The following is a 270,047-nucleotide window of genomic DNA, read 5'->3' as shown; positions in this document are numbered from 1 at the left end:
ACATGCCTTCTCTGCAAGCTGATTGGCTGATTGGTGCGCGCCTGCCCCTGCCGAATTTAGAGGCTACCAGGCAGTGAAGACCCCTCGCCTAGTCGCTGTCGCTCCCCCCGCAGTAGCCGGAATTGGACTTCGGCTTTCCAGCCCGCGGCTCCTTCACCGCCTCGCTTCCCACCCGTGCCCCCGGCTTCCCGGGATCCGAATTTGTAGGCCTCTTAAAGGGTCCCAGTTGCTCTTCGCCCGGTGCTCCAGAGCGGAAGTGGGGGTCCTGGACTTTGGTCCCAGACGTTGAGGATCGGAATGGCTTCCGTGCTCATCCGAGAGGCCAAGGAGGGAGACTGTGGAAATATCCTGAGGATGATTCGGGTGAAAGATGCGGGCCGGAAACCAGGGTCCCAGAGGGGGTCAGAGCGGCGCGGCGGGAGTGGGGCGGGAAGGAGAAGGTGGGAGCAGAGGGAGAAGGGCTCCCTGGGGTCCTGCTCGGGGAGCAGGGAGACCTCCTGCCTTAATCTTGTCTCTGCCCCCCACGCCATAGGAACTCGCCGAGTACGAGAAACTGTCCGACCAGGTGAAGATCAGTGAAGAAGGTAGAGGCCCAACACCTGGCTCCTGCTGGAGGCTGGGGAGGGAGTGAGGGATGAGTTCAGGCAGTAGCTCCAGGCTGGGCACACATCCAGGCCTTCTCTCTCTATCTCTTTGTCGCAACTCCCATCCTGCAGCCCTGAGAGCAGACGGCTTCGGAGAGAATCCTTTCTTTCACTGTTTGGTAGCAGAGATTCTTCCTGCCCCTGGGGAGCCACAGGGTAAGAACATCCCGACCTCAGAGGGGCCCCCTGCAGTCAGCCTCAGAGGTCGCTCCCCCAGGCGCCCAGTCACCTGCCCTTCTTTTTTCTCTCTCAGGGTCTTGCATGGTGGGCTATGGGCTGTACTACTTCATCTATAGCACATGGACCGGACGGAATATTTATCTGGAAGACATCTACGTGAAGCCAGAATATCGGGGTACTGGGCAAGACTGGGGTGGGAAGAAATCATCACCCCATAGACTGCCCCATCTTTTGCCCCTTAATCGTAGCCTGTGGTCTTTTCTGATCCCCTTCAGCTCAGACAATCCCTCTTTTTGCTTTTTTCTCCCTACATCAGGTCAGGGGATTGGTTCCAAAATAATCAAAAAAGTGGCTGAGGTGAGGAGAGGGGTGGGGCTACAAGCTGGGCCCTGGCAAAGCCAAGCCAGATGGGAGGCACCTGGGTTGAATGGCAGGTGAGAAGGCCTTTTCCTTTTTGACCCCCGGAAAGTGAGCGATTCTTCTCCCATAGGTGGCCCTGGATAAGGGCTGCTCCCAGTTCCGCCTGGCAGTCCTGGACTGGAACAAGAAGGCCGTGGACTTGTACAAGACCCTAGGAGCCCGAGATCTGACGGAAGCGGAAGGCTGGCATTCCTTTCGCTTCGAGGGAGAGGCAATGAGGGAGTTGGCAGGAAAGTGACATTATCCCTTGGGGATCACTCTTTTGGCTTCTCCAGCCCCACCAGCTCAAGCACTCCTCAGAGACTGTCTCTACGGACCAAGGCCTCCCTGAAGGAAGGAGGATTGGTGGTGAATAGTCCCAAAGGGAAGGAGCAAAGTGAGGAAGAGGCCTTGCCACCCCCTTGTTCAGGGTGAAAAATAAATGAGAATTTCTATGTGTCGATGTGGTGTTGGGGAGGGGAGTTGAGGACGCAGTAAGCATCGGCTACTTTAAGATCCTTTCTCAGTGTTCTGCCTGGTGGCCGTTGCTCCTGGGGGTAAAAGGGGGCCTAAGATGACTTTGACCCTCAGTGGACCAGAGTATGGGCTCTGGTCTGTGGCATATAGAGGAAAGGGGAGCAAGGGGTCAGTTTGCACACTGGGTGTGTTGGTCATGTTTGGGACCCAGACAAAGGCCTTCCGTGTTGGGACCCTGCTGTGCGGAATCCAAGACAGAGGCCGGCCCACTGACCTAACAGATGGAACAGGCTGCCACCTGGTGGCGGCATTTTCAGGGGCACCAGGAAAGACCGTTTGCCCCAACTTAAAAAATTAACTCAGCTAGCTAGTGCCTTTTCTTTTTCAAAAGTCACAAAGCCATTACTTTCAGTTCAGCAAAACCGAAACAACCTTAAGGACCCATGGAGATGGGAAGGTAAACAGATTAGTTTCCCACTTTCATAATATTTTATTGCACAAGCATATATAACTTCTAGGTTTGTTATCGACAAGTTTGAACAGACATTTAAAAATAGAATCTTGGCGTGCCCGTGGTAGCTCAGTGGTTAACGAAACCAACAAGGAACCATGAGGTTGCAGCTTCAATCCCTGGCCTTGCTCAGTGGGTTAAGGATCCAGCATTGCTGTGAGCTGTGGTGTAGGTCGCAGACGCGGCTGGGATCCCCCGTTGCTGTGGCTGTGGTGCAGGCCGGCGGCTACAGCTCCCATTAGACCCCTCGCCTGGGAACCGCCATATGCCGTGGATTTAGCCCTAGAAAAGGAAAAAAAAAAAAAAATAGAATCTGGAATAGAATTCCCTGGTGATCTAGTGGTTAGAATTCACCACTTTCACCTCTGTGGCTTGGGTTCAATTCCTGAGCTGGGAACTGAGATCCCACATTAAGCTGCTGCATGCAGCAGCCAAGAAAATAAGAAATAAAAATAAAGTAAATCCATAGTCTTGCTTACATCACTAGTATTAACCTTTTGGTATTGATTCTTTAGATTTTTTTCAACGTACATGTATACATGTAATGAGTTAAGCATGTGGGAATTTATGGGATGATATTCCTTTGCAGCCTGTTTTTTCATTTAACAATAAATCAGGAATTTTCATTGTGGCGCAGTGGAAGTGAATCCAAATAACTGGTAACCATGAGATTGCAGGTTTGATCCCTGGCCTCGCTTAGTGGGTTAAGGATCTTGCTTAGTGTTGCTGTGGCTGTGGTGTAGGCCAGCAGCTACAGCTCTGATTCGACCCCTAGCCTGGGAACCTCCATATGCTGCGGCTATGGGCATAAAAAGACCAAAAAAAAAAAAAAAAAAAAGATACAGCCAAACAACACTTCAGGGGCCTATATTCTTCCATTGTGATACCAATTTTTGGCCTTGAAAACCAGATTACTGCAGATGGGTCTTTAGGACAAACTTGAAATAATGAAGCTGGTCAGCCCCTTCCACAGATGGGAGCCAGGAGAATCCAGTGTCTCGGCCTTGGCTCATCTCAGTCTAGCAGGGATTAATATCTTAAACATGAACAAGTTATCTAGCAATGGCACTTTTTATTTTTATTTTTTATTTTTTTGTCTTTTTAGGGCCACACCCAAGGATAATGCCACAGCTCATGGCAATGCCAGATCCTTAACCCACTGAGCGAGGCCAGGGATCAAACCCGCAACCTCATGGTTCCTAGTTGGATTTGTTTCCACTGCGCCACGATAGGAACTCCAGCACCTCCATTGATGGCACTTTTTATTTATTTATTTATTTATTGGTCTTTTTTTGCCTTTTCTAGGGCTGCTCCCACGGCATATGGCATATGGAGGTTCCCAGGCTAGGGGTCTAATCGGCCTACGCCAGAGCTATAGCAACATGGGATACGAGCCGCATCTGTGAGCCACACCACAGCTCACGGCAACACCGGATCCTTAACCCGCTGAGCAAGGCCAGGGATCGAACCCAAAACCTCATGGTTCCTAGTCAGATTTGTTAACCACTGTGCCACGACAGGAACTCCTCGATGGCACTTTTTAAACTGAAATGTTAAGGCAGAATGGATGACATCTGGAAGGATGTCCAAACAAGCTGAGAGTAGTTGCTTCCAGGGAGAGGAGCTGGGTGTCCAGGACACAGAAGGAAGGGGACCACTTTTCCCATATACCACTTTGGACCTTCTGAATTTTGTGCCTTACCCATGTAGTACTTCTTCAGAAAAATGAATAAATAAAACTTAAAACATTAATGCAGAAGAAAAGACTATAGAAGTCTCTGGTGGCACAGTGGGTTAAGGATCCAGCATTGGCACTATTGTGGCTTGGGTCTCTGCTGTGGTGCAGGTTCGATCCCTGCCAGGTTTGAACGCCTATGTGCTGTGGGTTCAACCAAAAAAATAATAAACCAGGAAGCTTGATATTTCCAACATTTATCTTGCTCCCATCCTGTTCTGTCTTTGCTTTTTGGAGTTTACACTGTTTTTGTTATTCACTCACCTTGGCTCAGGTCTTCGCAGTTTTCATAGGATGTCTTTGCGCTGGCATCAATTCCTTCTGCAGCCACCCCATGGTCTGCCACTCACTCATCACTTCATTCGCCTCCTGTAAGGTGATTCTATTAGATGCCCTGGCTGATTGGTATGGCATGATAAGCACCTGAGTTCTGGCCATTCCAGGAGTACAGAGTGGAGGGCATTTAGGGTAAGGGCTTTTGAAAGGAAGACTAGAGAGGGAGTTCCCGTCCTGGCTCAGTGGTAACGAAGCCGACTAGTATCCACGAGGATGTGGGTTTGATCCCTGGCCTCACTCAGTGGGCTCAGTGGGTTAAGGATCCAGCGTTGCATGAGCCATGGGATAGGTTGCAGATGTGGCTTGGATCCTGACTTGCTGTGGCTGTGGTATAAGCCAGCAGCTGCAGCTCCAATTTGACCCCAAGCTTGGGGATTTAGGGCCCTAAAAAAGCAAAAAAACCTTTTTTTTTTTTTTTTTTGTCTTTTGTTCTTTTAGGGCCACCCGAAGCATATGGAGGTTCCCAGGCTAGAGGTCTAATCGGAGCCGTAGCCACTGGCCTACGCCAGAGAGACAGCAACGTGGGATCCGAGCCTCGTCTGTGACCTACACCACAGCTCAGGGCAATGCCAGATCCTTTTTTTTTTTTTTTTTTTTTTGTCTTTTTGCTATTTCTTGGGCCGCTCCCGCGGCATATGGAGGTTCCCAGGCTAGGGGTCGAATCGGAGCTGTAGCTGTCGGCCTACGCCAGAGCCACAGCAACGCTGGATCCGAGCCGTGTCTGCCACCTACACCACAGCTCACGGCAACGCCGGATCTTAACCCACTGAGCAAGGCAGGATCGAACCCGCAACCTCATGGTTCCTAGTCGGATTCGTTAACCACTGCGCCACGACGGGAACTCCAATGCCAGATCCTTAACCCACTGAGCAAGGGCAGGGATCGGACCCGAAACCTCGTGGTTCCTAGTCAGAATTGTTAACCACTGAGCCATGACGGCAACTCCAAAAAAAAATTTTTTTTTGAAGCAAAAAAAAATAAAGGAAGAATAGAGAAAATTAAAATCTCTCTCAAGGGAGTTCCCATCATGGCTCAGTGGTTAGCGAATCTGACTAGGAACCATGAGGTTGCGGGTTTGATCCCTGGCCTTGATCAGTGGGTTAAGGATCCAGTGTTGCCATGAGCTGTGGTGTAGGTTGCAGACGTGGCTCGGATCCCACATTGCTGTGGCTGTAGCTACATCTCTGATTAGACCCCTAGCCTAGGAACCTCCATATGCCTCAGGAGCGGCCCTGGAAAAGGCAAAAAGACAAAATAAATAAATAAAATAAAATAAATAATTAAAATATCTCTCAAATCTGTCCACATCCCTAACCCTATTTCCACTATCACCACTCCTTAAAAATTGCCAGAGCCTCCTAACTGATCTCCCAACCTCCTTCTGTAATAACACCACTTCCATAGGGTTATAATTATTTTTTTAATCATAGATGTACATTATTTAAAAAGTCAAAAAATTTTTTTCTCTTTTTAAGGTCACACTTGTGACATACAGAACTTCCATATGTCCCAGGCCACAGCCACAGCAACACTGGATCTGAACCACATCTGTGACCTATGCTGCAGCTTGTAGCAAGAATGCCCCAATCCTTAACCCACTGAGGGAGGCTGGGGATCGAAACTGCAACCTCATGGTTCCTAGTCAGGAGGGAGGCCGGGGATCGAACCTGCAACCTCATGGTTCCTAGTCAGAGTCATTTCCACTGCACCATGATGGAAACTCTGATATTGATAATTCTTGATGTTTTTTGTTTCAGGCATTAGTATTTTTTTTTTTTCCACCGCACCTGAAGCATGCAGAAGTTCCTGGGCTACCACAGTGACTATGCCAGGCCCTTAACCTACTAAGCCACCAGGGAACTCCTCAGGCATTAGTATTGACCTCCCACTGCTAACTCTTTTTTCCAACCCCAGGCAATCACCTCACCCCACTTCCTATCCTCCCATCCTTCCGATATAACAATTTAACCCTGGTTGGATCTTTGTTTCGGGTTTACGTGCTATGATTATGCAAATGCTTTTCACAGTTGAACTATGTGGATTGTGATGGTTTTTCTTTCTTGCACCATTTTTGTCTTCCCTGGAATTAATATTTGCCTTGTCTGCTATGTTTGCTTAGTTTTCTGTGTACTGTAAATTTTCCTCAAATTGTCCCCTGGTTGCATTAATCTCATCTAAGAATATGCAAACAGGTAAGGAATTTGATGTATTCCATTTTGAAGAACTTTCTCACAGAGCCCTGAGAACTGCTCCAGCGCAGGGTCTGATCTTTAGGCTACCCTGTGGAATCCCCTTTCCAATCCATCCTAGGGACTCCCTTTGCCCCTCTTTTGGGGTGACAGCTTTGTTCCCTAGAACCTAGGTACTCATCCTTCTCTGTTAATTTTTTTTTTTTTTTTTGGTCTTTTTAGGGCCGTACCCATGGCATACAGAGGTTCCCAGGCTAGGGGTCCAATTGGAGCTGTAGCTGCCGGCCCACGCCACAGCCACATCAACAGGCAGATCCACGATGCATCTGCAACCTACACCACAGACTCCTGCCCTGAAGGGTGTAAGCCTGGTAATAGGTAATCTCAGAGCTGGGTGAGGAGTGAGTCTGGGACCAATCTCAACATTCAATCCATAAACTTTGATTTAATCCCCAGTTTCAGTATCTATCAAATCATCAATCTATCCATCTTCCTATCTTTCTCCCAGTCTCTCTAGTATTTACAAGCCTAATGCAAGCTGGGCCTTTCTGTTGACATACCCTGAACAGTCCAACTGGAGTAATCTCGTTTTAAACACAAGCCAGCTGAAAATCCTATCATGGCTCCCAGGCTCCCACTGCTCTTAGCACCATATCCAAACTTCTGGGGGAGTTCCCCGTTGTGGCTCTGCGGAAATGAATCTGACTAATATCCATGAGGATGTGGGTTGGATCCCTAGCCTTGCTCAGTGGGTTAAGGAGCGAGGTGTTGCTGTGAGCTACAGCAGGCTGCAGTAGGCTCAGATCCTGAGTTGCTGTGGCTGTGGGCCAGCAGCTGTAGCTCCGATTCCACCTACAGGCCAGCAGTGTAGCTCCCATTCGACTCCAAGCCTGGGAACTTTCATAGTTCCGTGGGTGTGGCCCTAAAAAGAAAAAGAAAAAAGAAAACTGGAGTTCCCGTCGTGGTGCAGCAGAAACGAATCCAACTAGGAGCCATGAGGTTGCTGGTTCAATCCCTGGCCTCGCTTAGTGGGTCAAGGATGCTGCGTTGCTGTGGCTGTGGCGTAGGCCGGCAGCTGTAGCTCCGATTAGATCCCTAGCCTAGAAACCTCTGTATGCCCAGGGTGCAGCCCTGAAAAGACAAAAGACCAAAAAAAAAAAAAGAAAGAAGAAAACAAAATCCAAACCTCTGGCCAGTCCTTCCAGGCTCTGGCCCACACCTCTACTGTCTGAAGCTTTTTTTTTTTTTGGTCTTTTTGTCTTTTTAGGGCTGCACCCACGGCATATAGATGTTCCCAGGCTAGGGGTCCAATCCGAGCTTTAGCTGCCGGCCTACACCACAGCCACAGCAATGCCAAATTCAAGAAACATCTGTGACCTACACCACAAGCAACACCGGATCCTTAACCCACTGATCGAGGCCAGGGATAGAACCCACAACCTCATGGTTTCTAGTTGGATTTGTTTCTGCTTCACCATGATGGGAACTCCTGAAATTTTGTTTTTTTGGCTGCATCTGTGGCACATGGAAGTCCCCAGGCCAAGGATCGGACCAGTGCCACAGCAGTGACCCAACCACTGCATGACAGTGCTAGATCCTTGACCCACTGCTCCACAAGAAAACTTCCATTACCTAAAATATTAGTCCAGCCATATTTCCTCGGCAAGTCAGTTCTGACCAAGTTAGACTCTTCAGTATCTCAAATACACTGTACTCTTCTCTTTGCACATGCCATTCCTCCATCTGAAATGCTGTTTTCCCCCTTTCCCACTCCCATCGTTGGCCTAAGTGAACAATGACTAGAGCAGATGGAAAAGAGCAAAAGTCAAATCTGAGAGGACTGTTGGAGCCAGAGGCTTGGAAGTTGATGATGCTGCCATTTCTAAAAAAAATTCAGTCACTCGAATTGCTTGAGTCCAAACCCACTGATTTCCTCTAATTCTCTCCTTATCAGAATCACTGCTGATAATCTACCATTTCTGCCACCCTAGTTACTGTCTCCGGCACTCTTTTTTTTTTTTTTTTTTTTGGTCTTTTCAGGGCCGCACCTACAGCATATAGAGGTTCCCAGGCTAGGGGTCTAATCAGAGCTGTAGCCACTGGCCTGCGCCACAGCCACAGCAACGCCAGATCCGAGCCAAGTCTGTGACCTACACCACAGCTCATGGCAACACCAGATCCTTAACCCACTGATTGAGGCCAGGGATCGAACCTTCATCCTCGTGGTTCCTAGTCGGATTCCTTAACCACTGAGCCACGATGGGAACTCCTAAATCTTAGGATATTATACTACTGCTTAAGATCTTTCAGTGGCTCCCCAGTTTTGATAAAAGAGAGCTATTCTCCATAATCTGATTTACAAGTACTTCAGGGTGTAGCCAAACGCTCTGAACTAGTTGTGGTTCCCCAAAGGACATGTTCTTTCTGCTCCTCTGCACCACTGTATTCCTTTATCACATCTTCAGATGGACTCCATGCGCTTGTTTGTTTAAACTTGTTTAACTGCCTGCCTCTTCCTCAATATGTTATAAAATCCTTGTTTTGGGGACGTTATGTCTTTGTATCTTTACCACTTAACACAGTAATTGGAACACAGGGAGGGCTAAATAAATATTTGTTAAATGATTAATTGTACAACACAGGATTCTAGTTTCTGGGCTATTTTATTCACTTCTACCTAAATTTCTTACTTACCTTGGTTTAAGAATCCAAAGTTTTCCCTCTACCATCCTTTCTCTGTACTAATATTTCCTATTTTGAATATCCTCAACACTTAGATTCAAATCTTGTGCTAATAACCTAAGTTGCATTTGCCTTTTGGTACTGCCTTGAAATTCTTTTCTAACCTTTCATCATATGCATGATCAGAATCTTCTTAAGGCAAGAAGACTTTAACCTCATCGCACAGTTACAGGCGATCAGAAGAGTCCAGACTGGCGTGTGGACCGTAAAACCCGGCGCATGCGCACCAGGCTCTTTTTTGGGGGGGCATTTCGACTTTTTTTTTTTTCCCATTTGGAGCGTGCGCACCAAGAAAGACAAAGGTGGGGAAAGTGACCAAGCAATCATTCAGGCGCATGCCCATCCCTAACTTGTTCAAGCCCGGTGGAGTGCACTGTGGTGAAGGGGGTGTGGTCTGACCTGGAGCAGCAGAAATCCAATCCGATTGAGTGAGCTCGGTCCCTCCCTCCCCATGATTGGTTAGCTCTCAGTGTTGTGGGGCGGGGAAAGGAAGAGATGGGGGCGGTGGAATGGTGGGGGGGACGGAGAAAGAGAGCCAGTCTGGTTCTGCGCAAGCGCAAGTACGCGACCAGGAGGGGGCGCGAGAGAGTGAAAAGAAGTGTGGAAGCCCTGGTGCGCTGGCGAGCGCGAGCTGGGTCGCCAGCCTTGACGCCTGCGCCGTGGCCCTCGGGGCCCGCGCGCGGCGGGCGGGTGCCCGGTGCGCCTGCGCAGTAGGCGGCGGCGGCAGGGGGAGGTGGAGGCCGTGGAGCGGCAGCGGCAGCAGCGGGTCCCGGGACTGAGGCAGCAGCGGGGGCGGCGGCGGGCGGAAGCTGAGGTGACGAAGGCAGCGGCGGCGGCGGCCGATTCCCTCACGGTGGCGGAGACCAAGGCGGCGGCGGCGGACGGGGAGCGGCCCGGCCCCGGCCCCCTGCTCGTTGGCTGTGGCAGGGCCGCCGTGGGGCCGGCCCGGCTCCCGCCCCCCGCGGCTCCCCCTCCGGCTCCTCCTCCGGGGAGACGCCGGGGACCTGGCCCGGCCCGTACTCAGAGCGCTGCTGCAGCCGCCGCCGGGGGAGTCGGAGGCGGTGGCGGCGCCATGGGCGGCCTGGCCTCGGGGGGGATGTGGAGCCGGGACTGCCCGTCGAGGTGCGCGGCTCCAACGGGGCCTTCTACAAGGTGAGGCGGCGCGCCGGCCAGGAACGCGGGTCTTCAGCCCCTTCTCTCCAGCCGGAGCGGGGAAGAGTGGGGCGGCATTGAGGTTCTGGAGCTAAGCCCCGACCCTTAGAGCCTTAGACCTGCTCCCACCCGCAGCCCTCGGGGTGGTGGGGGGGGAGACCTCTGGAACTTAAACCCCTTCGTCTTATGTTTGGCCCGTCTATTCCGCCTGCCTTCACCCGCATCTCAGGAAAGAACATCAGGGTATTAATTGTGCTTAGATCAGCGCCCCCCCCCCACCTCCCAGAAGAGACCCCATTTACCCAGCGTCTCATTGACTTTTCCTGTCTCCTAGTAGAAGACATACCTTAGATCTTCATCACGTCTTCCCCACAGTCCTAGCACATGGAGAATTCTCTTTATTCTCCCCTATTGCCCCCTTGGGAAGGCCGTCCCATATTAGATCCTTTCATCTTCCTCGGAGAGGCCTCTGCCTACTGGCTCTGAAAGACTCACCCCACTTTCATCTTATATTTCTGTTCCCAACCCAAGGAGAAACGGTCAGAATCTGTTTATGACATTTAGTATCTTTGACCTCAGGAACTCTGGGCTGTACCAGTCAAGTTGCCTCGTAGCCATAAGGTGGCATCTTTTCACAAGTCTCTCACCCCACCCCTTTATTCCAAGATTAGCTGGTCTACCGTTCTCCCTAGGGGTGGTTTTGTGTTTGTCATCTCACTTTGACCTCGGATACATTTAGATCCTTCGGATAGTTTCATCCTAAGGAGTGTGAGCTTCATAGCCCTGATCTCTAAAAGGGGCTCTCATGAGGATTCTCTGTTTATTTAAAGCATTTCTTTCCACTTCTGGAAGACTTTTAGCCAACTCACCCAATTTGGGAATCTGATAGCCTTTTTTTTTCTTTCTTTCCTTTTTTTTTTTTTTTTTTTTTTTTTTTAGGAGCAGCTGACTATCTTTAAAAGATCATTGTTTACTTATTTCAGCTCCCTCCGTTGCCTGGGATTTGGTTTTTTAGAACTCCTTTTATTATCGCCTTCTTTATCTGTTCTGAATCCATTTTTTTTTTTTTGTAGGAGGGGTTTTCCCACTTAGATTAAGCCAGAGGGAGACCCCAATTGCCTCTCAGGCATTTTTCTTTATGTGACTGATCTTACTCTTGTTATTTTGAACCTCTTTGGACTTTATGCCTGCAATTGTTCCAGAGACTTTCCTGATTCCTGTCTTAGTCTTTCTTTTACCCTGAGGAGCAAGCTCAGAGATACCTTTTTGTAACATCACTTTTGAGGAGAAGAGCCCCCCTTTCCTTCAATTTCCCCCAAGCTTTTCCTCCTATAAGAGACGTCTCCAGCTTTGTGCCCTTGGAAATGACTTTCTCCAGCTCCTTCCCTGTGAAGTCATATCTTGTTATAACTGGAAAGGGTCTCATATTTGCCCTTGGAGTAGAAAGTTTCTGCCCCAGCTTCACTTGGTAAGTTCAGTGTAGTCATCTTTTAACTGAGTCCAAATGCCTGTTTATTTCTGCCTTACTTTCCTCACCATTTTTCTTTATATTCTTCAGTGCCTTTAGTTACCCACAGTCCATCTTATCCTCTCGATTTAAGTCTTGCTTTTTTTATCCTAATATTTCTATATTCCTGTGTAATCCCAGGAACTACCTATTCCATTACTCTCTTGAAATGGGAGAAGGAAGCTCCCAGCTGATCCCTTCTGTCATTTTTTTCTACATACTTTCCTAACTCATGGGACTTTTTCTTCTAGCCTTCCTCTATTGCATTTGTTTCCCTTGGCAAAGTCTCTTAATTCCTTTCAGATTCTGATAGAGTACATTTGTCTCTTATATCCTTTTCCCCAAAACTTGTATTACCTTTGTTGAAATAATAAATTTTAGCCTTATTTCCCACAGTATCTTGTCCTGCATCTGGGTCCTTGCACCCCCAAGAAAAAGGATTCTTAAATTGAGTCTGAGATCAAGATATGATGTTTGCTTTTGTTCTAAGAAGCATAGGAGCCAAGCACAGCGGGAGAGATTGATAACCAGTTCAAATTAACTGTGTGAGACTGCTGGGAAGTCCTTTCCACATCCAAGTGTCCAAGAGAAAATCTCTACATCTTTCCCTTTTTTCCTGTGGGCTATGGCAGTGATAGTTGTGATTGAGTGAATTGGGGATAGGATGCTTTGAATCTGAGAGTAGAGTTCGGAGTTGAACTGAAAGCCATGCAATGTGGATTTTGTGTTCTGGCCACTTAGCATTTTCTGCTCCACGCTGCAGTTGAAAACAATAGATCCTTAAATTCAGACTAGGCTTTCTTCAACTTTCAGTGCCATATAGATACTTACCCAATCTGACCTTGTTACTGATTTAATATTCATGACTCAGCAAACTTCACTGTGGTTCAAGGAGTCTTCACGTTGCTTCTGGAACTATATATTTGGGAAGGTTCTTTTCATCGGTGTCAGAATTGGGTCTTGTTGTTGATCTTCTCCCAGGATAGAACTGCAAATGTCAGATTAGGGATCTGAGTTTTCTTATAGCTATCCCATCAACTCTTCCTCTTCTGTCAGAACTTAAGGTATCTTATTCTTTAAAGTGTAGTCTCTCGGATGAAATACTCTTCACCTCCCAGGGCACAATAATCCAATTTTCCAGACCTTACCGGGATATCCTAATTCCTATTCTTTTGCTAAGGAATATCCTTAGCTTCAGCACATGAGTTTTCCTTACTTTCTCGTAGAACGCCCTCCTTTATTTTGAGAACCCAGGATTAGAAGATATGTTGAAGGTGGGAACTAATTTTATATCTTCTAATTTGAGGAAACGCAAGTACTTGGGAACCTAGTGCTCTCTTCCTCTGTCTAGTCCTAGGCCCTGTAAGCCAAAGCCCTGTATACCATGGCCACTGATATCCTTTGGACCTAGGTAGCTTTCTAGAGATCCACTCAACTGCTCTTGCACTCCCCTGCTTATCTTCTCAATGAGCATAGACTGAGCAGAACTAGAGCTTGCCTTCTACCACTGGTATCTTTGGAGGAGAAAAACTGGGGTGATGTGGGTGGAATTAAGGAGCAGAGACTGAATTGGAATATGAAGTTGAGGAGAAAGCTTGTTTTGGAGAACCTTTGAAGGAAAAGAACCCTAGAAGCATAAGAGTGAGTGACGTTTGGTTGAACTGCTGAGTAATGTAAGGGGAAACTGCATTCTGAGCTTTGCATTTCTGCCTTGGGATCATGGTAGCTGGAAAAACCAGGCTAATATTGCTGCCTCTGCCTGAGGGCCGACCCTGACATGTTGGAGGAGAATTGGATTAGAGCTTTAGAGTATCCTCTGAGAATGAGCATATCTAGGAATGGGGCTCACAAAGGCAGGCAAGCCATTCTCTTTTCCATTGTGTTTTATCTCATCCCTAAAATGTTTTGAAAATAGCTAACTCTCTCCTGACAAACTATTTCTAAAGTTTAGAGGTAGACATTTTGGATAAAGAATTGATAAAGTCAGCTGAGGAGGCTGGTTTATAGAAATCCAGACCAACCCTTCCTTATAAAGGGAGAAAAGAGGAGGGAAGAGATAAAATAGTGGTTGTGGGAGGAGGGGAGAGGGACACTGAAAAAGTAGCTGAGGAAAAAAAAGAGGGGAAAAAAGAAAGAGCTGAGGCCTTGAAGAACCCAAAAGGGAAGAGGGACGAAGAACCCAAAAGGGAAGAGGGACGCAGGCAAGTAGTGGAGTAAAAGTGCCTTGGACTTGAGTGGGGGATAGTAGGGATGGGTAATGAGGGAGCCACATGAAGAGTGGAAAAAAATTTCCAAGGAAGGGAATCACAGAGAAAGCTGAAGCCTGGGTGAGAAAGAGGCTAGGCAGTACCAAGAGTACTGATGTCTTAGGCAGTAGTAAGGCTCCAAGTAGACTCTGTAACAAGATTCTTCCCTGAAAGAAGAGAAAGATGGGAGTTCCTGTAGTGGCACAGCGGAAACAAATCCAACTGGGAACCATGAGGTTGCGGGTTCAATCCCTGGCCTCGCTCAGTGGGTTAAGGATCTGGCATCGCCATGATCTGTGGTAGAGACTATAGATGCAGCTCGAATCTGGTGTTGCTGTGCCTGTGGCGTAGGCCAGCAGCTGTAGCTCCCATTCCATCCCAGCCCAGGAACCTCCATTAGCCGCAGGTGCGGCCCTAGAAAAAGCAAAAAAAAAAAAAAAGAAAGAAAGAAAGATGGCTGGTGAAGACTGAATTTAGGGAGTTCCCAATGTGGCACAATGGGTTAAGAATCTGACTATAGCAGCTCAAGTCACTGCAGAGGTGCAAGTTCAAACCCTGGCCCGGTGTAGTGGGTTAAAGGATCCAGAATTTGCAGCATAGGTCACAGCTGTGGCTTAGTTTTGATCTCTGGCACAGGAACATCCATGTGCCAAGGTGTGGCCATAAAAGAAAAAGAAATTAAAAATTTTTCCACCATAAGGAAACAGCAGTGTATTAAAGTGTTTTTGATTTACCAGTTCTTTGAGGTGACACAAGTATGCATTTTTGGTGTTTTTTTGGGGAGGGCCCCCGCACCCTAGGGCACAAGAGGTTCCCAGGCTAGGGGTTGAATTGAGCTGTAGCTGCGGGCCTATGCCACAGCCACAGCCATGCTAGATCTGAGCCGTGTCTGCAACCTATGCCACGGCTCATGGCAGCGCTGGATCAGTTAACCCACTGATAAGACCAGGATGGAACCTGTGTCCTCGTGGATGCCATTCAGATTTGTTTCTGCTGAGCCGCGACAGGAGTTCCCATTTTTGGTGTTTTCTAAGCTCATATTTGGTTCCAACCTGCAAAGCTCAGGAATAGTTCTTATATATTAGTTTTTTGAACCTCTAATTTTTTTGGCCACACCCATAGCATGTGGAAGTTCCCAGGTCAGGGATCAAACCCATGCCACATCAGTGACCCAAGCCACAGTGGTGGTAATGATGGGTCCTTAACCACTAGGCTACCAGGGGATTCCTGAAACCCCTAATTTTTAAAAAAGCTTTAATGAGCCGTAATTGATATGCAGTGAAGTATACATATTTTAGTATACATAGGTTTTGCTATATATATATAGAGAGAGAGATTAGGTTTTGATTATATATATATATAGGTTAGATTTTGATATATATTAAGATATATATATGTGAGCAAATCATCTCTACAATCAAGATAGCCAACTTTTTTTTTCTTTTTGTCTTTTTTGCCATTTCTAGGGCTGCTCCCACAGCATATGGAGGTTCCCAGGCTAGGGGTCGAATTGGAGCTACACTGCAGCCACAGCAACGTGGGATCTGAGCCTCGTCTGCAACGTACACCACAGCTCACAGCAACGCCGGATCCTTAACCCATTGAGCAAGGCCCGGGATTGAACCCACAACCTCATGGTTCCTAGTCGGATTCATTAACCACTGAGCCACAGCAGGAACCCCAAGATAACCAACATTTCTATCACTCCAAAAAGTCTTCCACCAATCACTAATCTGCTGTCATTATCCATTAATTTGCATTTTCTGGTTTTTTTTTTGACTATACCTGCAGTGTATGGAAGTTCCCGGCCAGGGACTGAATCTGAGCCACAGCTGAAGCAGAACCAGATCCTTAACCCACCGTGCCTAGCTAGGGATCTAATCCTCACTGCCTCAGAGGCAAAGCCAGGTCCTTAGCCCACTACACTACAGTGGGAACTCCCTGCATTTTCTGATTTTTTTTTTTTTTTTTTTTTTTTGTTTTTTGTTGTTGTTGCTATTTCTTGGGCCGCTCCCGCGGCATATGGAGGTTCCCAGGCTAGGGGTTGAATCGGAGCTGTAGCCACCGGCCTACGCCAGAGCCACAGCAATGCGGGATCCGAGCCACATCTGCAACCTACACCACAGCTCACGGCAACGCCGGATCGTTAACCCACTGAGCAAGGGCAGGGACCGAACCTGCAACCTCATGGTTCCTAGTCGGATTCGTTAACCACTGCGCCACGACGGGAACTCCCATTTTCTGATTTTTACAAAGTGAAAAGACAATTCAGCAGATAGCTCAGATAGTGGATAGTCTTTCAACAAATGGTGATCAAAGAACTGGATATCCATATGTAAAAAAAACAACCTTTTTTATGATGATATCTTGCACCATATACAAAATTTCGCTCAAAATTTTTTTACACCTAAATGTAAAAAACTATAAAACTGAAGTTCCTGTCGTGGCTCAGCTGTAACGAACCTGACTAGTATCCATGAGCACATGGGTTTGACCCCTGGCCTCGATCAGTGGGTTAAGGATCTGGTGTTGCCACAATCTTTGGTCCTAGGTTGCAGACATAGCTTGGATCTTGTGTTGCTGTGGCTGTGGCGTTAAGCTCAGTTAACAAAAGAGCATATTGATAAATTGGACTTTATCAAAATAAGCAATCTCTAATTTTGAGTTTTTGAAAAATAAAGAGAGACTGTAGCAAAATTGGGAATATAGGATTAAATGGATAGCTTTGGCTTCCTCAGTGAGTCATAGAAAATAGGTAGACCAGCTATTCAGTCATCCCTGTTCCTTCTCTTGTCATGATCTCAAGTTTGGTGTTGTTTCAGTTTCTTTTTATTTTTTTCCTTTTTTGGCTGCCTGAAGCACACAGAGTTCCTGGGCCAGGGATCAGATCCCAGCCACAGTTGCAGCCTTAGCTGCAAAGCCAGATCCTCGTGCTGGGCCGGTAATTGAACCTGTGTCCCAGGGCTCCAGAGACACTGCTGAGCTGATCCCGATGTGCTACAGTAGGAATTCCTTTCCAGTTTCTTAGCAGTGTCCAAGTCTCACATCTTTTTTTTTTTTTTTTTTTTTTTTTTTTTTTTTTTTAAACATAAAAGTGATTTTATTTGCAGGGGAGAGGGACTCTAGTCGAACATGCTAAACCCCATGTTATGGTCTGACTCCCTCACATCTTTTAAATTCTATTTTTTCCTGCCATAAATTGTGTTCATTTTGAACTTCTCCAGTGTTGCGATTATCTCCTTAGGACCCAGTCTTCTAGCCACCAAGTTTGCTGTGTTAGGGAGCTAGACCCTTTTCTCTTGGCAGATCCTGATGTCCTTTAGGTGTTCCAGGGCAGCCTCACACTGTCTCATGGGATATTCTTAGCTTTGCTGAATGTTGTTGGTATTTTAATTGAACTCTGGCAAGCTGCTCAGCACAGCAGGAGGCAGACAGATATGGAGGCCCCTGTGGGAGCCATAGGAGTCCACTAGTTTCCAGGCTGTTGTGATGTAGGTGATGTTTCTCCCTTCTACTTAATTTCTCTCTCAACTTACTGGATTTTGCCACATCTTTTTTCGTGGAATATTATTTCTTTTTTTGCAACTTCAACATTCACATTCCTTCCCCAATACAGCTTTTTTGTCCCTGCTTTTAGATTGCTTGTGTCCCAGTCTAAAATTCCAAAAGTGTCTGTTCCCTTCATAGCTGAGGTTGTGGTAAATTGTCATTTTCTTTTTCTTTTTTTTCATTGTTCTCAAATCCATTCTAGGGCTTTGTGAAGGATGTCCATGAAGACTCTGTCACCATCTTCTTTGAAAACAAGTAAGACCTTGGGAATAGAGAATCCAGTAGGTCCTAGAAGGAGAGTGGAGAAGCGGGGGCGGCTGAATCCCATGAGGCATGTAATAGGTGGGGGAGAGCCAAGGGTTTGGGTGGGCAACTTCTCTGGATCACAGGAGAGGAAAGGGCCGAAATGTGAGGATCGGGGGGCATTTGACTCAGTATTTAGGTTCTCGCAAGAGATGAGAGACACCATTATGGAGGAGGGCCTGGGGTTTAGCGCCTAATCACCAGGGAGGGTAGAAAATGCACAGTGGAGGAAGTAGCCTCTTCCTGAAGAAATGGACAAGTGCAGAGCCTGAATAGCTTTCGTATCACCGTTTCCCTTGCAGCTGGCAGAGTGAGAGACAGATTCCTTTTGGGGACGTCCGGCTACCACCGCCAGCTGACTATAATAAGGAGATTACAGAAGGGGATGAGGTGGAGGTAAGGACCATGGCGTCCTCCCTTGCTAAATGTCGCTTTTCCCAGGATTCTGCATCTCCCTTATCCTGATGCCGGTATCCTGGCCCCGCCACTGTGGCTCACTCTCCTTCCTTCCTAAGCTAAGCTGCTTCATTGAGCTGGGCAGCCTGTGGGAGAGTGAAATGCAGCAGTTCTCTGTCCGTCACTGTGTGATGCAGCCAAGCTCTCAGGGAGCTTCCCAGTTTCAGGGGATTCAGTTCTCTCTGTATAACAACAGCATCTAAAGTCCAGAGCCCTCTGATTTTAATTAGCAGCTCCTTCCTCTGGTTTCCTTTATCTTAGTTTAGGATGCCTCTCACGTGTCTTAATGTTTACTCCATTCTTGATGTTTTTGGATGGTCCTCAATTCTCTTTTATTTTGAACTTCTCTTCTCTTCAGGTTTATTCTCGAGCCAATGAGCAAGAACCTTGCGGCTGGTGGCTGGCCCGAGTGCGGATGATGAAGGGAGATGTGAGTGGTTGTGAAGGTCTTTGCAGAGCTACCAAACCCATTTTAGGGGAAGAAAGGTGGGAGATGGAGACTCAGGTCATCCATAGTTTCTTTCTCTTCTTCCTCCTGCCAGTTCTATGTCATTGAATATGCTGCCTGTGATGCCACTTACAATGAGATTGTCACCCTGGAACGGCTTCGGCCAGTTAATCCCAATCCCCTTGCAACCAAAGGCAGCTTCTTCAAGGTGACCATGGCTGTGCCTGAGGATCTGAGAGAGGCGTGAGTGTTGGGGATGTTGGGAGTGGGGGCCTCTTTATGGTCCTCATCGCTGCCCTTGTTTCTCCCAGGCGCTGCTTCCAGTTTCAGTGTTCTTTGTTGTTCCCGTGGCCCTCTAGAGCCCTTTTTGCTCCCAGTTCCCCTGCTTCCTCATCCCTGTTCTTTTACTCAAGTCCCTCTTATTTTTCTCAGTCCCCTCTTTCTCTCTCCCCTGAACCTTCAACTCTGCACTCTGCCCTCTGAGCACTGTCCTCTTTCCCTGCAGCTGCTCCAATGAAAATGTCCATAAAGAGTTCAAGAAAGCATTGGGAGCCAACTGTATCTTTCTCAACATCACAAATAGTGAGCTCTTCATTCTGGTGAGTTTATTCTGCCTGAATTTCACCTAAGCCCACTCCCCTTTTAATCCTTTGCAAGAAGGAAGAGCTAAAATGTGCTTATATTTATTTGGCAGAGAGGACTGTATAGCTCCAGACCCTTGTGGGCTCGGGTTAGCCTATGTTTCCTTAGTCTTTCTCACGTGTGACCTTAGTTTTTTTCCTACCTGACCATCGTATTACAGTCTGGGCTAGGGACCCTCTCTTGCATATTTGGACTCTCAAAAACATGTGATTCTCACCTGTGTTTGCTACTTAAAATCCTTCCCTTAGGCGCCCATGTAGTAGGTCCTTGTGAGACTGACACGATTTGTTTCTTAACATCCATTCTTTTTCAGAGACTCAGGCATCCTGATTCCCAGTTCCTGGCTCTCTTCCAATGTGCATTCAGTCCATTTTAATGGCCTTTCCATTGTCTTCTTTCCAGTCAACCACAGAAGCTCCTGTGAAACGGGCATCCCTGCTGGGGGATATGCATTTCCGAAGCCTGCGCACCAAACTGCTGCTCATGTCCCGCAATGAGGAAGCTACCAAGCACCTAGAGGTAAGTTTTAAGCCCTTTTTACTGCTGGGTGGTGGTGTTCTCCTCCCTCCCACCCCATTCTCCACCCATGCCCCTGTGTTTGCAGAACAGAGATTAAGGTCTTTCTGGGCCATTTAACCTGGGTCTGCTGTTTTATCCCAGACTCCTCCAGATGGCAGAGCGCCATCATGTTTTAGTACAGGCTCTTTTTTTTTAAAGCTATGGGACCCTTTTGATCAAGTGAAATTTTACATGAAAGCACAGTGCTTTACGGATCAATTAGAGCAGCTCTGTCCAAAAGTTGGAGAGGGTATCATCACTTTCACCTCCACAGGCCACCCCCTGATTTACCTCTGGGAACCAAACTGCTTTGTGGGATGTTTGAGAGCCATGTGCACACTGGCAAGACGACTGGACTTGGAATCCTAAGTCTTGCTTTGGCAAATAATTGCCCTTCAGCAGATAATTGGATTTCAGTGAGCTTTCTCTTCTTTTTAATTTTTTTTAGCTTTCTCTTCTTTACGTGATGGTGAAGTAGTTGAACTAGAGTAGAGTTTTGTGTTTTTTTGTTTTAGGTTTTTTTTTTTTGCTTTTTAGGGCCATACCTGCAGCATATGGAGGTTCCCGGGCTAGGCGTCGAATCGGAGCTGTAGCTGCCAGCCTGCACCACAGGCACAGTGATGCCAGATCCAAGCCACGTCTGTGACCTACACCACACCTCACAGCAACAGGGATTGAACCTGTGTCCTCATGGATGCTAGTCAGATTCGTTTCCAGTGAGCCATGACAGGAACTCCTAGAGTATTTCTACAGGGTCTTTTTGAGTTCTGACATCTTGTGATGGTCAGATTTCCTAGGCAGTGTGCGATGCTGAATGAATAGCATGCACACACTCACACCATTTCCTTTTATTTTTTTAATTTTTAATTTTTTAAATTTTTTAATTTTAATTTTTAATTTTTGTTTTTTTGCCTTTTCTAGGGCCGCTTCCCGCGGCATATGGAGGTTCCCAGGCTAGGGGTCTAATCAGAGCTGTAGCCGCCGGACTACACCAGAGCCGCAGCAGTGTGGGATCCGAGCCGCATCTGTAACCTACACCACAGCTCATGGCAATGCTGGATCCTTAACCCACTGAACAAGGCCAGGGATCGAACCCGCCACCTCATGGTTCCTAGTCGGATTCGTTAACCACTGCCCCATGATGGGAACTCCATCCATTTCCTTTTAATCAAGTGTAGTGATATTTTTGGGAGCCCGTGCAAATTCTGTTCTATGGTCATTTTTTTGCTTCTCCAGGAATGCTGCTCAGGGCACTGGCAGTTAAAAATTCACCATTACCCCCAGATAAAATACAAACTGTATCTGCTCCAGTTCCCAATGAGCAGATTGCCTGGATGACAGTATTCTTCTCTCCTGGGACCTGGCTGTATTGATCTGTGTGGTGAAGAATACCAGAGAGCTAAAGTAACCATAGGTGCAAAGTCTTAAGAATAAGTCTATGTCTTTGTTTCTGATAAGAAATAATACAGTCACCTTGTACCCATCAGGCAATTTAAGAAATAAGACCTTTGGCAAACTTCTCTAGAAATCATTATAGATCCTGTCCCCACCCTCCCAAACTCAGTGCTTTTGAACACCCAACTCAGTTCCTTTTTCCAGCTTTCTCTTCTTTCTATATAATTCAACTTCATCCATGTTAGAAGTAGGGAGTAGTGGATTGTGACCTGGGAATGTCCCTTTTCAGATAATTTTCCTATTTGGTACTTCCTATGTAGAACTCACTCTTTTCACTGTTTGTTTGTTTGCTTTTTTTTTTCCAAAAGTTTTATTGAAGTATAGTTGATTTACAATGTTGTGATAATTTCTGTTGTACAACAAAAAGTTTCAGTGATACATATACACATATCCATTCTTTTATAGATTCTTTTCCTATATAGGTTGTCACAGAATATTGGGTAGAGTTCCCTGTGCTATATCTACAGCAGGTCCCCGTTGGCCATCCATTCCACATACAGTAGGGTGCCTATGGCAATCCCAAACCCCCAGTCCTTCCCTCAGGACCGACTTTTCCGGAACCTTTCCCTGCCCTTGTACTCAGGTATTCCTCTAAGGACTGGTTCAGAAACGAAGTGGTAGTAGGTGTTCCATAACCTCTTTTTATGCTTTTCTTTCATCTTTTTAGGGCCACACCCACAGCATATGGAGGTTCCCAGGCTAGGGGTCAAATTGGAGCCACAGCTGCCAGCCTGCACCACAGTCCCAGCCTCTGTGATCTAGGGTGCAGCCTGCAGTCATGCAAGATCCTTTAACCCACTGAGCAAGGCTGGGGATTGAACCTACAGTATCACTGACACTAGTTGGGTTCTTAACCTGCTGAACCACAACAAGAACTCCTATGCTTTTCTTAACTTTTTGCTTTCTACTCAGCTTAGATTTCTTTTTCTTTCTTTTTTTTTTTGCCTTTTCTAGGGCTGCACTTTATAGACATATGGAGGTTCCCAGGCTAGGGGTCCAATTGGAGCTGTAGCCACCTGCCTACACCACAGCCACAGCCACGTGGGATCTGAGCTGCGTCTGCAACCTACAACACAGCTCATGGCAATGCTGGATTCTTAACTCGCTGAGCGAGGCCAGGGATCGAACCCGCAACCTCATGGTCCTTAGTCGGATTCGTTAACCACTGAGCCATGATAGGAACTCCATCGACATAGATTTTTCTTTTGGGGTTTGGATAAGGTAAATAGTTCCTTACAATTGCATTTACCTTGTGAAGAGTCTTCTTTAACGCCAACCTTATTTAATCCCCTTGTTAGTGCGGGAATGGGGTAGGTTGGGTGTAATCATTTAGGAGATGGCAGAATAGAGGCACAGAGAGTATGTTTTGTTGGGCTCCTTGCCCAAATTCTGCGGTCATTACCTTCCCTCCTCGCCAAGCCATTGGTGTTTGGAAGTTAGGAGTGAAACAAAAAGTTCCCAAGTTCTCCACACAGGTCCTAGTGGTCAGCAGACTCCCAGGGAATTCTGGTTTTCTTTCATACATTTTTTTTCTTTTTATTATTATGTGAAGTATCAGGTACCTGGGATGGTGTTCTGAGATTTCACCACTGTGATTCCTATAGTCCAGTGTCTTTATCTTTCAGACAAGTAAGCAGCTGGCCGCAGCTTTCCAGGAGGAGTTCACAGTGCGAGAGGACCTGATGGGACTGGCAATTGGGACTCACGGTGCCAACATCCAGCAGGCCCGAAAAGTCCCTGGGGTGACTGCCATTGAATTGGGTGAAGAGACCTGCACTTTCCGCATCTATGGGGAGGTCAGCAAGAGATACCTGTCATCTCAGTCCCTTAGGGAATAGAGAGAAGAGAGTGTTAAACAGAAAGGAGACCTGTTGTGAGTCCCTCCCTGACTTTGGTGGCAGCATATTTTCCCCAAGATAGAAAGTGGCAGGAAGATCACTGTTTGGGATCCAGGTCCGCTGTTATTAGTGACGTTTCCCTCTTCTCTTAGACTCCCGAGGCGTGCCGACAGGCCCGGAGCTACCTTGAGTTTTCTGAGGACTCTGTGCAAGTACCCAGGAACCTGGTTGGTGAGTTGTAGACCTCTGTGTATGTAAGTATGTAAGAGAAATAGTGAGGGACCAGTTGTGAGAGTCATTGTTTTGTTTGTTTTTGTTTTTTAATTTTTGGCCATTCCCGTGGCATGCAGAAGTTCCTGAGCCAGGGATCAAACCCATGCCACAGGTATAACCAGAAGCACAGCAGTGACAATGCTGGATCCTTAATCTGCTGAGCCATGAGGGAACTCCAAGAGTCTTTAAATTGATTCTGGGCTTGGCGCCTCCCTGTGAACTTCCGGTTTTGCAAGGACAGAGCAAACAGTCTATAGTAGGAGTGACAAAAATGGGAGAACAGGTTTCTAGGGATTGTTATATTTTATCCTATGAAAATGCACCAGAAGCCTAGAAGCAGGAGAACTGTTAAACAGAATCATTATTAAAAAGCTGGAAGACTGTTTATCTTGTCTGTTTTTACTCTTCTTTCTTTCCTTTTTTTTTTTTTTTTTTTTTTTTAAAGGCCTAATTTCTCCTTTATCCATTTAGGCAAAGTGATTGGAAAGAATGGAAAAGTGATCCAGGAGATTGTGGATAAGTCTGGTGTGGTGAGGGTTCGAGTAGAAGGTGATAATGACAAGAAGAACCCCAGGGAGGAGGTATGGGTCAGCTATACCTAGAGACTGGTTTCTGAAAGTAGATGGGATCATTCTCTAAGCCATTCTCTGAGGGCTGGACTTTCTAGGGGTTGGGGCACCGGGACTTTGACTTCCCCTAGTAGACGTAGAGCCCAGAAAGATCTCATTCGGGTGGACTTACACTTCATTTAAGTCTCCTTCTAATCCGTCTGTCCTCCCCCCTGCTCTCCAGGGAATGGTTCCCTTCATATTTGTTGGCACCCGAGAGAATATCAGCAATGCTCAGGCTCTGCTGGAATATCACCTCTCCTACCTGCAGGTACCCAAGCCGGAAGCCTGGGAGAGGAAAGAGCCGCGTGTACAAGGGGACTAAGGATGCTGGTGGAAAAAGTTAAAAGTGATGCTTCCCAGTTTGTGTCTGAGTAGAACAGAAACCATGGGGTGGAAACTTGGGGCTGTGGGGCTGGATTCCAGAATTTTCTGTGTTAAGCCTTCTTGCATTCCTGAGAGTTCAGATATGTAGGGACAGTCAGGGCAGAGAAGCATGCAGAGAGGCTGTTGTTGAGCTTATACTTTTTTCTCCTTCCTTGTTTTTTCTCTGACTTCTGCCCAACCAGGAGGTGGAGCAGCTTCGCCTGGAGAGGCTGCAGATTGATGAACAGCTTCGGCAGATTGGGCTGGGCTTTCGCCCTCCTGGGAGTGGGCGGGGCAGCGGTGGCAGTGACAAGGCTGGATATACCACGGACGAGAGCTCTTCCTCCTCTCTCCACACCACACGAACCTATGGGGGCAGCTATGGGGGCCGGGGCCGGGGCCGGAGGACAGGCGGTCCTGCCTATGGTGAGCCGGCTATGGGAGAGGGAGGCAGGGCAGTGGTGGTGGGCGGGGGCAGAGGTCTGGGTGGAAGCTTGAGGAAAGGGTGATAGAGAAGATGAAAAAGTGGAGTTCCTGTTGTGTCTCTGGTAACGAACCCAACTAGTATCCATGAGGATGCGTGTTCAGTCCCTGGCCTTGCCCAGTGGGTTAAGGATCCGGTGTTGCCGTGACCTGTGGTGTAGGTTGCAGAGGCTTGGATCCCGAGTTGCTGTGGCCACGTAGGCAGCTGCAGCTCCAATTCGACCCTTAGCTTGGGAACTTCCGTATGCCGTGGGTGTAGCCCTAAAAAGACCAAAAAGAAAAAAAGGAAGAAAACAAAGTGATTGGCTGGAGGACTTAGGAGAGAGAGAGTCTTCAGCCTGGAGGCTGTGATGGATCCTGGGGTAGGGAGAGTGACCCTGATTGAACCTCACTGTGTTGGTGTTCGTCAGGCCCCAGCTCAGACCCATCTACAGCTTCTGAGACGGAGTCAGAGAAGAGGGAGGAGCTCAGCCGAGCTGGGCCCGGTGACAGGGATCCCCCGACTCGGTCGGAAGAAAGCCGGAGGCGGCCTGTTGGGGGCCGGGGTAGGGGACCCCCGCCTGCCCCCCGGCCCACCTCGAGATACAACTCTTCGTCTATCAGCTCAGGTACCAGAAGCAAACAGCTGGGTTTGTGAATGTGCGCCAAAAGGAAGGATGCGGTGATGGCACCTGACTCCTAACTCTTCTTCCTCTAACCAGTGCTGAAAGACCCAGACAGTAATCCCTACAGCCTACTGGACACATCTGAACCGGAGCCCCCAGTTGATTCAGAGCCAGGGGAACCCCCCCCAGCAAGTGCCAGGCGCCGCCGCTCCCGCCGCCGCCGCACTGATGAAGACAGGACTGTCATGGATGGAGGCCTAGAGTCTGACGGGCCCAGCATGACAGAGAATGGCCTGGGTAAGTAAGGGGTGTACCTGGGTCCGAAAAATTAGAACTGGGCAAGAATTGAGAGGTGGGAGATTGATGCACAGCTCTTGTTTTTCCCTGCCCCACAGAAGATGAGTCAAGACCCCAGCGTCGTAATCGGAGCCGCCGCCGCCGCAACCGTGGTAACCGGACTGATGGTTCTGTCAGTGGAGACCGTCAGCCAGGTCAGCCAGCCCTGGGGCTCAGCTCCTTCCTCAGAGAACAGGCTGCCTCCTAGCCTGTGAACTCTCGGGCTTGGGGTTCAGTGGTCGGGTACCTGGGTCCCTTCTGAAACTCGGTCCTCTGCCTTCCCCAGTGACTGTGGCTGACTATATCTCCCGAGCAGAGTCTCAGAGCCGCCAGCGGCCACCCCTGGAACGCACTAAACCTTCAGAGGATTCTCTTTCAGGACAGAAGGTAGGCAAGCAAGATGTAGTTCCCCCTACCTCCTTTTTTGTTGTTCTAGGGCAGGGGGGGCACAAGAAAACTGCCAAAGAAATCTCTTACTAAATTGCAGAGAAGGTGTGTCTGACGGAGTGTAGGCTGCATTTAGAATACTGGAAAGTTTCAGTAGAGGAGAAAGGAAAGTTGGGTTCTTATTTTCTGGATCTGAGTAAATGTGACTAGAGTCCCATCAGGTGAACCAACCCCCGGGTCAGCGGATGCCTGGCGCAAGGGGACGGTAGGGGCTTGTCGTTACCTGGATTTCTACTGACCCTTCTCTTTTCGTCCTCTCCGTTTTCTTTCCCATTTCCCCCTCAGGGTGACTCTGTCAGCAAGCTTCCTAAGGGCCCCTCAGAGAATGGGGAGCTCTCCGCCCCCCTGGAGTTGGGTAGTTTGGTGAATGGGGTTTCATAAACCCTCCAGCCCGCATCCCTCCCTTCTCCATCTCGCTTGCTGCCCAACACCATGGCCCTCACAGGCCCGACTGACCTGCGCTGGAGCTGCTCTTATCTAGGGGGGAGGGGGGTGGCACAGCAGCTTGGGTCCCCCCCAACCTCCAGGAGCTAGTGGAGGGGTGTGTAACAGGGTCATACCCCCTCCCTCTTGTCCACCCTACCCCCAGGGTAAGGGGAGCCTCTCTCCTTCCCCATCAGACTGGATGTGCCTTTATCCTCTAATGCCCCAATCTCTCTCTGAACACCCCCATTCTCCGCCTGTTGGTGCGGGGTGCTCCTTGACCCACCCAGATGTGACAGTTCAGGGGGGTTCCCCTGCTATCCCTACTCCCGTCCTGTACCCCCCATTTCTGGGGCCTCATCACTGTGGAAGACGGGGATAGTAAGGGTCTAAGTGGGTGGGAGGCATGGGGAAGGTTTTGGAGTAGAACCAGGGGTGTGTATGAAGGGGGGTGACAAGGTCCCCCAGGGGAGGGGGGACCAACCTTGTCTGGTGGATGAGAAGGCGTATTTATTTTTCACTGTACAGTATTTAAAAAGAGAATAAAAAAATCCAAATGGCTCTCTGGTTCTTGCGCCTTCCTGTGCCAGTTTGGTCTGTCTGTGTAGGAATGACCTGCCCTGGCCCCTGGCCCTCGTTTCCTCTATCTCCACACCTGATTTCTCTAGCATTCCAAAGATGGTCTCCTTCTGGGAATTTCTGACATTCTTCAGATCCCCAGGCCCAGGTACCCTCCTGGGTCTAGAGGAGAGTGGCTTGCTGCCTCTCCCCTCCCTCAGGTGTGCTGGTAGAGGGAGCTGGGCCACTCCTATACCCTGAGTCACGACGGCGGGCCAGGTAGAGCTGGAGCTCTTCCTGCCAGGAGCTGAGAGCCAAGGCAGGCTGCTTAATCGGATTACCTGAGGCCTGGGGCTTGGGCTGGGCCTTGGGCAGAGTGGGGAGCAGGGTTCCCTCGCCCACAGCCCTGAGACCTGGGTGTCCAGCCCTCATTCCTCCTGCTTCTCTGCTCTGGATCCAGGCTTTTTTCTCCAGCATCCACGTCACTGACCTCTCAGCCTCAGGAGTCGTCCCTGCCTCCCTAATTCTGAGGTTTGGAGATAAAATGTGCAGTGGAAAAACCTGGGTTTGGGGGCTGTGGCTGGGAGGGTTTAAATTTTCTCACCTGGAAAGGGCTGCAATTGCCAACCCAAGCACCTGCTGGGATGACTCAGGAAACAGAAATGGCCTGCCTACCTCCTGACCGCCTGGCTATTTTGCCCCGGGGCACAGGTCAGGGGTTTGAGAAGCAGTAGGCCTCTGAGAAGGGGTGGGAGTGGGGGTGGGGTGTTTCACCTTCCTCCCAGCACAACTCTGACCCTGAGGGCTTTTGATCCCCTGGAGCTTGATCCCTTTGTGCAAAGGCATTGACTTTAATTTGCCAGTGCTTAAGAAGGGAGGGGAAGCTGTTCGAGCTCCCGGGGCTGGAAGGTCTGACTTCTGGGTCTTGGGTGGGGAGGGGGCGGGGTGCCCTAAGGGGGAGCGTTGGGGGCTGGGAGGAACGGGACACCTGGGTTCGCCTAAGGGAGGGGGATGTTGGCGCCCTCGAGGAGGCGCGGCCCACTGGGAGGGAGTGGGGAGGAGTCAGTCGTTAAAAGCTGTTCCCGGCTCTGGCCCACCCGCCAGCCACAGAAGCTGCGGCCAGGTGAGCGAGGCCTTAGGTACCCGGGCTGCGCCGCCTGGCAGCTGCGGGACTCCAGAGACGAGAGCGTGAGCGCTTGCCGCCTCCACCGAGCCCCGGGCCGGTGGCCAGCAGCGGGTACGGGGAGCGGGACAGGTCGGGGACCTCGCGGCAAGCAGGAGAGGAGAGCATAACCTGGCCCGGACAGGGTACCAAGAGCGGATTTCGCGCCCGACTCCCCAAACGTGCCGGATTGGTTGGGAGCAGGAGCGCCATTACAAGGACTCTGAACTTGGGGACGACATATACTTTTAAGGACACGAGTTTCTCTGTAACGACTCCGGGCTAGGAAGGCACTTCGGGTTTGGGGATCAACGATTCACTTTGGAGGCGAGGGCGTGTAGGACGCCCTCTTAAGGCTTCCCTCCACCCTCCCATGGCGCTACCCGGCTCCTCTCAGGATCAGGCCTGGAGCCTGGAGCCTCCCACTCCCGCGGCCCCGACCTCCGCATCCTCGGGCTCCCAGGAGCGGGAGGGCGCCGGGAGCCCAGTGGTCTCCGGGGGGCTTCCCTTGGAGAAGGTGAAGCGGCCCATGAACGCGTTCATGGTGTGGAGCTCCGCCCAGCGCCGCCAGATGGCGCAGCAGAACCCGAAGATGCACAACTCCGAGATCTCCAAGCGCCTGGGCGCGCAGTGGAAGCTGCTGGGCGAGGACGAGAAGCGGCCCTTCGTGGAGGAGGCTAAGCGGCTCCGGGCCCGGCACCTGCGCGACTACCCCGACTACAAGTACCGGCCCCGGCGCAAGACCAAGACCTCGGGGGCCGGGTCAGCCCACTTCGGCCAGGGAAGCAGCGGTGTGGCTGGCGGCGGGCCGGTCTGGGGGCCCGGGTACGCGACTAACCAGGGGAGCAGAGGCTTTGGGTACCAGCCCCCCAACTACTCGACAGCCTACCTGCCTGGCGGTTACGGGTGAGTACTCAGGGAGCGGGGGAGGTCGCAGATGCTTTTGCCCCCGTCAGGGAGCCTGGCTGGCAGGGGCCCCGAGTACACCCGTGCAGAGGACACTCCAGAGGAGTCTGGGAGGCTACCCGTGAAGGGTGGGAGAGTTCTGGGGAGCCAGGGTCTTCCTAGACGACGTCTCCATCTCAGTCCGGCGGTGGCACCTCAGCACCCAGGATGTGACTGTTCCAGTTACCTGAATTTCTCGTCCCCCCGCCGTCCCCCTCCCGCACCGCCCCCCCCCCCTTCTGGCCCTCGTGTGACCCGGCTTCCTCTCCCAGCCCCCGGGGCAAGGACAGGCCAAGCCCAACTCTGCCCCTTCCTGGCCTGCCGCCCCAAGAGGAAAACAGCCGCGCAGCACGCAAGCTGGCTTTTGAGCGTGCCCCAACACGGTTGCAGCGCTGCTCTAAGCCATCCTGGGGTCTGGTTCCCGACCTGCGGTACCATATGGGGCTGCAGTGGCCAGGGGTGGGTGGGTAGGTGGGTGACAAGGTCTACCTCTGTGCAGAACTGATGAGACCCATCCCTGCAATGCCAGTTGGGGGCCCTGCTTGGCACCTCCAACCCAAGGGAGCAGTCACCTTCTAACCCCAGTGTTTCTCTTTGCAGCTCTTCCCACTGTAAACCGGAGGCCCCTTCGCCGTGCTCCCTCCCTCAGAGTAACCCCAGGCTCCAGGGTGAGCTGCTTCCCCCCTACAGCCCTTACCCACCCCCAGGCTCTCCCACTTTGTATAACCCTCCCCTCTCAGGGGCCCCTATGCCTCTAACCCACCTCTAACCCTCATGGACAGAAATGAACCTCCCAGAAAGGTTTCCACCCTCTTCACCCAGAACCACCTCCCCCCATTCCCAGGTTGCAACCTCTTTGTAACTGGTGGGCCACAGTTCAGAGGAAATGGGCAGTCCCCCCCAAGCCCCTGAAAGCCAGGGGGACCAACACTTCTATTTTTTTGTAGGCTGAACACAGTTTTATACGATTAAACCATGTCTCTGGGTCTTTATTGTTCCATCTCTGTTCCCCTTTACTGCAGCAGGAACCAGCACAGTCTCCACTCCCTTCCGCCTGGACCTGCCAGAGCAGGAACCTCCTCACCCCACCCTGGGGCCCTGCCTGAGTCATTTTTCTGTCCCCCTTCCTCCACCCGCCACTGAGCACTGGGGTCCAGAAGTCTGAGCCAGGCCAGGGTGGGGCGGCAGCCACAAGTCCCTTCCACTGTTCAGGCTCTGTCCTCTAGGGTCAGAAGGGAAGACGGAAGGACAGGGTAAGACTTTTGCCCAGAATAAGTAAATAGCTGGGAGTTCTGCTAAAGGGAGAATCTCAGCCAAATCACTGAATCAACAGTATATACTCAGGGCTGCACACATTAAGTGGCAAAATAGCCTGAAAATCTCTACCCCATCCTTTCTAAGGATCTGGGTCAACCAAGCATTTCCACGAAAGTTGCAGAATGGGGAATGGTTACGTCACACCAGCAAGTGATTCATGTGGGAAGGACCCCGAGGTTGGGTGGGGAATGGAAACGCCAGTAGCCAGCTGGACTCTAATGCTCCTTTTTCTTCTTGTGGGGAGGCTTTGCATTCCAATAGAAGAGGAGCTGGGCAGCGATGAGGCCATTGCAGAGGGAAGAGACTACAAAGGTTCCAGCCAGGAGAGGGTCTCCAGTTTCCTAGGTGAGAGACACAGCCAGGGTCGCTCTACAGCAGAGCCAAGAGTTCCAGAGAAGGGCAGCTTCAAATCCTCAGCTGGGACAGGTAAGATAGGGCTAGAGTGCCTTCTAGAGGGGAGAAGGTGCACTCACCTGAATGGAGGTGAAGATGCGGGCCAGGGAGCCCCCAAAGAGCAGAAAGACTGTGATGGCTGAGAGCTGGCCCGTGTGCCCATTGCGGTAGTTGGTGGCTGCCTGGATCAGCTAGGGAAGGAGTTGGGACCCTTCATTCCGTCCTGGGAACTCTTCCCATGTTCCCATGACATTTCCCCATTCCCCTCAGTCCCACACCCGCACACTGTGGGGCTCCCCTCTGCCTCTCACCCAGTCCCCTCCACCCCATCCCCGCCCAGCCCTCTCCCTTGTTCCCAGCACCCACCCTTCCCACCACAACAGCAGGCACGTTGGAAGCCTGGAGCAGGGTCACTAGAGCCAGGGGCGTCAGTGGTGAAAGCAGCATCAGCAGGAGCACAGCATGGCAAGCTAGGAAAGCCACACCTGAGGGAAGGGAGATAGGCGAGTCCTCGTCAACTTCCGAGGCCTCTGGTTTCCCCAGGTCCCTATTCCCAGCAGGGCTCCCGAGAGCTGGAGCCAGCTCTTGGCTCAATCCCCAGCACCTCTCACAGTCTGTCCTCTGTAGTGCAGGACCAGGAAGGCGATGGTGACTGTCTGGAGCATCAGGAACAGGGCTTCACCCCAAGAGCTGCAGAGTCAAGAGTTGGGGGGAAGAAAGGTGGGCCTGGAAAGAGGCAGGGAAAGCCTCCATAGCTCATCCAGGCTGGGGACACGGTTTCTGTCTTGCACACCTTGGCTGGTTCCTTCCCTCCCAGCCATCCCCACCTAACTGACTCAGGATTGGAATCTGGGCATTCTTCCGATGCTCACCTCCTCTCATCACCACTATGGATGATGGCTAGAGTTCCAGAAAGGCTTAAGCTTCCCTGACTTTTTAACTCCTCACCCTAACCCCCACTGGAGTTGTGAGCATTTACCCTTGGAGATAAAGGGCTGCGGGAGTCCCTCACCTGAAGGGGAAGTTGTTGGTGATGCTGTAGACCATGGTCCCAGTCAGTGCCACCAGCTCCAGCATTACCGACTGGAGACTCAGCCCTTCAGCACTCTTGGCTCCCAGGATTTTAAACACTTGGGGCAGTTTTACTGGAGAAAGAGGATGAGAAAGACAGGGTTGAGGAGCTGACACCCTTTGGGAGCAAGACACAATAGCTAAAGAGCAGCCTGGGAGGCATGTTAACCCCACTTCTGGTTAGGGGGCCCAGGGGGTTTATGGCATCTTAGCATTCCACCCACCTCCCAACAGCAGGAAAGGAAGATTAAGAAACATACCCAGAAGTGAGCCAGCCACAATGCCCAGCCCCAGGCATTTGCTGAGGAGAATCTTGAGGCAGGGAACTGAGAAAAGAAAAAGCAGTAAGTAGAGACCTCTGGAACCCAGTCCCAGGCATCCAGGAGGCTCAGGCCTAAAGCCTTTTTATCTTTTTAAGGCTGCACCCTTGCATATGGAGGTTCCCAGGCTAGGGGTCTAATTGGAGCTGTAGCCACCGGCCTACGCCAGAATTGCAGCAACACGGGATCCGATCCACGTCCGGGACCTACACCACAGCAACGTCGGATCCTCAACCCACTGAGCGAGGCCAGGGATTGAACCTGCAACCTCATGGTTCCTAGTCTGATTCTGTGCCACCAAGGGAACTCCGGGATGACTTTTCAAAACAGCTTTTACCATTCCTTTTCTCTAAACCAATCTTCCATTCCCTGCAAATCACATCTAAACTCCATGATTTGACTTCCAAGGCCCTCCGCTGCTTCCCTGTATAGAGCTGATCAATGCTCAAGACTCTTATCCTTTAGTCCCGCCTCTGAGCAACCAGGCAATCTACTTCTCAAGTCTTTCTCCAAGAATAGGGTTTCCTCTGTATCCCTCACTCCAGAACACTTTGTCCCTGGCACCTACTCAGGGACTCAATTACCAGACATCTTCTCTTGTCTTGAAGCTCTACCCCTCAAGGTGCTTGGCCCAGTGGGAGTCAGATTCTCACTGGTCATGAATCCAGTTAAAGCATATCTGTCCCTGGAGCACAGTGGGGCACTATGAACTGACAGAGACATACTGCAAAGGCTCCCCAAAGGGTCTGACATCTTAGGTGGGCACTGGGGTGCAGATGCCTGGCAGATAGAAAGAGGAAGGCAGGCAAGTACAAAATTGGGGAATTCCCATTGTGGTGCAGCAGAAACATGTGACTGGTAACCATGGGGATGAGGCTTCGATCCCTGGCCTAGCTCAGGGGTTAAGGATCTGGTGTTGCCCTGAGCTGTGGTGTAGGTCGCAGACGTGGCTCCAATCCCCACGTTGGTAGCTGCAGCTCTGATTTGACCCCTAGCCTGGGAACTTCCATATGCTGGGGGTGCAGCCCTAAAAAAAAAAAAAAAAATTAGACCATGAGTGGAGTGACCCGCCAGGCTTAGCAATAACGAACCCAACTAGTATCCATGAGGACACGGGTTCGCTCCCTGGCCTTTCTCAGAGAGTTAAGGATACGTCTTTGCTGTGAATTATGGTGCAGGTCGTAGAAGCGGCTCGGATCCAGCGTTGCTGTGGCTCCAATTCGACCCCTAGCCGGGAACTTCCATAGGCCGAGAATGCGGCCCTAAAAAGCAAAAAAAAAAAAAAGACCATGGAAATTAGAAGGAAAGTTACTGGGATGGCAGGAGCCTTGGTGGTGCCACCAAAAGCCTGGATCATAGGCTTTGTATTAATGTAATCTTGCACCTGAAGATATAGCTATCTATTAAAGGTTGGAAAGACCAGATCAGATTTTAACTTTGTTTTGTGAAGTCTTGTCTTTCATCGTTGTCAAACTAATTAAGTATTCACACTCGGCGACTCTCTCCCTCCCCCAAATATGGCGTCTCCCCCCCTACGGAGCGCAAGACACTTCCGCCCTTCTCAGAAGTGACTTCCGCCCAGCACTGGCGTGGCGGTAGTCGCCGGTGTCAGTTAGTCCGCACTGAAGTCCCTTTTAAGGCCCGGGGGCTCTTGAACAGAACTTTGATTGGATTCCAAATGAAACTCACCGTGAAGCAAGTCCCACTGGACGAAAATTTGGTCGTAGCATTTCTCAGGTAAAAGAATCGGCACCAACACCCGTTTGAGCGGCCCATCTACCTCAGCCGCCATATTGCAAAGCTAGCTTCCGCCAGTCGCGCAGACCGCCATTGATTCGCGGTGCGCATGCGCACTCCGAGCTCTCCGCCTCCTGTCTTCTCGCGATAAGTCAGGACCTCCCCAGTTCCCCGCTATTTACGCCATCCCACCTTAGCGGAAAGTAGGTCCCATCCCAGGACCGCGTTTTCTGGACGCGCCCTCCCTGCTGCTGGAGTTTTAAAGCTTGCCAAAGCTGTACGCCTGCGCAGTTCCAGCTTTCGCATCTTTGTTTAAGCTTCCGTTTCGGCAGCAGGATTTATTCTCCTGCATTTCTCCGCTCCTCCTGCTCGGCGCCATCTTGTCTTCTTCCATCTGACTTTACAGTGCTCGAAGTTGAGGGAGAAAGAGCGTGAGTCTGCAAAGTGGCGTTGCGGGGGGGAGCGCTGTGGTTTTCTCTCTTCTTACTCGGCGTCTCCAGAGGGCGCCGAGGGCAGCGGGACGGTATGAGCCAGGCAGCCCTCCTTAGGTTCCGGGCCCATATTTCTCCCTCCTTGGGCTCTCCCAGGCTTTGACGGATGGGAGTGGCAGCAACTGCTGGGTCAGGACAGTGAAGCGGAGGAGGAGGTGGGGAAGGCGAGCCCAGTTTTGGGGGACAGCAGAGCCACCAGCCCTCCTGCGGGCCCAGCCCTGGCTGCTTCTGTGAAACAAGTGCCCCGGGGTTCTTCTCTCTGCCACCCAGCGCCGGGACACCAGCTCGAGCTCTGGTGGCTGGGCCCCTGCTGGGTGGCAGTGCCACACGCTTTGGTGACTCCCGCGCTACAGTCTGCAAGGTCCTACGGGGTGTCTGCAAGGTGGTGGTGTGGTTACTGGGCCTCTGCCACGTGCTGCCCGCAGAGGGGTGGGTCTCCAGGCTCGGGTGGCTGTTTTCTTGCAAGGCTTTTACGACTGGAGAGGCCCTATTCTGGCCCCTGGGATTGCTCTTGGCCGACTGTAAAGGGGGGCGTGGCACTCATTGGTGGTGCAAGCTGTGGCGGTCGGGGCGGGGGGGTGTCTCTTTTTAGAAAATGGACGCAGGCTGCCCTGGGGGTGCCACGCACCACCCCTAGGTGCACCTCCACTGAGGACTTCAGGGTTGGCTTTGCAGGTTGCCCAGGCCGGAGGCATGTTGTTCCCAGGAGCATAGAGTCACTGTATGTGGAGGTCAGGGTGCCTGTTGCTCCCATGGTTGATGAAAACCCTTTACAGGTGAGACAAGAGCATCTCAGGTGTAGCAAGGGTTTATTCCGGGCTTCCCTAGCCTGTTACGAAGCCACCGGTGCAGCCTTTTGAAAGGAAATGAACCCAGCTGTGACCTTTCCCTCCTCACTCATTGCTGTTGTTGCCTGCTTCACCTTAATTGCATGTGATGAGGGTCGGGAAGAAGGCTGCTGGGCTGGGTGGCTCCACTGGATTGGAGGAGAGGGAACTGGTATAGCCAGGGGCCAGCCCCAGAAGAAAAGGAAGAAGGGAGCCAAGGCAGGTTTGACACTAGCTGTGCCAGGCTTTGGGGGGTGGACCCAGGAAGTCACTGGGTTACACGGTGGCATTTTCATCCCTCCTCACCAGTTGTTTCTGGCTCCCTGAGATCCAAGCATGGAAGGCACAGAAAGGCATGAGCCCAGAAACTCATGGCTTTTCATTCTGGCAGGAAGGACAAGGAAAACCAAGCATAGAGATTTGAGCAGGTTTACTATTCTCTCTCTGGAAGTAGGGGAAGGGAAATCAATCATATTTAATAAACATCTCTCCCGATTGCATTATCTCTACTTTTGTTCATCAAGACAGAGAAAGAAGAAACTTTGTCTTAGAGTCAGTTGAGTGGGGAGAAATAAGGGCACCCTCTGGTGCCCTGGGTGTTGGAACAGATGCTCACAGAGGCTGGTAGGCGGGTGGGCGTCTCCGGATGATGCAGAAGGTAACAAGCACCAGGATGAGGAGGCCAAGGAAAATCAGTCCAATGATGAGAGGCAGCAGGATGGTTTGGTCACTGGGACAAGAGAAACCTGGCAGAAAGAAAGGGCAAGTTGGGAGTGCCCGTCGTGGCTCAGCAGAAACAAATCTGAGTCATATCCATGAGGACGCAGGTTTGACCCCTGGCCTTGCTCAGTGGGTTAAGGATCCGGTGTTGCCGTGAGCTGTGATGTAGGTCGCAGACACGGCTCAGATCCCATGTGGCTGTGGCTGGCAGCTACAGCTCCAATTTGACCCCTAGCCCTGGAAGTTCCACATGCGGCAGGCGCGGCCCTAAAAAGACAAAAGAAAGGGCAGGTTGACATCACAATGGTGGTGGCTGGGACAGAGAGGAGGGAAGGAATGTGGGGGATGTTGGGAAGTGCGAGGTTGGTAAGAAGCTCACCTAGATGACTCCGAGCAGAAATAAAAGGGGAGAATGAATGGGCAGAGTCTAGAGAGGACAGGTGCCCCAGCTATGACAAGCTTGAGGGGGAGGAAGTTTGGGGATGCAAGAAGGAGATGATAGGCCTGGGTGGGGGATTTCAGTGCAGTGGGAGAATTCTGGGAGTCAAGGACTAGGTATTACTTGGTCCAAAGTTCCCTGTGGGGGGCAGCTGAGCAGCTTGTAGCTTCAGGGAGAGCAGGTCGAGGTGGAAAGCTGTTGAAAGAATGATGCTTGCGTTTCTGCAGCTGTAGCTTCGGCCCACAGGCGTTTGGAGATCTCGAAGGGATGAATTCTGAACTGAGAATGTCCACTCTAAAAGAAAGGGGAGGAGTTCCCGTTGTGGCACAGTGGTTAATGAATCCGACTAGGAACCATGAGGTTGCGGGTTTGATCCCTGGCCTTGCTCAGTGGGTTAAGGATCCGGCATTGCCGTGAGTTGTGGTGTAGGTCAAAGACGCAGCTTGGACCCCGCGTTGCTATGGCTCTGGCATAGGCCAGTGGCTACAGCTCCAATTCGACCCCTAACCTGGGAACCTTCATATGCCGCAGGTGTGGCCCTAGAAAAAGGCAAAAGACAAAAGGGGGGGGAGGGTCAGCTCCACGTCCATGTCCCCACAGCCCAGCTCAGGTCCCTTCAGGAGCCCAGACATCTGGTGCAAATGATGAGAAGGGGAAGGTAACTCACGCGCTGCCCGGGGGAAGGACACGTTGTACTCCACAGCCATGTAGTTCAGGTAGACAGTGCTCTCCTGTGGCTGCTGGGGAAGTGATCAGGAAGACTCAGGCAGCGGCAGATCCAGGTACACAGACTAAGGAGTGTGGCAAGGGGTTTGGAGGCATAGGGGGCTTGGAGGCCGAGAGCGAGGGATGAGGGTTGAGTACCTGCTTGAATCCAAAGGTGAGCTGTCCGTAGGGGAATGAGAGGCGCACGTGGGGATGGGCACCCTCACAGCCCCCCAGGGCCTTGGTTTTGTTGGGGTTCAGTACAGAGATGCCCCAGGCCTGCAGAAGTTAAAGATGAGAGGGTCACAAGACTGCACAGCTGCGCCAGTCAAGCTTCCTTCCTTGTTCCTTTGGTCTTCACGCTGGGTTTGGCCCCCTCTACTCCTCCCCTTCTGAACCAGGGCAGCAGGCTGCGTGCCCTTCCCCGCCTGTCCTCACCTCTCCTCCACCCTGGGTTGGGTACAGAACTCGAATCTGAATCTGGGCTTGGAGCTGGACGCAGGGCTGGGAGCCGTTCGTCCAAGTGTAGTCTCCTATGGCCTCCTGGGAGCCCGGGCTAGGACTTGGAGAGGGTGGAGGTGGCCCTGGGTGGGGGGATCTGGTGGAGGATCCTGGGCTGGTGGCAGTGCTGCTGCTTGTTGGATGAACTGTGGCATTTCCGTGACTGGTGGTGGTAGCAGGATTGTGAGTGACTGTTGTGGGCCCATGGCTGGTGGTGCCTGTGGTGGTGGTTCTTGGAGTGGTGGTTCTGTGGCTGGTGGTGCTTTCTGTAGCCGTAGGTGTCACCGTGAAGGATGGCAGCAGAGTGGCTGATTTTTTATGAGGAGAGTCGACCCCAGCTCCCTGGGCTTTCAGCAGAGGAAAGAACTGGTTGGCAACCCAGGGGCAGGCTTCTCCCTGGGCACCCCCCACCCCCAGCCGCCTTCGCCTTACCTGCGAGGAGTCCCAGCAGGGCCCCTAAGAAGAGCACAGCCAACGTCATGTCAGAACAGCCTGCACTCAGAATCCAGCTAAGTTCTGTGTGGGTCCCAGCTGCCTGCTCTCTCAATCCTAATCCCTCAGCCTTTTGGGAAAAGGAAATAAATCTGACTTCCTGTTAACTGGTAGCCCCGCCCCCAACTTGACTCAGGCACCTCAGCTCCAGCCACTAATCTCCTGAGTCATCAAATTTGTGTCACCTAGTGATTAGCCCTGGCATTTCCAAAGTGGGCACTGTGTTACGTGAGAAGGGAGTTTGGGGTAGTCGATCCTGGGAGACTCTTGTCCACCTCAGGAAAATATGCTCAGGGGTTGCAGGTGATCAAAGGACCAGAGCCTGCAGCCACAGCCCCCCACCCCCCAAGCTCAACGGGGTGTAAAGATCACAACTTTGATTTCCCCTTTCTCTGGGCTCAGATCACTTCCTCTTTGCCTAGAGACATGTGAGCTGCTTATGACTGTGCTGGCCCAGCCCCTTCCTAAGAGTCATGTTACCGGTTACCCAGTTCAGCAGGGGAGCAGAGCTGTACCTACCCAGTAGCGGGGTAGGGGAAGGAGAGGTAAGAAATGAGAAGCCAAAGCAGTTTCCAAGTTATTTTATTCAGAATTTTGTGTTTGTTTTCCTGCATCAATAAATACTATACAAAAACAATGTAAAAATGGCTACCATGTTCTTTCCCCTGCTCCCCCCCCACCTGGGGACAGTGCCCTGGGCCACTTAACTCGGGCTCTCCCTCCAGATTTGGTCCAGCAAATGAGGTGGAGGGGCATTACAGCCCCCACTGAATTATTTTCAGAATTCAGCTGGGGTGGGGAGAGCCTTGGGTTTGAAAGTTGACGAGGTTAGGGAAATGGATTAGTGTTTCTGGGAGAAGAGCCGGCGCCTGGGGCAAGAGCCTGCCCCAAAGAAAAGGGTGTCTAAAATGGTCATGGTTCCTTCTTTTGCCTCAAAAAGTGACATTTATTCAAAGAAAAAAAAAAAAAAAGAAAAAAATGACAAGATGTCCATCCCTTGGCTCCCTTCCCTCCCCCCTGCTGCTGTTCCTCAGCCCCCCTCAAGGACAGGTCGGATCCCTGGCTGGGGCTGGGAGAGCAGAGCAGCGCCTCAGATGAGGTCAGCAACATTGAGGGGCATCTCCTCGATGGAGGTGTTGTAGAAGGTCTCAATGTCCCGGAGAGTCCTCTTGTCTTCTTCTGTCACCATGTTAATAGCCACACCCTTACGGCCAAAACGTCCGCCACGACCGATCCTGGGAAACAAGTTAGAGTATGAGGAAGATGGGGAAGACCGGGGCGCTGCTGTGCAGGGAGGACTGGGCGGGGGGGGGCAGCCTGGCAGGTGTCTTTACCTGTGGATGTAGTTTTCCCTGTTGGTGGGAAGGTCATAGTTGATGACTAAGGAAACCTGCTGCACGTCGATGCCTCTGGCCTGTGTGGGAGAGAAGGCGGCTTCAGTGGGTGACTCCAGGGAGAGGGAGGAGTCTGTCCAGGAGAGGCGTGTGTGTGGGCAGCCCAAGGCAGGCAGAGGATGTTTACAGCCCCTCGCCGCCAGAGCCTCAGGCCTGCCAGATGTTATTCCAAGCTGCTACTTTCCAGAAGAGGGGCACAAGCAGGCCCCTTGGAGAGGGAATCACCTTGGATCCGCCCTTGGTCCCCAGTCTTCTCACACTCGCTTCTACTCAGCTTCTACTCACCAGCAGATCCGTGGTAATCAACACTCTGCTGGAGCCCGAGCGGAACTCCCTCATGATGACGTCGCGTTCTTTCTGGTCCATGTCCCCGTGCTACAACAGGAAACAGAAGGCGGCTGTTAGCAGGTAGGTGTGCTGGTTCAGCGAGAACTGGCTGGGGAAGTAGGCCTGTGACAGCCCCCCTCTTGCTGGGAAACCACGGCCGCAGCGGTGGCGGCGGGCGCTCACCATAGCAGAGACGGTGAAGTCTCGGGCGTGCATCTTCTCCGTGAGCCAGTCGACCTTCCTTCGGGTGTTGATGAAGATGACTGCCTGGGTGATGGTCAGGGTTTCGTACAAGTCACACAGGGTGTCCAGCTTCCACTCCTGGGGGTGGGGGAGAAATCAGTCAGGGGCTATCCCCCCGCCTTCCTGCCAGGCCCGCCTCCTGCACTGGGCCCCACCTCGCGTTCCACATTGATGTAGAATTGGCGAATACCCTCCAGGGTCAGCTCTTCCTTCTTGACAAGGATTCGAATTGGGTCCCGCATGAACTTCTTGGTCACTTCCAGCACATCAGAAGGCATTGTAGCTGACAGCAAAACCACCTAATGGGGACAACAGTCTCAGGGGAGGTAGCAGGTCCTCCAGAGCTTTATGGTTTGTCTGGCACTTTGTAATGGTCTCTCACCCCGAGAACACTACCATCCGTACAAAGGAATCACCACTCACACGAGCAAAACCCCAATGTTCTTCTCACCTGGGTGTTGCTATTGAGCTTTTGGAATATGTCATAGATCTGGTCCTTGAACCCTCGGCTTAACATCTCATCAGCTTCATCCAATACAAACATCTTGATGTATTTGGGAGCTAACAAAAGAAAAAAAAACACACACACACCAACAGGTATTTAAAAAAGGTAAGATATACTTTCACTTCTTCCCAGATAAAGAATAGGAGATAGGTGGTCTGCTCTCAGAATACAAAGATTGATCCTTTGCCTGTGAGCCCCTTGCAAGGCCAGACAACAGCCCTGAGAAGTAGAACACTACCTGGGCTGAGCTGACAGGGAAGCCAGGCTCAGATGACACGCATGGGGTTCATCACAGAGCAATGCTTAAAAAAAAAAAAAAAAAAACTGGGAAAACATGCTTAAGGAAGTGACCCAGAGACCTGGAAAATTGAGACACTCACACAAGTATCTCCTGTTAAGCATATCAAACACACGGCCTGGGGTACCCACGATGATGTGGGGAGCTTCCATCTGTAGCTTCTGCACCTCAGCACGCACATTGGTACCACCAATGCAGGCATGGCAGGAAGCACCCATGTAATCTCCTAATGCCATAACCACCTTCTGTATCTGAAAAGATAAAATGCTGTGTTAGCTATAGTCACCAGGCTCCATCTCATAAATGCTTATGTACTGGAGTTCCTGTCGTGCCTCAGTGATTAACAAATCTGGCTAGGAACCATAAGGTTGTGGGTTCGATCCCTGGCCCTGCTCAGTGGGTTAAGGATCCTGCATTGCCGTGGGCTGTGGTATAGGCAGCAGAGGCAGCTTGGATCCAATGTTACCATGGCTCTGGTGTAGGCCGACAGTTACAACTCCAATTGGAACCCTAGCCTGGGAACCTCCCCGTATGCCACAGGTGTGGCCCCAGGGGGGAAAAAATGCTTATGAATTTATTTTTCCCAACAACTCAAGCACTATTAAACACTCACTTCATAGGCAAGAAAACAGTCAATTTATGAGACAGGTGTCTCTGATCCTTTTCCTCTAAGACCCAGGAAAACAGTTCATTCCATGTGTCCTAGGCATGAAACAGCTCTGGCCACCAACCCAGGCATCAAGCTAGGATGAACAGAGGACTATATACACATCTGCTTTTCCCATGACTGATATAAGAACAACACCACCAATCAGGTGTCTCTTTGCCCATTGCCAGGGGGTTTTGGTCATAGAAGAGCCAAACTTGCCCAGCCAGTCACATTCCACCCAGCAGCCTTCACATCTGACTCAGGAAACGGGTGGAGTAAAGGATGCTTACTGTGCTTGGTTAAGGTTTATAATTAACCTAATAAATCCCAAAAGATCTACAAGTTATCAACTGACTTTGTTTCATCTCTTTCATTCTCTATACGTCAGTTCTTCCAAGGTGGTGGTAGTCGGGGCACATACTTCTGATTTTTGGGTTTTATTATTCATTTCTAAATGAGTCCTTTGGGGAGAGGTAAAATCTCACCTGCTGAGCCAACTCTCTAGTGGGTGCCAGGACCAAGGCCTGGGTGGCCTTTAGATCCAATTCAATCTGCTGCAGAATTGATATGGCGAAAGTGGCAGTTTTCCCAGTCCCAGATTGGGCTTGAGCGATCACATCATAACCTAAAGTGACAAAATGAGAGAGAAATTTAATGGCAGGAAATATTCTTTGGAATCATGGGACACTGAAAAATAACCCACAGAAGGGTCCGTATATGTGCCAAACAGTAAGTGCTTCACAGACTTGATACCACAACACAGTACCAAGGCAGACCTGGAAGCCAGGTGAAGGCAACAACTCATTTAGCATGGCACCCCAAAGCTGGGCTACAAATACAGGTGTAAAATTATAATCTGCCTAAAAACAAGAGCCTGACTTAAATGAAGCCAACAATCCATGTGTCCAGGGCATGAACCAGGCATAGGCACAAACCAAAAGCCAAGCTGGGATAAACAAGGAGTTGCTTTGTCCCTGGCTGATATGAGACAGGCACCACCAACCAGATGCCACTCTACCCAGGCCAGGGACAGCCCATACATTTTTTCTGGGGCAAAGACCTTACCCTTGATACAAGGAAGAATGGCTCGCTGCTGGATGGCAGAGGGCTTCTCAAAACCATAGGCATAGATGCCACGGAGGAGGGACTCCGAGAGGTTCATGTCATCAAAGCTGTCAACAATCTCATTCCAGTTACTCTGTAAGAAGTAAAAAAGAATTAACAGAAATGGGGCTGTGCTCTTGCACTGGAGCAAACAGGACCTTCTCTGCCTGCACCAAAGTTCCAGAACCCACCACCTTCTCCTCCCCAAGGAAGCCAGCTGGTTGGGTCTATGCGGCCTAGAAAACTACTCTGAAGGGACCAGTTACTTGTAAACAGTGAGGTTATATTATAAAGAGGAAAAAAAACATACTTTTGTTGTATATACTCTTACAAAGGATAACGGCGGTAGGGGTCCAACCTTACCTCGATGACGCCTTCGGGCTCCATCCCATCGGGGCCATTGTCTCTGGATCTATTGGTTTAAAATACAAGCACATAGAAATCCTGACCACCAGACTCTTCCTCCCAGCAAGCGGCTTTGCATGCTACCATCAGTCTTCACTCCCGATCCAAGCCCCATGAATTCCGGAAACACAAGAGCAGTTACTTTACAGCCGAGGCCTTTGCCTCATCTCTGGAACTGCTCAGGCCAAGCCGCCTCCCCACCCTGCCCTACAGAAGACCCGGAGACTGGAAGGAACGGCGCTGCGCTGCCCGGGGCGTAGAGGTGGTGCTGGCCGCCAGGCCCACGTGTCTTGGGCCGGGCCGCTCCAAGACCCAGCGCGTGCACCTCCCACTGTGGCCCCAGCGCGCCGGAAGTCCCGCCTTCCACCTCCCAGATGCGAGAGGAGGACATCCCCTTCCCCCCCACGTCATGCCGCCCGCGCCCTCCCCCACTCCCTCCAGCCCATCTCCCCGCCTCGCGGTGCCCGGATGTGGGAGGCCGCGGGCGGTGGCGGCCTCGCGCACAATGAGCCCCAGCCGAGCTAGCAAGGGGGGAGATTGCACAACACTTAAGAGCGAAGCCGAATGGGGGAGGGGAGCACCTCAGGCCGCCATGTGCTCGCCTCCTCGACCACCCGGCGGCGCACCCCTCCCCTCCGGGGAACAATCCACACCCCGCCCGCCCCCGTCGCGAAATGGCGTCGCCCTCCCATACCTCAGGCCGCTCACCCCCGAAGGAAAGTGGACCTGCCCATCCGCAGTTTGCCAATTGCCCGGCTTGTGCGGCAAAATGGACCCGCCCGCCCGGCGCCGGGTGGGCTCCCGGTGCCTCAAGCGGCCGCTCCTCGGGGTTAGGGTCGGTCCTGGCCGTCAAGAAAACCAGCACACTGAACGGCCGGCTTCTTCTCCCGCGACCCATAGCTTCACGCGACCAAGCGACTGAGGATCCAGGCACCCCCACCTTCGGCGAGTGGTACCGTCAGAATCCTCCGGAGTCCCGAGCGCGCGCGAACCCTCCCTCCCGCAGTGAGACAATCTGACCGGCGGCTCCGCGCCACGCACGGCCGCCTCTACCTTCCTTTCTCACAACAGGTCGCGACCTCGCCACCCCACTCAGCGACCAAGCTTCACGCACCACGTCGGTCGAGGCCTCCTAACGAAACTCGCTCGCTGGGTCCCGAAAGCCCGGCCGTCCTCGGCCTCTGCCTAGGCCCTGGCAGCGTCGGCCGTGGACCCGCCCCTAACTCCCCCCACCTCCCCGGACGGGTCCTCCCGGCTTGGTCTCCCCGCAACCCTGGGGGGGCCTAGGGCGGCGGGCCTCAGCTTCCCCACGCCGGGCCCTCGAAAAGGGCGGCAAGGTAAGCAGCCACAGTCTCTTGCAAGTGTCTTGCTTACCGGGAATCCTGACTCGCAGACATGATCCTTAGAAACTAGGGCGGAGTGCCCGCCTATCGACAACTTATAGAGCGCCCGACCCCGCCCCAGCCATCGCATTGGCTTGGCCGCCTCAGCTCCGCCTGCCGCCGCTCGGCAACTAGGCGTGACGTTAGTTCGTAGGCGCCCTGGCACGCGGCCACCATTGGATAACTTGAGCGCCCGTCAAGGTGAAGACCCGCCCCGCAGCCTCATTGGCTAGAGGGCCCGCCTTTCTCGCCGGTACGGAAGTGACATACTGGAGTCGGGCCTCGAGGCCTGGCAGCCATCTTGGGGCCCTGCACCCCTACACGTGCGGAGGCGAGAGTGCCTCAGTCATGTGGCCTACCAGGCCCTATCACGCAAGGGGGGCGAGGTTTCAGCCTCCAGGGACTTCCGGGCTCCCGGGACTACCACTACCGCTACCCTCTGTTACAGGTGTCCACCAGACCACGTTCAATTTTGTTCTCTCCTGCAGCAAAGATAAATCGGACACCAAGCCCGAGGTGTTCCAAGCGTACAGGGGGCTGAAGTCAGGATCCATTACCCAGCGGCTGGGACGGTTCCCCTGGCTGGAGGGAGGAGGGATGGAGTAATTGACTTGTGGGCTTAGGGGCTTTTGAGGTTGCTGTCAGGAATCCTGGCCGGCTCCCTTAAGTGTCCTGTTTCCCCAACTTTAGGACCCCTCAAGCGCCCTTATTTTTGAGGTTTACCTACTCTCCCCTCCTTCCAGCCCTGGCTCCGCTAGCTGGAGGATTCTTTTGAGGACGTGGCGTTGGCATTGTGTGAGCCAGGGATGGAAAACTGGCCCCTTAAGTCTCAAAACCCAAAAAGGGTAGCTAACAGCACTGGCTGGAGGAAAGGCTGAGAGCATATCCACTAGTTTTGCGGCCCCTAAAGGAAGACCACCACTATGTATCTCCAAAGGATCCTTTATTGACCAGAGCAGGACCATGGCATATATATATATATGTATATATATATATAAAAGTTTTGAAGATCTGGCAGGCAGGAATCCCATTGTCCGCCCACCACCCCCAGCACAGATTTTCCTGCCCCGTCCCCCACCCTGCACATGAAAGGGAGATGACTGCCCCACCCAGGCCACAAGGCCATACTCCCCTGCAGACAGAGGGTGAAAGGGGATATTCCATGGCCACCCCCTGAACATTAGAAATCAACAAGTATTCTCTCAAAGAAAAAAATACAGAAATCAATTAAAACATTTAAATATGAAAAACCAAAGGGAATTGGGTGGGAAGAGGCAAGAGAGGAAAGGAATTGGAGTTTCTTGGGAAGGAAGGATCTCCCATGTCCCCCTGCCCATTTAACGAATGGGCTTGAGGCCTGGGATACGAGGCTCACACAGTGAGTTTGCAGTGACACAGCTCCTTGTAGATCTGTCGACGAAGTTTGGGCATGTCCTGCTGGGTGAAGCTGAATGGCTGAGACAGGGCCAGGTGCTTGCAATACTAGGTGTTAACAAAGCAGGCCATGAGAACCACCTACTGAGCATATACCCCCAAGTCAGGATCCGTGCGACGTATTTCATATGACACACATTTCACTGGATCTTCCCCAAAACATTCCCATTTCACAAACAAAGGAAACTAAGGTCCCACCGAGTGGTGCTCAAAAGGAAAAAAAGTCTGACTCTAAAGCCAATGTTCCTCTTTGGGACATGAGATACCCAGTGTTAACAGAAAATGCTTTGCGTTAAGCAGCAGGAGGAAGCTCTATCAGGGCCAGAGACCAAGGACCACAGACTCAGTTTCAAAGAGGCACGGAGAAGCCCACGAGAGGACCGATGAAACCCGGGTTTCGACATCCTAATACATTAGGTTACTCCCCCTCCATAAGTGGCTGTGAACCAAATGAGGGCTGCAGACCAGCTCCCGCCTCCCTCCCAACCCTTAAACCCAACTGGCATCTGCTTACCTGCAACACAAAGGCGCCACAGTCACTGTCATTATTCTGCCTGGCCACATTCTAGAGAATACAAAGAAGGTCAGCTCTTTACCTGGAGACCCTAGGGGTATGGTTTCAACTTCTGCCTCCTACCATGCTCACCACCACCACCTCCAACCTTCCTCTAGAAACTTACCATTTTGAAGTAACCTTTCCAGCCCTGGTGGAAGTCCAGCCGGTCTTTCTTCACTGCCTCTGCCTGGAGATACTTGGCAATATGCTATGTGGGTGGAGGAAGGGAGGACGTGATGGCCCTACTGTGCTAACTGCACCCGGGGTCCGGGGGTCGCAGGCGCCAAGCCCGGGGTGCTCCCAAGGACTCAAGACCCACCCTTCCGCCTGAGATGCCTTGCCACTGGCTCTCCTCCCCACATGCTGCCCAGCTTGCCCCTTCTCTCTCAAACCTTAGGGCAGCGGCGGTTCAGGGTGCGCTGCGAGTCAAAATAGGTGATGGTGCGCCGCCTCACATCAACAGAGATGAGGGACCAGTGTACCTCCAGGTGGATGGGGATCAGCAGTAGCTCCTTGTTGAAGATGTCCACCTAGGAGGCAGAGCGGGCGCATGAGGAAGGCAGCACAGGCATCCTGTCTCTGGCCGCGGTTCCCAAAGACGAATGGAGGAGCAGGCACCGAGCCGAGCGGACAAACTCAATTTTCTGCCCGGGGACTGTGAGCCAAGGCTCAGCATCTGGATGTGTGGATTCTCAGGGTGAGCGAAGAAGGCGTGATAGAGGAGGTGGTGCAGAACACTCGAGAGCCCAAGACGGGTACTTTTCACGCCTTAAAGATACAAGTGATAGAGTTCCCATCGTGGCTCAGTGGTTAATAAATCTGACTAGGAACCATGAGGTGGCGGGTTCAACCCCTGGCCTCGCTCAGTGGGTTAAGGATCCGGCGTTGCCATGAGCTGTGGTGTAGGTCGCAGACGCAGCTTGGATCTGGCATTGCTGTGGCTCTGGCGTAGGCTGGTGGATATAGCTCCGATTCAACCCCTAGCCTGGGAACCTCCATATGCCACAGATGTGGCCCTAGAAAAGACAAAAAAAAAAAAAAAAAAAGATACAGGTGCTTAGTAGCAAGAGGGACCCAGGTTCAGGATCCTGGAGCCAGACTCCATGGTTCCGACCCAGCTCCTCCATTCACTAGCTTATGATCACAGGCAAGCTGCTTAATAACTCTACCTCAGTTACCTTTCCTGTGAGAGGATGAAAATAACCATACCTACCCTCACCTGTTGGTTACAAAGATTACTACTAGTTAGTGACTATAATATATTAAAAACAATGCAGAGCACCTAATAATGCTCACAACAATCTCATAAGGAAGTCCTCGTGTTCAATGATGAAGACACTGTGGTCTGAAAAATAATTTGCCCAAAGTCACAGAAGTAAGAAATGGCAGAGGTGGGATTTAAACACAGGCGTATAGGAGTTCCCGTCATGGCGCAGTGGTTAACGAATCCGACTAGGAACCATGAGGTTGCGGGTTCGGTCCCTGCCCTTGCTTAGTGGGTTAACGATCCGGCGTTGCCGTGAGCTGTGGTGTAGGTCGCAGATGTGGCGCGGATCCCGAGTTGCTGTGGCCCTGGTGTAGGCCGGCGGCTGCAGCTCCATTCAACCCCTAGCCTGGGAACCTCCATATGCCGTGGGAGCAGCCCAAGAAATGGCAAAAAGACAAAAAAAAAAAAAAAAAAAAAAAAAAAAAAAAAAAACCAAAAAAACCCCAAAAACACAGGCGTATAGAAAGGCAAGTTCTTTCCACTGCATGTCACCCTGATCTATTGGGAGAAGACGACCTGCCAGGTCCCAGAGGAGGTAAGTTCTTGAACCTGGGGTCAGGAATTAAGTAACGCCGGAGCCAGGGAGTTCCGTAGTGGCTCAGTGGAAACAATCTGACTAGTTAATTCATGAGGACGCAGGTTCAATCCCTGGCCTTGCTCAGTGGGTTAAGGACCAGCATTGCCGTGAGCTGTGGCAAAGGTTGCAAACATGGCTTGGATCTGGTGTCACTGTGACTGTGGTGCAGGCCACCAGCTACAGCTCCCATTCGACCCCTAGCCTGGGAACCTTCATATGCCCCGGGTGCAGCCTTAAAAAGACCAAAAAAAACCCAAAAATAAACAAATAAATAAAAGCTGGAGCCAATGGTCCTACCTCACCAGATAGAAGCTTGCTGGTCTTTGAAGTGGACGGTAACGGAACTAATCGGAGAGGAGAAAAAATTCTTTTCCACCTCTACCCCCACCCCCACCTGCTCCCTGTCTCCCAATTATCTTCCCCAGTAACTTAGGCCAAAAACCTAGACATCCCTGATTCGCATCTTTTCTTCGTTTCGCGTGTCCAGCCACCAGAAAGTCCTTCCTATTGGTCCCATTGCAAAATTTATCCAATATAAAACTACTTCTACCTCCACCCTCACCACTCTGATCCAAGTTTCTCACCTGGACCTCTGTGCTTCTGTCTGCCTCCAGTCTTGTCCCCTTTCAATCTATCACTGAAACAGTTTAAAACATGAGGCACCTCCCCAGCCTGCTTACCACTCTTCAATAGCTTCTCAAAACCCAAAGAAAAGGAGTTCCCGTCATGGCTCGGTGGTAACGAACCCGACTAGTATCCACGAGGTTCCATCCCTGGCCTCACTCAGTGGGTTAAAGATCCAGGGTTGCTGTGAGTTGTGGTATAGGTTGAAGACTCGCCTCGGATATGGCATTGCTGTGGCTGTGGTACAGGCTGGCAGCTTCAGCTTCAATTCGACCCCTAGCCTGGGAACCTCCATATGCCGAGGGCACCGCCCTAAAGAGACCAAAAATAAAAAAAAGAATAAGTACCATCTACCACCCTCCTGGGCCCACCTGACCTGCCTCACATGATCTATTCTCTGACCACATTTTCTATCATTTTCCCTTTTTTTCACTCTGCTCCAACCACACAAGCACCCACACGGGCCCTTTGTTTTTTTATTTATTTTTTTTGCTTTTTAGGGCCACACCTGCAGCATATGGAGGTTCCCAGACTAGGGGTCGAAGCGGAGCTACAGCTGCCAGCCAGCACCACAGCCGCAGCCACATCAGATCCAAGCTGCGTCTGCGACCTACACCAGAGCTCAGCTCAGGGCAACACCAGATCCTTAACCCACTGAGCGAGGCCAGGGACGGAACCCGCGTCCTTATGGATACTAGTCGGGTTCGTTAAGCGCTAAGCCACAACAGAGACTCCCACATGGTCCCTTTGTTCCTCAAATGTTCCTCCTCACTTTGGGTCCCATGCACTCACCGTTCCCTTTACACAGAATACTCTTGCCCCATATCTGTACCGGGTCAGCTCCTCGTAATTCAAATCTCAGCTCAGAGACGCCTTCCCAGACCAGCCAAGCTAAACTACCACTTCCCATGTTACCACATCACTGTGTTAATTTGTTCCCTGCGCTATCGACTTGGTTATTTATTCTCGCCACATAAAGACAGAAGATTTTCCTAATTTAACACTGTGTCCTTAGGGCCCAGAACAGCACCTGGCACAGAGAAGACGTTTCATAAATACTTGAAAGACTGAACAAACAGTAAGGGCTTAAGGGAAACACAACCTTTAGATGCAAGATATTGTTACATAAAGTAGATGTGAATTGATGACTCACGTTTTTGGTCCACCTTTTCACCCCATCGTAACCCTTGGTACGGAGCTTATCATAGAAGAAACTGTTGAAGAAATGCACCTGTGCCAATGACACAAAAGAGCTGGATGGAATCAAGAGCCCTCGGGCCCTCCTGCTAAGTCCTCTCCCCAGTCCACTCCACCTCATTAAGGCTCTAAAGACTAGTTTCGACAGACTCCAGTCCAACTCATGGAAGGTAAGAACTCAAATGGTTTTTAACCTCATCTTGCAGCTTCCCGAGCCAATGTGTGGGACAAGCCATGGGGGAAAATGCAGAAAAGTGGGGGAGAGAAAAGACCAAGATTGCAGAACCTAACAAACGACCTTCCGGGAGTTCCTGTCATGGCTCAGTCGTGACGAACCCAGCTAGGATCCATGAGGATGCGGGTTCAGTCCCCGACCTCACTTGGTGGGTTAAGAATCTGGCATTGCTGTGAGCTGTGGTGTAGGTCGCAGATGCGGCCTGGATTCCGCGTTGCTGTGGCTGTGGCGCAGGCCGGCGGCTGTAGCTCCGATTCAGCCCCTAGCCTGGGAACTTCCATGTGCTGCAGGTGGGGCCAGTAAAAAAACAAACAAAACAAAACCATTAGCTTTCACTGCCTCTCCCCAGAAACAGGGACCCACTTCACGTAAAGCAGAAGAGAAGAAAGGGACTGAAAAAGCTGCTTAAACCCGTGGACTAAGTATCTGGTTGGCCTACCTTTTCAGGGACCGTGTCCATGACCAGGTCTCCATACATGTTCATCACCTGGGGGAAGACGGAAGGCCACTTGCCATGGAGGGTGCGGCAGGGGTACAGGGCTCCCCCGTGAAGAGGGCCCCAGCCCCCCCCCACCCCCGCTCCCTGAATCCCCTCGTGGGCCTGCTTCTCCACGCCTCCTTACCTGGTCATTGAGCCAGTTCTGTCCATACAAGGTCCCCAAGTCGTCCATGGTCAGCACATGTCGCTTATAGGCGACTCGGAAGCCTCTTACCATGGCATTGCCTGGCATCCGCTGGTATGACTGGATGAGCTGCAGCACCAGGCCCTTCCTGGGTAGGCCAAGGGTGGAGTCACACAAGAGCTGAGGGGGCTAGGGCACACAGAAGTACCTTCTACTGCCTAGAATAAGGATCTAAAACTAACCTTTCTGCAGGGGGTGGGGGGGGAGCTAAAGGCCCACACCCCGTAAGAGGCACACCGATATTGAGGTACACACAGAGTTTCAGGCTCTTACGTAGAGACCCTCCCGGTTGGTTTACAGGGGTTTGGCACCTTGCCTGCAGATTCCTGCCCTTCAGTTCTAGCTTCTTCCTCCTCCCCAACTACACAACTACATCCCTGTGGGAGAAAAGGCAGCAGTATTCTCTTCCCATCTCCCAGGTCCCAGCCCTCTTCCAAAGGGCGTCTCTTTCATTCCTCACCTGGAAGGTGTAGAGAACTCCTGCTGGAAAATGTCCTCCAATTTCTCTACGACCTCATCAGTGCTGAGGGGGATGAGGCTGCCGTATGTTTGAAGAAATTCATCCAAGATGCCTGAGTGGAGGAGGGAGAGGAGGGAGGTGAGGCCTGCAGACTTTGAGGTGGGCGTCAGCTGAGGACAAGAGACGAGGTCCTCTAGGGTTCCTTACTCTGCACACAGGTGACGTGCTCCTCCCGCAGGGGACTGTGCTGGCCAGCTTTCTCCCCAGGCCGCTCTGCCTCTTCCGCTGGGCCCAGATCTGAGCCCTGAAAAAGCTCCTGGGCCACATGGTCCCCGATGCTGCACACATTGCTGATGAGGATGCTGGCATCAGGGGGTGCCAGAGTTCGCTCCCCTTCTGGCCCAGGTGGTCCCCCAAAGCCATTAGGCAAGGTACAAGAGAGGAGACCTGTAGGACAGGGGAAACGGGATGGAGGCAAGAAACTGGCTCAGATCAAAGGCCAATGGGAAGATGAAATGGGGCCACAAATTATAGCACCACGAGAAAAGTGAATTGACAAAACTACCAATGGAAACTCTAAAGAATGGAAACCCTAAAGCATGAGAAAAGTCCAAGACGTCATAAGGAACAGAAAGCAGGAGCTACTACAGGCATACCTCAGAGACACTGCCAGTTCGGGTCTAGACCACTACAACATAGCAAACACTGTAATAAGGCGTCACACAAATTTCTTGGTTTCCTGGTGCAGGTAAAACTTTTGTTAACGAAACTATACTAAGTTCACAACAGCATCACCTCTAAAAAACACACACTTCAATTTCAAAATACCTTACACCTAAAAAACGCTAAGCAGCGTCTGATCGTTCAGTGAGTGGTAATCTTTTCATGGGTGAAGGCTTTGAGATGTTGTGAGAACTACCAAATCCTTACAGACATGCACTGAGCAAATACTGTTGGAAAAATGGCACTAATAGTCTTGCTCTATCCAGTGTTGCCATAAACCTTCAATTTGTTAAAAAAAAAAAAAAAAAAAAAAAAAGAGTTCCGTCATGGCTCAGTGGTTAATGAATATGACTAGGAACCCTGAGGTTGTGGGTTCGACCCCTGGCCTTGCTCAGTGGGTTAAGGATCCGGCGTTGCCGTGAGCTGTGGTGTGGGCTGCAGACGCAGCTCACATCCCGCGTTGCTGTGGCTCTGGCGTAGGCTGGCGGCTACAGCTCCGATTCGACCCCTAGCCTGGGAACCTCCATATGCTGCGGGAGCAGCCCAAGAAATTGCAAAAAGACAAAAAAAATAAAATAAAATAAAAGCAATGGCTTTGGAGTGCAATAAAACAAAGTATGGCTGTATTCACAAACAGGAGGAAAGCAAGAAAACTCTAGGATTCAGAAAAATATAAATTTCAGAACTATTTCTCACTATTATTTGCCTATCACCTGCATAGTACGGCATATACCAAATGCTGGATAAATACCCAAATAATTAATAAAAACACAAAGAGCCTGAAACTGTTTAGTTGGGATTCTCAGAAAGAAAATTTTCTGGAGTTCTCGTCGTGGCTCAGTGGTTAATCAACCTAGTATCCATAAGTTGCAGATTCGATCCCTGATCTGGCTCAGTGGGTTAAGGATCCGGAGTTGCCATGATTTGTGGTGTAGGTCACAGACACGGCTCGGGCTCGGATCCTGAGTTGCCGTGAGCTACGGTGTAGGCTGGGACCTACAGCTCAGATTTGACCCCTAGCCTGAAAACCTCCATGAGCAGGGGGTACGCCTTAAAAAAAAAAAAAAAAGAAGAAGAAGAAAAGAAAAAAGAAAAGAAAAAAAAGGAAAGAAATATGCTGAGAAAGTCCAGGTGATGTACCCACTGCTCAGAGACCCATTCCACCACTGTAAGAATGGCAGCCTCGGCTGATGTACAGGCAGGAGCCCTTATCCTGAGAGGCCAAATGAAGAGAGATTTCAAGTGGACAACTCTGTCCAACTTTTCTAAAGCAGGCCTCCTGCTCTCATATGTGCCCCGAACAGCCACTTAGGGGTCTTGTATCCCAGCCTGGACTCCCTGCTTAGACTTAGTTCCTGCTCAAAGTGGGGCTTTAAACCGTTTCACAGCTATTCTGGATCCCCTCACTCTGCCATCCAACATTCCCTAGACCCAGTTCTCACCGCAGCAAGAGACCGCTGGACCTCCAGGATCCTAGCCCTCCCCATCCCCTCCTCTGCTCCAGGCCCACCTTACCCGAGTCGGGGTCCAGAGGAGACTTTGGAGTCCACCTTAATCCATCTTCCTCCACGGGGGGCCCAGAGGGCACTGGTGGAGACCCTCTCACCCCATCCTCTGCCATGAGAGCACCTAGCAGACCCAGCCGGGGTGGAGGCGGTCCCCGGGGGGAGTCAAAACGACAGCAGGGGGATGGCACCTGTGGGGTCGCACCCCCTTCCTGGGGTGAAAGATGGTTCTTGGGGTGTGCAAGGCTCCGCCGCCGGCCCCGGTGGCGCCCCCAAAGCTTCCAGTGGAATGTCAGCGAGGTGCTTTTAGAGTAGAGCAGCATCCGGAAGGCTCTCATAGCTCTGCGACGGCGCTGTGAACAGGTTTTCCGATGAGCAGGGCGGGGAGGGCGAGACCTGTGGGAGGCTCCGAGCTGACCCCATCTGGGGGGCAGCCGCCAAGCTGCCACTTCCTCTTCCTCATCTTCATCCTCATCATCTTCCTCCTCTTCTTCCTCTTCACTAGCTGAAGCATCAAAAGAGGGCCGAGGAACAGGGAGGCGTCTGGCTGGCACTGTGGTCCCTGACCCAGGATCTGGCCCAAACCCTCCACCTGATTTGAGTCGGGGCTTTGGGGGTGGAGGCCAACGAAGACGCTCCCGCCTGGGACTTGAATAAGCTGGGGCGATGCCGGGTCCAGGAGGCTCAGGCCTCCAAGACCCGGTCCCTTGTATAGTCTCTTTCATCTTCCAGTAACCTGTAAAACAGAGATCAGAGTGTCGGAATCAAACATCTTACACCCCAAACCCTGCCTCTCTTCCTCACAAGCTTCTTCTATCATCAGATGCAAATAAACTAAGGAAAAACTGCAGAACTCCTCTAACTTCAGATCTTCCACTAGGAAGGTGGTCCACAAGGTAGCTTTTAGAGTCTGTACCATCATCTCTCTCTTGCCCTAACAGAGGCATGGGAGAATGGCTAAGCAGTAGGCTCCAGGGCTCTTATTTCTCAGATCCCCAGGTCAAACCCAGTATTTTCAGACTCCACTTCCCTAATGTAATACCACCAGGGATGTCCTAATTGAGAGTCTAATAAGAAAAACGGCTCAGTGCGGGAGACCTGACATGGTACAGAAATACTTGGGGAAAACACAACTTCCGCGGGGAAACCATGATCTAGAATAGGAAGAGAGTTCTCAAGCACCCGAGAATGAATGGGGGTGTGTGGGCGGGCTCAGGTCGTCTCACGGAATGGGCACACCAGAGCTATACAGGATCTAATGAAAAGGGCGTGATTTTTAAGGAAACCGAAAGAGAACCGAGTCGGCGCTCAGGCCGCCGAAGCAAGACGTTGGGACAGAACTGAGTCGAGCAAGGTTAGCCCAGCCCCCTCTCCCGCTCCGTCCCCGGGGACCGGAACGCGTCCCAGCACCGGTACAGGCTTCGGCGGCTCGGCGTGCAAGGACCTGAAGAAGCCCCTTCGAGGGCCTCCTGGGCCCGGCTTAGGTAGGAATGAGATCCAGGAATGGGAGAGGCCGCGGCAGAGCTGGGGGGAGGGGACGGGGCGTCCTCACCGGGAGCGGGGAAGCCGGGCGGACAGGCCCGAGGGCGGGCGTCTCCGGCCTCAGGCTTCCCGGCTCATCTCTCTGGCGACGGCGGCGGCCCCGCCACTCCTGCTGTCTTCAGGCGCAGCCGTCTCAATTCAGGATTCCAACGCTTCTGGGTCGCGCGCCGCTCCGCGCCGCGGAGCCGCCCCTCGGCGCCGCCTCTTGCTCCGCTTCAGCCCCCACCTCCCCCTCCTCCCCCTCCTCCGCCTCCTCCTCTCCTCCTTCCCCTCCCGCGAGCCCCAGGCCCACCGGCGGTGGCGGCGCACAATTAGCACGTCACACGCCGCGAACCGCGCCGGCGCGGCCACCACGCGCCTAGTCCCGCCTACTCTAGAACGTAGACGCCACGGGACCGTCCCGCCCACGAGCCCTACGCAGGGCCGCGCCTGCGCACACTCGCTACACCGAAGCTGCACGGGGCGGCCCCTGCACTCGCTCTTTTGCGCCTGCGTGTCGCATGCGGCTCGCGCCTCCCCCTCCCCCGCGCGTGTAGTTTTGCGTTCCACCAGCTCGCCGGCCTGAGCTGGGGGTCCTGGCGTCCCCGTCCCTTGAGGCGTGTCAGAGGCGGGCCGGGAGTGCCGGGAGATCCCGGTACGGGGACGCGGCTGAGACAAAGCGGTGGGGGAAATGGATCTGAGGTTTCATTTATTTCTTTAATTTTAGGCAGGGCTTGCGCAGAAAGAGATGAGAGGAGTGTCAGGACTGGGGCTTATGATTCATCCGAGGCTTCCCGGTGAACCTTTCCACTCTAGAGAGTGGCCTGCCGCGCCACGGCAATGGAGAGGGTCACAGGCAAAACTTGAGTAATGTAGCTGCGAGGGGATCGTCGTTGTCGGGCACATAATAATTACATCTCTGATAATAGTGACGGCAACTGGGGCCCGACAGACGGAGAAAGGGAAGTGAGGAAGAGGTTGCCAGTAGGGTGAAGAGGCAGAGGGTACTTGGAGAGAGGTGTGGCACAGGGGACCAGGATTCTTCTGAGTGGAGGGAGGCTTCGTGACTTCTGCCCACAGGCAAGATGATTGTCTCAAACTGCCGCTAGATGGTGGTGCTGTTCTGGAAGCATTCCAGTGGGAATCCAGAGCAAGTCTAGACAATGCCTGACATCCCCCCCCCCAACTCCCTCAATTTGGGGCTGGATGGAGAACTTAAAAAAAAAAAAAAAGAAAACGATAGTCTGTCTCTTTAATATCCATGAATTTAAAGACCCCCCCGGGGGGGGAGGGGAGCAGGAGGAGGAAGGGAGAGTCAGGAGCTGTCAAACCTGGGGTTCCAGTCAAACTCTGAACAGGCCTCTGCTCCTGCCTGTTCCCTGTCCTTTGTCTCCTCGGCTCTTGGCTGTCTCCGAAATGTACCCACCCTGGTCTTCCAAGCTCAGAACCACCTTTACAACACAATCACAGTTTCACAACTCCCAGGAAGGTTCCATGTGGAGAGAGGCTGAGTTTCGCCCTGGCCCGGGGGATCACAACACTCAGAATGTCCCCTTGGTGTAAATGGAACACACCTGAGAAAGGGAGAAACATGATGCTCAGTGAAGCACATGCAGAGCCCTCGATTTCACGCTCCCACCTTCGACTCGGCCCTCTTTTCTGCTTCACTGCTCAGATCCTCCTCTCCAGCCAGGCTCCAGGCCCGTGCCATAGCATCCCCACCTCTACCCGCAGGTGGGAGAGCCACCCTCCACTGCCCAGATGCTCTCACCTGCACTGTAGCAGCTATTGTAGGCCCAGTCGGGGTTGGAGGGCATACTTCGAATACATCGGAATAGAGTCTCCTGCCTTCCCTGGCCCTCCCGAGATACCACCTGACCCATGGTGAAAGTCACATCGTGAAACAGGACCTGGCAGGGAAGGGAGGAGACGTTGAAGAAAACCGGATGGCGTGGCTCAGTTCCGGGCGGCCTCAGGAGCCCCGACAAGGCAGCTGAGGAATGAAGAAGGGCCCCCTAAGTTTGGTGTGAATGGCGGTTGGGACCCCCCAGTCCTGGGGCACGACAAGACTCCCGGGGAACACCACTCCAGGCCCTTGGGGGGGCTCAGGGTATGTTTGGGGTTACCTGGCTGTACAGCAGATAAACTCCAGCATCCCAGACTCGAACAAAGTATCCTTGGGCCTCCAGACCTCTCCCACGCTTGAGAGCTGGTTGCCACATGAGTTCTGTCACATCCGAGTCCTCTGGAGGCGAGGAGTGTGGCAGTCAGAATTTGGGGGCGCACGCAGCCATCTTCTCGTCGTGGGCCCAGGTACCAGCCCCACAGTTCCTAGATCTCGCCCGTCCCCCCAAACCATTACTGAAAACTGCTCACCCTTGGAGGTGATGTTAGTGGGAACGAGATGCAGAACTGAGCGCTTCTCTGAGGAGAGAAGGAGGAGATCTGAGCAGTGCCCACCTCCGCCCCCCGATGCCCGGCTGTCAGTCCTCCACCCTCACGCTGGCTCGGGGTCGCCTTGCCGCTTGATCACCTCCCACCCCTGCTGCACCCCAGAGGCTCACTCTTCTGTTTACGGGTGAGCACGGCTCTCCTTCTCCGGGATCTCTCCCCGTTCTCCCAGGCTTCCGCGCCGCCAGGGCTCTGTTCCTGCAGAGAGGGTCGGGGTTAGGCCAAGATGCCGGGGTCCCGGAAAGCCTTTCCCCCGGCCCTCCCCCTGGCCCAGGAAGGCCTCCCATCTCTCCTGCACCTTTCCCCAGCAACCTGAGTCTTGGTGCTGGCTGTCCTCCAGGATCTGTTAGGTACGAGAAGCATTAATCTTTAACAATTTCCTTTCCTGGAACGGTTGTCCCCTTGACCTCCAAACCCGGGACCCTCTCTCACACCCATTGCAAACGTTGCAAGAGGCCCGGAGACCACCCTGCCAGCCATCCTTCTCTCCCAGCGGCCCTTCTCCCTTCTCCCCTCACTCACCTGCTCCCAGAGGTTCTGCCATGGATCCCCTTCCCCCTTCTCGGAGGGCCCTCCGGTCCTCTGCAGCCGGGTCACCTCTCTCCTTAGGGTTTGCAGCTCTGTTTGTTGGGTCAGCAGAACCATGGCACAAGCCACAGCCCCCAGAGCCGCCCCCCAACTCAACCAGAGGGCAACGGAGCGAGCCGGCTCTCGGATGGGGGCCATGTCTCCCAGGGGCCCTTTAGGGGCTGGCAAGGAAGGAGATGAGGCTGGCATGAGCTGGGGACCCTGCCAACAGCTGTGGGCTCAGGAGTGGGGTGGCAAGGAGGTGACCGGGAGGGTGGGGGTGCAGAAGGGAAGAAGGGCGTTACGCAAGGGAGAAATAAAAAGGAACTTGAGAATGAAAAGGACGGAGGCAGAAAGCAAGCTCAGGGCACTGTTGGTGCTCCTGGCACCCTGCTGCGGGGCCAGTGTTGTCCCGAGACCCTCCGCCAGCCTCAGGAGAATTTAGTGTCAGTTTCTCTAGGAAGCACGGGGCTGCCAGTGACACCCAGGAGGAGCGGCCAGAGCGTAGGAACCCCGGGGCGGCCCCAGAAGTGGGGGAGGGAAGGTTGGTTGGCGGTGGGGCATGGTGCCAGGAGCCAGAACGGAGGGGCAAGCTGGGCAGCGTGGAGGTCAGGGGGTGAGCGTGGAAGACCCTCTGGCCAGGGCCCAGGCGAGATCTCCGGGGCGGTTGCTAAGAGGGACGGCAGGTGGGAAAGGAGGGGAGGGGGTCAGTGAGGAGGAAAACCAGGGTCGCGGAAGCAAGAAGCAACCGGCTGCGTTCTGGGGTTAAGGCCAGGCCGGGTGTGTTGGAATAAGGCCTGCGCTACTCCCTGTGCTGAACTTGGCAAGCAGGACTTCCTGTTTCCCGAGAAATGCTCTTACATAAGGCTCTGGACAAAGAGAGAACGAGCTGGCCCCAAGCACCCTGCTGCTGGACAATTCCTCCCCTGGACGCAGGGGTGCAGCTTCCCGGATTCCTGGGCCCCCGGCGGCCCGCTGACCGACCCCGAGCCCCCGCGCGGGCCTGCTCGAGCGAGCCCCACGTCCCAGCCAGGGCTTGTGCCAGCACCTGCTGCACGTCCGAAGCTGCCAAGAGGAAGGGCCCTGCGCGCAGGGATTCCCCGCGGGAGGAAGCCCGCCTCCTAGGTAAATGAGGCTGCCTCTGCTGGACCTTGGGCAGAGGACTGATTTTTTTCCTGGCACTTTGCCTTTCGCCTCTCTGCCTCCTCTGCTCCCGCCTCGGGCTTGGAGGCACGGAGGTCCCCACTCCCAAGCCTGGGGGTCGCCCCAGAATTCGAGGTGCCCTGTGCCCAGCTCCCCTCCCGCCCCCGCCCGGACCCCCTTCCCATGGCCCTCGGCTAACCCGAGGGTGCGCCCTCAGCCCCAATAAAAAGAGCGGCCGTGGCTTAATCTCTTTAATCTCCACTTCTCAACATTTTGTCACAATAATAATAAAAATAATATCTGTTTTAAAAATCCACAGGGAATGATCAGGGGAGGGGCTCGTCTCGGGCTCTTCCCTCTGACATTCGGAAACTCCCAGCCTCTTCCCGGCCCGGGCTCTCTGGCCTCCGGCCCTTCCTAGTGCCTGAAGACGGCTGTTCGGGACCCATGTCACCCAGAGTGCAGTGTCCTGGGGGCTGCGGCCAGGAGCTACATGGGGGTTTGGGAGCCAGTGAGGGGGGAGAGCCAGAGGTGGGGGGAGTTGTCAGGACCGATGGGACTCTCTGGGTGACATCACGTGAGCGAGCCCAGCCCGGGGAAGCCTACACGGAGGGAGAGGCAGGTCTGGGGAGGAGCAGCCCGGGGTGGGGCGGCTGCTGGGGAGCCCGGGGCCCCTCAGTGAACTTGGAAGAGTCCAAAGTAGGTGAGGAAGGGGGCAGCCTTGAGGTGGGCCCAGGGGAGGGTGCGGATCCGCAGGGAGGACCCCGGCCGCAGGGGCAATAGCCCAGACACCTGGCAGAGACGGAGCTGGGGCCCGAGGGAACTCGCCGCCGTGGCCGAGAACTCCTCCAGGCAGCGCAGGGCCAGCGTGTCGTCCACCAGCAAGTCCAGCTTCAGGTAGACGGCCTTCCCCTCATCAAAGTGCACCTGGGGGGGCGGGGGCGGAGTCCAGGCCTCTGCTTGCCCTTGACCCTGTCTCAGGTTTCCCAAGAGGCCCGGCATCCTTCCCAGCACAAACCTCCCCCTTCCCCACTTTTAACTTGCCCCCCCCACCCCCCCCAGCAACCCTTCTCCCTGTTCCTGCTTCACCCGCGGAGCCAGGTGGGGCTTACCTGACAGTACAGGTAGTACAGCCCTGCCCGGGTGACCAAAAATTGCCCGCTCTGGCGGTCATAGCGCAGTGGGTTGGAGCTGTTGATTTTGGCCTCCTCCCAGCCACTCACCGTCCCGTCTACACCTGAAGGTGGATGTTCAGAGACAGGGGAAAGTCCCTTTACAGAGCTTTCTAATAATCCCCAGGGGCCACTGAATTGATCAACCTTGGGGCCCACCGTACCCGGATGATACACAGATGGCCTAGGACAAGGGAGGGGAGCCACGGCCTAGGGAGCCCAAAGTGTGATAGAAAGTGAGGTGAAAAAATCCAACACATACATGACCAGAAAGATACAGAGCAAATTGTCACCAGCCACTTCTGGGGAGAAGGGTAAGACTGAAGAAGCGTGGGCGCTTTTATAGTTTGTGTCTGCACTGTTTGCTCTTTTGCTTGGAGAAAGTATAGATGCATAACTTTTTTTTTTTCTTCATTTTAGGGCCACACCCGTAGCATATGAAGGTTCCCAGGCTAGGGATCAAATTGGAGCTGCAGTTGCCAGCCTACACCACAGCCACAGCAACGCCAGATCCAAGCCGTGTCTGTGACCTCACCATCAGGGCAACACCAGATCCTTAACCCACTGAGCAAGGCCAGGGATCGAACCCACATGCTCACGGATAATAGTCGGATTTGTTTCTGCTCCGCCACAGCAGGAACTCCTCCTAGCTGCATGACTTGAATCAGACATGACTTGGATTATTAAAATTAAAAATAACAGGGAGTTCCCGTCATGGCTCAATGGTTAACGAATCTGACTAGGAACCATGAGGTTACAGGTTTGATCCCTGGCCTTGCTCAGTGGGTTAAGGATCCGGCGTTGCCGTGAGCTGTGGTGTAGGTCACAGACGCGGCTCGGATCCCATGTTGCTGTGGCTCTGGTGTAGGCCGGTGGCTACAGCTCCAACTCGACCCCTAGCCTGGGAACCTCCATATGCCATGGATGCGGCCCTAGAAAAGGCAAAAAGACAAAAAAAAAAAAAAAAAAAAATGGAGTTCCCACTTTGGCACGGTGGGTTAAGGATCCGACGGCAGCAGCTCAGGTCACTGCAGAGGTGTAGGTTTGATCCCTGGCCCAATGCAGTGGGTTAAGGATCTGGCGTTCCCTCAGCTGCTCCTCAAATTTGACCCTGGCCCAGGAACTATCATGTGCCATGGGTGCAGCCAAAAATAATAATACATAATAATAAAGCAAATTTAAAAGAGGAGAAAAAGCTAAAAGGTGGGGGGGAGAAAAATATAAAAAATAATAGGCATTCCTTCATGGCTGAGCGGTTAACGAACGCAACTAGGATCCATGAGGATGTGGGCTCGATCCTTGGCCTCCCTCGGTGGGTTGAGGATCCGGCGTTGCTGTGAGCTGTGGTGTGGGTCGCAGACACAGCTGGGATCCGGCGTTGCTGTGCCTGTGGCGGAGGCCGGCAGCTGTAGCTCCGACTGGCCTCCTAGCCTGGGAACCTTCATATGCTGCGGGTGCAACCTAAAAAAAAGGAAAAAAATAAAAAATACCAAACTGGTACTCAGTGTCCATCCATTGTTGAGTGGACAAGGAAAGCTGTGTATGTGCTAAGCCCCTGCAATGAGATATTACTTAGCTGTCAAAAGAAAAGGAAGCCTGGGAGTTCCCGTCATGGCGCAGTGGTTAACGAATCCGACTAGGAACCATGAGGTTGTGGGTTTGATCCCTGGCATCGCTCAGTGGGTTAAGGATCTGGCGTTGCCGTGAGCTGTGGTGTAGGTCGCAGATGCGGCCCGGATCCCTTGTTGCTGTGGCTCTGGTGTAGGCCGGCGGCTACAGCTCCGATTCAACCCCTAGCCTGGGAACCTCCATATGCCGCGGGAGTGGCCCAAGAAATGGCAAAAAAAAAAAAAAGAAAGAAAGAAAAGAAAAGGAAGCCTAATATGCTCTGTGACGGGAAGGAACCTTGAAAACATTACTCGACGTGAAAGAAGCCAGTCGCAGAGGACCACACGTTACATGATCTCTCTGAAATGGCCAAATAAGCAAATACACAGAGACAGAAAGTAGATTAGTGGTTGCTTAGGGCTGGGGGGGATCGGAGAAACATGGGGGTAGTGGGTAAACGGTACAGGGGCTCTTTCTGAAGTAATGAAAATGCTCTAAAATTAGTGATGGTGGCACAACTGTGAATATAGAAAAAAAACACTTAATTGTATGCTTTAAATGGGTGAATGCTATGGTATGTGAAGTATATCTCAATAAAGCCGTTACAAAAAAAAAAAAAAAAAAAACTGAAGTGGAAACAAATTCGACTAGGAACCCTGAGGTTACGGGTTCGATCCCACTCAATGGGTTAAGGATCTGGTGTTGCTGTGGCTGTGGTGTAGACAGGCAGCTGCGGCTCCGATTCGACCCCTAGCCTGGGAACCGCCATGTGCAACAGGTGCAGCCCTAAAAAGCCAACAAACCAACCAAAAAACCCCAACCAAACCAAACAAAAAACCAAAGACTTAGAGCAAAGGTAAGCACAAATCGTAAAGACAATAAAATGACAGTGTAGGGTCTCAGGTGGCTTCCCAGGTCCCCCAGGGCCACCCCTGTTTAGCTCTCGGATCTAATCTGACAGCTTCCTGCAAGTCAGAGGACTCCAGCCCTCTCTCTGTTCCCGCCCTGCCCGGAGCTCATGGTTCCCACAGGGCTTTTGCTGCTCTTCCCACCCCCTGGGATTCAGCTGGCCTGGCCCCTTCCGTCAGTCTGGTCCCTCTGGAGACCTGCCCGGGCCTCCTGGTCTGAAAGAGCCAGGCCAGCCCCGCCGCCTCCCTTGGTCTCTGCACCCTCACCCTGGTCCTCTGGCAGCAGTCTCCACCGAGAGAAACCACCCAGTTCCCCTAGTGTGGGATGCTCTGAGGTCTGACCCCCCCACGCAGGCAGGGGCATCGGCCTAATTCTTCACCAGCACACCCCAGCCCCTGGAGCTGGGCCTCCTGCCAGCTGGCCCCAAGCAAACACCGGTGGGAAGAACCATGGCGACGGCTCTCCCTTATTTGGGTCCACGGGGCCTCACTGCCTTCATCCCAAGTGCCCGGGCAGCTTCCTTCCAACCCTCCATCCTCTGCCTGCCCCGGACCCCGTCCTTGCTACTTCCTCCAGGAACACAGAATGCTCTTGGCATCTCAGCCGCCCCCATGAGTTCCCTCGGCCTTTCTCTAGCAGGTTCCAAGCTGAGTCTCCCACCCTGCCTGGTCCTGCCGCTCCTGACACAAACAACTGCCTGCCATCGGAAGAGCCCCCAGTCACCTCAAACTCAACTGGATCAAAACTGAGTTTGGCCCCCCCTAACTTGCTTGACTGTCTGCCTTCCGCATGGGCTCCACTGCTGCCTCTTTCCAGGTGCAAGCCCCCGTCTCCTTCACCACCTCAGCTCACTGATCATCGGCTCCCAGCAATTCCGCTACTTAAACAGCTCTGGTCCTCGCCGCTTCTCACTGGGACTCTCCTCAGGCTGTGTATGTGCTCAGTCCTTTGCTTCCAGTCCTGCCTGCCGGAGGGCACTCCCCACACAGCACAGGGCTGCACAGCGACGATTCTAAACTGCAGGTGCGGAGTCACGGCTCCAGCTCCAGCTGTAATGAACTTCCTAGTATCCATGAGGATGCAGGTTCGATCCCTGGCCTCGCTCAGTGGGTTAAGGATCTAGTGTTGCTGTGAGCTGAGGTGTAGGTCGCAGACGCGGCTCAGATCCCATGTGGCTGTGGCTGTGGCAGTGGCCAGGCTGCTGCAGCTGATTCCACTCCTAGCCTGGGAACCTCCATAGGCGGGGGGTGTGGCCCTAAAAAGACACACACAAAAACCAGAAACAAAACACAGGTGCCTGCCTCTCCTTGCTCTGACCTCGAAGGGCTTCCAGACTCCCATCTGCGACCTGGCTCCACAGCCTTCTCTGGCCTCACCCCATCCTACTCCTCTGGTTCTGTCTCCTCAGCCACGCTGAGCAGCTCCCGGTCCCCCAGCTTCATCCAACTCTTAGCAAACAGTGGGCTTTGCACAAGGGGTTCCTTCTACCTGGAATGCCCTTGCCCCCAAGCCATCTTACACTCACGCTTCGAGGCCCTCGCCTTCCCCCCGACTCCACTGTAAAGCCATCTTCCTCTGCGCCACCACGCACCCCTGGCTACGTTACTATTGCTGTTGTCATCGCGTGTTGTAATTTACCAGTTTATACGCTTGTTCCTCTCCCAGACAGCAATGCCTTGAGAATAGGTCTGGGTGTCACTTGCTGCAGGCACCTGGCCAACAGCAGGATCTCGGTGTGCGTGCACTGAATCCATGAAGGAACGAATGCCTGTGTCCGTGCCAATAAAATGGTCCAGAGAGAGGGCAGGAAGGCCGGCCTGCGGCATGAAGAGCAGGAGGACAGAAGGAGGGAGGGCATTGCTGGCTAGGGAGCCAGAGGGCACAAAGGCTGGTTATGGCCAAGGGCATGGTAGGCCCGGGACCGTGGTGTCACTCAGATGCACAATCACAACTCATTCCTTACTGCCCGACAATCACAACCAGCCTCCCTTCCCCCGCTAGACTTGCTTCTGCACTCGGCAAGATACGGATTTTTTTACTTTATTTTTTAGGGCCCACTCGCGGCACATGGAGGTTCCCAGGCTAGGGGTCGAATCAGAGCTGTAGCTGCCGGCCTACACCACAGCCACAGTGACGCCAGATCCAAGCCACACCTGCGACCTACACCACAGCTCACGGCAACACCAGATCCCCGATCGGCTGAGCGAGACCGGGGATTAAACCGGCGTCCTCATGGATACTAGTTGGATTCGTTTCCACTGCACCACGACAGGAACTCCAAGATAAGGGTTTGGAACCACCTCTGCTAGACCCTCTGCCCCCGCTCACTGTCCAGAGGACCTGGAAGCCATCAGGTAAAGGCTCCGAAACCACAACCCGCCCCCACCCTCCCCACAGTCTCCACTGGCTGTCCTGTGACGGCGGGATGAGGTGCCCCCTCCTCCTTCTGGAACCCACCCGCTCGCACCTGCTTGGATGTGGCCCTGCAGGCTCCCCTCACCCCTGCACCTGCAATCGCCTCTGGCCTCACACAGTGGCTGGGACACAAGCACAGGCTAGCTGGGTTCCACTCCCAGCTGCACCTCTCCGTATCACGCCCTCAGGCAAGTTGCGTAACCTCTGTCTGTAAAATGGAGATGCTCGGAAGAGCTTCCTCTGGGGACCTTTCGAGGATTAAATGAGATTAAACACGAATAAGTAGTAGCTACGATTCACGCTTATCGCTAAAAGGACTGGACTTTTTTCTTGACTCACATCCTCCTCCACCTCTTGGTGCTCTTGGCTCTGCACCAGTCACAGAGAAGCTTCTGGAAGGGGTGGTCACTGTCTCCAACTCCTATTTCCCATTTTCTCTTAACCCCATCCATCCTAACCACACTACTGACACCGCCCTTGTCAAGGTTACCAGTCGACTTTCAAAGTTAGCAAATGCAGCGGTCATGTCTCTGCCCCATCTCATGTGACCTCTCAGCTCAATTCAGCACAGACACAGACAGCCACATCCTCTTCTGGAAACTGTGTCTTCTCCAGACTCCAGGACACAGCCCTCCCTGGGCTGCTTCCCCCTTTCTGGCTGCGTCTCAGCCTCTGGGTTCTCCTCCTCTGCTCCACACGCACATGTCCAAGAGCCTCGGGTCTTTGCTCTGGGGCCCTTTGTCCCCCCAGGTATCTCATCCAGTCCTGTAGCTTTATTTATTTTGGCACATGGCGTTCCTGAGCCAGAGATCAGATCCGAGCCACATGTGCGACCTAAGCTGCAGCAGCAACAGTGCCAGGTCCTTAACTCGCTGTGCCAGGCCAGGGATCGAACCTGCGTCCCAGTGTTCCCAAGACACTGCAGATCCCATGGCACCACAGTGGGAATTCCAGTCTGTAGCTTTAAATACCACCCATCTGGTGATGGCTCCCGACTATCCTCACCCTGCCCTCCCTACAAGTCTGCCATCCCTAACCATCTATCCGGTGAAACGCACTGTTTATCATTATTTATCCACTTTATTTTTATTCAAACTCAAGCTCAATTATTAACCTACACACCTTCCAACCTATTTCCTCCCTGGTTAATTCCCTTTTAATAAATAGCATCATTATTTCCAAAGATGCCCAAGTTAAAAATCTAGAAGCCATTTCTTTTTTTCTTTCTTTCTTTCTTTTTTAATGGCCACACCCATGCCATATGGAAGTTCAAGGACTGAATCTCAACCACAGCTGCAGCAATGCCAGATCCTTTAACCTACTGCTCCGGGCTGGGGATCGAACCCGAACCTCTGCAGCAACCTGAGCTGCTGCAGTTGGATTCTTAACCCACTGTGCCACAGCGGGAACTCCTAGAAGTCCTTTGGAGTCCTCCCTTTCCCCTATCCTGCACCCTAGGCAGCCCCTCTCCCACCCTCCGCCCCCAGCAAGCCCCGTCTTGAAGCCACATGCTGAATCCAATGACTTCTCTCCACCTTGGCTGCCACCCCCCTAGACTACGCCACCTCCACGTCTTGCCTCCTGCCTGTCAAATGGAACGGCATTCCAGGCGAGGGACTAGCATGTGCAAAGTCCAAAAGAGGCTCATTGGTGGGGAGAGGGTGTCAACACAGCAAGTGCGGAGAAGGCCTCACGGCGCACAGGGAAAAGAAGTTAAGGCCAGACCATGGAGAGGCGGGAGGCCGAGCAGAGAAGCAATGGAATAATCAAGGGGGCTTTGCGTGGCGACACAGGTGGGACAGAGTAGGGGCAGGGAACATCTGGAACAGAGAAGTGGCTGGAGACTGAGTGTGAGGGGCTGAGGCCGGGGCGCTGACGTGGGGGGATGGAAAAGAAGACCAGAGACAGGAAACACGTTGAGAAAAAGGATCAGAGCCAAAGGTGCATGAACGATGGAAAGGAAAGGAGAGGCGCTGTGCCCAGTGAGGGCTGGAGGGGAAGCTGGGCTGGTGCTCTGGTGGGGGAGCCTCCCTGGATTCTGGGAGGAGAAGGGGTCTCCCTGGGGTCCCCTGCCTGGGTCCGGGTTTGGGAGCCCTGAGCGGTCCTGCACTGCTCTCTGGGGTTTCAAGGCTGCAGGCGGGGACAGGGATGGGAGGTCAAGGTCCCTGGGGGGCCGTGGTCCCGAAGGCCAGTGCTGTGGGGGTCAGGGAGGAGCCCATGGGTAGGGATGGGGGCCTCACCCGCCTGCGCTCCATCCTGTCCCGGTCGTGGGTGAACTGCAAGACACAGGAAAGGACTGGTGAGCCCTGCCCTGCCCCTCTGCACCCCTCCTCCCTGAGCATGGCTATCCGTCACCCACCTTCATAGTGGGCAGCGATCACTCTGCGAGCCCGTGGCTTCCGGCCTTTAGATGCTGAGAATCAAGGAAAGACAGGTGGGCAAAGCAGCCCCCACGCGGGGGTGTGGGGGGGAGCCCAGAAGCTACTCCCTCAGGCCCGTCCCCTGAGGACCTGGCATCCTTATTCTCCTGCAGCCTCCCAGCCCCAGAGCCTCAGGCCTTATCTTCCTCCAGAGGCAGAGCAACTTATAATTCATCATCCAAACCGGGATGCTTCTGAGAGCAAGGGGGTGTTATTATTATTTTCTTTTTCTGGACGCACCCACGGCATATGAAAGTTTTACAGGCTAGGGGTCAAATCAGAGCTGCAGCTGCCAGCCTACACCACAGCTCACTCACGGCAATGCTGGATCCTTAACCCACTGAGAGAGGCCAGGAATCAAACCCACATCCTCGTGGATACTAGTTGGATTCATTACCGCTGCGCCACAGCGGGAACTCCCAGAGGGCTACTATTAATTATCACTCTGAGCTCACAGGTATGAGCCGAGACAGTCCCCTGCAAACCCGGCTACACGGTCCACGGTCATCCCAGGCCTAAGGCTCTTTGCTTATTAGGGTCTGGGCTCCCCCCGCCCTGACTTATCAGCACCCTGGGGATCCTCCTAACTCCTGGCCGGCCGCCTTCCTCTCTGGGGAGGGGGCTGAAGTGAGCAGCAGGCCCCCCCACGATGGAAGGAGCTTCAGAGGGAGGGTCAGATTGCTAGGTTCCAGTTTCGACTGTTTGGCCCCAGAACTCGGAACCCCCTTTCCTCTCTGTGCCTTGGTCTCTCCATCCGTAAGTGGGGATCATGGGTTTTGCTCTGCCCACCTCACGGGGTTGTTTTGCTGAACAAAGGCAGAAGCCACCAGAGACCAGCCACTGTTTATTCCTGGGATAAAGGGCTGCTCACCACTTCTGCGAGGCCGAACCAGCTTCAGGAAAGGCACGGGGTCCTGGCTTTCCTCCGTCCGGGGATTCAGGTCCTAGGGGAACCAAGGGCAGGGCTGAACCAAGATCTTGCCAGGGCCTCCCGGAGACATCAACTGAGACTGACATGGGGCCAGGGGCCATCAGGAGAGGCCCCAGCCAGCAAGAGGCACAGAGGCTCAGCGAGGGACCGAGTCCCTCAGCCAGAGTGGCCAGGACCACAGGGAGGCACGTTCCTGGGGTCAAGCCCCAGCCCTGCCTTTCCCCTAACCCCCCCCCCCACCTCAGAACCAGCACAGACCCTGTGAGCAATTGGCGCCCTGCACACACACCCCCCACACCCAGTCAGCGTGCACAGAGTACACACCCTGCACACACAACCAGCATCCCTTTCCAAGGCAGGCCACACATCTCCCCTCCCACTTCCCCCCACCGCGGGGGACACAAACACAGCCCAAACCCCTTGCACACGGTTGTCACCCTCTCTCTCACAGACCCACGCCCGGCACAGCTGGTGCACATACACACACACCCACACACAGCTGGCACAACCAGGGCAACACCCTGTTCTCTCAGCTGGCACACACTTCCCATGCCCAGCAGCCCAAAGCCGGGACCCACACCCACTCACCAGCGGCTCCTGGTCCTCCTCTGCCACGAGCTCCCCCTGGGAAGGCTCCTGCTGGGAAGGAGGCAGCGGTCACCCCGTCCTTCTCCACCTGACATCTCAGTACCCTCCACCCATCTTCCTGGCCCCTTGCCCTCGGCCCACCCGGCCCCATCAGCTGCTCGGCAGAGTCGGCTCCTGCTCTGCCCAGGGAGGGCTGTGCAGCCGGGCCTCACCTGGGCAGACAGCGATGCCCGGCTCCCCAGGCTGACCACGGCCAGCAGGAGGCCAAGGCAGGCCAGCGCCAGGCCCAGGCCCAGCACGAGCGGGGCCAGCAGGGCGGTGCCCGGCTCCCCCCGGCGCCCCCTCCGCCTCTGGCTCCGACGGGCGGCCATGGGGGCGGGGGCTGTGCCTGCCTCACCGCCCCCCCATCCCGGGACCCGAGGGATCGGGGGAGGGGGAGCCGGCGGGCGGATCGGGCCGGGGAGAGGGAGGGGCCAGGGAAACGGGGCGGGAGGGGGGGGAACGAGGACAGGAAGCCGGACACTGTTTGTGTGATTAGACGCCGAGCGGGGCAGAGCGCAGTGCAGGGAGCGGGGCGCGCGCTGCGCAGCGTGCAGAGCCCAGAGCGAGTCCCCGCCGGGCTCACGCACCGCCCGGCGTGTAAAAGTGGGGCGATGTTTGTGAGTGTGCAGCCGGCGAGATGGAGGGTGCGGCCGAGCGCTCTCCACGCGGCCGGCCGGCCGGCAGGAGAGAGGGAGCCAGGGTGAAGTGAGCAGAGAGGTTCCACGCGGCCTGTGGCCTTGCGCAGGTCCCACCGGCTCGAGCGGGATTGCTAATTTAGGCCTCCAGACCAAGGTAACTAGGTGGCAGGTGGCCGGTTGTAGGAGTCTCTCAAGCCGCAAGGCTGGAGGCTAAGGCACTTTTGCATTTTCGCAGCTGCACTTAGAAGAATTCTTTCCCGCGAAGAGAGCCTGAGGGCATCCATTAAGGCCGGCCAGGTTTTTACTTCTCTTAGTAAATCAATTGGTAATTGATTTAAACTCTAGCGGGGGAGAGCAAGCTTCTAGAACTGCGTGCCAGAAACGACACGCCCCTCGCCCCAGTGTGTTTCCCAGTGCACTTCTCTGGAAACACTTGAGCCACATCAGCAAATAATAGGGCTTACCTGAGCTCAAGGTGGAACTGCAAGAGCGCTATAAATTGATCCCAAATGAAGTCACTTGGGCTAAGCCACCTCAGCAAAACCCAAACCTAATTTGCAATTTCAGCCTCTCCCAGGAATAGCATTTTAAACCAATCAGCCTGGAATTTTCGGAGATCAACTCTGATGAGGTAGTGTGACCCCTGCCCTTGCCGGGCCCCAAAGGAAAGGTGACTTGGCCTGAGAAAAAGTTTCTTTTCTTTTGCTACTAACCCCACGGTCCTGCCCCCCTGCTGCTGTGACCTTGGAAAGACCCTTTTGGTACAACTCCTGGGGGCGCCTTTCTGCTTGCTGGCTGGCCTACTGCCAGATTCCTGAATCATTGAATAAAGCCAATTAGGTTTTCAAACTAACTCCTGTCTAACTTTTCTTTTTTAAGGTCTGCACCCACGGCATGTGGAGGTTCCCAGGCTAGGGGTCGAATCAGAGCTACAGCTGCCGGCCTACACCACAGCCACAGCAACTCGGGATCCAGGCTGTCTTCCACCTACACCACAGCTCACGATAAGGCCAGAGGATCTTTAACCCACTGAGCAAGGCCAGGGATCGAACCCACAACCTCATGGCTCCCAGTCGGATTCGTTTCTGCTGCGCCACGACAAGAACTCCTAGAATTTTAACAAAATAAATTTGGTAAAAGCCAGACCCTCTTTGCCATGAAACACTTTTGTCAATGTAAGACCCTCCAGGAGTTCCCGTTGTGGCGCCGTGGTTAACGAATCCAACTAGGAACCGTGAGGTTGCGGGTTCGATCCCTGGCCTCGTTCCGTGGATTAAGGATCTGGCGTTGCGGTAAGCTGCGGTGTAGGTTGCAGACACGGCTTGGATCCCGCGTTGCTGTGGCTGTGGTGTAGGCCGGCAGCTACAGCTCCAATTAGACCCCTGGCCTGGGAACCTCCATAGGCCATGGGGTGCGGAAAAAGACAAAAAAAAAAAAAAAAAGACCCTCCAAAGTTCAACTGTGATGTTCACTTCTGCACACTTGCAGTGAAAAGTATTAGAAAACGACTCTGTTGCAAAAGCCGTAGTTACACAAGGTAAAGCAGGTGCTGAGTAAGGTAAGGATTCGGGGAGCCCTCTGCCCTCTGCCTCTGCTCAGTCCTCTCTTCCCCACTGCCTTCCTGGCTTCTTCAGTTCTGTTCTGTTCTGGAACCTGAACTGCTTTTGAGCTTGCAGGGAGGGTCTCAACACAAGTCATTCCTCTGACTTGGAACCCTCACTCTCACCCTCCAGCTTAAATCCTTTCAAAGAGAGTTTTCTAGATTACCTTTTAATTCTTTTATTGGCCGATCCTACTTGCAGAAGTTCCCGGAGGGTTTGAACCGGCACCATGGCAGTGACAACCCTTAACCTGCTGTGCCACACGGGAACTCCAAAACAGGGTGTCTGATGCCACGTCAGACACACTCCTTGTTTCCAGTCTCCCCTGAAATCAAAGTAGAGAATACGAAACAGGAAGAGAGCAAAGACAGAGGCGGGTGTGCCACCAGCCCTGGCTGCTTAGCTGCCAAGGGGAGGCCGTGTTCTTGGCCAGCAGGCAAAAGACGGTGGGAGAAGTGGGACGGAAAACTCAGAATTGATTGAAGGCCTGGAAGACAAGCCACCAGCATCAGTTATGACCCCACTTCTCTTCCTCACCTGAAGGCACTTCCCCTCAGATGAAATATCCACTATCTTGTCTCCAAAGAAATGGAATCAGGTGTCTGGGAGAAGTTAATGCTTCGAGATGAACGCTGAGGGTCCAGAGTAAGTAATGTTCTAGAATCTGGGTTGTTCTAGAATCTAGAATCTGAAATGTTCTAGAATCTGGGTTGAGCCACCACCTGACAGTTGACCATCAACTCACCCTAAGTGAAGCCTTTTAGTTGCTATGTCCCATCCTGATCCACGAGGAATTTCTAAGCCAAACTTCCACCAGGGAGAAACCGCAGAGCAATAGTATAATTCATATGCCAGCAGAGGAAGTCCTGGGTATCTGGGTAGTTGGTTATTACATATAACCAGTGATCCCCGTGTATATGAGCAGAACCAGTGGCGGAGAGAGACCGAAATAGACAAACCAGCAAAAAACTGACACTGGAGGGAAGCAAGATGAATCAGAGTACAAAACAACTACCGAATATGTTTCAAGATGCAAAAAGACAAAACATCTGTAATGAACTGGATGCTATGGAAAAGAAATCATCAGAAAACAAGAAATATTTTGCCAAGACTAAAAATGCCATTGCAAAAATAAAATGTTCAATAGCAGGATTAAAACACTGAGTTAAAAGGAAAAAAATCTCTAAAAGAGAGCAAAAGGAGGAACAAATGGAAATCAGGGAGAAAAGATAGCAAACACAGAGGGCCACTGCAGAAGGACCACAGGGGAGTTCTCTTGTGGTGCAGTGGGTTAAAAATCCCGAGTTGTCACTGGAGCAGATCTAATGGCTACTGTGGCATGGGTTCAGGCCCTGGCCTGGGACCTCTGCATGCTTCAGATGTGGAAAAAAAAAAAAAAAAAAAAGAAAGAAAGAAAGAAAAAAAAGAATTGGAGGGAAGGGAAATAGAAAAAAATGAGATAGTTTCCAGAACTGAAAGTTACGTCTTCATTCTGAAAGGGTTTACTGTGTGCTCAAGAAAATGAATGAAAAATCCATATCTAGAAGCTTCCTCATGAAATTTCAGAACATCAGGAATAAAACGGAAGATGTTGGAGATCCCGTCGTGGCGCAGTGGAAAGGAATCTGACTAGGAAGCATGAGGTTGCGAGTTCGATCCCTGGCCTTGCTCAGTGGGTTAAGGATTCCAGGTTGCCATGAGCTGTGGAGTAGGTCACAGACGGGGCTCAGATCCTGTGTTGCTGTGGCTCTGGCGTAGGCTGGCAACTGTAGCTCCGATTAGACCCCCGGCCTGGGAACCTCCATGGGCCACAGATGCAGCCCTGAAAAGACAAAAGACAAAAATAAATAAAGACATGAAAATAGGAAAGGATTACAGGAAGAAAGAAAAGCAATCAGAAGCTCCAGGAAAATTCCCAAACTGAAGAAATTCTTTTATTTTTTTATTTTTTTATCCTCATGGATATTAGTCAGATTCTTAACCCACTGAGCCAAAACGGGAACTCCAAGAGATTCTTGATTTAAATGACAGGCAAGGCATAATATGACACGATGGTATTTACTTGACATAGTTTTTTTTTTTTTTAGGGCCACACTTGCGGCCTATGGACGTTCTCCAGCCAGGGGTATAATTGGAGCTGCAGCTGCCAGCCTGTGCCCCAGTTTGTGGTATTTATTGTTGGATCCTGAACCCTTCCAGAGATAACGTCAGGTCCTTAACCGGCTGAGCCCCAGTGGGAACTCCTACATAGTGCTAATGACCTCAGTGATTGAAACCTTCTGGACTGTGGGATTGGGCACCTAGAGAAGAACCTGTAATCCTGCCCACTGTTTGGCCTGAGTGTGACCAGAATTCACAAGCCCATTGTAATGCGGGTACGGTTCACTGCATCTCAACTTTTAGGGTCAACGTGGAAAAGCCAGAAGAAGACTTGGTTGTGGTTGCAGGAAAGGTGGTGAATACTCAAAACCTTGACGTTGTAAATATGAGGCTGAGAAAAGGTTGCATGGCGAAGTGAGCAGAGAAAAAGGAATTACAAGCGGCTGTCTCTCCAGAGACCCTGGGAAGAGACAGAACCAAACTCATGAATGTTAGGTGATAAGTGTGCAAAATGCGGCACAAAGCTGCAAGGCAAAAATAGATGCAGAAGCTGTTAAATTATAGCATAACTTGTATTGTCCCTGTTTCTTACTCCATCAGGAACCTGTGCTAAAAATGGAATGTGCTAAAAATAGAAACAAGCCCTTTCCCTCCTAACTAGCTGCTCCCTAAGCGGCCCCCGGAGCCTGAGTTCTCTCTGCTCAGTGCCCCCCTACGCGCTGTTGGTCCATAAACCTGCCTGAGATCTCATTGCTCCCGTGTTTGCCTCCTTCTTCCCTCACCGTTTCTAACAATTACTATAAAAATGAAACAAAAGCAAACCAAAAACATATATAGTCCTGCTGGGAAAGAGAAGCGGGAGAGGAAATGAGTTAAGTGTCGCATGTTTTATATCGGAAAGTCAATATTCAGTAAAGTTGATATATAAAGCAATCAAGTAGGGACGTTGGAGCTGGTTTGTTGGTTTGTTTGTTTGTTTGGGGGGGGAGTCTGTGCCCGTGGCATGTGAAGGTCCCCCCTCCCCCAAAGGATTGAACCTGTGCCACAGCAGCAACCAGAGCAGCAGCCGTGACAGTGCTGGATTCTTAACCTGCTGTGTGCGCCCCGAAGGAACTCTGGAGCTAAGATCTTGCAATAACTTCCAGAAGAAATAAAAACAGTCACTGTTGAAAGGGGTCGCCTCCAGGTCGTGGGAGTGGAGTGGGGTGGGGTGGAGCAGGATGGGAAGGGGTGAGGCGCTCTTGTTTTTCATCCTCTTCGGTTCTCCTGGAATGCTTATCGGGGCAATGCAGCATTTTAATTTGCACGAAGAAAACAAATTGCAGAGCAGGGAGCCTGGCTGAGGAGGGAACGTCAGCAACCACCTGGGCCAGGCCTGTGATCACACCTGCTAATGGAAAAAAACAGGGATTGGACCCTTGGAGACAGCAGCTCATCCTCGGAGCCTTTAACTTTGGCTTGAAAAATTAATTCAACACACTTAACCTTTTTGTTCTTGGTTTGCGGCCAAAATTAAAATTAACTTGCATTTTTTTTTTTTTTGGACACTGATCGGAAGCGACTTGGGAAATGTGTAGGAAAAATACTGAAAGGAAATCTGCCAGTGTGAGTTTTTTTTTTCCTCCTCTGCCTTTTTACGCTTTTCTTTTCAAATTTTCTCCCCTTATAATGAGGGAAAATAAGGTTTGTCTGGGGTTTTTTGAGAGGCCCAATTTGATTAATACCACATCAGTGCAAAGACGGAATTTCACGTGGTCTCTAAGGATGGGGTCTGTATCCCCTTTGCTGGCTCTCCTGTTTCCAGTGCCAGCAAAAGCTTGTTGAATGAATACATGTAATCTTAATCTGACCCCCTGGCTGGCAGTGGCCAGTGACTTTATTGGGGGGAGCAGCCTGGGGGAAACCTGAGAAGTTTCCCAGGATGGGGGGTTTTCAATGCTAGAATCAGGACAATTCCAGGCAAACTGGAGGGAGTTGGAACCTAGTTGGGGGATGAGGCTGCTCTTCATTCTCCTCCAAGCCACCACCCAACACGCTTTGGTCAAAATGCCTAAACTCAAAACAGTCAGTTAATAAAACAACTGAAATCCTCCACTCCACTCCCAAGCCCCAGGCTTTCAAGACTCTCCCATCACCGACAACGCCCCGTCCCGCCCTCCCGGCACCTGCTGACCTGATGCTCCACCAAAGCCCTCTCCCTTTTACTCTATTCAGCAGATACTCCTTAGCCCTCATCTTACTTTTTTTTTTTTGGTCTATTTTGCCTTTTCTAGGGCTGCTCCCGAGGCATATGGAGGTTCCCAGGCTAGGGGTCTAATTGGAGCTGTAGCCACCAGCCTACGCCAGAACCACAGCAATGTGGGATCCAAGCCGCGTCTGTGACCTACACCACAGCTCACGGCAATGCTGGATCCGTAACCCACAGAGCAAGGCCAGGGATCGAACCCGCAACCTCGTGGTTCCTAGTCAGATTCGTTAGCCACTGAGCCACGATGGGAACTCCTCATCTTACTTCTTTGAAGCATCTTTGTTTTTCACTATCATTTTGAACCCTCTTTTCGTGGCCTCTCTGGCTACTCCTCTGGCTTCTGGTTTCCTTCTCTTTTTTTTTTTAGGGCCACACCTGCAACATATGGAGGTTCCCAGGTAGGGGTCGAATGGGAACTGTAGCCAATGGCCTACACCACAGCTATAGCAATGCAGGATCTGTGCTGAATCTGTGACCTACACCACAGCTCACGGCAACGCCAGATACTTAACCCACAAGGAGAGGCCAGGGATCAAACTCGAATCCTCGTAGATACTAGTAGGGTTTGTTACCACTGAGCCACAATGGGAACTCCCCTCAGTAGACATGTTACAGAAGATAAATCCACTGTCTTTAAGTTGGTTCATTCATTATTTTACCAAACTTGGTATCTCAAATGGAGTTTAGGAGTTCCCGTCATGGCTCAGTGGTTAACAAATCTGATTAGGAAGCATGAGGTTTCCGGTTCGATCCCTGGCCTTGCTCAGTGGGTTAACGATCCGGTGTTGCTGTGAGCTGTGGTGTAGGTCGCAGACGCGGCTCGGATCCTGCGTTGCTGTGGCTCTGGCGTAGGCCAGCGGCTACGGCTCCAATTCGACCCCTAGCCTGGGAACCTCCATATGCCGCGGGAGCGGCCCAAGAAATGGCAAAAAGACAAAAAAAAAAAAAAAAAAAAAAAAAAGATGGGGTTTATATGGAAGTTTCATAATTGATCATTGAATTCAGTCCAGTTTTGTGGTTTTTCTTTTTGGGCCAGGGATCCAGCCTGTGCCACAGCAGTAGCAATGTCAGATCCGTAAACTGAAGAGCCACCAGGGAACTTGTATTTTTTCTCTTTTTAGGGCCACAGCTTCAGCATGTGGAGGCTCCCAGACTAGGGTTCGTATTGGACCTGCAGCTGCTGGCCGGCACCACAGCCACAGCAGTAACTGATCAGAGCCATGTCTGTGACCTACGCCACAGTTTGTGGCAATGCCAGATCCTTAACCGACTGAGCGAGACCAGGGACTGAACGCCAATTCTCATGGATTCTAGTCAGATTCTTAACCCACTGAACCATAACAGGAAGTCCAGGAACTCCTTTTGGGGGGGGCTTATTTTTAGGGCCGCACCTGCAGCATATGGAGGTTCCCAGGCTAGGGGTCCAATTGGAGCTATAGCTCCGGCTACACCGCAGCCACAGCAACATCAGAGCTGAGCCGAGTCTTCGACCTGCACCACAGTTCATGGCAACGCCAGATCCCTGACCCACTGAGGGAGGCCAGGGATCGAACTCGCAACTTCAAGGTTCCTCGTTGGATTCATTTCCGCTGTACTACAACGGGAACTCCCAGGAACTCCTATTTTTAACAACTATAAACTACAGAAAAGTTGCTCCTACAGTATAACCAACACTCTTAGAGCTTCCCTCTGTATTCCGAATGGATTTTTTCCTTTTCACATATACCATATAATGCACATGGAGCTACACAGTATTGGTGGTGTTATTATTGAGATATGTGAGAGCAAATGGCAGGTATCATGACCTTTTAGCCCTCATGCTCCGGCATGGATCCGCTAAGAACAGTGGTTTTCTCTTAACTATAACTATCCAATTCTTGATCTTTTTTTTTTTTTTTTTTTTGTCTTTTTGCCATTTCTTGGGCCGCTCCCTCGGCATATGGAGGTTCCCAGGCTAGGGGTCTAATTGGAGCTGTAGCCCCTGGCCTACGCCTGAGCCACAGCAACTCGGGATCCAGCCGCGTATGCAACCTACACCACAGCTCACGGCAACGCCGGATCCTTAACCCACTGAGAGAAGCTGAGGATCAAACCAGCATCCTCATGGTACCAGTCAAGTTTGTTAACCCTGAGCCACGACAGGAACTCCAAATTCTGGATATTTAATATTTATACAACACCATTATCTAGTATACAATCTATATTCAAATTCCCTCCAATTGTCCCAATCACAGCAATTGTTTCTTCCAAGCAAAGGTCACAGGTTGCGTTGTTATGTCGTTTTAGGCTTCTTCTCCTATTTGAGAACAGTTCTTTGGCCTTTTTTTGTCTTTCACCACATTGCTATTCTGTTTGCTTTTGGCCACGCCTGTGGCATGTGGAAGTTCCCAGGCCAGGGATGGAACCTGCGCCACAGCCGCAACCTGAGCCGCTGCAGTGACAACCCTGACTCCTTAACCCACCGAGCCGCAAGGGAACTCCACCACATTGCGCTTTGTGAGTCCAGGCCAGTTGTTTTTTGAGAAGGTGGAAGGAAAAACTCACTTCCTACTGTGTGGCTCCTCTACACTCAATACCACTGCAGCGCCGGTTCACTTCCGACCCCAGCGGTGTGGCTGTTCCTCACATCAGACCCCGCCTGACGGTCCTACAGTCTAGCTCCACCCCGGCACCATGTGCCTGGAGAAAGCCTCAGATTCCTCAGGTTAGCAGCTCCATCATCGTGTAAATCTGTCCCTTCCCTCATTCACCTCGGACACCAAAGGGACGTCAGGGTGTGGCCTGCGCTTCTCATCGACCTGCTAGAACCACAGGTTCCCACCACGTCTTCTTTAGGTGGATTCACTGGCTAGAGAGGCTCACAGAACTCAAGGAAACAGGTCCCTTCCAAGATCATCAGTTTCTTACAAAAGGATAAGCCAGGTGGAAGAGATGCCCAGGGGAAGGAATGTGGGAAGAAGAGTGCCCCCCCCCCGCCCCGCCACCTGCTCACCAACCCAGAAGCTCCCCACACCTGGTCCTCTGGCATGTTATGGAGACTTTGTTACATAGGTGTGATTAATGAAATCATTGGCCACTGGCGATTGCCGTCAATCTCTAGCCTCCCCCCTCCCTGAAAGTCTGGGATTGAAAGTTCCAACCCTCTAATCACGTGGTTGGTTCCCCTGGCAACCAGACTGCATCCTTAGGGGCCCTCCAAATTCACACCCGAACATAAAGTCTGGGCCAGAGAGGGGTTTTTACGACACTTGTGACACATGACATTCCTTTCACCCTTATGGCCCTGGCACTATTTTGGGAACTGAGGACAAAAGACCAAATACTAAAACAAAAGTTACTGCCAATGTTCTTATCGATTGGGAAATTCCAAGGATTTTAGGAGCTCTGTGCCAGAAATGGGGAGAAAGATGAAATAAGTATTTCTCATTATAAAGCACAATATCACAGAACATTCTCTAGTTTTGTTTTTTGGTCTTTTGTCCTTTTTTTTTAGGGCTGCACCCACAGCATATGGAGGTTCCCAGGCCAGGGGTCTAATCAGAGCTGTAGCCACCGGCCTATGCTACAGCCACAGCAACAACAGATCTGAGCAGCATCTGCGACCCACACCACAGCTCATGGCAACGCTGGCTCCTTAACCCACTGAGCGAGGCCAGTGATCAAATCCACATCCTCACGGATACTGGTTGGGTTTGTAACCCGCTGGGCCACAACGGGAACTCCCTATTCGTTTTAATTTTCAGTATAACCATGCATTCGTTCTTCAGGTATTGTTTAATGTATTATAGTCTCAAATCATTTTCTTTTTTTTTTTTTTTTTGTCTTTTGTCTTTTTTGTTGTTGTTGCTATTTCTTGGGTCGCTCCCGCGGCATATGGAGGTTCCCAGGCAGGGGTTGAATCGGAGCTGAGCCACCGGCCTACGCCAGAGCCACAGCAACGCGGGATCCAAGCCGCATCTGCAACCTACACCACAGCTCACGGCAACGCCGGATCGTTAACCCACTGAGCAAGGGCAGGGACCGAACCCGCAACCTCATGGTTCCTAGTCAGATTCGTTAACCACTGCACCACGACGGGAACCCCATTTTCATTTTAATATGCACCTTGTCCAGATTCATCCAGTGGGAGGTTTTTCCACCTGATTCTTGGGTCCTCTTCAGTTTCCGAGCTCTTCCTTCTTGTCTTCCTCCTCCTCCGCTTTCTTCTTTTCCCGCTCTCTCTTCCAGGCACAGCTTGTACTTCCTCTGTACCAGCCCTGTTTTTATTTTTGTTTTTTGGCCATGCCCATGGCATTTGGGTCAGGGACTGAATGTGCCCCACACCTGCGACCGGAGCTGCAGCCGTGACAATGCCAAACCCTTAACCCACTGAGCCACCCGGGAACTCCGGGGCTGCAATTCATTTATCTTTGTTCCCTGAACCTGGCTAATGCCTCACACATGGTAGATGCTCCATAAATGTTTGTTACGTGAAAGAATGAGTGATTTTGCCAGGAAGCAGAGAGAGCAGACTTCAGACCTGGGTCTCCAAAGTGACCTCTCTCACCTGGTGTCCCATCCCTCCCCAGAGGAGGGGAAAGAGGACCTGGCCTTGGAGACGGAATCGGGTTCAGGGAGCAGAGACGAGGGATGAGCATTCCAAGGTCAGGTGCGCAATCCTTAGCCTGACCAGTCATCTGCACCTTCTCTATTTCAGAGTTTCCTACGTCCCAAGGTTTTACTTTTATCCCAGCTCTCCATCCATATCGTATCTGCCTCAGAGTAAGACTCCACCCAGAGTTCCCGTCGTGGCACAGTGGTTAATGAATCCGACCAGGAACCATGAGGTTGAGGGTTCGATCCCTGCCCTTGCTCAGTGGGTTAAGGATCCAGCGTTGGCGTGAGCTGTGGTGTAGGTCACAGACGTGGCTCGGATCCCACATTGCTGTGGCTCTGGCATAGGCTAGACCCCTAGCCTGGGAACCTCCATATGCCGTGGGAGTGGCCCAAGAAATGGCCAAAAAAAATGGCACTAAATGGCAGGAGGGGGGCTGAATTCGGGGGGAGGGTGCCCTGGACCCCTTACTTACCTGGCTGTCTGGCCCCAAGCTCAGACTTGGTGGCGTGGGCAACATGGCACCTGACCTGACGGCTAATGCGATCGATCTAGTTTGGCCCCTGGCCCTTGGCACCTGCCTCAGCTTGGCCCTGAGCTGCAGCTTGACTCAGCTCCAGCTTGGCTGGGATGGCTTAGACCACCTGGCCTCCTTCCAAGCCGGAGAGTATAAAAGCAAAGTACAAGTCCTGATATGCCAGTGGCAGCCGCCTCAGGCCCTCTGTTTGGGGAAGGCAAGTGTAAACTCACAATCAGTCCCAAAAGTACCCTCATCCGGTCTGCCTGCAGCCACTGGCCCCTAGGCGGGCGGGGGGTTGGGAAATGGAAAACCTGGGCTCTGGCCCCCTTTAGCGTCAGGCCTTCGGTAAGGCCTTGGATGGGCTCCCTGGCTCTCTGAGCCTCCAATGGGCTGAAGAGAAATCAGGCCTGCCTGGGATAATTCTGCTGGACTGGAGAGCTGAGGTCACATCATGGATACTTTAGTTAGTTATTTATTTTGGCCACGCCCACAGCATGTAGAGTTCCCCGGGCCAGGGACGAAACTGGAGCCATAGGAACAACTGCAGCCACAGCAGTGACGAGTGTCCTTCACCACTAGGCCACCAGGGAACCACATCATCACATACTTTTTTTTTTTAGGGCTGCACCTGCGGCTTATGCAAGTTCCCAGGCTAGGGGTCAAATTGGAGCTATACCACAGCCACAGCCACAGCGGATCTGAGCCGTGTCTGCGACCTACAGCACAGCTCCCAGCAACACCACATCCTTAACCCACTGAGCCAGACCAGGGATGGAACCTACATCCTCATGGATACTAGTCAGGTTCATTACCACTGAGCCACAGTGGAAACTTCCCACAGCCTCATGCCTGGTTTAGATAAAATGTGGCTTGCGTATTTTATCTTCCCGGATTCTCCAAACAAGCCTGGGAGGAGAGGGCTGTTCTCTGCATGTTACAGAGAAGAAAAAGAGGCTGAGACATCAGGGGCCAAGCCCAAATGTGCAGAGCTGTCCACTAAGGGACTAATTACAACCAGTCTGAACAGGGATGGCTGCATTTGCGCGGCCTCTCCGGTGAGCAGAGCAGCGTGGTTGCCAGCGTTAATTTAACCCTCACCAAAAAACCTCTGTGATGAGAACGTGATCCCCATTTTATAGATGAAAGAAAACTACACTCAGAAAAATAAGAGAAAAAAAAAAGTTCCTGTTGTGGTTCAGTGGGTTAAGGGCCCGACACTGTCTCTCTGAGGACACAGGTTCGATCCCTGGCCTTGCTCCGTGGGTTAAGGATCTGGCGTGGCTGTGGCGTAGGCCAGCAGCTGCAGCTTCAATTCAACCCCTGACCTGAGGACGTCCATAAGCCACAGGTGCGCCCTAAAAAAAAAAAAGAAAGAAACTAAATGCTTTGCAAATGAGTACAGCTCACCTAGTCAAGGGCTAGAACCCAGTCTCTGTTGCATTTTCTGCTTCGCATGGCTCCTTCTTGAAGCGCCAGAGCAAACTTTAGGAGGCATTTGAGCCTCCACCTGGAGGGCTTGGTAAAGCCTCAACTGCTGGGCCCCATGGCCTGCCTTTCAGACTCTGCAGGGCCCAGAAAGAGAATTTTCATTTCAGATGATGCCTCCCCTGTGGGCCTGGGGCCTTGCTCTAGGATGGCCAGTCTCAGCCCTGGCCTCACAGCTTCCAAGTCCTGCTTAGGCTGGGCTGGGGGAGTCCCCTGGACAGAGCCTGGTCCCAGTGCTGAGGCATGGCCCTAAGACAAGCAGGACATAAGCCCTCTCCAACCACCTCAAACGCTTGTCTGTGGCTGAGCTGTTAAGAGTTTTTAGTTGAAAGTAATAAAAACCACCCATGGTGTTTATAAGCAGAAAAAGGGTTTATCCAAGAGTTCCCATCGGGTCCAGTGGTTAACGAACCCGACTAGTATCTGTGAGGTTGCGGGTTCAATCCCTGGCCTTGCTCAGTGGGTTAAGGATCCGGCGTTGCCGTGAGCTGTGGTGTAGGTTGCAGATGCGGCTCGGATCCCGCGTTGCTGTGGCTCTGGCTTAGGCTGGCAGCTGCAGCTCCGATTAGACCCCTAGCCTGGGAACCTCCATATGCCGCGGGAGCGGCCCAAGAAATGGCAAAAAGACAAAAAAAAAGAAAAAGAGTTTATCCGAAGGCTGTTGCCAGCTCCCAGAATCACCAGGAAGGCTGGATAGACAGGCTCAGGGAATAAGCCAGGTCAAGGGAACTGCAGCATAGACAGGGCCCAAAGCTCACTGCAGATCTGGCTTGGTGAGAACATGCCTGCCACTGGCCCTGCAGGACACAGACACACAGCCAGGACTGCCAGCACCACTGGCCCTGGACACTGGAGGCCGCTGCTGCCCTGGGAAGGATGTGCTTCTTACTGTTTGTTTCTCTAGCCCTCAAACCAAAGCCTGGGAGTTCCCTGGTGGCCTAGCAGGTTAAGGGTCCAGCATTGTTGCTGCTATGGTGCGGGTTCCATCTCTGGCCCTGGAACTCCCATACGCTGTGGGAAAGCAAAAAAAAAAAAAAAAAAAAAAAAAAATTATAAACTTTTGTGCATCAAAAGGCATCATTAGAGTGAAAAGGCAACCACACAGAATGGGAGGAAATATTTGCAAATCAAATATTTGATAAGGAGTTATATAAAGAACTTCTACAACCTCCTTCAAAAGAAAAACTTGATTAAAAAAATGGATAATGATCGGTCAGTGGGTGGAGGATCCCGAGTTGCCACAAGCTGTGGCATAGGTGGAGGATGCAGCTGAGATCCCTGTTGCCATGGCTATGGCGGAGGCTTGTAGCTGTCATTCTGATTTGACCCCCAGCCCAGGAATTTCCACGTGCTACAGGTACAGCCATTAAAAAAAAAAAAAAAAGATTAAAAAAAAGGATGAAGGGACTTAAGGATCCAGTGTCACATTGCAGGTGCAGCTGCAGCTTGGATTCAATCCCTGGCCCGGGAACTTCCATATGTCACAGGTATGGCTAAAAAAGAAAAAAACAAAAACAAAATAAACAGCACGACCATTTCTCAAAAAAAAAAAAAAATTATCATATGATCTAGCAGTTCCACTTCGGGGCATATACTCAAAATAATTGAAAGCAGATATATATTTTTTTCTTTTTTTGTCTTTTCTAGGGCCGCACCCACGGCATATGGAGGTTCCCAGGCTAGGGGTCCAATCAGAGTTGTAGCCACCGGGCTACACCACAGCCACAGCAATGCCAGATCCGAACCACGTCTGTGACCTACGCCATAGCTCATGGCAATCCCAGATCCTTAACCCACTGAGCAAGGCCAGGGATCGAACCCGTGACCTCATGGATCCTAGTCAGGTTTGTTCGTTAACTTCTGAGCCATGAAGGGAACTCCTGAAAGCAGGATAAAAAAATATCCTGCTATTTTACACTGATTTTTTTTTTTTTTGTCTTTTTTTGCCTTTTCTAGGGCCACTCCCGCGGCATATGAAGGTTCCCAGGCTAGGGGTCGAATCGGAGCTGTAGCCACCGGCCTACACCAGAGCCATGGCAACTCGGGATCCAAGCCGCATCTGTGACCCACACCACAGCTCACGGCAACGCCAGATCCTTAACCCACTGAGCAAGGGCAGGGACCGAACCCGCCACCTCATGGTTCCTAGTCAGATTCGTTAACCACTGAGCCACGACGGGAACTCCTACACTAATGTTTTACACTGATGTGCATAGAAGCAATATTCCTAAGAGCCAAAAGGTGGAAGCAACCCACATGTCCAGGAGGAACATACAAACAAAATGTGGTCTATCCGTACAATATTATCCAGCCTTAAAAAGGAAGGACACTGCTGTCTAGCACAGGGAACTATATCTAGTCACTTACGATGGAACATGATGGAAGATAATGTGAGAAAAGAGTGTATATATATGTGTGACTGGGTCACTTTGCTCCATAGCAGAGATTGACAGAACACGGCCAGCCAACTATAATGGAAGAAATAAAGATTATTTTAAAAAAGAAATAAACTTGTACAAAAAATTAAAAAAAAATAAAGTTAACTATAGACTTTTGAGGGAAAAAAAAAAAAAAAAAGGGAAGGACATTCTTTGGTTGTTGTTTTCGCCGTGTCAAGGGCATGCACAAGTTCCCTGGCCAGGGACTGAACCCATACCACAGCTGTAACCAGAGGGACAGCAGTGACAGTGCTGGATCCTTAACCCACTGAGCCTCCGGTGAACTCCCAAAAAGGAAGGACCTTCTAACACATGCTACAACTTGGATGAACCTTGAGGACACTGTGCTCAATGAAATAAACCAGTCAAAAGACAAATACCGTATCATTCTACTTATAGGAGCCAACTGGAGTGGTTGACATCGCAGAGACGGACAGCGGCACGGTGGTTGCCAGGGGCAGGGAGGGGAGGACTCGCAGCTGGACGCCGAGATGCTGTAGGACAATGTGTACATATCTAACCCCTCAAGGCTACTGGGTTTTGGCAAGCCTGCGGCATACAGAGCTTCCCGGACCAGGGAGGGAACCTGCGCCACAACAGAGTCCTGAGCCACAGCAGGGACCACGCCGCACCCCTAACGCACTGAGCCTCCAGAGAACTCCTAGTGTCCCAAATTTTAACCATCTCCCATAAATCAATCAGATAAGACGATCCAAAGGGGGGAAAAAGTAAGAGACACACATGTTAATAAAATGTACTGGAACATAAATAATACATTTGGAGGGAGGGGGAGAGCACCCTCGGAAGGCAGATGATGGCCCAGGGGTGGGGCGGACCTGGCAGAACATGGTCAGGGGGCGTGTGGGGGGCAGCCTGGCTGTGACGCTGTTCTGGATAATCGGGAGTTTATCCTAAGGGCAGAGGGAAGTCATTCGATCAGGTTCAAGACTTTGCTTTAGAAAGACCACACCGAAAAGAATGGAGGGAGCGATACGGAGTCAGGGAGCCTGGCTGGAGGCTCCAGGATGTTGGAGGAAAAAATGACGCCGGCTCCGATCCTCAGTGTGGGAAAGTGAGACACATGAACACGGGGAGATCTCGACCAGGCTCCTTCCTTCTGCAGAAGCAGGGGTGCTCACAAAGCGCGCACCGCACGGAGAAGGAAAGACCCTCCCTATTCATCTCTCACGCGGGTGACGGACCAGCCCCCTTCCTCTTGGTCAGGTCAGGGCGCACATTCCTCTCGGTTGGCTAATTGAAACAGACCATCGCTGGGAGAGGAGGGAAAGAGGAGGGGGTCGCAGGCGGGCATCTCAGCTGAACCAGGACCAAAATGAGTCACCAAGACTTCCTTTGATAGAAAAGACATATGTTGGAGTCCCCGTCGTGGCTCAGTGGTTAACGAATCCAACTAGGAACCATGAGGCTGCAGGTTCGATCCCTGGCCTTGCTCAGTGGGTTAAGGATCCGGCAATGCCATGAGCTGCCATGAGTTGTGGGGTGTAGGTCAAAGATTCGCGGCTTGGATCCCGTGTTGCTGTGGCTCTGGTGTAGGCTGGTGGCTACAGCTCCGATTAGACCCCCTAGCCTGGGAACCTCCATATGCTGCAGGAGTGGCCCTAGAAATGGCAAAAAAAGACAAAAAAAAGAAAAATGAAAAGACATATGTTAATTCTCACAAGGAGAAGGATGATGGCAGTTAAGGCTGGGGAGGAGGCGGTAGAAAAGGCGAGGGGGTGCAGGGCCTTGAGACGTATTCATGAAACACAACAGCCACACAGCTTAAAGGTGGTCCCCAAGGGGACGGGGAGGCCAGGGAGCGGGGATGGCTCAGGCAGCCTGTGAACGCGGGCGCCGCAGGTCCACCTCCTTTGGTGTGAGACAAAGAGTTCCCTTCCAATTTTTTTGTTCTTTTATGGCTACTCCCGTGGCATATGGAAGTTCCTGGGCTAGGGGTCAAATTGGAGCTGCAGCTCTGGCCTACACCACAGCCACAGCAGTGCAGGATCCAAGCCGCATCTGTGCCCTACACCACTGCTCATGACAACGCCAGATCCTTAACCCACTGAGCGAGGCCAGGGATCAAGACCTCACCCCCATGGATCCTAGCCTGGTGTGTTAACTGCTGAGCCACGACGGGAACTCCATAAATGATATTTTAAATTAATGCTATTGAAAGCTGCAAGAGGGGATCAGCCAGGGAGGGAGGGGAGCAGAGGCAGGCTGGACCCTGAGAGGCTCCAGAAGACGGGAACCAGAGCACCAGCGGGGAGGCGAGGAGGCCAGGTGTCAGGGAGCCGGGAGGGGTGGGCTGTGCTGATTTACAATGCGGAGGTTTCTGGGGAGCCAGAAAGCAGACTGCAGAGGGTGAAGATGAGGGGATGGGAAGGAGGGGAGGGGTGTGTGGCTGAAGCGGGGCTCCAGGGCCAGCGGCAGGACGGTGTTTTTTTAGTAGATTTGGTCGTTTTTGTTAAATATTTTTTGTTCTCGCCTTCTGTTTTCTTTGGAAAAGGAATGCCCGCTTGCGGCAAGAGGAATTCACACGGAGAGGTGGTGGAACCCCTAGGATGGTTCCTAACAAAGGGATTCAACCGGGCAGAAGGCTGGCATTCGACGTGACCCCCTCCAGAGGCTGCTGGGCTGAAGGACTGTTCTGCCCCTGGGGCTGGTTGGCTGCTTTCTCACATGGGAGATGCCAGGGCACGCCTGCGCCTTGAAAGATGTCTTGTGCCAGGAAAGGAGGGCGAGGAGGATGCTGCCAACAGGGTGCCAGGCGTGGGGGGCGGGGGGGGTGTCTCAGGAACGGGGTCAGAGCTTTGCGGACAGGGGAGAAAGTCTGAACAGGAGGCTGACGGGCTCTCAGGGGTCCCTGCACCGGTCTCTGGTTCTCCGTCCCACAGCCTGTTCCCAGCACAGCAGCCTGATGGAGACTCTAAAAGGTTCAGGGACACGACATGCCTCCTCCGCTTCAAACCCTGCAGTGGCTCCTCGCACCCTCACTGGCCTCCCTGCCCTGTCAGCTGGCCCTCCCCGCTCCGACCTTGGCTCCTGTTTCTTCAGTCCAGCCACGTGGACCCTGAGCAGGTCCATGAGCATCAGGCACTCTCCTGCCCCAGGCCCTTTGCACCAGCTGTTCTCGCTACAGACCCAGCTTTTCAACCGTGGCACCATTGACTCTTTGGCTGACTAGTTCTGTGTCTCAAGGGCTGTCCTGTGCCTTGGAGGGTGTGCAGAGCCTCTCCCATCTAGATGCCAGTAGCACCCCCACATACACACAGTTGAGACAACAAAAATGCCTCCAGACGTGGGCAAAATTCCCCTGAGTAAGAGCGAGGCATCACCACAGACAGAGAAGCACTGGCCTAGAAGGGGCTTCCCTGGATGCCCCTCGGCTTCCCTGCTTACCTGGAAAGTCTCTGCTCAAAGCCCACCTGCCCAACGGGCTCGCCCTGATCCCACGATTCAGCTGGCATCTGGCCTCTGCCCCAAATGCCTGATCCTCCATCCTGCCCTTTTCCTTTCTGCTGTAGCAAGAGTCACTTTCTCTAATACTGTGATTTATTATTTTTGCCCATTACAGTGTAAGCTCCCCAAGGCAGGTTTAATTAGTGATGTGACCCAAGTGTCTAGAACTGGGCCTGGCACAGAGCAAACATTAAAAAAATTTTTTTTTTGGCCGCATTTGAGGCATGTAGAAGTCACCAGGCCAGGGAGTGAACCCAAACCTCAGCAGTGACAAGGCTGAGTCCTTCACCATTAGGCACCAGGGAACTCCTAAAATAATTTTTCTTTTTCTTGTCACAGCCATACTGGCAGCATATAGACGTTTCCAGGCTAGGGGTGGAATCGGAGCTGCAGCTGCCGGCCTACGCTACAGCCACAGCCAGAGCCATGCAGGATCCAAGCTGTGTCTGCACCTACACCACAGCTCATGGCAACACTGGATCCTTAACCCACTGATCGAGGCCAGGGATCGAACCCGCATCTTCATGGATATTAGTCAGGTTTGTTACTGCTGATCCATGATAGGAACTCCTCCACCACTCTAATATCCTCATTATGCATGCCCTTTCTTATTCCAAGACAAGATTTAATAGATTTAAAAGAATACATGAGGAGTTCCCTTGTGGCCCAGTGGGCTAAGGTTCCTGCATTGTCACTGCAGCGGCTCCTGTCACTGCTGTGGAGCAGGTTGGATGACTGGCTGGGAACCTCATGCTGTGGGGGATAGCCAGAAAAGAAAAAAAGAGTGCATGAGATAAGAGGATACATTAAAAGCTGGGAAAGGACAGTTTCGGGGGGAAGGGTTGACAGTAAAGGAACATGAGTGAACTTTCTGGGTGACGGAAGCGCTCTTTCTCCTGATGTGGGGGTGGGTCCATGGGTGGGTCCATGGGTGTCCAGTTGTACGCCTAAGATGTGTGCATTTCACTGGATGCAATTTTACCTCAATAAAGCAATGAAGGGGGAGAGGAATGAACAGGCCAGGTGCACCATCACACGCCAGGAACACGTATGAAACAGGACTGCGACGCCCTGATTCCTTTGTGTTGGGGGAGAGGGCCCCAAAGTTGCTCTGAACATCCCAGCTGCTGATGTGGGAAGTGTGACTGGGCCAGTGGGGGATTCTTCTTCTTTTTCTTTTTTTTTTTTTTCCTTCTTTTTAGGGTGCACCCACAGCATAGGGAGGTTCCCAGGCTAGGGGGCAAATCAGAGCTGTAGCCGCTGCCTATACCACAGCCACAGCCACATGGGATCCCAGCCATGTCTGCGACCTACACCACAGCTCAAGGCAAAGCCGAATCCTTAACCCACTAAGCAAGGCCAGGGATCGAACCCGCGACCTCATGGATATAGTCGGGTTCGTTTCTGCTGCACCACGGCAGGAAGGTCCAGCGGCAGGATTCTAAGAGTTGCTGAGATTAACAACCGACCAGCTGCTCAGGAGAACTCCTGCTGCTCTCAGTATCAGGACCAATACCAAGGCGGAGCTTCTCCCAGATCCTCCGAGAAGGATGAGTAAGGAATGACCCCCACACAAAATTTGAGAACAAGAGTCATGGCAAGTTCTCAAAAAGCCCCTCCTTCCCTCTCGGCTGCTGCACTGCCTGGAAGCTCACCCTGGTAGAAGCAGCCTGAAGGTGGGTGACAAGCCCTGACCTGCGGACCCTCTGATTCTGGGCTTGGCCAGGACTGTCTCAGGAGAGCACATGGCGTTATCAGAGGGGCTGAGCAGAGTCCAGCCTCCCTGACCCTGTTTCTTTTGCACAGCCTGGCACCTGACAAGTGGCAGCGAGGTGGCCATGGGGGGACCAGGAGCCCCCATGGTCGGTGCTTCCCGCAGACACACCAAGGAGGAGTCGGGTTCACGGACTTTGCGGAGGGTTGAGGAGCACGACAAGGACTCAGGTCTGGGCAGAAGGCCCCTCCCCAGCCCCAAACCTGTCCTGGAGCACTAACGACTGGAAGGCCAGCCCCTGGGACTGTCTGGGATTGAGGTGCTTCCTGGGACCCTGGACTTGGTACCAAGCGAATAGAGATTGAAAACCAACACTACAGAGGAAAGCTTCCTTCAAAAGCGCTCCAGGGAGCCCAATAGGGACCAGGGCACTCAATCCTACAGTGGCTTCAGGGAGCTGGAATCCGCGGAGACCCACACCGTGCAAGCAAGGAGGTAAATAATTGTATGTGTATACAGAGGGCTGTGAATGGGACCTTGGGAATCACAAAGGCCCTGTCTAATTGGGCTCAGAGAGTGCGGGGATGGTCAGAGAAGACATCACTGAGGAAGCTACATTTGATTTGACAAGGTAAGAATGTTGGAGTTCCCATCATGGCGCAGTGGTTAACGAATCCGACTAGGAACCATGAGGTTGCAGGTTCGATCCCTGGCCTTACTCAGTGGGTTAAGGATCCAGTGTTGCTGTGAGCTGTAGTGTAAGTAGCAGACGCGGCTTGGATCCCACGTTGCTGCGGCTATAGTGTAGGCTGGCAGCTGTAGTTCTGATGTGACCTCTAGCCTGGGAACGTCCATATGCCGAGGGTGCAGCCCTACAAAGGAAAAAAAAAAAAAATTGTTTTCAACAGATGGTGCTGGGACAAGTGGAGGGCTAAATGGAAAAGAATGAAGTTGGATCCTACTGCACACCACACACCAAGGTGAACCCCAAATAGATCACAGATCTAAACGTAAGAGATAAAACTGTAAAACTCTTAGAAGACGACATAGGCCTATGTCGTTGTGACCTTGAATTAAGCCATGATTGCTTAGATATGACACCAAACGTCAAGTCGAAAAAAACTAGATTAAACTGAATTTCATCCAAATTAAAAATTTTTTCAACGGACACCATCGAGAAAGTGAAAAAAACCCCCATGATTTGCAAATCATATATCTGATGGACACTGTATCCAGAATATATGAAGAACACTTACAACCCAAACACAAAAAGACAAACCATCCAATTAAAAATTGCACAACGATTTAGATAGATATTTCTCTACAAGAGATGTACAAACAACCAATAAGCACAGTTCCTCAAATGTTAAACTTAGAGCGTTCCTATGACCCCACGATTTCACTCGCAGGTATAGAGCCAAGAAAATCAAAAAAGGTTCCCACAAAAATCTGCACACAACTGTTCATAGCAGCTATTTGTAATAGCTCCAAAGTGAAAACAACTAAAATGTCCATCAACTGATGAACTGATTCATAAAATGTGGGCTAGTTCTGTGATGGAATATTATACTACCACAAAAAGGAATGAAGTACTAGTACATGCTACAGTATGATTGAACCTTGAAAACATTATGCTCAAAAAAAGAAGCCAACCGCCACCGATGCTATGATTCAATTTATGCAAACACCAAGAAGAGGCAAATCGATGGAGACAGAAAGTAGTTGTCTCGGAAGGAACGGGGAACAAATGCTAATGGGATTGCTTTCTGGAGCAAAGAAAATATTAAAAAAAATCTAAAAAATACTATTTTTTAGATGGTGGTGAGGATTCCCCAACTTTGTGAATACCCCCCAAACCAGGGAGTTTTACCCTCTAAAAGGCTGAATTTTGTGGTATATGAATTATATCTCAATAAAGCTCTTTAGAGAGACTTCCAGTTTCCTGTCCGGCTTGTAAGGAGCTTGGAAGTTGTCACTCCATCCTAAGGAGTCGAAAGCTGGACAAACGGAATCAACAGCTTTTCTTAGCTCCATGAGAGCACTGGGGTCACAGGGTCCACCGCTGGCCCCCAAACTGGAGACAGGCAGAGACAGAGAATCCCAACTTACCGGAGCAGAAACACGTGCAGGCAGCCGCCCCCAGGACACCATCAGGCAAGAGGGCAAAACAGTAATTACTGAATTGCTAGAGGCTCAGGGTGAACAAACCTGAGAGGTCAAAACTCCAGGGGGCCCGGCCTTCGGGGGGAGTGGTTGTTCCTGGTGAGTTAGAACCTCTAGGAGCTCCACCAGGTTCTTACAGGGACCATCAGAGAGGCATCTTCCTCCACGTCTGTCCGGAGGAGGGGGGAAGCAACCATTCTGAAATTCACCCAGACCATTCTGTGGTTCTTAATAAGGTCTGCCCTCAGCAGAAAGGATTTTATCAGAGCCAATCCACCTGGGAGAGAGTGACTCCCCAACCCCAGCCCCCTCTAATGATCCCGTCCCAGCTAATGGGAAGAAAAAACAGAAACACTTGGGAAGTTTACAGCCTGGGAAACAGGATCAGGAAAACACTGAGACCTACGCAGAGGGCTGTAGAAAGCCCCCTTCCCCCCAAACATCAAGGTCACAACACCGAAGGCCTATTTACAGCAATTCCTTTTAGCCAGGGCATCTTGTCTGGCTTTCAACAACAATTTACAAGGCATACGAAAAGTCAAAGCGGTTTCAAGAGACAGAAGACCCGTGAAAACCAGACTCAGATTTGGCAGAGGTGAACATTTAAAACCGTGGCCTAGGGAGCTCCCATGGTGGCTCAGCAGGTTAAGAACCTGACCTGTGGACCTCCCTTCGGGGCTCAGCGGTTTACGAACCCGACTAGGATCCATGAGGATCCAGGTTTGATCCCTGGCTCGCGCAGTGGGTTAAGGATCCAGTGTTGCCATGAGCTGTGTGTGGTGTTGGTCTCAGGTGCAGCTCTGATTTGAATCTAGCCCAGGAACTTCTATATGTTGCAGGTGTGGCCTTAAAAAAAATTTTTTTTTTAATTAAAACAAATGTGGCTAGCATGTGGAACCCTAAAAGCCTCTCTTTCTTTGCTTCCAAATAGGATTCACATATGGTGTTACAATTTTTGGAAATTTAGAGACAAAATAGACACAAATTTTCAGGGCCTTCACCCCACGTTCTCAAGTGTAGCTGTAACCCAGGGCATTTCAGTGGGTATGGGACACTGTCCTATGAGGGAGTAGAGGTTGGTCTGTTTCAGGGAGTAACTCAGGACTGACAGACCTCGGAGGATCCCCAGGTGATGTGCAAACTGTCCTCGTGACGTGGCAACCTGTCAATGGCCAGGCTGGCGGGGGGCGTGGCTTTCCCCGCAGTCACCCCTCTGCTTCTCGGTTTCCAAATGGTGTTTCATGCGGCTCACCAATCGAATTGTGAAGCAGGGAGTTCCCGTCGTGGCGCAGTGGTTAACGAATCCGACTAGAAACCATGAGGTTGCAGGTTCGGTCCCTGCCCTTGCTCAGAGGGTTAAGGATCCGACGTTGCCGTGAGCTGTGGTGTAGGTTGCAGACACAGCTCGGATCCCGCGTGGCTGTGGCCCTGGCGTAGGCCGGTTGCTCCAGCTCCGATTCGACCCCTAGCCTGGGAACCTCCATATGCCGCGGGAGCGGCCCAAGAAATAGCTAAAAAAAAAAAAAAAAAAAAAAGACGAATTGTGAAGCAGCTGAGGCCTATAAAGTTTATGTGACTCTTGTGTTCTGGTCTCTGCTACGCGGTCCAAAGTAAGGGTCATTAGGAATGGGATCAGACTTCCTTTCTTGGATGAAAAAAAATAAAAGTGGTGAGAGAGGTCACACTTGTCTCATTCCAGATCTTCAAAGGAATGTTTCTCCATTCTTAATGCATCATCTTCATGCCTCACCCTTAAGAATGATGTTTCGGTAGATTCACTTTATCAGGTTAAGGAAGAATCCTTTTATTCTGATTGATAGGATTTTGTGGGTTTTTTTTTTTTTTGAAGTCATGCATAGTCATCCGTGTGGAAGCTCCTGGGCTAGGGATCGAAGCCACAGCACAGCAGCAACCCAAGCCTCTGCAGTGATAATTTTGGATCCTAACCTGCTGCACCGCAAGGGAACTCCCTTTTTTTTTTTTTTTCTTTTTAGAGAATATTCTTATCCATCATGGTTTATCACAAGACACTGAATATATTTCCCTCTGCTATACTGTAGGACTTTGTTGTTTACCCATCCTACATATAATAGTTCGCCTCTGCTAATTCCAAACTTCCCTCTCCTACGTGCCCCCTTTATCGAATCTATTCCTAAGTTCATTTGCTCTTCCTACCTTTTTTTTTTTTTTTGGCCACAACCTGGGCATTCAAAAGTTCTGGGGCCAGGGATCAAACTCTCGGTTTTCCTACTTTAATCTTAAAATGATGGAAGTTCCAGTTGTGGCTCAGTAGGTTAAGAACCCAAGTAGTATCCATGAGGACATGGGTTCAACCCCTGGCCCTGCTCAGTGGATTAAGGATCTGGTGTTGCCATGAGCTGTGGTGTAGGTCGCAGATATGGCCCAGATCTGGCATGCTGTGGCTGTGGCATAGGCTGGCAGCTGTAGCTCTGATTTGACCCTAGCCTGGGAAACAGGTTCAGGAAAACACTGAGACCTACGCAGAGGGCTGTAGAAAGCTCATGGCAACACCAGATCCTTAAGCCACTGAGCGAGGCCAGGGATCGAACCTGTGTCCTCAGGGATGCTAGTTGGATTGTTTCCACTGAGCCACGACGGCAACTCTGACATTCTTGGATTTTTTGCTCTACGGTGTGCTGGAACTTCTCCACTGGCCTCCTAGACTCCTTGATGCCCACAAAGATACTCTTCATCTGTGGGCAGTTTTCTTTTGTCTTTTTCAGGCCGCGCCTGCGGCATGTGGTAGTGCCTGGGCTAGGGGGTGAATTGGAGCTACAGCTGCAGGCCTATAATATCACCACGGCAACGGTGGATCCAAGCTGACTCCTCAACCTAAGCAGCAGCTCGTGGCAACCTTGGATCCTTAACCCAGCGAGCGAGGCCAGGGATCTAACACATGTCAATGGACCCACTATGTTGGGTTCTTAACCTACTGAGCCACAATGGGAGCGCCCAATAAAATTTATTTTAAATTAAAAAAAAAAGACTCAGGGACTATGACAAAGCAATTTTGAGCCCTTTCTGAAAAACATTCTAGAGAGATGAAGGAAAAAAAAAAAAAAGATGACCGTAAAGAAGCAGTGGTAAGCCTAGAGATAAGTCATGGAAATACATAGGAGCTCCCGCTGCGGTGCAAGGGGATCGGCAGCATCTTGGGAGTGCTGAGACACGGGTTCGGGTCTCGACCCCGCACAGTGGGTTAAAAATCCCATGTTGCTGTAGCTGCGGCTTAAGTCACAGCTGCGGCTTGGATCTGATCCCTGGCCTGGAAGCTCCATACACCATCGGGGAGGCAAAAAATGAAAAAAAAAAAAGAAATACATAGATAAGACTCCATAATTGCAGGGATTGTATTTGCAGAACAGAAAGTAAATAGTATAAAACCTGAGAAAAATTCAAAGGATAAAAGCCACAACCAGCAGGCAGGAGAGCTATCCAGCAGACTAGATATCCTAAATAGTTCCCCCCATGGAAAAGACCAAAATCGTGGATGAAATATTTCGTAAAACAAACAAACCAACCTTCAAAAATATGTCTGAGCTTGCCCAAATAAAAGTATTCCCACCGAGGCCAAAAATGAAGGGAAATCAGGAAGCCTCAGAGATAAGTGAGTGCCAAAGTCAGCTTTTCTTCCCAAGGGTTTCTTGAAACACGGGAGACATGTGGGGAGTTTTGGGAACACTGGGAGCTTTGCCCAGGCTGTTTTCTGGGAGGCAGGGGTCAGGAGAGACACACAGACCATGGTTCTACCTAGATAGTGGGAGAGCTGGGCACGTAATTAGGGCCTCCTGCATATAATTAGTGTAAACGACACGTGAAAACAGAAAGCAAAACCCATTTTAGGAAGGAGGGACCAAGAGAACTTGCGGGTCTTGACCTGGAAGGGAAGGAAAAAAATCATCTTTCCTGAGGACCTCAAATTGTAACTCAGCCTTTCCAAGGCTTGTGCTCAAATTCACAAGGCCTGAGGAGCCCAAGAAAAGCTTTAACAAAAGGCAAAGAGTTCCCAGGTGGCTCACGCAGCCAGGCGCCAGGAGAAAGCAAACACCAGAGCTTTCTGCAGGTTCGCCACCTCAGTCAAGGACTCAAAGTTCTCCCACAGATAAAGTTCCAAGGAAAAAAAGTATCTCACCATCTACAGCAATAAAACACACAAGCATACAAGGCAACGTGAAGGAACTGGCATTGACCAGAAACCGTGGAACTACACTGCGAAGACCAGCGCCTTGCCAGGGCATGTGGGGGCCAGAGGCAAACGGGGGAAAACTCACTAATATGGATTGATTTAATTTATTTGTTTATTGGCTGTGCCCACGGCACGTGGAAGTTCTGGGCCAGGGATTGAACCTGTGCCACGGCACTGACCCGAGCTGCTGAAGTGACAATGCCAGGTCCTTAACCCGCTGTGCCACAAGGGAACTGCAATATTGATCTTTTTAAAATTAAAGGTTTTTTTTTTCTCTTCACGGCTGCACTTGCGGCATATGGAAGGGCCAGCCACAGCCACAGCGGATCTGAGCTCTGTGTATGTCCGGACCCCACTGAGCTACAACAGGAACTCCAATATCGAGTTTGTAAAATTTAAAATGCTGTTTCGGAGTTCCCGTCGTGGCGCAGTGGTTAACGAATCCGACTAGGAACCATGAGGTCGCAGGTTCGTTCCCTGCCCTTGCTCAGTGGGTTAACGATCGGCGTTGCTGTGAGCTGTGGTGTAGGTGCAGACGCGGCTCGGATCCTGCATTGCTGTGCTCTGGCGTAGGCTGTGGCTACAGCTCCGATTCAACCCTAGCCTGGAACTCCATATGCCGGGAGCGGCCAAAAATAGCAACAACAGCAACAACAACAACAACAAAAAGACAAAAGACAAAAAAAAAAAAAAAAAAAAAAAAATAAAATAAAATGCTGTTTCATTCATCATGGATTTTTACATTCATTTTGATTTTTTTTTTTTTTTGGGTCTTTTTGCCTTTTCTTGAGCCGCTCCCGTGGCATATGGAAGTTCCCAGGCTAGGGGTTTAATCAGAGCTGTAGCCACCAGCCTATGCCAGAGCCACAGCCATGCAGGATCTGAGCCACATCTGGGACCCACACCATAGCTCATGGCAATGCCAGATCCTTAACCCACTGAGCAAGGGCAGGGATTGAACCTGCAATCTCATGGTTCCTAGTCAGATTCGTTAACCACTGTGCCACAACGGGAACTCCACATTAATTTTGATTTTTTTTTTTTTTTTTTTTTGTGTTTTTGTTGTTGTTGTTGTTGCTATTTCTTGGGCCGCTCCCACGGCATATGGAGGCTCCCAGGCTAGGGGTCGAATCGGAGCTGTAGCCACCGGCCTACACCAGAGCCACAGCAACGCAGGATCCGAGCCGCGTCTGCAACCTACACCACAGCTCACGGCAATGCCGGATCGTTAACCCACTGAGCAAGGGCAGGGACCGAACCCGCAACCTCATGGTTCCTAGTCGGATTCGTTAACCACTGCGCCATGACGGGAACTCCTAATTTTGATTTTTTAAAGTATTATTTATCTTGGAGTTGCCGTCATGGCTCAGTGTTAATGAACCTGACTAGTATCTATGAAGATGCAGGTTCGACCCCTGGCCTCGCTAGGGGAGTTAAGGATCTGGCATTGGGGTGCCTTGTGGTGTAGGCTGCAAACGCAGCTCGGATCCTGCGTTGCTGTGGCGGTGGTGTAGACAAGCAGCTGCAGCTCTGATTCCACCTCTAGCCTGGGAACTTCCACACGCCGCAGGTGCGGCCCTAAAAAGCAAAATAAATAAACAAAAAGTACTATTTATCTTGATTATGCGATTGTGGTTGTTGCGGACCCCTTACACTTTTGTGCCCCTGGAGTGCTGTGCTTGCCTCACCCCGGGCTTGGCCCTGGCAAAGATGTCACTTATCTATTTGTGACAAGATGGACGGACCTTGAAAGGCAAGGCATTAAGCTAAGTGAAATAATTCAAAAGCCGGAAGGATCTCACATCTGTAGAATCTCACATGTGAATCTAAAATAAACGAGGAGTTCTAGAGATGGACAACCTGACTGCGGTTGACACTACTTACTCCATGCGATGTTGGAAAGTTGTTAAGCGTGAATCCTAAAAGTTCTCATCACAAGGGAAAAACATTTTTTTTTCTGCCTTCTTCCCTCCCTTTCTTTCCTTTATGAGATAACAGATGTTAACTAAGCTTATTGTTGGGCATCCTTTCAGGATGTATGCAAGTCAAGCCAGGCTGTAACCTTCAGCGCACACGGGGCTGTCAATTATCTATCTCAGTAAAACTGCAGGGGGTGGGGGGAAGAAGGGGAGAAAATGGGGGAAACAATTGCTCAAAAGCAAAATCCAGGAGTTCCTGTGTGGCCCAGCGGGTTAAGTATCCGGTACTGTCTTGGCAATGGCTCGGGTCACTGCTGCAGCATGGGTTCAATCCCTAGCCTGGGAACTTCTGCATGCCATGGGTGTGGCCAGGGGGAAAAAAAAAGAAAACAGAAAAAAAAAAAAAAAAAAAAAAACCGAGGGAGTTCCTGTTGTGGCTCAGCAGGTTAAGAACGTGACTAGTATCCATGAGGATTTGGGTCTGACCCCTGACCTCAGGGGGTAAAGGATCCCATTGCCACAAGCTGCAGCTCCAATTCGACCCCTAGCCTGGGAACTTGCATATGCCAAGGGTGTGGCCCTAAAAAAGCAAAAAAAAAAAGTTGAGTGTTAAAGAAAACCAGGTATCTCAGGTTAAGGAATTTAGTGCTTTTCTATGTATGAGAAGATGCAAGAGTCAGGACTCACTGAAATCACTCCTTTGACAGGTACCTCAGGGTCTGGGGCCAGCATCCTGTGCTTTCTCATCCGGAGTCTCCTTGTCACCGGAGGCTGCAGCAACTGACTGCTGGAAGGTGAGCATCCTGTTTCCATCCTGAGTTCCCTCTGGGTTCACCCTCGGGGCAGCTGTAATGTGGTGGCTTGATGGCTGCAACATCCTTTGTTTTACTGATAAGGCAGGCAATGTTTTTTCACTGTCAGAGCAAAGGTGAAATAGACTTTTTCAGATAAAACTAAGATCCTTTGTCACCAGCACCTTGCTCTGTAAGAAACACTAAAGCAAGCTCTTTTTTTTGCTTTTTTTTCTGCCACACTTGCAGCATATGGAAGTTCACGAGGGGCCAGGGATCAACTCTCAACTGCAGCTGGAGACTTAACCCACTTTGCCACAGTGGGAACTCCCAAAGAAAGTTCTTTAGGCTGAAGGGAAATTATACCAGAGGGAAACTCAGACTTTCAGGAAGGGATGAGAGCACAGGAACTGCTAAATATCTAGGTAAATATAAAAGACTATTGTTTGCTTTTTAATTCTCTTTAAAAGATGTACCATGTAACTGTTTACACCTAAAAAGTATGCTTAATGAAACAATTAAAATAGCAGAATAAATCGAAATAAGGCAGGAATCAATATAACTAAGAAGAGAAATTAATGAGAATTCAAACATGTAATAGGATCGACAAAGTCAAAAGTCCATTCCCTAAAAGTCAAGAAAAAAGAGGAAAAAAAAATACAACCCTACGCAAGATGGCTAGATAGAGAATAAACAAACAATACGGGAACTAAAGTGGTGACATAACTCTAGAAACAATGGAATTAAACAGATAATCAAAATAAGCTATTTAAATAAATTTATTTGAAAATAAGTTCCTCGGGAGTTCCCATCGTGGCGCAGTGGTTAAGGAATCCGATGAGGAACCATGAGGTTGCGGGTTCAGTCCCTGGCCTTGCTCAGTGGGTTAACGATCCAGCGTTGCCGTGAGCTGTGGTGTAGGTTGCAAATGTGGCTCGGATCCCGCGTTGCTGTGGCTCTGGTGTAGGCTGGTGGCTGCAGCTCTGCTTGGACCCCTAGCCTGGGAATCTCCATATGCCATGGGAAGCGGCCCAAGAAAATGGCAAAAGGACAAAAAAAAAAAAAAAAAAAAAAAGTTCCTTGGAAAAAACAATTTACTAACACTAAGTCAAAAAAAATGGAGGGGAGTTCCTGTCATGGCTCAGCAGAAATGAATCTGACTAGCATCCATGAGGACGCAGGTTCGATCCCTGGCCCTGCTCAGTGGGTTAAGGATCTGGCATTGCCGTGAGCTGTGGTGTAGTTTGAAGATTCGGCTCAGATCTGGTGTGGCTGTGGCTGGCGGCTGTAGCTCTGATTAGACCCCTAGCCTAGGAACCTTCATATGCCACGGGATGGGGGGGCAGCCCTAAAAAGCAAAAAAAAAAAAAAAAAAAAAAAAAAACAAACAAACAAAGACTAGTCCTATTATTCCTTTTGTTTGCCTTTTTAGGGCCGCACTTGCAGCGTATGGAGGTTCCCTGGCTAGGGGTCCAATCGGAGCTACAGCTGCCGGCCTGCACCGCAGCCACAGCAACGCCAGATCCTTAACGCACTGAGCGAGGTGAGGCGAGGGATCGAACCCACAACCTCATGGTTCCTAGTTCGTTTCTGCTTCGCCAGGACAAGAACTCCCTATTATTCCTTAAGTTCCCTTAATCAGTACATAACTAACTTTCCACAAAGAAAAGTGTCTGGCCCTGACCAGTGAAGTGTTGCCAAATATTCAGAGAACAGATAATCCTTTATTCTGAAAGAACAGAAAATAAGGAAATAATCCCGAACACCTTTAGAGGCCAGAAAAACCTTGTAGAAAAGTTCTGTTGTCAAATTTAATATTCACTCATAATAAAAATCCTTCAGTAAACCAGATATAAAAGAGTATTTCCTTAACTTGATAAAAGCTTATTAAAAAAATGGAGCTCCTGTCATGGCTCAGTGGAAACAAATCCAACTAGGAACCATGAAGATGCAAGTTCAGTCCCTGGCCTCGCTTAGTGGGTTAAGGATCTGGTGTTGCCATGAGTTGCGGTGTAGGTCGCAGATGCAGCTCGGATCTGATGTGGCTGTGGCTGTGGTGCTGGCTGGCAGCTGTAGCTCCAATGAGACCCCTCGCCTGGGAACCTCCATATGCCACGGGTGTGGCCCTAAAAAGCAAAATAACAAAACAAAAAACCTGTAGCACACATCATAATCCATGGTGATGCGATGGAAGCTTTTTTTTTTTTTTGTCTTTTTGCTATTTCTTTGGGCCGCTCCCGAGGCATATGGAGGTTCCCAGGCTAGGGGTCGAATCGGAGCTGTAGCCACCGGCCTAGGCCAGAGCCACAGCAATGCGGGATCCGAGCCGCGTCTGCAACCTACACCACAGCTCACGGCAACGCCGGATCCTTAACCCACTGAGCAAGGGCAGGGACCGAACCCGCAACCTCATGGTTCCTAGTCGGATTCATTAACCTCTGCGCCACGACGGGAACTCCCGGAAGCTTTTTTAAAATAAAAAGCAGACAGAGATGAATTATTCTCCTAGTCAACAACTTACTCAGATTCCTCAGAGTATAGTAACACAAGAACTAAAAGTTCTAATAATTGGTTCCTAGTAGGATTCGTTTCTGCTGCACCACAACGCAGCGCCCACAAGTTTTAATAATTGGAAAGGAAGAAACAGACTTGGTATTTTGTTTATATATGATTGACTATATATAAAACAAAAAAATCCTACATACACGTAAATTAATAGACTATTAAGAAATATTACAGAGTTTGCTGGATATAAAATCAATACACAAAAAGGAATTTGGGGAGTTCTCCTGTGGCGCAGCAGGTTAAAGATCCAGTGTTGTCACTGCTGTGGCTCGAGTTACTGCTATGGCACAGATTGATCCCTGGCCTGGGAACTTTCATATGCTGTGGGCATTAGGATGGTCAATAATCAGTCAATCAATCAACCATTCCTACAAATTAATCAGAAATGACAAATAAGCAAAAGGGGGAAAAAATGGGAAAGAGATCAATACATACCTCATAGAAAACACTTGGCCCTTAATCATGAGGCCTCCTTGGCAACCCAGGAATTGCAAATTCAAACGCATCATAAAATACTATTTCACAGATAGACAAAAAATTTTCTTTGGGCACCACCACACACTGAAAAGGCTGTGGAGCAAGGGAATTCTCATCCACTGCTGATAGGATTGTAAACTAGTAGAATCATTTTGGAAAATAGTTGGTATTACCTAGTACCTAGCCAATGAGCCAATTCAGCAATTTTATTTCCAGGCTACACCCAAAGAAACCCATGCATATGTGCATATTGACAAATACAGGAATTTTTATGGTGCAATGCCGTCATAAAGAGACACCTATCAACAGGAGCAGGAATAAAGTATATACCGAAACAACGTGATAGATTCTTTTTAATTTTTTTTGTCTTTTTGCCTTTTCTAGGGCTGCACCCGCAGCATATGGAGGTTCCCAGGCTAGGGGTCCAATCAGAGCTGTAGCTGCCGGCCTACACCAGAGCCACAGCAATGTGGGACCCGAGCCTCGTCTGCGACCTACACCACAGCTCATGGCAACGCCGGATCCTTGACTCACTGAGCCAGGTCAGGGATTGAACCCGCAACCTCATGGTTCCTAGTCGGATGCGTTAACCCTGAGCCACGACGGGAACTCCAACAATGGGATAGATTCCATTGTAAAAGTTAACGGATAGTTATAAACCTCAACATACGGATCAATCTCTAAAACTTAAATGTTGACTAAAAGAAGCAGGTCCCAAAGGATATACACACTGTGATAAAAACATTCGATAACATTCTTTAGGATGTACGCATAGGAGCCTAGAAAGAAAAACAGAAGAACAATTACTTCTGGGAAAGTGGCGAGGCCATGCTGTGGCAGGAGCATATAAGGGACACCAAGATTCAATTTCTTCAATGGACGTGCCTTTTAAAGCACATCAAATTTAAAAGAAAAAAAAAAAAGGGAGATCACAAGAATACTGCTGGAAATCAATCCATACTAACTAAACTTTGATTTTTTTTTTTTTCTTTTATGGCTACACCCAAAACATGTGGAAGTTCCTGGGCCAGGGAATGTAATGCATGCCACAGCAGTGACCCGAGCTGCTGCAGTGACAATGCCAGATCCTTAACCCGCTGTGCCACAAGAGGACTCCAATTTATTTTTATTTATTTATTTTTTTATGTTAGAGACACCTTTTAGGATTTTTTTTTTTTTTTTTTTTTTGGTCTTTTCTAGGGCCACACCCATGGCATATGGAGATTTCCAGACTAGGGGTCAAATTGGAGCTGTAGCCACCAGCCTACACCACAGCCACATCTGTAACCTACACCACAGCTCACAGCAACACCACATCCTTAACCCACTGATCGAGGCCAGGGATTGAACCTACAACCTCATGGTTCCTAATTGGATTGGTTAACCACTGAACCACAAGGGGAACTCCCTAGGGATATTTCTTATGGAAAAATATCAGTGACGTGACATCCAGCAAATTCATTACTTCCACTTAATCTTTTTTCTTCATAAAAATTCAATTTAGTAAATGGTATGAGCTATAGCCTATCTCCCCCAAGTTCATATGCTGAAACCTAATCCCCAGTGTGATGGTATTTGGAGGTGGGGCTTTGTGTGTGTGTGTGTGCACACACCCAAGGCATGTGTTAAGTTCCCTGGCCAGGGATCAAACCCGAACCACAGCAGTGACAATGCCAAGTCCTTAACCATTAGGCCTCCAGGGAACCCCTGGAGGTGGGGCTTTTTAGAGGAGCTTATTAGGTCACAGGGGTGGAGCCCTCATGAGTTCAATTAGTGACCTTCTAAGAGGCCCCTTGGAGTATCTGTCATGGCTCAGTGGTTAATGAACATGAGGTTGTGGGTACGACCCCTGCCCTTGCTCAGTGGGTTAAGGATCCGGCGTTGCCCTGAGCTGTGCTGTGGGTTGCAGATGCGGCTCGGATCCCACGTTGCTGTGGCTCTGGTGTAGGCCAGTGGCTACAGCTCCGATTCGACCCCTCGCCTGGGAACCTCCATATGCCGAGGGAGCGGCCCAAGAAATGGCAAAAAGACAAAAAAAAAAAAAAGAGGCCCCAGAGCTCCCTTGCCCAATTGAGGACAGTTAGAAGACGGCCACTTGCGAACCAGGAAGCAGACTCTCAGCAGGCATTAGATCTGCCTTTGCCTTCATCTGGCCTTCCCAGCCTCCAGATTATGAGAAATAAATTTGTGTTTATATGCTAGTCTATAGTGTTTTGTTTTAGCAGCTTAAATTCAAAACCGGTATATAAATGATTCCATTCTTACTCAACAATTTCCGTCTGAATTCTATCATATATAGTTTAAGATGTCCAGAATTATGTTCACCACTGGTGGTTTCTTGGTGGTGAGAGGATTGGTTGGTTGGTTGGTTTTTTTCCCTACAGCGTTAGGATTTTTTACAATAAACATTCTTTCATAAAAAAAATCATCTCTTGGAGTTCCCGTCGTGGCGCAGCAGTTAATGAATCAGACTAGGAACCATGAGGTTGTTGGTTCGATCCCTGGCCTTGCTCAGTGGGTTAAGGATCTGGCGTTGCCGTGAGCTGTGGTATAGGTTGCAGATGTGGCTCGGATCCCGTGGTGCTGTGGCTGTGGCGTAGGCTGGCAGCTACAGCTCTGATTAGATCTCTAGCCTGGGAACCTCCATATGGCGTGCGTGCGGCCCTAGAAAAGACAAAAAAAAAAAAAATCATCTCTTTCAAAACATTTTAAGATCTGAATTACACATGGCAAAATGACATCTACTGTATATAATCTTGGTGATAAATTAATAGACCTTGGCCATATTAACTTCCAACTATTCTTTGAAATATTTTAATTTAAAAGAAATGTAAAATACCGAAGTCAAAGCAAACGTAATTTGCAGACGACACAGAAAGTTGATAACCACATAATAAAAGAACTAATGAAAGAAAACATGAAATGGCAAATTACCAAAAACCGCAAATTATCACCAAATCCTTTAATTTCAGCTTTAAAACATATTCTAGTATCCATAATCTTCTCATTGTTGGTTTGAGGCCAGAACAAACTGGTTAGCAATGACTTGAGAAATCTGCAGGAAAAATAACCAAAGAAAATAATGCCTCCTGGTGGTGGCGTTAAGGGTGATACTTTTTCTGTTTCCAAGAGTTCCCACTGTGGCTCAGAGGGTTAAGAACCTGACAGTGCGTCCACGAGGATGGGGGTTTGATCCTGGCCTCACTCGGTGGGTTAAGGATCTAGCACTGTTGCAAGCTGCAGCAGAGGTCGAAAATGCGGTCCAGTGTGGCTGTGGCTGTGGCAGAGGCCTGCAGGTGCAGCTTTTTTCTTTTTCTTTAAATGGCTATGCTTTTTCTTTAAATGGCTATTCCCCGGCTAGGGCTTCAATTGGAGCTGTGGGACTGCACCACAGACACAGCCACACCAGATGTGAGCCGATCTGCGACTTACACCACAGCTGTGGCAATGCCGGATCCTTCATCCACTGAGTGAGGCCAGGGATCGAACCTGCCTCCTCATGGACACTATGTTGTGTCCTTAACGTGCTAAGACACAATGGGAACTCCCCAAGTGCAGCTCCAATTCAACCCCTTGCTGGGAACTTCCACATGCCGCAGGTGCAGCTGTTAAAAAAAAAAAATTTCCTATTTTTCTACTGCACTTTCCTAATCTTTTCTGAATTACATGCTAATCGGTAAAACAGGTTAAAAGGATGTTATATTGGGAGTTCCCTTGTTGCACAGCAGGTTACGGATCCAGTGTTATCACTACTATTGCTTGGGTCACGCTATGGCGTGAGTTTGATCCCTGGCCTGGGAACTTCACAAAATTTTAAAAAAAGATGTTATGTCAATATTGCCTCAATGCAGGGCAAGGCCACTATCAGCCAGGACAGAGCAATGCCTGACACATAGTAGGTGTTTACTCCATGAAAGAACTCCATCTGTGAGTTCCCCCTATGGCGCATCGGAAACAAATCCAACTAGGATCCAACTGGGATGCGGGTTGGATCCCTGGCCTTGCTCAGTGGGTCGGGGATTCAGCGTTGCCACATACCGGGGTGTAGGTTGCAGGCGCGGCTTGGATCCCACATTGCTATGGCTGTGGTGCAGGCCGGCAGCTGTACCTTGGAGTCAACCCCTAGCCTGGGAACTTCCATATGCTGTGGGTTCGGCCCTAAAAAGCAAAACAAACAAACAAACAAAAAAAATGAAAAAACAGCAGTGTACTCTCTGTGCTCGTTTTCCTGCCCCTCACCCATTAGCAGGGATCAGCTGAAACACAATAAATGAAACAGCGGCCCAAGCGGGGAGTAGGGGCCTGGGTAATCTTGCCTCCCAATCAAGCACTCAGTGGACATAGTTTTGGTCAAAATTAGTAAACTTTATTTAAACTTCAAAAAATAAAATAACAGACAAAAGGCAGCTTTCGCTTTGTTCTTTCCAAAGATCAGATGTAACGACCCAGAGTAGGAACTACCCCTAAGAAGTTAAAATACCCTTTACCCCCTCAGTCAAGCCACAGGCAAGAAGGGATCCTGGATTTGGGACAGGCCTGGGGTAGGTGGGGCAGGAAGGAGACACCACAGCCAGGTGACAGCACAAGCGGAGAACAAGACAAAAGCCCCAGCGGAAATGGGACCAGAACTTCAATGGCAACTTTGTCACAAGAAACTATGTACAAGGGAGCTGGATGGGGACTGCACCCCGGGGGGGAAGGGAGAGGACGGCAGAGCCCCCAGAAGCCACCCTTCACCTAGCCAGGTGCCACTGGGCACTGCTCACCCTCAGTTCTCCTCATCACTGTCGTCCGGGCTGATGGCTGGGCTGGTGAGGCTATAGGTGGGGCTGGTGGGCGAGTAGCCAGGAGAGGTGGGCGAGTAGGTGGAGCCTTTGGGGGACGTGGGTGAGTAGGTGGGGCTGGTGGGCGAGTACTTGGGGGAGGTGGGCGAGTAAGTGGGGCTAGTGGGTGAATACTTGGGGGAGGTTGGGGTATAGACCGGAGAGGTTGGTGAGTAAGTAGGAGACGTTGGCGAGTATTTGGGGGTGGTGGGCGAGTAGGTGGGGCTGGTGGGCGAGTACTTGGGAGAGGTTGGCGAGTATTTGGGGCTGGTGGGCGAGTACTTGGGAGAGGTCGGGGTGTACTCCGGCGAGCTGGGGCTGTAGGAAGGACTGGTTGGGGTGTACTTGGGCGAGGTAGGGCTGTAGCTGGGGGAGCTGGGGCTGTAGCTGGGGGAGCTTGGGGTATAGGTGGGAGACTGGGGGGTGTATCGTGGGCTCGAAGGGGAGTAGCTCGGCGAGGTCGGGGAGTAGCTGGGCGAAGTGGGGGAGTAGCTCGGCGAGGTTGGGCTGTAGTTGGGGCTTGTGGGCGTGTAGTTGGGACTAGTAGGTGAGTAGCTGGGTGACGTCGGGCTATAGCTGGGTGACGTCGGGGTGTAATTGGGACTGGTTGGAGAATAGTTAGGGCTGGTGGGTGAGTAACTTGGGGAAGTTGGTGAGTAGCTGGGGGATGTCGGAGAGTAACTGGGAGATGTGGGCGAGTAGCTGGGCGAGGTGGGCGAGTAGCTGGGGGAAGTTGGCGAGTAGCTGGGAGAAGTGGGTGAGTAGCTGGGCGAGGTGGGCGAGTAGCTGGGGGAGGTGGGCGAGTAGCTGGGCGAGGTGGGCGAGTAGCTGGGAGAAGTGGGTGAGTAGCTGGGCGAGGTGGGCGAGTAGCTGGGGGAGGTCGGGGAGTAGCTGGGTGAGGTGGGCGAGTAGCTGGGAGAGGTTGGGGAGTAGCTGGGCGAGGTGGGACTGTAGTTGGGACTGGTTGGAGAATAAGATGGAGAGGTAGGGGAGTAGGAGGGGGAGGTGGGGGAGTAAGAGGGACTCTGGGGAGTATAGCCCCCAGGGGAGCGGGGCTCGTAGGCGGGCGACGTCGGGGAGTAGCTGGGAGACATGGCACCCCCTGTGGAGAAGAAGCACAAGAGAGGTAAGTGATGGGGAGACTCGCCCAGAAGGAAAGATCAAGGAGGAAATGAACTTGGCCTTGACAGACAAGGACAACTCACCTGGTGAGGGGATGTACGGGCTTGAGGGGCCCGGGGAGCCCGGGGAACCTGGCGTGGGAGACCAGGCTGGGGAGTAACCGGGGCTGAAGCCGCTGGCATCTGAAGCAGCGCTGGGAGAGAAGCCGGCTGCCCCTGGGGTCATCCCGCTCCCTGAGAAACCAGAGCTTAGTTAAACCAGAGCTGGAGCCCAGCACCCTCCCAGGGCTCCAGGGCTTCCAGCCGCCCCACCTGGCACCCCTTCCCGAGCCCAGCCCCCCTGCCCTCAGAAACCACTCGGGGACGCTCTCTCTGGGCAGTTACTTACCGACGCTGGGAGACCAGGCGCCATAGGCCGGAGTTGCACCCTGGTTCCAGGGGGTCATGGCTGGAGAAATTCCTCCCATGGGACTGGGTGCCGAGCCGAAGAACATGCCAGTGGCTGCAGGTGGCACACGGTGACTCAGGAGGGGCAGCGCCGGGGACTGGCCCACCCAGCGCGGCCTCCGCACTGCCCGCCCGCCCCCAGTTCACGACCCCGATACTCACGGCCGGCGGCGCCCAGGCCGGGGATGTTGGTGGGGATCTCCATGCCGTACTTGCACTTCTCGGCGTCGAGCAGGAGGTCAAAGCAGCCGGTGCCGGCCGGGGCCAGCTGGCCCAGCATGATGTTCTCCGACACGCCCTTCATGGGGTCGCTCTCTCCGTGCGCGGCTGCTTCCATGAGCACGTCCACCTAAGCGCGGCAGAGGGGCTGCCGTCAGGCGCTCCCCGGCTCTGGCCGCGCACCCGCCCGAGGGAAAGGGCCGTGGGGAGGAGGCCCGTGCTCCCACAGCCGCCCCACCCGCCACCCTTACCGTTTCCTCAAAGGAGCACTTCATGAGAGGGCCCGTATCCTGGCGGTTGACCCCGTGTCGGGTGATGGCCATCAAGTGGCCACGACAGGTCATGGTGTCACACAGCAGAGCCAGGTGCCGGTAATTGACGTAGGACCCATCGAAGGAGATGACGTGGTACAGCTCCCGCTCCAGGGCCTTCCGCACGGCCTCGATGCCCAGCACCTGGCGCAGAGTGAGGAGGGGTTGAGACCCGGCACCTCCCACTGCTCCTCCCGCTGCTGCACCACCCAGGCCGGGCAGGAGTCAGGGAGGCCGAGACCCCGGAGTGGCTCAAGGCCGGAAACAAGCTGCCCGAGGAAAGCCCAGCGGCGAGCAGGGACCCCGCGCCGCCCGGGGAAGACAGCCAGGCGGGGCCCTGGGCTCACCGTGAAGATCTCCACGATGTCATTGGACGTGGTGCGCACAGGGTCCACGTCCTTCTCGCTCAGCACGCGCATCAGGCTCACGCCGTCCGTCTCCAGGATCCACTCCTGCAGGGCCTTGAACTCCCCGTCCTCCGTGATGATGATCTTCTTCTTGTTGTCCGTCTGCGGCAGGTGCATGTACACCTGCAGGGACAGCGCTCAGACGGGGGTGGGGGCGGGCGGGGAGTGGGGGCCCGAGGGCCGCGGGGAGGGACCGGCTCACCTTGCTGATCTGCTCGATCCCTGCAGGGTCATGTCGGTCAGCATGTTGGACTCGATGCAGCGCAGGAAGACGTCGTCATCCATCTTGTCCACCACCTCTTCTTCCTGCAGCAGGAGCGAGTCAGCCCTCCGGTCGCCCGGCCCCATCACAGACCACAGCCTCCCCGGGACCGAGAGCCCGGTCTGGCCCACAGCTGCCCCGTCCGTGCCCGTGAGGTTCCTCTCTATCGTGTTGTCACTACTCAGGTTAAAGAAACCTAAGAAAATGCAGCCGTGCCTCACCCCCCAGCACAGCTTCCGCCCTGCGCGGCTCCAAGGGCTGTAACAAAGCAGGTGGCACCTCCGGGCCGGTCCCGCCCGAGCCCCCAACAACGCCCTGATGTGTGACCTCCTTTAGCGGTGTCCTGTTCTCCCTCAAGACACATCAACACATTATCTGCACTCGACAGTGCTATACTTAGTAAACTCAGAGCTTTTATTATTTTTTTTTAGGCCCACACCCTTGGCATATGGAAGTTCCCAGGCTACGGGTCTAATTGGAGCTATAGCTGCCGGCCTACACCACAGCCACAGCCACACCAGATCCAAGCCGCGTCTATGACCTATACTGCGGCTCACTGCAATGCTGGATCCTTAACCCAATGAGCGAAGCCAGGGATCGAACCCATAACCTCATGGTTCCTAGTCAGATTTGTTTCCGCTCCGCCAGGACGGGAACTGCCAGTTCTGAGCTTTTAGTGTTAAAGCACCAGGAACCCACAGCTGCTAAACCATTTCTTAACAGCCATGCCCAGGAGTGAAGCTGTCGGTCAAACTTTTTCTTGGGTCTGTTACTCCTGCTGTCACACCACTTTCCCTAAGACACAGCAGTGCCTGCAGTCTGACCCATCTTCACACAAGAGCCTCAGCGAGTAGAGAGCAAGTGACCAGGCCATGGGGAACCCCCTCAGGTCAACACTGTCTGTCCTACCTTCATGGCTGCTACTTCACATCTCTAATTTTTGTTGCTAAAACTTTTGAGTGTCATCGCTACCCACCATTCCCCAACTCTGAAGTTGGAGGTGTGACTGGCATTCAAGGCTCTTTGCATTTTTGGTTTTTTTTATGGCCATACCTGTGGCATATGGAAGTTCCTAAGCTAGGGGTCAAATTGGAGCTGCACCTGGGGCCTATGCCACAGCCATGCAGGATCCAAGCCACACCTGCGACCACTGCAGGATCCTCGAACCCACTGAGGGAGGCCAGGGATCAAACCTGCATCCTCACGGAGACTGCCTCAGGTCCTTAATCCACTGAGCCACAACTGAAACTCCAATGCTGTTTTCATTTTAACGTCTTTGGTGGTTCAGGAGTAAGATCTAATGGCTTTCTGTTTAATAAATATAATTTCTGCTTGGGTCTGATTTAACTTTTTTTTTTTGGTCTTTTCAGGGCCGCACCTGTGGCACATGGAGGTCCTCAGGCTAGGGGTCTACTAGGGAAATGTAACTGCTGGCCTACACCACAGCCACACTGGATCCTTAACTCACTGAGGCATCGAACCTGCATCCTCATGGATACCAGTCAGGACACTAGTCAGATTCGTTTCCACTGAGCCACGACGAGAAGTCCCCCATTTACCTCTTGCATCTTGTTTTCATCACTGTTCATAATGCGGATACGGAGTACCAGCTTCTCTGCATTATCGTCATTAAAGATGCAATTCAGGTCGTCACCGAAACCTGGGAGAAACGAGAACGCTTGCAGCCGCAGCCCATTCTGGGCTCTCTTTTGGCTTTCCTGTCCTTCTCACAGAACTCTTCTAGAAAGAAGGAGGGGAAACCGTGAGAAGGAAAAGGCAGTGCAGAGGGGCCTGGAGCAGAACCAGGGCATGGAAGGTGGAGTGTGAATGGCTTGTCTGGGAGGAGCGCACAGGGACGGGACAGGGGGAGGCCTGGACAGGAGCCCCCCAGCCTCACCAGCATTGATCTTTTCGGCAATCTGCTCCATGGTCAGCTTCCGGTCAGTCATGTGCTTCCGGTCCAGCTCCACCCGCAGAAGCCAGGGGGAGATTCGGGCCACGTCGAAGTCGGGCATCTCATAGTACACATTCACCCATTCCTGGTCCTCTGCCACCACTGTGCTCTGGGGGTTGGGGTCGTAGTAGATGGCTGTGTTGGCCGTCACCTTCCTCAATGTTGTATGTTCCAGGCGGCACAGAATGTCCTGGGGAAAAGAGGGATTCATGACACAGGCATTTGGGTGGCTCCAAAGCCCTCTCCAAAACCATCTGCAGAGGGAATAAGTTCCTGGGAGAGTACCCTCTGCCTCCTCCACCTGCCAGGAAGCCGGATACCCCGAGGCCCACCTTGGCTCTCTCGGCATCTCGAGCAGACTGGCCCAGCAGGAAGACAGTGAGCGAGGGGGTCTTTGGCTTCTTGGAAATGTTGATGAGCTCCTTAAGGCGGGGCACACCCAGGGTCACGTTCTTGGCGGACACACCGGCATAGTGGAAGGTGTTCAAGGTCATCTGGGTGGCGGGTTCTCCAAGGGACTGTGCAGCCAGAGCTCCCACCATCTCTCCGGGATGGGCCTGGAGAGGAAGAGCTTGCGTCAAGAGAGCAAATCCCTCCCTTCTGGTTAATGCGTCAGACAGCGGCAGGGCCCGGACTACCCTCTGCTCTTAAAGGGCATGAGGCCAAGGCTTAAAAGCAGAGTCTGGGAGTCCCCTTGTGGCTCAGTGAGCTCAGGATTGGCGCTGTCTCTACTCTGGCTCTGCATACTGCAGTGGCCCAGGGAACTTCTGCAATGACTTGGGTGCAATAACATAAAATTAAGATAAAACAAAATTAAAACAAAACAAAACAAAACCAGAGCCTTATTTGATCCCTCCCTTCCCCAGACTGCATTTCTATTGAACACACCATTTTAGCACGGGATGTCCGGCACACCCAGAAACATACTATGCCATCTCGATCTCAAATTTCTAAAAGTATGCTAAAATTGCAGGGTAAATACTCATCTGATAGCGGTCTTCTCAATGGGAAGCTCCCCAAGACATGGCATTATTTTAATTGGGATATAATCACATACCATAAAACAACCTTATTTTTTTTTTCTTTTGCTTTTTAGGCTTGCACCCTCGGCTTACGAAGTTCCCAGGCCAGGGGTCTAATCGGAGCTGTAGCTGCCAGCCTACCCCACAGCCACACCACCAGATCCGAGCCACGTCTGCCACCTACACCACAACTCAGAATAACGTCAGATCTTTAACCCAGCGAGTGAGGCCAGGGATCAAACCCGCCACCTCATGGATATTAGTCAGGTTCATTACCACTGAGCCACAATGGGAACTCCAAAACTTAAGGCTCATCACTGTTTTTTCATGGTTTGACAGCTCGTTACTTTTTATCACAGAAATACATTCCCTCACTGTGCGATCCATTCATCCACGGAAGGCCACTTAGGGTAGTTCCACTGCTTGGCTATTGTGAATCAAGAACATCTGTGTACAGGTTTTTGTGTAGACATTGCTTCCAAGTCTCCTGGAATATTCCTAGGAGTGAGACTGCCGGCTCACACGTAAATTTCACATTTAAACTTCTAAGAAACTGCTAGGCTATTTTCCAAAGCAGTTGCGACATTCCCCCCTCCCCACAGTGTGTAAGGGCTCCCTAATTTCTCCACATCCTCGCCAACACCTGTTTATGATCCCTTTTAGCGTTCCCAGCGGCATGAAGTGGTACCTCCCTGTGATTCTGATTTGAATTTCTCTAACAGCTAATGATCTCCGAGCAACTTTTCATGTGTTTACGGGTCATTTATGTATATTCTTTGAGGGAAAACATCTACTCAAATCCTTTAACATCCCCTCCCCCCATTATTGTCTTTTTAGGGCTGAACCAGCAGCACATGGAAGTTCCCAGGCTAGGGGGTGAATCGGAGCTGTAGCTGCCAGCCTACCCCACAGCCACAGAAACAAAGAATCCAAGCAGAGTTTGCGACCTACACCACAGCTCACAGCAACGCCGGATCCACTGAGCGAGGCCAGGAACCGAACCTGAGTCCTCAGGGATCCTAGTCGGTTTGTTACCGAGCCACGATGGGAACTCCAACATTTTCCCTTCTCGTTGTTGACAGGTAACAGTCCTTTTGCATGGTCCCTGTCAGGTATGTGATTTACAAATATTTCCTCCCATTCTCCGGATTTTTTTTCTTGACTGTGCTCACAAGTGGAAGTTCCTAGGCCAGGCGTCGAACCTGTGTCACAGCAGTGACCCAAGCCACTTGCAGTGACAACGCCAGATCTTTAACCTGCTGTGCCACAAGAGAACTCTTTTTAACTTTCTTGATGTTGTCCATTGAGTCAGTATTTAGTTTTTAAGAAATCCAATTTATATACTTTTTATTGTTATTGCTCCTCCACTGTAAATAAATTGTAATTAAAAAAAAAAAAAATTTCTAGAAGTTCCCATTGTGGCGCAGTGGTTAACGAATCCGACTAGGAACTATGAGGTTGCAGGTTCGATCCCTGGCCTTGCTCAGTGGGTTAATGATCATGAGCTGTGGTGTAGGTCGCAGACGCGGCTCAGATCCCGTGTTGCTGTGGCTATGGTGTAGGCCGGCAGCTACAGCTCCGATTAGACCCCTAGCCTCGGAACCTCCATGTGCTGCTGGTTCAGCCCTAAAAAGACAATAAAAGGGGGGGAGCGGCCCAAGAAATGGCAAAAAGACCAAAAAAAAAAAAAAAAAAAATTCTAGTGACCATAAACATGAGAGTTTACTTCTAATTGCTCAATTCTATTCTGTTTATTTCTACTGATCTATACTTGTTTCTTTTCTTTCTTTCTTCCTTTTTTTTTTTTGCTTTTTAGGGCCACACCCACAGCATATGGAGGTCCCCAGGCTAGGGGTCCAATCTGATCTGATGCCACTGGCCTACACCACAGCCACAGCCACACAGGATCCGAACCGCATCTTCGACCTACACCACAGCTCACGGCAATGCCAGATCCTCAAGCCACTGAGTGAGGCCCGGGATCGAACCTGTGTCAAGGATGCTAGTGAGATTCATTAATCACTGAGCCACGACAGGAACTCCCTATACTTGTTTCTTATGTCAACAGCACACTGCCTTGATTTTTATAGTTAGGTTTTGAAATTAAAACTATGAGTTCTCCGACTCTGTTCTTTTTCAAAATTGTTTTGGCTGCTATGAGCTCCCTGCATTTCTGTATGAATTTCCAGATAAGCTTATAAATTCTGCACAAAAAGGCAGCTGGAATTTAATAGAGATTATGCTGAATCTGTAGATCACTTTGGAGATATTACCATTTAACGATATTAAATCTTCGAACCCATGAACATGGATGACTTTCTATTTAAGTATTCCTTCATTCCTTTCAGCCATGTTTTGCAGTATTCCCTAATGCATTTTAACTATCTAATTTATACAACTGAATTTGTATCAGATGGATTCAAAGGCATGCCTGTAATGATAATGCTTCTCTCCCTCAATTACTCTACAAAATCCTTAAAGATAGTATATTCCAATATCTAGACATTTCTCTTCTACTTACTCCAATTCCCTCCTTCCACTTCCATTAGAATCCTGCACACAGCAGGCATTCTAAGAAAATAAAGAACCAATCCCCACGTGGTATCCCAGCCACGCCATTTATCTCCGGCATGACCATCATGTAACACAGTCACACCATTTCTCCAAGGCTCAGTTTTTGTCTCTGCGCCAGGGACTAACAACCCCCTCCCCTGCTAAGGAATAAAGGTATAGCGTCCCGACCCCAGGACCCATGACGCAACTGTGGGTCTGAATGAACGAGAGCTATTATTAGGCAACTGTGGCCAGAGATGGGCTGTTCTCGGAGCACAGAGACGTCAGAGAGGAGAAAACCAAGGCTGGGGTGAGGAGTGCGACACTCACAATGGCTTGGTTGAACTTGGACTCGATCTCTCCGAGCAGCCAGTCAAAGGCCTCTCCACTGAGCCGAAACTCCTCGGCCATGCGGCGGGAGCACAGCGTGGACCGCAGGTGGATGTTGAAGAGCAGGGTGGCGTTCTCCTGGGCCTGCCGGCTCAGTGGGTCGTCCCCATTCACAATCACCAGCTTTTTGCTCAACTCCTTGACTCCTGGGGCCCAAACAAGGGGTGATGAGATGGCGGGCCAGGGTCTGGAAGCCTCCCGGTCCCGGCCTAGCAGGCCTGACGCAAATACTCACCCTCTACCACCTTGATGGGGTGCAGGTCGGAGGGGAGGCGAGGGTTGATGTGGAAGATCTTCTGGGCGTTCCAGATCATGCGCAGCAGGTTACAGGGGAGGACCACCTGAGGCGGGAGGGAGGCGGGAGGCCCGGGCGTCAGAGGCAGCCCTGCGGAGCCAGCACGTCCAGGCCCAGCCCCTCCCAACACGCACCTTGCTGTCGCCCGTTGGGAAGATGACCCGGAGCACCTCCCGGTCCTCACGCATCCGCTCGAATTCTCGCTCCAGCTCGTTCTGAATGTGCGCGTTGCTGAGCACATCCTTCACCAGGTCCTCCTGCAGCGTGCGCCGCAGGGCCCGCTCGTTGGTATAATCGAAGCGGAACCTGAAGGTGACAGGGGTGGCGTCAGGAGGCAGGTGGGCCCCGGGCCCTGATCCCAGCAGGAAGCACCACAAGGCGCCTAAGGGGCTGGTGTTCCACGGGAACGGAGGTCTGAGGAATCGTGTGGGGTTGTTTAAGATCCAGACTCGAGGACATCCAGCGGGACCTGAGCTAGTGCCGCCCCTCTGGCCTTGCTTTGCGCCAACACCAGAGACAAAGCGGGATGGGTCTCCGCTCTGCTCTCCACCCGGCGCGGCTCCCATTGCGCCGCTGCGCCCAACAGGCGGGAAGGGGGCGGAGGAGAGCAAGCGCAACGGCGAGACGCGGTCCGGGTGACTCCGGCGTGTGTGGGGAGGGGAAGCCCTACACCTCTGTTTTCTGAACCACCCGCCTGCCGCCCTCTCACTTCTTCTCGAAAGCCTTGTTGGAGGGCTTCAGGGTAGCCAGGTTCTGGAACTCGACGCTCTCGCCGGCCAGGCCGTCCTCGCCGTAGCGCAGCTGCACCACCTGATTGATGGAGTTCCGCACGGTGGCGTCGTACTTGACCATCACCGACTCCATGGACTTGATCAGCCGTCGCTGGATGTAGCCTGGGGGGAGGTCGTCAGCTGAGGGACCCAGCGCAAGAAGAGGCGCCCTCGCTGTGTCAGGACAGCCTCACCCCACTTTGGTTCCTCACAACGCCCCTTGCCCCAGGGCCTCCCCATGAGAGCGGTGCCCACCCCCAGAGAGAAGCAGGGCCCAGCAGAGACGCTTGGGCACCCCCCCCACCCTGCCCCCACCACGGATGGTCCCGAGCAGAGACCCTGAGGCTCTCTCCTGCACGGTCCAAGGCCGCACAGCAACCAGAAGCAGGGTTCGGGCCTAACTCTTGACCTTCAAGTCTCTACTCTTCCCACAAAGGCCGAGATTACTTCCCGGAGACCGCAGGCTGAGACCCCTCCCTCCCACCCACCAGGGCTTCTGAGACCGTGGTCCCCCCCGGTACCAGCTCAGGGAAGGGCCCTGGATCCGAAGGCCTCACCAGTCTCGGCAGTCTTGACCGCTGTGTCGATGAGCCCCTCACGACCCCCCATGGCGTGGAAGAAGAACTCGGTGGGTGTGAGGCCGGCCAGGTAGGAGTTCTCCACAAAGCCACGGCTCTCGGGCCCATAGTCATCCTTGATGAAGTGAGGCAGAGTCCGGTGCTTGAATCCAAATGGGATCCGCTTGCCCTCCACGTTCTGCTGCCCGACGACAGCAATGACCTGGGGACAGAAAAGGGGAGCTGTGTCCACCTCCCTCTGCCCGGAGAGTAAGAGTTCCCAGGACTCCCCCACACCCCCTGCAGAACACACCTTCCCTCCCCACCCCCCACCGCCAGTGTGGCCCCGCATGCGCCAAGACAAGGGTCCCCACCTGGGAGATGTTGATCTTGGAACCTTTGGCCCCAGACACGACCATAGACTTAAAGTTGTTGTATTCAGACAGGGATTTCTGGGCGGAGGAGCCAGTCTTGTCTCGGGCATCATTGAGAATGCGGTTCACCTGGTTCTCAAAGGTCTGCCGCAGAGTGTTCCCGGGGGTGGGCTCCAGCTCGTTGTTATGCGCCTTCTCGATGACCTGGGCGCACAGGAGGCGGCTGAGTTCTCAGGGGAACATCGACCTCCTCCGTTCCCTTTCCCTCTAGCCCCAAAGTCCCTTCCCCCCTCCGTTCAAAGTCACTGAGAGCCTCTTGCTGAGTTCTCTGCCTAGCCCGCCCTCTCACCTCTATTACATCCTGCTTGGCCTTCTTAATAGTGTTCTGAATGTCTTGGTAAGTCTTAGAATCAGCAATGGAGTCCCCGATGCCAATGGTATGACCTAGAAATACGAAGAAGCATCAGCAGCCACTTCTTTGGCCTCCCAAGAAACATGGGATGGGATCGCGGCCAAGAGAGTAGACAGAGGACCAACAAATCCAAGGAAGAAAGAAAAAGGAACGGAGGAGGAGCAGTAAGAGGGGAGAGGGCCAGGATTTACAGAGAGGACTTGGCCAAGCGCCTCGACTCACCCTCGATGAGGAGCCAGTTGTTAATGACGGTCTGAATGTTGGAATAGAAGAGGCGAGTGATGTCGTGACCCATCTCAAGGTAAGAGATGTGGACGAGGGAGCCAGCGGACGTGCCCAGAGACTTCTTACACAGGATGCCCATGATCAGCTCCCCGTTCTCCACCACCACCTGCAGACAGAGCGCCACTCCAGACCCCTGCCGTGGCTCCCATGTCCAAAGCCTGTCCCCACACGTCCAGATGTCAGGCCCTACCTTGGTGTCCCCAGGAGAGATGTGCTTGTACGGGCCGCTGTCCTCGTCATCAGGATGGGTGCTGTGGGTGCGGATACAGTTGATGTGGCCGGGTATGATGAGGGAGAAGATCTGCTTCCCCGTCCACAGGGGCCGGGGCTTCAGGATGGCTGGCTGCGGGACCTTGCCGTCCCACGTGGACAGGAACATCAGCAGGTTCATCACCTCCCCCTGGAGAAAGAGAGCCAGACACACAGGAGGTCAGCACTGCAGGCCTCGCCCCCGGGAACCATCAGGGGAAGGCCTCCCTGCCCGAGGCAGAAAGCCGGCCTCTGAAGGCAAAGAGACGGCAAGAAAAATGTTCTGCAAACTTTTACTAAAAAAAATTCACTGTGATCTAATTAAACTGAAGTTTCTGCACAGCAAAGGAAACCCTCAACACAACGAAAAGACAACCCACAGAATGGGAGAAAATCTTTGCAAATGAATCGACTGACAAGGGATTCATCTTCAAAATTTATGAACACCTTCTACAGCTCCATACCAAAAAAACAAACAACCCCATCAAAAAATGGGCGGAAGATCTAAACAGACAGTCCTCCAAAGACACATGGATGGCCAAAAAACACATGAAAAGATGTTCAACATCACTCATTATTAGAGAAATGCAAATTAAAACCACTCTGAGGTACCACCTTACACCGGCCAGAATGGCCATCATCCAAAAGTCTACCAACAATAAGTGCTGGAGACAGTGTGGAGAAAAAGGAACCCTTTTATACTGTTGGTGGGATTGTAAACTGGTGCAACCACTGCAGAAAACAGTATGGAGATGCCCCAGAAAACTAAAAAGAGAACTACCATTTGATGCAGCAATCCCACTCCTGGGCATCTATCCAGAGAAAACTATGACTCACAAAGATACATGTACTCCAATATTCACTGCAGCACTATTTTCAATAGGCAAGACATGGAAACAACCTAAAGGTCCATCAGCAAAGGGGTGGATCAAGAAGATGTGGTACATATACACAGTGGAATATTACTCAGCCTTTAAAAGGAACGAAATACCCGCATTTTTAGCAACATGGTAGACCTAGAAATTATCATGCTAAGTGAAGTCAGTCAATGAGACACCAACATCAAATGCTTTCACTGACATGTGGAATCTGAAAAAAAGGACAGAACGAACTTCTTTGCCAAACAGATACTGACTCACAGACTTTGATAAAACTTATGGTTTCCAAAGGAGACAGTTTGGAGGGTGGGGGGATGCGCCGGGGTTGAGGGGTGGAAATCCTATAAAACTGGACTGTGATGATCATTGTACAACTATAAATGTAATAAATTCATTGAGAAATAAAAAAAAGATTAAAAAAATTCATTGTGACAGTGAGACTCTGGGGGTTGTTTTTTCTTTAAACAGTAAATACAAGTTACCTTGAATAACTAGGAAATAGGGAGTTCCCGTTGCGGCTCAGCAGTAACAAACCCAACTAGTATCCATGAGGATGCAGGTTCCCTGCACAGTGGGTTAAGGATCCAGTGCTGCCATGAGCTGTGGTGTAGATCGAAAATGTGGCTCAGATCTGGTGTTGCTGAGGCTGTGGCCGTGGCTCCAATTAGACCCCTAACCTGGGAACTTCCATATGCTGCAGGTGCAGCCCTTGAAAAAAAAAAAAAGGAAGTGAAAGTAAAAATAAAGAAAAAAATAGAATTTTAACAATGTCTTATTTACTTTCTCTCCTTTACTTTCACTTTCCACGTGACAGCTGAAATCCCATGACGTTTTAAGGAATTAAACGGGAAACTAAATGAAGCCATAAGCCTTTTCCAGCCTGGATCTTTCCTAACCCCCTTTCCTTCTGCCTTACTAAAAAGGCAGTCTCAGGAGTTCCCACTGTGGCTCAGTGGTAACGAACCCGACTAGTATCCACGAGGATGCAGGTTTGATCCATGGCCTCGCTCAGTGGGTTAAGGATCCAGCGTTGCCATGAGCTGTGGTGTAGGTCGAAGATGTGGCTTGGATCTGGCGTTGCTGTGGCCGTGGCGTAGGCCAGCGGCTACAGCTCTGATTCGATCCCCAGCCTGGGAACCTCCATGTGTCATGGACAGCCCAAAAAGACGAATAAAATAAACAGGAAGTCTCAGCACAGGTCAGTGCACAGCAAGTCAGGGCCCAAGGCACAGCTCCTGCCATGTCCTCAGCCTCACTGTGCTGGCCCCGACCCTCCCAGGCCAGGTCTCCCGTCCGGGACCACACACCCGCTCCAGGAAGACGTCCCTCTTGGTGAATTTGCGCACTGCAGTCAGCGTGTCCTGCACAATGCCCATGACAGGGCGATTGCTCTGGGGGTGACAATCATGCGTGGCACCATGGCAAGCTCCTGGATCTCCGCCCGTGTCTCTAGGGACTGCGGCAGGTGCAAGTTCATCTCATCCCCATCAAAGTCGGCATTGTACGGAGTTGTCACACTGCAGCAAGAGAGGGAAGTCAGAGTCGGGAAGATGCCCAGGGAGCAGCCCGGCCCCCGCCGCCTCCCTCAGCCAGTGGACTGACCTAAGGTTCAAGCGAAAAGTAGACCAGGGGAGGATCCGGACTCGATGTCCCATCATGGACATTTTGTGCAAAGTTGGCTGCCGGTTGAAGATAACTATGTCCCCGTCACACATGTGCCGTTCCACCTAGGAGGTGCGGTGCGGAAAAAACCGCAGTGAGGAGGAGGAGGCCCAGAAAGAAATGACGGTGGACCTAACGGCGCGTCCTCTGGGGTTATTTCACTCGCAACACCCATCAACCACTCCCTCGAGGCCAGGCCCCGGGCCAGATTCCAGAATATTAGAGAGGACGAAGATAAAGCCCCACTACAAGGCTGTCACTTGCCTTATAGCCAGTCTGCAGGTGAAGATCACTGGGCTTGGGGTGGAAACGCAAGTCAATGCGATCGCCGTTGTCCCGGATGATGTACTTGGCTCCCGGGTACTGGCTGTTCCCCCTGCGCACCAGCTCCTGAAGCCTGGGAGGGACAGAGGGCCATCAACAAAACACGCCCCCAAAGCCCGCTGCCGCCCCAGCGCCAAGCAGGAGCCTGAACTTCTACACTCACTGCAGTGCTCTCTCCCTCTGGCCCCAAGCCCGTGCCCCTCAGTGCCCGGCCCGGGCAGGGCTTCGGAGCGGAGCGCACCTGTCAATGTTGAAGGGGGTGACGATCTCTGCGAAGGTCATGTTGGCGGCGATGGAGCGAGGCACGCCGACCTGGTCGATGGAGAGGTTGGGGTCGGGGGTGATGACGGTGCGGGCCGAGAAGTCCACCCGCTTGCCCATCAGGTTCCCCCGCACGCGGCCTTCCTTGCCCTTCAACCGCTGCTTCAGGGACTTGAGAGGACGCCCAGACTTCTGCATGGCCTGAGGAAACACGGGGCGGGGGGTCCCGGCAGTCAGCAGCCCTCCTTCAGAGCCCGGAGGGCTCCCGCTGGCCCAGCCCGGCCCCTCTCTTCGGGCACAGGGCGCGGGCGCCGCTGACTCACGCGAGGCAGGCCGGGCAGCTCGTTGTCCACCATGGTGGCCACGTGAAACTGGAGGAGCTTCACGTCCTCGGCGATGACGTGGGCCGCCGCGCCGTTCTGCTCGTTGCGCCGAAGCTGATTGTTGATTTTCACGATGTCGGCCAGTTTGTGCGTCAGGTCATCCTGAGGCAGGAGGTCAGCACGGTCCAATCCAGCCGCCCTGGAGCACTCGGCCCACAGGCGCCAGCGCCCGCCCTCGGGGGTGGCCCGGGTCCCTCGGTCCACAGACCCAGAAGCCCCTTTGTAAGCTTTCACCTCCTTAAGGGGCTCGCTCGTTAAAGGTCACACAGCTCTCGAGGGGCAGGGTATCTCCGTCACCCCGTCCACGGCCCTCCACCCTGGCTCCTGCACACCGTCACCCCCACCCCAGGGCTCCCTCCGTTCCGACACCCAGCCCACCCGCCCAGAGGCCGCCCCGAAGCCGCTGACCACTGACCTGGTTGCGGGCAGAGCCCTGCATGACCACAGCGGGCCGCACGGAGAGCGGGGGCACGGGCAGCACGGTGACGATCATCCACTCGGGCCGGGCGTAGCGCGGCTCCATGCCCAGGACGAAACACTCCTCATCCGAGATGCGCTTGAAGATCTCGTGCACCCGCTCGGGACTCAGCAGGATCTTCTTCTCCTGCGAGTCCTCGTTGACGTGCTTCCACTCGGCATAGAGCTCCAGGCCGGAGCGCCGGATCCTGGGCTGGTACCGCCCACAGCCACCGTGGCCCTGACGAGGAGAGAGAGGGGCCATCAGAGCCCAAAGGTGGGGCCTCCTCCCCTCCGCCCCCCCGCTGCCAGGCCGGGCCAGCCCCTCCCTCCGCTGAGTCGTGTCCACTGCCTGCTCCCCTCTTCCCTCCAGGCCTTGAAGGCCCCTCTGACCCCTCGCCCCTCCCAGGAGTCTGGGCAGCCCCGGCTACCTTCTCTTTGGTCAGGTCCTCGTCGCCCTCGGGCTGCTCCACCCCGAACTTGTTGTCCATCTCCTCGCCGCCCTCGCAGATGTTCTTGCCCTTGCAGAGGTCATAGACGTGTGTGAGCCGCTTCTTGGGCTGCCCCTTGGACTTGGCCAAAATGTCCTTGATCTTTGGGTTGTTCTGGGGACAGAACAGAGCAGGGTCAGTGGGCGCTGCTCCCCTCCCCGCCCCCCAGCAGCCCCTCTCCCAGGCAGAGCCCATTCCCACTCACAGAGTCCACCAGCAATTTGGAGCAGAAGAAGCAGACGCAGCGCAGAACTTTCATTGTCTTCACCAGGAAGCCCACGTGGAACACAGGTTTGGCCAGCTCAATGTGGCCAAAGTGGCCAGGACACTCTGTCATGTTTCCTGTGGGGACACGCACCTGACACTTTCCTCCCAGCCCTCAGCTCAGAGACCCTCAGCCCTGGTTGTCTCTAAGGACCAAGCCCTCCCTCCCCGCCAGATCCCGGGCTGGCCCCCAGCACTCACCTGCACACGTCTGGCAGCGGCCAGTCCTCTCGATCACCCCCTGCCTTGGATCCATCAGCCCCCCCAGCTTGGGGCGGCCTCCCTCGGTTGTCTCTGGGTATTTGATGCCGCCCTCCGTCACGGACATTCGCTTCTGCAGAGAAGAAAGGCCAAGAACAACTAAACAGGATTCCTAGGTTCCAGACTTCATGACTGAGGAACACTGTATGAAGGCCTCAAAGAATCCTGAACCACGCACAGAAGAACTAAGCAGGGTCGGCCTGGGGTGAGGGGAGTGGGGGTTGGTGTGGATACACCTCTAGAAATGCCGGAGCTGAACATCAAGAGTTGAAGGCTCGTTCCACTCACTGTCTGAGCAGGAGGGGTGCTCAGAGGAGTGTGTGGTAGACTCTGGGCTCCATACAAGTCGCCTACCTCTAGGGCTCAAACCCTGGACATCCCACTGGGTCACTGTCATCCGCAGAATTTAATTGCAAAAGAAATAAAAGTTGTTTCAAAGGGGAAAAAAGTTACCGCTTTGTTTCCTTCCCAAAGCTGAAATGAAGGCCAGAATCAGAATCCCCGGCAGGAAGCTCCCTGCACAGCACCCCCATCATGACAGCCCAGGTGTCCTGCCCCAAGACACGTCCTATCAACAATAACTTCAGCTCTTAAAAGTTAGGCACCCTTTGTCTCCATCCTTGTCACATCCTCCTTCTCAAGGTCCTAGGTCAGCCTGAACCCTCAATGTTCAAATACTCTGGGTAAGACAGGTGAGCAAGGAGCTAGAGCAGAGGGTTGGGGAAACTTATGTGGACCAGAAGAGATGAAGGCAGAGCCAAGGGCCAGAATCCCGAGAACGATGGAGCCGAGACTCAATGGGAGGCAAGGGAGAAGAGAAGAGCTCAGAAGTAGGTACAACTTGGAGAAGAAATTTCTGCTCTGGGCTAGAGGCTGTTAGAAGAAGCCTTTAGCATCTTTTCACACACTGAAAACCAGGAACTTTAAAATTAGTTAAGAAGCTTTGGTCCACTAAGCTGCCAGGGGAAGAACTTAGAAGAATTTAACAAAAGCTGCAATGTGAGTGTCACCGAATGTACCTTGTTTCTCTAACCCTAACCATCAGCCTTCTAGGAGTGAATGCCTGTCTCTTGAACATGAGACACCTGAGGCTGTGTGAAGTGACTTGGCCTAGGCCTCGATCTCAAGGAGCCAGCAGAAGTCCATCCCAAGCACTCTCTGATCCCCAAAACATGCTCATCCCATTCTCCCCTACCGCAGCACAAACTGTTATTTAAACTCTAGAGTGTGAAACAGCACTGTTTACAACAGCCCAGACAGGGAAGCAACCTAAATGTACATCCACAGATGCACAGATAAAGACGTGATGCGTATACACAAGGGACTACTACTCAGCCACAAAAAAAGAATGAAATGATGCCTGTTGCTGCAACATGGATGGACCCAGAAACTAAGTCAGAGAAAGACAAGCTATCACGAGACAGCACTTAGATGAGGAATCTAAAAAAAAAAAAAAAAAAGATACAAAAGAACGTATTTACAAATCAGAAACAGACTCTCAGACTTAGAAAATAAATTTAAGATTACCAAAGAGGAAAGGCTTGGGGAAGGGAGAGCAGATCCAAACTAATATATAAAATGAATAAAGTCCTGCACAGGGAACTATGTTCAATATTTCGTAATAATCTATAATGGAGAAGACCATGAAAAGGAACATACGTGTTTAACTGAATCACTCTGCTATGCACAGGAAACTAAGACAACGTTGTAAATCAACCTTAATTCAATGACATAAACTCTAGGATTCATCTTGCTGGTGCCAAGCACAGAACTGGCCCATTAATTCTTTTCTTTCTTTCTTTTTAGGAGCACACCTGCTGCATATGGAAGTTCCTGGGCCAGGGGCTGAATAGGAGCTACAGCTGAGGCCTATGCCACAGAAACACTGGATCCAAGCCACAATGCGACCTATGCCACAGCCTGTGGCAACATCAGATCTTTAACCTACTGAGCCAGGCCAGGGACCCAACCTGCATCCTCACAAAGACAACATCAGGTCCTTAATCTGCTGAGCCACAACGGGAACTCCACTGGCTGATTTATAGTTACCTTCACAACTAACTTATAAAATACGCACCACTGTCTCCATTTTAGATTACAAAACAAAGAGGCCCAAGGTCATGCAACTACAACGTGCAAGAGTCAGGATCTGAACCCATTTTGAATGTGCCTGTGCTGGAAAAACAGGTGAATACAAATCAGCAAATTGCACTGACTACGAGTGCTACCAACTACCAAACTGTCACACCTCCTCTGCTACTGCCACATCCCTGCAGCCATTCCTGACAGGCCAGGGAGCTCCTCCGCCGAATCCAGCAGACCCGCCTCAGTCTCAGTGTGCCGCCCTGTGATGCACTGCGCATGGGCCACTTCCTTGAAGCTCACGCTCTCTTGCTGCCTTTCTGGCTGCTGCTTCTAAGTCTCCTCCCAAGGCCCCTCCACCTTGGTCGGCTCCTTTCCTTGGCCTTTCGCCAAGCACACAAGGTCCTTATAACTTGGCTTCAAGCCACTTGCACAGCTTTACTGGGTACCACATCCCCCTCCACAGCTTATGCTCCAACTACAGGAGACGGTTCAAAACTCCTTTTCTTCCCATGCCCCCCTTTCCAGTAAACTTACACTCATTTTTAAGACCCGGTTCAAATGTCACCTCTTTATAAAGTATTCTCTAACTCTTCCTAGCCTTATCCACACCTAGGTTCTCAGCCCAACTTTACTTGTTTACACATTTATCTCTCCCACCGGACTGCAATCCTTGAGGGCAAGGATCACGTTTCGTTTATCTTTATATCCTCAGCGCTTAGCAAAGTAACCAGCACACGGTAGGGGCTCAGTAAATATCTGTTGCACGTACAGGAAATCCCTCTCTGGATTATAAATAACCTAAAGACAAGGATAATCTTCTGATTCACCACTGCAGCCCACACTCCACCTAAAAGAGTGTGGTTACTGTTTTAAACCTTCCTTGGAAGAAACTGGGGTGTAATCACGTTGAATTGTGCTTTCCGTGGTGGATGGCTGCTTTTAATGAATAGGGGTCAACTCCTTCAGGTGTCATCATGAGCCCATCTCCCCCGACTGCGCAAGCTTCGCATGAAGCCCCAGCACCCACCCTCCCCGCTTTCTTCCCCTCCCTCGGCAATACCCAAACCCACCTCACAAGGGCAAAGGCAACTGCTCTATTCTGCAGCCGATTCGAAGGGCCCTCCGCACTTTGACACGCCCTCCACACCAGGACTCCTGGAAAACACTCTACCTTTCAACACCATCTGTGGCCCACGAAGCCCCGGACCCATCCATCCTCCTAACCAAAGCGGAACTGTTGGCCCCTCTAAATACTGGAGCACCACATAAACTGCAAGCAAGGTAGAGCAAAATCAGTCCCCCAGAGTCCTACATCCCAGAGATGACGCCTGTAAACAGACTCCCACACTTTTTAAAAAATGCAAACGCAGGCCTTTCCATCATGGATCAATGGGATCGGCGGCATCTTGGGATGCAGGTTCAGATCCTGTACAGTGGGTTAAGGATCCAGTGCTGCCACAGTGGTGGCTTAGGCTGCGACTGCCGTTCAGATCTCATCCCTGGCCTGGGAACTCCAAATGCCTCGGGGTGGCCAAGAAAGGGAAAAAAAAAAAAAAAAAAGGCGTAAATATGTTCCCACTTTTACACACACGAGGCCTCTACCCTGTATGCTGTCCCCCCACCCCCACGGTATTTGTTAACTGTTTATTTATTAAGCGAAACTATTCCTTAGCCCAGATATTCAGAGTTTCACATTTCAGGAACATACGTAAGTGACAAACTTCCATGGACCTCAACCCAAAGAAATTCTTTGCATTCCAAAATCACTTTGCGCTTTGAAGTTACCAGCCTTCTTCAGCTCCTCAAAATCTCTTATGGAATCACACTTTCTGTAGAAATCTCATTATGTCTTCTTTCCTGGTTCAGCCACAGCAAACTGAGAAAAAGCCACACCTCCCAGGGATATAGCAAATGCACTGATATGAAATCGCACATGCGTGGCCAGAAGGCCACGCAGCTGAGGTTTCTTCACAGAACTGGAAGCCAGGCAGTGTGACAGCTCAACAACGTCCTTCCAGACTGATAGAGAAATGGACTCAATCTGCACACTGCTGAGTAATTTTTCCATTTATCCAAATTCCTAAACTTTATCAAAGTGCCCTTAGTGCTTCACTAACTCTCCCTAGGCCATAACAGATCCACTTATTAAATACCTAGATCCAACGAGAAGTATACACACTGGCAACTTAGCTGTTTGACAAAGCAGTACATGTAAACCTAGAAAAGTATCATTTTAATATTAAAATGAAAACAACATTTTTAAGAGTTCCTGTCCTGGCTCAGCAGTTAACAAAGCCAGCTAGTATCTATGAGGATGTGGGTTCGATCCCTGGCCTCGCTCAGTGGGTTAAGGATCCAGTGTTGCTGTGAACTGCAGTGTACATCGACACACAAGACAAGGCTTAGATCCTGAGTGGCTGTGGCTGTGGCATAGGCTGGCAGCTACAGCTCCGATTGGACCCCTAGCCTGGGAACCTCCATATGCCATGGGTGCTGCCCTAAAAAGACAAAAAAAAAATTTTTTTTACTTATTTCCCAAATAACCACAACTAACTTATGACACCTGTTAGGCATTGCATAACTTCTCAAATCCTGGAATCAAATAGGACCACGACACTCCACACTGATTTTTGCCCAGTATTTAGCAACTACTAAAAAAACCCAGCTTCACAAAGATATGACGTCATCGAAAGGGATCTGGCGCCATCTAATGCTGAAACTACCCAATCTAGTAGTTCCCAGGAGAGCAGGCAAATGCTACTGCCCTCCTGTGCTGCTTCTGAAAATTTAAAATCTTGCTGGGCCCCTGTGAGTTTGCTGTGGTACCTCGGCAGTTTGGGAACAGGGGATCAGGGGATTTAACCTATTGGGAAGTTCCTGTTCTATTGTAATAGACCCTGAGTTACTCAATAGGATTCCTATTAGTAAATACTTAGGTGATTTATAATTTCAAACAATGTTGCAATAAAAATCCTTCTTCACATATCTTTATACCAGTTTATCCTCCTACCAATCATTTCATTCACTCACTTATTCAAGTAACTTTTATTACATGCCGACTATGTACCAGGGACTATTTGAGACGCTGCAGGAAGAGAGGTGAATACAAAGTCCCTTATGAAGTTTACATTCTCTTGAGGAAGGAAGAAACAGAAAAAACTCATCCTTGCAGGTATGGACCAGCATGAAGTAAAATCAAGTCTGGGGGTGGAGAAGGCAGGGGGATGCTACCTGAACAGGGTGGGGGGAAGAGGGCCCAAGGAGACGCCATTTGAAGGGAGAACAGGCTAACAAAGGAATGGGCCCCCTGGGTCTGAGCAATGTTGTTGGAAGCAGTAAGAAGAGTGAATAATAAAGTCCCTGAGGCAGGAAGGAGCTTGGAGGACTGGACGAACCGGCAGGTCAGTGTGGCTAAAGAGCAAAAAGGAGAGCGGGAATGAGTGGGAGAGGCAGGCAAGGGCCAGCTAACACAGGACCTTGCGGAGCAGAGTGAGGAGCCTGGATCCTTTGAAGAGAATTCTACGTGGGGAAGAGACAGGCTTAAAAGACCTCGCTAGCTGTTCTGCACACGGTAGGAAGAACAAATGGGGTTAGGGCTACTGCAGCAAGCACTCCACAGGAGAGAGGACGGCGCCGGACACAGCCGGATCCCAAGCCGGATCCCACGCATGTTCTGAAGAGCAGCATTGACAGACTGGCAGAACAGAGGTTGTGAGAAAGAATCAAAAAGATGGCTTTGCGATGTGGGGCCTCCGCCACTGGATGAGTGGTGGAGCCATGCCTTGCTTGCTGAACCAGGAAAGACGGGGGAGGGACACGTTCAAGGGGCCAAATGAACCGTCTCTGGTTACATACCAGTTTCTCCTCCTAGCAACAAACGTACAGCGTGCCCAGTTCCCAATATTTGTGTCAGCAGGGCAAAATCATATTAAAGAAAAATTTTTATTGTCATCAGCATGTTTTTATTAGTGAGCCGAATATTTTTATTGGCCATTTGCAGGACTTTGTGCACTGCCTATGCGTATCCTTTACCCTTTTGTCTAGATGTGTGCTTTCCTTACTGATTTCCTTCTTCATTTTTTTTTTTGGCCTTTTAGGGCCTCACCTGCAGCACGTGGAGGTTCCCAGGCTAGGAGTCGAATCGGAGCTACAGCCGCTGGCCTACACCACAGCAACACGGAATCTGAGCCGCATCTGGCACCCACACCACAGCTCAGGGCAACACCGGATCCCTGACCCACTTAGTGAGAACAGGGATCGAACCTGCATCCTCATGAATACCAGTCAGATTAGTTTCCACTGAGCCACAACAGGAACTCCTTTCCTTACTGATTCCTAAGTGCTCCTTGTTTATTAAGAAGTCTAACCTTGTCCCTTTGTCCATCACACTACAAATATTGTTTCCCAGTTTTTTTATAATGATTTTTATTTTTTCCATTATAGCTGGTTCACAGTCCCTATCGATTTTTTTAGCTGCCCAGGTGTCTCTGATAAAACAGAGGTGGTTCTTAGTCTCATGCAGTGAAATCTGCCTTGCTTTCCCTTGAAGATAAAATCCTGAGCTCAGTGCCTATCATATAACAGGCACTGAACAAAAACGTACCTATAATTCACTGACTATTAAAGGTGTCTGCCCTGGTATCAGCCCCCCCCCCAAAGGCTTCTATATTTTTCAAGTGCTTTACAGATTGTTGTTGTCTTTTTAGGGCCGCACCCGCGACATAGAAAGGCTCCCAGGCTAGGAGTCAAATCAGAGCTATGGCTGCCGGCCTGCACCACAGCTCACAGCAACGATGGATCCTTAAACCACTGAGCAAGGGCAGGGATCAAACCCGCAACCTCATGGTTCCTAGTCAGATTCGTTTCCACTGAGCCACTTTTAAGGGCCGCACCCGCATATTGAAGTTCCCAAGCTAGGGGTCGAATCGGAGCTATAGCTGCCGGCCTACACCACAGCAACTCGGGATCCAAGCTGCATCTTCGACCTACACCACAGCTCAGGGCAACGCCGAATCCTTAACCCACAGAGGGAAGACAGGGATCGAACCTGAATCCTCATGATTATTAGTTGGATTTGGGTGCACTGAGCCACAATGGGAACGCCCCAGTTTTGTTCTTCAGATTTCAACCTCGACTCCATCTGGAATTTATCCTAAGAGGTGTGAGTTCAGGAGATTCTAACTCCTGACACAACTCTCCTACAGCTGAGCCTCTTCCTTGGACAAAACCGTCTCCATCCACTCAATTCCAGTCTCTCCAGCCAAAAGGCTTCCTTCAGTTCACTCCACAAAGGAAGGAGTCCAAGTCACCAACAGCTCCACGTCCTCCCTGGTCTCTCCTGCTTCCATCCTTAGCCCTCCTCACTAGTCAGTTCTTCATAAGACAACCAAGATAGTAATATATATATATTTTAGGGCCGCACCTGCGGCATATGGAAGTTCCCAGGCTAGGGGTCAAATCAGAGCTACAGCTTTGGGCCTACACCACAGCCATGCAGGCTCTGAGTGGCATTTGCTACCTACACCACAGCTCATGGCAACACCAGATCCTTAACCCACTGAGCAAGGCCAGGGATGGAACCCACATCCCCATGGTTCCTAGCCAAGTTCGTTACCACTGAGCCACGACGGGAACTCCTGTAAGTTTTTTTTTTTTCTCTTTAATGTAAACTCGATGTCACTCTCTTGCTTATAATTCTCCAATGGCTTCCTACTGAAAAAAGAGAATGAGATCCAGATGCTTTACCACAATTGACGACACCCCACCTGGCCTGTCCCACCTCATGCTTCTCTGGCCCATTTTATTTTTTCCTCCAAAAAAAGATGTTTTGCTTTCTTTTTAACATGGACACCCAATATTCGCTTATTCCAAACACTGCTGACCAGAAGTATGTAAACTAGACGCTGGAGTTCCTCCAGCCCATTTTATAATACTCTCCTCACCCACTTAAACTGACCGCTTTTCAGCCCACAGGGCACATCAAGTTAATCCCTCCCTCAGGCCCTTTGCACTTGCTCTTTCCTCTCCCTAAAGAGCTCTTGTCCTAGAATCCATGGACCCAGAGACTGGCTGCTTCTCATATTTTGGGTAATGTCACCGCCTCAGACAGGCCTTCCCAGACCCTGACACCACCCCATCCAAAGTAGCTCTCCCTCGATGGCTCTCCATCGCATTAAACCGTTTCACTTCACTCAAGGCACTTGCCATTCACAGAATGATCTTGCTCATTCATTTATTCGTGTTTACTGGCTGTCTCCCCTGCCCCTTCCCAAAGAATGTGCTCTAGGAGGCAGGGTCCTTGTCTTGTTCGGCTCGGCGTCCCCACCGTCTGTTATGTCTATCACGTAGCAGGTGCTCAATTAATACATGTAGAAGGGGGAGGGAAAAAAATCTGGGGCTCGGCTTCTCATCCAAACTTGCGAAGGCCCCCTAGGATCCGTGTGATCTCGTTTAAGGTCGGTCTCTTCCTCCTTCTCACCCTCCAGCCCCTCTCGCGGCCAGGCCCCCAGCCCGGAACAGCGCTAAGCTTGCTGACCCCTAGGAAAACTTAACTCTGGGGAGGCCGGGAAGCTGGACTCTGCAATGCCTTGGCGCCGCTAACCCATCTGCCCCGCCAGCCACGCTGGGCCAGCGAGCAGCGCCAAGTTTCCGCAGCTGCAGTCAAGCTCCGCCCGCAGCGCGGGAGGGAGAAAGAGTGGGAGGGTAGAGCCGCTTACCAGTTCATCCGGACTGAGGACGCCGAACTGCACTCGCTTGATGGTGCGCAGCGGGCATGCGCTGTCCCCGGAGGGGGGGCCACCCCCGTGCATCGCGGAGGCAGGCGCGCTGCGCAGGCGCAAACCTCACTACAAAAAGCCTGCGCCGCCTCCACCTAGGTGCTCAGACCCCGTCGGGGCGGCCGCCGGGAAGGACCTCCCCGAGTTGGGAGGAAAAAGCCGGAGGAGGGAAAGGTGGGGGAGGGAAGTAGGCGGGGAAACGAAAAGGGGCGAAAGGAGCTCTCCTCCGCCTTTCCGGAGGTTTTTCGTCTCCCGAAAAGAAAAAAAAAAGAGGAGGGGAAAGGGAAAGGTTTGGGGGAGGAAGAAGAAAAAGGGTAACGAATAAATAAGTAACCAGGCTCCTGAACGGCAGAGGTTACGGCAGTTTGTCTCTCCCCCTTCCGGGAGCCGCCTTCTTCTCCAACCGTCCCGGCCGCGCTCTCGGCGCTTCTGAGGAGCGAACCGGCCGAATGACGCCCTTTATAGATTCGCCCCGGCATTCCCCCGCCCCTTCCTTTCCCGCCCTCCTTTGCGCTACGGGGCCGCCTGCGCCGGCGTGCACGGGGCGCGCGCTTGAGGCGTTGATCCTCCCTCCCCGGCTCCCTGGTTGGGGTGACCTTTTGAAATGACAAGGGGGAAGGGAACGGTTTTTATCCCGTCGCCTCCCCTCCCTCCTCCCTCCTACACTGAGGTTTAAGGTTTAAAGGATCAAGGGTAAATATAGGCCGCTTTTATTCTCGTTCCGAGTGAGGTTTCATTTTCAGCCAAAGTTTCTCATTCATGTCACCCCCTTCACTGGAAAATGGTCTGTTCTGAGAATCGGTAATGAAGGAGGCGGGGCCGGTCGGATCCTCCCAAGTAGGTTCCCGAAGGGGGGAGTGCTGGGGGCCGTCCTTGGTCATGAATATGCAGTAGTCGCGCTGAATATGCAAGAACAGGTCAAGATGGCGAGGCCAATTGCTTGTCCGGAAGTAGCTGATATATGTCGAGCGGCCTCCTGAGACGAGTGGACATTTCCAGGCCTCTGACGGAGCGCTGTCCGGGGCTCTGGTTTAGGATCTCCGGCCTGCGCCGCTGCCAGAGGCCTCAGCTCAGAGGCCTGCTCCGGAAGGACGCTGGCCACTATCCGGGAGAGATCACGGGACCGCGACAATCCAGGAAAAGCAGATTAGCCATGGGGCGGGACGCAGAAGTCCTGGGGAACTCGGGGTCAAAGCCTCTGAACATGAGGAAATCCTCCCCCTTCTAGAATATCTCAAAAATAAGATGGTGGTAGAGGTGTGTGAGGATCCTAAGGGATTCTCCAATAAGAGCAGGGGGTAGGACTTCCACTGTCCTTCCAAAGCAGAGATGACACCAACTGCAGAGCCACATTCAGAGTGATCCTTGTTTGATGTCAATATCACGTCACCACACCAAGGTGGGAGGGGGGAGCATAACCACGAGGAAGGGAAACCAACGCTCAGAGGGGAAAAAAAAAAGGCATACTCCCTTCCGCCAGCACAGCTGCTTGATCTGCCTGAAAGCCCCAGTCACTCCAGCCCCAGTGCTCTTCTCTCTCTGCTGCCGAGGGAAAAATCCTCCCAGTGGCTCATGGCCTACCTGCTTCAGCCCCTTTGATCTGCTCTTCAGATGTCACCCCTTAGTTCTGCCCTGATCCCAAGCCCCAGCCTAGATTCCAAATATGTTGATCTCCAGGCTGGTTCCAGGTTTTCTAGGTAGTCCCTTCCTACCTCCTACCAAGTCCCCGGGTCACCCTTGACTCCAAGGGGTGTCCTTCTCCCACACCAGTTCTTTCACATGTTTGTATTCCAGTCTTTCCTTATATTTACCCCTGCCCACCCCCCACCCCCAGGCTCTCAGGTTCGATCTCACTCCTCCACTTGCCCTTCCCTCTCACAGCTGAGGTTCTGGGCAGTGATGATGGCAATGCTGCCCAACACGACCCCTGCCCCCATGATGTCCGAAGGTGCCACGGTCTCATAGAGCACGTAATACTGCAGCATCAGGGCCACCACCACCTCAGAATGCAGGACGGCGCACACCAGGGCGGGATGGGCCTTGGTGACCGCATAACTCACACACACAAAGGAGACCAGGGCAAGGATCCCCACTGCTCCCACGCAGCTCCAACTCAGAGGATCGTTGGGCAGCACGGGGGTCTGCAGCACAAAGAGGCCTGGCACGGAGCCCACCAGCCCCACCAGGCCAAACAGGAAGGCCACTGTCGGTAGGCAGGAGGGGAAGTCCAGGGAGCGATACACCAGGAGCCCCAGTGACAGTGCCAGGCCGCCCAGGAAAGCAAGCACATAGCCCAGGGCGGTGTAGAGGCCCGTGGTCCCCTCCTGCAGTGTCCCTAGTCCAGGTCCCACAATGATGATGAGTCCCAGGGTGCTGCCCAACAAGCCACACCAGTCGTAGCCGCTGAGACGCTGGCTCTCAAGGCAGAGAGCGAGGAGAGCAGAGCAGACCGTGGAAGAACCTTTGCGGACAGTGGCAGCATTGCCAGCGGGCACCACCTGCACTGCACTGTAGGCGCATCCGATGCTGAGGACGTTGAGTAGGGCGTGGAGGCAGGCCCGGCCCCGGACATCGGGAGGTCCCAACAGTGGGTCGCCACGCAGTTTAAGTAGCAGGGCAATGGGGAGGTGGAAGAGGCAGCGACAGATGAGCAGCTCCAGCGAGGGTAGGTGGGAAGCCTGGTAAGCCATACGGGAGAAGGGGCCCACGAAGCCAGCGGGCAGGCCCCCACCCAGCAGGGCCACGAGCAGGCCTTTGGTGGCATCGGAGGGCCGGCAGCGCTGGTGCGAGGGGAGGCTGGGCGGAGTGGAGGGCGATGGTGGCTGCTGGGTGAAGTCGGGCAGGTTGAAGTAGGGGTGACTGCCAGCCTGTTAGGGAGAAAGGAGCTCAGGCATTAGAGCAGCCATAGCTCAGGGGACCCGGGGCAGGGCGAGTGCCAGGCTGGCTTCTGGGACTCTGTGGGACGGTAGAGGGGCAGGCTGTCTTGCTGAGGAACTCTTGGGAGCTAGAAAGGGCCTGAAAGATGGATGAGGTGGTACAGTGTGGACCTTGAACCTCTAAAGCAGGAAGCAGGGAGTGAGCGGTCCTGGAGCATCGTGTTTCTCTGGGTAAGTTGTTCCTGGGATCCTGGGGAGGAGAAAAAGAGGACCCGGGGATAAAAAAAAAAAAAAAAAAAAAAAAAAAAGGACCCAGGGATGCTCTCTTCGTGTGCGGAAGGGGAGGTGGCTCCAGATGCTGTGTGTCTGTGTGATGTCACAGGTTCTAGGACATCGGGGAACATCATTATGAATTTCACTTGTGGGTGTCAGGGACAGCTGGGAAGTTTTAGGGGAGGAGGGGAAAGGGAGCAGCCGGGAGCCACAGGGAGGGGGGCCATGTCCCCCTGCCCCCCACACTCACCATCTTTCCTTGGACTCTTCCTCTTCTCCTGGCTCAGGGGCCTGGGCCCTTCAGAGCTCCAGCCATTGTGACCTGGTTGGGGGGGTGGGGGTGGGGGGTTCTTCCCTGGAACCTTCCTGAGGTGGGGGTGGGCCCATTTTCTCATTATCTCCCACTCTGCTTGCTTTATAGCTTTGTCTCTGTGACTCCAAAGTTTATCTGACTCTCTTTTTCCTCTTTTTGACTACCGGCTGTGATGAGACATCTTTGGGTTTTAATTTGTTTATTTATGTCTCGCCCTGTTTCAGAAAGGTTTCGTGAGGACCTGTGAGGGCCCGCTCCTCTGTCTCCTGGGCTTGAGTTTGGACACCAGGCAGGCGTCTCTGGACGGTCCCTCTGGAGTTTCAGGAACGCGTTTCTTCTGCGTGCTCTTCCACCTGGTGGTGTGGGTGCTGGCCCAGGAGACCCACGCCAAGGCCTCTGCGTTTATGCAAGAGTAGATAGATGTGGATATTTCTGCCGATGGGGACAAAATAGTAAGCTGCCCGTTCATCTGAGCCGGTAGTCATATACCTGTACCTGCTCTGTAGGGCTAGGGCCTGCCCGCCCCCGGCCTCTTGGGGGTCCCTGCGCATTTCTGAAGAAGGAGTGTGTGTGTGCGTTTGTCCAGGGCTGCCCCTGGGAGTGTGCTGAGCCCGGGTCTGTGGGTCCCACTGGGCCTGATTGTGAGCCTGCCACGTTGTGTGTCTGCAGAGAGGGTGTGCGTGCTCTGGGCGGTGTGCACCGCTGAGTGAAGGGCGTGCAGGGGGCCGGGAGCGGGGAGGGTGTTGAGGGGGAGCCCCTTCCCAGGGAGTGGGGGTCGTGCAGCCCCGAGCCCTTGCAGCAGCCGGCTCGGTGCCCACCCGTCCGGCGGCCCGGCGCTGCGCCGTTCCCTTCCCGGGATCAGTCCGGGCGCAGGCCGTCGGGCGCGCTCGACCCGAGCCCGAGCCCGGAGCCTGGTGTCTGTGCCGGCTGCGCTGCGCCGGCCTCCTCTCGGCAGCGGCGGCTGCGCTGGGGGGTACTGTTTCCGGGGGTGGGGGTGGGGGTAGGACCGGGGCGGGGGGAGCCGATGATGTCAGCGGCGGCGGCGGCGGCGGGGCCGGGCCGGGGCCGGGCGCTGGGGGGGCCGGGGCCGGAGCCGGAGCCGGAGCTGGAGGCGGGCGAAACCGGAGCGGCCGGGGGCGGCCACGGTGATGAGCCGGGCCTGGCGGACGCGGCGCCATCGCAGTCAGGTGGGCCCCGGGGCGAACCGGGCAGGGCCAGGGCGGACCGGAGCCAACAGCCGGGCCCCCTCCCCGCTGCCCGGCGCTGCGGGGGCCCGGGCCGCGCCCGGCGCCGCGCCCGCTCCCCTTTGGGGTTGACCTGGGGGCTCAGGGGTCGGGGGCTGAGCCTGGCCCCGCCTCCAGGCGCGCACAGCGCTGGGGGGCGACTAAGGGGGCCCGGGTACGGCTTCCGACCCAGCGGCGGCCGGGGGGGCGCGATCGCCTGGGGCCGTGGAAAGGGCCGCGCTCACTCCCCACTTGAAGGGTTAATTCTGCAGCCCGGTGCCCCCCTCCCCCCGTGGGGCAGGTTGGGGGTGGGGTGGGGCGGGTGTGAGCCCGGGCCGGCGCTGCAAGCTGCTGGGAGGGCGATGGCGTAGGAGCCAGGCAGAGGGGGGGAGGGGTGGGCCGCCGGAGCGTCCCAGAGTTGGGGTGTGCGGGGTGCGCAGGGCGAGCTGGGGCCCCGGAGACGCCGCGCCGTCGGGGCAGGGTTGTGGCTGTGAGTCCCGGAGCTTGTGTGTCTCCTGCTGTGTTGTGGGGCAAGGTAAACCTCTCCGGGGCACTACCGTTTGCGGGTCTGGCAGCCAGGGGTCCAGCAGGGCCCTCCCGGGCCATGGGGACAGAAAGCCAGATGGAGGGGTGGCCAGTGTTGAGGGGCAGTATTACAAGCTGTGACCCCAGGGCTTTGGGTGACAGGTCTGCATTCGAAGCTGGGCACAATACCCGCGGAGTTTGTTAGATGTGGGATTTTATGTACGTTTTATACCAGCGTGTTTCTTGCACATATGTGTCTGATGCTGCACATAGGAACTATTTATGAACTGTTGTTTTCTGCATAGCTGGCCAGGGGTGAGTGCAATGGAGGGCACCCCCGGGGCCCCGGCTGGAGGGGGCGGTTGTGTACCTTTGAATCGAAAGGTGTCAGGTCCGGTCCCGTTTCTGTGGCCCTGCCGAGGTGTGGTCCAGTCTTGGCAAGGATGGCCCGCTGGATGGGTTTGTGGGTCCGTGTGACGAGCGGGTGGCTCGGGGGGGTGTGTGTCTGGAACTCGGGTCCCGGGGTCCTGCGGGAAGTGAGAAGCCCCGGGGTGTGGCTCAGGTACTCGAGGGGCAGCTGGCGCTGGGGCGAGGGGCTCAGGGTGGAATGTGCAGGTTGTGTTTACGGGCTCGTGGGCAGCCGAGCGAGGGGAAGGTTGTGTGTTTGCCACATTCCCTACGGGATTCTTTTGTGACGTTGTTTGTGGGAGCCTGTCCGTGCTGTTGGGCTGGGAGGCGAGCTGGTCAGAAAACACTTGTGGGGAGGGAGGTGGCGTGACAAGGGCACTGTGGGCCTCAGACTCCGGAGATCAGCCGCAAGCCGTGTGTGCGTGCCTGCTCCTGCGTGTGGAGGTGGCCGTGTGGGGCTGCTCTGGGGCTATGTTATGAAGAAGGAGGGAGATAAATACGGGGCAGAGCAAGGGCAGCGGGCGGCAGGCCTGCGTGCTGTCGGGGTGGCCCAGCCAGTCTGTGCAGGGTCTGTGTGCTTGCCCCTCACCGGCCCGCCCCGCGCGTCAGGGTCACCGGGAGGAGAGGCCTGGCGGCTGCAAGGAAACTGAGCTTGGACAGAGTGGCTCCTTGGCCATGTTTACGTAAAGGCCGGGTGTGACTCTTGTCACTGAAATGGAAAAAAGAAACACGAAGTTTTCAGCCTCCTCCTCCCGCTTCACCCTCTCGCTGCCCCCCTGGCGGGTGTCTCTGCTCCTCTGTCTCTCCTGTGACGCACACTGGGCTGCTCCTGTGACTGTGGAAGGGTCTGGAAATGGAATCTGCTCGCTAGGCAGATTCCTCAGAACAGGTTTTCCTCACCTTTGGGGCCTGGCCCTGGTGCAGGTTGTGCGTGCGTGTGTGTGTGTGTGTGTGTGTGTGTGTGTGTGCGTGCGTGTGTTCATTCCAAGTATGCGCACCGCAGTGGACTGCGCCTGGCCTGGCTGCGAGGGTGACATGCGTGGGGGCGGGGAGGCACTGGGGCCGGGCCCTCCTGCATGGGGGCGTGCTGGCTGCTGCGTCAGGCCTGTACAACAGGTGCACCAGGGCCTGGTGGAGGGGAAGGAGGCCTCGACGAGAACTGGGGCGTTCGGGCCCCCACCACTTCCTCGCTGGCACCTTCCCTAAGCGAGCCTCAGTGCCTTATCTGTAAAATGGGGCGAATCCCCTGCCCCGTCCATCTTGCAGCAGGGCTGGAAGTAGGTAGAAGATGGGGAACGAACCTGGAAAGTAGCTCCAGTTGGGGGGCTAGGCCCATGCCAGCCACTGTCAGCCCTCAGCACTGGGGCTTAGCTTCATAACAACAGCAGGAAACACTTATTTAGCGCTCACTGTGTCCCAGGCACGGTTCTCAGCGCCTCCCCCTGCGAACACCACGTAGTCCTCCCAGCGCCGGGCCAAAGCAGTTCTAATTGTCTCCCTTTTTCAGATGAGACAGCCGAGGCCCAGAGAAGCAGTTTGCCCAAAGCCACTTAACTCATAAGAGGTAAAACTGGGCTTGAACCCAGGCAGTCTTGATTCCAGATCGTGTACTCCTATATGCTGTCCCCCTGCTGCCCTTCTGGAGCTTTCTGTGGGCCTCTCTGCACATCCTTCCCCCCTACCTCCACCCGCTGACACATACACACGCGCGCACACACACACACCCCTACCCAATTTCTGCAGAACTGAACACCTACACCAATCCATTTCAGAAGACGGGTGTGCTTAGACAGTGACTCAGGGAGTCCCAGCCTGGGAGGGAGAAGCTAGCATTTGCGGGGGGTGCCGGCCACAGGGGCAAACACACTGCTGAACTGGGTGAAGGAGGGACTGTCCTTGTCCTGTAGGTCGGAGAGGGGGGCAGCTAGAGGGATGTGGCGTTTGAGGTAGATCTTAACATTTTGGAGAGATTTGCCTTTCTGGCAGGAGAAGCAGCACCAGCCAAGACACGGAGGTGTGGGACACAGTGGGGCTGGAGAGCAGGCCGGTGCTTGAAGGGAGACCCACACAGGCAAGATCAGAACGTTAGGGGGGAACTGGACCCTTGAATGCCTGCCTGAGGGATCTGAGCTTTATGCGGGAGGAGAGGCCGGGGAAGCCGTCTGAGCTCGGGAGTGACACCCCCTGAGCTGCTTTGGGGCCACTGACCCTCAGTGAGAGGAAGGCTGGGTGGTGGAAGCCAAGACTGGAGGCCGGGAGCTAGGACCCGCAGCCGGGATCCCACGGCCTTGGCACATGAGAGTGTTAACTGGGTCCTGCGCTGGTCTGGGGGCTGGAGGAAAGGTTTCCAGAGCCGTTCCCCAGCCGGGTGGCAGATTCCCTGGGGCCCGGTGACGGCTGCATGCGGCGAGTGAGGGAAAGGGTGGAGTCCAGTGTGGCCTCAGCACGCGGCACCTGAGACCTTGCGGGGTGGTTTCAGCCGCCTGCTGAACGGCCACCGACCCCTTCAGGCGGGACCCAGGTGCGTAGCGGAGGGAAGGCCTCAGCCTCTGGGTTTACACGGAACCCGGCTTTGAATTTTGACTCTGCTGCCCACACGCTGTGTGACCTTGAGCAAAGGTAAATCCTTCCACGAGCCTCAGTTTCCTCATCTGTGAAACTGGGACAATATAAATGCCATTTACTGAGGCACCCCATGCAAGGCCCTGGAGCTGTATCGGGCAGCGCGCGCGCCCTGGAAGGGGTCCCGTCCCGCTCACCACCTCCGGCTCCTGGCCGCTCGGTCCAGGACAGAGGATGGCATCCTTCCAGAAGGTGGACACACTCCCAGCAGACTTTGAGAAAGCAGGTTCGGGGAGTTCCTGTTGTGGCGCAGTGGAAACGAATCCAACTAGGAACCATGAGGTTGTGGGTTTAACCCCTGGCTTCACTCAGTGGGTTAAGGATCTGGCATTGCCGTGAGCTGTGGTGTAGGTCACAGATGCGGCTCGGATCTGGTGTTGCTGTGGCTAAGGCATAGGCCGGCAGCTGTAGCTCTGATTTGACCCCTAGCCTGGGAACCTTCATATGACGCACATGCGGCCCTAAAAAACCAAAAAAAAAAAAAAAAAAAAAAAGTAGGTTCAGGAGTACCCGTTGTGGCTCAGTGTGTTAAGAACCTGACTAGTATCCACGAGGATATAGGTTCGATCCCTGGCCTTGTTCAACGGATTAAGGATCCAGTGTTGTTGTGGCTGAGGTGTAGGCCAGCAGCTACAGCTTTGATTTGACCCCTAGCCTGGGAACTTCCATATGCCGCAAGTGTGACCCTAAAAAGACAGGGGAAAAAAAAGAAAGCAGGAGTTCCTTTTGTGGTGCAGCAGATATGAATCCAACTAGTATCCATGAGGATTTGGGTTCGATCTCTGTCCTCAGTGAGTCGGAGATCCAGGGTTGCTGTGAGCTGTGGTGTAGGTCTCAGACTTAGCTTGGATCTCGAGTTGCTGTGGCTGTGACGTAGGCCAGAAGCTTGTGGCTCCGATTCAACGCCTAGCTTGGGAACTTCCATATGCTGTGGGTGCGGCCCTAAAAAGCAAAAAAAAAAAAAAAGAAAGAAAGAAAGAAAGCAGGTTCAGGAGTTCCCTGGTGGCTCACTGGGTTAAGGATCTGGTGTCGACACTACCGTGGCTCTGGTTATAGCTGTGGCGTGGGCTGGATCCCTGGCCTGGGAATTTCCGCATGCTGCAGGCATGGCAAAAAAAAAAGAAAGAAAGAAGGAAAGCAGGTTCATTCATCCATCAAAACACCAAAGATGCTCATTTATTTTTTTGGCCACAACTGAGACAGGTGGAAGTTCCTGGGCCAGGGATGCAACCTGAGCCGCAGTTGGGACCTGCACCACAGCTGCGGCCATGCCAGATCCTTAACCTGGTGCCGCATGGGAACTTCCCACCAAAAATGTGTTTCATCTACAGCTATGTCGGGCGCTGTTCTAAGCACGAGTCAGCGGCGAACAAAGCAGAAGTCTCTCCCTCCCTTGGAGGCTACGTTCTAGAGATGAATGAACGGTATATTTCACTAGATGCCAAGGAGCACAATGAAGCAGGGGAGAGGGACAGGGACTTTGGGGAAGTACCAGGTGGCCAGGGAGGGTCTCTGGAGGAAGGTGACTTCTGAGTCAAGGCTTAAAGGAAGTGGAGCAGTGAGGCATGAGGCTGTCTGGGGAAAGAACATTCCAGCCAGAGCGAACAGCAAGAGGTGGAGGGTAGCTGGCAGCAGATACATGGGGGGACGTGACTGATCCCCGCCTTGGTCACACCTCTAAGATCTCACAGACAGTTAAGGGTAGAGGAATGGTAAAAACAAATAAAAACTGAAAAAAACCACAGAGCCATCAAACCTACCGTGAAGGAGCCTGATTTCTGCCCCTTTTCTTCACCACTTCCCCCCACCATTTTCCGGGACTGAGTTCCAAGATGATAATAAGAGCTAGCACTTCCTGAGCATTTGCTGCACGCCAGGCACTCTTCTAGGCAGCGCTGGTCGTCAGCCTGGTTTTTCTTTACACCCACCACGGAGGGGGCACTTTTCATTGGCCCCGCCTCATAGACAAGGCAGCTGACATGCAGAGAGGTTAACCAAGCTGTCCAGGATCCCCTAAGTAGTGTCTTCTCCACTTCCCATAAGCCCTTGTAGGGCAGTGGCCGGGCGTGGGGCAGGTGAACTCAGGACAGCTGGGTCCAAACCTGGCTTGGGTAGCAATGAGACCAGAGGCCAATCACCCCGCCAGCCACTGTGTTCTCTCTACCTGCAAGTGGGGAGCCTGGAGTGTTTAAAGTCGCATCTGTACAATGGGGCTGATACTAGCCCTGGCCCCACTGTGGTCCATCTGAGTGCTGAAATGAGACGATGCAGATCAAATGCTTCGCATCGGATTTGACACATAATTATCTCATCCATGGCGGTTTCAAATACCAGGATGATGGTTCTCGGTCATCTGCAGGGCCACGCCAGCCTTGGATCTCTGTGGTTCTAAGAAGCCTTGCTAGGCTTTGTCCAAATAGCTTGGCAGTCAGCGCACAGCCATGCCTCAGGACCAGGCCCATATGGTTGTGCAGGTGGGCAGGCCTGGCCAGGGGTGGGAGATGGGGGGGTGAGTGGGGCCCAAAATCAAAGCTTTTTTTTTTTTTTTTTTTTGACTTTTTAGAGCCACACCACGGCATATGGAGGTTCCCAGGCCAGGGGTCGAATCAGAGCTGTAGCCACCAGCCTACGCCACAGCCACAGCCACACCAGATCCAAGCCGCGTCTGTGACCTACACTGCAGCTCACGGCAACGCTGGATCCTTAACCCAGGGAGCGAGGCCAAACCTGCGTCCTCATGGATACTCGTCAGATTCGCTTCTGCTGAGCCACGCTGGGAACGCCCCCAAATCAAACCTTTACTTGCTCCCCTGCACAGAACTGCTGCATCATGGAGGAAGAGGTCTTTCCTCTGTTTGTTTTTTTCTCCTTCCTCTGATTTTCACAAAGATCCTAGACGGGCTAGTGGGGGCCTCAGTGGGTGCTGCCGAAAGGAAAACACAGCTGTTTTCCTATACGCTCCACTAACAACACTTCTGACGCCAAATGTGCGGGATTTTTCCCATACTGGCCAGTTCTGACACGAGCTGCGTGTCCTCTGGTTCAATTCGGAAACGATCTGCCTGGAGAGAGCCTCAGATCCCACAGGGTCAGGGCTCAGTCCCCCAAGACTGCCCCCAGTTCAGGTACCGCTGGGCAAGGCCAGGCCTCCGGTGCTTCTCCCTGACCGGCAGGAAATCGGGCTTCCCCACGACCCCCCTCCTCAGAGGTGATCCTGTGCTAGACTGGCTCACAGAACTGAGGGAGATTCTTAGGTTTACTGGTTTATTGTATGAGAAAGGCTATGATAATACAGAGGACTAGCCAGATGAAGAGGTATCTAGCGCAAGGTCTGGAAGGGTCTGGGGAGTGTAGGAGCCTCTGTCTCCACAAAGTTGGGGTGCACCCCCCCTCAGCATGTGGATGCCTTCAGCAGCTTGAAAGCCTTCAGAACCCCACAGTCTGGGGGGTTTACGGAGGCTTCATCACACAGGCCCCATCGATCGACTATTAGCTCAGTCTCCAGATCCCCTCCCCTCCCCAGAGGTAGAATCGTGGGGGAGAGAGACGGGGCCGAAAGTTCTGTTTCTAATCATGCCTCGGTCTTTCGAGTGGCCAGCCCCCACGCAGGAGCCCACCCAGAGTCACCTCCTTAGAACAAGAGACGCTCCTATCACCCACCATATTCCAAGGGACTCAGGAGCTTGGAGATGTCAGAACCCGGGATCACAGATGAATACGGTTAACCCTTGAAGGACGTGGGGGCGCGGACACTCGATGCAGTGGAAGATCCAAGTATAGCCTTAGAGTTGACCCTCCGCATCCAAGGTTCCACCTCCTCGGGTTCAAACAACCTCAGATCCCGTAGTACTGTCGTATTTACTATTAAAAAGAAATCCACATATTAGTGGACCTGTGCAATTCAAAGCCATGTTGTTCAAGGGTCAACTTTATCTTTTATTATGTCACAGTATCACAGCTTTTTTTTTTTCCTCTTTTTTGGCTGCCCCATGGCCTATGGAGTTCCCAAGCCAGGGATCAGATCCGATCAAGCCACAGTCACCACCTAAGCCACAGCTGCTGCAGTGCTGGATCCTCAACCCACTGTGCAGGGCCAGGGATCGAACCCTCGTCCCAGCACTCAAGGCGCTGCCAATCCTGTTGCACCACAGCAGGGACTCCAAGAACACGGCCTTTGGAGCCAAACTTCCTGGGAGTAGATCCCAGCCCTGCTACTCACTGGTCATAGATCCCTGGGTATATCCTTGGTCGCGCTCTAGCACCTCGGAGCCTTGGTCTGTCCCTTTAAAATCAAGAAGCTCCTCTTTAGGGTGGTGATGAAGAGCGAATGAGGTAATGAAAAAAAAAAAAAAAAAAAAAAAAAAAAAAAAAAAAAAAAAAAAAAAAAAAAAAAAAAAAAAAAAAAAAAAATGAAAGTAAAGCACTGACTCTTGGGGGGTGTCCCTGGGGGCTGGTGGAGGGAGTGGGAGGCCTCGCTCTTTCGCCATCTTACCAACAGAACGGAACACCAGCCCACAAACCGGGCCCCTGCCCCAGGATTCTCAACCCAGCAACTGACGGGGTAGCCCCTGACCCAGGCGTGGGCCTGGCAGGCAGGGCCATTAGCCCCCCTCTGGTTGCCACCTCCCTCCTCCCTAGGCAAGGACTCAGAGTCGTCTTTTGGGAACGTGAAATGGGCTGTGGAGGGAAGGCCTTTTAGACCAGATGGTGTGAGTGATAACTGGGAAGAGAGCATTTGGGGGTTGGGAAATGTATGAGGAACTCCTGACGCAGGCCACCTCAGAGGTCACGTGTGACCCTGGGCAGGCCGGAGGCGAGGGCTCTCAGGCCTCGTGGAGGGTGGACGAGAGGGGCCGAGAGCTCTGTTCTCAGGTCAGCAGGCCTGTCTCTGTGAACGGGCCCAACCCTTATGATCAGCTCTGTGTGTCTTTGTTGAAGTTACCATATGGCTCTGGAACTCAGCTTTTCAACTGAAAAACGAGTCCCCAAAGCCACAGCTGTGCCCACAGGTGCTTCTGTGAGGTGACGGCTACAGCTAACATCTGGGTTGCCTGCTATTCCTTGTGGATGAGCCTTCCAGCAAGAGGTGAAGCAGGGGGAGTTCCCGTTGTGGCTCAGTGGGTGAAGAACCCGACATAGAGTCTGTGAGGATGCAGGTTTGATCCCTGGCCTCGCTCAGTGGGTGAAGGATCCTGTGTTGCTGTGAGCTCTGGTGTAGGTTGCAGATGCGGCCCGGATTTGACCCCTAGCCTGGGAACTTCCATATGCCTTAAGTGTGGCCCTAAAAAGCAAAAATAAAAAAAGGTCAGGCAGAGGTTTCGTTCTCCCCCCGCTTTTAAGCCAAAGTCCCAAAGCCCCCAGCTCTCAGAGTAAGGAGTGGGACCCCAGGTCCCTCACTTCCGGTCTGGTGACCTTTCCAGTGCCCTCCAGGGACTGGAGCAGGCTGGGGTGTGTGGAGGTGGTCTTCAGTGGTCCCCTGGCGCAGAGGCCAGGAACCCAGGCTAAGATTTACTGTGACGACGACGGTACTCTCCTAATTTGCATATCTAGCAGCTTGGGCCAATGAAAAAGCTCAAGCAAATCTATTTTGATATGTAAATGAGACCATGCTAATGAAAGACACCATGCAAATCTTCGATTTCCTTTAAGCCCAGAAGATTGGGCCAGAGGGACTCGAGAGTGGCCCAGCAGGCCTCCCCGCACCCTGGCCTGAACCACGGCACTGGACTGTTTGGCCGCACATTGGGATGATGCAAATCATCGTGTTCCTGGGCTTCCGGGGGCCAGCAAAACAAGGCTTGGCTCTCATCTGTGTGGCCTCCAAGCTGACGGCCTGCAGCCAAGCAAACGACCCGGCCGGCTCAGGGGAGGCTCGGGGGTCTGCAGAGCAGCTGGAGCCTCTCTGTCCCTGAGCGCTGCGCCGGCCCCCACCTCCCGGGTCCTGTCCTGCCCAGCGCCCTTCCTGAGCCGCGGTTTCTCTTTCTCCGCAGAGGGAAGAGGCCCGGCAGAAGGGACTCGCTGAGCCACCCCCGCTCTGCTCCATGTTGACTGTGCTCTCAGGTGAGCGGTGAGGGAGAGCCAGGGCCTGCGGTGGCGGCCACTGCGTCCAGGCGGGGGAGCCCCTGCCACGGTCATCAGCGTCTGAGGAGGCTTCCTCCTCCTCCCAGGGGGAGAGGGGTGCCCATCACTTACCTCGCTGGTCAGTGACTCGGAAGTTTTGGCCCCTGACCGCCATCAAGACCCGAGGTAGCCCTGGCCTCCTCCGCCCCGGAGGTCTGACGCACTGGCGTTGCACGCGGGCCAGATGTCAGGGGACTGAGGTTAACCCCTCACGGTGGTGACTAGATCTTAGCCTTCCCTGGTCTGTGACCGCCAGCCTCCAAGCCCCCCTCCAGGCTCACCTCCCTGACTTTGCAGCCCCCCACCCTCTGCCCAGCTCTGAGATCCTCCCCTGGCCTCTTCTCCTGTCCAGGCTGGCGCCATGCCCCCCCCAGCAGAGGTGACGGACCCGTCCCATGCCCCCGCCGTCCTGCGCCAGCTCAATGAGCAGCGGCTCCGGGGCCTCTTCTGTGACGTCACCCTCATAGCCGGAGACACCAAGTTCCCTGCTCACCGCAGCGTTCTGGCTGCTTCTAGTCCCTTCTTCAGAGAGGCCCTGCTCGCTTCAGCCCCACTGCCCCTCCCACCAATTACTGGGGGCTCAGCCCCCAACCCTGCTACCACCACAGCTGCCGCCTCCTCCTCCTCCTCCTCTTCCTCCTCCTCCTCTTCCTCTTCTTCCTCCTCTTCCTCCTCCTCTCCCCCTCCGGCCTCACCTCCTGCTTCATCCCCACCCCGGGTCCTGGAGCTGCCAGGGGTCCCAGCAGCTGCCTTCTCTGATGTCCTCAACTTCATCTACAGTGCCCGGCTGGCACTACCTGGCGGTGGAGGGGATGGGGCGGCCGTGGCAGAGATCGGCGCTCTGGGGCGGCGGCTGGGCATCTCCCGCCTGCAGGGCCTGGGGGAGGGAGGCGATGCCTGGATACCCCCGGCCCCAGCCCCTGTGGCCACCTCGCAGCCTGAAGAGGACAGCTTTGGGCCTGGGCCTCGGCCCGCTGGGGAGTGGAGGGTGACAGGGCTGAGGCCCAAGGCCCTGACTCACAGCCGCCCCTCTCGAGGCGACCCCTCCCCTGCCCCCGATGTGGGAAAAGCTTCATCCATCCCAAGCGGCTGCAGACCCACGAGGCACAGTGCCGGAGGGGGACCAGCGCCCGGGGGTCTGCAGGGCTCGGAGCCGGGGGCCCTGTCCCCAGTGGCCCTGCAGGAGTGGACGCCTCAGCCCTGCCCCCACCGGTGGGCTTCCGCGGTGGCCCCGAGCACGTGGTGAAGGTGGTGGGCGGCCACGTGCTGTACGTGTGCGCGGCCTGTGAGCGCTCCTACGTGACCCTGTCCAGCCTGAAGCGGCACAGCAACGTACACTCGTGGCGGAGGAAGTACCCTGCCGCTACTGCGAGAAGGTTTTCGCCCTGGCAGAGTACCGTACCAAGCACGAGGTGTGGCACACTGGGGAGCGCAGGTGAGTGACCTGGGCGGCCGGGGTTGGACGTGGGTGGGACCTTGTCCCCTCAGGGACCACACAGACAGGGGAGAGAATGGGCCTAGGACTTCATTCTGAGCTGCCTGTTCACCCGCTGGCCCGCTCCCCTGCCAGCCGTCACCCACCATCTGCCTCCCTCCAGCCCCATTTCCTTCTGCTGTTTATTAGCACCTGTAGGTGTCAGGTCCGGGCTTGGTGCTGGGCAAAAGGCCACGTGGAAAGAGCAAGTCGCCTCACGGGACGGGTCTAGGGGGAGTGCAGGCCTCTCCCGCCACAGTTACCCTGTGTATTTCCATACTGTGCCCTTCTTCATAAGCCATGTCCCCGTTCTGTCATTTGAGCTACGGAAGGAGGCTTTGTGAGTGAGGCGAGGTGATTACTCCCAGTTCACAGGTGGAACAGCTGAGGCCTGACCTCTCACAGCCAGTGGTGGGCCCTGAACTAGGACCGGTGGCCCTTCTGAGGCTGGCAGGGTGAGACAAGCAGCGTGAAAGGAGATGGAGCAGATGGCTGGGCAGTTTGAGGTCTGAGTGGAGGCAAGAGAGGTCAGGGGACACTGAGGCCCTGGCTACGAGGCCCCTGACTCAAGTGGCTCTGTTCGTGCCCTGTCCCCTGCTGTCCTGGCACAGGTACCAGTGCATCTTCTGCTGGGAGACCTTTGTCACTTACTATAACCTGAAGACCCACCAGCGAACCTTCCACGGCATTAGCCCGGGCCTCCTGGCCAGTGAGAAGACCCCCAATGGAGGCTATAAGCCCAAGCTCAATACCCTCAAGCTATACCGCCTGCTCCCCATGCGGGCGGCCAAGCGGCCCTACAAGACCTACAGCCAGGGAGCCCCCGAGGCCCCTCTCTCTCCAAGCCTCAACACACCGGCCCCCGCGGCAATGCCCGCCAGCCCACCACCCGGACCCCACCCGCCACAGAGCCCGGCCCCCCACCCTCTGTCATCACTTTTGCCCACCCTGCTCCCTCTGTCATTGTCCACGGGGGCAGCAGCGGTGGTGGAGCAGGGAGTGGGCCGGCCAGCACAGGGGGGGGCCAGGCTGCCTCAGTCATCACTTACACTGCTCCCCCACGGCCCCCCAAAAAACGTGAGTACCCACCTCCTCCCCCCGAACCTGCAGCCACGCCAACCAGCCCAGCCACCGCGGGCAGCCCAGCGACGGCCGCGGGGCCGGCCACAGCCACGGAGGAGGCCAAGGGCCGGAACCCGCGGGCCCCGAGGACTCTGACCTACACGGCCAAGCCAGCTGGCGGGCTGGGCGGGGGCGGGGGTCCCCCCGCAGGGCCGGGCCGGGGCCCCTCTCAGCTTCAGGCTCCACCTCCACTGTGTCAGATCACTGTGCGAATTGGTGAGGAGGCGATTGTCAAGCGCCGCATCTCGGAGACGGACCTGCGGCCCGGGGAGCTGAGCGGAGAGGAGATGGAGGAGAGCGAGGACGAGGACGACGAGGACGAGGACGACGAGGACGAGGACGAGGAGCAGGACGAGGAGCAGGAGTCCAAGGCGGGCGGGGAGGACCAGCTCTGGAGGCCCTACTACTACAAGCCCAAGCGCAAGGCCGGAGCCGCGGGCCCGGGCGGCGGCGGCGGGATGCCCCGGGGCCGCCGGCCGCCCCGCTGGAGACAAAAGCCGGAGCGGAGGAGCTGGGAGGAGACCCCGGCGGCCGAGGGCCCCGCGGGGCGAGCCCGCGGCGAGCGGAGGCACCGCTGCGAGGACTGTGCCCAGACCTTCGCCACCCTGAGGAAGCTGCGGAAGCACCAGGAGGCCCACGGCGGCTCGCACGGCGCCCGGGCCGGCCGGAAGCCTTCCACCCGCTTCACCTGCCCTCACTGCGCCAAGGTGTGCAAGACGGCGGCCGCCCTGAGCCGCCACGGGCAGAGGCACGCGGCCGAGCGGCCCGGGGGCGCCCCCACGCCCGTCATCGCCTACTCCAAGGGCAGCGCGGGCTCCAGACCCGGGGATGTCAAGGAGGAGGCCCCCCAAGAGATGCAGGTCTCCTCATCCAGCGGGGAGGCAGGCGGCGGGAGCGCTGCTGCTGAGGAAGCTTCCGAGACGGCCTCTCTCCAGGACCCTGTCATCTCAGGGGGTGAGGAGCCCTCTGTGGTGGCAGGAGGGGGCACCTATGCATACCCACCTGTGCAGGAGTTTCCACTGGCTCTGATTGGGAGCGGCCGGGAATCCGGCAGTGGCAGGGGAAAACCGGGCAGCGAGGGGCCAGGGGGAGCTGGGGAGGGGGACCGGATGGAGGGGATGGGGGCTGCCAAAGTCACCTTCTACCCCGAGCCCTACCCACTCGTCTACGGCCCCCAGCTCCTTGCCGCCTACCCTTACAACTTCAGCAACTTGGCCGCTCTCCCAGTGGCTCTTAACATGGTCCTACCTGATGAGAAGGGTGGGGGGGCCCTTCCCTTCCTACCAGGGGTCTTTGGCTACGCAGTCAATCCACAAGCAGCACCCCCTACCCCGCCCACCCCACCCCCTCCAACTCTTCCTCCCCCAGTCCCCCCTAAGGGAGAAGGGGAAAGAGCAGGGGTGGAAAGAACCCAGAAGGGAGATGTGGGGTGAGCTCTGGGCCCAGATCCCCCTTTCACCAGATGCCACCCTCCCTGAACCCCCGCCACTACCAGCTCCCTGGCCTCCCTGCCCCTTGGGAGCCCCTCTTGTGCAGGGACTTAGGGGCCTCTGGAGCTCAGGGGTCAGGCTGCTTTGTGTGAGATTGTAGTTTTCCCATCACCTGGGAAGGGATCGTTGGTGGTTCCTCTCTCAGTTCTCCTCCAGGGAGTGGCCTCCACGAGGGGCAGGGCCAGCTCCCATCCCTTCTCCAGCCCTTGGGGCAACTGAGCAATATACTTACATGACTCTCTACTCACGGCCCCCACCAGCTCTGAATGTCTAACCCTCCCCACCCCCACCCCCACCCCCCCACCCCCGATTCGTAAACCCAGGGGGAAACCATCTCTCTCAGCTAATGATCCCCCGCATTCTGAAGCTTTCTCTAAGCCCTTGCCCAGATGCTTCCTAGCACATTCCATTCTTTGTGGCCCAGGGCCTGGACCAGACCATTGTGATACCTGACACCCACCCAGCCGGGAGCGAGGCTTGGGATTCCGTTCTTCCAAGGGTGGGTTCCCGCATCCCTGTCTCCTTCCCGTTAAGATGCCATGCCTTTCTTGGCTTCCATGCCTTTGGATCTTCCATACTCCTCCTTATACTCCTAGACTCTGGAGAGGGCCTCTTCCAGTCCAGGTCAAGGAGGTGCTGGGGGGGAGGGCTACCTGACTGTCCCATGGCTGAGTACTTTCCTGGCCCAGGGCAGCATTAATCTCGGCCCTACCTTGACCCCCAAATCTAGTGAGCCCCAGACTCTTCCAAGGCAAAAGAGGTGGGCAGATGGCACCTCTACCTGCCTCTACATATGGCCTCTTCTAGGCTAAGCCAGATTTGGGGGCCAGGAGGGAGGAGCTCTGTGTGGGATGGGGAAGGGAATCTACTTTCTCCCTGTATTTTTCCCGATGGTTTCTCCCAGACTAGACCAAATAGCCAGAAAAATGATGGGGGTTGGATGGGTAGGTAAGCCCAAGATTTGCACATGACCTCCCATCCCTACCTTTACCCCCATCTTCCCCAGTTATCACCTCCCTCACCAATCACTCCAGATGGTTTCGGGGGAACCATGCTACTCCCTTGGTGGGCTTTGGGGTATTCCCACCAACTGTCCCTCCAAAATAGCACCTTACACCCCTTCTTTGACTCAGTTCCCACACCCAAAGATCCCAGCCTAAGGATGGGGTGCAGGGACCTTATAAGTCCCTAATCCCTAATTTGCACTAGTTAACCCTGGTCAGGGGTCCCTATGTTTCCTTCCAGTGGGGGAGCTGAAGAAATGTCTGCTCCTCACTCTCTTGGATAACTGGGCCTCCCCACGCTGTGATTGGATGAACATTGCCCATCCGCCCACCTCCCCTCAAACACACAAAAACAAAAAGCTCACAAGGGGAGAGCCGGTTCAGGGGAGCAAATCTGATCAATGGGAATTAGAGGAGTGCAGTTTAAAAAGGGGAAAAGTTGTTGCCCTCACCACGGCAGCCTTTTTCCCAGCTACTGTTTCTGGGGCCAAGATGGCTGCCCTCTCGACCGAGGCTGACGGGGCAAGATCATGGCTTTTGGAGGGAGGTGGTTTGGGCCGAGGGGCAGGAGCCTCCTCCTGCCTGCCCTCCCCCTCCCAGAGGATGGAAAGGGGAGGTTTTTCGACAGGCTCCCTGAATGTTAACCACGGGGGAGTGTCACTCCTTCACTCCTCCTCTGTCTCTTTGCACTTTTCTTGGTCTTGGCCACAGTCCGAGTGAAGAGTTTCCTACTGAATGTACTGAGTTCCAATTTTTAAGGGGGAGAAAAGTTTAAAACAGGGAAAAAATGAAAAAAAAAAATCACTAAAAAAAAAATTCCCACAAATCTTGTTTCTGGCACTTTAGAAAAACTGCGAAAAAAAACGTACATAATAAAGAATACTATATATATATATCTCTACACACAAATTATATATATATATATATACATATATATATATACACAGCGGAACCACGAGAGAGACTGAGGAAGGCCTTGGAGGCAAAGGGCAGATGCGATGACAGTTCCCCTGTATCCTTAACCTGCACTCCTCGAGGCAGAGGCACAGGAGGTGGAAGGAGTTGAGGATGGACCGGGGAATCTGAATTTCAGAACAGGTCAAAATTGTAAAACCATGGACATTTTGGGAGAACTGAGATTGTAGACATTTATTTTTTTGAAACTATGATTTAGGAAAATAGTTCCCAGAATTTGGTGGTTCTGGGCAACAAAGGAGATTGTGGCGAAATAGAGATTAAAATATATGTATCTGAGCTGGGGAACTTGAATATTGTGAATTTCAGATGTTGGAAATTGGGGATTTTGCAATTTCGTCTTTTGAAATCTATCAAGTCTTGTCAGCTTGTGCCCTCTTTCCCCATGTTCCCTGGGAAGAAGGGTGACGGTGGAGTGGGAAAGCCACTGGTTCTGTGCCACAGCACGCAAGATTTAGAATTCTACAGACTCTAGCTCTATACGTAGTGAGGACCCAGATTTAGAGAAACTGACCAATATTTATCTCCGCATTTGTGTGTGTGTCCAACTCTCTAGGCCAATAAACCAACAAGACAAACAAACTGTGCTCCGCAGTGGGATGCCAGGTGCAATTATTGGCGTGGTTGGTGGGGCTGGCTGGACAGGGACACGCTACCCTTGTCCCACAGGGATCCCTGAGGGTCGAAGCCCTGTTCTCCCTCTTAGGACGACAACTTCCAGCCACTGAGTAGGTGTGAGAGCTTGTCGACCCAAGGGTCTTTACAGTAATTGCTGCAGCTGACTTTACTCTGACCTCCAGGCAGAAACGTTAACCCAGTCCAGTTCACACAGCCTGCTGGGCACTGCGAGATCTTCATGTCCCTGAAAGGCTCTGCCTTCAACCAGGGCCAAATTGAAAGAAAACTGAGGCACAAAATGTGTGATGGCCATAAGAGACACCAATACCCTTTTGGGTTTTCTTGGCTGTAGCAGCTTAACGTGGGGGCTCAGTGCCCCAGAACCAGAGAACTGAGATCTCTGGGCTGCAGCGGTGAAAGTGCCGAATCCTAACCACTAGACCACCAGAGAACTCCCCCCACCAACAGCCTTTTCTTGTTCCACTGCTAGCCTCCCAGGGGCTTCATTTCCTTGCCTCCCCTCCCCTCCCCTGTATTTTGTCTAGTGTTACGCAGGGGTCTGCATGTAACATGAGTGAAGCTAGTGAGGGTGGGGGCTTTGATGAATTCTGGTACAAATACCTTGACCAGAGTGGGCAGCCGCTAATCAGCTCTAGCAGGGGGCTGCCAAAAGGGGAATCAGAGCTGGTGTTTCTGTAGTTCTGAAAAATCTTCCAGAGAAGCCAGAAATCCAAATTTCTCCAAGAAATATCCACATTTTAAAAGCAGCAAACCAAGTCAAATTGAACATTCTGCCGGTCAACAGTATGGACCAAACAAAACACACCAGTTTGCAACCTCTGATGCATACCGCGCGATGCTTTTGGGAAGTTGGAGCTGCGCCCACAGCATACAGAAATCCCCAGACCAGGAATCAAACCCACGCCACGGCCAGCAACTGGAGCCACAGCAGTGACAACGCTGGATCCTTAATCCACTGTGCCACCAGGGAACTCCTTCATGATGCTTTTGTTTCCCATCTTCTCAAATGATCCTCAGACTAGGGGGCAGATACTATTATGAGCTTCATTTTATAGGTGGGAAAACTGAGGCACGGCAGTTTAGTAACTTGTCCAAAGTTTGAGTACCAAAGCTGGAACCTGAAGCTTATAAAGTGAGCTTTTTGTATCCTCATTACAAACGCACCCTTTAAAAAAACAACCTTTTTTTCATCCTAAAGATAATGCTTATTACAAAATACAACAAACTACAGAATCGTAAAAACAAAGAAAAAAATGACCACTTGTCCCAACATGCAAACATAAACTCTACTACTTAGTGTATCTCCTTATAGGAAAAGAAATGTCCCTATTCATACGGCCAATGTGAAGCACCTACTATATAGGTTAAGACTTGCGCTAGGTGCTGGAGATATTACAGTGAATGAGACATAGGTCCTGCCCTCAGAAGGCTTACAGTCTAGTTCTTGCTCTTTGTTCCACGCACCGCGAACCCAGATGTAAATATTCAAAGGAGCTTCTTCAAGAAGCTAAAGAGTAAACGACCAGATAGTGCGTTTCAAGTGGGCCCCAGCCCCCCATCTGTCCAGTCCCACTTAGGCTTCCTCCCTAGAAACGAACTAATGAGAAGCCTGGATTTCTACTGAAGGAGTTAGGATGCAAAAAGGGCTAGGACTTGAGAGTACTGCCCGACTCTCAATTCAGCTGGCCAAGGACCTGAGTCTCGGCCCTCGCAGCCTCAGGGAAAGGGGTCGGCAGGTGGCAAGTGGTATGTGGCATCCAGAAAGATGACGAGGGTCCCGACGCTCGTGAAGATGATGAAGGTCCACAGGAAGAGGCGGTCCACTACCATGGCCACAAATTGCCAATCCTCCTTCAGCTGGGGGATGGCAAAGGAAACTCTTCCTGAGCTCCAGACCCCCAGGGAAGGCCGCCTCCAAGGCCCTGTACCCCACCCTGTACCACAGCTTTGAGGGAAGCGCGGGCTGCAGAAGAGCGGAGAGCGAAACCTCCTGCTTTGGACGGAAGGTACCGTCCGCGGGAGCAGGGGGAGGACCGAGTGAGGCCAACTTCCAATCAGAAATAAAACCGAGGGCTAGGGGCGGGGCCTGAGTTCGAGTGTGGACGCAAGACCCCCCCTCCAGGCCCTGCTCTACCCTCTTTGGACTTACCGCGTCGTGGTCCTCCTGTTCCTGCAGCTGTCGAGCGATGTAGCTGATCGAGGAAACGACCTCCCGCAGCTCGGGAGGCAGGCCCACAGCCCGGTTTGGACCATCGACAAATCGCCGCGGGTCCGGGGCAGATAGTTCAGGCTGGAATCTGGAAGAGGGCGGGACGGCTTGGCCACGCCCCGGGCGCAGACTCGTCCAGCGCGGGTGCTCAAGGCCCCGCCCCAACTCCCTCCTCCAATGCCCGTCCGGCTTTCAAAACCTGAGAGGACCCTTCGGGCTCTCGCCCGATAACCGCGACCTCGCTAGCCTTCCGCAATTCCACCTATCCCCTTAAGCTTTAGTTACCACCTCTCCGCAAAGTGGGCAACAGAAGAACTACTACAACTCCCATGATGCTCAACCACAGTATCCTCCAGGAGCTTAGGCCGCCTGCCTCCGCACGATCTTCTGGGAATTGTAGTTCTCCCTCTCCCTTCTAGGTGAGCGATGGGGAGTGGATACTACCTGTTGGGTTTGGGGAAGAGAAAATCATTTGGCGGCTTGCGGATGAAATATTCATCGGTTCCCCGACCCCAGCCACTTCCTGGAGAATCCCTGAGGGCTACAGGAGGTGGTTCCGGCATCTGGTCTCTCTCAGGTTTGGGCCTCTTCAGGCCCAGGTACAGAGGGAGTTTAAGGATGAAGATCTGCAGAGCAGAAGAAAAGGCGTGTTGGAGGGGCTCTCATGCTGTCAGACCCAAAGGGAAGCCGCCAACCACCCGACTCCACATGTCCATTCCTGTGCATGCCAGCATCCGGCCCACGGATGAAATGCAACCACAGCCCAAGAGTTCTGAAGTGGGTTGGGAGGCATCCTGACTGCAAAGGAACTTCTGAGGGCTTCCACCCTGACAGTACCTAACCCTGAGAATGCTTCCCTGGGACCCACGATGGGCAGTATTAATGAAGAGAGTCTGGGATCTATGCAATGATAATAATGGGAGGATAAAATTAATGGTGCAACATTTCAACACCCAAAGGCCTTGGCACTTTGACACTCTACCAGGAGTTGTAGACTCTCCCTCAGATCCTTGAAAGGGAAGGTGGACGTTGGTGGGAGGGAGGAGCGATACCTGGACAGAAAGCCAAATGCTAGGATGGAGAGTTAACACACAGGTTGGAGTCGATTTTCTCACCTGACGGACCCAAAGGGGCATTTGGTGGGTGTGGGGTGAGCGATGGTGCAGGTTGAGGACTACGACGCTAAGGATGACTGAGAAGGTGACGAGGACCATGGTAAACATGAGGTACTTGATGATGATGGGGACAGACAGGGAGGTCTCAGGCACTTTGTCTGCCAGCAGCAGCAGGAACACAGTGAGCGTCAGCAGGGCAAAGATCGAGAGCCCCATCTTCTCTCCTTGGGGGACAGAGGGGAAGGATTAGGTTTTGCTGTAAGGCAATCTCCGTGGCATCATCAGTGACCATGCTGCCAGCCCACTTCAAGGACAGGCTTTTGGGGAGTTCCCATCGTGGCACAGTGGTTAACGAATCTGACTAGGAACCATGAAGTTGTGGGTTCCATCCCTGGCCTTGCTCAGTGGGTTAAGGATCCAGCATTGCCGTGAGCTGTGGTGTAAGTCGAAGACTCGGGCTCAGATCCTGAGTTGCAGCGGCTGTGGTGTAGGCCGGAGGCTATAGCTCCGATTAGACCCCTAGCCTGGGAACCTCCATGTGCCGAGGGAGTGGCCTAGAAAAAAGGCAAAAAGACAAAAAAAAAAAAAAAAAAAAAAATAGGACAGGCTTTTGGAAGGGCCAACTGCAAGTCATGCAAATGACTCCTACATTTATAGCTTCGACCTGAACTTATGCCCCAAAACGCCAGACTTGCATCCACCTGCCTACCTAGCCTCTCCATTTGGGCATCCAATAGACACCTCAAAATTAATCTTCCAAAATTTAATTCCCTCACCACCATCTCCGCCTATAGGCTTCTCCATTTCACAAATGATAACTCCACTTTCCTGTGGCTCAGGCCAAAAACCTTTGAGTCCTTCTCAGCTCTCCTCTCTCTTATCCCATATCCAATCCATACCAAACCCTCTTGGCTCTACCTTCACAATGTATCCTGAAACTGGAGTTCCCACCATGGTGCATCGGAAACGAATCCGACTAGGAACCTTGCTCAGTGGGTTAGGAACCCGGCGTTGCCGGGAGCTGTGGTGTAGGTTGCAGACGCGGCTCGGATCCCACGTGGCTGTGGCTATGGCTGTGGCATAGGCTGGCAGCTAGAGCTCCAATTTGACCCCTAGCCTGGGAACCTCTATATGCCACAGCTGCAGCCCTAAAAAGACAAAAGACAAAAAAAAAAAAAAAAAATGTATCCTGAAACTGATGACTTGTCACATCTACCACGACATCCTGGTACAAGCCACCATTACCTCAGGTCTGAGTTATGACAAAGGTTTTCTCTTGGCTTCATCCTTTGCCCCCCTGCTGACTGTTCTCAACAGAGCAGCCAGCTTGATGCTGTTAAAATGTAAATCAGATCATATCCCTCTTCTTCTCAAAACCTTCCAGTGACTTTCCATTCCCTTTAGCATAAACGCTGAAGCTCTTACTACCACAGTCTGCCAGCCTTCCCATCAGCTCTTTGACTTCATCAGGGGTTTTCTCTCCTGCTTACTTCATTCAGTTCCACTGGCTCTTTCTCAAATATGCAAGGCACACTCCCACCCCAGAGCCTTTGTACACACTGCTAACTCCTCCTAGTGGTTTTTCACCCCAGACATCTACCAGGCTCATTCTCTCACTTCCTTTAAGTCTTTGTTCAAATATTGATCGAGTATTCCCTTTTTCGTGAGGCATTCACTGACCATCCTATTGTTAAATTGCAACCCCTGCTCCCATTCTCATCCTCCCCTAATCCTTCGCCAACTTCACTTTTCCTTTTTAGGACTTTCCCTCTTCTAATATACTATCTGACGGATTTATTTATTCATTTTGGTGTTTTGGTCTTTTTTTTTCCTAGGGCCGCACACACGGCATATGGAAGTTCCCAGGCTAGGGGTCAAACCGGAGCCAGAGCCGCCAGCCTACACCACAGCCACAGCCATGCCGGACCCGAGCCGCGTCTGCGACCTACACCACAGCTCAGGGCAACACTGGATCCTTCACCCACTGAGCGAGGCCAGGGATCGAACCCGCAACCTCATGGTTCCTAGTTGGATTCATTAACCGCTGAGCCACGACGGGAACTCCTAATGGCTTTATTTATTATGTTTACTGACTGTCTCCCCCACTAGAATGCACTAGAGTGTAAACTCCATGAGAGCAGGGAGTTCTTTCTCTTTCATTCACTGATGTATTCCCAGTGTCTTGAATATTATAGATGCTTGACAGATAATTGCTGCCTGAATGAATGGGCCAACCCCTGTAGCAGGAACCAGATAGCAATTTGAAGGATCTAATAATGAAACAAAGTACATAAGAATATGCCCGGTGGCTGCTTATTCCTGTGACCCGCAACAGGCACTGCGAACTTCATGGAAGGTATTGAAATAAATAACTTTTATGATCTCTTCTACTTTAGTCCTATAATATTGGGTTCCAAGTTTTGCCAGGCTCCAGAAGAAAGCAGTTACGTGTGGAAGTGTGTTCTATAACTTCCTCCCTCTCCTTCCTGAGACAGACAGAGGACTGGATTCCAGCGAGAAGGAAAGCATATTTTGAATACCAGAGTTTAGGATATCAGTCTCTGAATCAGACTGGGAGGTTGGAATAGCAACACTTCCTCTCTCTACTATGTAATGTCAGGCGAATGACTTAAACTTTCTTAGCTTCTTTATCCTCCTCTGCAAAACGGGAAGACAGTTCAGCACTTACCTCATAGAGTTGTGAAGATTAGAATTGAGTTAATATGTGTAACATATTATTTGCATTATCTTTTTTTTTTTTTTGTCTTTTTAGGGCTGCACCTGCGGCATATGGAGGTTCCCAGGCTAGGGGTCCAATCAGAGCTACAGCTGCCAGCCTACGCCAGAGCCACAGCAACACCAGCTCCGGGCCACGTCTTCAACCCACACCACAGCTCGCGGCAACACCGGGGCCCTAACCCACGGAGTGAGGCCAGGGATTGAACCTGCAACCTCATGGTTCCTAGTCAGATTCATTTCTGATGCGCCACGACGGGAACTCCTACTGTATTATCTTATAACAAGTGTTCAAAATTAGCAAAGACAATACCTACAATTGCACAAAATTTACAGAGTACTAGGCATAGTTCTATTAACTCAGTTAATCCTCAAAATAATCCTATGCAGTAGGGACAATGACTGTCCTATTTCCAGATCAGGAAACTGGAAGTTGCCCAAGGTTACTCTGCGAACACATCACGCTGTCTTCCAAAGAAATGTTGGCTCTTATTTCCAAGGGAGATAGGAGGTTAAAGGACTAGCTGGCGACAGCAGCGGGGGAGGGAGGAGGTCAGAATGGGGAAGCGAGAGGAAGGGTTATCTAAGCCTGGGAGTTGGCTGGCCAGAGCTCTGGGGGTTCCAAGGATGAGCTGCTGGGATTCTTAAGGGAAGAGTTCAGAAGTTACTGGGTGCAGAGAAGTGAGCGGCAGAGGGGAGGCAGAGCCTGAGGCTAGAGGGAAAACCTGGAGGCAGACACATAGGCTCTGCTTGAAGGGAAAAGCTGGGTGAGACCATTGATGGACAATGCAGGATGGCTTGAGTTGGCACGAAAACCTTGCCTGTATTACAGGGGAAGCGGACGAAGCTGAACTCTTGGTGAGAAGCAGTGGGGGGGCCCCTTCCCCCCCCTTACCTGCATCTGGTGGCAGGTAGAAGACGAAGATGGCCAGGATGGTGATGAGGATGCATGGGGCAATGACGTTGACCAGGTAGAAGAGAGGCTTCCGGCGAATGATGAGGTAGAAGGTGACTTCTTCCCGCCGTCCTTCCCCTCCTCCCCTAGGATCTGCTGGAGGCTGGATTAGCCGAGAAGGCTTGTGGATAATCTCCCATTGGCCATTCTCTTGGAGACGGGGCGGGGGGGGGGGGGAAGAAGAGCAAAAGGGGATACAGATGTGGGACTTTTCTCTGTGGTGCCAGATATGGCTTTCTCTGCCACCTCCTAGAGCAGAGGGGATAAAAGTGGCTGGAAAACCCCTCTCTAATAAACTCGAACAAGTCTCAATTTCCATATCCACAGAATATAGTCCTACCTGACATGCCGACCCCATAGGGACTCACTAATGGGCTACACTCATCAGCCTGTTAGAAGCTGAAAATTATAAACCCATGGGCATGGGAGCCAGGTCTACTCACCAATGAAGGTCCCTTCATGAATGTGCACTTCCTGCCGCTCCTGCCCGTCGGGACCCAAGCCGGTCTGCAGGCTGACCTCCGAGCTGTCATAGCTGTAGGAACTGAACACCATGGTGCAGTTCTGCCAGTCAAAGGGGAAGTAGGTGACCTGGATGGAGCGGGGAGTCACTAGAGCGGCCAGAGGTCTAGGTCAGGGCTGGAGGAGGGGGGAAGGTCACAGGGTAGATAAGAGATCAGAGGATCTGGGGCACCTGGGAGATAGGGACCACCAGGGGCGGTGACAAAGAAGCAGGGTCACAGAGGAATCGGAAGGTTATTTGAAGAGCCCATGGACAAAGGAAGGGGTCCCTGAGGAAGAATGGAAGTCAATGAAAGTGAACGGAGAAGAGGAAACTAACAGAAAATCAGGAGGGCAAGAGCGACGTGAGGGTCCTCAGGGATATTGGAGGAGGGATGGGAGTCTGGGGAGTCAGGCTGTCAGAGAAAAAGCAGGCTTTCTCGGAGTGCCTTGAGCTTGCCAGGCAGAGCCCGGAGACCTGGATGCTGCAGCTGCTTCGATAGATGCCCGGGGGCCGCCAGCGCACGGAGCCGTCGGAGGACACCACGACGTTGATGTCCAGAGCCACGTCAAAATTTCCGTCATTGCTGCAAGGAAAGAATCTTCACATCTGAAACCTGGCCCTGCCGGGCCTCCCAGACTTGGGAAACGTCTTACTTGTTGAGGAGCACCACGTCTGGTAGCCACACGGAGCCAGCGGTGATGCGGAGTGAATCGATGCCCTCGTGCTCCGCAGGGTCCCAGCTCAGCCTGTAGTCAGTCCACTCCTAAGGAAGCAGAGGCTGAGGGGCTGTCTGGGGCTGGAGGCTGGGGGGAGCCTTGGAATGTGCGAAGGACGCCCGAGAAGGGAGGGCCAGGGAGGGGAGCAGCGCAGGCATGGTTCTACAGGCCCGGGGCTCTGATGCTGGCTCCACCTGCACTCTTTGGGACCCTGTCTGTTGCTTTTCCCTTCCCTCTCATTGGGCCCCAATTTTTCATTCTGTAAATGTGATGGAGTTGCCCTGGCTCGCCTCCAACACAGTGGTTTTCAAACTGCATTAGCGGCCCTTGAATGGGTTGGGAGTAAAAGGACCCCAAAGCAGGGTTAAAAAATAAAATAATGAAAAAATGCATGGAGTGCACCGCCCGTCATACAAATAGGTATTGTTTCCTGAAACTTCATTTTCAGGTATAAATGTGATGCAAAAAATGTTCTCACTGGCGGGGAGATTCGAGGAAATTGTAAAGGCAGCAGGACACCCTCTCCCACCCTACGGGATGTCCGTACCAAATCTAAGTAGACCTTCGTGCTCATCTCCTCATCCTTCTCGTTCTAGAAGGGAAAAGTTTAAAGGGTAGATGTGATGTATTTGCAGAGAAATAAGGGGCTCAGTGGGTCAAACTCCCCCTGGAAACTCCCTCTTTTTCTGAATCCCACCCTCTTGGGTCCAAGGCCCGCCTCCCATAAGCTGTGTTAGTTTAGGCCCCGCCTCTATCTCGCGGACTTCCTGTGGTCCTACCGCCAGCCAGTTCACCTACCAGTTCTCACACCCGCCGGCCTGAGTCTCCCCCCGCTGTTGTTTATGGACCCTGTCCGGCACAAGCTCCGCCCCAGCCTGTGACCCCGCCTCAAGGTCCGCCCTCTGGCCCGTCCCTCGGCCCGAGCTCCGGGATCACCACCCTACCGGCTCTACCCCGACCCTTCCTGCAGCCACGCCCACAGCTTGTCCATTGGTCCGATTTCAACCCAATCGCCGCTAAGGGCCAGTCCGTCTCCCAGCCTGGCCTCGCCCCAGGCCCCGCCCCCAGCCATCCTTGGATTCCCACCCCGCCTAAAGCCACGCCCCCCAGCCGGCCAGTGGGCCAGACCTCAACTCCCCGCGTGCGCCCTCACCAGGCTGATGAGTTGCGCCAGGCTGAGACCAATGCTGACCCCGACGCGGTCTCCCACCTCCCGCGCCGGGCGCACGGAGCTATCATAGCCCGAGAAAAGTTTCTCGCGGAGTCGGCCCTCCGCCTCCGAGCCGAGGGCTCCTGGAGGAGGAGAGCACGAAGTGAGGCCTTGGTACCGGGCCACGACCTCTGGCCCTGTCACTGCCCCTCTGAGGCCCAGACTTACCCGGGGCAAGCGGCGCCCCCACCGCCCCCAGCAGCAGCACCAGAAGCGCCCCTGGGGTCATAGCCAGCCCGCCTTACTCAGTGAGTTCGCTGGATGAGCCGCTGAGACAACCAGTGCAGGGGAAGTGACGAGGCGCCCAGGAATGTGCACCTGTTATTGGGGGGGCAGCCGCCAGCCCACCCGCCCCGCCCCTGGGACTTGATCTCTCCCGAGCAACTGCCAATGCCTGCCACCTACAGATGACAGACAACACTTCAGTTGTATAAATCGTCTTTAATCTTTAATTGAGAAAGCATGGAGTGGAGACCCGGTCCCTGGGGAGCAGAGCCAGGAGATGGGTGGAGCCTGAGCGGGGTTCTGTGTGGGTGAGGGGAGCATCCACCCCTCTTGCAACAAGCCAGAAGTAGAAAGAGCCTGAGGAAAAGTGACCTGCCTCTGAGCCCCAGGCCCTCCCTTTAGCGCCCCCTCAGTCTTCCTTGCCCAGGTCTGAAGTTACTCAGAGCCTCCCTCCTAGTTCTCTGCTGACCTCTGATCTTTTTCAGGCCTGCCCTTAGGTCTCCATATTTTTCAGAAAAATCTAGTCAGGCCCTTTCTGGGTACCCAAAACCCAGCTGAGATTATAGGCTGTAAAATAAAGCAAGTTCTACTCAGAAGAAGCTCTGGGATGTATGAGGTCTAGAGAAGAGGCCCTCACCCTCCCTCCGTGGCCTGACCTGTAGGGGCAAGGGATGGGACTTATTGCTGAACTGGTATCACTTCATTGCTGTGGCAAAGGGGGGTGTGGCTATGTTCCATCTGTCTTTTTTTTTTTTTTTTTTTTTTTTTGGCTGTACCCGCGGCATATGGAAGTTCCCGGCCTAGGGGTTGAATTGGAGCTGCAGCTGCCAGCCTACGCCACAGCCACAGCAATTCAGGATCCAAGCTGCATCTGTGACCTACACTGCAGCTTGCAGCAATGCCGGATCCTCAACCCACTGAGTGAGGCCAGGGATCAAACCTGAATCCTCATGGATACTAGGCGGGTTCTTAGGCTCTGAGCCACAACGGGAACTCCTCTCATTTGTTTTTTGGTTGTTTTTTTTTTTTTTTTTTTTTGTCTTTTGTCTTTTGAGGGCTGCGCCCACGGCACATGGAGGTTCCCAGGCTAGGGGTCGAATCGGAGCTGTAGCTGCCGGCCTACACCAGAGCCACAGCAACGCAGGATCCGTGTGCCGTGTCTACGACCCACACCACAGCTCAGGGCAATGCCGGATCCTTAACCCACTGAGCAAGGCCAGGGATCGAACCCCCAACCTCATGGTTACTAGTTGGGTTCGTTAACCACTGGGCCACAACGGGAACTCCTCATTTGTCTTTTTTATTCTAGACCAGTTACCCTAAAGACCTCAGCTTTAAAAGGGACCTGGAAGGAATTCCTGCTGAGGTAGCTAAGTGTTCACATCCCCATAACCCAGGCACAGGTCCAATCATGCATGGTTCTGGCCCCTTCCCCATCCTAGCTTCCCTACTATGAGCCAGGGATCCTTCCAAAACTCCTCTGCCCTTCCTCAGACTCTGTCTCCCTGGCAGGACCCCAGCTGAGTTGCAGGAGCTAAAAACTGCATGTAAAAATAAGGTTAGCATTCTAGAGGAAGAAGATTTTTAAAAAATTATCTAGGAAAAACAAGAAATGGTTCTTGATTTATCCAGAACTTCGTTCTTTGTGAATCATAGCTGGGTCCTTTCCAGAGCTCATCCTTAACAGGCATCACTAGAGAAGGGGAGAGGGTGGGCCTAGAACTTATTTTAAAGCAATAACATGGCTATAGAGGCCTCAGTTCCATCACAGCGGGAAGGGCTGAGAGTCGTGGTCTATGTCCTAGAGCTGAGATTCAGAAGGAAGTATGGCTCCATATGTGTCTAGAACACATGCTCTGGAATTGGGTGTCTCTGGGATAAGAAAGTTAAACCTATGGTGATCTGAGACTGGTCCCAGTGCAGGCCAAGGCCAACAGCTGGACAGGGCTTAAATCCAGCCTCTCTCTACTTGGAAACCAGGGGTCCATCTGGGTCAAGGATAGAAGCATGATGGATCCAGAACAGAGCCTGGCAGCATGCCTGTGTTCCAGCACAGAGCCTGAGTGCAGAAATGGCCCTGGCTGGGGAGCCTGAATATTCCAGAACCGGTCCAGAACAAGGCAGAAGGTGGAGTAGGGCAAGAAGGAAAGGAATCCTGAGCTCCAGTGGACCTAAAAATCTATGGCTCAGTAGCAATGGAACGGGCAAAGGGCTCCAGGAAGTGGCCAAGCCCATAGTGGGGAGGATTTATGCCCTGGTTCTGTCAGTTTGGGAACCCCCAGTGCCATCTTGGGGGAAGGCTTTGGATGGTGTGGGTGTGGGAGGAAAGAACGGATCAGCCAGGACCATTTTCAGACAATCCCCTCTCTGAGCCCCCTCCCAGATCCCAGGATCTAAGAGTCTTGGCGGCTCCGGAAGTCAGAGCCAGCCCCTGGGCTCCCTCAGATTAGAGCACCTGGTGGGACCTGGCTGCTGAGGGCATGAGTGTGGCAGCAGGGGTGAGAGCAGGGCCAGGAGCAGGGCTGGGGTGGTGGCTGGCTGGCTCGGTGTGAGTGCAGGGAGCCTCCAGTCCAGGGACTACATTTCAGGGGGCAGGGGGACTGGAAGGGGAGGTCTCAGGGACACTGTGGAGAGAAGGCTCCCGGTACATGGCCACTGTGAAGGGGAGAGAGAGGAGCAGGAAGGAGAGTTAGGTGCTGAGAGACCTCTGAAAGGGCTCCCTTCCCCTATACTCATCCTCTGGGAACCCCAGCCCACACCAGACAGCTCCCCAAACCCCCAAAGGCCAAAGCCTTCCTGACTTGATGTGTCCTAACAGGTGTCCTCTTCAAACACGTACAGCCCCTGAACTGCAGCGGGGGGGTGGGGGGAGGGGGTGTCACTGCACGTCCATGTCAAGGTCAATGCCCTCCCATGTGGCCCACCTCTTCCTGCAGGGTCCGTACTCACCTTCCAGGAGCTTGGGCACAAAGTGGGCGGCTGCCTTGGTCTTCTTGACTCGATTGCCTTTCATGACTCGGCCCTCTTTGTCCAGGCCCAGGTACCAGGCCCGGCCAGAACGGCGCTGGCGGTAGAGAGCAGAGGCGTACAGGACATAGTAATTCTCAAAGACGCACTCCTTAAAGCGACACTCAGCTGTGAAATGTGGCTGAGGAGACAAAGACCCAGAAAGGCACACACGGACAGAGAGACAAAGACACATCACTGCACAGAAGGAGCCCTGGGAAGAACAAGCCAGGATATAGTTGGTACATGTCAGGCTGGGAGGGCCGACTGCTGAGTCCATGCAGGAACTGGGAGGAAGGGCAGACAAGGGAGAGCCTGGTCCGCCCCGGATGGCTGGGAACTCTAGACTTCTGGGGGCCTGGAATCAGAAGAGAGTGTGTCTCTCTTCTACTCCCAGCCTCTCTCCAGCCAGAGGACCTGGAGGGAATTCCTACTTGGAGGCATTCCTGAATTCCTCCCCAATAATCAGAATGCCTCTGGGGAAGGAAGAACCAGGTCGAGGGGAGGCAGGTTGGGACACGGGGGTCCTGAAAGGTCAACAGAGTTGGACATTCAAAGAGCCTGGGGGTATCGGGGGAGCTGTTCAAGAAAAGGAACCAACCGGAAGGACCCTGGAGGAGATGCCCGGGTGGAGGCAGTGAGGACAGGGCGTCAGCAAGAGCTGGAGGGAGTGGAAACTCTGAGCTGCAAAGTATCTGGCGTTGAGAAGGCGGTAGCTAGGACGGTCCCCAAACCCCAGGCCACTCAGCCTCCTTGTCTCACCGAGCTGTAGAGAAGCCCCTCAGCATTCATGGCCATGTAGTGACCCAGCTTGGCACTCTGAATGGTGACCACACGGAGCCCCACGGGGATCAAGTTGAAGTGGGCTGAGGGTGGAGAGAGTGGGCATCAGTACCTAGGGGCCCCCAGCCCCCCTCTGAGCCCCGCTTCCGGGTCCAGTTCCACTTCCTCCCCTGGGGCGGGGGGGGGGGGGAAGGGGGGGGAAGAGCCGGACTAAAAAGAACAGAACCTGAAGCAGGCATAGGATTTGGCATCGCCAGGCCCGCACTCCCCCATCCCGCCCAGCAGCCGGCTTCCCTTCTTACTGAAAGAGCTGGTGTCCTCTGGGGTGCCCTGGATGCTCCCGTCGGGATTCGCCTGGAGGTAGAACCCCTGGCGGCAGAACAGTTTGGTGACGATGCCTTTGAGCTGAGGCTCTGGAGGGAGAGACATGCATCTTGGAACATGACATCTCTGTTCCCAGAAAGATGCCTACACTTGGCGGGATCGGAGGAGAGCGAGAAAGCACAGAGGGAAGGAAGAGGGTCCCAGGGCCCCAGCTCGCTGACTCGCCAAGCAAGCTCTCTCTCCTCCCTCTCTCTCCTCTTTTGACTCCAGAGGAAGCTAGGGTGTGGGTCCCTTTGGCTTCCTCTCACCACCAGCTTTCAGTTTAACGTATTGAAATTTATTTAAAGGCTTAATTCTTACTCTACAGCTCAACCAGAAGTGGGGGAGGGGAGAAAGGAAGAGGAAGGGGAGAGCTACATCCAAAGGCAGAGAACAGCGGGAGACAGGCAGGGCAGCTGAAGGGGCAGTGTGTTTGCCAATGTGGGGGTCAGTAAGGTGACCACAGGGTAGGGACGCCCCCTCAGGAGTGGGGGTGGGACTGGGCCTGACGCTGACTCAGCACCTGCTGCTGCTGCTGCTGCTGCGGCTGCCGCTCGCTTGGCGCGGGCCTCGCCTTGGCCCAGCGCCGGCCTGTCTGACACTGACCCATCTGTCTGTCTGTCTGTCTGTCAGTCTGCTGGCTCGCGGGGGGCCCAGCCCTCCCTGAGGCTCAGCCTCTCCCCTTCAGCCAGGTAACCCGCCTGGGGTGGGGGACACCGGGTACCAGACCAAGGAAATGGGGGAGGGGGCCGGAATGCCGGCGAGGCAGGCTGAGTCACGTGGGGGCCGGGTCCCACTCAGAGGGTGGGCTGCGGACCGTACCACTGCGGAGGGCTGGCGGTGGGGGGAGCAGGGCCCGAGGGGCTCCCCCTAAGGGAGCTGGCCGCGGGCGGGAGCGAGGCCAGAGGGACTCCCTGCCTGTCGCACCTGGACGGGGACCACACGCTAACCCTCGCAACTCTCCTCCCCGGTGCTTGCTCCCGGCCGACTTCCCGGTACCCCCTTGTAGGTGGTACGACCCCCCAATCTCCGTGCGGGTCTCCAGCCTGCACTGTGTCTGAGTTCCTCGCGGCAGAGGGTCCCCTGAGCCCGTGGGACCCGATTTCGGAGTCGCGTGGGGGGGGCGGTGATGGGGGGTTGCCCGGCTCCCTTGTCGAAGCGCAGGTCACGGGAGGAGGGCGCACAGAGGGGCGGGCTGGCGAGGTAGCTGCAAGGACACCCGGGGGAGAGCTGGGGAGATTGGCGCCCAGCCAGACAAGCTCGGCCAGGAGGAACCGAGCCAAGGCTCGGAGGAGCGGGAGAACCGGGGCGGGGGCGGGGCTGCCCGAGCTGCAGAAACCCTCGGGGTGACCCAGGCGTCCGGAACCCCCAGGCCCCTCCGCTCGGGATTGAAAGAATCGCGAGAGCCGGCACGTAGGCGGAGGACGGTGGGGGTGGGGACTCCTCTGTTGGGGGTGGGGGGCAGCCGGAGCTGCCAGGCTTCGGGGCGCCAGGCTTAGCCCCTCCAGCCCTCCCCCTGCCCTCGAAAACAAGGAGACTCGGGGTTACGGGGGGAAGAGAAGGGAAACTGAGGCATCGGCATCGTCTTGCCGAGACTTTGTGGTCCTGGCCCACCCCCTTTCACTTTCCGGGAGCCCCCCTCAGTCGGGCCCCGCTCTTCGGGGTCCCTGGCCTCAACCTCCCAGGCAGAGAGACCCCAGGCCCGGAGACCCCACCCCAGCCACTCACCCGGGCCGCGGTCCGGCCGCGCGGGCCGCCCCCCGCACAGTCGCACCTTGGACAGCAGGATGAGGAGCTGCTTCTGGCAAAGGGACTTGGTGCCGCGGGGACACACGCGCCGCTGCGCCGACACGGGCCGGCTGCCCCCGGGCTCGCGGACCTCCCGCTTCTGCCGGATCAGGCTACTGGCCAGCGCCGCCATGGCGCCCCGGGAGAAGACACCCCCAAACCGGCGGGCGTCCGGAGCGCGCTGGGCTCCTCCAGAGAAGCCCGCTCGCTCACCAGGACATGCTCCTGACGCTCCGGTCCCGACTCACCGCCCCACCCAGAGGACCTGAGGATAAGCCCTAGACGACCCTCACCCCTGGCACCAGCTCCCACCCTTGGGCCCGGCGCTAGCTCCGCCTGCCAGACCTTGCAGCCTCTGCACCTCTCAATGGACCCCACCCTCAACTTTGGTCCCCCTTCTGAACACTCCTCCTTTCCCTGATCTCCAGTGTCCCTGTCCCCCACTTCCCCTGTCCCAAAGCCAAGACCCTCAAATTTTCCAAGCTACGGTTTCAGTATTCCCAGGCACCTTCCCACCCTGTTTCAGGCCCTGCACTCCAGCCAAATCCACTCTTGCAATCTTAAGTGTGTGGGTCCTTAGTTTGGGGGGTATTAGCTCGCCTCACTCCTGCTGGGGTGCTGCCAATGTCAGGGAAGAACCCAACCTCGGGTGTCTTTTCCTTTGCCACCCACGAAGTGCAGAATCCCCCACTTTTTTTCCCCCCACTGGAATCCCCCAAAACTATATCTGGAAATATCCAGACTGTCCCTGTTCAGTGAAGAGGTTCCCAGGCCCTGTCTCTGGACAAAACCATTTCTCACCAAGTCACCCCCATTTCTAGTGGCACAGCGTTCCAGCTGCTGAGCCCCTTTCCTCACCTTGTTACCCTCCACTCCTTTTGAAGTCACCTCCAAATCCGCCCTTCCTAGTGGTTACACCAGGTGGTTGTCTGAAGGGCCCTCTGTCACCTCGGAATAAGGAGCATAGGTTTTTGGTTTTCCTTTTTTTTCTGGCAGCCCCTTAATTTCCTCGGGGACAGCTGGTGCTGTTTAGATCCCACGCCCTCCAATCCAACCAGCCCCCCGAGAGAGGAGTGCACCCACGTTGTCACGGGTCCCCAAATGTGAGCAGACCCCCTGTAAGTCAAGAGCGCATCGGAGCTTTCTGCGACAGGGCTTCCTGGTCCTCCCCGGGACTGCCTATAACACCCCCTCTTCCTTCCCCGACGCCCCTCAACCTGTCCTGTCTTGTCGATCCGGCGACGGCTGGCGCTGGCTCCGGTTCCAGGCTCCTCCCTCCCTGTACCCCGCAAGCGGAGCTTCCCCCCACGCCCAGCTAGGCGTCCCGGACCCCAGGAAGGAGTGAGGGTGTCTCCGCAGAGCGCCCTGGTCGGGCGAAGTGAGCACTGGGCCTGGCGGCTGGACCAAGCGGCGAGGCGGCAGCGGCGGCAGCGGTAGCGGCTGTGGGAAGCTGAGGCGGCGACGGCGACAGCAGCTCCCCCTCCTCGGAGAGCCGGCCCGGGGGCGGGGCAGGGGGCGGAGACGCTGGGAAAGAGGGGGGTGAAACTGGGCGGGCGGAACCCCGGGGTTCCTTGGTGGCTGAGAGTGAGGACGGCCTTAGAGGCAGGCGGAGCCGAGGCAAGGCCGCATGTCTCGGGGTTCAGAGGATGAGGGACAAGAAGGCGACTCCACTGAACGGAACCCTGGATGGGGGGAGAGGTTGGGCGTCAGATGGAATGGCGGATGCCTGGAGAATGGAGAAAGGGACCCTACTACCCTACTACACGGGATGGAGGACGGCTGGATGAGGAAAGGGCGGGGTTGGGGGGGGAGTAACGGAAGAGATAGGAGTGGTGGTGAGTTCTAGCCTGGGGTGAAATCTGGCCTCCTTAACAACTCCGCTTTTCAAACTGGTCAGCTCCTGGTCTCCATACCGCTTTTTTTCCACGTTTTGTCAGCAAATAATTTCCCCCACCCCCATCCATATTGACTCCAAAGAGAAAAGACCATAAGAACTGGGGGGGGGGGGGGGGGGAAGACGGCGGCCCCGAAGGCTGCACGGGAGCAGGAGGGGTGCTGGCCACAGATCCGGAAAGTGGAGAGGCCAGAATGGAACCTGTGCCAGGAGGAGGGTGGGAGGATGGGGAGGAATCGACGAGGAGGCCTTCTAGAACGGGCTCTTTGGGACCTGGGCGCTCAGCCTGTCTCCCAGGTGAGGGGAGAGCAGTGCCCTCCACATTCCGCTGGCCAACAGAAGCACTTTCCAGGCCAGTTGGAGCAGCATCTTTAATGGGCCCCGCCTCCCACGCCGGCTAAGCCGCCCCCCTTGCGCGCCGCCTTGGCCTCCTCCACGGCGGCGCGCAGGGCCCGGGCAGGGTCCCCGCGAAGCAGGGCCAACGCCCCAAGCAGCGAAACCGCGCCGTCCCCTGCACGGAGCTTTTGGCCACTCAGAAAATAGTGGGGCAGCGTCCCGGCTTCGAGCACCCGGCCCAGCTCATCCAGCAGCCCGAGGCAGCAGGCGCCCGCATTTTCGGGCCGCGCCAGATAGAGCGCGGGCAGCCGCTCGCACGCCCAGTAGAGCAACGTCCGCAGGAGGTAGGGCGCTGCGGCCCGGGTCCCGACCACCAGCGGGCGCAGCAGCGCCTGGGCTGCCGCGTGCGCTTGCAGCAGCGGCTCGGCTATGCGCGCCTTGAGCGCCAGCTCCTGGCGGGCGAAGCAGAGCTGCCAGCCAGAGGCTTCTGGCCGCTCTGTGCCGCCGCCGCCGCCGCCGCCGGGCACCAGGTAGAAGGAGGACGACTCCGTGGCCAACGGGCCGGCCCACGAGTGGCTCCGAGCCCCCTCGGGCCAGCCGGCCACGGACACCACAGGGATCAGGTCGAAAAGCAGGAGTCGGCGCGGGGGCCCGGGCGTAGCCAGCAGGATGGTGGTGTACCCAGCGTGGCGGGCTGCGTGAACCAAGCGCGGGGCACCTGGGACCGGGAGCAGGGACTCAGCGACCGCAGCCAGCGAAGCAAGAACCAGGCAGCCACCTGGGCGGGACACAATGTGGGCCATGCCTCCCGAGCCTCCGACGGCTGGGGCTGTGGCATTGGGCTAACGTCGGCTGCTTTGGTGACGTCACCATTCGTTTTTTTCAATGGTGAGGGAAAGCCAACATCGGTTGCGTCTTGCTGAGGCGACTCTGGCACTGAAACGTTACTAGGTGATTTTTCCAAAGACTCGTGTGCCTCAGGATCAGTGACGTCACCGTGCGGCTGGTCCACAGAGGTTTTCGGGTCCTTGAGACTTTCTTCACTTTGGGTTGGGTGGATGGAATCACCTTCTCCGGGGACTGGGGGTCCTAGGCAATCCTGCCATGCCTCCCTGATGGAGGCTCCGCGTACCTGCTCTGGGAGGCAGACCCATGCGTAACAGGATCCCACGTCCAGTTGCAGCTCCTGCCAGTGTCGTCTAGTGAAAACACGGGCACCAGGAGCGTGAAGCCGGTGTCATAGTGAGGTCCCCGGGCGTAGGGACCTAGAGGCGTAGGCCCCAGATCCAGGGAGCCCTCGCGAATTCCGCCACGAAGCAGCAAGAGCTCTGCCTGGGGAGGAAAGCGAGGGTCCCGACGGTGAATGAGACCTAAGGAAAGAGAAGGGATCGTGAGGGCGTGAACCAAAGCTGGGGCGGGGCGGGGCTGAGAGCTGCCAAAGGTTAGGGTTACTTACCCAGCAAAGAGAAAACAAAGTCCTTAGCCTGGAGGAGGTCTGGTCCCGGCTTGGGCCCGTCACTCCAGCTCTCCTGCACACCCAGCTCCTGGATCAGCTGGGTTAGTTCTTGCAGCTGGGCACCAGAGCAGAAGTCTATGTCCGTGAGCGGCCGGGCTGGGGCTGGGGGCGGTGGGCCCCACCAAGGAGCACTCCCCCAGACGGCGGAAGCCATTCTGTCTTTTGGGGGGGGCGGCTAGGAGGTACACCGACGGAGGGAAGCCCAGACAGGTCTCTCCTTCTGCTGCAGAGAAGTCGCCCCCGTTTTTTCTCTTTTTCCGAGCACTGGGGTCTGCAGGTGAAGGGCTCTAAATTTAGTCTGGAAAACGAACAAATAAATACCTCCTATGTCCTTTTCCTTTTCTCATATGCTGGTCCCCGCCCCGATGGACCGGTTCACCTGACTCAGCAGGTAAAAAGTAGCTGTTGGAGCCCTCCTGCGGAATGCAATAGCCAGTCTCCTCCGCCGCCCTTGTCTACCTCCCCTTACCTCTTTTTCGGAAGAGGCTTGTGGTTTGCGGCTTCCCTCTTACGGGTAGCTGCAAGGGCCGGGGGAGAAAAAAAAATGGATAGAGCGAGTCAACAGGTAACTTCTTCCTGCTGCCCACGAGGCCACGCCCCTAAATTACGATCACGCCCCTTTCTGGAGGCTGTCGGGGCGGTTCGGGCCCCGCCCAGCCTCCAGCCGAGTTCACTCCTTTTTTTCGCTCGACTGAGATCTCAAGGCCATCCTGGGAGTTGTAGTTTGTCTTCCAAGCTACCAGGGCGTTGGGGCCACGCCCCCACATCCTTTCCTGTTCCGTTGAAGAAGTGCCTGATGGAAGTTGTAGTTTCTATGGCGATAAACTGTTCTGTGTCTTTCCAAGCCCAGGTCAACCCCACTCAAACTCGTGGAGTTAGAGCGGAGGTGTAATAGGATGGATCTGAATAGCAAACAATAATGGGGACAAGAGTTCCCTTCGTGGCTCGGCAGTTAACGATACCAACTAGGATCCATGAGTATGTAGGTTCGATCCCTGGCATCGCTCAGTGGGTTAAGGATTCGGCGTTGCTGTGAGCCTGTGGTGTAGGTGGCAGATGCGGCTCAGATCTCGCGTTGTTGTGGCTGTGGTGTAGGCCGACGGCTACAGCTCTGATTCGACCCTTAGCCTGGGAACCTCCATATGCCACAGGTGTGGCCCTAAAATGCCAAAAAATAAAATAAAATAAAAACTGTGGGGGACGTACCCTAGGGCCTGGGGAGAAACAAGGGCCTTTAAGTCTCACGTGTCAGTAGAGGAGTCCTGGTCACCTAAATCTAGAAGGGTTCTTCCATTCAGTTCTCACTTCATTTTATTTTATTTTATTTTTCTCTTTCTGCTTTTCTAGGGCTGCTCCCGCAGCACATGGAGGTTCCCAGACTAGGGGTCAAATCGGAGCTGTAGCCGCCGGCCTACACCAGAGCCACAGCAGCGCAGGATCTGAGCCATGTCTGCGACCTATACCACAGCTCATGGCAACGCCGGAGCCTTAACCCACTGAACAAGGCCAGGGATCGAACCCGCAACCTCATGGTTCCTAGTCGAATTCGTTAACCACTGAGCCACGAGGGGAACTCCTCGCATTTCGTTTTAGAGATGAGACAATAGCCTTGAAAGCCTTGCACATGACTTGTCCAAGGTCAGAGCCGAGCCAGAGAGGTGTTGGAAGGGGACTCTCCAGCTGCATGGGGACATAGCACTTGGAATTGATGATAGAAGTGTTAGTTAAGACCATACAGGTAGCGACCCAGGGATGGACATCCAACTCAGGGAAGGGACATATATGAGCGATGCCCGCCTCCGACACACATGAATGGTGGCAGGGAAAACACTTTGGAATCTTGCAGCTCATCTGTATACACGGAAGAGTTACCAGGACTGAAGATCAAGTCCAGAGGAACCTCCCAGCTGGGCTAGAGCAGGACAATGGAAAATTATCAGGGGAAGGAAATTGCTTTCAGTGACCAGTGCTATCATGAGCACAGTTTAAGTCCAGGATAAAACTAGGAGCCAGAAAAATAGGACAGAAAGATAGGAAACCAGAGGTAGGCTCACAGATCAGACCAATTCATGCTATGCCAGGAATTCTTTTTTTTTTTTTTTTTTTTTGTCTTTTTAGGGCCACGCCTGTGGCATACAGAGGTTCCCAGGCTAGGGTCTAATTAGAGCTGTAGCTGCTGGCCTACACCACAGCCACAGCAATGTCAGATCCGAGCCACATCTTTGACTACACCACAGCTCACAGCCACGCCGGATCCTTAACCCACAGAGCAAGACCAAGGATCGAACCCACAACCTCATGGTTCCCAGTCGGATTTGTTTCTGTTGCGGCACGACGGGAACCCCTAGACCAGGAATTCTTATCTTCCTTTTTCCCAGAGACCTATTTCTTTAAAAAAAATTTTTTTGTCTTTTTAGGGCCACACCCGCAGCATATGGAGTTTCCAGGCTAGGGGTTGAATAGGAGCTGTGGCTTCTGGCCTTCACCACAGCCACAGCAATGCCAAATCTGAGCCATGTCTGCAACCTACACCAGAGCACGCCAACACCAGATCCTTAACCCAATGAGCAAGGCCAGGGATCAAATCTGCCGCCTTATGGATATTAATCAGATTTGTTTCCGTTGAGCCATGACAGGAATTCCCAGAGATCTGCTTCTATAGTGAACTAGGCCTAAGTTCATGGGCAAAAATTAAGTGGAGACACCTGGAAAAATTAGAGGCCTGTAAAGGAGGGGACTCAGACTCTAAGCTCAGTTGGGGAGCCGAAATCTCAGAGGTTCCTAGTCATTGACAAAGAGAGGTCATCTCTCCATCACTAACCAAGAGCCCCGAACACAGCCCAGAATGGGGGAGCAAGTTTCCACACATCTGGGTGTGACCCAAGAGACCAGATCAGGGAACCAGAAGCCTAGGCTCTTTCCCACTGTCTGGGGACATCAGGCACTGGGCGTCCATCCCTACAGCTTATTCCTCCCCAGAGAGTGGCTTCTGAGATATCCTAAAAAGAACTGAGTTCTGGAGTTCCTGCTGCGGCGCAGTGGGTTAAGAATCCTACTGCAGGGAGTTCCCGTCGTGGCGCAGTGGTTAACGAATCCGACTAGGAACCATGAGGTTGCGGGTTCGATCCCTGCCCTTGCTCAGTGTCCGTGAGCTGTGGTGTAGGTTGCAGATGCGGCTCAGATCCCGCAGTGCTGTTGCTGTAGTGTAGGCCGGCAGCTATAACTCCAATTAGACCCCTAGCCTGGGAACCTCCATATGCCTGGGGAGTGGCCCTAGAAAAGGAAAAAAAGACAAAAAAAAAAACCCCAAAAAACAACAAAAAAAGAATCCTACTGCAACGGCTTGGCACTGAATGCGGTTACCGTAGTACGCAGGTTTGATCCCCAGTCTGGCATAGTGGGTTAAAGGATCTGGTGTTGCTGCAGCTGTGGCATGGGTATTCAATCCCTGGCCGAGGAGTTTCCCTAGGCCATGGGCGTGGCCATTAAAAAGAAAGAAAAAAAAAAAAATGAACCAAGTTGTCTGTGGGAGCCTTAAATGCTGGGGATGGGTGACAAGGAAAGTTAAAGTCCTCCAATCGCTTTTTTTGTTTTTGTTTTTTTTTTTTTTCGTTTTTAGGGCTGCCCTTGTGGCACATGGAGGTTCACAGACTGGGGGTCTAATCTGAGCTACAGCTGCCGGCCGACACCACAGCCACAGCAATGCCAGATCCTTAACCCACTGAGCGAGGCCAGGGATCGAACCTGCAACTCATGGTTCCTAGTCGGATTTGTTTCCACTGTGCCACGACGGAACTCCAAGTTCCTCCAAACTCTAAAGCGCATTGCTCTTCAATAGCATTTTCTGTGATGCTGGGAATGTAAATCTGTGCTGTGCCATACAGTAGCCACTGGCTGCAGGCAGCCGTTGAGGACTTGGAAGATCGTGAGACTGAGGAAGAGGATTTTAGATTTTTCAATTTTTATTTTTTTTTTTTTGTCTTGATGCCTTTTCTAGGCCCGCTCTCTCGGCATATGGAGGTTCCCAGACTAGGGGTTGAATTGGAGCTGTAGCCGCTGGCCTACCCAGAGCCACAGCAACATGGGATCTGAGCCGCATCTGCAACCTACACCACAGCTCACGGCAACACCGGATCCTTAACCCACTGAGCGAGGCCAGGGGTTGAACCCGCCACCTCATGGTTCCTAGTCGGATTCGTTAACCACTGCGCCACGACGGGAACGCCTAAATTTTTTTAATTTTAACGAATGTACATTCTCAAAGGCATATTTGGCTAGTGGCTACTGTGATGGACAGTGCAGCTCTAGGGCCTTGGGGATAATGGGTTGAGCCATGCAGCTGTGGAGGGGAAGCAGGGATGGTTTCCGTGGGCTGGGGCTGGGGCGGATGGCCTCAAGCAAGCACAGGATACGTCTCTTTGCCTCTTTATTCCTCATGCACATCTGTCCCCTCTTTTCCCAAGGGTCTCATCACACACTGATATCCCCACTCCTTAATGGTCCCTGGTAAGTTGCTGGGTGTCTCTCTGCAAAGGCGCCTGGGAGACAGAGCTTCGCACTTGTCCTTGGCCCCCCCAAACTGTCTCTGGCGGGCGTCAAAGACCACATGCCCTACCCGGGTGCCCGACCCAGGGCAGTAGGGCTTCCAGTTGGCTTTGGGAGGCATAGACATCTGGCGGTAGTTCTGGCAGGCTGGCAGAGCTGTATCCGCAGGGTGGTACACCCAGTCCTGGCTGCCTGCTCGCCGGGAGGATGACTGCAGCTCAATTAGCACAGGTACCTCTGAGAAGGTTTGCAGGTCATTGTAGATGACCTGAGCCTTGGGAGAGCAGGAGTTCTGACCTGGACGGACAGAAGGCCATGGTACGTGCTGCTCTGCACCCTCCTTTCGAGGAAGCGCCTCAGGTATAAAAGATGTTCGGGTCTGATGTAGGCCCGAGACTGGGACCGTGTCAGTTCCTGGAGTGAGACCTGGGTTCTGGTGGAAGACAGGATGTGGGATGAGGCCCGGGTCCTTGGGAGGCCTGATCCCTGGGGAAGGCCGGAGTCCTTGGGGAGGCCAGAGTCTTGGGTCTGGACTGGGCCCTTGCGAGGGCCAGGATCTGTATTAATTCCTGGGTACCCGTGGACGTTAGGGTCGTGGGTATGCTCTGGGCTCTTGCAAATTCCAACATCTTGGGTAAGGCCACATCTCCTTTTGACTTCAGTGGCTTGGGGAAGAGCCGGATTCTTATGGATATCAGAACCTTGAGTAAGGCCTTGGCTCCTGGTGAGTCCAGAATTTTGAGTAAGGCCTGGATTCTTGTAGTCTCCGGAGTCTTGGGTAAGGCCTGAGCACTTATGGAGGCCAGAGGTTTGGACAAGGCCTGGGCTCTTATGAAGACCAGATTCCTGGGAAAGGCCTGAGTTCTTCTTGACTCCAGGGTCTTGGGCAGAGTATGGACTCTTCTGTGGCCCAGAATCTAGACTCCTAGAGATTCCTATATCTTGGGCATTACCTGTGCTCTTGTAACACCCAGAATCTTGAGAAGGATGTGGGCTATTGTGGAGGCTGGTTGGTTGGGAGAGCTCTTGGCTTTTATAGAGTACCCTCTCTTGGTTTTGTTCTAGATTTCTATAGACTCCAGAGCTCCTCTGAATATCAGAAGTTTGGAGAAACGGTGTGTTCTTGTGGAGACCAGAGGTTTGGGGGAGACACGGGCTCCGAAAGAAACATGCCTCTTGAGTAGAACCTAAGCTCTTTTGGGAGCCAGAATCTTGGGTAATGCCTGGATTCTTGTGAGGGTCGGAGTCTTGGGAAAGGCTTTGATTCTTGCAGAGATAAGGGTCTTGGGTAAGGCCTGGGTTCTTGTGTAGACCTGGATCTTGGGTAAGGCCTGGGTTCTGTGTAGACCTGGATCTTGGGTAAGGCCTGGGTCCTCTGTAGACCCGGGTCTTGGGTAAGGCCTGGGTTCTTGGGGAGGCCTGGATTCGGAGTAAGGCCTGGGTTTCTGGGAACGCTAGAGTCTTTCGAAGGACCTGGGGTCCTCTGGAGGCCAGAATCTTGGGTGAGGCCTAGACTCTCATGAACTTTGGGGGATTGGGGCTGGTTTGGAGTCTGGGAAAGGGTAGAGAGCTGGGGAGGGATGGGGCCCTGGGAAGAGAGGACAGACTGAGGCGACTTGGAGGCTGGGGGAAAGGCAGGAGTCTGTACGAAGGTGGAGGGCTTCTGAGGGTGGTTGTGTTGAAGGATGAAGGATCTGGGAGAAACAAGAGGCAGAGAAAGGGTGCACGGTGGCGGCCCAGTGCCTGCTGAGGTCCAGGCACTGGCTGGAGAATGGAAGCAAGGTTGAGAAGGTGCAGCATCCTTGGAGTAGACCAGGAATTTGGGGTAGACTAGAGCCTGGGAGTCTGCGTTTCTCTTCTCAGAGCTGCAAGGATGGAAGCTGCAGTAAGGGAAAGTCTTGGGCTGTACAAATTTGTCTTTGGCATCATTTGAGATCTTCCATTCCATATTCCCCAGCTCCAGGTACCCCAATATGGATCCTGGGGGGGGCTGGGCACTGTCCCCATTACATTGCTTCAATGTTTGCTCAGCCGTACCAGAGCTCACCAGACTCCGCCCCTCTTGGGGCCTGGAGAGGGTACCCAAGTCCTTCCTGGAGCACTCAGAGCTCTGAGGGGGACACACATGGAATAAGTTCTGCTTTACCCTGCGGGCATCGTAGACCACATGGCCCGTGGAGAGGCCTTGGCTGAAGCCAGACAACGTAGAGGGAATAGAAGTTAGGATGTGGGTAGGGGTGGTGGGCGGGACTGGAGGGGTAGTCAGAGCCATGACCAGAGCTGGGACGGGGGTCGTGGCAGAGACTGGGACAGGTGCTGGTGGAGGGGCTGGGGCAGGAGTAGGAGCAGGAGCAGAAGTTGGGGGAGGGACCAGGGTGTGGGTGTGGGTATAGGCTGGAGGAGCATGGGTGCAGGCAGGGGTGGGGCCCAGGGACTGGGCTGAGGCATGCGATGGGGTCTGGGCTTGGGCCTGGGCTGGGGTGTGGGTGGCAGTGTTCTCAGGGCCATGGACCTGGGCAGGACTGTGCACAGGGGTGAGGGCTAAGGACTGGGTCTGGGCCTGGGATGGAGAGTGCTCAGGGGGGGGGAGCGGGGAGCAGGACTGGGCCTGGGGTGGGGTGTGCTCAGGGGCGTGGAGTGGGGTGCAGGACTGGGCCTGGGGTGGGGTGTGCTCAGGGGCGTGGAGTGGGGAGCGGGACTGGGCCTGGGGTGGGGCGTGCTCGGGGGGGTGGAGTGGGGAGCAGGACTGGGCCTGGGGTGGGGCGTGCTCAGGGGGCTGGGCTGAGGAGATCTGGGCCTTGGCAGGAGAGTGCCCAGGGGGCCGGACTGGGGAGTGGGTCTGGGCCGGGGCCGGGACTCGGGCTGGGTCGTAGTCTGGGGTCTTAGTCTTGCTCTCTTGGGGCAGGCGGAGTGGAACCATGTCCACCTTGCTCACTCTGCGGCACTTGGAAGTTGCATCTTGCCTGGAGAAAAAGGTGGCCTGGGCCTTCAAGGCTGTGACCTGAGGGGCCTCCCCAGCTCCCATCATCCCCTCCTTCCACAGCCCCCATGGAGCCTCCATGGGAGCCCCAGCGTGTCCACACTGAGGCGGCATCCAGCAACACCTAGAAGCCTTCTCATCATTGGTGTCTGGTATCCAGGAGTCGAGGTGGCTAGGGTGCCCGAGCAAGCAGCTTGGGTGACGGTGGAAGCGGGAGGAGACTCTGGAGCACAGGTTCTTGGGATCCACGGAGCATCGCATGCACGTGGGATGACCGCCTACACAGACGGATTGCTTGTCTGCGGGAGAGCCAGGAGGGGACAGGGCCTGGGTTCCGGAGGGGCCGAGCATCGGGACAGGACCCAAGAAAGGGCCAGACCCACATCCCCTAAGCCCAGGCTGGGGCCCACTCACCTTTGGGGAAAAAATGACGGAAAAGGGTCCGCAAGGAGCTCTTCAGATGCCTCCAGAGCTGGGGGAAGCAGGGGAGGGGAGGGTCCGGGAGCAGGGTGAGCCCTGAAGGCCAACGCCTGTCCGGCCACACCCCAGCAGCCCTCCCGCCTCGGCCCCTTTGAGACCCCAGGGCTCCCCCAACCCTGCTGCCCAGATCTTGCCCTGACCAGAGTCACCACATTGATCCCAACATTGAGCAAGATGAAGCTGCCCAGAATCAGAAGAATCGAGTCTCCTAGGTCCTGGCACTTCCTGGGGTTGGTGCCAGAGCACGCTTGGGCTCCGTGGTGGGTTCGCTCACCCATGGCCGGGGGTCCCAGGACTACCTGGGCCCCCTGGCCCCCACATACTCACTGGGAGCCAGACTCCTTTGGTGGGGGAGGGGGAGAGGGACTGGGTCATAATGGGGAGGGCGCTGGGGTCACAATGAGGGAGGAGGAGGAACAGGAGGCCTCTGGGTGGCACCCCCTGGTAACCAGGTTCGGGTCACCTGAGCCAGGACAGTCGAACGGGGCCCAGTGGCCAGCACGCCTCCCGTCTCTCGGTCAATTATTCCCTCACTGCCCGTTCACTCACTTGTTCAAATACAGTTCATCGCCTTGACCAGCATTCCTGAGACTAGAAGACCTTGGCCTCAGAGCCCAGGGAAAAGCCTGGCCGGGATCCAGAGCCTTGGCCTTCATGCCCTTCACGGGGCGGGGACCCAGATCTGCCCAGAGGTGGCACCTCCAAGTCTGGAACCAGCTTCTTGTCTGAGGCTCTTTGGGGACAGGGATTTGCTGAGACTCAGAGGACCTGCGCAGTGGTTTGGAGCTACCGAGGCCAATCCGCTTAGCCTGGGGTAGGACCAGGAGGGGCCTGCTGGCGGGACTGTGGCCCCTCAACCAAGGGGACCTTGGCCTCTCATGTCAGGAAGCCAAGGGCAGGGGACTCAGGCTGGCAGAACGAGTGGCGCTTCCAAGCCACAGTCGACTCGTGTTTCCTGGACTCTGTTGCTCTTTATTCCTCCGTCTGCGCCCGCCCCCCACCCCCATCAGCTGGTCAGTTAATTTTCCTGCTCCTGTGCAGAGAGGGTCTGGAGGCTGAGGTGGAAGGTGGCAGCGAGTTGGCCCGCGCTCTGCTCTCCTGCACTTGTCGCTTCAGCTCCAGGCTGTCGTACACCTGGTGGTTGGCATTGCCCCCTGGGTTCCGGCTGAGTGGCATGAAGGTGGGCGGGGGCGGGGGAGGCTCCGTCGCCTGGACTTCGGGGAGCGGCTGGGAGGAGCGCAGGAGCAGGGCTGAGCTGGGAGCCGGGGCCCGCTGGTACGAGGCCTCGCCCAGCATGGTGAGCGAGGTGGAGGTGGTCAGAGGGTGCCGGGTGGGCAGCGCCTCCGCCCACTCGGCTCCCCGGCGCCGCACCTCGTGGGGATCCCGGGAGTAGATCAAGTGTCCCGTGGATGGGTGGGGACTGCGGTTGGGCTGCCCGTGCGGCTGGCCAGGGAGGCTCCGCCGGGGGGAGTGGGGGGACGAGTGCTCCCGGGCTTCGGGCCGGGAGCCCCGGGTCACGAGGGCGGATGGAGGCTCAGAGCCCTCTAGGCCACGCCGCCGCTGGTCCCAGGAGTCATACGGGAGCTGGCCCCGTGAGGGGTAAGGGCTGTGCCCCCCAGGGACCCAGGAGGGGTTTGGGGGCAGCCGGCGGGGGGGCGGCAGAGACGAGGTCCACTGCTCGGCCTCCACGTTGCCCCAGATGCGGGACGGTGAGTAGGGGGGCCCGTAGGACTGCAGCCTCAGTTCCGACTTGGCCTCCACACGCTTGGGCAGGCGGCGCAGCTCGGGTGACAGGTAGAGAGAGGGTGGCGGCAGGCTGGCCAGGATCCCACCCTGGCGGCCCCAGAGCCCCACGTTGGAGGGCAGGCCCATCTGCGGGTAGAGCCCTCCTCCCCAACCCCCCGGCAGGTACTTGGGACGTGGGGGGGAAAGGTCCTCCTCCTCCAGGTAGGAGTCCAGGTCCTCCGGGTCAAAGGAGGACACCGGCCGCAGCTGTGCCATCTTGTGGCTGCCATGTGGCTTCGGAAGACCGAGCGGCTGTAGGGGAACCGTCTGTGGGTCTTTGGCCTCCACTGGTGACTGCAGGCGCGGCGGCTGCGGCTGCGGCTGTGGCTGCGGCTGCATCTGGGGCGGTGGGGGGGTCGGCAGCGGCTTCGGCGGCGGCGGCGGCGGCGGCGGCTGCGGTTGCAGAGATGGTGGTAGGAGAAAGAGGAGTAGCGAGTGGGCTGGGCCATTTTCACTTCTACAGGGTCCAGGGTGCAGTGGAGGTGGACATCGTGGGCCTTGGCTGGTGGATATTTGGGGGACCTTTCACAAGCCTGCAAGACTTCATCTGGGGGAGGCAAGAGTCTGTGAGGGCAGGGCGAGGGACAGAAGGGGTCAGGGTTGGGAGCGCTGGGGCCTGGGTTTCTGGGGCCTCAGGAGCGGCGGGGGCAGGGTGCCCCCTATTTCTCGGCCGTACTTACTTTTGTCATTAGTCCAATGGGCGATCTTGTCTAAGACATTCTGGAGCCCCTGCCACATCTGGGGGTGGGGTAGGGCGGGTGGGAATGAAGGCGAGGCTCTCCACTCCCACTCCCCTCCCAGCCAAGGCCGGGCCTGCAGGCGGGGGGTACGGGCTGCAGCTGGCACCCACCCTCCACCACCACCATCTTCAGCCGGGGCCATCACTGACCACAGTTGCCATGTTGATGCCTATGTTGACAAGGACGACGAGCCCAAGCAGCAGCAGGAGAAGGTCCTCGGCGTTCTGGGTGCTTTCTTGGTATTGATGGCAGCACCCCAGGTGGTCATGCCAGAGCTGATTTTCCATGGTGGGGGGGTCCTAGGGCCACGTGGGCCGCCCCCCCCCCCACCGGCCCTGACCCACACTGCACTCATGCCGGGACCTGGGGACACCTACCAACAGGTGAGGGAGCGGCGTCACAATGAGGCCCATTGCAGGGAGTCACAATGCGGAGGGGGCAAGTCTTTCAGCCACTCAGCTGGCCCTGTGTGTGGCCACCTCTGTCCTGGCTCCCACTCAGAGCCCAGTCCCCAGAGACCCCAGAGTTCAGTCTGTCTGTCTGCACAGGGGCTTGCTTAGCTCAGTTTGAAGACGGCGGTAGCTACGGTTGGCAGTCTTCATGGAGGACTGACTCGTGCATCAAGGATGTCCTCCATTTTATCCTTTTGCGGCCCTTTGGCAGCTTTCCTAGCCTGTTGGGACTCCCCACTCACACCTGCTTGGGGCCAGCTGCGAGGGTGACTCGATGGATGGGGGACAGTAAGAGTCCCCTCTGGGGTCACCCTGCTGCACCACTCCCTCCCCGCCCTGCTCATTTCACTATCATCATCCCTTGAGCACACGTCCCCCCCACCCCTTTTCCTGGCCGTGGATGGCAGCCAGGGGTGATCACGGAGCCCCTTGGCCCCTTTGCTTCAGAGCAAGCCTGACTGCCACACTGCTGAGGTTGCCGCCTTTGCCAGAGACGACCCCTAACCACGGTTTCGTTCTTTCCTAACCTACTGCCCTCCCATGGAGCCACTTCTCCAAGCTGGAAAATCGTTAGTTGCCTTTTTTTTTTTTTTTTTTGTCTTTTGTCTTTTCTAGGGCCGCTCCGCGGCATATGGAGGTTCCCAGGCTAGGGGTCGAAATCGGAGCTGTAGCTACGCCAGAGCCACAGCAGCATGGGATCTGAGCCGCATCTGCGCCCTACACCACAGCTCACGGCAACGCCAGATCCTTAACCCACTGAGCGAGGCCAGGGACTGAACCCGCCACCTCATGGTTCCTAGTCGGATTCGTTAACCACGGAGCCATGACGGGAACTGCCTAAGCTCTTCCTTTCTTATACACAGCAAGAAACTCAGATTTCAGCAATGAAGATAAACGCTTTTAAAAGTAATTTGATATAAGTTCCCATCATGCTCAGGGGTAACAAAGCAACTAGTATCCATGAGGACACAGGTTCAGTTCCTGGCCTCACTGGGTTAAGGATCCGGTGTGCCGTGAGCTGTGGTGTAGTTTGAAGGCACGGCTGAGGTCCAGTGTTGCTGTGGCTGTGGTGTAGGCCAGCGGCAACAGCTCCGATTCGATCCCTTGCCTAGGAACTTCCATATGCTGCGGGTACTGTCCTAAAAGACGACCAAAGAAAAAAAGAAAAAGAAAATGCAATGCATTAGGTGTTACAAGTAGATACTGAAGTGGGCTTATTTTGCCTTTGGGGACTGGTAAGGCTTCAGCTCATTTTCTGGGTTTTCAGCAGGCATAGTTCACCAGAAAAAAAGGACAAGATCATACAGTTAACAAGTCAAAGGAGAACAGGCGTGCCTGCAGCTCAGGATGGAGTAGACAGGCAGGAAATGACCAAACAACAAGAGTGAAGGGCTTCCTGGGCCAAGGCTGAGTCACCTTTGACTTTCCCTTTCCTCACATCCCATTTCCAAGCCATCATCTAGCGCTGTTGGCTCAAAAACATGTTCGGAAACTGGCCCTTTCTCACCACTTCCCTTGCTCCCACTCTGGCGCTCTGGTCGACACCACGACATATCTCGTCAGCTTTTTTTTTTTTTTTGGCTTTTCTAGGGCCGCACCCACGGCATATGGAGATTCCCAGGCTAAGGGTCTAATTGGAGCTGTAGCTGCCTACACCACAGCCACAACAACGCGGGATCCAAGCTGCATCTGTGACCTATACCACAGATCACGGCAATGCCGGATCCTTAACCCACTGAGCAAGGCCAGGGATTGAACCTGCAACCTCATAGTTTCTAGTCAGATTCCTTAACCCTGAGCCACGGTGGGAACTCCTCATCTAGCTTTTTGCAAGAACTTCCATCTGTCCTTGCCTACCCACAGCCTATGCTGGACAAGCAGCTAGAAAGAGAGCCTTCTAACACGGTCATCCTCAGCCTTAGCTGCAATTTAAAATCTTCTGGGGAGGAGTTCCCATTGTGGCACAGTGAAAATGAATCCGACTAGAGCACAGCTCATGGCAACACCAGATCCTTAACCCCCTGAGCGAGGCCAGGGATCAAATCTGCATCCTCATGGATGCTAGTCAGATTCGTTAACCACTGAGCCACGACGGGTACTCCCAGAGGTACTTTAAGGCAGCCCAGATGGTTCAAACTTGTGCCCAGGGTTAGGGACCACTGTTTCAGCTTGTAAATCTCAGGTCACTTCTCTTGCCAAACCCTCCAGCACTTTCCATTTCACCCAGAATATAAGGCGATGGTCTACAGGCCGTATGTGATCTGGCCTCCCGTGACCTCTCCCCTCCTCCTTCATTCCATTCCAGCCACTGGCCTTTAGGGTCAGTGAACAAACAAGGCACACTCCTACTTCAGGGCCTTTGCCCTTGTTCCCTCTGCCTCAAACACTCTTCGCCTACAAGTTCGCCTGGCTTAATCCTTGGCTTCCTTTACGTCTTTGCTCAACCATCACCTTCTTGGTGATGACTTCCTAGTCCATCTATTTTATTTGTTTATTTATTTTTAATTTTTTTTTTAGTGCCTCTCCTGAGGCATATGGAGGTCCCCAGGCCAGGGGTCTAATCAGAGCCACAGCAGCCGACCTACACCACAGCACAGCAACACAGGATCCAAGCCAAGTCTGCGAACTACACTGCAACTCATGGCAATGCTGGATCCTTAACCCACTGATGGAGGCCGGGATCAAACCCATATCCTCATGGATACTAGTCAGGTTCATTTCCATTGAGCCACAATGGGAACTCCCTAGTCCATCCTTTAAAACTACAACTCCTGGAGTTCCCGTCGTGGCTCAGTGGTTAGCAAACCCAACTAGCATCCATGAGGACTCGGGTTCGATCCTTGGCCTCAATCAGTGGGTTATGGATTCCGAGTTGCTGTGGCTGTGGTGTAGGCCGGCAGCTACAGCTCTGATTAAACCCCTAGGCTGGCAGAGTTCCTGTCGTGGCTCAGTGGTTAACGAATCCGACTAGGAACCATGAGGTTGCAGGTTTGATCCCCAGCCTTGCTCAGTGGGTTGAGGATCCAGTGTTGCTGTGAGCTGTGGTGTAGGTCACAGACTCGGCTTGGATCCCACATTGTTGTGGCTCTGGTGTAGTCTGGCGGCTACAGCTCCCATTCGACCCCTAGCCTAGGAACCTCCATATACTGTGGGAGCGGACCAAGAAATGGCAAAAAGACAAAAAAAAAAAAAAAAAAAAAAAAAAGAGAGAGAGAGATCCCTAGCCTGGGAACATCCATATGCTGCAGGTGTGGCCTTAAAACAACAAAAAGACCAAAAAAAAAAAAAAAAAAAAGAGAGAGAGAGAGAGTTCCCTAGTGGCCTAGCAGTTAAGGATCCAGCATTGTCACTGCTGTGGCTCAGGTTCAATCCCTGACCCAGGAACTTCCGCATGCCATGAGTGTGGTGGCCAAAGAAAATTGCAACTCCTGTCCACCATTCTCTATCTTTCTTACCTGCTCCATTTTTCTTTATAGAACCTGTCACTGTCTGACTTTAGATGTATCTAAGGTACATTATCTGTCTCTTCTCTAAGATTAGAAATTTTAATTTTTTGAAAAACTGCTATATTTTCCTATCACCTTAAATGCTGTCTGAAATATAGTTGGTGCTCACTTAATCTCTGTTGAATAATGGAATTTCTATGTGTTTGTACATTTTGGTGGAGGCTGCTGCATAGTTGGGGCTGGCTAGAATATGAGGCAATGAAGGGTACCAGGGGAGAGGCGAGGCACTTGAGTGTGATGCAGATGATGACTGAAGCTGTTGGACCAGCCCAGAACATGGACATGGGGAAAAGGAACCACCAAATCTGCTTCTCCCTATGTTCATCTTTTTGTCTTTTTAGGGCCGCATCTGCGGCATAGGGAGGTTCCCAGGCTAGGGGTCCAATCAGAGCTGTAGCCGCCGCCCTACGCCACAGCCACAGCAACCCAGGATCGGAGTAGCATCTGTGAACTACACCACAGCTCATGGCAACAGCAGATCCTTAACCCAGTGAGCGAGGCCAGGGATCAAACCTGAAACCTCATGGCTCCTAGTTGGATTCGTTTCCACTGTGCCACGATGGGAACTCCCTTTCTTTCCTTCCTTTTTTTTTTTTTTCCTAAGGGCCGCACCTGTGGTGTACAGACGTTCCCAGGCTAGGGGTTGAATCTGAGTTACAGCTGCGGGCCAACTCCATGGCCTCAACAATGTGGGATCCAGGCTGAGCCTGTGACCTACACCACCACAATCAGGCAATGTCGGATCCTTAACCCATTGAGTGAGGCCAGGGATCAAACCTAAGTCCTCATGGATACCAGCTGGGTTCTTAACCTCCTGAGCCACCACGGGAACTCCCTCCCCATGATCATCTTGACGGATGAGACCTCCATCTACTGGTCACCAGACACATGAGGTCATCCTGAACTCCTCACCTCCACATCTCATCTCCTCAAAAACTTCTATATTATTATCTAAATATCTCTAAAATCTGCCACTTTTGTCCACCCACACTATCACAGCCATCCTCTCCCCAGACTACTACAACCCACACTGGGTGCCTCTCGTGTGTTTAAATGGCTTTCTAAAACATTCGACTTTCTCCCTCCATCTGAAAATCCTTCAGTGGGCTCCCTGCTGCCTTTGGGGCCAAATCCCAGCTCGCACAAGGCCTTCTGGGCCCGTGGGCCGGACTCCCTCTCTAAACTCATCTCCTGTCACTCAGCCTATAGCGCCCTGAGGCGCAGAACTTCCTCACACCTGCGGGCCTGGGCTCAGGACCCAGAGCAAGCGAAGGATGCGACTCTTCTTGGGGGAAGCCTTCCCTGCTGACAGCGCTGCCTCCTCTGCTCCCGCTGAGCCTCATTTTACATCATTACTGACAGTCCGGTGGCCTGTCCCCCGAGTGGCTGGGGGCGCCTGAAGGAAGTGCTGTAATTTCAAGGTGTCTTTGGGGGTCACTGCTGCGTCAGGGAGAGGAGACTGACGAGGTAGTCCCAGGGAGGCAGAAGGGGAGCCAGGAGCCGGTCCTAGGAGCCAACGGATGAGTGTTCAGGGTGTTCCGCTGCGTCAGCGAGGCCCGAACCGCCCTCGGGAGGAGGAGCCTAGGGTCCAGCGCCGCGCAAGCCGCCCTCGTTCCCACCAAGGGGCACTGAGGACTCTGCGCCCGCGGACCTGGCAAGGGTCGCAGAGCTAGGTCTCACCCAGCTGCCCTCCCAGGCGAGCTTCTCTCTGGGCTTCTGCATCGAGCGGAAGTGGCGGGGACGCTCGCCAAGCCGCGGAGCCAGGGGCCTGGGGACCGAGGCCCCGCAGGAGAGCCGGCACTCTTTCTGCGCAGGCGTGTCGCTCAGGCCGGGAGGGGCGGGGTCTGGTAGGGGCGGGGGCGGAGCCAGTTCCCGGGCCCGCCTCCCCTAGCTCCCCGAGCCGCCGAGCGCTGGGCGCCCCGGCTGTTCTAGGGGCTTCAGGTGAGCTGGGGGCGCTGAGGGGTCCGGAGACCTCCCTCGAGGTCGGGCCGTCGGTCTGACCGCGGGCCCATCTGCCTGCCGTCTGCCAACAGCCGCCTCCGCGGAGAATGGGAGAACAAAGGGAGGGGGCGGTTCTGGGGCCCCTGAGGGAAACCAGGGTCCCAGGGCCTCCGCCCTGCCCGCTGACACTTTCGGTTTCTCCCCGAGTCAGACGCGCCGCCCTGGAGACCCTGGGCCGGCGGTGGGCGCAGCTGCCTCTCCGCGTTTGCCTGTCCGTCTTTGTGTCTGTCTCTGTGTCTGTCTGGCTGTCTCCGAGCTTGCCTCCACTTCTAGAACTAAGCCTCCGGGACACCGACATCCCGCGAACCCTCCCCCGTCTCCCATGGCAGGTAAGTGGGTGCAAGGCTGAGGGTCTCCGTTATCCCCTCACGGACTTGGGAGCCCAGTGTCGGACGCATCCTCCGGGAATGTGCTCGGACTGGCTGTGTGGGGCCCCTCCCTTCCTCCCAGGAAGCCGCCGCCCTGCTCCCCCGCCCCATCTTTCTCCGTCTCTTGCCACCACATTTCCCTCCACTCAGCCTGGCAGCCCGCGGGCTAAGGGGTAGAGGGGTGAGGTGGGGAGGCCCCTTCTAACCTACTCCTGTCCCCCCACAGGCTACATACCCCCCAAGGGCTACGCCCCTTCGCCCCCACCTCCCTATCCTGTGACCGCTGGGTACCCGGAGCCGGCGCTGCATCCTGGGCCCGGGCCCAGCCAGGCGCCAGTGCCTGCCCACGTGCCTGCCCCAGCGCCCGGCTTTGCTCTCTTCCCCTCGCCCGGCCCTGCGGCCCCGGGGCCAGCTGCCCCCTTCTTGCCAGTGCCCGGGGTGCCTTTCGGCCTCGAATTCCTGGTGCAGGTGAGTGGAAGGAAGGGAGGGAGGGGTGAGGGGGCGGGGGGGGTACCCAGGCGTCTCGATCCTCCAGCTGACGTCTGCGCGGCCCCTACTCTCTTTCCAGATTGATCAGATCTTGATTCACCAGAAAGCTGAGCGGGTGGAAAGTGAGTGGAAGGAGGAGTAGGTTGGGCCTCGTGATGGGGGCAGATCGTGGGCTCTCGGTCCAGTGGTGCCTGAGCCTCAGCGTGTCACCCCTTGGCAGCGCTCCTGGGCTGGGAGACCTGTAACCGGTACGAACTGCGCTCGGGGGCCGGACAGCCCCTAGGTCAGGCTGCAGAGGAGAGCAACTGCTGTGCTCGTCTGTGCTGTGGCGCCCGTCGGCCCCTGCGAGTCCGCCTGGTGGACCCCGGGGACCGAGAGGTGCTCCGCCTGCTCCGCCCTCTCCATTGTGGCTGCAGCTGCTGTCCGTGCGGCCTCCAGGAGGTGGGTGGGGAAGGATGCGGCCAGGGAGAGACTCGGGTTGGGGGCGGCCAGTGATGGGAGCAAGACCCGGGAGGAGGCATGGGGAGAGTGGTGCCTCAAGTGCAAGTTGGCCAGCAGGTGGGATGGGAGGTCTAGAGAGGAGCGTGACAGGTAGTCTAGCGAAGGGGATGGGAAGTCTTAAGAGGGGAGAGAGACAGGTGATAAAAGTAGACTGGTGAGCGTTTGGGCCAAGGCGCCCTGGTTGGGCAGTGACCCTGTCTGCCTCTCGCTCCAGATGGAAGTACAGTCTCCACCGGGCACCACCATTGGCCATGTTCTACAGACCTGGCATCCCTTCCTCCCCAAGTTCTCCATTCAGGATGCTGATCGCCAGACGGTTTTGCGAGTAGTGGGCCCCTGCTGGACCTGTGGCTGTGGCACAGACACCAACTTTGAGGTATCAGGAAAAAGGGGAGATCTGAGCCCTTCATAAGCCAAGATGAACCGTGAGGCAGGATGGCCGACAGAATGGGCACGAGCCCATCAGTCCAAATCCCCTGTGATGCCTACCATATTTCCGGTTTTCCTCTACTCAGAAATAGTCTGGCCCATGGTCTTAAAAAAAATACGGCGAAGAGGGTTTCATCTTAAGGGCCAGTGCCGATTGTTACTGCAACTGTGTATTGGGGGGTGGTGGGATTCAAGGCCAGGCTGGATTTAGGGTGCAGGATGGTTATTGAGTGCACTGTGAGCTGGGCCCGTGTGGCTGCTGTGTTTTGAGTTCCTGAGCCCAGGCCCTGGAGCAGGCACAGATTTAACTTGCTAACATGTGCAACTCGCCCTGCCAACCTGCAAGTCCAAATGAACACCGCCACCCTAGCATCCAGGCAGTATCCTTCTGACATGCATCCAGTCACCCTCTGGGAGCCTGGAGAACCCAAGTGGTGACCATTTCGGAGGAAGGCCTGGGAAGCACCTTCCTTCCTAGAAGACAGAGGCCCTGGCGTACTTCGGGTTAACTACCTGTGTAGATAGATAAGGGGGGAACCACAGGTCTAATCCAGTAGACTCTCCAAGCTTCTGATGAGGTGCCCTGTCTAAGGTTACTTGTAAAAACTGAGTCACCTTGGGGAGGTTTTGTGATGGGAGCTGGTTGGGTGACCTCTGGATGGGCGTGTGTAGGCTGTGAGGTTCTCATCAGGCCAGCCTCCCTTTTACATAACTATGAATGGTTCATATTAGGGGTTGCACTCTTGGGACAACAGGGCTGGCTGGGAGAGGCCCTGCCCAGCTGGAGACTGGTCTCCAGGCAGTGCCCCAGGGCTATAGAGCAGGGGAGGGAGAGGGGAGGGGAAGGGCGGAGATTTAGTTCAAGCTGCTGGAGAACAAGCATCAGAAAAAGACCAGGGAGTCACTGTGAGTTACCCACCTCGGCAGGGCTTATCATGACTGGTCCTCTCTCCGCACCAGATGTGCTTGGATTCGCCCTGGATGAGGCTGGCATGTGATGCTGGACGGGGGCCTCCCTAGCTTGTGGATCAGAGGACAGGCAACCCTCTGGGCAGACACAGCCTTCCAGCAGCCTGGTCGGCTGGTAGGGTGCAGCCAGGCAGTTAGCCTGCTTGGCCAAGATACTCTGTGCAGGGCACAAACCGCACCAGCTGTGGGCAGCAGGGACTTCGCTAACTAGAACAAACCCAGCCACTGGCCATCCACTAAAGAGATTAGACAGTCTCCTGCTGCTTGCATTTCGCCCCCCTCAATGGGATCCAGGGCTGTATCCTGGTTTGTGCTCTACTCTCACAGAGTGGCCTCCGGGGCCTCAGTTTCCCCACGTGTCACATGGAAACCCAAGGCTTTGGGAGGGTTCCCTAAGTGTAGAGCCCGCACAGTGCGTCCGCTGTGCGAGTGAGACGAGCAGGTGACATCAGGCACTTCCTCCCCAGCGGGGCCCGCCCTCCCTCTCTCCTGCCAGGTGAAGACCCCGGACGAATCCCGCAGCGTAGGCCGCATCAGCAAGCAGTGGGGCGGGCTGCTCCGAGAGGCCCTCACCGACGCCGATGACTTCGGCCTGCAGTTCCCGCTGGACCTGGACGTGAGGGTGAAGGCTGTGCTGCTGGGCGCCACATTCCTCATCGTGAGTCCCCCCTTCATCTGCTACCCCTTTGCTCTCACGCTGAGGCTCTATGCCCTTCTTGGCCTCTTGCCAGGAGAGGGGTAGGGAGAGACTCGCGGTGGGGCTGGGGGGGGGGCAGTTCCAGGCCTGCGCTGTGACCCCCGAGCCAGGCTGGCCCAGTCCGATCTCCGGCTGACCGTGCCCTCCTCTCAGGACTACATGTTCTTCGAGAAGCGAGGAGGCGCCGGGCCCTCAGCCGTCACCAGTTAGAGGCCGCCTCAGGGTGAAGAGACCATCAGACTCAACCAGAATCCACGATGGTCCCTGGCCCTGACCTGGCCCCTCCTCAGAGACAGTCCCTTTCCTCCGTGTACACTGCAGGGGAGAGACAGGGACCCCTGAGAGGCTGGGGGCTTGGCGCCCCGGCCCAGCCCACTCCCCTGGCCTCCTTCACCTCTGGCCCCTCCGGAAGCGTAGATATGAGAGCCCTTCCCCGTGCCTCCCACCAGCACCCCTGCACTCCCGGCACACAGGCGTATCGCTTTCAGACTTTCCCTCCCCGCTTCCTCCCACCCCCTTCCAGAGCCTCTGCTCCAGACCAGGCCTTGCGCCCTGGGAAGGCAGGGCTCTGGGGTTTCGTGACAGGTGGGGACTTCAACGTAGCACCAAAGATGACAGGCGTGGCCAGCCTTTCCCCGCATCGGGACTGGCTCCTAACTGAGGTGGCCGCTCCCTCCCAGCCCGGCGGGAGGGCCCAGGCCCCAGCGCCAACTTCCTCCCCTGGCTGGTGCTTGCCACGGCCCCCTGTGCCTTACCTCACCACCCCTTCTTCCCTCGCCCCAGGAAGGAGGCTGCCTCTTTGTATGTTATGTTCATATAAACTTTGTAACTTTTTGGACACTGGAAGGTGTATGTCCTGGGAGAGGGTAGGAGAAAGAGTTGGTGTGGGAAGAAACAAAGGGAAATGTGACCGCTGGGCTGGGCAGGCGCTGACCCATTTCACCATCCAGGCTGCCAGGATCAAGTGTCCTTGAGTCTAAGAGGGCCACTGTCATCATCCACGATGGCCCCCGACGAAGCTGGGGCGGTTGGAGCCATGTGCCCCGGTCAGTATGGCTGCTCCCACAGAGCCCAGGGTGGGAGCTGATGGCGGTTCAGGATGGCTGTTCCCACGGCCCAGTATGGCCACTTGCTCGTTCTCTGTAGCGACAGAAGCTTCCTACGGTGTGATGTTTAGCAGCTCTGTTCCTGCCAGTCCGCCTCTTGGGCGGGCCTGTGTAGCGAGGACCGCCTCCTGCTGTGGCCCAGCCAGGGAGCCGGCGGCCTCGGAGGCCAGACGGCAGGGTGAGGGGACGCTCCCAGTGCCCGGTGCTGGGCTCCTCCTGTACCCGCCTACGGCAGGCTCTCCCCATTGGGAAAATGCCCTGTGGGGACCGTATTCCAGTTCTGCTTGGTCCCACGTGGCCAGGCCTTCGGGCCCTCTGGTGGCCATGCCCAAAGGAGCAGAGCTCAAGACCGGGCCAGGACGTAGCGGCTGGCAGCTGAGAGGTCCCACTGGTAGCGCTCCAGGATGCGCCGGCAGTCTGCTCTGGACCAGCTGCTGAGGTAGAAGAGCTGGTCCACCTGCGGGGGCGGGAGGAAGGGCAGCCGGCTGCCAGAGGCCCGGCGGGCGGGGCGGGCGGGCTCCCAGGGAAGGGTCGGACTTTACCTTGAGGTTCCGGATGGCGGCCACCACATCTCCCCCAGTGGCTCTCAGGGCCTCCTGGCACTCCTGGTGGGTGACTCCATGCACGCTCAGCTCCACCTGCAGGGGGCAGAGCCTCGCTTAGGCCCCTTGCCCAGCCCAAAGCCCCTTCCGGACATCGGGACACTCCGGGGAGCCCTCACCTCTGTAATCCTCCTCTGCAGCTCGAAGTCAGGCAGGGGTCCTCTGGAGGGGACAGTGGCTTTGCTGGCCCCCGGCGCTCCTGTGGGCTGACTGTGGGGGAGTTCTCTTTTGGGCCAGGGAGGCCGCTCCCTGGGAGGCTGGCTGGGCTGGGAAGACGAGCTGGCGGCAACGGGAGGGCGGGGTGGCAGGCCCGGGGCGCCCTGGGGCCCCACTCTGGCATGTCGAAGTTCAGGGGGGCTGGACCCCCCTCCTGTGGGGCGGGGGCCCAGGGACAGAACTGACTCCAGGCTCTTGGAAATGCCTGCACGGTTGAGAAAGAAACAACTTGGGAGGAGGCCCAGCTGCCTTCTTCCCGTTCTCTGTCTACCTGGGCTATCCTTGGGGTGGCCCTCGTGTTAGGGGGGAACAAGAAGACAGCAGGCAGCCGAGGGCCCAAAGCGCTGCCAGGGGCTGCAGTGGGGAGATGCGGTCCAAAATATAGCCAGAGAGTTCCCACTGGGTTAAGAACCCAGATAGTGTCGATGAAGATGCGGGTTTGATCCCTGGCCTGGCTTGGTGGGTTAAGGATCCAGCATTGCTACAAGCTGTGGTGTAGGTCGCAGACGAAGGAAGCTGAGGTCCCACATTGCTGTGGCTGTGGCGTAGGCCAGCAGCTGCAGCTGCAGTTCAGTCCCTGGCCTGGGAACTGCCATATGCTGCAGGCGTGGCCCTAAAAAGACGAAAGCAAAAAAAACCAAAGTACAGCCAGCCAGGATGTCAGCAGTTAGAATGTGGGGAAGGAAGCCACATGTGGAAAAGCATGGCTTCACAGCAGCAGGCATTGTTGGAGAGTTGTCCTTGATCTCCTCAGAGACCACGGTGGCCCTGTCCCCACGCCCACGCCCACCTTTCGACCTCTGCAGGGCCATGTTCCTTCTCTGGCCTTGAGCTGGAGGGGGATCCCGAAGCTTTGCCTTCGCTCTGTCCCTGTTGGAAAGTGTTCCGGTTCATTCTCCACACCCCCCACCCCACCCCATAGAGCAGTGTCCCCTCCCAAAGAATCTGGGGCTTCCAGGCAGGCCAAGACCGGAGTGGAAGCTGAGACCCGGAATGCGAGGGCTGGCAGGAAGGCGAATCCAGCCTCCCCTCCAGCTTACGCTGCTCCCCCCTCCCCAGGCCCTTCCAGGAAAGTTGCTGGACTTGGTTGCCCCCCCCCCCCAGCCCTGCCCGCATTCGTCCTCACCCACTGATGTTTCCCTGGTGGTGCTCTCCTCGGGCAGGGGCGCCTCTGGGGAGCAGATGGCTGGCTGGCGAGCCCCCTGAGTCTACCAGCGTCACTGCCGAGGCTGGGAAGTTGCCCATTTTGAATGTGCGACCGTTCTGGCCCTTCCAGGTGGTGGAGTCGGGGCTGTGGGGAGAGGCACTGGTGCAGGGACTGGGAGCCAGGGGGGAGGAGCTCTCAAGCTCTGTGCCACGGAGCGGCCTCTGCCCAGAGGAAGGAAGCCTTTTTCTCTCTAACACAAAAGGGCTCTGTGGACCCATAGTGGCTCCAGCAGGGAGGCCAGGACTGGGGTGGAGCTCTCGGAGCCCGGTGGGGCAAGGAGGAGATGAGGCAGAGGATCGGGGTTCAAGTTGCTGGAGGGAGGCTGAGATGGGACCAGGGTCAGGGGGGTGTCCTCCCCCTGGGGCTGGGTGGGAGGCACGAGGCCCTCACCTGCCCTCGATGATAGTGATGGGGTCACCAGGCTCCATCCTCAGGGCACCTGGCTCTGTGACATCCCTCACACAACGTCCCTCAGGAGGCCAGGCCTGTAGAGACAGGAGGAAAGGGTGGCTGGGCTTGTGGCGTGAGTCAGAAGGGTCATGTCATGCGAGCAGAGAAGAGCATCCACCCACCACGCAAACCCATTCCACATGTGTCCTCTATCCTAGACCCAGGGCGGGACCGTCCCTGTCCCCCACTTGTCATCCAGTGGAGGAGGCAGACCCGGATTCCATGTCAAGCTGGACACAGCCCAGGGGCCAGGGAGCAACAAAAGGGGGGCCCGGGCTCCACCTGTGGGGACCAGGGGGAGGGTGCTGTGACTGCGTCTGCTCCACACCCAGACCTCTCAGATCTGCCTCCCCAGCACCTCTGGAAGTTTTCCACTTCCTTCCAGCACCACTGCCTCCATCCTTATCCAGACCTCTGCATCTCACTTCTGCTTCACAGCCATTGTGCCTACGTGGTCTTTCCATCGTCAGCACCATCCTTTTAATCCCCTTTTGCACCAAGCCAGAGTGGCACAACACGTAGAGGTGGCTTAACTCCCTTCCGTGGCTCCAAATGCCCTCAGAGTAAGGACTACTCTCCTTAAACAGTAGTGCATAGAGCGGTTTCTGTCACAGCCCTGAAGTCAGATTGACTGATTCAAATCTCCACTCCTCCACTTCCTGTGTGACTTTAGGCAAGTCACTTAAACCGTCAGAGCCTTCACTGGCCCCCTCTAAAATCGAGATGGGTTGTGAGGATTAAATGGGCAAATATGCGTAAGGCTTTGCCGAGAGCACTCAGTGCGGTATCTTACACAGATCAAGTGCTCTAGGTGCTAGCGCTGCTGACTTAACACCTACAAGTCCCTCTTTGTCACACCCCTGAGGTGTTAGTTACACGTACTTCCCCCTCCCACACGGAGCCTTTCCCCTGCCTGTGGGACACCCACTGCATCCTACTGCTCTGCGCTTTGGGCTCCGTCATCTCTGCCGCAGCCCGCAGCCCTTCTGCCTGCATCCACAAGACCCCAGCTGTCCCTTGGAGGCTCTGAGTGCCCTGCAGGCGTCCCGAATCTGAAGTTCAGAGCCAGTCGGGTCCCAGACCCCAGCCAGGGAGTCAGCGTGTTAGTCTTGTGCATGGAACCTTGGGAGAGAGAACGGATGCCAGAGAGACCGAGGGCATCCGGGGAGGCAGAGGTTCCCACCTCTTGGAGCAGCCCCTCCAGGTTGGAAAAGCTGGGCCGGTCCGCAGGGTGGGGGGCCCAGCAGCGCAAGGCGAGGGCGTAGAGGGCCCTGGAGCAGAGGGGAGGCCTAGGCAGGCGGGCTCGGTCCTTCTCCAGCCGCTGCAGGATGAGGTACGGCGGGACCCCCGCCCAGGGCTCCTCGCCTCCGGAGAACATCTCCCACAGCGTCACCCCAAACATCCACACGTCCGAGGCAGAAGAGAAGGCCCCGTGGCGCAGGCTCTCTGGCGCACACCTGCGGAAGCGAGGCTGAAGGGGGCCTGACGGGGCCGGATGCGTCCCCGGTGCCCCCACCTGCCACTGGGCACGCCCCCTTAGCGCTCCCCGGAAGCCCCCACGTCCGGGCCCTTCCAGACCAGACGACTCCTCTAGTGCCCGCCTCTCTCGGAGGTCCGTCCCCTCCGCACCCGCTTTGCTCCTGCCCCCCAGATCCTGCCCCTCCGCCCTGGCCCTCACCAGGCAAAGGGGATGCGGCGGGGCCCGCCCATGACGTAGCGGCCCCGGGCGCCGCCCAGCGGCCGCACCAGCCCGAAGTCAGCCACCTTGACCGTGCGCGGTGAGGCCAGCAGCAGGTTGCGCGTGGCAAGGTCTCGGTGCACCAGCCCGCGGGCCCCCAGGTACGCCATGGCCCCTGCCACCTGCCGCAGGAAGAGGCAGAGCAGGGCCACGGGCAGCGGGGGTGTGGGGGCCGGGGCGGTCAGGCGCGTGTGCAGGGAGCCCAGGGGCGCCAGCTCCATCACCTGTGGGAGCACAGCTCAGTGAGCAGTGGTCCGGCTCCACCAGACCCTGGCTCGCTCTCCTGTTACCCACCAGCCCCGGGGCTGTCCCAGGAGCTGGCCTCTGGGTCTGCTCACCATCTGCAGAGGCTGGCCCAGTACCAGGCCATGCAGACGCAGCACGTGTGGGTGCTCCAAGTTCATCATGACGGACACTTCTCGCAGGAAGTCCCCTAGCTCAGTGCCCTCGGGGCCTTCGGGACCCACCCGGAGGGACTTGACAGCCACTGGGATCTAGGGGTCAGGGGAAGCACCATCAGGCACCCTAGAGAACAGTTAAGCCAAAGCCAGAGCAGAGAGGGCACCCAGAACAGAGGGGGCAGCTGGCCCAGGTGCCCACAATGAAGTAGGCTCCTGGGACACTCACACTCTGGCCACTGGGCAGGGTCCACAGCCCCCGGTGCACCACGCCAAAGCAGCCGGAGCCCAGAAGCTCCCCTCTGCACACGGCACCATCTGGGATCAGACACTTGAGTCCCCCTTCTGGCTCAGGGAGGGATGGAGGGCTGTCTGAGGGTGGGGTGCTCTCCTTTTGCCCAGGGGCAAAACCTCCAAGGATCTGAAACAAGGGGTAGGAAATCAGATGTGTGAAACGCTGCATACTCCTCTCGGCCAGGGCCTGAGCTGGCCCTTGATGCCTCCCGCCCCCGCCCCAAAACCCAAAACACACACCTTATAGACCCAGTTCTTAGACTTGAGCCCGGAACGGTGCCTCTTCAGGGCTTCAACCAGTCTGCGCTGGGCTGAAGGAGGCCAGAATCAGAGGGATGGGGGAAGAGATGAGGGGAGCAGGATGCAAGGGTTTTACAGGCAAGAAGAAGAGGGTGTGTGTCGGGGGATAGCAGCTAACAGGCGAGGGTGAGAGCAGGGCCTGGAGGCAGGGGACCCTCACCAGGCCGGCCCATGCCAATGCCATCCAGATCCTCGGGTCTTACAAAGTCGAAGTGCTCTGGCCGGGTCACATTAAGCGCCTCAAGGATGGGTCGGTAAAACTCGGCCAGCTGGATGTCCCGGAGCAGCCGCAGCAGCCAAAGGGAGTCCGCCTCGGGGAGCATGTCTGGAGGAGGAACCCCTAAGGCTGACACCCTACCCTCCAGACACGTGGCCCAGGAGAGTCGCCTAATACTCAGGCACCAGAGACATGGCTGCCAGCTTCACCCTCAGCCCCTCAGAAATACTCAGGTACAGAGGAAGGGATGCAGCAGGGCAGGCCAGGTGTCCTGCCCTTCACACACCCCAGAAGAATGTTCTCTTCACAGCTAAATTTCAGCACTGCGCAGACTTCAGGTGTGTGGCCCTGCTCACTGAGATCCTGTGGCACAGTGCCCGCACCCTGGGGCCACCCAGATTCACCACGTAGACCCGAGGTGCCCCACTGTACACAGCTACTCACATACACCTGAGACATGCTGACCCACCAGGAGTCCTCCAGAGACACCAAGATACGCTAACCACACCGTGCTTTAAACATGCATGCATGCACACACACACACTCACACACACACACACCCCTACAGATATACTGCAAAAGACATCTGAGATGCCCAGATACATGTCCTCACAGGCGAGGCACTCCAGTATATACTGCCTAGAACACCAGGCTTCCCGCCATGTCCCCTCGCACAAGCAGACCTGAGTCATGTTGAGTTCACTGCCTCCAAGATACACCACCCCTCACATCTGAGGCGCCAGGTCCTCACAAACACGCCCCACACAAGATCTCAAGCTCCGTGTCCGCAGGTACCTGAGTTCCGCTGGCAGACTGCCCCCTCTGCCCAGAGACGCCCAGGGGCATTGCCTCTTCTACACCCGAGGCAGCAACAAATCGGGCGTTTGCGCTGGGCGGTTTAAACTCAGGTACTGCTCAGAGCCACCCAGGCTGCCAGGTGCACAGTCCCTTCCACACCCACCTGATCTCAGCTCCGGTACAGAGCGCGGCGCGCACACCTGAGTCACGGCTCTAACCCGGCTCCAAGGCGACGCCACCAATCTTTATGAAATAAGGCTCTAAGGTGCTCAAGGTGCCGGCTGCCTGCACAAACACACTCTCCCTTCCACACACGCGGCCCCCTCCCTCCTCCCCCCCACTTAGTTGAGCCCGGAGGAAGCAGAGGACCCCGGGCTGGGTCCAGAGGGACGCTCGGAGGCGGCGCGGAATCCGGCGCGAGCAGGGGGCGGGGAAGGAGAAAGCCCAGGACGCCCGGGAGCCCCGGGGCCGGGACCCAGGTGAGACGGGGAAGCGCGCGCCGGGGGCATCGGAGCGGCCGCGGCCGGGAGGGGCTGGGAGCGGAGACCCCGCACCAGCGGCCGCGCCCCGCCCGGCCCCCCGGCCCCTACCTCCCCCGACTCTCACCTGGCGAAGGCGGAAGCGGCGGCTGCGGAGCCGCCCAGGCTGCCGGGACTAAATCCCGGGAAGGGCGGGACGGAGGCCGCGCGGGGCGGGGCCTGGAGGCTCGGCCCGGGCCCGGGAGGACCAGGTGAGGGCGGTTCCCCAAGGAACGTTTCACCCTTCCCCAGACAGCCCTGTCCGTGCCCGGTCCCCGTGCCAACTCCTCCGCTCCTCTCGACCAGAGTTCCGTCCCTTAAGGGAATAAGCCCCTGGTCAGGACATGCCGTCCAGGCTCCCCCCGGAAAACCAGGCTAAACAGCGCTCAGCCCCTGCCCCCAAGCAGGGGAGAGGGCTTCCCGGCGCTGGTGGAGGAAGAAGGCTTGGTACAGCGGGTCTGGGATTGGCGCCACGGGAGGGTGTTGAAGGCGGTGCAGGACGGCAGTGCCCAGCCTAGACAGCGTCTGCAGTTGAAGCCTTTGCCTTTTCCCCAGCTCCGAACCCCCTTTTCCCAGTCTAAAAGGGACCTTTTGGGGAGCTCCTCAGTGTGGAACATGTGGGGAGCCTTGGGGGTCGGGTTGGAGACGGAGCTTCCGAGCGGCTCCCCAGCCCCATCCTCGCTTGGTACCTGGTCTTGGTGATCCAGGCCGCACCCCAGGCCTCAGGGCTCGAATTCCCATCACTGGCACTTCCTGGCCTCACCCCTCCCCCTAAGTCACCTCTGCTGACCCCAGGGCCCTGTCTGCTGCTCCTTGGCTTGTGGGGCAGGGACACAGTCTGGTTCCCAGAAGGCTTTGAGGAGGACTCTCCTCTCCCTTTTCCTGAGGGAGAGGCCCAGGGAGGAAACCACCAGCCTTAGGACGTGTGGCCTGTTTCCTTCTGTCCCAAGGAAGGCTGTGTGAGCATAGCAGCTGCTGTCCCCAGAGTCCCTGGGGTGGGGGGGGGAAGCCCGCCTCTACTTGGTAAACACATGGGAAAACCCAGCATTGATTGGAAGATCGTAATTCACCGCAGTACTGCTTCTATGATTTTCTTACCAATTCTCTTGCCCTTCAACCAGGCCCGCTCATCATACTGGGATTGTCCCCTGCACATCTGGCATCTCTGACATCCATGAGCCCGCTCCACATGGAAGGGGCTGGATATGGCTTGTTCTTCCTAAGGCACCTGGGTCAGTGTAGGCATATGGTAAGTGCAAGGCCCATATTGGTTATGAAAATGTCTGCTCAGTCTAATTGTCATTCCTTTGTAGATGATATCTCTTCTTCCTGCTTTTAAGGTATCGTTGGTGTTTTGTAGTTCTTTTTCTTTTCTTTTTCGGCAACACCCACAGCATGTGGAAGTTTCTGGGCCAAGGATGGAACCCTGAACCGCAGGAGGGACCCTGGCCACAGAAGTGACAACACCAGGTCCTTAACCCGCTACATCACAAAGGCACTCTGGTGTTTTGTAGTTCTAGTACAGAAGGTCTAGGTATGGATCCCTTTATATTTATTCTACTCAGTATGTTGTGTTTCCTGGGTCCATGAATTCATACCTGTCACCAGTTTTGGAAAATTCTCAGCCAGTAACTCTCCAGATACTCTCTATCTTCCTTTCCTGGTATTCTCAGATTAGAAACCTTTTTACTCTCTCCTCTGTATCTTCTTTTTTTTTTTTTTTTTTTTAATTTTTGGCCACCCCAAGGCATATGCAGCACCCCAGGGCCAGGGATCAGATCGGAGCCGCAGTCTCCACCCAAGCCACAGCTGTGGCAATGCCAGATCCTCAACTCACTCTGCCGGGCCTGGGAGCAAACCTGCTTCCCAGTGCTCCCAAGACACCACTGATCCCCTTTCACCATAGTGGGAGCTCCTCTCTTTCATATCTTTTAATTGCTTGTCCATATTTCTGCCCCCCCCCCTTTTTTAGGGCCGCACCCACAGCATATGGAAGGTCCCAGGCTAGGGGTCTAGTCAGAGCTACAGCTGCTGGTCTACACCACAGCCACAGCAACACAAGATCTGAGCTGCATCTGCGACCTACACCACAGCTCACAGCAACGCCAGGTCCCTGACTCACTGAGTGAGGCCAGGGATCAAACCCGCATCCTCATGGATACTAGTTGGATTTGTTTCTGCTGCACCACAACGGGAACTACTCCTCTTCAACTTTCTTTCTTTCTTTCTTTTTTTTTTTTAATGGTCGAACCTTCAGTGTATGGAAGTTCCCAGGCCAGGGATTGAATCCAGTCCTCAGCTGCGACCTGCACTGCAGTAGCAACATAGAATCCTTTAACCCACCTCCCCCTGGTTGGATATGGAACCCTGGGCTCCACAGGACCCGAGCCACCACAGTAGGATTCTTAACCCACTGCGCCACAGCAGGAACTCCCACCAGTTTCTCTTGGATTCTCTTGTTGTGCTATGCAATCCATACACTAAGGGTTTTTGTCATTACTATAATCATGGGAACATTATTAGCTTCCAGTGCCGACAGTACTTTATTGAGGTATAACGTATTTTCAGTAACATGCACAGATTCAACTGTACAGTTCAATGTATTTCAACAAATGTTCACATCCATGAATGCAGATTAAAACCCAGACATTTCTCTGGTCCCAGGAAGTAGCCATGTATCCACTTTCAGTCAATCCCATTCCCGAGGTAATTACTATTCTGACGTCTAAAACTCATAGGTCAGAGTACCCTTTGTGGCTCAGCGGGTTAAGAAACCCAACTAGTATCCATGCGGCCGCAGGTTCGATTCTTGACCTCGCTCAGTGCATTAAGGATCTGGCGTGGCTGTGGCTGTGGTGTAGGCCAGCAGCTTCCGCTCCAGTTCAGCCCCTAGCCTGGGAACTTCCATATGCCGCGGGTGCAGCCCTAAAAGGAAAAAAAAACAAAAAACCCAAAACCTCACAGATCACTTGTGCCTGCTCTTGCCCTTTTTGTCAGGGGAGTCACACGCTCTTTATTATCTGCAGTTGGCTTCTCTCACTCAGCGCGCTTTGAGATTCGTTCTGGTGCTGTCCACGTTCTTGGGGGGAAACACAATGGCTCCATGAGCCCCTTCAGGGAAGAGCATGTGAAACCTGATTTTCCTCTGAATGTCCGGTGTCCTTACAGATCTGGGTGCCCCTGAGGTCCCTGGTTGGTGGGTGAATACGTGAGGGTCGAGCACATGGGCAGATGCAGCTGGACAGGCTGGCAGGAGGCCGACTAGGCACCAGTTCATCCTTCCGGCCAGCTGTCACCAGGTTCTGGAGCCCCAGGTGAACAAGCCCAGGTCACGCCTACCCGGGCTCACTCGGAGGCACCTTGCACAGTGGGAGCTGGGGCCTTACCTGAGGGCTCTGGTAACCTCTGAAAGGTTTTAACTGGGGGGTGACAGATGCAGCCTGAGGTAGTAAGAGGCTGGGAAGAGGTGAGAGAGAAGAAGCAGGAAGAGGCCTTGACCGTTGGTTCGGGGGAGACAGGCCGCCGGTGCCTAGGCCTTGGCCTTGGAGGGAGAGGAGGCTGCGCATGGGGGGCGCCATCAATTGGACTCCCCGCCTAGGTCCTCTGTGCGCCAGCAGGAAACCAAGCGGAGGCTCAGCCCCACCTTTGCCTCTGTCTTGGAAAAAAAGCAGGGAATCAGAGGACTCATTCCCTGCCCTCTCCCTTTGGAATTCATTTCATTTCATTTCTTTCTTTCTTTTTCTTTTCTTTTCTTTTGTTTTTAGTCTTTTTAGGGCTGCACCTGTGACATATGGAGGTTCCTAGGCTAAGGGTTTTTTTTTTTTTTTTTGCCTTTTCTAGGGCCGATCCCACGGCATATGGAGGTTCCCAAGCTAGGGGTCTAATCACAGCCTACGCCACAGCCACAGCAATGCGGGATCTGAGCCGCATCTGCAACCTACACCACAGCTCACCGCAACACAGGATCCTTAACCTACCGAGTGAGGTCAGGGATTGAACCCGCGTCTTCATGGATGCTAGTCGGGTTTGTTAGCCACTGAGCCACGACAGGACCTCCCCCTTTTCATTGCTTACTTTTGGAGTTAAGCTTCTCTCATCCCCACCTTCGCCCATAAGGAGGATGGGGTGTGGGGGAGCACAGCCTGACCAACCTCACCCCCCGCAGGAGAGGAGCACCTCCTCCAGGCCAAGGAGATGGGGCGTCCCGCCCACATCACCACCCCCTCCATCTGCATTTCCCCAAAGTCTGCCCTGCCCTGCAGGCTCTGCATCCGAGAAGGATGAGCACATTCACAGCACTGGGGCCAAGTGTTCCCCACAGGGCAGAGAACCAGGAGGACAAACACAGAGGGCACCCAGGGGGCCAAGCTCCCTGCCCCCACCCCCTTCCCGCCTTGAGTTTGGGTGAGGGGTGGGGCCCAGCCTTGTGCGGAAAGCTTTCTGCTCCTGTCAGGAGCCGACTTCGTGCCTCCCTACCTTCTCCTTTTCTTTCCTTCCTTTCTTGCTTTGCTTGCAGCATATGGAAGGTTCCAGGCTAGAGGTCAAATCAGAGCTGCAGCTGCTGGCCTACCCCACAGCCACAGCAACACCAGATCCAAATTCCATCTGCGACCTACACCCCAGCTCATGGCAACGCCGGATCCTTAACCCACTGAGCGAGGCCAGGGATTGAACCCGAATCCTCATGGATACTAGTCAGATTCTTAACCCACTGAGCCACGGTGGGAACTCTACCTTCTTTTCTGCACTAATCCTGGAGATCACTGGGCTCGCCCCCTTCTACCTGACCCAAATCAACCTCTCCCCTCAGTGCTCTGGCTCTCTCTTCTGGGCCTTTGTGGGGCCGGTCCCCCTGCTTGGCAGTCTTCCCGCCCTTCTTGCAGTCTGGCCTTGCTAAATGCAGGAAGCCTAGTCCTACCTGCTCGGGGCTCGTCACCTGCACCCCAAGACCCCTGTGCTTTCCCGACATTGCACTCTTTGCTCTGGCAGAATTTGCCCGTAACATGTCTGTCTCGCCTGCTAGATCCCAAGCTGCAGGTGGCAAATGACTTCATCTTGCCTGGGCAATGCTGGGTCCCCCATGCCCAGTCTAGTGTCTGACTCATGTGACAAGTGCTCAGTAAGCTCTGTTGAACAAATGAACAAGGCAGTCGTCTGGGCAGAGTGAAGCAAAGGAGATTTTTGACATCACGAGCACCTTTGCTGGGAGTGGCAGCGATGGGAGTTTCTGAACCTGATGTGTAAGCGTCCTCCTGGTGAACCTGTCCCTGCCCCCCCCCAGTGTGGCACTCCCTGGCCCACACGGTTAGCTCTCCCCAGACCCTCTGGTAAAAGCCTTCTGTACCATCACCCCTTCTCCACCTCCCAGCACCCAGAGGTCCCATCCTTTCCTGATTTGCATTTGCCTCGCTAATTAATGGAGTCACCAGCCCACCACCCTGTATATATCTGATGGTTTGCTTTCCAGAGTAGAAGCACTCTGGGCATCCCCTGGTAGGTCAATGGGTTAAGGATCTGGTGTTGTCACTTCTGTGGCACAGGTTCAATCTGTGGCCTGGGAACTTAAACACACACACACACACACACACACACAAAAAAAAAAAAAAAAAAAAAAAAACCAAAGTGGAAGAACTCATATCTACTGTATTGCTTCAGCCTCACAGGGGAGCTGAGAGCCTTTACAGAGCAGCAGCTTAGACCTCACCTCTGGAGCCTGACTCTGAGTTTGAATCCCCGCTTTATCACTTACCATCCGATGCATTGAGCAAGTTACTTCACGTTTCTCTGCCTCTCTTTCCTCATCTGCAAGATGAACTTATTAGGAGCAGCTACCTTGTGGGGTTATTGCAAAAGTAACTGAGTTATGCGTCTGGTAGCCAGTCTCCAAAATCATTCCCAAATGAACCTCCCCTCCGCCCCGGTGTTCACACGGCTGGGCCTTCCCACAGTGAAGAGGGCCGATCCGTGTAACCAGTGGGATAATGTGAAAAGGATGGTGTGTGACTTCTAAACTGGGTCATGAAAGACAGTGAGGCTTCTGCCTGCCTTCCTTGGGTCACTGGCCCTGGCGGAGGCCGGCCAGCCACCATGCCCTGAGGACAGGCAGCAGCCCTCTGGAGAGGTTCCGCGAGTATGGGAGCGGAGGGCTCCTGCCATCCGCCAACACCAACTTGCCAGGCGGGTGACTGCGCCATCTCGGAAGCTGATCCGCCAGCCCTTGGGTTTCTGCCACCCTGACCAACTTCTCTGCTGCACCCTCCTCAGAGCCCCTGAGCCAGAATCCCCCATTTTAGCTGCTCCTGCACTTCTAATCCACGTAGACTGCGAGTGCTTGTGGTTTTCGGCAATTGAGTTTTAGGATAATTTGTGTCACAGCTGTGGATAACTAATACGATGTTGAAAATGCTTAGAAAGTTGTCTGACACGTAGTCACCATACCCGTTCGCCATCGTGAGCTCCCCTTTACAGGAAGGAAGACTGAGGCTCAGGCTGGTGAAGGGATAGCCCTCAGGTACATGCATCACTAGGAAGGGGCCTGGCCAGGCATGTTGTCAACCCCGGGCCTTTGATGCCAGCCACCCAGCCCTTTTTTCGGACCCTCTGCCCACCATTCCAGTTATCTGTTGCTGAGCAACGATACCTAGTGGCATTAAAACCACTGCTTGAGGAATTGCCATCATAGCTCAGCGGTAACGAAACCAACGAGTATCCCTGAGGTTGCAGGTATGACCCCTGGGCCCCACTCAGTGGGTTAAGGATCTGCCATTGCCCTGAGCTATGGTGTAGGTTGCAGGACTCAGCTCAGATCTGGCGTTGCTGTGGCTGTGGTGTAGGCCAGCAGAAACAGCTCCGATTTGACCCCCAGCCTGGGAACTTCTATATGCCGCAGGTGCAGCCCTAAAAAGACTTAAAAAAGAAGAAGAAGAAAATCCATCCCCATTCTGGCAGGCCACACTCTGGGAGGTTGGCCTTATGGGCACAAAGCAAACAAACTCCACCAGCCTCTGGTGCCATGTGCTCATGAAGGGCTTACACAAGGAGGGCATATCACAAGGATATCAGAGAAGGTTCTGGAGTCATCAGGGATACTCTATGGTATCTACCATGTGCCAGGCTCTGAGGAAACAAAGGCACAAAACCGTAAGCGGCGGCTCTCGAGAGTCATGTGTGGTGTAGAGGGAGGCGTGTAAAGACACAAGTAACAGGTGCCCTTGGAGAGGGGCCTGGCGCAGACTCACTCCGCTCTGCCTCGGGGGCTTAGAGAAGGCTTCTCAGAAGAGGTGATTGCCGAGCCAAAGGAGAAAGGCCTTCCAGGTATAGGAACAAGCCTGGGCAAAGGCAGGGAGACATAAGGAAACAGTGTCTGAACAACTAGACGCCATTCAGTATGGCTGCGGGGTGGGCAGAGCTGACAGACAAAGCTCCGGGACACCAGGGGGTCAGCTTTCAGGAAGCATCAGCAAAGCCGATCACTTCCTGGTGAGAGGAAGAGGATGTCCTTGACACTGTTGGCGCTGCCATGAAACCTGAGAGAGGATCCCAAGGTGGGGGGGGGAAGGAAGGCCGACATGCGGCGTCTGAGACGCCTGTGGGTCATTCCAGCAGGATGCCAGCTCTGTGTCTGGACAGTTCTGGTCTGAGGACCGAATAAGACAGGGTAGCTACTGGAGTTCCTGTCGTGGCTCAGTGGTTAACAAATCCGACTAGGAACCATGAGTTGGCGGGTTCGATCCCTGGCCTCTCTCAGTGGGTTAAGGATCCAGCGTTGCCGTGAGCTGCAGCGTAGGTTGCAGACGTAGGTTTCCAGAGCCCGAGTTGCTACGGCTCTGGCATAAGCTAGTGGCTACAGCTCCAATTCGACCCCTAGTCTGGGAACCTCCATATGCTGCAGGTGAGGGCCTAGAAAAGACCAAAAAAAAAAAAAAAAAAAAAAGGGTAGCTACTGATGGAGAGGCTTAATGTCAGGGGCCAGGGCCAATTCTAGAGTCTGTGGCAAGGAAGAGTCAGGGAGGATTTATTTTATCTTATTTTATGTTATTTCTTTCTTTTTAGGGTCGCACCTGTGGCAAATGGAAATTCCCAGGCTAGGGGTCGAATCGGAGCTTGAGCTACATCACAGCCACAGCAACACCAGATCCCCGGGGGCCACTGGGTGAGGCCAGGGATCGAACCCGCATCCTCATGGATACTGGTCGTTTCCGCTGTGCTACAAGGGGAACTCCTCCATCTCCAGGGTCTTGACAGATCCCCCAAACAGTGGTTCTAACCCTGGCTGGCTGGAGGCTCCATTAACTGAGGCCCCGTCTGAGACCACTAAATTCAGCATCTCTGGAGATGAGGACCTGCCACAGGTAGCGTTTTAAGTTGCCCAGACAGCTCTGATGTGCAGCCAGTTCAGAACTGGGAGCCTCCAGGGACCCAGTTTGAAAACTACACGGCAGCTAAGGGAGCGCCAGGATCCCTTCCAGGCTGGCCCTTGGACTGAGACTTGGGGTTGGTTAGTGACAGGCCTCTCTCTTCCTGTCCCATCTCCCATCCCCCAAACCCAGATGCCTGCTCACCAGGGGACCAAACAGCAGCATTTCTCCAGCACACAATCCTGTTGGGGATTCGGACAGGCTCGTCTTTGTGTGGAGGCCTTTGCAGAGCGTTTTCGAGGTTTCTCAGCACCCCTGGTCTAGACTCGCTAAATGCCAGTAGCACCCCCTCCATCAAAACAACCAAAAATGTCTCCAGATGTTCCCGAATGTGGCCTTGGTGCAAAATCCCCCCCACTGGGGAACCAGTGTGCTCCGCGAGCGCCCCCCTCCCCCCTGCCCGCCCTCTGCGCCCTCCCCAGCTGCAGATAGAGGCCAGGCAGCGGTGGAGGCCATTTGACAGCAGATTTAGTTGGGCCTGGCAGGAGGGAGGCCTCCGTGGGAGGCCAAGGCTTCACAATGTTAAATGGCAGGGTAGCATGCCAGCAGGCTGACTGATGTGGTCTCACGCTAGGGGAAGGGAGTTTTCCAGAACACTCATTCCCGGATTCCCAATCAGTCACAGGAGGGCCAAGAGAAGCTTCTGGGGCAGACAGCCCCCGCTTTCCGGGAACGGGCAGAAGGGGGTGTGGGAGTGGTGGTGTGCACGGAGGGGATTCTTTCCTTCTGTAGATATTTTCCTGGCACGGGCACTGCCCCTGTGCGATTGGTTGAGGGCTGGAGGCGAGGCACTCTCCAGCTGTGGGTGCCTGGGTCCCTGGAGGCCATCTGAAGCTGGGATCTTGGGAACGTCCGGGTATCAGGGTCTGGAAGACTGAACCGCTGGGGCTGGAACTAAGGGGCTAGATGTTTCTTCCCCACGAGACAAGTGGACTCTGTGGGCACATGTGCCTTAGAACCAGAGGCTAGGGTCTGTCCTCGTCTTCACAGCTCACTTTTTGCTTGGAAGTGTCTGTACCTGAGAGATGAGAGTGTGGGAGCCCTGGGAAGGGAAGGGGAGGGCCGGGGGCGGGGAGGAAGGATGGGGGGGGAGCAAAAGGGATGGGTTGGAGGCGATGAGGCTCTTTCTGACCCTTATCCCCCAACTCACTCCACTGAGAGGCTCAGAAACCCCAGAAGCAGGACGGTTCCCGAGACAGAGAGGAGCAGAATCCTGGCTTCCCAAAGATCGTGACTTCCTGCAGGGAACCCGGGAGGCAGTGCATGATCCTGGGGACCACATGCATTGAAGCTGGGGGAGCCCAAGAGCTCAGAGATCAGGGTGGGGTGCTGCCAGGGGTGGGAGTAAGGACCTGGGAAGCAGCGCTTTCGGGGCCAGCAGTGCACCTCGAAGCCCTCGCAAGTGGAGCAGTTGTACAGGGTGGTGCTGCCCCCTGCAGGAGACAGCGGGACCAGCGCTGGGTGGGGAGGCCTGGGCTCCACCCTTCCAGAGTCCCACACTTCCTCCCTCCTTTGGGGCCCCCCCGCCGCAGGCCCCTTGCCGGAGCTACCCCTTCCCCTTCCTACTCACGACAGGCGGGAGCGCAGAGAGCTGAAATGAGAGGCAAGGAGAGTGGGGGTCGATAAACTCAGCCACACACTCCTTTGCCCGGGTTCCTAGGCACCCCTCGATCCCTCCCTGCATCTGTACCTTCCCTGTTGTACTCCGGAAGCTTGGTCTTTTGAAGCCACCGCCAATATGCAGGGAGTGGGGAGAGAGACCCTTTGATCTCTGGGGAGGCAGGGAGCAGCTATAGTGCCCAGGGCCTCCGCAGGAGCGGTTCCCCCAGCGTCTCCCCATCACAGTCTCCACCTGCCTCCCCAGCCCCCTCCTCCGGGGCCAATCCAGGTCCCTAGGTTGAGCCTTCTCCCTTGACCTCACCCACAACCCTCAGGACTCTGTGGGTCTTCTCCGTGACTTTGTTCATGGACGTGTCATCTGTGGAGATGAGAGGGACGGGGGATTCGCTCAGCAGCCCAGAAGAAACTTCTGGGGCCCTTCCTGACTTTTTCCCAGAGTCCCAGGAAGCTCTCCCAGGGGGAGTGGCCAGTGCGTCCAGAAAAGGCTGTGGACGGAGGAGGAGGTAGCTGTGGCACAGCTGGGAAGCCAGCTGGGTGCTGCCCCCCTTGGGGCACAGGGGTGACTATTGCTGGACCCGTCCCTGGATGTCTGATCTTACCTAAGGCAAAGGCCGGAAAGTTCCAGGAAGCCTCACAGTCCTTCCACTGGGCCTCCATCTGGCTGCAAAGCTGATGCAGGCGGCCGGACAAGCCGTGATCTGGGAGGCGGCAGAAGATGCAGGCCTCGGCAGCCGCCAGGAAAATCCCACCCAGTACCAGCATCCACATGGGGCCCAAGGAGGAGAACCGGAGGGGTGCTGGCCTCACCTAGGCTGGGAAGGCCTTGGAATGCTCTGTGACCCTGGTTACAGCCCTTTGCCTGGAGGTTCTAGAGTGTTCCGGGACAGTTGGAAGTTCTGGAGCATCCCAGAACAATGCCACTGCTCCATCCCTGGCGGGGGTAAACCTGGGGCCCAAGGAACTGGGCACCAGAAGATACCTCTAGTAGGAGATGGGCAGAGAAAGCAGGGCTTCTGCTGTACCCCCAACCTGGCCCTCAGCAGCCTTTACAAGTTCGCGGTTCTAAAAGCAATTTTATTTGTCTTCTTGTAAATCGTGACCAGTGATAAATAGCAAGCGACTCCCCCAGTGAAGAAGTCGTTTGTGAGTATCCCATCCCCCAGGGACCCAGAAATCCCATCCTTTTCCATAGCCTCCCCCACTCTCTCAAACTCCTCTGTTCATCTCTCTGCCCTGGACAGCCTTGGGCCTTCCCCAGCTATCTCCTAGCAACAGGCTCATGGTTGCCCTAGCAACCGAGAGTTCTATACAGGGCTCCAAGGCCCGGCTGAGCCCCAGTGACTTCTCTCACTTCTCAGCAGCAGAGCCTAGTGACTCAAGGCCCGGCAGGCTCCTCCTGCCGACGTGGTGATGTGAGACACATGTGTGCACGCACACCTGTGATTAAACTAATTCTCAGTCTGCTTCCACCCATGGTGCTGGCACACCTGGTGCCAGAACAGTTGCCAGGCAACCCCGAACAAGCCTGCACATGAAGAGCCCGCAGAAAGACCAGCACACAGACACCATCTCCAGCAACACAGATGGGAGCCAGGAGGTGAGGGCCCCACACATCATCTGACCCACTGGCTGGCAGGCACGTACACATGCCTGAAGCGAAGGAAGACAGGCCAGGACCCAAGAACGTGCTCCCGCCTCCCCCCTGGGCAGCCCCACCATCAATATGGGGTCTTTTAAGATGGGAAGGATGCTCCAGCCCCACAGTTAATGGGGATTCTCCTAGCTCCCTTGTGGCCACCTAGGGTGGGGCGTAGCCTTTCTGTCTCCCTCAGTGGTGGCTTGGGACATGGCAAAGGATCTCCCTTCCCGTGTGTCGGAGTGTCCTGGCCTCTCCTTGGTCAGGCCAGGCCAGGCCAGGCCACCAGCTCCAGGAGAAGTCACAGTCTAGGAGACCACATTAAAGCAATCCAAAGACCCTCTTTCCCCAAACCCTGAGGGTCCCTCCACAGGTCTGATAAGCCCAGCCCTGCAAGAGAAGTGTCTCCACCTTTCCAGACCCTGAATACCGAGCTCCAAGCAAGGAAACACTGGAGGTCCCCAGGCTCAGAGGAGAAACAGCCAAGGGAAGCTTCCCTACCCCTCCCAGGATTAGCATCAGTCCAGACCCTCTGGTCTTGTGGGCTCTGGTTTGGGGATTGCTGCCCATATCTGGGCTCCAGTCAGGTGCAGTGGGACTCCTGACTCTCACAGCTCCCCAAGCAGAGCCAGGAAGAGGCCTCAGGAGAGCCTTCATCCCTTTTGGCACCCCCTTCTTTTTCCCCTTCCCCCCCGCCCCGGTCAAACGGAGGGCAGCGTTCCCAGTTCAGTTCTTAGTGCCGAACGAAGCGCAGAGATCGGGAGTTGAGCAGATCTTCGGGGTCAGGGAAGACGGAGTCGAGACGGAAGCCGTGCTCCAGGGCCACCCGCAGCACCTCCTCCAGGAAGCTCGGGGTGCCCACCACCTCCCGTGGCTCTCCTGGCCCCCCAGTCCACAGGGGCTGCAGCCCCAGTCTCTGGTACTCCACTTCCGGGAGTTCCGAGGGGCGGGGGGCCCACTCCAGACGAAAGTGTGGGCCTCCCTCCGCCCTGTCGTCATTGGCCACACCAAATCGGGCCCGCATGGCACCCAGACACTCGGGGTCGGTGCAGAAGAGGTTGGCCCGGAAGGTGTCCACCTGGACAGAGCTCAGCTCATAGTGGTGCGGGCCCCGGCGAGCGGAGAAGTGCACCAGGCGGGGGCTGCTTTCTACATCTGCGTGGAGCAGGGCGGCTGTGGGTGCCGGGGTCCCCCGAGATGCCTCTAGTTCCCGCAAGGCATCCAGGAGAGGCCGGATCTGGTAAAAGTCAGCCTCTGCCCGGAGAAGCGCCGTCTCCCCATATCCACGGGGCAAGTCCAGGCGGCCCAGCCGCAGAAAGTTGAGGATGTGCCGGAAGGCCTTGCCATCTCGGTCGATGAAGTAGTGGCCACCTCCCTGGGGACTGAGGTTGGGGGTCATGGGGGTACCGGCCCTAAACATGGCCCCCAGCATGGAGTCTGGGAATCGAGTCAGCGTCTCCAAAGTGGTGGAATATAGCGTGCCCCCCACATTCAGGGTCACAGGGCCCCCAAAGGCGGGGGGCGGAGAGGGCACAGGAGGAGGGGAAATTTTGAGGAGTACTGGGGACACCGAAAGAGAAGAAAAGGCGGAACTTCCTGGGTGTGTGCAGAACTGGGGCGTAAAGTTCAGGCAGTCTCTGGGTCGGAGGCACAAATTGGAGTACAAGGCAGCAAGATGTGGGGCTCACTCCAGCTACTGTGGTGGGGGAGGGTTCTGGGCACAGAAATTCCGGAAAGATTGGGAGAACGGATAAAAACAGCAGAGGGAAGCCAGAGAGGGACGAGAGATTTAGGTCCGATTCCGGGGGTCAGCGATTCCTCTATGTGGTCTTCAGACAGTGGGTTTCCGAAATCCAACCAGCAGGTGACGGTGGCGAGCACAAGGCCGACTCTTTGAAGGGTCAGGTTTCTGAGCTCTGGGGCAGAGCGCTGTCGCTCCGGGCGAGTCGATGCAGAGCTCCGGGAGCCAGTCGGAGGCCGGGCCTGGCCTGGCTCCGGCGCGGGTTCCAGGAGATGGAGGAGGGGCTGACCGGAGCCGACACCGGAGGCTCCTCTGTGTCCGCTGGGGAGCGAGGATGCACGCTCAGTCCGAGCTGGCAGTGTCCAAGGACTCCGATGGAAGCAGCCGGGAGTCTCGAGACCGGGCGCCGCCGCCTTCCCCCAGTGTCGTCGCAGCCGCTGAAGTCCTCTCCGCCCCCAGGAAGTGGCCTAAGGGCAGCGGCCGGGGGCCCTTTAAGAGGCAGCCCCGCCCCCTGGGCGCCCCGCCCCCCGCCCCCGCCGGGCGAGCGCGGCTTGGGTGGTGGTGGGAGCCGAGAGCGGCGAACCGGAGAGACGGGGCGGACGGGCTGGCTAGGCGGACGCTAGCGGGGGTGGGGTCCTGCGGGTGACTCAGGCGCGTCGTTCCGGATGTGGCTGCGACGGCCCCGCCGGCCCCCAGGTGTGCTAGACCTCACGTCTGCATCTAGGCTGGAGCCGGCCCCTCCTATCTCGCCGCTCCGGAAACCGAAGCCTGGCCGTCGGGGGCTGGGGACCAGTTCCTTCCCAGTCGCTCCGCAGGGAATTCCCGAGGGGGCGGGTGCTGAGCCGCCGCATTCCAGGGATGCCTCCGGGCCTGGGCCGGGGTGGCCTGAGCCAGCCTCGCCATCCCAGCCATATGCCAGCACCCCCAAGGGAAGGCCGGGCCCAGCCCACGCGAGCGGCTTCTCCCCACCCGGATGGGTCTGGCCACGTCGCCTGAGCCTACGTGCCCCGCGCGACTCTCAGACTGAGGCCGAAGCTCCCTCTTCTTGTTCCCCTTGTTCGCCCCTCCGCCCCTCGTGTGACTCAAGCTCGCAAACTCCCAGCCGCTCCTGCACCCCAAGAGACGCAACGCCCAACTCCTTGCCAGCCTGAAGGGGCTGCCCAGTAAATGAACTTTGAAGAGCAAGGCACAGAGGATTTAATGGCGAAGGGGCGGAGGGGAGGAGTAGCCGGTGCGGGGCCCTCGACGGTCTGAGATCATAGCGTGTGGAGGTCATGACTGCGCCGCCTCAGCTTCTCGGGGTCGTCAGATGCCATGAGGGAGAAGTCTCGGAAGATGTCGAGATACGTCTCATCTCCTGAGGGGAGGGAGGAAGGGCTGGGACGCCGGGTGGCTGGGCGCTAGCACTGAAGCGCACAATGGGGACAGCCCGGCCTGGTAAGAGCACGCGCTTCCAGCGTGGGTGGAGGGGACATCTGCGCTGTCAGGGCAGCGCCCTCGCCTATTCTTTGCTCTGTTTCAAGGACCTGGCGCGTAGGATGTGCCCCATCCATATCTGTTGACTAAATAATGTAATTAACCAAAGAAGCTGAGCACAGGGGGTTGGGGACAGGTCACCAGCGACCAGAAGCCCAGAGTTACAGTGTCGTGTGGGGGCGGGGGTGGGGGGTACTTTACCAGCCTGGCCCTGGGCCGCATCGGCCTCTCTCATCTTTGCCAGTCGGAGCCTGTAGGGAAGGGAATTAAGGAATGAATGACATTCTCTTAACAACCTACCCCCCCAACTTCCTATCTTTTGAGTTGGGAGTTTCATTCATCTGTTTTGTTGAAAAGATGCCTAACGACAATATTAACGAACGTTGCCTCTCTCAGAATAAAGTCCCCTTCCTCGGACCCTGCCCTCCCTCCTTCTCCAAGCCTCAGTCCATCCCTGGAGCATCCTTTCTCTGCCTGGTCCAGGAGCTGGCCCCGCCCCTCCCGGGCCCCGCCCGGCAGGCGGGGGTCTCCGCCTCAGCCCCGCCTCCAGGGGAGGGTGCAAGCACGAGCCCCGCCTCTCCAGGCGTCCTCACAGAGTGACGATGTCAGCGTTGGCTTTTTCCACGGCGATGGTCAGGGGGTCTCTGCCTTCAGAGTCTCGAGCTCCCAGATCAGCCCCACGTTTCAGGAACAGGCAGGCCAGCCTGGACGAGACGGCCACATTCAGCCAGCGCCTCGCCCCGTCTGGGGCCTTCCCCGCCCCAAGGCCGTCCGTCATCCTTGCCCCCCCTACCCGGTGTGGCCAAGAATGGTTGCGTGGTGAAGCGGGCCCCGGCCCTGGTTGTCCGCTTGGTTCACACTTGCCCCGTTCTGGAGGAGAAACTCACAGGCCAGAAGAGAATTCTGCAGAGAGAAGCAGAGAGGGGCATTTTGAGAGGCACATGTGAGCATCGGTTAGAGTGGGGTCCGTTCAGAGGCCGGGGATGGGAAGGGCAGGCTCTGCTCTAGCTCTTTACGTGTGTTCGTCCATTAGATTCATGGAAGGACTTCATGAGCTATGTTATCTTCATTTTACAGATGAGGAAGCTGAGCCACAGGGAGGTTCCTAACTGCAAATGGTAGGAGTCTGGATTCAAACTCGGGTTTGTCGGCCTCCAAATCTCACACTCTTTGCAACCAGTCTCTATTGGTTATAGCCCCTATGGGATGGCAAGAGGGGCAGGGGCGGGGACCAGGGTCAGGCGGAGGGGAGGGGAGGAGGGGTGGGGAGGTGGGCGAGACTCTCACAGCAGCTGTGGCCTGGATCAGCGGGGTGGCATTCTCCTGACTCGCGTTGACCCAGTTGACATCGGCTCCGTGGGCGAGGGCATCAGCCATGGTGGGAAGGGACGGAGGATGCCCAGCAGCTCGAAAGAGCAGGGCCCCAGGGTGCAGGCTGCCCAGGTCCTCAGAGGGTGGCTCTGTGAGGGGAACCAGCCTTGAATCTGGGAAGAAAGCCCTCAGCAGTCCCCGAATGCTGTCATAGGACAGGTCACTTCTCAACTCTGGGGAGGCCTTCTGGGCTGGAGGTTGTGGCGGGAGGTGACAGGGGTGTGTGTGAGTGTTTGTGGGCAGGTCCCCTGGGGTGCACGGGAGAGACAGCCTCCTTCCCCTCTTCCTGTCCAACCACCCTGACCGGCTGGGATGTCCGGGGAGCTGACGGCCGGCCTCGGCTCTCCGGCTCCCTCTGTTCCCGCTAATCCCACACCCTCCTCCCAGCTTTCTCCTGACTCGACACCCTGCACAGCCCTCCCTGCCTACGCCCAGCCCCCCCAGCCCCCCCCTCGGTGCTTCTCATTCTCCACAGTAATCCCTGAAACGCTTGCCTGGTAAAACCAGGGCTGCTGTGGGCCTCCCCACCCCTGTTCTCAGGCGGAAGGCCTGGGCCTCAGCCTGTGCGTCCCAGCTCGCCAAGCACACAGCAGGCGCTCGCTGACTGCCCAGCCCAACCACCCCTATACCTGGCTTGGATCTGAAGCTCCCCGGCCGGGGCCTGATGTTCCCCGGCTTTGGGGGCACGGGGGGCTGCCCTCTTGGGGGCCCCCGGCCACCTCTTCGCCCCCGAATCTCAGGAAGCTTGGTCAGGAACTTCTTCTCCACGTATTTGGCGTGAATCCAGGCCTCCTTCTCTTGCCTGTCAGGGAAGGAGTGGGGGGAGAAGGGGACAGTGTCCCCTCCTCCCATCCCAGGCCCTCCCCCCGCCCCCCACCGCAGGAGGGCACCCCAGCCGCTACCCCAGCCTCACCGGGAGCAGCTGGGCCCGGGCTTCTTCACTGCCATGGCCTCCACGCGGGCCTCGTAGATCTGGTTCATGACCACGTTGCCCAGCTCGCACATGAGCTTCAGGCGGTCCAGGCGGAGGCCGAGACAGACAGACAGAGAGGGTGCGGGTGAGCGCCTGCAGCCCTGCCCTCGGGCCGCCCCCCCTCGCCCACGACCCTCAGTCACCTTCACGAGTTCCGGCTCCCACGAGTCAAGGGTCAGAGACCGGACTTTGGAGAAATGAACCCCAAGGCTCCTGAAGGGCCAGGGAGGAAGTCAGGCCCTCTGTGGGGCAGCAGCCGGGGAGCTGCCGCTGCTGCTCCTGAGACGACTGGGGGGCCAGGTCCTGCGTGGGGGCCTTGACCTGGATCCGCAGGATCCCGCCCGCTTGCCATTCCCTTTCCTCTTACCCTCTCCAGCCGTCTCCCACGCTCCAGGCACTCTGGCCTGGACACCTCTTTCCACGCCACCTCCCCTCCCCTCCTCCCACCAGGCTGGCGTGGGTGATGGCCTTAGAGACTTGCTAGGTCCTCACAATATGTCCTCTCTCTGCTTTTTCCTGGCTCCCCCGCCCTCAGCATCCCAGACCCTATACCTCCCCCAGTCAGGCCAATACACTCCTCTCCGTGTCCCCTGCCCTGGCCAGACCGGGACACCGCAGCCTGCGCCTGCCTGGGTCCGCCTTGTTCCCTAGAGGCTCAGCCCAGGTGTGTGCCCCGTGACAGGCAGAATCTGAGAGAGGAAGCCTTGGCCGGGGGTGGGGACGGGAGCCCTGCCATGGGCGCTCTCTTTTCCCCACCCCCGCCCCATTGCCACCAGAAGGAGTAGGGGCCGATTCTCGAGCCTTGGGGAGTGACCTGTGGATGCCAGAGCACTGGATGCAGAGGGTGACGCCGAGGTTGATGCTGGCCCACTCGGGGGCTGGCTCCCGGCAGTCGCAGCACTGGGCATTGCCGTCCACGCTCTGCACCTGTGCTGCCACGTGGCTGACCCCACCAGGCTCCCTTCCCCTGGCCATCCCGCCACAGCCCAGGGTGGCAGCAGAGCCCGCAGCCAGATGTCCTGAGCTCTGGGGGAGACAAGGGAGGAAAGAGTGGCCCTGAGGCCTCGGGGAAGGGCCAGCGCATCTCCCCGGAGCAGCTTGGCCCTGTCCCCCCAGGTACCTGGCCCGGACCCCGGGGGCTGTCATCAAGGCGAGCCTGGCTGAAGGCCGTCGCGATGCTGCTCTGCACAGCGCTGACCCACAGCTGCAGGAGGCGCTCTGAGTCAGCCTGCAGGAGGCAGGACCTGGGCAGGAGGGGAGCCAGAGGGCAGGGAGGGGTCTCAGGCTTGGGAAGCCAGGTGGCCGGCCAGGCAGGCTGGCATTCAGCTGGTAGTCAGCTGGTCCCAGTCCTATTGAAAGGCCTCTGCACCAGGGAACAATAGCCTTTTAAATATCCCCCATTGCCCTGGACCCAGGTGCCCCCCGCCCCCATCAAGCCACCAAAGGGTGAATGCCTGGAGCGGCTTCAGGGACCTCCAAGACCCTGCTAAGATGGAAATGCATCAGCTCTGGCTCCGGGGACCAGCACTCACTTGCTGGGGGACACGACCTCAAAGCAGAACCTCCTCTCTGAGTCGGGACAGAGCTTCACTGTGCAGAGACGAAGGTCATCCACCACCACGGTCACAGGGTCCTGGCAGGGGAGGGAGGTCAGGGGGCAGAGTCCAGCCAGCCAGGGCAGGGCCGAGTTCCCCGGGGCCTAGGCATCCAGGACCCGAGCCCTACCCACCTTGTACTTCTTCTGATAAACCAGTTGGTTGCTCTGAATCGTGAACCAGCGTCTGGAGGAGGTGGAAACAGAGTTACAGACACGGGCGGTATCAGGATGGGGCTGGTGACAGGGACAACAGAGAGGCGGTGCTCTCAGCCCCACCGGGATCTTGCTGAGAGGAGAGAGACCCCGGGCTGACTGTCCCGAGAGATGGAGGAGGGTGGACAGGGGCGCGGACCAGGACATCTTAGGGGTGCTGTTCACGTCTCGGGTGACCCAGATCTGCTGTATTTACGAGGCCAGCTTTCCAGCAGATGGCAGTCAAATGTGTTTACTAATCAGATAAGTCTATTGCTCCAATTTTGAGCAAATAGAAGTATCTTGGAGAAGGGGCTTGTTTCCTAATTTGCTCAAAGCTCCCAGACGGGCTGGCAGTGGCCCTGGCACAGGGAGGGGTTGGATCGGAGGAGATCACCAGCCGGCTCTGCACCTGCCAGGGCGCCCCGCTTCCCTCAGTGGAGACAAGTCCTTCCAGGAGCCAACGAGGCCCTGTCATGATTCACAGCTCCATCAGCTCCGACCTCACCTCCGACCTCACTTCCTCCTCCCTCCCTCTGTCCACACCCACGGTCTCTTCTCTGTTCTTCAAACGGCTCCAGGTTCCTCCAGGCCTTGGCGCTGCTAGTTCCTCCTGCTGCCCAGAACATTCTCCCCCAGAAACCCTTCCAGTCTTCACTCAGAAGTCACCTTTTCACGAGGCCCTATCCTGACCCCCTTCTTCACAATTTTTTTTTTTTTTTTTTTTGGCCATGCCCATGGCATGGGGAAGTTCCTGGGCCAGGGATCGAACCCAAGCCACAGCAGTGACTTGAGCTGTTGTGCTGACAATGCTGGATCCTTAACCTGGTAAACCAAGAGGAAACTCCTGACCACAGGAGTTTTAATTTGTTTAAGATTATGACTCGTCCCCAGCTCTCCCCAAGGCTCGCCTTATTTTTCCTCTATGGCACGCTTACCTTCTAAGATAACGTATAACATACTTAATTATTCTATTATTGCCTGTCTTTGCCGAAGCAATGTAAACTCTCTGAAGGCAGGCGGGTTGTCTTTCTTTTGGTTTTTAGGGCCGCACCCACGGCATATGGAGGTTCCCAGGCTAGGGGTCACATCATCACATCAGAGCTGCAGCTGCTGGCAACACAGGATCCAAGCCACGTCTGCGACCTGCACCATTGCTGACAGCAATGCCGGATCCTTAACCCACTGAGCGAGGCCAGGGATCGAACCTGTGTCCTCATGGATCCTAGTCGGATTCGTTAACCTTTGAGCCACAAAGGGAACTTTCTTTCTGGGGGGGTGCACACCTGTAGCATGTGTAAGTTCCCCGGGTCAGGGATCAAACCCATGCCGCAGCAGTGACCTGAGCCACTACAGTGCAAATGCCAGATCCTTAACGCACTGTTGTCTGTTTTTTTTTCTGCTGCATTTAACACACGATAACCACTCAGAAACAACTTAACCCATGGATGTGGCCGACTGGGGTGTCTGCTCCTCACCTGCTCCAGGTCTTAAATGCATTGCTGGCCCGTTTGAAGAGATGTCCCTCCATGACCAGGCCACCAGGCCCCTCCTTTAGGCTTGGCTCTGGCTCCTCCCCTCCCAGCTCCTGGGGGCACAAGAGGGTCAGAGGGCACCTGCAACGGGCAGAGACCAGGGCCCAGGCCCGTCTGCCTCCGGCCTGCAGCCACAGCCCTCACCTTCTGTTTCAGCAGCACGTGTCTCTGCTCCATGTCCCTCTTCTCTCGAGCTGAATTCAAGACCAGCCGGTGCAACTGGGCACAGGAGGGGCATCTCAGACGGCCCCGGCCTCCCCCAGCAAGGCCAGGAGAGTCATCTCAGAGCCCCTCCCTCCCACCCTCCTCCCCCTGTCTGCTCCCTGGGCCACTACCTGGCCACCCAGCTCCTTGCGATATTGGGCCAGGCGGCTCAGCTCCTCGTGGCCCTGCTGGAAGTGGGTGGCCTGGGCCTCTACCAGACGCAGCACCTGGGGGACAAAGTGAGCAGGGGGCAGACCCCTCTCTTTCCCTCTTCCCTGCAGCTCTCGTCAGCAGGCTCCTTCCCATCGTGCCCTCGCCACCCCTGCAACTCACAAACTCCATGATGTCGAACTTCCTCTTGTCCTCAATGACATTGATCTAAGCGCCAAGAGACCTCGGGTCAGTCTCGGACCCCGCCAGCTCCCACTGCACACCAGGGACTCCCCAGCCTCGGGGTGACTGAGGCCCTGCCACCCCAGGACAGCTTGGGGCAGGCACCTGCAGGGCATAGTCCAGCGCCCGGCCCCGGTAGCCGGCTCGGGCAACCTTCAAAGCGGCCCCTGCCTCTTCTGCCTCTTGGGCCCGCCGCCTGGGGACCTCTGCATTGTGGGCAAGAGCAGCCTCCAGGCTCTCGGCGCCCCGCCAGAAATCCCGACGAGCCTCTCGGAAGCCGCGGAGGCCTCTGCGGGTCAGAGGAAGACATAGACCTGCCCTTGCACCCCCCCTACCCCCCCACCCCACCCCCCTCCGCCACAGAGAAGGCCCCGGGGCTCGCTCAGAGCCTGCTGCTAGCCTGGGGACAGCCAGAACGCCAAGGGCATCCCAGGGAGGGGGAGACAATCAGGCCATCAGAACCCCCCAGGCTCATAACTCCTTCTTCATTCGGGGAGGCCCCTGGTGCCATGGGAAGAGGGCTGGAGGGCCAGTTTCCCTCCCAACTCACTCCTTGACCAGGGTTTGGATCTGCTGCTGCAGGGTTTGGTGAGTGGTGTCGAGAAGCTCCTGAGGGGAAACAGAAGGTGGCAGGTGGGGGTCAGGACCGCAGACGACCCTGCAATCCCCGCAGCCCCACCTGCCCCCCACCCCTGCCTACCGCGTGGCTGTCCAGCTTGTGGCTCAGGCTCTGAGTGAATTTGTCCAGGCACTCCTAGGCAAGAAGAGGCACAGAGAGAGTACCAGGCATGGTGGCAGCCCTAGACCCAGCCTGCTCTGGCTGGGGACCTGCAGAGGCCGGCCCAAGCCTCCCTTTCCAAGGCCTTCCCCCTCACGGCATCCCAGCCCCTGCCCCAGCCCGGTTCGGACCCTGCACATACCGCCATCATGGGCTCTGGGGGACCCAGGTGAGCCAGGTCACAGATGCCAACAATGAAGGCGCGGCTGGCCGCGAGGTAGTGGCGCCCGCTTTCCAGGAGGCCGTTACCCAGCTTGAGGAGCTAGGAAGCAACCAAGCCAACAGGGAGTCGTGCCTTCTGCCACCGAGAGCCAGTGACACCCCGACCCCCGTCCTGCTCCCTCTCCCCTCTCCCAGGGCTGTGCCTCTCCTTCCCCACGGCACCTGCACTTCTCTGTGGCCCAATTTCGATGTGCTTTCTCATTTCTATCTCTTTGTTCCCAGCCGTCTGCGCTTGGAACAGAATTCCTCCCAGCCTTGTCACCAAAGCCAGGGTTGGCGTCACCTCCAAAGTGTATTTCTCTACTCACTTCTACGCATGTCTCCCTGCCCTACGCCAACTGCTGGGATCTAGAGTTCTCCAGAAACTGCATTCTCAAGCCATTGGCTGGCTCACAGATCAGTGCTCTACTGGTTCATAGTCTATGGTTTTACTGTCTGGAGGTGTCTAGTCTGTGCTTGTTGAATGTTCCCTCATAAATTTTTTTTTTTTTTTTTTTTTTTTTTTAGGGCTGCACCCATGGCACATAGAGGTTCCCTGGCCAGGGGTTGAATTGGAGCTGCAGCTGCCAGCATACCCCACAGCTACAGCAACAGGGGAGCTGAGCCATGTCTGCAACCTACACCACAGCTCAAGCAACACCGTATCCTTAACCCACTGAGGGAGGCCAGGGATCGAACCCGCATCCTCATGGATACTAGTCGAGTTTGTTTCCGCTGAGCCACAAGGGGAAACTCCGATTCCTCATTACAAACAAGGAGGCTTGGTAAACAAGGGAACAAGTGGAGTTCCCTGGAGGCCTCGTGGTTAAGGACCCAGCATCATCCCTGCTATGGCAGTGGGTTTGATGCCTGGCCTAGGAATTTCCACATGTCACAGGCACGGCCAAAAAACAAGGGGACAAGTGACTGGCCCAAAGAGGATCTCTGGCAGAGCCAGGTGACTGACCCAGAAGCCAAAGCGAGGGTGTCTGACCCCTGGCTCTTGTTACCTGCAGAAACGGCATTGCTTTTGAGGTGACACCATTGGCTGTAGCCTAGGCATCATGCCTGGGATTGGGTAAGTGTCTGTGGAGCTTGTCAGCTCAGCCAGGGAACAGGAGATCAGCAGAAGGCTCTATGAGGAAACCCCGGGCAGCAGGGGCTCAGGGAACGTGGGCTACATTGGCGCTCGTGGAACTTTGGTGGAGCTGACCTTTTAGGATGAGTCAGGGAAACAGAGCGCGACCTGAGGGTGGCTGGCAGGGTCAGTCATGGTCGGGAAGCTGACCATGATCAAATCTCATCAGATGTCACCCTCGGGTGTCCATGACCACAGACAAGCAGCCAGATGCTCACGACTCCATGACAGGAGCTGGGGGACTGAGGGTCCAGTTTTTCCCTTACCCACCGCCCCCCTTCCCAGAAACCTGACAAAGGAACTTTCATAAGACGGAACCAACTGGGACCACCCTGGAGCAAACGCTACTCGACAACGCAAAAGGGAATGAACTGTTCATACATGAACAACTGATAATGAGCTGCTGCTATTATTGATACGTAACACCTTGAATAAACTTCAAGGCCATTATTCCGAGTGGGGAGAAAAAAAAGCCCATCTTGAGAGGTCCCCTACTGTATGATTCCACTTATAGAGCCATCTAGAAAAGACAAAAGTCTAGAGATAGAAAACAGATGAGTGGTTGTCATGGATTCGAGGAGGAGGCAGGGAGGGTCTCATTACAAAGGACAGCACAAAAGACTTCCTCGGTGGTGACAGGAGTTTTCTATTTGAATGGGATGCTGGTTATAAGAATCTATACATGTGAGAAAGTGACAGTGAAGTACACGCAAAGATTTTTTTTTTAAGGGCTATAGGCAAAACAGGTAAAACCCAAGTCAGGTTGGTGGACTGTTCACTGAATCATGCCCATCTCAGGCGCCTGCTTTGGGAGTGTGCTCCAGGTATGGAAGATGCTGCCACTGGGGGAGGCCAGAGATTCGTACACAGGACCTCTCCGTGCCATCTTTGCAACTTTTTACATGCATACAAATAATTAAAAACAAAACACGTAATTAAAAAAATATGGAGTGCCCATTGTGGTGCCACGGTAACCCAACTGGTATCCATGAGGATGCTGGCTCGATCCCTGGCCTTGCTCAGTGGGTCAAGGATCTGGCGTTGCCGTGATCCATACCCAGCCCTCAAAACCAAAAAAAAAAAAGAAAAGAAAAAGAAACAAATAGGAGTTCCCGTCATGGTGCAGTGGTTAACGAATCCAACTAGGAACCATGAGGTTGCGGGTTTGATTCGTGTCCTTGCTCAGTGGGTTAAGGATCAGGTGTTGCCGTGAGCTGTGGTGTAGGTCACAGACACAGCTCAGATCTGGAGTTGCTGTGGCTCTGGCGTAGGTCGGCAGCTACAGCTCCGATTAGACCCCTACCCTGGGAACCTCCATATGCCTCAGGAGCAGCCCTAGAAAAGGCAAAAAAGAAAAAAAAGACCAAAAAAAAAAACCCCAAATAAAAATAAAAATATGTATAGGCGTTCTCTTGTGGCCACTGGGTTAAGGTTTCATGCTGTGCCTGTAGCAGCTTGGGGTGGCTGCTGTAGTGGAGGTTGGATCCCTGGCCCAGTATGCCACAGGCACAGCCAAAAAAATCGAATAAATAAATATATATATATTAATTGGCTACCTACTAAATTTTAGGCACTGGGGATTAAGCACAAACAAAACATAAAAGTCTCTCATGACACTTATGTTCTAGTCGGGAAAGGACGAGAAAAAATCGGCAAGCAGGACAGACAGCTTCCCACCCTTGAGCTGGGGGAGTGAGACCCTCAACTTGCTTCTAACCAGTGCAATAAAGCACAGCGAAGGTGACGGCACTCTAACGGCCGGTGTGATGGCTTCGCTCCTGTGACCACAGCCTGCCATCAGTGGTCCAGCACCCCCAAGAGAGGCTCGCCCGCTGGCCTTGAAGAAGCAAGCTGCTCCCAAGTAAACTGCCTGTGGACGGGGCGCCGTGGCAGGGAGCGGTGGGTGGCCTCTAGGAGGTGAGGCTTCAATCTCAGCAAGGAACTCAACTCTGCCAACAATCATGTGACCTCAGAAGAAAAGCCTGAGCTTCGATGAGACCGTAGCCTCCGTCCACACCTTGGCTGCAGCCCGTGAGATGCTGAGCAGGGGACCCGCTAAGCCCGGCGGGCCTCCTGATCCACAGGCCCACTGTGATAACGTCAGGGCCTCAAGTCACCGAATGTATAATTTGTCATATGGCGATAGGAAATGAATACAGCCAGTATACATGTCAGCAGTCAGACCGAGATAAACGCCATGGAGGAAACAGAACCAAGTACGGGGGATGAGAGTGCGCTGTTTATCAAGAGTCGCCAAGAAGCCCTTGTGTCTCGTGTTTGTGTTTTACTACTTCACTTCCCATAGTCAGTCTGTGGGCTCCCCGAGGGCAGACACAGACTTCTTTGCCCTGAGGCGCCCAGGGTCCCGCATCACCAGGGCTCACAGGTGACCAGGTAAATCCACAGGTGAGTCTTGTTTTCCAAGATTCCGAGCTCCTTAAGGGCACAGAACCACTTTGGCTTCTCTGAAGCCCCCAGATATGGATCTCCCCTGGTGAGCGTCTGTATCCTGGGTGTCATTCTGGGTCTGCAGGCGTCTCCCGGGGCCCACCCGTCTCATCTTAACCACCCCCCCAGGTCGCCTCTCTGCGTCAGGATCACCTTTTCCAGCCGGGTCTCCAATTCGGACACTTCGGCTTCCACCAGCTCGACAGAGGCTCTGGGAAAAGGAGGGACGGGTCACCGGAACAGAGCCAGGGGCCCTGTGGTTTGTCGCCGCAGCACCCCCCACCGCCTGCCCCGGCAGGGTGGGGGCTTGGGGTTCCGGGGCGGAGGGTACAGACGAAGAGGCCGGTGGGGTTAAGAACTGCCCACCCGCCCTCTCTGGCTCACGCTGCTCTGCACGGTGTGGGAGCCACTGCGGCCCAGGCCGGAGCAGGAAGGGTAGAAGGAGGGTGGATGTGGCGAGGGCAGGAAGTTGCTAACCGCCCAGAGCAGGTGCTGGGGGAGGGGCAGGGGTCCCAGAGAGAGGGTGGGGGGAATGCCAGTTCTGGGGGTGAGAGGGGATGGCGGGGGCGGCGGGGGGGGCCCTTCACACTTGCAGTAGGGGGTGAGCATCAGAGCCCCGGACTTGAGAGAGCCGAGGTACCGCTTTGGCCCCGCAAGCTCCATCTTGTCTCTTTTGTGACTTACTCCCTGGAAGGACATCTGACTTGGGGAAGGTGGTGCGGGTATGTTGGGGGGATGTCAGACCACCCCCCTCCAGCCCTCCAGCCCTTGGCCCACTTACCGGAAGCGGGGGGAGTCCTTAAGACACTCCTCGAAGTCCAGCTTGACCGTCATCTCAGCTTGACCACTCCGGGGCCAGAGGGCCCTGGGGCCAGGAGGGTGGGGATGCAGGTGGCCGCACTCCCTGCGCCCGGAGGGCGGTGTTGAGGGAGGGGGAGGGGGTCCCCTCCTGGGTAGAGCCTGAGGGCGCGACCCTTTCCCAAAGTGGAAGGGGTATCCTAGGAGGAGCCCTCACCCTACACTTCCAGGCAGCGCTGGGAGGGGCAGAGGCGGGGCCTGGGCCACGGAGAAGGGCCGGAGATCAGAGAAGCCACAGCCCCGCCCTAGACACTGGTGCAGTCACCTTCCTACCGGGGCCCTGGCCTCCGGGCTTCAGGCTCCATCGGCGGTTGAAGTGTGGGGGTTAGGTTCAAATCCCGGTGGTGTGACCCTGGGCAAGCTCCCCGATTCCTCCGGTTCCTCATCTGAAGGATGGAGATGGCCACTCCTCCCTCCTCCAGGGCTGCTGCAAGAATTCAAGATGCTACCGGTGTGTGACTGGCTGAGTCACACCAGACTCTGTCATTCCCCCTGCAGCTGGGTCTTCCGAGACTCCTGGGTGCCTGCAGAGTCTGGTCCCCCAGATCGCTCCCAGCCTCCCGCTCTGCCCTGCCTGCTCGTGGTTTCCTGGGTGGGAACTTCCCCCTCTGCCCCCCTCTCCACCGTGACGCCTCTGGTCCAGCCTGGGCCGCCAATTCACAGCACGCAGACTCCTGCTCTTCTTCTCTTTATTGTCCACCTGACCGAGGTGGCGATGGCAGTGGAAGGCTGGCCCCTGCCCACCCCTAGCTGGCTACGTTTTCCATTGCCTGGTTTCCTCCTCCTGAGTCCATCGAAGCCGCAGGGTTTCATCTGGAGGGAGACGGGGCCGAGTGAGTGACTTTCTTGCTGCAGGCGGGAGACGTGGCCCCTGTGACCTCAGATGCCCTAGAACCTAGCCTCTCAGCCCCGTGCCCCTGCCCATGCTCACGTCTGTGCTGGTCCTGGCTTGGGAGGTTTGGGTGGCGTCCAGCATCCCTCTCTGAGCCTTCTGCGCTTTGCCAGTTCAGCCCCTTGGACACCAGCCACTGACACCAGCCAGACATTGCTTGGGACCCGCTGTCTTTGAAGGGCGGGGCAGGACCTGGAGCGGGTGGGCCGCAGAGAGGACTCAGGCAGGAGGTGTGGGGGCAGCGGTGGTGCCAGGCTAGAGGGGGCCCCACTCCTCTGAGCCCCGTGGGCCCTCCCTATGCCGCACGGACCTCGCCCACAAGGACGTTTAAAGCCTCTCTCATCACCTGTTGCCGATGAACCGGCCCGAGAGGAGCAGGGGTTGGGGGGTGGGAGCTTGCCAAGAGCCAGGCCTGGTAAGATGGTGGCCTGGTGCCCTCACCAGGCTTCACTGGTGTCACTGTCACCTTCACGGAGTTCTCGGGGGCCCTGTGATCCTGAGGGGGGCTTCTCTTGTGGTCCAGCAGGCGGACCTCAGTGCCCACAGGACTCTCAATCACCCAGTTTAAGTTGGCGGAGCCTGGAAGCATCACAGGATCAGGGCGGGGGCACCCATGGGTCCTCGGCCCTCCCGCTCCTGGGCTGTCCTGGCCCGGCTCTCACTGGACTGCTGCTCATCTTCCGTGTCCTCCTCCAGCTCAGGGTGGGGAGAACACCTGAGGTACCTCCCTTTCCTGTAATACTCCTTGCGCTGCAGCTCCATCTCCTTCTCCGTGACGGGGGTGGCTGACACTTGGGACTGACTTCTGAAGGCAGGGGAATCCGAGGAGTCCCTCAAATCAATCTGACTCTTACGGCCACCTAGGGAATGCAGGCCGCCAGGGTCCCCTGTGACGACCAGTGCCCCCAGCACAGGGGAGAAGCTCAAGCCCCAGGTTCTCACCTCCTCCCATTTTAGAAAATCATCAGTGACCACCCCCCCCCCCGCCCCGTTTCCTTGGGTTCTCTGTTCCCCCTCCCCAGCCAGCCTTCCTTGGGGACCATCCTGATGGGGACCCCAACCCAGCTGCCCTCTGTCTTCCCTGGGGTCAGCTTCCAGCACAGCTTTCCTGTGGCAGCAGGGCCCTGGGGTGATGCCCACTGGGAAACACAGGCTATGGAGGAGAAGGTTCTGGAGAACAATTCCTTTAAGGCCCTGGGGCCCCAGCAGAGCTAACCTTTGGCTTCTAGGATGTGGTTCCTGGCCACCAGGCCAATCTCATCTTTGACTCCTCTGGTCAGTCCTCCTGCCCCACTTCTCTCCGCAGGCCTGAGCTCTGGGTCCAGCATCACACCTCGACTGGCACTGCTCACACCGAGGCCACCCACGTGGCTGCCCTTGTTAGGATCCAAGGGCAGGTTTTTCTGAGCCTTGAGGTACTTTCCTTCATTGTAATGGGCCTTGCGGCGCTTTTCAAAATCGCTGGGTTCTGCGGGCCAGGGTCACAGCTTGGCTTGCTTTCCTGCCAGGCTCTCGATGAAGGCTCCCTCCACCTCCCCCTTCGACTCAGCCCCTGCCCTGCATCTCACGTGTCTTGGAAAAGTTGTCTGAAGAGCCGAAGCTTTTGTGATCACTGTACAGAAGGACCTTGGGGCAGAAATCATCCATTGTTGCTAACCTGAAGGGGAGGGAGACCAGTTGGGGGCACAGAAGGGAGAGAACAAGGTGGGGGGGGGCAGGTGGTAGATGGGACGAAGCTGGCTGACTTCCTGACCTCAGCCTGGACAAGTCCTGATCCAAACTGTAGGACCTCCCATTTGGCGGGGGGGGGGGGGGGGGGCAAGAGCAGATCTGGCACTGACCCGAGTTCGGGGGTGGAGGGAGGAAGAGGCCCCACGTTCCAAAGGAGCTCTGGCAGGACTCTCACCTCTCTGCCAGCTCCTCAGGAGTCATTGCGTAGGAGGTCCCCGCCAGCAGGTCCTCTTCGCTGTCCTGCAGTCTGCAGAGAAGGGAGGAAGCAGTCCCTGAGGCCCCTCTGCCTCCCCGTGCCTTTGACTAGGGAAGGGAGTCTGGGTTGAAGGGCTAGGGCTGAGGACTCTGCACCTGTGGTAGGGGGTGCTGGGCTCATCCACCTTCATAAATCCATAGTCCTTGTCAGCAGGGTGGTAGGTGGCCAGGATATTCATTTCATCCCAGTGCTGAGACTTTCTCCTTGGGGTGAAGGAAGGTCACAAAAAAAGGAGGAGGAGACCTTCTAGGGACCTCCACCTCTGCACAGCCCTCCCTCTTCTTTCTGTCATTCAAAACTTTCTCTTGTCCTGCCTAGTTCCAGAGGTATCGGAGGCTGGGGATGGGGTCAAACCTGAGGATAATCGTACTATGCAGTCAGGGTTTATGCAGTACCTGCCACTCCCTCAAAGGCTAGGAACCTCAGATTGTCCACCCATTTACCCACATCTACTCTCATTTCCAGTTCTTGGGACTCCGCCCCTTCTCTCTGCAGACTCCGCCTGCTCTAGTGTCTGGAATCTCTTCCTCCCTGGCTCCTTACCTCTCTGCCCTGGGGGATTTGTGCATCATGATGGAGCTGCTGTTTTTTAGGATGCTTCGGGGCCGGTCCTCACAGGGTTTGTCGGGGTGCGTGCAAGTTGACCCAGGGCGCGGAATGGATCCTGAGTTGTACATCCCAGGTCCCCCCGACCCCAGGTTGGATGTCCCCGATACACTGGTTCCAGGAAAGGGGGGACTAAACCCGCCAGGGTGTGTACCCGACCCATGGCTGTGGCCCGCGACCTCCCCAGGGTGCTGGTGGAGCCCGGAGTCGAGGACTGCTGTCCCCCCAGGATGCGCGGGGGGCCCAGAACCGTGAACCATGATTACTCCGGGGGGCAGCCCGGCGCCTCCTTCGACTCCTCCGATGCCTCCTAGCGCGTCCCTGGTTGCCCCTCCAGGGGATGCTCCCTTGAGGCTGCCAGCAGCCCCCAGAGATTCCTGCTTCTCCATGGCCCCACTAGGGGGCCACCCTCAGCCACCCCGCCCCGCCTCCCTGCTCCACATAGCCCCGCCCCTAGCCCCGCCCCCACCGCGGCGGGAGCGGGCCCCTTGGGCGGGGCCCAGGCCCCTCCCCCCCGCGCGCCTGGGAGCTGCGGGGGGCGGAGTCAAAACTATCTCGGGACCTCAGGCTGAGAGCTTCGCTACGTGCCCCTCCCTTTCTGTTCCACCCTAAAACCTTTCTTTGTCTCCGGGATTTGTTCCCGCCCTTCTCCCTCATCACCGCCCTCATCCGAATTAACCAATCATAGCCAGGGGTCCTGGTCATGGGGCGAGAAACCTAATTGTGATGTCACAGCCCTCCAACCTTAGCTTGAGCTTTGGGAGAGTTGAGCTGGGGGCTTAAATAGCTTTGGTGGGGAGGGTCTTCAGGAACCGTCAGGGCCACTGCTTTAAACTGCCTGCCGGGATTCCTTTGGACTCTACTCCTGGATTAAAAAAAAAAAAAAAAAAAGAAATCTAAGTTTGGGAGTTCCCCTTGTGGCACAGAGGAAATGAAACCGGCCTAGGATCCATGAGGACACCCGTTCGATCCCTGGCCTCGCTCAGTGGGCTAAGGGTCCGGCATTGCCATGAGCTGTGGTGTAGGTCACAGAGGCGGCTCCGATCCCCTGCTGCTGTGGTTGTGGTGCAGGGCGGCAGCTGCAGCTCTGATTGGACCCGGAGCCTAGTCCGGGAACTTCCATATGCCTCAGGTGCCGGCCCTAAAGAGCAAAAAAATAAAATCTAAGTTTAGTTGGACTGCGTTCAAGATGGGTTCGACTAGAAACACCTGCGAGCCTTTTATCCCTCAAAAGCCGGCCCGCTCTGCCGCTCACAAGAGTTGTGATACAAAGCGGAGGAACCGCGACACTGTCGGGAGACACATCCGGTCTCAGGGCGTGGATAGCAAGAGATTTTTTATTATAAAGCCACTGGTTGCCCTGGTCTGATTCCTCAGCCCCGGGTCACACAACTTCGTAGCTACGGCGTGAAGGAAAGACACCTCCTCTGGCCATAAAACGAATACTTCAAGGTGTTGGCTGCCTCGACGAAGGCGGGGTCGTCGGTGCCGCTGTCGCAAAGCTGAACGTGTTTGGGCTCCACCCCCCCGTCGTAAAGTTGCCTGGGGCAGTCGTTTCTCCCACTGTCGCAAAGCCCCCTGCCGGTCTTCACCCGTCTCGGAGCGACTCCGTCACCTCGCCCGTGCCGTAAAGCAAACCTGCCCGACCCCGTCGTCCTTTCTGCTCCCACCGTGGTAGTCCTTAGTTCCCCAGCCCGGGATGCTTCATTGCCCGGCAGTGCCGTAAAGCATATCTGGCCCCAGCCCCCGGTCCTATTCCCTCAGGGTGTCTGTGCACAGCGGTTGCCACGGTGCCGCCAAGCGCGGCTGTCGCGCGGCCCCGGTGTCAGCGGCGATGGCGGCGGGGTCGGGTGGGAGTGGGGGCTCTGGGGGAGGCCCCGGGCCGGGGCCGGGTGGGGGTGGGGGCCCCGGCGGGAGCGGCTCAGGACCGGGGTCTGCCGGGGAGCTGCACCCGCGCACCGGGCGCTTGGTGAGCCTGTCGGCCTGTGGGCGTACAGCGCGGCGGCAGCAGCCGGGCCAGGAGTTTAACCACGGGCTGGTGTTGAGCCGGGAACCCTTGCGCGATGGACGCGTCTTCACGGTCCGCATCGACCGCAAGGTGCGGAGCAGGGGCCGCGGAACCGAGATATGGAGGGTGATGGGAGGGGACCAGAGGGAGATGAGGGAGGGCAGTCTTGGTAGCCCACATCGCCGGGTACCGAGAGGGAACCGACGGGCAGGACACCAGGTGATGGCAGGAAGGGAGCATGAAGCAGAATCATGTCTCAAGGAGAAGCAGACAAGGAAAGCTTGAATTCCCTCAAGATCCTGGAGCAGGGAAGGGACACGGGCCCCCCTCACTATAGCAACTAGGGAACAGACCTCCTGAAAAATTTGTGGGAGACGGAGGAGGGAGAGATGTCAGAGATGTAGGTAGCAAGGAAAGAACATCCACTGAAGGACAGACTCACCAATTGGGCCAGAAAGATGGTTGAGGACACTCAGGGAGAAGGAGGTGTGTGTGCATGTGTCTGATGTGGTGAAGGGCCAGGCGCACAGAGGCAGATTTGGGAAGAGAGGGAATTTGAGTGCAACCAGAGCCTCGGAGAGAATTAGGTCGGGAGGGAGAGCGTTATACACGAGAGCAAGGAGTGTGGGCATGGAGAGCTATGATTTGGTAGTTGAGAGGCCACAGAGACCAGGGAAGTTAGAGGGAGCAGCAGGCGGGAGCCAGGGTATTTAGCTGGCATGGTGGGGAAAGGCATGATGTCCTAGAGGACAGAGCAGAGTTGCTAGGGGACAGTGGGTTGAACAGTCCCCTGAGACCAGAGTCCAGAAAATTATTTGTGGGACTGGATCTCTGGGTGGTGATGCCTGTTGTCCTAAGAGAGAAAAGCCGGTTAGCTTGGCTGAGAGGTGGAGGGGGGCACAGTGGTCTGTGAAGTGTGGTTTCCTAGTGGTGGGAGACACCCATTCCTGGCCCATCCTGAGCCTCTGTCCACCACCCCATCACAGGTCAACTCCTGGAGTGGCTCCATTGAGATTGGGGTGACGGCACTGGACCCCAGTGTGCTGGACTTCCCAAGCAGCGCCACGGGGCTGAAGGGGGGCTCGTGGGTAGTGTCAGGCTGCTCGGTGCTGAGGGATGGACGTTCTGTGCTGGAGGAGTATGGGCAGGACCTGGACCAGCTTGGCGAAGGGGACCGTGTGGGCGTGGAGCGCACGGTTGCCGGGGAGCTGCGGCTCTGGGTGAACGGGCGGGATTGCGGTGTGGCCGCCACGGGCCTGCCCGCTCGTGTCTGGGCCGTCGTGGATCTTTACGGCAAGTGCACCCAGATCACCGTGCTTCCCCCTGAACCAGGCTTCAGCCCCCCCACTCCCATCCCCACACCTCCCCTCGAGCCCTCCGCCCCCCTGAAGATTCTGCCTTGGCTGAACAGGGGACCTCTGGGGATGAAGGTGAGAACACAGCTAGGGCAGAGGTGGAGGGGCGGGGCAGAGGGATTGGCTGAAGGCGTGGGGGAGATGTAGTGACAGGCGAGGCTGGGTTGTGGGCAGGGCCACTCAGGCCCCTGAGTCTGCTGAAGGGGAGAGCAGGGGCTAGAGGAGGGGTCTCCAGGCTGTGGGCCCTGCGGCAGGGGCTAAACCCTTATTCCCCTCCCACCCCGCCTGGTCCCCAGCCTTCATGGTATCCCCAGCGCAGGCCCGGCCGGAGACGTTTCCCAACAGCCTTGAGTCGCATAATGGTGAGGGCTCCGGGGAGGCCCTGGGAAGGGGAGCGGGCAGTGAGGTGGACAGGGAGGGACCTCAGGAGAGGGGCAGGGACAGCACAGCGAGCCCGAGGGGGAGGAGCCTCATCGCTGCTTCCTTTCTCCCTCTCGCTGCCATAGACTTTGCCAACATGGAGCTCTCGGAGGTGGTGAGCAATGCCATCCTGTCTGCCTACAACGGGGGGCTCCTGAACGTGAACCTGAGCTCCCCACCAGCAGGGGAGGCCCCAGGGCCTAGTGGTGCTGCCACCTCGCCCATCCTCACTTCCAACGATGCCCTGCTTTTTCATGAGAAGTGTGGAACCCTCATCAAACTCAGCAACAATAATAAGACGGCGGAGCGCCGCCGGCCCCTGGATGAATTCAACAATGGGGTCGTCATGACCAACCGCCCACTCCGGGACAACGAGATGTTTGAGGTGTGCAGATCCCGCGGTCTGGCGTCTGGCTGACACCTTGCCCTCTGGGAGCCAGACACGGGGCTCCATTCTGGATGCTAGAGGCGGAGAGGTGGGGACAGCCTGGGGACGAGCCCAGGGCTGGGGGCCCTTTCTCTGCACTAACATTCCCCCCCCCTCCCCAGATCCGCATTGACAAGCTTGTAGATAAGTGGTCGGGCTCCATTGAGATTGGTGTCACTACCCACAACCCCAACAATTTGGAGTACCCAGCCACCATGACCAACCTGCAGTCAGGTACTGGCCCCTGGCAGGGTGGGGGCATGGCCAGTGGTGGCCGAGGTAAAGGGCGCCTGTCCCCTAATCAGGGTGTCCGCTTGCCCCAGGCACCATCATGATGAGCGGCTGCGGGATCCTGACCAACGGCAAGGGCACCCGCCGGGAGTACTGTGAATTCAGTCTGGATGAGCTGCAGGTGAGGGCGGGATCCAGCGCGTGGGCCACTCTCCGGGGCACCCTGGTGCCGTGCGTCCCGGATGGGCACCACGTTCTCTGACCTGGAGCAAGACCTTTTATCTTTTGCCCGAAGCTTCCTTCCGCAGAGGCAGGGTTGCCCAGCACTTAGGCACTCAGATTTTGGAGTCAGATGGGTTCAATTCCCCTTTCCCTTCGGCCTTTTGTGCTAGTGATCTGAGCCAAGAAGCTTTTCTTCCCTGGTAGTCTTTCCTTGTTAATGTCTAAAAACGAGCCAGTTAGTGGCATCTGGTGAGTCGTCATGAGGGTTAACAAGCTGGTGGTCAGAAGCTGGTTTAACACAGCGCCTGACTTGTGTCGAGCATTCGGAGCGGCCTGAGACTCGTGGGAGCCTTGCGGAACGGTTCCCCTGCCGCAGGGCGTGCTGGGGGGAAGGCTCTGGGACCCCTCTGTTCGCGTGGTCTCCATCCGGTTCGAGTCTGGAGCTCGACTGGGAATGGATTCCAGGCTGTTCTTTTTCTGCTTTGACTAGGAGGGCGACCACATCGGTCTCACGAGGAAGTCCAACTCTGCCCTCCACTTTTTCATTAACGGCATCGATCAGGGTGAGGGGCCGCCGGGCCGGGGCTTTCAGGGGCAGGGGCTGGCCCGGAGGGGGCGGGGGTCCGTGTCTCATCCTCTTGGCTGTTCCATACTCATCTCTCTCTGTCATTCTTCCCCCTCACCCCCCTTCCCTGCTTTGCCTGCACCTCCCGCCCCTGCAGGCGTGGCCACGCCGCTGACGCCCCCGGTGGTGTATGGCGTGGTGGACTTGTATGGGATGGCGGTGAAGGTGACCATCGTCCACAATAACAACCACAGTGACCGCCTCCGCCGGAACAACGCCATCCTGCGGGCGCTGTCCCCCGAGGGGGCCCTCCGCCGCGCTGCTCCTGCCGCCCAGGCAGAGCCCGAGCGCCTGCTCTTCCACCCCAACTGTGGGCAGAAGGCAGCCATCACCCACGAGGGACGTACCGCCCTGAGGCCCCAGTAAGGCCCGCGGGGCTGGGGAGAGGCCTGCGAAGGGGCTCTCGTGGGATTGGGGGCGGGGACGTGGGGGGCAGGGGGAGTCGAGCGTGGGACCTCCTGGCTGGAGAAGGGGTGCCTCCTGGAGTGCAGCGTGTAGCTGGTTGACTTGGGCAGCGGGTGTCGGGCAGGCATCGCTGGCCTAAGCTCTGGCCCGCTCGGTGTGTGTGCCTTGAGAGCTGAGGCCCCTTTTGCGATGCCCTCAGTGCCACCGACGACTTCAACCACGGCGTGGTGCTGAGCAGCCGGGCCCTGCGGGACGGGGAGGTGTTCCAGGTTCGCATCGACAAGATGGTGGACAAGTGGGCTGGCTCCATCGAGATCGGCGTCACCACCCACAACCCCGCCTACCTCCAGCTGCCCTCCACCATGACCAACCTGCGCTCTGGTAAGCGCCCGAGAAGGGCAGGGCCGGGAGAAGGTCCTAGGGAGGAAGCCGTCCCCAGAGCCCGCCACCTGGCCCACCTGTGCCGACTCGTTCACTGGCTGAGCAGGGCCACCTGGCCAGGGCCTCTGGCTGGCTGGGGACCTGCAGAGTTTCCTTGCCCTGCTCTGGGAAGCAGGCAGAGGCAGGCTGGGCCGATGACTGGGGAGTAATGTGGGGACCGCTGTGCAAAGGAGAGGAGCTCTGGCTTCCCCCTCATGCCCTCGGCCCTCCTTGTCCCCCCAGGGACCTGGATGATGACCGGGAACGGGGTCATGCACAACGGGACGACCATCTTGGACGAGTACGGGCACAACCTGGACCGGCTCAAGGTGGGACAGTGGGGGCACCGCCGGGTCTCGGCCGCGGGGAGGCAGGCAAGGCGGGGCTGCCGTGGGACCAGCCTAGGCAGGAGCTCCGCCTGACTCCTCACTCCAGCCCCCCTTCTTCCAAGGCAGGGGACACGGTGGGCGTGGTGCGACGGGAGGACGGGACTCTCCACTTCTTCGTCAATGGCATGACTCAGGGCCCCGCCGCCTGGAACGTGCCTCCGGGTGTCTATGCCGTGGTCGATCTCTACGGCCAGGCGGCCCAGGCCACCATTGTGGACGACGTGGGTGAGGGCCGGGCGGGGCAGGGCCTGGGGCGGCCTTGGGAGGCCTCAGAGGCAGCTGTAGGCCTTACTGGTGACTCCGCTCTTGCAGAGGTGCCCCCGGTCCCTGAGCCTCTCCCCGAGGGGAACAACCAGGCATCTCCAAGCTCCCCATCGTCAGGGGCCGGGGGCTCCGACCTCCGCTTCCACCAGCTGCACGGCAGCAACGCAGTCATCACCAACGGGGGCCGCACCGCGCTCCGCCACAACTGCCGCAGTGAGTTCAACGACGCCATCGTCATCTCCAACCGGTCAGTGTCTGGACTTTCGTGTCCCCACCTTCCCACTGTCCAGTGTCAGCCGCCCAGGTAGAGCCTGATGGCCTCTCGCCCTGGCAGGGCCCTGAGGGATGGAGAGCTGTTTGAAATTGTCATTCAGAAGATGGTGGATCGCTGGTCAGGCTCCATCGAGGCTGGTGAGGAGCCCTTCAGAGAGAGAGAGAGAGAGAGAGAGAGAGTGTGTGTGTGTGTGTGTGTGTGTGGTGTGTGATCGCTGATCAGGCTCCATCGAGGCTGGTGAGGAGAGAGAGAGAGAGAGAGAGAGAGAGAGGGTGTGGTGTGGTGGGGGGGTGGTGGGGGGGGGGGGGGGGGGTGTGTGGGTGGTGTGGTGGGAGCTGGTCAGGATAGAGGTGAGGAGAGAGAGAGAGAGAGAGAGTGTGTGTGTGTGTGTGTGTGTGTGTGTGTGTGTGAGTGTGTGATCGGCTGATCAAGGGTTTTTTCTTCCATCGAGGCTGGTGAGGAGCCCTTCAGAGAGGAGAGGTGTGTGTGTGTGTGTGGTGTGTGTGTGTGGTGGTGTGGAGTTGTGTGTGTGTGTGTGTGTGTGTGTGTGATCGCTGATCAGGCTCCATTGAGGCTGGTGAGGAGCCCTTCAGAGTGTGTGTGTGTGTGTGTGTGTGTGTTTGTGCACGTGCACACACTCCCTCGGGGCGGTCCCGGCTGCCTGAGGCTGGGGCTCGGCGCCGACCTCCTCCTGGCTCCTTCCAGGAGTGACCGCTATTCGGCCGGAGGACCTCGAATTCCCCAACACCATGACGGACATCGACTATGACACGTGGATGCTGAGGTTGGGCTGCCTGCCTTGGGGACCAGCTGGGCAGGGCCGGGGTGAGGGAAGCAGGGTTCTGGGCCTGTGGTGGCCACAGATGAGGACAGGCCCAGGGGGTGTGGCTGCCCCTTCCCTTCAGTTGTGGGAAGCCCTCCCGCCAACTCTTCAGGTAGCTCCTGCTCTTCCCTGGGAGCTGCACCCTAGGCACAGAGGCGATGAGCTCGGGTCTCAGGCCCCAGATCGAGATCCCAGTGCCAGGCTCTGGAAGGTTCTGACAAGCAGAGTCTGGGCAGAGGCCTGGGTGGGGAGGAAGCCAGGAGGCTGACCTACCCCCTCTGTCTTCCCCCAGTGGCACAGCCATCATGCAGGACGGTAACACGATGCGCAACAACTACGGGTGTGACCTGGACGCGCTGGGCACGGGCGCGCGCATTGGCATGATGCGAACGGCCAAGGGCGACCTGCACTACTTCATCAACGGCCAGGACCAAGGCGCCGCCTGCTCAGGCTTGCCTCCCGGTAAAGGTGACGACGCTGTGGCTTTCGGCCTGCCGCCCTCGGCTCAGCCCACGCCAGCCTGTCAGGCTCCTGAACCGCTTCCTTCCCTACCCAGAGGTGTATGCAGTAGTGGACCTGTATGGCCAGTGCGTCCAAGTGTCCATCACCAATGCCACCGGCCCCATGGACAACAGCCTGGCGACCAGCAACAGCGCCACTGAGAAGTCATTCCCCCTGCACTCCCCAGGTTCAGCCGCCAGGGAGGGAGGGCGGGCCCGAGAGATAGAGCTTCCAGGTCAGGGGAGCCGTTCAGACAGGCTGGCCGCAGCAGCCGCCCGAGGACGCGGGGAAGGGAGGGAGCGGCCCTGGGGGCCAGCAGGCACGAGGGGTGGAGTGACACACGGCCTGGATGCTCTCCTGCCACCCAGGGGCCGGGACACCGTAGCTGGGCATACGGCAGGTTGGGGCCTGAGGCTTGCGGGGGAGACAGGGGTGTCGGAGGCCCTGAGGGAGTACCGCAGGTGGGGCCTTTCTGTCAGCTTCCTGCTTCGCCCGCGTCGTGTCCGAAGCTGGCTGCCCTCACCCTCGCCCTTCCTCTCGTGCCCTCTTCCCGCAGTGGCTGGCGTGGCTCACCGATTCCACAGCACCTGCGGCAAGAACATTACTCTGGAGGAAGACGGCACCCGGGCGGTGCGTGCGGCTGGCTACGCCCACGGCCTCGTCTTCAGCACCAAGGAGCTCAAGACCGAGGAGGTCTTTGAGGTGGGCAGTGGAGACGTGGCCGAGGCGGCTGCGGACCGTGCCAGCGGGGCCAAACGGCCCCCCACCCCGCTGCCCCCGCGAGCGCAGCTGAGCGCGTCTCTCCGTCCCAGGTGAAGGTGGAGGAGCTGGATGAGAAGTGGGCAGGCTCCCTCCGGCTCGGGCTGACCACACTGGTGCCTGGGGACATGGGGCCCGGAGCGGGCGGGGGCCCGGGGCTGCCACCCTCCCTGCCCGAGCTCCGGACGAAAACCACCTGGATGGTGTCCAGCTGTGAAGTGAGGCGCGACGGGCAGCTCCAGAGGATGAACTACGGCCGGAACCTCGAGAGGCTGGGGGTGAAGCAGCGGACGCTCGGGGCAGGGCTGGGCTTGGGAGCGGGGGTGGGGGGGTGGGAGGGGGGGAAGAGGCGGGCTGAGCCCCTGTCCTTGCGTCACCTGGCTCCTAGGTGGGGAGCCGCGTGGGCCTTCGCCGGGGCGCAGATGACACGATGCACATCCTGGTGGATGGAGAGGATATGGGGCCCGCAGCCACCGGCATTGCCAAGGTAGCCCCAGAACCTTCATTGGGGCTGGGAGGGGGGTTGCGGCCCTCCCCTGGTCTCTGACCCCCGGGTCTGTGTGCCCCCAGAACGTGTGGGCCGTGTTGGATCTCTACGGGCCAGTGCGGAGTGTGTCTATTGTCAGCTCCACCAGGCTGGACGAACCAGAGGGCACCCAGCCGCCTTCCCCCAGCTCGGACACCGGCAGTGAGGGCGAAGAGGAAGACGAGGGCGAGGAGCATGGCCCGGAAGTAAGAGGCAGCAGCAGGGCCAACTGGGCCCAGGGACGGGCAGTTGGTGGGCCGTGGGCCACCAGGTTGTCTTCGGGTTCTCTGATCCAGTCCTGGCTGGGCAGAGGCTTATTCACAGGCTCTGCGTAAACTCCATTGGGGCGGCTCATGCTTCGCATCAGCGACCCTAGCAGCTCACTTTCTCTTCTACACCAGGGCCAGGAGCAAGTGGCCGTTATGCCCACGGCCCTGGAGTTCCTGGAGAACCACGGGAAGAATATCCTCTTGTCCAACGGGAACCGCACAGCTACCCGAGTGGCCAGCTACAATCAGGGCATCGTGGTCGTCAACCAGCCCCTGGTGCCCCAGCTGCTGGTCCAGGTGGGCCTCCCCTCCCTATCCCCAGCTCCACTTGCTTGGGGGAGCTCAGGGCCAAGCCTTCCTGGACAAAGGCTTTTCCAGGTTGAGGACAAAGTGGCAAGCACGCCCCTTGGATGAGCCTCCTGAGATTTCTGTTCCTGCCCAGAGGTGGGAATCCTAAGATCAGCTTCTGGGAGGTGCCCACCTGGGGGCTTTGGTGAGGGAAGCAATAGGGAGGGGCTGGGGGAGGCCAGGGAGGTTTGGGATCCTGAGTGTGGCAGGGGCCGCAGCCTGCAGGATGTCAGAGTTAGGCCGGGGCAGGAGCCTCAGGGATAGGAATCCTTTCGGGGCTAACAGCAAGACCAAGGCTGAAAAAGGGAGGGCCACAACTGAAACGGCAGCTTCCTGTCCCTCCAGGCTTCAGGAAGGGCACATCCCAGGCCTGCCCTTGGGGTGCCACCTTCCCTCGCTGGCTGCGGGGAGGAGCTTGCTCTGCTGGGGGCGTGGCCTCTTCCCGGAGGCCGAGATTGGGGAGTAGTTGCCTTCTCCTCAGGTCCGGATAGACTTCTTGAACCGGCAGTGGACGTCTTCCCTTGTCCTGGGAGTCATCACCTGCCCGCCGGAGAGGCTCAACTTCCCTGCTTCTGCCTGTGCCCTCAAACGGGCAGCCTGGCTGCTGCGGGGCCGTGGCGTCTTCCACAACGGTCTCAAGGTGGGTAGGGAACAGAGAGACGGGGAAGAGCCAGGCCTCTGAGGAGGGAGGGTCTGGCCGGAAGGGAGAAGGGGGGGCCCTTCGCCCTGGAGGTGGGGCCACAGGTATAAAGGGGGCCCTGCAGCGGGTGGGGGAGGGGTGAGCATCAAGGCCTGGACGGGTTCGGACTCCCCCGTGCCCTGTGTCCCTTCCCCGGAGCGCGTTGCAGGGGGAAGGGGAGATGGGCTCTAGGAGACCGGAGCAGGGGAAGAGACTGGATGGTGGGCACATGTGGAGGCAAAGCCCCGGAGCTGGCGACCCCAAGTTGAGTGAAGGGCAGGGGTGGCTGCTGCCCTATGAGTCTGATCTCTGGGCAGACAGTAGTTGTCTCCTCCCAGATCTGTGAAAAGTTTGGGCCCAATCTGGACACGTGTCCTGAAGGCACCATCCTGGGACTCCGGCTCGACGGCTCTGGAGGGCTCCATCTCCACATCAATGGGCTGGACCAGGGCGTGGCTGTGCCAGACGTGCCCCAGCCCTGCCACGCGCTCGTGGACCTCTACGGGCAGTGCGAGCAGGTTCGTGGCAGCGCAGGCAAGGAGGAGCGGTGCCTGGAAGGCCGGATTGGCTGAGGAAGGGGACGTCTGTGTTCACGAAGGGGGGTCAGCCGGCGCGGGGGGCTGGTCAGAGCCTAGCTGACCACCGCTCTCTCCTGCAGGTGACAATCGTGAGCCCTGAACCAGGGGCTGCCAGTGGAAAGAGTACTGGAACCCAGGGGGACATGGAGAAAGCGGACATGGTGGATGGTGAGCCAGCCCACGGGTCCGGGATCCCACCTCACCCCGCCTCGTACTTCGGGCCCCAGCTCCTGTGACCTCTGCCCGCTCTGCTCCCGCAGGTATCAAGGAGAGCGTGTGCTGGGGTCCACCACCCACTGCCAGCCCCCTTAAGAGCTGCGAGTACCACGCCCTTTGCTCCCGTTTCCAGGAACTGCTGCTGCTTCCTGGTGAGTCCCCGTCTCCCTGAACTGCCTCATGCCCAGCCCGGCCCAGAGCCAGGGTCCCAGAGACCAGCAAAGAGGCCGTGTGCCTGAGACCTAGGGCGGGAGCCGAGCCACAAAGTGGGCCACTCACTCTCCACAGAGGATTACTTCCTGCCCCCGCCAAAGCGTAGCCTGTGCTACTGTGAGTCTTGCCGCAAGCTTCGAGGGGACGAGGCCCACAGGCGCCGCGGGGAGCCCCCCCGGGAATACGCTCTGCCCTTCGGCTGGTGCAGGTTCAACCTCAGGTACACATGGGACAGGGTCGTGCATCTCCCTCACGGTCCCCTGCCCCCTTGAGAAACGAAGGTCCCAGGAGGGTGTCTTCTTGCTTGGGGGATGACCCTGTGGAGACAGGGACCTTTGCCCCATCTGCCCTCTCTGTCCCCCTCCTAGGGTGAATCCCCGCCTGGAGGCTGGGACACTAACCAAGAAGTGGCACATGGCGTATCACGGGAGCAACGTGGCAGCCGTGCGGAGGGTGCTAGACCGGGGGGAGCTGGGAGCAGGTACCACGGTGCCAGCAGAGGCGGGGCAGGCCGGGCGGGTGGGCCATGGGCGGGCTGCCCTTACCCCGCTCTCTTCACAGGTACCGCTTCCATCCTGAGCTGCCGGCCCTTGAAGGGAGAGCCTGGGGGAGGCTTTGAGGAGCCTGGTGAGAACTGCGCGCCTCCCCGAGAGGAGCAGCCCCCTCCAGTGCTGCTTTCCCCCTCCCTCCAATATGCCGGGGCCGAGACCCTGGCATCCAAAGTGCAGTGAGTACCTGGGAGGGGCCCAGGGCTGCTCAGATCTGGTGTTACCCTCCTTCCCAGCCCATCTCCACCCAGCCCTCACACAGTCTTTGAACAAAGACCTCTTACTTGGTCCTATCACACAGAACAAAAAAGGGAACCCTAGCCACGTGGAACTTCTGCCCTCTCTTGCTCTGGAGTGTTTGTGCCTAATGAGTGTTTAGTAGTTAGTATCTTTGAAGGTGACATGTAAATACTATGGAAACAAAATGTAGAGTGGAGTGAGGTGGATCAGAAGCGTGGCAGGACCCGGCCTATGAAATAGGGTAGTGGCGGCAGACGTCATTAAGAAGGTGGGATTTGGAGTTCCCGTCGTGACTCAGTGGTTAATGAATCCGACTAGGAACCGTGAGGTTTCGGGTTCCATCCCTGGCCTTGCTCAGTGGGTTAAGGATCCGGCGTTGCCGTGAGCTGTGGTGTAGGTTGCAGATGTGGCTCGGATCCCACTTGCTGTGGCTCTGGCGTAGGCCGGTGGCTACAGCTCTAATTAGACCCCTAGCCTGGGAATCTCCTTATGCCATGGGAACGGGCCTAAAAAAAGAAGAAGGTGGGATTTGAGCAAAGGCCTGGAGAGGGGAGGGGAGGGAGCGAGGGGAGCGGGCATGGGAGGAAGACCCTTGGGAGGAAAGGGCGGAGCCAAGTCCCAGTAAGGAGGGGCTGATGCCTGGCAACAGCAAGGCCAGCTGCTCAGGCTCGCGGTCACCGTCAGGGCGGTGGTTGCAGCCAGCAAGAGCGAGGGGTACTGGGAGCAGAGGCCTCACTGTCCCGTTTCTGCTTCTTGCCTGCCAGATTCCGGGACCCCAAATCCCAGCGGACGCACCAGGCCCAGGTGGCGTTCCAGGTGTGCGTGCGCCCTGGCTCCTACACCCCCGGGCCCCCTTCTGCTGCCCTCAGAGAGCCTCCCGACCCTCACTTCAGCCCAGCTGAACTCGAGTGGGTGACCAAGGAGAAGGGGGCCACGCTCCTCTATGCCCTGCTGGTACGGGTGGAATGAGGGGTGACACCGCACTACGACAAGCACAGCAGGGCCTTGGGCCCGTGGACTCTGAGTGACGACTGCCTCCACCTCATTCCAGTGACGCGCGGCATGCACGGTGCTCAGCCTGGCAGATGCACAGGAGCATGTAGGCGGGCTCGCAGAGGAGCGCCCGGGGCCGGGACTGGACAGCCCCTCGAGGCGAGGGCGGCGAGGGGTCCGGCCGCCGGCCCTGGGGAACCCTCTCCATGCACTGATCTGGGGAGCGCGCCTCCCCGCCACTCCTCCCCCTACACTTAATTTATTTCCGTTTCTGTTCCTGGTTACTGTGAAGGCCAGAGGCGCCTCCCCGCGCCCCACACGAAGCTGCTTTTCCGGGCCGGGCGGGAGTGGGGAAGGCGGGCGCGGGTCGGGGCCTCTGTACAGTTGTTACTGACTCTGATTTCTAAGGAGCCAATAAACGCCGTCTCAGAGCAGCCGCCTTGGCCTCTCGCGCGCGCGCCTCTCGGTCCCCCCCGCCCCGACCCGGGAGGAGACCCGGCCCCGCCACGTCAGGGGCTCCGCCCTCGGGGTCGACGCCGGGCGGGGCGCAGCGGAGGCGTTTGGACGCCGCGGGCACCCGTCGCCCGCGCTTCCGCCTTCCCGCCCCGCCCCGCCGGCCCGCGAGCGCCGCGACAGCCTCGACTCCGGAAGGATTCGGCCCAGCGGCCGGATGTGACGCCACGGCCCAGGCGCTCGGGAGGCCGCGGAGAAAGCGACGAGAAGACGGGTAGGGAGGGGCCGGCGCCCGGGTAGCGGGCAGGGAGCGGGAGCGCCGAGGCCGAGACCCCCGCCCGCGCTCGCGGAGGAGCCGCGCTGTTAGGCCGGCCCGGCGGCAGGCACGTGACCGGGGCGGCGGGCGAGTGGCTTCCGCCCCGGCCTGGTCCGCTCCCTCTGAGCGCCCGCCTCCCCGCAGGCCCGGTCTGAGGTCTGGCAGCCAGTGACAGAGCCGGGCGTCCACGGCCCGAGCGCCCCCAGCAGCACCATGCCTGCGCTCCTGGAGCGCCCCAAGCTTTCCAACGCCATGGCCAGGGCGTTGCACCGGCACATCATGATGGAGCGGGAGCGCAAGCGGCAGGGTGAGCTGGGGCCAGAGCGGGAGGACGCACGGCCCGGGGCGCGCTGCTCTCCCGGGGCTGACCCCGACCTACGGGCAGACCCTGCGCGGCGGCCACAGCTAGAGGAGGGACCGATAGCCCCGACGTGGCGGGAGTCTGAGGCCAGATCTAAACTCCAGAACCGTGAGCTGGCAAGGACCTTGGAGAGCACCTAACAAACTTCCCTGTCCCCAGTGTCCTCTTGCAGTGGTGGGCAAACCTGTTTCTTTTAGAGGGAAAGAGTTCGTACCAAGTGTAGTGGGATACCAGTTTTTGCTGGCTTTCAATCGCTAACATTCTAATCTTTTAACCACTCTGCCACTTCCCCATTCTGCCTGACTCTGACTCTTCCAGAGGAAGAAGAGGTGGACAAGATGATGGAACAAAAGATGAAGGAAGAGCAGGAGAGAAGGAAAAAAAAGGAAATGGAAGAGAGAATGTCACTAGAGGAGACCAAGGAACAAGTAAGCAGTCCCTTGATCTCTCCCCAGCCCTTTCTGCCCTTGGCTCTCTTGCTTTCATCCCTCTCCTTCCTTCCCAGATCCTGAAGTTGCAGGAGAAGCTTTCGGCCCTCCAGGAAGAGAAGCACCAGCTTTTCCTGCAGCTCAAGAAAGTTTTACATGAGGAAGAAAAACGGAGGCGGAAGGAGCAGAGGTGAGATTGGGCAGCTAAAAATAAAATTGGGGCCCAAAGTCTAACTGGGATCAGGTAACAAGAGATCAAGTTTTTTGCGGGAGCGGAGAGGGGAAAAGGCTTGCCTTTGATCTGATGTGCCTGCCTCTTGTTCAGTGACCTGACCACTCTGACATCGGCAGCATACCAGCAAGGCCTGACTGTTCACACAGGAACTCACCTCCTCAGCATGCAGGGTGAGGATTAAAGAAACCACTTGTCAGATGGGCCTTCCTGGGGGTTGCAGCCTCTTCTTGCAGCATCACAAGCCCGTCTCCCTCTAGGGAGCCCCGGAGGACACAATCGGCCAGGCACCCTCATGGCAGCTGACAGAGCCAAACAGATGTTCGGCCCCCAAGTGCTTACAGTAAGAGCAGGAGGACTGGGTATCTAGGCTGTCATTTACTCCCGCTACTTCCAGCCGGCCTCGCATCCTTACCCAACCAGCATTCAAGTCATGAGTGTGTTGGGGAAATGGGGCTTTCAGTCACTCAAGTTTTTGCTTCATGGAGTTTACAGTGGTTCTCGTCCTCCCTCCTTAGAACCGACACTACGTGGGCTCAGCAGCTGCTTTCGCAGGGACCCCGGAGCATGGGCAGTTCCAAGGCAGCCCCGGCGGCGCCTATGGGACTGCTCAGCCCCCACCTCACTATGGACCCACCCAGCCTGCCTATAGTCCTAGTCAGCAGCTCAGAGGTGAGCCTTGGGCAAAGGGGAGGAGGGGCATTCCTCAAGGCTCTAAGGGAGGAGTGTTGTGAACAGGCTACCAGGAGGTCCTAATGGCTGTCTCCTGCCTTCCTCAGCACCTTCGGCATTTCCTGCAGTGCAGTACCTGTCTCAGCCACAGCCACAGCCCTATGCTGTGCACAGCCACTTTCAGCCCACCCAGACAGGTGATGGTAGACAGACACCACGCAGGGGCCCAGTTCCAGCGGTCCTCCTCCCTTCCTCTTCGCCTCCTTTCTCTACTCACCTCACACACCCTTCCTCCCCACCTAGGCTTCCTCCAGCCCGGTGGCGCCCTGTCCTTACAAAAGCAGATGGAACACGCTAACCAACAAACTGGCTTCTCTGACTCAGTGAGTAAAATCTTGGGAAGTCAGGGGAAGGGCTGCCCACACTAAGGGGAGCCCCAGGCTGCCTCAGCTGACTTTGTTCTCTGCAGTCCTCCCTACGCCCCATGCATCCCCAAGCTCTGCATCCAGCCCCTGGACTGCTTGCCTCACCCCAGCTCCCTGTGCAGATGCAACCAGCAGGAAAGGTAAGCCCACCAGAATGCCTACATCACCAAGTTGAAAAAAGGACTGGGTAGGACAGGTGGTCCCTGCCCCCCTTTTTCCCTCCTCCTCTGCCATGGCTGTCAGTCCCCTGCGGGAGTAGAAGGAAGGGGAAGGGCGCGCACTGACAAAGCCCTCCTCTCATTACTGCTGCCAGTCGGGCTTTGCAACCACCAGCCAGCCTGGCCCTCGGCTCCCCTTCATCCAGCACAGCCAGAACCCGCGATTCTACCACAAGTGACCATCAGAGTCTATCAACCTCGCTCCCAGCCCCTGCCCCCTACTGTGGGGGAGGATCCCTGGTGTGCCTCAGTCCCAGGCCAATAAAATCTACCTGCCACTGCCCCCGATGCTGCTACTGTCTGTGTTACCTCCCACTGGGCTGCCTGGGGTGGGGGTGGGGGTGGGAGTGGGCGGCAGGTCCGCAGGACGCAGGAATCACAGTGGGACAGCAGATTACCAATCACTTTCTCATTTCCACATTGACTTCCCGGTCAGCAAATACCATTTAATTCAAAGAAGCAGCTGAGTTGGGGGCTTCATATTAAACTTGTAGTTTTATTCAGGTTTGATTTTTAACAAATGTGTCGGGGAGAGAGCCCGCAGGAAAGGGTGAAGCCCATGGGGGGCAGGGCCCTCCCAGATGCCTGAGGAGGGGGCAGGTCCCCTCCCCTCTCCTCCTCTTCCCTCCCATCTAAAGGGACTTGGGGAGAGACATCAGCAGGGGAGGGGGCTGGTCCCCAGTCTGTTGGGGTGGTGCTTGGGATAAAGGGCTATGGGGGAGTAAGGGACCAGACCAGGGACGAGTGTGGGAAGGGCACAAGGACCATTTGCCAGAATCCACAGCTTTCTGATTCCAGGTTGAATTAAAAAAAAAAAAAAAAAAAAAAAAAGGAAGAAAGAAAAACTAAACCACAAGCAGCACCCACCCCCTCTCCCCCACCAGGGCTGTAGTGTGAGGGGAGAGGAGGAGGGCAGCTTCGCCAAGGCCATGGTTCGCTCACTCCTGGCCAAGGGAGCAGGGTGAAGGGCAGGGGCTCCCCGACAGATTGAGGGGGTAGGGAAACCAAAATAAAACGTCAAATAAGTCATGTAGGAGTCCAGCCAAGGGCCAAGCCAGAGCTGGGCCAGGCTGGGGGAAAGGGCCTCTGCAGGCTGAAGGATCACTGCTGCCACCACAGCCACCCTGAGTAGGAGAGAGAAACCAGGTGAGACAGGGCAAAACCTTCAAGGAGAAAAAGGGCAAGAGGGACAGGGCCATGCTGGGGGCAGAAAATAAGCCTTGAACCACCATGACCATGCTGAAAGCATCGCTTTGATGGAAATGACAAAGCGTGTGAAGGGGGCTTTGGGGCGGGGTCATGCTCACCTGGGAGCCAGTTATTTTGCCATGGCCTTGATTGCAACAGCTGCCTCCTCTGTCATGGCAGACAGCACCGTGATCTGAGGGAGCAGGGGGGACGGTCACAAGTCTGAGCTTGGGAAGCAGCACGGAGGAACAGAGCTGGGCACAAAACAAAGGGGGGCACCATACCAGGATCTCTTCTCCACAGTCGTACTTCTGCTCAATCTCCTTGCCGAGGTCTCCCTCAGGCAGACGAAGGTCCTCTCGCACCTCCCCGCTGTCTTGGAGCAGCGATAGATACCCATCCTGGATGCCAATCAGCTGAAGGCAGACAGGGAAGGAAGCTGAAGGGAGGCCCAGGTAGCTTGAGGATAAAGAATCTTGATGGGCAAACTCGGGTGGCAAACTGACACCAAATACCCTCTCCTGCCATCTCTCTGGCCCAAGCTCTTCTGATCAGTATGCATCTCCCTCCACCCACCCCCAACCACTACTCCATCTGCGCCCAACCATCTCCATACCTGGAAATCATTCCTTTTGATGTTGGGGACATCCATATTATGAGTTGACGGGCAGATATCTTCATATTTCTTCCCAGTAAAGATGTCAATACCAACCAGATGGACCTGTGTGTATGCATCACATCAGAGAGAAACCCAACCAGACTCTAGGATGGAGAAGATAAAGGCTCATCAAAGTTTCCCTGGCTGGTAAGGGAAGTCAGACTGAGTTGTCAGGGCAAAGATTAGGGAAGTTGGCAATGGAACCAATTAATTCAAAAAAGAAACACTAAAGCCCCTAAAAAGAGCTGAAGGCCAAAGACCACCATGACTGGAATTGACAGCACAAGGGAAGGTTTTAGGGCAGGCCTGGAGCAGTCAGTTACCTCAAGCTATCAAAACATGAATGAGGCCAAGGTCCTTGGGAAGCAGGAGGAATCCAGGTAAAAGTTAGAAGAGGTTTTTTGGACATCAACATAAAAGGCTGAGGACTTGCAAAATAAGCAAAGTAGAAGGAAAAAAAGTTCAGAAAACAGGAAGGAATGAGAAAGGAAGAGTCAAAAAGAAAAAGGACTTGGGGGACACCAGAAAGGACCACGCATTTAGGAAACAAGGAAACCTGAAAGAACAGTAAGTACAGAGGCATGATGGAAGCATTAGGGGATGACCCAGGATGAACAAATGCCAGGGCAACAGAAGTTGGAAAAACCTATTTAGGGAACAAACCACGAGGAATGGATGGGCCAGGTTCAACTTCTGAGAAAAAAAAAAAAAAGTACAAAGTTACAAGAAAAGCAGAAAGAATATCAGGACCCAAAGAAGCAGGAGGTGGCTCCAGCAGAGGGAGCAGCAATTCAGAAGCTCAGAGGTACACCGGAGCCCCTCCAGGGGAAGGGTGCGTTGTTAGGACTGCAGAGAGAAATCCTGGGCAAAGCAATGGAAACAGAGTTCCTACAAGGTCTCAAAGGAGAAAAAGGGAATCAGGAAAACAAGGACGGAGCACCTGAATAGCCAGAGCATACATAAAGGAGCTCGAAGAAAAGCTGGGAGATTCACACATCGATGGAGAAGAGGAGGGATTTCGAGGATGACAGGCCACAGGAGAGTAACCAAGGAAAAAGCTGAATGCTGGTGTGGCAGTTGAAAGGTGTTCCAGGCTAAGGGCTGAGCTCAGGAACTGGACAGTAATAAAAGAGCTAAAGAAGGTAGAGGGCCAGCACGGATGACAGCTTGTGGGAAAGGCAAAATGTGGAAGTGAAATTCTAACCTTGGCGTGGCCGTGCTTGCCAGTCTTGGAGGTAGACATCTCCACAATCTTACATGGCCGGCCTTTGAGCACCACAAAGCCATTCTTACGTAACGCTGAGCACTGCATCGGGAAGGTGGCTGAGGCCCCTGCATCTCCTGTCTCGAAGTCCAAATCATCTGCCATTTTAAGAGGCTTCGATTCCAACTAGAGTCAAGAAAAGAACTAGGGTCAGTAAGGACAGAGTTCACAGATCTCCAATCTATTCCACTCTACTCTGGAAACAGTACTTCATTCCTCCCCCTTTATTCCATTACCCGCATAGTATGGTACAAGCTCCTACGTTACATCCTGACGGGGATCAAAAATACCTCAGAACTAGTGTGTATATGCAGGCGGAAGATCAGCAGGATCCCCACAGCAAATGAAAGCTAAAGGGGCGGCTTGGGATAGGAGACCTCCAGGACGTTAGGATGCCAAATCTCTGAGATGGGCAAAGGCCTGCCTCCTAGTACGGGGAGGACTCAGGTGTAACTTGCCAGTGAAACCAACCACCCCTCTTCCCCACACAGAACCAGGGCTATAATTAGGTGAGCAGCTATGAGCCAGCAAAAGGGCGGGGCTAATGGAGGGGAGGGGGGTGGAGACCGGAGGACAGGGAGCCCCACCCGTCTCTGTTACACCCCCCCCACCCTATCCACACACGAGCCAGTCATTGGTACAGGAAACCACAAGGCCTCTTTGGGGGATTCCCGCCTCTCCAACATGCATTTGCAGATGCAGCCGAGGGGAAGAAAGTAAAGTTGTTTTCTAACAGATCTCCCTGCCAAACACCTCTGGTTTCCCAAAGGGAACCCAGGAACCCAGCCTCTTCGCGAGGGCCCTCCCACTTTTCCCAGGATGCATCAGTCCTGTCGGCTTTTCAGGCCGGGCCTGTACAGTCAGTAGAAAGTGGGGGAGTGAAGAGTGGTGAATGACAATAAAATGAAAGCAAAAGGCTGGTAGTAGTTAGAAAGTAGAATAAATTATACTAAGCTAGGAAAGTTATGGACTCTAAAGCCGGGAACTCCCAAATCAGACCCAACGAGAACGACAGTGACAAGGTGAAGAGCACCTATCACACAGAGTAACTCATCTGCCCAGGACTTTAAGCCGTTGTCGGCATGACCGAGAAGAGTTGGGCTCCCGTCCAACTGCTCTCAGTTTCCCCATTTCGTTGGCCTCCCAGCACGGAAGAGTGCCACTTACACCTGGCTGGCCACCTCGCTTCACAGGAGGATATGGGGGAAAAGCCCCAGGGGCCCATGAGGGGAGAGAACACTAACATATGCCCGCAGACGGCTCTCCGGAGTGATCAGGATCCGGGCCACGGGCTACTCGCACTCCTCAAAATTCCAAGCCCCCTTAAGCGCCCGCGAGGACTAGCTCTCCCCGCGCGGGGGGTTGCCGGCTCCCGCCCACCATGTGGCCGCCCGGGGCTTCCGGTGGCGGGGACCTGGGGGGAGGGGTCCCCGCGCTGCCATGCGGCCCCCGTCCACGTTCGGCCATGCGGCCTCCGACCCCGAGGGCAGGCTGCCGTGGGGGCACTTCCGGTGCTGCGGGCGCCCCCTCCTCAAAGGCCGCGCCAGGCCGGAGCCACGCCGCCTCCCCTCCCCTCGCTGGCCGCCAACCCCCCCACATGCCCTCTCACCGAATAGCCCCCTCCCCCACCTCACGTGGCCGCGCGGCTCCCGGTTCTAAACGGCCCAGGTACCCTTGCCCCGGCGGGCCGATCTGGTCCCCGGCCCTCGTCCCAGCGTGGCCGCCCGGCGGCCTCTCCCGCGTGGCGGCCTCGCGGCTCGCCGTCCCCCGCCCTGCGTCGCTCCAACGTCACCCGGCCAGCCCCAACCGTCACCCCGCGCGCCAACCGGGGCGCGCGCCCGAGCCTCTCCGCACCTCGCGCTGCTGCCCGACCGAACCCCGTGCGGCGGTGGCCGCCGCTCCCCTCTGCCCCCTCCCCGACACTCGCGCAGTTCCATCTCTACTCCCAGGCCCAAACCAAGGTTCCGCGCACGCGCGCCCTGCTCGCTCTCACCTCGCGCGAACGCACTGACTCGACCCCGTCCGCTCGCCGCGAGCCCAACCGCTGCCTCCGAGCCCGCTGCCGCCGCCGCCGCCGCCGCCGCCTCTACCGCCGCCGCCGCTGCTGCTGCACACGGGTCTTAGTACGCAGGCGCCGACTCCCCACTGACCAACCAAGCAGCCCTGTGACAGCCGCGCAAGCGTGCTACCTATCTCCTCCGCCCTCCACCCCCGCACTGCGCAAGCGCACAGACCCTCCCCGATCTCCACCCTCCCTCCTACCTACCCATCCAATGACGCGCATACGTGACCCCGCCCCTCACAAATCCTGAGCTCGTCCCACCGGTAGACAACGCGCAGGCGCACCCGGTTTTTTAAGCCCTTCCACCTCCTCTCCCCTCCCCGGGTTAGACCACCAGCTCTACCGGACAGTCCTTGCGCTTGCGCAGTAAGGAGCCCCGCACTCCACACCCTCTGAAGGAAACGCCTCGGCCTCAAAGCGCATGCGTGTTGGGAATCCTGACCGCCCCTTCCACCTCAGACGTCGTCTGTACGCCAGGCGTTGAAAAGACCACGCCACTGTATTGCTGGTTCTGTCTAGAACGCATGCGTCTTAGGAAACGCCCCACTTCGGCTTTAGCTGGTCTTAAAAGACTCACACGTTTCAGAAAACTTGTGCTGTGGGGTGGGCCCCTTGTCTCTGAGCCCATCCCCCACGGTTCCGCACATGCGCGGCAGAGCCCTTTCGATTCCAGCCGCCCTAGCGCGCTAGTGCTGGTCGGGTTACCACCCTTCTCAGCTTCACTTCTCTAAACTGCGCTTCTGCTCTGCCATAGAGTTTCGCGCGGGAAGATAGAGCGGTCCTGCCCTCAGCCACCATCTTGTTTAAAACCCTGGTCCGTGTTGGTCCCAGTAGTTTCCACAGAGGCCTTTCTACTTCTGATTCCTAAGATGTAGAGACTTACACGGTATTTCTCTTTTTCCTCCACCTAGTCTCCGCCGTCTCCAGAGCAGTCGTCTACAAGCAAACCTAGAAAAAGTTCACTGTAATGAAGAGTGGGGTATCAGATTTCACTGACGTTCTTTAAGTCCTAGGAGGTGTCCGCGAAGCCAGAAACATGCTCTCCCTCGGAATGAGTTTACCTGGCCCTCGTTCTAGGGAAAAAAGCTGCTGCTTTTCCTGAAAGGTTATAATCTTACCTCTCCAGTTCCAGGATTTTCAGCACTACCTGTATGCCTTCATTGCTTCAGTAAGCTAAGTGGACAACAGAATTGTGTAACAAGACAAGCAACTAAGCTGGGCTTGGAATCTGGTTGTTTTGTTTGAGATGTGACCTGCTAGATGGAAACTGCAAACACTCGTTTGAATGAATACATTTATGTAGCATATAATATCATCACCCCCAGCTCTTCCTACTCAGTTTTCTGTGTTTTATGGCATTTGCTTTGAGAGAGAGAAAACAACAACAACAGTCTTCCTGAGAGTATTGTTTAAAAGTCCAATTTCTGCTCTTGTCAAAGATGTATTACATGACCCAACAATTCCAGTCCTAGGTATCTACCTCCCTCCAAAATTAAAAACAGGTATTCACATCCTTGCACGCTAATGTTTACAGCCGCACTATTCATGGTGGTCAAAACGTGGAAACAAAGGGGTTCATTCCCATTGTGGCTCGGCCGGTTAAGAACCTACTAGTATCCGCGAGAGAATGCAGGTTGGATCCCTGGCTTCACACAGTGGGTTAAGGATCCTGCATTGCTGCAAGCCACAGTGTAGGTGGTAGATGTGACTGTGATCCCATGTTGGTGTGGCTGTGGTGTAGGCTGGCAGCTGCAGCTCCCATCGGACCCCTAGCCTGGGAATTTCGATATGCCAGGAGTGGCCCTAAAAAAAATTGTGTTTTTTTTAAATTAATTAATTTTTTTGTCAAAAACTTTTTAAAGGTGGAAACAACCCAAACATCCGTCAACAGATGAATGAGTAAATTGTGGCATGTGTGTGTAATGGACTATGAATCGCCAAAAGGAATGAAGTGTTAATGCATGCTCCAGCTCGATGAACTTTGAAAACATTTTGCTAAGAAGCCAAAAAAGGTCACATGCTTTATGCTTTCATTGATAAGAGATATTCAGAGTAGGTAAGTACATAGAAACAAAAAGCAGACTGGGGGCTTCTCTTGCGATAAAGTGAGTTAAAGATGCGGCACCGTCCCTGTAGGGACTCAGGTCGCTGCTGTGGCGTGAGTTGGATCCTTGGCCAGGGAACTTCCACATGCCGCGGATGCAGCCAAAAAGGGAAAAAAAAAAAAAAAAAATAGCAGATTGGTGGTCACCAGATGTTGGAGATAAGGGGAATGGGAAGTAACTGTTCAGAGGTCATGGGGTTTTATTTTAGAGTCATGAAATGTTTTGGAATTAAACGTGGTGGTTGCACAACGTGTGAATGCACTAAATACCACTGAATCGTTTATTTAAAAATGGTTTTATGTTATGTGAATTTCATCTCCGTTTATAAATTCTTGCACACACATGTTCAAAGCAGCATTATTCATAAGCAGCAACAAGTATAAACTACTTAAATGTCCATCAGCTGATGAAGGGATAAATAAAATATGGTACATCCATGCAATGAAATATTATTCCACACTAAAAAGGAATGAAGTATTGGGTACACGCTGCAACATGGGTGAACATCAGTCACAGAGTTCCCTGGTGACCTAGCAGTTGGCACACGTTGCCGCTGCTGTCGCTTGGGAACTTTTGCATGCTGGGGGCGCTGCCAAACCAAACCAAACCAAACAAACAAAGACTTAGAGAATAACTTCAATAAAACTTCAAAAAAATACAAGATGACAGTCGCAAAAGACCACATAGTGTATTATATCATTTACATGACATGTCCAGAAGAGGCAAGTATCGAGACAGAAAGTAGATGGTCGTTGCCTAGGACTCAGGGCTTAGGGGGAAATGAAGAGATGGAGAGAGGCCGCCAGTGGCTATGGGGCAAGGGGCAGAGGGTGTCTTTTGGGATGAGGAAAATGTTCTAAAATTGGCAATTCCCAGTGAGGTGCAATCAGTGGCATCTTGGGAATGCTGGGACGAAGGTTCGATCTCTGGCCTGGCATTTCTGCAGCTTAGGTCAAAACCACGGCTCGGATCTTATCCCTGGCCTGGGAACTCCATGTGACATGGGGCGACCAAAAGAGAAAAAAAAAAAGAAAAAATTTTTGGAGTGACAATTACTCTATTCAGATATTAAAAAACATTGGGGGTTCCCATTATGGCTCAGTGGGTTGAGAACCCAACTAGAATCCATGAGGATGGGGGTTTGATCCCCTGGCCTCAATTAGTGGGTTAAGGATCCAGCATTGCCCTGAGCTGTGGTATAGGTCCCAGATGGGGCTCAGATCCATTGTGGCTGTGGCTGTGGCGTTAGGCTGGCAGTTGTAACTCTAATTAGACCCCTAGTTTGGGAACTTCCATATCCCACAAGCGCAGCTCTAAAAAGACAAAAATATATATAATGAATCATACATTTTAAATAATTAAATTGTATGATACGTGAGTTATATGTGGATGAAGTTGTTACTTTTAAAATGTCATCTTTGGAAGTTCCCTTTGTGGCTCAGTGGTTAACGAATCTGACTAGGAACCATGAGGTTGAAGGTTCAATCCCTGGCCTTGCTCATTGGGTTAAGGATCCAGCATTGCTGTGAGCTGTGATGTAGGTCACAGACGCGGCTCGTATCCCACATTGCTGTGGCTCTGGTGTAGGCCAGCGGCTATAGCTCTGATTCGACCCCTAGCCTGGGAACCTCCATATGCTGCAGGAGTGGCCCAAGAAATGACAAAAAAAAAAAGACAAAAAAAAAAAAAAAGTCATCTTTGGGAGTTTCTGTTGTTCAGTGGAAACAAATCCAACTAGTATCCATGAGGACTTGGGTTTGATCCCTGGCCTTGCTCAGTAGGTTAAGGATCCAGCGTTGCCATGAGCTGTGGTGTAGGTCGCAGGACGATGCTCAAATTTGGTGTTGCTGTGGCTGTGGTCTAGGCTGACAGCTACAGCTCCAATTCAGCCCCTAGCCTGGCAACCTCCTTATGCCATGGGTACAGCCCTAAAAAGACAAAAAAAAAAAAAAAAAGTCATCTTTGGTGTTCCCATTGTGACTCAGTGGTAGCGAGCCTGACTGGTATTCCATGATTTTAAAAGGAGATGGGAGTTCCCGTCGTGGCACAGTGGTTAACGAATCCGACTAGGAACCAGGAGGTTTCGGGTTCAGTCCCCACCCTTGCTCAGTGGGTTAATGATCCGGCGTTGCCGTGAGCTGTGGTGTAGGTTGCAGACGCGGCTCGGATCCCACATTGCTGTGGCTCTGGTGTAGGCCGGCGGCTACAGCTCTGATTAGACCCCTAGCCTGGGAACCTCCATATGCTCTGGGAGCGGCCCAAGAAAAGGCAAAAAGACAAAAAAAAAAAAAAAGACTTCCCTGAAAATTATTGGAGAATCTTTCTTGCTTTTTTTCTCCTGATTTACATACCAAGAATTCCCCTTCAGCCATATAGAAGTTTCTTTTTTGAGAACTGATTCAAATACAATCGATCAGATTCTATCTCTGTCTTGTCTTAATGACATTTCACATTCCTTTCCCACCTTCTTCTGGTTACACTCACTCACCAGGATTAGAATTCAGATGTTCTTGGAGTTCCTGTCGTGGCTCAGTGGTAACAACTCTACTAGTGTCCATGAGGACGTGGGTTCAGTCCCTGCTCTTGCTCAGTGGGTTAAGGATCCAGCATTGTCATGAGCTGTGGTGTAGGTCGCAGACATGGCTTGGATCCTCGTTGCTTTGGCTGTGATGTAGCTCCAATGTAACCCCAGGCCTGGGAACTTCCATATGCCACACATGCAGTCCTTAAAAAAAAAAAAAAAAAAAAAATTCTGGAGTTCCTTTTGTGGCACAGCGGAAAGGAAGCCAACTAAAAGCCATGAGGTTTTGGGTTTGATCCCTGGCTGGTTAAGGATATGGCGTTGCTGTGAGCTGTGGTGTAGGTCGCAGACTCGGCTTGGATCCCGAGTTGCTGTGTCTGTGGCCTAGGCTGGCGGCTATAGCTCTGATTGGACTCCTAGCCTGGGAACCTCCATATGCCTTGGGTGCAGCCCTAAAAGGCAAAAATCAAATCAAATCAAATACATCTGATGGAGTTCTCTTGAGGTGTAGCAGGTTAAGGATCTGGTGTTGTCAGTGCAGCGGCTTAGGTCACTATTGGGTTGAGGGTTCGATCCTTGGCCGAGGAACTTCCGCATGCCAGGGGTGCAGCCAAAAATAAAATCCGTTAAATAAAAAATACATCTGAGAGCATAGTAAACAGACTCTGTGTTGCATGTGTGGGTCAACTGTCAGCTAATGGAAGGAATTTCGAGATAAAAAGAAAACAGGGGAAGACTGGAGGCAGGCAGGAATTCTCTGTGGTGCAAATATTTCACAGTGAGAATTTATCCTTATCAGGGGGTCTTGGCATGTACTCTTCTTCCTTCCACTCTCAAGGACTTACATAAAAGTCAAACACACCAAATGATCTTGAGGATGAGCATATAGGTGACTCCTTGGTTGGGAGTGGGGGGTCATGGACCTGCTGCTGAGGTCAGAGCAGACCCTTGACTGTGTTCACTCACTCATCCATTCATTCAGTTCATATTTACTGAGTCTATTAAGTGACCAATACTTGGGATACAAGGGTGATGAGTTTAGCAGTATGGACCCTGCCCCACAGTTGGGAGAAGGAGAGTATCAGATAATAAATAAGTAGCTAATGTTGTCCAGTGTGCTGAAGCCAGGGCCTGCCCAGCACCAGTGAGTGGTGGGTTTCTGAGTGGCGGTTGATATAAGAGTAGAAGGAGCACCCTGAGAAGATGCCTGAGGGATCTCTTGTGATTTTCACCTTGCTTCTTCGGAAGCTAAGAAAGAGAGGGTGGAGATAGAGAAGAATGACACAGGAGTGGTTCTGGGCCTAAAGGAAAAGCCCAGAAGTCCTCCCCACCGCCTAATCCCCAGAGGCTTTATGGAACCTGAGTTCTAGGGAGGGAAGTCAGGAAGTTTCTTAGAGGAGTTCCCTTGTGGCCCAGTGGGTTAAATTTTTTAGAGGAGTTCCCTTGTGGCCTAGTGGGTTAAGGATCTGGCATTGTCCCTGCAGTGGCTTGTGTTCCATCCCTGGCTTGGAACTTCCCCATGCTGAGGGCTCAGGCCAAAACAAAAAACAAAAACTAGGCTGGAGTTCCCATTGTGGCACAGTGGTAACGAACCCAACTAGTATCCATGGGTTCGATCCCTGGCCTTGTTCAGTGGATTAAGGATCCAGCATTGCTGTGAACTGTGGTGTGGGTTGCAGACATGGTTCAGAGCCCACGTTGCTGTGGCTGTGGTGTAGGACGGCAGCTGTAGATCCAATTCGACCCCTAGCCTGGGAACTTCCATACGCCTTGGGTGCGGCCCTAAAAAAGCAAAGCAAACCAACAACAATAACAACAAAAAACAAGCGGAGGGAGGGTCTAGGAATTCCAGAGGCAAGGGATAAAGCAATCCTGGCTGGGTGTCAACCACTCTTGACTGGTCTAGACCTATGCGAAGGTGTTATACCTCAAGACATAAGAGAGGAAGCAAAGGGCAGACAGCATCTGTGTTGGGAGAAGAAAGATCCAAGGTGCGGGTCAGGGCCTCAACCCCAACAGGGCTACCCTTGCTGCATCCTGGATCCTGAGTCCTGGCCGGTGCTCCTGCCCACGATCACTCGGTCTCTCTTCATCCCATTCCTGCCTCCCCTCTCTCCATCTGGCCACCTCTCCCGTGCCTTTCAAAACCGGGGTCTAGGGAGTTCCCATCGTGGCCCAGTGGTTAACGAATCCGACTAGGAACCATGGGGTGGCGGGTTCGATTCCTGGCCTTGCTCAGTGGGTTAAGGATCCGGCATTGCCGTGAGCTGTGGTGTAGGTCCCAGATGCGGCTCAGATCCCACATTGCTGTGGCTCTGGCGTAGGCTGGTGGCTACAGCTCCAATTCGACTCCTTGCCTGGGAACCTCCATATGCCATGGGTGCTGGGAACGGCCTGCTCTCCCATTGTGCCACAGCAAGAAATCCAGCACGGTGACTGCAGTTAATGATACTGTCTTGCATATTTGACAGTTGCTAAGAGAACAGATCTTAAAAGTTCTCATTCCAGGAAAAAAAAAAAATTGTAACCTAGTGTAGTGATGGATGCTAACTAGATACATTGTAATGATCGTTTTGCAGTATCTGCATATGTCAAATTACATTGTACATCCGAAACAAATATAATGTTATATGTCAATTATATCTCAAAAACAAAACAAGGAACAGTGAGAAGTAGAGTTCCCTTGTGGCCCAGCAGTTTAAGGATCTCATGTGGCCACTGCTGCAGCTTGGGTTGCTGCTGTGGCACGGATTCCATCCCTGGGCCTGGGAACTTCCACATGACGAAGGAGTGGCAAAAAGAACAAACAAAAAATACCAGAAAAAAACAGTGAGATGTGAGTTTGACCTTAGAGGTAGGGAATATTCCTGGGTACACCTCGTCCTGCCCTGACCAGCCAGGAGCCAGGCCTGAGACTTGAGCGCCCTTTCCTCTCCTGTGTTCACCTCCCCTCCTCTTCCGATGCTCCATCCAGCTTAGACTCCGACCCGCCTCTCCCTGGCCCTGGTACCCTTGATTTGTTTTCTGAAGGAAGAGTGGCCTGGGCAGCTCAGAGTGAGTGCGACTCACCAAACCCTAGTATCTGCTGAGGGGAAACCGGCCTTAGAGACAGGACTGGACCAGAAAGAGGAGCCCCCTGCTTGAGGCCTGTCTCCTGCTTGTTTGGAGAGGAGGGTGTCCCCCAGCTGCCAAGCCTGAAGGAGGAGGAAGCCCTCCAGGGCTGCCTGGCTCCCCAGACTGAGGGTAACATCAGGGCTGCTGGATCTGAGGGCCCCTCTACCTCCCTTCCCACCCCTGGGCCACTCCTGCTGTTTCACTTTGGCCCAGTCACTTACTTAGCCTCTCTGGGACTCTCACCTCCTCTCTGAGAACAGAGAGGTCAACATTTACTCTTAGGGAGCTCAGCCAGACCTAGGGCTGTCGATGCCGCCTGTGCTGGGGGCTCTAAGTGCATGTCTGCAGCCCCGACTTTCTCCTGGGCTCCGCACTGATCCCCCAGCTGCCTTCCTGTGCTCTCCGCTTGGATGTTTCTAAGCTCCTGACTCTGTTCCCCTTCCAGGTTTTCTCACGGAAATAAATAGCATCATCATCCACCCACATTCAAGCGAAAAACCTATATGCCTTGACTCCTTTTTCCTCACCCCCACATCCTGTCCACCACCAAGACCTGCAGACACTATTTCCAAAACATGCTTCGGGCTGCTCAGTCTCTCCACCCTCATTAAGCCACGCCTCCGGGCTTTCCTCCAATTTATTTTCCCCAGTTTCCCCAGAGCAGCCAAGTAACTTTTTTTTTGTTTGTTTGTTTTGGCTGCCCTTGCAGCAAGTGGAAGTTCCCTGGCCAGGGATCAAACCCATGCCACAGCAGTGGCCCAAGCCACTGAATCTGGCACCATGCCAGTGGCAGATTCTTTAACCTGCTAAGTCACCAGGGAATTCCCCAAGTAATATTTTAAAAATATAAATCAAGCTGGGGATGTTGTGTGGGGACAGAGGGTATGTGAGAAACCTATGTATCATCTGCTTAATTTTGCTACAAACTCGGTGTTCCCTAATGGCCTAGCGGTTAAGGATCTAGCATTGTCAGTGCTGTGATTTGGGTTTGAGGCCTGGCCCAGAAACTTCTGCATGTGGCGGGCATGACCAATTTAGATTCCAAAGCTTGGGCTGATCTCCCCCTGCCTACCTCCACTTCCTCCTTGCTCCCTAAACATTTTCCTCTGATGGGCTCAAGTCTTTTCTGCCTCAGGGCCTTTGCACTAATTTTTTTCATGTGCCTAGAACCCTCTTCCTTAATCCCAACGTTTGGCTCTAAGTCGGAGCATCAGCTGTGACACATCTCCTAGCAGTGTCTTCCTGAGAGCCTAATTCTATTGTTTTGTTTTGTTTTTTGTCTTTTTAGGGGGAGCTTCCCAGGCTAGGGGTCCAATCAGAGCTGTAGCCGCTGGCCTATGCCACAGCCATGGCCATGCCAGATGAGCCACGTCTGCAACCTACACCACAGCTCACGGCAACGCTAGAGTCTTAACCCACTGAGCAAGGCCCAGGATCGAACCCACATCTTCTTGGATACTAGTTGGGTTCATTAACCACTGAGCCTCGAGGGGAACTCCCAAGGGCAGGGATCTTACGGGTTTTATTCACCACTATTTCCCTAGCACCATTTTTAGCTCCTTGGTGCACAGAAAGGCTCACTAAATGCTTGTTGAAGAGAGAAATGAATACGTGTGTTTTGTGGTAAATCACTTGAACTGTTTTTGGGAAGCTCCCAGAGTTGCCTAGGACCAGCTCACTTGTGGTTATCGTTGCAGCTACTCTTGGCTTCCCCACCGCATGGTCAGAGAAGGGTGCTCAGGAAATGTCAGTACGTTCATTCAGACAAGAACTTCAGTGGCGTGGCAGTTGAGGTTGAAAGCGTTGTCCGATGACAGAGATGTTCCGTATCTGTGCTAATACGCTATCCACTCGCCAGTTGGGGCTGCTGAGCTCTTTAAATATGGTTAGGGCCGGGGGGAGGCGGGAGGAAGTGGGATGGATGGGGAGTTTGGGGTTCGGGGATGCAAAGGGTTACATTTGGAATGGAGGGGCAGTGGGGCCCTACTGTCCAGCACAGCACAGGGAACTGTGTGTGATTGGGTCACTGCTGTACAACAGAAATTGAAGAAACACAGTAAATCACCTATAAAAAAAATAAAACCTTAGAGATCGCTAAAAAAAAAAAAAAAAAAAAAAAAAAAGGAGTTCCCATTGTGGCGCAGCAGAAATGAATCAGACTAGTATCCATGAGGATGTGGATTCGATTTCTGGCCTCAATCAGTGTGTTGGGGATCTGGGGGTCCCATGAGCCATGGTGTTCGTCACAGACGCGGCTCCGATCCCGCATTGCTGTGGCTGTGGCGTAGGCCAGCAGCTGTAGCTGCGATTGGACCCCTAGCCTGGGAACTTCCATATGCCATGGGTGCAGGCCTAAAAAGCAAAAAATAAACTATAATTAAATTAAAAAATGTGATCCGTGAGACTGAGGAATTGGATATTTAATTTTATTTAATTAAAGTTAAACTTAAAAGGCCATGTGCAGCTAGCAGCTACTGTGTTGGACAGTTTAGACTGTGTTAGGAAGACCAGTCAAGAAGGAGAGCTAGGGGCCTGGGCGGGCAGGGATCACCACCAATGAGAAGACAGAAGGCTGGATCTCGGGTCTTTAGAGCTGATCCAGGAGATTTGAACTTTACCTGAGTCTTCAGTGGGAAGTCACTGAGAGGTTTGAAGCAGAACATTCAGGCATTCACTCATAAATTTGCTTAATTATTATTATTGTTTTTTTTTTTTTTTTTGGTCTTTTTGCCATTCCTAGGGCTGCTCCCTCAGCATATGGAGGTTCCCAGGCTAGGGGTCCAATCGGAGCTGCAGCCGCTGGCCTACACCAGAGCCACAGCAACTCGGGATCCGAGCCGTATCTGCAACCTACACCACAGCTCACAGCAATGCCGGATCCTTAACCCACTGAGCAAGGCCAGGGGTCGTACCCGCAACCTCATGGTTCCTAGTCACATTCGTTAACCACTGAGCCATGATGGGAACTCCTGCTTAATTGTTTTTTTTAAACTTATCCCATCATTTCCCTTCCCTTCCCTTCCATAGGCAATTATGCTATTGTTTGTCTTTTCTTTTTCTTTTTCTTTTTTTTTTTTTTTTGGTCTTTTTAGTATTTTTAGAGCCAAACCTGTGGCATATGGAGGTTTCCAGGCTAGGGGTCGAATTGGAGTTGCAGCTGCCGGCCTACACCACAGTCACAGCAACATGGGATCTGAGCTGCATCTGTGACCTACACCACAGCTCACAGCAACACCAGATACTTAACCCACTGAGCAAGGCAAAAGCCCATGGATACAGGTCGTAACACTGCACAAGGCTTGGTTTTTTTTTTTTTTTTTTTTTTTTTTTTTTTTTTTTTTTTTTTTTTTTTTTTTTTTTTTTTTTTTTTTTTTTTTTTTTTTTTTTTTTTTTAGGTCATCAGAGGGTGGAAGGCGGTTGGATAAGCAAGTCTGGAGAGAAGAGGTTCAGAGGGAAAGTTTTGAAGTAGGGGAGGGTGAAACCTGCCATCAGAAGGGCTGGCAATGGTGGCGAGGGCACGGGGGGGACATGATGGGAAAAAGGGCTGCAGGAACTACAGGCTGGATGGGAATGTCACCATCACTCCGTCTCCTCCCCTGCCGGCTGCCGCCCTCCCGCCTCCAGGCCGAAGCGTTCAGAGCCACACGCAGTGTTGGGATGTACTTGGGTGTTTACTGGGAAGGGCTCGGGGCCGGCTCGGCTTCTCAGGTTTTTTTCCTTTCGCACTCTGGGCTTAGCAAGGGACACGATCCGGGGACTGGCCACTGCCTTCTTGGTGACCTCCGGCACCTCCCGGCGTGGGTCTCGATCAGGAACGCACTTCTCGACTGGGCCTTGGGCACGCGGACTTTTTTCTGCTGCACAGGTTGTTCTGGGTCTTAGGGGTGGCCAGCTCTCGCAGGCGACTGGATGGTCAGTGTTCCAGGGTGGAGCATGGGATGGGCCAGACGGGGGTGGTCCTTGTTGTGGTTATAATACTCCGAGTGGAACCTTGTAGGCCAGGCCAGCTCCTCCACCGGGAGGGACACCTCCGGCACCATGATGGTGAGTGTGGTGTCCTCCAAAAACCGCTCCGTCCAGTACCCGGATGGCCAGTAGACACAGAACTGCAGGTTCCTCATGCCAGGGGCGAGCCAGGCGGAGCCCCTGCAGCAGCCCCCATCCTGTCTTTCAAGACTTGCCGGTTGGTCTTGGGCTTGGCCAGCTCGAACAGCCGCCCTCTCTTCCGCCTCTGCCTGCCCACAGAGGTGCTGGGGTGCCTCTGGGAGATGGACAGCCGGCTACCTCAGGGCCTTTGCTCCTGCTGGTCCCTCTCCCCACACATGCCTTGAGGGCTCCTCCTCAGGAAGGCAGCCCATTTCCAGGTCTCTCTGCATCCTGGCATCTTGTTTGACTTCTCCAAGGCATTTGGCATGGCCTTCCCCAAGTGAGCATTCAGGCTTCTCCTCCCTTTTTTTTTTCCCCAAGACCACAGCATGTAAAAGTTCCCAGGCCAGGGATGAACGTAAGACACAGCTGCTACCTGAGCCGTTGAAGTGACAACACTGGACCCTTAACCTGGGAACTCCTAATCTGTCCTTCCAATTGCTGCATCATACTCCATAGTGTACCCGCCACATCTTATTTTGTTATTTGTTTTTGTTTCTGTTTTAAGGTCACACCTGTGGCATATGGATGTTCCCAGGCTAGGGGTGGAATTGGAGCTGCAGCTGCCAGCCTACACCACAGCCCTAGCAACACCAGATCCTTAACCCACTGAGTGAGGTCAGGGATGGAACCCGAGTCCCTATGGATACTAGTCAGGTTCATTACCACTGAGCCACAACGGGAACTCTGCACCTATAGCACTTCTGTCCCTGTCATCGCGTGGCATTGTCCCTGTGTTTCTGTCTTTGCATGGTAGGTTCCTCTTATAAGGACACCAGTCGTGTTAGGTTAGGGCTCAGCCCAATCACTTCACCCTCGTTTGATTTCATCTGCAAATATCCTATTTCCAAATAAGGTCACATTCACAGGCACCAGGGGTTGGGGCTTCAACATACCTTTTGGGGGGGGGGACACAATTCTACCCTTGATAGGTCATAGCTGAAACAGTGGGAGTGGATGAGCTCTCCAAAGGTTTTAGAGTCAGAACAGAAGACCTGGGAACTCTGACCTTTAGGAAAGGGAAAATACCCTAAAAAGACCAAAAAAATACATACATAAGGAGTTCGGTTGTGGCTCAGTGGTGATGAAGCTGACTACTATCCATGACGATTTGGGTTCGATCCCTGGCCCTGCTCAGTGGGTTAAGGATCTGGCGTTGCAGTGAGCTGTGGTGTAGGTCGAAGACTCGGCTCATATCTGGCGTTGCTGTGGCTCTGGCGTAGGCCAGAGGCTACAGCTCCGATTAGACCCCTAGCCTGGGAACCTCGTTATGCCGCAGGAGCGGCCCCAAAAATGGCAAAAAGACAAAAAAAAAAAAAAAAAAAAGATCCATGTTACCACGAGCTCCAGTGTAGGTCACAGATGAGGCTCGGGTCGGGCATGGCTGTGGCTGTGGCGCAGGCCGGCAGCTGTAACTCTGATTCCACCTGTAGCCTGGGAACTTCCATATGCTGTGGGTGCAGCTCTGTGGCCCTAAAAAGGCAACAAACAAATAAATAAATGCATAGGAAAGGGCAAATAAAAGACCGAGGAGGAGTTCTTTTGTGGCACAGTGAGTTAAAGCTCCAGTGTTGTCCCTGCAGGGGCCGGGGTTGCTGCTGTGGCACAGGTTTGACTCCTGGCCTGGGAACTTCCACATGCCATGGGCTCAGCGAAAAAAAAAAAAAGTTAGGCGCTCATGAAGAAGTCTGAGGAGGTTTCCGTTACACCTGTCACATAGAGATGGAGCAACAAGGGCAAAAACGTGTCCACTGAACGAATATGGCAGATGGCCGTATACTTCCTTAGGCCCCACCAAGGGAAGACGCAGAGCCTGGGTAAGGCAGACAGTCTGGGAAAAAATTTAGTTTCAAAGGAAAAGCTTGATCTATGGAAAGGACTAGAGGGGATGTGGGGACAAGGGATTTGGGGCAGGGGAGGGGAAAGCGCAGTCCCAGCACAGGGGAAGGAGGCTGGTGACAGAAGATGGGCTCTGGGGTTAGGCTGGTCTGCGCTGGAGCCTCCACAGTGGCCTGGTCCACAGCTGTGTGATTTTAGGCTGATCGCTTAACTTCACTATACCTCTGTTTCCTTACCTGAGAAACGGGGAGAATTATAATAGTATCCGCTTGCCAGGGCTGTCAGCAGGAGTAACTAACACAGCACAGGGCACATGCTAAGTGCTCAGTAAATATTAACGCTTATTTCTATTAAGTTCATAAATACTAACTCTCACTGCGCTTGGGTTTTCTTTGGAAACAGGACTAGGAGGAGGTTTCAGGAAGGAGGCCGTGAGCGCTATCAGATATAGTAGCTGGGACAGGAGGTAGAGTGTGGAGAAAAGGTCAAGGATTTGGCTGAGTGCTAGCAGAGCCTGGAAAAGGGGAGGGCCGAGCTACCAGGAGCTAAGAGCAAGTGGGAGAAGGGAAGCGGTGGTGCCGGGGCTGCAGGTATGGACATTCTCTTGGTAGCAGTTGAGATTAAGAGAGCGGGTATGAAAAGAGAGAAGAAATAGATCCTGGTTTGGGCTGCAACAAGAAAATTGGAGGAGAAAGCCGCTGGGAGTATTTGGTACTAGGGGACTGACAGAGGCCACTGCACACTGCAGTTTTGAAATCTTTCAAATCTCTCTCCTTGTTTCTTTATTTAAAAAAAAAATTTTTTTTTTTGGCCGTGCCCATGGCATATGGAACTTTCTGGGCCAGGGATTGAACCCCAGCCACAGCAATAACCCAAGCCACAGCAGGGACACCAAATCCTCAACTGCTAGGCCGTCAAGGAACTCCTAAATTTCTCGGTTTGAAACCATAAGTCTTTACTTTTGCTGTGCTGAACCTGGGCATCCTGGGAAAGTATTACAGTCAGGAATGGGCTCTAGGGAATGACTGTGGCTAAGTGGTGACATAATTCAGCAGGGGAGGGAGGTAAACGAGGAGCTTAGATGAGGACTTAAGTTTCAGAAGCCTGAGGAGCCACTTGCTAGAGAATGTCTGGCTCAGAGTCTGCTGGAAGGTGGGAAGGACTCAGGGTTGGGACCTGGCTTAAGAGCCATCAGGAGCAGGTGGTCACCCAAACCTGGGGAATGGATGAAATGACATAAAGAAGGCGGGTGGCAGGAGAAGACAGTCCAGGAAAGATTGAGGCCGGTGGAGAACAAGCCCCAGAAGGAGAGGTAAGAGGGCATGGGGGAAGGTTAGGCTGTGGGAGCTTTTGGCAGGAACGCTTCTGTGAGTGGAGCTGCAAGAGAACCCCAAACCAGGCCCTGAATGTCTCAGTTAAGAGGGTGTGGGGAGTTCCCTTCGTGGTTCAGCTGTTAACAAACCTTACAAGGATCCATGAGGATGTGGGTTCAATCTCTGGCCTTGTTCAGTGGCTTAAGGATCCGGCATTGCCATGACCTGTGGTGTCGGTTGCAAACATGCCTGGGATCTGGCGTTGCTGTGGCTGTGGTGTAGGCTGGCAGCTGCGGCTCTGATTCAACCCCTAGCCTGATGGGAACCTCCATATGCTGCAGGTGCGACCCTAAAAAGACCAGAAGAAAAAAAAAAAAAAGGGGAAGAAGAAGAGGGTGTGGAGCCATCTCAGGGGAGTGGTGGGGCCAGAAACCAGATTTGGGTTGGCAGGGTCTGAAGGAAGGATGAGGAAGAAGAGACAGTTGAGACTGCTTCCAGGAAGTCTGGTGTTTAATTAACGGAGGGCGGAGAGCAAGAGTTAAGGAGGCAGGGGTTTTATTTTCATTTTTTTCTTTTAAACAGTGAACAAGATAGACCAGACCTCAGGTGGGCAGGCAGCGACGTAGGGACAGAGAAAGAGGTCTTTTTGCAAGAATGCCTGGGCTGCTTATTATCTGTAGCACTTAAAAATATTTAAATAACCAGAAAACTACATTCACAAACCCTCCCGAGGAACAGGAATATTAATTGCACCTCTCTGTGGCATCTGCTGCTTCTCATCCATGGGGATAGAGAGTCTGTAACTGTTTTATGTCTAAGCATTGTTTCATGCCTCACGGCAGTTGTGGAAAGTACTTTTTCTGGAGCACCTGTACCCTCGGTCTCCTGACATTATTATTATTATTATTTTTCTTTTGTCTTTTTGCCATTTCTTGGGCCGCTCCTGCGGCATATGGGAGGTTCCCAGGCTAGGGGTCTAATCGGAGCTGTAGCCACCGGCCTACGCCAGAGCCACAGCAACGCGGGATCCGAGCCGCGTCTGCAACCTACACCACAGCTCACGGCAACGCCAGATCGTTAACCCACTGAGCAAGGGCAGGGACCGAACCCGAAACCTCCTGGTTCCTAGTCGGATTTGTTAACCACTGCGCCACGACGGGAACTCCCCCTGACATATTTTAAGTTGTACTATAGTTGTGGCTCAGCAGAAACCAACCCGACTAGAATCCATCAGGATGCAGGTTCGACCTGTGGCCTCGCTCAGTTGGTTAAGTATCTGGTGTTGCTTGGATGGGGCTCTGATCTGGCTGTGGCCGTGGCTGCGGCCGGCAGCTGCTGCTCTGATTCAACACCTAACCTGGGAACGTCCATATGCCGCACCTGTGGCCTTAAAAAAAAAAAAAAAAAAAAAAAAAAAATTTTTTTAAACTACAAACCGGGCTCACCCTTCCAGTGAGCTTCCTCTCTTTCACCATCTAACGGTCCACACCTGAGCTCCCTCTCTACCTTCCATGTGATTCTTTTGTTGCCAGAGTCACGCTGTGAGTTACCTTGCTTGTCTGCTTTGGTCTCATGGGCTCAGGGGTGTCTG

General features: G+C 54.7%; 25 protein-coding genes and 1 long non-coding RNA gene across 45 annotated transcripts; 7 read left to right on the top strand and 19 right to left on the bottom strand.

Moving 5' to 3' along the window:
• SAT2 (spermidine/spermine N1-acetyltransferase family member 2) lies at window positions 87-1,676 on the top strand. Its single transcript, NM_001129962.2, is given in 6 exon segments — window positions 87-363; window positions 533-584; window positions 717-800; window positions 898-999; window positions 1,141-1,181; window positions 1,315-1,676. Coding segments are annotated over 6 exon segments (513 nt in total). The 5' UTR covers window positions 87-297; the 3' UTR covers window positions 1,483-1,676.
• Window positions 10,144-27,469, top strand: FXR2 (FMR1 autosomal homolog 2). Its single transcript, XM_003131974.5, has 17 exons — window positions 10,144-10,365; window positions 17,870-17,922; window positions 18,273-18,366; window positions 18,785-18,856; window positions 18,969-19,117; window positions 19,380-19,473; window positions 19,919-20,035; window positions 23,155-23,325; window positions 23,520-23,598; window positions 24,112-24,221; window positions 24,433-24,519; window positions 24,818-25,040; window positions 25,508-25,705; window positions 25,799-25,999; window positions 26,098-26,193; window positions 26,325-26,425; window positions 26,771-27,469. The coding sequence occupies exons 4-17, from the start codon at window positions 18,842-18,844 to the stop codon at window positions 26,864-26,866; spliced, it is 1,737 nt and encodes a 578-aa protein (XP_003132022.3). The 5' UTR covers window positions 10,144-10,365; window positions 17,870-17,922; window positions 18,273-18,366; window positions 18,785-18,841; the 3' UTR covers window positions 26,867-27,469.
• On the top strand, window positions 27,616-30,561 carry SOX15 (SRY-box 15). Its single transcript, XM_003131946.4, has 2 exons — window positions 27,616-29,534; window positions 30,174-30,561. The coding sequence occupies exons 1-2, from the start codon at window positions 29,002-29,004 to the stop codon at window positions 30,340-30,342; spliced, it is 702 nt and encodes a 233-aa protein (XP_003131994.1). The 5' UTR covers window positions 27,616-29,001; the 3' UTR covers window positions 30,343-30,561.
• Window positions 30,547-34,477, bottom strand: MPDU1 (mannose-P-dolichol utilization defect 1). Its single transcript, NM_001044619.1, is given in 7 exon segments — window positions 30,547-31,231; window positions 31,364-31,474; window positions 31,650-31,768; window positions 31,888-31,973; window positions 32,296-32,428; window positions 32,615-32,680; window positions 34,364-34,477. Coding segments are annotated over 7 exon segments (744 nt in total). The 5' UTR covers window positions 34,467-34,477; the 3' UTR covers window positions 30,547-31,105.
• CD68 (CD68 molecule) lies at window positions 36,145-38,647 on the bottom strand. Its single transcript, NM_001291776.1, is given in 6 exon segments — window positions 36,145-36,475; window positions 37,012-37,182; window positions 37,556-37,628; window positions 37,753-37,872; window positions 38,032-38,441; window positions 38,527-38,647. Coding segments are annotated over 6 exon segments (957 nt in total). The 5' UTR covers window positions 38,576-38,647; the 3' UTR covers window positions 36,145-36,341.
• On the bottom strand, window positions 39,153-44,922 carry EIF4A1 (eukaryotic translation initiation factor 4A1). Of its 2 annotated transcripts, none has more exons than XM_021066014.1 (11): window positions 44,626-44,713; window positions 43,470-43,518; window positions 43,068-43,200; window positions 42,488-42,627; window positions 41,436-41,604; window positions 41,002-41,111; window positions 40,706-40,849; window positions 40,491-40,628; window positions 40,266-40,355; window positions 39,921-40,000; window positions 39,153-39,821 (listed from the first exon to the last, which is right to left on the bottom strand). In XM_021066014.1, exons 2-11 carry the CDS (start codon window positions 43,491-43,493, stop codon window positions 39,677-39,679), a joined length of 1,173 nt encoding a protein of 390 aa, XP_020921673.1. In that variant the 5' UTR covers window positions 43,494-43,518; window positions 44,626-44,713; the 3' UTR covers window positions 39,153-39,676.
• On the bottom strand, window positions 45,818-55,938 carry SENP3 (SUMO1/sentrin/SMT3 specific peptidase 3). Of its 2 annotated transcripts, none has more exons than XM_021067831.1 (11): window positions 55,707-55,938; window positions 54,165-54,890; window positions 52,134-52,373; window positions 51,927-52,038; window positions 51,407-51,554; window positions 51,223-51,270; window positions 50,505-50,582; window positions 47,276-47,413; window positions 47,008-47,091; window positions 46,842-46,892; window positions 45,818-46,375 (listed from the first exon to the last, which is right to left on the bottom strand). In XM_021067831.1, the coding sequence occupies exons 2-11, from the start codon at window positions 54,877-54,879 to the stop codon at window positions 46,265-46,267; spliced, it is 1,725 nt and encodes a 574-aa protein (XP_020923490.1). In that variant the 5' UTR covers window positions 54,880-54,890; window positions 55,707-55,938; the 3' UTR covers window positions 45,818-46,264. The 2 variants fall into 2 exon arrangements, with proteins under 2 accessions (XP_020923490.1, XP_020923491.1); XM_021067832.1 differs by having other exon boundaries at window positions 46,117-46,375; window positions 55,565-55,938.
• Window positions 56,368-59,755, bottom strand: TNFSF13 (TNF superfamily member 13). Of its 3 annotated transcripts, XM_021066031.1 has the most exons (8): window positions 59,555-59,735; window positions 58,649-58,875; window positions 58,425-58,469; window positions 58,240-58,324; window positions 58,052-58,099; window positions 57,802-57,920; window positions 57,447-57,585; window positions 56,368-57,249 (listed from the first exon to the last, which is right to left on the bottom strand). In XM_021066031.1, exons 2-8 carry the CDS (start codon window positions 58,850-58,852, stop codon window positions 57,140-57,142), a joined length of 750 nt encoding a protein of 249 aa, XP_020921690.1. In that variant the 5' UTR covers window positions 58,853-58,875; window positions 59,555-59,735; the 3' UTR covers window positions 56,368-57,139.
• Window positions 60,073-70,375, bottom strand: TNFSF12 (TNF superfamily member 12). 2 transcript variants are annotated; one of them, XM_021066033.1, is made up of 7 exons: window positions 70,092-70,334; window positions 69,880-69,930; window positions 69,232-69,304; window positions 68,300-68,353; window positions 68,181-68,216; window positions 60,949-61,073; window positions 60,073-60,763 (listed from the first exon to the last, which is right to left on the bottom strand). In XM_021066033.1, exons 1-7 carry the CDS (start codon window positions 70,248-70,250, stop codon window positions 60,512-60,514), a joined length of 750 nt encoding a protein of 249 aa, XP_020921692.1. In that variant the 5' UTR covers window positions 70,251-70,334; the 3' UTR covers window positions 60,073-60,511.
• Window positions 75,168-93,527, bottom strand: LOC110256109. The gene is made up of 2 exons (XR_002337359.1): window positions 92,834-93,527; window positions 75,168-75,650 (listed from the first exon to the last, which is right to left on the bottom strand). It is a non-coding gene; the product is annotated as an uncharacterized LOC110256109 (long non-coding RNA).
• On the bottom strand, window positions 107,191-133,568 carry POLR2A (RNA polymerase II subunit A). Its single transcript, XM_021067825.1, is given in 31 exon segments — window positions 107,191-108,771; window positions 108,875-109,024; window positions 109,179-109,292; window positions 109,400-109,586; window positions 109,708-109,911; window positions 110,115-110,297; window positions 110,377-110,393; window positions 110,396-110,480; window positions 111,996-112,096; window positions 112,334-112,580; window positions 112,723-112,947; window positions 116,296-116,501; window positions 116,591-116,696; window positions 116,785-116,956; window positions 117,360-117,543; window positions 117,978-118,200; window positions 118,352-118,555; window positions 118,701-118,795; window positions 118,986-119,154; window positions 119,239-119,448; window positions 121,483-121,574; window positions 121,577-121,692; window positions 121,778-121,902; window positions 122,102-122,234; window positions 122,403-122,623; window positions 122,746-122,907; window positions 123,221-123,502; window positions 123,693-123,866; window positions 123,958-124,094; window positions 124,218-124,350; window positions 133,079-133,568. Coding segments are annotated over 31 exon segments (5,907 nt in total). The 5' UTR covers window positions 133,172-133,568; the 3' UTR covers window positions 107,191-107,614.
• On the bottom strand, window positions 126,214-130,552 carry LOC110256108 (cytochrome c oxidase subunit 6C-like). The gene is given in 1 exon segment (XM_021067829.1): window positions 126,214-130,552. A coding segment is annotated over 1 exon segment (336 nt). The 5' UTR covers window positions 128,431-130,552; the 3' UTR covers window positions 126,214-128,094.
• Window positions 133,826-138,737, bottom strand: SLC35G6 (solute carrier family 35 member G6). Its single transcript, XM_003483096.4, has 3 exons — window positions 138,719-138,737; window positions 136,538-136,609; window positions 133,826-136,005 (listed from the first exon to the last, which is right to left on the bottom strand). Exons 2-3 carry the CDS (start codon window positions 136,538-136,540, stop codon window positions 134,989-134,991), a joined length of 1,020 nt encoding a protein of 339 aa, XP_003483144.1. The 5' UTR covers window positions 136,541-136,609; window positions 138,719-138,737; the 3' UTR covers window positions 133,826-134,988.
• ZBTB4 (zinc finger and BTB domain containing 4) lies at window positions 137,676-153,489 on the top strand. Its single transcript, XM_021067826.1, is given in 7 exon segments — window positions 137,676-137,787; window positions 147,369-147,438; window positions 147,851-148,481; window positions 148,484-148,849; window positions 148,852-148,933; window positions 149,584-149,864; window positions 149,867-153,489. Coding segments are annotated over 5 exon segments (3,012 nt in total). The 5' UTR covers window positions 137,676-137,787; window positions 147,369-147,438; window positions 147,851-147,859; the 3' UTR covers window positions 151,528-153,489.
• CHRNB1 (cholinergic receptor nicotinic beta 1 subunit) lies at window positions 138,759-163,979 on the bottom strand. Of its 6 annotated transcripts, XR_001300014.2 has the most exons (12): window positions 163,817-163,968; window positions 163,592-163,731; window positions 162,986-163,030; window positions 162,376-162,485; window positions 162,197-162,305; window positions 161,661-161,808; window positions 161,158-161,367; window positions 157,527-157,750; window positions 156,856-157,037; window positions 156,352-156,499; window positions 145,039-145,239; window positions 138,759-138,875 (listed from the first exon to the last, which is right to left on the bottom strand). XR_001300014.2 is itself a non-coding variant. In XM_013981308.2 (11 exons), exons 1-11 carry the CDS (start codon window positions 163,875-163,877, stop codon window positions 145,237-145,239), a joined length of 1,380 nt encoding a protein of 459 aa, XP_013836762.2. In that variant the 5' UTR covers window positions 163,878-163,968; the 3' UTR covers window positions 144,629-145,236. The 6 variants fall into 6 exon arrangements, 3 of the variants coding, with proteins under 3 accessions (XP_013836762.2, XP_003483146.2, XP_005669267.2); XM_013981308.2 differs by lacking the exon at window positions 138,759-138,875 and having other exon boundaries at window positions 144,629-145,239; XM_003483098.4 differs by lacking the exons at window positions 138,759-138,875; window positions 145,039-145,239 and adding an exon at window positions 153,723-156,059 and having other exon boundaries at window positions 163,817-163,962.
• Window positions 164,070-171,311, bottom strand: FGF11 (fibroblast growth factor 11). The gene is made up of 5 exons (XM_013981311.2): window positions 169,754-171,311; window positions 167,965-168,075; window positions 167,642-167,745; window positions 166,823-167,021; window positions 164,070-166,528 (listed from the first exon to the last, which is right to left on the bottom strand). Exons 1-5 carry the CDS (start codon window positions 169,944-169,946, stop codon window positions 166,458-166,460), a joined length of 678 nt encoding a protein of 225 aa, XP_013836765.1. The 5' UTR covers window positions 169,947-171,311; the 3' UTR covers window positions 164,070-166,457.
• On the bottom strand, window positions 164,075-174,459 carry TMEM102 (transmembrane protein 102). Its single transcript, XM_021067827.1, is given in 9 exon segments — window positions 164,075-166,528; window positions 166,823-166,937; window positions 167,642-167,745; window positions 167,965-168,075; window positions 170,672-170,761; window positions 171,031-172,806; window positions 172,809-173,232; window positions 173,235-173,413; window positions 173,500-174,459. Coding segments are annotated over 4 exon segments (1,545 nt in total). The 5' UTR covers window positions 173,714-174,459; the 3' UTR covers window positions 164,075-166,528; window positions 166,823-166,937; window positions 167,642-167,745; window positions 167,965-168,075; window positions 170,672-170,761; window positions 171,031-172,078.
• Window positions 182,270-184,400, bottom strand: C12H17orf74 (chromosome 12 C17orf74 homolog). Its single transcript, XM_021066326.1, is given in 4 exon segments — window positions 182,270-183,585; window positions 183,588-183,896; window positions 184,030-184,087; window positions 184,239-184,400. Coding segments are annotated over 4 exon segments (1,512 nt in total). The 5' UTR covers window positions 184,377-184,400; the 3' UTR covers window positions 182,270-182,578.
• PLSCR3 (phospholipid scramblase 3) lies at window positions 188,831-194,341 on the top strand. 3 transcript variants are annotated; one of them, XM_005669207.3, is made up of 8 exons: window positions 188,831-189,988; window positions 190,200-190,377; window positions 190,643-190,884; window positions 190,985-191,027; window positions 191,126-191,346; window positions 191,621-191,782; window positions 193,301-193,462; window positions 193,655-194,341. In XM_005669207.3, the coding sequence occupies exons 2-8, from the start codon at window positions 190,371-190,373 to the stop codon at window positions 193,709-193,711; spliced, it is 894 nt and encodes a 297-aa protein (XP_005669264.1). In that variant the 5' UTR covers window positions 188,831-189,988; window positions 190,200-190,370; the 3' UTR covers window positions 193,712-194,341. The 3 variants fall into 3 exon arrangements, with proteins under 3 accessions (XP_005669264.1, XP_005669265.1, XP_020923483.1); XM_005669208.3 differs by having other exon boundaries at window positions 190,196-190,377; XM_021067824.1 differs by having other exon boundaries at window positions 188,831-190,377.
• TNK1 (tyrosine kinase non receptor 1) lies at window positions 194,300-202,268 on the bottom strand. 2 transcript variants are annotated; one of them, XM_021067821.1, is made up of 13 exons: window positions 201,434-202,268; window positions 199,973-200,137; window positions 199,753-199,823; window positions 199,448-199,639; window positions 199,159-199,314; window positions 198,761-199,044; window positions 198,266-198,539; window positions 197,023-197,117; window positions 196,552-196,716; window positions 196,216-196,295; window positions 195,329-195,630; window positions 195,150-195,245; window positions 194,300-195,064 (listed from the first exon to the last, which is right to left on the bottom strand). In XM_021067821.1, the coding sequence occupies exons 2-13, from the start codon at window positions 200,133-200,135 to the stop codon at window positions 194,951-194,953; spliced, it is 1,992 nt and encodes a 663-aa protein (XP_020923480.1). In that variant the 5' UTR covers window positions 200,136-200,137; window positions 201,434-202,268; the 3' UTR covers window positions 194,300-194,950. The 2 variants fall into 2 exon arrangements, with proteins under 2 accessions (XP_020923480.1, XP_020923481.1); XM_021067822.1 differs by lacking the exon at window positions 201,434-202,268 and adding an exon at window positions 200,991-201,404.
• Window positions 209,280-212,282, bottom strand: TMEM95 (transmembrane protein 95). Its single transcript, XM_021067820.1, has 5 exons — window positions 211,982-212,282; window positions 211,684-211,740; window positions 211,453-211,533; window positions 211,333-211,353; window positions 209,280-211,195 (listed from the first exon to the last, which is right to left on the bottom strand). The coding sequence occupies exons 1-5, from the start codon at window positions 212,148-212,150 to the stop codon at window positions 210,909-210,911; spliced, it is 615 nt and encodes a 204-aa protein (XP_020923479.1). The 5' UTR covers window positions 212,151-212,282; the 3' UTR covers window positions 209,280-210,908.
• Window positions 212,436-215,246, bottom strand: KCTD11 (potassium channel tetramerization domain containing 11). Its single transcript, XM_003358250.5, has one exon. The coding sequence runs from the start codon at window positions 214,448-214,450 to the stop codon at window positions 213,752-213,754; it is 699 nt and encodes a 232-aa protein (XP_003358298.1). The 5' UTR covers window positions 214,451-215,246; the 3' UTR covers window positions 212,436-213,751.
• Window positions 214,655-230,171, bottom strand: ACAP1 (ArfGAP with coiled-coil, ankyrin repeat and PH domains 1). 2 transcript variants are annotated; one of them, XM_021067819.1, is made up of 25 exons: window positions 230,032-230,171; window positions 229,162-229,675; window positions 228,855-229,007; window positions 227,847-228,736; window positions 227,219-227,276; window positions 223,421-223,540; window positions 223,201-223,254; window positions 223,051-223,109; window positions 222,606-222,789; window positions 222,441-222,485; window positions 222,239-222,334; window positions 222,048-222,122; window positions 221,847-221,956; window positions 220,309-220,360; window positions 220,112-220,212; window positions 219,700-219,823; window positions 219,394-219,605; window positions 218,723-218,792; window positions 218,520-218,614; window positions 218,236-218,408; window positions 217,523-217,695; window positions 217,029-217,138; window positions 216,829-216,939; window positions 216,437-216,486; window positions 214,655-216,116 (listed from the first exon to the last, which is right to left on the bottom strand). In XM_021067819.1, exons 4-25 carry the CDS (start codon window positions 227,897-227,899, stop codon window positions 216,016-216,018), a joined length of 2,226 nt encoding a protein of 741 aa, XP_020923478.1. In that variant the 5' UTR covers window positions 227,900-228,736; window positions 228,855-229,007; window positions 229,162-229,675; window positions 230,032-230,171; the 3' UTR covers window positions 214,655-216,015. The 2 variants fall into 2 exon arrangements, with proteins under 2 accessions (XP_020923478.1, XP_020923477.1); XM_021067818.1 differs by lacking the exon at window positions 230,032-230,171 and having other exon boundaries at window positions 228,855-229,166.
• NEURL4 (neuralized E3 ubiquitin protein ligase 4) lies at window positions 233,243-245,575 on the top strand. Its single transcript, XM_021067813.1, is given in 30 exon segments — window positions 233,243-233,506; window positions 234,403-234,799; window positions 234,802-234,846; window positions 235,068-235,133; window positions 235,278-235,576; window positions 235,741-235,852; window positions 235,942-236,030; window positions 236,562-236,634; window positions 236,794-237,058; window positions 237,301-237,482; window positions 237,765-237,850; window positions 237,973-238,135; window positions 238,223-238,421; window positions 238,509-238,585; window positions 239,154-239,232; window positions 239,564-239,733; window positions 239,828-239,959; window positions 240,329-240,474; window positions 240,585-240,809; window positions 240,920-241,018; window positions 241,102-241,263; window positions 241,459-241,623; window positions 242,156-242,314; window positions 242,692-242,871; window positions 243,012-243,099; window positions 243,192-243,299; window positions 243,436-243,580; window positions 243,729-243,841; window positions 243,922-244,087; window positions 244,913-245,575. Coding segments are annotated over 30 exon segments (4,659 nt in total). The 3' UTR covers window positions 245,118-245,575.
• On the top strand, window positions 245,758-248,532 carry GPS2 (G protein pathway suppressor 2). 2 transcript variants are annotated; one of them, XM_003131934.4, is made up of 11 exons: window positions 245,758-245,868; window positions 246,055-246,217; window positions 246,590-246,699; window positions 246,777-246,889; window positions 247,025-247,104; window positions 247,192-247,274; window positions 247,450-247,603; window positions 247,711-247,800; window positions 247,907-247,986; window positions 248,073-248,168; window positions 248,342-248,532. In XM_003131934.4, exons 2-11 carry the CDS (start codon window positions 246,124-246,126, stop codon window positions 248,423-248,425), a joined length of 984 nt encoding a protein of 327 aa, XP_003131982.1. In that variant the 5' UTR covers window positions 245,758-245,868; window positions 246,055-246,123; the 3' UTR covers window positions 248,426-248,532. The 2 variants fall into 2 exon arrangements, with proteins under 2 accessions (XP_003131982.1, XP_020923473.1); XM_021067814.1 differs by having other exon boundaries at window positions 245,861-245,977; window positions 248,342-248,529.
• On the bottom strand, window positions 248,715-254,361 carry EIF5A (eukaryotic translation initiation factor 5A). Of its 5 annotated transcripts, XM_003131931.4 has the most exons (7): window positions 253,762-253,901; window positions 253,350-253,519; window positions 251,297-251,482; window positions 250,051-250,155; window positions 249,719-249,850; window positions 249,554-249,627; window positions 248,715-249,370 (listed from the first exon to the last, which is right to left on the bottom strand). In XM_003131931.4, the coding sequence occupies exons 3-6, from the start codon at window positions 251,459-251,461 to the stop codon at window positions 249,565-249,567; spliced, it is 465 nt and encodes a 154-aa protein (XP_003131979.1). In that variant the 5' UTR covers window positions 251,462-251,482; window positions 253,350-253,519; window positions 253,762-253,901; the 3' UTR covers window positions 248,715-249,370; window positions 249,554-249,564. The 5 variants fall into 5 exon arrangements, with proteins under 5 accessions (XP_003131979.1, XP_020923476.1, XP_013843405.1 ...); XM_021067817.1 differs by lacking the exons at window positions 253,350-253,519; window positions 253,762-253,901 and adding an exon at window positions 254,302-254,361; XM_013987951.2 differs by lacking the exon at window positions 253,350-253,519 and having other exon boundaries at window positions 253,762-254,033.

This window comes from Sus scrofa, chromosome 12 (assembly GCF_000003025.6).
Source record: "Sus scrofa isolate TJ Tabasco breed Duroc chromosome 12, Sscrofa11.1, whole genome shotgun sequence".
Classification (NCBI taxonomy): domain Eukaryota; kingdom Metazoa; phylum Chordata; class Mammalia; order Artiodactyla; family Suidae; genus Sus; species Sus scrofa.
This window is presented reverse-complemented; position numbering and strand designations above follow the sequence as displayed.

Coding starts and splice junctions, on each gene's coding strand:
- GPS2 (XM_003131934.4), top strand. CDS start 246,124: ATGCCTGCGCTCCTGGAGCGCCCCAAGCTTTCCAACGCCATGGCCAGG. Junction 246,700..246,776: donor TAGAGGAGACCAAGGAACAA/GTAAGCAGTCCC, acceptor CTTCCTTCCCAG/ATCCTGAAGTTGCAGGAGAA. Junction 246,890..247,024: donor CGGAGGCGGAAGGAGCAGAG/GTGAGATTGGGC, acceptor CCTCTTGTTCAG/TGACCTGACCACTCTGACAT.
- SENP3 (XM_021067831.1), bottom strand. CDS start 54,879: ATGAAAGAGACTATACAAGGGACCGGGTCTTGGAGGCCTGAGCCTCCT. Junction 47,092..47,275: donor TGAACCGCCGCTGCCCTAAG/GTTTGAGAGAGA, acceptor CCACCCACATAG/CATATTGCCAAGTATCTCCA. Junction 46,376..46,841: donor GTGGCGCCTTTGTGTTGCAG/GTAAGCAGATGC, acceptor GTTAACACCTAG/TATTGCAAGCACCTGGCCCT.
- KCTD11 (XM_003358250.5), bottom strand. CDS start 214,450: ATGCTGGGGGCCATGTTTAGGGCCGGTACCCCCATGACCCCCAACCTC.
- SOX15 (XM_003131946.4), top strand. CDS start 29,002: ATGGCGCTACCCGGCTCCTCTCAGGATCAGGCCTGGAGCCTGGAGCCT. Junction 29,535..30,173: donor TACCTGCCTGGCGGTTACGG/GTGAGTACTCAG, acceptor TTCTCTTTGCAG/CTCTTCCCACTGTAAACCGG.
- TNFSF13 (XM_021066031.1), bottom strand. CDS start 58,852: ATGGCCCCCATCCGAGAGCCGGCTCGCTCCGTTGCCCTCTGGTTGAGT. Junction 58,325..58,424: donor ACTCAGGTTGCTGGGGAAAG/GTGCAGGAGAGA, acceptor CCCTCTCTGCAG/GAACAGAGCCCTGGCGGCGC. Junction 58,100..58,239: donor GCTCACCCGTAAACAGAAGA/GTGAGCCTCTGG, acceptor TTCTCTCCTCAG/AGAAGCGCTCAGTTCTGCAT.
- CHRNB1 (XM_003483098.4), bottom strand. CDS start 163,877: ATGACCCCAGGGGCGCTTCTGGTGCTGCTGCTGGGGGCGGTGGGGGCG. Junction 162,486..162,985: donor CGAAGGTCTACTTAGATTTG/GTACGGACATCC, acceptor CTGCTTCCTTAG/GAGTGGACTGACTACAGGCT. Junction 162,306..162,375: donor GACGTGGTGCTCCTCAACAA/GTAAGACGTTTC, acceptor CTTTCCTTGCAG/CAATGACGGAAATTTTGACG.
- ACAP1 (XM_021067819.1), bottom strand. CDS start 227,899: ATGACGGTCAAGCTGGACTTCGAGGAGTGTCTTAAGGACTCCCCCCGC. Junction 220,213..220,308: donor TTTATCAGAAGAAGTACAAG/GTGGGTAGGGCT, acceptor CTCCCCTGCCAG/GACCCTGTGACCGTGGTGGT. Junction 217,696..218,235: donor GAGCTTCAGATCCAAGCCAG/GTATAGGGGTGG, acceptor TTCCCCTCACAG/AGCCACCCTCTGAGGACCTG.
- PLSCR3 (XM_005669207.3), top strand. Junction 190,885..190,984: donor GCCTCGAATTCCTGGTGCAG/GTGAGTGGAAGG, acceptor CTCTCTTTCCAG/ATTGATCAGATCTTGATTCA. Junction 191,347..191,620: donor GTCCGTGCGGCCTCCAGGAG/GTGGGTGGGGAA, acceptor CTCTCGCTCCAG/ATGGAAGTACAGTCTCCACC.
- FGF11 (XM_013981311.2), bottom strand. CDS start 169,946: ATGGCGGCGCTGGCCAGTAGCCTGATCCGGCAGAAGCGGGAGGTCCGC. Junction 167,746..167,964: donor AGAGGACACCAGCTCTTTCA/GTAAGAAGGGAA, acceptor CTCCACCCTCAG/CCCACTTCAACTTGATCCCC. Junction 166,529..166,822: donor TGTGCCCAAGCTCCTGGAAG/GTGAGTACGGAC, acceptor TCCCCTTCACAG/TGGCCATGTACCGGGAGCCT.
- EIF4A1 (XM_021066014.1), bottom strand. CDS start 43,493: ATGGAGCCCGAAGGCGTCATCGAG. Junction 42,628..43,067: donor CATTCTTCCTTGTATCAAGG/GTAAGGTCTTTG, acceptor TTGTCACTTTAG/GTTATGATGTGATCGCTCAA. Junction 39,822..39,920: donor AGGGAAAACTACATCCACAG/GTAAAGACACCT, acceptor CTTGTTTCCCAG/GATCGGTCGTGGCGGACGTT.
- TMEM95 (XM_021067820.1), bottom strand. CDS start 212,150: ATGTGGATGCTGGTACTGGGTGGGATTTTCCTGGCGGCTGCCGAGGCC. Junction 211,741..211,981: donor CTTTCCGGCCTTTGCCTTAG/GTAAGATCAGAC, acceptor TCATCTCCACAG/ATGACACGTCCATGAACAAA. Junction 211,354..211,452: donor TCCGGAGTACAACAGGGAAG/GTACAGATGCAG, acceptor CTCTCATTTCAG/CTCTCTGCGCTCCCGCCTGT.
- EIF5A (XM_021067815.1), bottom strand. CDS start 250,086: ATGGATGTCCCCAACATCAAAAGGAATGATTTCCAG. Junction 249,851..250,050: donor TCAAAAGGAATGATTTCCAG/GTATGGAGATGG, acceptor GTCTGCCTTCAG/CTGATTGGCATCCAGGATGG. Junction 249,371..249,553: donor GCAAAATAACTGGCTCCCAG/GTGAGCATGACC, acceptor TCTCCTACTCAG/GGTGGCTGTGGTGGCAGCAG.
- TNFSF12 (XM_021066033.1), bottom strand. CDS start 70,250: ATGGCCGCCCGTCGGAGCCAGAGGCGGAGGGGGCGCCGGGGGGAGCCG. Junction 68,354..69,231: donor GGTTCGGCCTCGCAGAAGTG/GTGAGCAGCCCT, acceptor CTTGATTCTCAG/CATCTAAAGGCCGGAAGCCA. Junction 68,217..68,299: donor GATCGCTGCCCACTATGAAG/GTGGGTGACGGA, acceptor TGTGTCTTGCAG/TTCACCCACGACCGGGACAG.
- FXR2 (XM_003131974.5), top strand. Junction 19,118..19,379: donor CCTGAGGATCTGAGAGAGGC/GTGAGTGTTGGG, acceptor CTTTCCCTGCAG/CTGCTCCAATGAAAATGTCC. Junction 24,520..24,817: donor ATCACCTCTCCTACCTGCAG/GTACCCAAGCCG, acceptor CTGCCCAACCAG/GAGGTGGAGCAGCTTCGCCT.
- TNK1 (XM_021067821.1), bottom strand. CDS start 200,135: ATGCTCCCCGAGGCGGACTCCCTTTGGCTGCTGCGGCTGCTCCGGGAC. Junction 199,824..199,972: donor CATTGGCATGGGCCGGCCTG/GTGAGGGTCCCC, acceptor GGCCTCCTTCAG/CCCAGCGCAGACTGGTTGAA. Junction 197,118..198,265: donor TGGAGGGGCTGCTCCAAGAG/GTGGGAACCTCT, acceptor CTGTCTCTACAG/GCCTGGCCTCCTGAGGGACG.